Source organism: Contarinia nasturtii, unplaced genomic scaffold, assembly GCF_009176525.2.
Source record: "Contarinia nasturtii isolate CC-2019 unplaced genomic scaffold, AAFC_CNas_1.1 Cnas_scaffold_129, whole genome shotgun sequence".
In the NCBI taxonomy this organism is placed as follows: domain Eukaryota; kingdom Metazoa; phylum Arthropoda; class Insecta; order Diptera; family Cecidomyiidae; genus Contarinia; species Contarinia nasturtii.
This window is the reverse complement of record NW_022197486.1, coordinates 10,556,151-10,807,111: the sequence shown is the minus strand read 5'-3', so window position 1 is coordinate 10,807,111 and position 250,961 is coordinate 10,556,151. Positions and strand designations below refer to the sequence as shown.

At 33.9% G+C, this 250,961-nt stretch overlaps 20 protein-coding genes across 51 annotated transcripts in view; 11 read left to right on the top strand and 9 right to left on the bottom strand.

Annotated features, from left to right (window-relative positions):
* The first annotated feature begins 7,473 nt into the window (after positions 1-7,473).
* Positions 7,474-108,747, top strand: LOC116341849 (transcription factor SOX-6). 9 transcript variants are annotated; one of them, XM_031769212.1, is made up of 13 exons: positions 7,667-7,961; positions 9,166-9,763; positions 43,522-43,741; positions 43,880-43,939; positions 59,996-60,324; positions 60,636-60,832; positions 62,366-62,482; positions 62,718-63,324; positions 63,518-63,653; positions 64,893-65,061; positions 106,087-106,584; positions 106,716-107,691; positions 107,820-108,747. In XM_031769212.1, exons 5-13 carry the CDS (start codon positions 60,000-60,002, stop codon positions 107,990-107,992), a joined length of 3,198 nt encoding a protein of 1,065 aa, XP_031625072.1. In that variant the 5' UTR covers positions 7,667-7,961; positions 9,166-9,763; positions 43,522-43,741; positions 43,880-43,939; positions 59,996-59,999; the 3' UTR covers positions 107,993-108,747. The 9 variants fall into 9 exon arrangements, with proteins under 9 accessions (XP_031625055.1, XP_031625063.1, XP_031625072.1 ...); XM_031769220.1 differs by having other exon boundaries at positions 43,877-43,939; XM_031769237.1 differs by lacking the exon at positions 43,880-43,939.
* Positions 108,748-113,030: 4,283 nt separating this feature from the next.
* Positions 113,031-115,556, top strand: LOC116342896 (lipoyltransferase 1, mitochondrial-like). Its single transcript, XM_031770696.1, has 2 exons — positions 113,031-114,269; positions 114,491-115,556. The coding sequence occupies exons 1-2, from the start codon at positions 113,911-113,913 to the stop codon at positions 115,359-115,361; spliced, it is 1,230 nt and encodes a 409-aa protein (XP_031626556.1). The 5' UTR covers positions 113,031-113,910; the 3' UTR covers positions 115,362-115,556.
* Positions 115,557-115,951: 395 nt separating this feature from the next.
* On the bottom strand, positions 115,952-117,374 carry LOC116345287 (trypsin 3A1-like). The gene is made up of 5 exons (XM_031774527.1): positions 117,195-117,374; positions 117,092-117,107; positions 116,367-116,978; positions 116,172-116,304; positions 115,952-116,107 (listed from the first exon to the last, which is right to left on the bottom strand). Exons 1-5 carry the CDS (start codon positions 117,261-117,263, stop codon positions 116,041-116,043), a joined length of 897 nt encoding a protein of 298 aa, XP_031630387.1. The 5' UTR covers positions 117,264-117,374; the 3' UTR covers positions 115,952-116,040.
* Positions 117,375-118,546: 1,172 nt separating this feature from the next.
* Positions 118,547-121,010, bottom strand: LOC116343479 (glucose dehydrogenase [FAD, quinone]-like). Its single transcript, XM_031771535.1, has 5 exons — positions 120,667-121,010; positions 120,465-120,601; positions 120,318-120,408; positions 118,856-120,227; positions 118,547-118,782 (listed from the first exon to the last, which is right to left on the bottom strand). The coding sequence occupies exons 1-5, from the start codon at positions 120,887-120,889 to the stop codon at positions 118,674-118,676; spliced, it is 1,932 nt and encodes a 643-aa protein (XP_031627395.1). The 5' UTR covers positions 120,890-121,010; the 3' UTR covers positions 118,547-118,673.
* A 1,271-nt stretch (positions 121,011-122,281) lies between these two features.
* On the bottom strand, positions 122,282-123,993 carry LOC116343490. Of its 2 annotated transcripts, XM_031771569.1 has the most exons (4): positions 123,480-123,993; positions 122,631-123,325; positions 122,553-122,558; positions 122,303-122,511 (listed from the first exon to the last, which is right to left on the bottom strand). In XM_031771569.1, exons 1-4 carry the CDS (start codon positions 123,786-123,788, stop codon positions 122,415-122,417), a joined length of 1,107 nt encoding a protein of 368 aa, XP_031627429.1. In that variant the 5' UTR covers positions 123,789-123,993; the 3' UTR covers positions 122,303-122,414. The 2 variants fall into 2 exon arrangements, with proteins under 2 accessions (XP_031627419.1, XP_031627429.1); XM_031771559.1 differs by having other exon boundaries at positions 122,282-122,558; positions 123,480-123,990.
* A 994-nt stretch (positions 123,994-124,987) lies between these two features.
* On the top strand, positions 124,988-127,357 carry LOC116343484 (arginine/serine-rich coiled-coil protein 2). Its single transcript, XM_031771548.1, has 4 exons — positions 124,988-125,155; positions 125,216-125,424; positions 125,494-126,010; positions 126,083-127,357. The coding sequence occupies exons 1-4, from the start codon at positions 125,084-125,086 to the stop codon at positions 127,199-127,201; spliced, it is 1,917 nt and encodes a 638-aa protein (XP_031627408.1). The 5' UTR covers positions 124,988-125,083; the 3' UTR covers positions 127,202-127,357.
* A 721-nt stretch (positions 127,358-128,078) lies between these two features.
* Positions 128,079-135,926, top strand: LOC116350789 (myeloid leukemia factor). Its single transcript, XM_031782729.1, has 5 exons — positions 128,079-128,440; positions 129,833-129,898; positions 129,982-130,539; positions 133,331-133,597; positions 134,692-135,926. The coding sequence occupies exons 1-5, from the start codon at positions 128,394-128,396 to the stop codon at positions 134,861-134,863; spliced, it is 1,110 nt and encodes a 369-aa protein (XP_031638589.1). The 5' UTR covers positions 128,079-128,393; the 3' UTR covers positions 134,864-135,926.
* An 88-nt stretch (positions 135,927-136,014) lies between these two features.
* LOC116350743 (zinc transporter ZIP10) lies at positions 136,015-147,655 on the bottom strand. Of its 8 annotated transcripts, none has more exons than XM_031782708.1 (8): positions 143,683-144,514; positions 139,964-140,481; positions 139,376-139,544; positions 138,650-138,775; positions 137,614-137,946; positions 137,393-137,529; positions 137,305-137,322; positions 136,015-137,148 (listed from the first exon to the last, which is right to left on the bottom strand). In XM_031782708.1, the coding sequence occupies exons 2-8, from the start codon at positions 140,141-140,143 to the stop codon at positions 136,267-136,269; spliced, it is 1,845 nt and encodes a 614-aa protein (XP_031638568.1). In that variant the 5' UTR covers positions 140,144-140,481; positions 143,683-144,514; the 3' UTR covers positions 136,015-136,266. The 8 variants fall into 8 exon arrangements, with proteins under 8 accessions (XP_031638568.1, XP_031638577.1, XP_031638543.1 ...); XM_031782683.1 differs by lacking the exon at positions 143,683-144,514 and adding an exon at positions 147,529-147,655 and having other exon boundaries at positions 136,016-137,148; positions 138,650-138,778; XM_031782691.1 differs by lacking the exon at positions 143,683-144,514 and adding an exon at positions 145,939-146,047 and having other exon boundaries at positions 136,016-137,148; positions 138,650-138,778.
* A 2,112-nt stretch (positions 147,656-149,767) lies between these two features.
* On the bottom strand, positions 149,768-152,663 carry LOC116341835 (cationic amino acid transporter 2-like). Of its 3 annotated transcripts, none has more exons than XM_031769158.1 (5): positions 152,263-152,663; positions 151,752-152,181; positions 151,157-151,558; positions 150,452-151,066; positions 149,768-150,370 (listed from the first exon to the last, which is right to left on the bottom strand). In XM_031769158.1, exons 2-5 carry the CDS (start codon positions 152,098-152,100, stop codon positions 149,952-149,954), a joined length of 1,785 nt encoding a protein of 594 aa, XP_031625018.1. In that variant the 5' UTR covers positions 152,101-152,181; positions 152,263-152,663; the 3' UTR covers positions 149,768-149,951. The 3 variants fall into 3 exon arrangements, with proteins under 3 accessions (XP_031625018.1, XP_031625011.1, XP_031625003.1); XM_031769151.1 differs by having other exon boundaries at positions 151,752-152,203; positions 152,265-152,662; XM_031769143.1 differs by having other exon boundaries at positions 151,752-152,662.
* A 4,591-nt stretch (positions 152,664-157,254) lies between these two features.
* Positions 157,255-169,151, top strand: LOC116344129. 3 transcript variants are annotated; one of them, XM_031772554.1, is made up of 5 exons: positions 157,255-158,496; positions 158,861-159,799; positions 160,897-161,067; positions 167,140-167,340; positions 168,895-169,151. In XM_031772554.1, exons 1-5 carry the CDS (start codon positions 157,464-157,466, stop codon positions 169,014-169,016), a joined length of 2,466 nt encoding a protein of 821 aa, XP_031628414.1. In that variant the 5' UTR covers positions 157,255-157,463; the 3' UTR covers positions 169,017-169,151. The 3 variants fall into 3 exon arrangements, with proteins under 3 accessions (XP_031628414.1, XP_031628407.1, XP_031628422.1); XM_031772547.1 differs by having other exon boundaries at positions 160,882-161,067; XM_031772562.1 differs by lacking the exon at positions 167,140-167,340 and having other exon boundaries at positions 160,882-161,067.
* A 4,625-nt stretch (positions 169,152-173,776) lies between these two features.
* LOC116350917 (cytosol aminopeptidase-like) lies at positions 173,777-185,724 on the bottom strand. 3 transcript variants are annotated; one of them, XM_031782935.1, is made up of 9 exons: positions 185,521-185,657; positions 184,913-185,296; positions 183,764-183,876; positions 175,344-175,498; positions 175,087-175,281; positions 174,591-175,026; positions 174,281-174,506; positions 174,105-174,195; positions 173,777-174,024 (listed from the first exon to the last, which is right to left on the bottom strand). In XM_031782935.1, exons 2-9 carry the CDS (start codon positions 184,988-184,990, stop codon positions 173,792-173,794), a joined length of 1,527 nt encoding a protein of 508 aa, XP_031638795.1. In that variant the 5' UTR covers positions 184,991-185,296; positions 185,521-185,657; the 3' UTR covers positions 173,777-173,791. The 3 variants fall into 3 exon arrangements, with proteins under 3 accessions (XP_031638795.1, XP_031638786.1, XP_031638776.1); XM_031782926.1 differs by lacking the exons at positions 173,777-174,024; positions 174,105-174,195; positions 174,281-174,506; ... (1 more) ...; positions 175,087-175,281; positions 175,344-175,498 and adding an exon at positions 176,603-180,174 and having other exon boundaries at positions 185,538-185,724; XM_031782916.1 differs by lacking the exons at positions 173,777-174,024; positions 174,105-174,195; positions 174,281-174,506; ... (1 more) ...; positions 175,087-175,281; positions 175,344-175,498 and adding an exon at positions 176,603-180,174 and having other exon boundaries at positions 185,521-185,721.
* Positions 185,725-186,488: 764 nt separating this feature from the next.
* Positions 186,489-192,262, bottom strand: LOC116350394 (peptidylglycine alpha-hydroxylating monooxygenase). 4 transcript variants are annotated; one of them, XM_031782185.1, is made up of 9 exons: positions 191,968-192,262; positions 190,235-190,492; positions 188,762-188,819; positions 188,421-188,508; positions 188,273-188,354; positions 188,062-188,194; positions 187,858-187,906; positions 187,460-187,783; positions 186,489-187,400 (listed from the first exon to the last, which is right to left on the bottom strand). In XM_031782185.1, exons 2-9 carry the CDS (start codon positions 190,367-190,369, stop codon positions 187,229-187,231), a joined length of 1,041 nt encoding a protein of 346 aa, XP_031638045.1. In that variant the 5' UTR covers positions 190,370-190,492; positions 191,968-192,262; the 3' UTR covers positions 186,489-187,228. The 4 variants fall into 4 exon arrangements, with proteins under 4 accessions (XP_031638045.1, XP_031638067.1, XP_031638059.1 ...); XM_031782207.1 differs by lacking the exon at positions 191,968-192,262 and adding an exon at positions 191,861-191,911; XM_031782199.1 differs by lacking the exon at positions 191,968-192,262 and adding an exon at positions 191,374-191,502.
* A 278-nt stretch (positions 192,263-192,540) lies between these two features.
* On the top strand, positions 192,541-194,176 carry LOC116350377 (uncharacterized protein MAL13P1.304-like). Its single transcript, XM_031782161.1, has 2 exons — positions 192,541-192,807; positions 192,938-194,176. Exons 1-2 carry the CDS (start codon positions 192,661-192,663, stop codon positions 194,060-194,062), a joined length of 1,272 nt encoding a protein of 423 aa, XP_031638021.1. The 5' UTR covers positions 192,541-192,660; the 3' UTR covers positions 194,063-194,176.
* A 375-nt stretch (positions 194,177-194,551) lies between these two features.
* On the top strand, positions 194,552-202,361 carry LOC116350384 (protein mono-ADP-ribosyltransferase PARP16). Its single transcript, XM_031782172.1, has 4 exons — positions 194,552-195,278; positions 201,277-201,486; positions 201,551-201,692; positions 201,764-202,361. Exons 1-4 carry the CDS (start codon positions 194,862-194,864, stop codon positions 202,102-202,104), a joined length of 1,110 nt encoding a protein of 369 aa, XP_031638032.1. The 5' UTR covers positions 194,552-194,861; the 3' UTR covers positions 202,105-202,361.
* Positions 195,602-201,283, top strand: LOC116350336. Its single transcript, XM_031782103.1, has 2 exons — positions 195,602-197,317; positions 197,438-201,283. The coding sequence occupies exons 1-2, from the start codon at positions 195,697-195,699 to the stop codon at positions 201,178-201,180; spliced, it is 5,364 nt and encodes a 1,787-aa protein (XP_031637963.1). The 5' UTR covers positions 195,602-195,696; the 3' UTR covers positions 201,181-201,283.
* Positions 202,362-203,023: 662 nt separating the features above from the next.
* LOC116350367 (mothers against decapentaplegic homolog 3) lies at positions 203,024-214,245 on the bottom strand. Its single transcript, XM_031782148.1, has 7 exons — positions 213,161-214,245; positions 206,464-206,816; positions 206,187-206,387; positions 205,873-206,050; positions 205,576-205,781; positions 205,223-205,367; positions 203,024-205,137 (listed from the first exon to the last, which is right to left on the bottom strand). Exons 1-7 carry the CDS (start codon positions 213,358-213,360, stop codon positions 205,014-205,016), a joined length of 1,407 nt encoding a protein of 468 aa, XP_031638008.1. The 5' UTR covers positions 213,361-214,245; the 3' UTR covers positions 203,024-205,013.
* Positions 214,246-216,382: 2,137 nt separating this feature from the next.
* Positions 216,383-221,372, top strand: LOC116350344 (cullin-1-like). Of its 4 annotated transcripts, none has more exons than XM_031782128.1 (12): positions 216,383-216,544; positions 216,910-216,980; positions 217,785-217,860; positions 217,945-218,030; positions 218,113-218,278; positions 218,365-218,973; positions 219,056-219,214; positions 219,300-220,025; positions 220,126-220,207; positions 220,286-220,412; positions 220,504-220,723; positions 220,794-221,372. In XM_031782128.1, the coding sequence occupies exons 3-12, from the start codon at positions 217,819-217,821 to the stop codon at positions 220,872-220,874; spliced, it is 2,298 nt and encodes a 765-aa protein (XP_031637988.1). In that variant the 5' UTR covers positions 216,383-216,544; positions 216,910-216,980; positions 217,785-217,818; the 3' UTR covers positions 220,875-221,372. The 4 variants fall into 4 exon arrangements, with proteins under 4 accessions (XP_031637988.1, XP_031637980.1, XP_031637973.1 ...); XM_031782120.1 differs by having other exon boundaries at positions 216,889-216,980; XM_031782113.1 differs by having other exon boundaries at positions 216,833-216,980.
* Positions 221,373-221,999: 627 nt separating this feature from the next.
* On the top strand, positions 222,000-226,037 carry LOC116346541 (cullin homolog 1-like). 2 transcript variants are annotated; one of them, XM_031776662.1, is made up of 13 exons: positions 222,000-222,113; positions 222,245-222,422; positions 222,509-222,591; positions 222,931-223,066; positions 223,191-223,241; positions 223,399-223,704; positions 223,772-224,029; positions 224,104-224,262; positions 224,329-225,048; positions 225,146-225,227; positions 225,329-225,455; positions 225,530-225,749; positions 225,826-226,037. In XM_031776662.1, the coding sequence occupies exons 2-13, from the start codon at positions 222,372-222,374 to the stop codon at positions 225,904-225,906; spliced, it is 2,274 nt and encodes a 757-aa protein (XP_031632522.1). In that variant the 5' UTR covers positions 222,000-222,113; positions 222,245-222,371; the 3' UTR covers positions 225,907-226,037. The 2 variants fall into 2 exon arrangements, with proteins under 2 accessions (XP_031632522.1, XP_031632531.1); XM_031776671.1 differs by lacking the exon at positions 222,000-222,113 and having other exon boundaries at positions 222,120-222,331; positions 222,372-222,422.
* A 10,537-nt stretch (positions 226,038-236,574) lies between these two features.
* On the top strand, positions 236,575-243,333 carry LOC116339925. Of its 3 annotated transcripts, none has more exons than XM_031766042.1 (9): positions 236,575-236,704; positions 238,492-238,650; positions 238,693-239,504; positions 240,104-240,566; positions 240,680-241,815; positions 242,072-242,181; positions 242,262-242,355; positions 242,453-242,607; positions 242,673-243,333. In XM_031766042.1, exons 1-9 carry the CDS (start codon positions 236,658-236,660, stop codon positions 243,000-243,002), a joined length of 3,306 nt encoding a protein of 1,101 aa, XP_031621902.1. In that variant the 5' UTR covers positions 236,575-236,657; the 3' UTR covers positions 243,003-243,333. The 3 variants fall into 3 exon arrangements, with proteins under 3 accessions (XP_031621902.1, XP_031621903.1, XP_031621900.1); XM_031766043.1 differs by having other exon boundaries at positions 238,492-239,504; positions 240,104-240,234; positions 240,298-240,566; XM_031766040.1 differs by having other exon boundaries at positions 238,492-239,504.
* A 5,133-nt stretch (positions 243,334-248,466) lies between these two features.
* Positions 248,467-250,961, bottom strand: part of LOC116342575 (ribonuclease Z, mitochondrial-like) — a 2,891-nt gene continuing 396 nt past the window's right edge. Inside the window, exons 2-7 of the mRNA XM_031770252.1 lie at positions 250,477-250,961; positions 250,183-250,387; positions 250,038-250,115; positions 249,533-249,865; positions 249,144-249,447; positions 248,467-249,084 (exon numbers count right to left, since the gene is read on the bottom strand). The exon at positions 250,477-250,961 is cut by the window's right edge and continues 54 nt beyond it. Of these exons, the coding sequence (XP_031626112.1) occupies positions 248,530-249,084; positions 249,144-249,447; positions 249,533-249,865; positions 250,038-250,115; positions 250,183-250,387; positions 250,477-250,961 (1,960 nt within the window). The 3' untranslated portion in view covers positions 248,467-248,529. The remainder of the gene's footprint in view (positions 249,085-249,143; positions 249,448-249,532; positions 249,866-250,037; positions 250,116-250,182; positions 250,388-250,476) is intronic.

The window sequence follows — 250,961 nt, the reverse complement described above, 5'->3', positions numbered from 1 at the left end:
GTAATTGATTGATAGCAAAATCGGCCAAAAAGGATACGTGTGATTCAAAGTAAGAACGGCCGCAGTGGACAAAAATCAAGGTTTTTTTTGGTGAAATATCGTGACTTCCATTTATTTATTCGATTTTTGATGTTTATTTCAAAGTGTTTGTACCAAGAAATTGTTACACTCCGTTATATCATGAAAAGGGTTGGTGTGCAATATGTGTGTGCGCTATAATACGATTGTAGAAAGATGAGAAGGAGAAAAATGTGATGATTAATCAGAAATAAAAAATATGACTGTCTACATGAATCACAAGCGATGGTGAAAAGGTGCTCTCCAACATAGAGAGAGAAAAATCGCTTAAAATATTCAGCATATTTCACAAGGTCGTTTGTAATTTGCAGAGAATATATATCGCGCGGTTGGCGCGCGCGGTTCACATGAATGCACTGCACATGAGAGGCAAAGAGATACTTATTGGGTTTTTTTTCGCTCACAAAAAGCATCAAATGCCTCTCGGTTTCATGTGCTGAGAGCATGTAGCAACAGTAGCAGCACTACTCACTCCGGCTGAGTACACACCGATGAAGACTGTGATTTTTGTCTCTTCTCTATTCTTTTTTATCTCTTTCTTCATCGCTCTGATTTGATCGTATATGTCACACAGCCAGAGAACATTGCACATTGTTGCCTTGTCTTTGAATTTGAAATGGCAGTTATGAAAATATGTTCTTGAGTCAAGCGACAAAATAAAAAACAGCGCTATGCAACAAACTTGCGATTTATCAGTTGTTATTATTGTTTTTTTCTTCCCGCAAATTGTTGGGAAAATAAGTGAAAAACCGTCGCCCGGCTAACTTAAGGCCGATGAATCTGTGAGAAATGCGCCGATAAGCGATGGAGGGAATAGAGAAGAAGATCTTTATGTATAACGAGTTAAACATACTTGTACAAAAAATATTACAATTTTTTTCTGTGGTCAAGCAACAACAGCGTCCTACTGCTTACTGCCTGAATATTGATGTGATGTTATCGCACGACGACCACTGATTAATACTAATAGCTAGAAGAGAAAAAACATAGTACTGCTACAGCTCTTTCTGGTGCTGAACCGTTTCCATTTGGCCGCATGTTTTTATGGTCTTCGTACACATATTACCTCATACAGAGTGAACAAACGAGCAAGCGAGTGAGATTGAGAAAAAGAACGAGATACACACACTCAAAGAGATATTCTCAGTGAACTGACTCAGACGCATACTAAAAATTATTTAATTGCCTTCCATTTTTCCATTTGCATCATTATCACTTGTGGTCTTGCGTCTTGCGTAAAATTGCTCGGCATTTTTTTTTATTTCTATTGCTGTTTTTGTTGTTGGTGCTACCACTCTTTCTCTCTCTGGCTCTCAAGTAATCGATCGAATTCCACAGCAATTTGTAGAACTACTGCACAAAATCGCATCTAATACTTTTCTACCGACTGGTTATATGCGGTATGCATACACATATGCTGTACCAGCAGCACTCACTTTTTTAACCACATTTTTTCTGCATGTTCTACTCGCATTATTGCATTGTGCAATAATTTTTATTGGATATCTCTATTTTTAACATTTTATACATTTTATGGGAAAAATTCAAATGTTGTTTGCAGCAGAGTGGGAAACACAATAAAAAAATATGCCAATTGATGAGGAAAGATTTTATCGGGCGAATGATTTTTCGTTTAAAGCCATTTACATTTCCATGAATATTTTGCAGCCCAAACATCATCAATTCGCCAAAGATTACTGTTGTTTTAGATAAATTTCAGATAAAAATATGCGTATAATTGAATGCTTTGGATGGAACAACCAAAGAATTCGATCGAATGTTCACTAGAAAATTGTATTTTTTGTGAAATATATCAGATCGTATGAAGCTTCTGCTCTGTCTGTTTAAATAACTGGTAGTTCGTTGTTAAAAGTGATTTTGACTACTTTCCTTCCAAATTTCTCAAGTTTCATTCAATATTCTTCATTTTGAAAAGAAATTAAAAAGAAGAAATGAGTTTCGCATAAGTTTCCCATCGCCCGAAAAACTTATTAATTCAAAATCACAGTTTATTACATAAAATAAAGACATTGATAACATTTTGTATCGCATTAATTACTAATTAAATTCGATTGAAATGAGTTGAAACATATTTAAAATGATTTGGTAAACATTTCATTGTGGATTTAAAATTACTAGATTATTGAAAAGAATTAAAAGAGCGAAATGAAAATGTTCATTAGAATTTGTGCTTAAAATTGTGATGCATTTGATATGGGCCACAAAAAAATATAAAATGTATGTATAACAATTGCGGAGGGTTGGTGAGACGTACCAAAAAGGATCCACCAAACATGAACATACACACACACACACGTTCGCCACCACACAACAGAAGCATCTTATAAAATATGTGAGATCAAGAGAGTAGCAGCGGGTCGGTACAATAGTCTGTTGAATATAAAAAGTTCCCTTTTTTCTCTCTCATATCTACATAATTTGCCTGGTTTTGTGGGGTGTGGCCAAAATGTGTTCTCTCAAAACACATTAGATACACATGAGCTTAAAAACACAGCGCATGAAACAATGAGCCACAGCATACACATAGCATAACAAAAAACGGCAACAACAACAACGACAACAGAGCTTCAGTACACATAGAGAGAATGCGAAACAAAAAAGCCGAACGAACGAAACAAAACCAATGGAAAACAACACATTAGTACACGCTCATAGGCACATACAACCGAAACAGACAGAGCAAGAGCGAACCCCAATGATTCTGTCGTTCATTCTCTTCGTCTCACTCTCACGTCAGCTATTCAAAGCGGTTGCCAACACACACGTACATGTATTCCACGCAGTCAAGCGAAACAACAATCGACCGAATCGAGCTGCTATAACAACGGAACAATGAACAAGTGTGTGTACCGTATAAGCATTGGGTGGGTGTGTTTTTACTAAACATGCTTTGTTATCTCTTCTGACTCTCGGCTGGCTGGCTGACTGCTGTATAGCTGCCGAACCGAAAGCGATGAGATGAGAAGAGAAAAATTTTCGTACACGCGCGCCGCGCATACACTCACTCGCGTTTACCTCACATTCACATTTGCACATGCAGCACAACCGGAGAGCACGATACATACCAGCATCATCCGACACACACTGAGACTGAGCAACAGAATACAGAACAAGACGAAAGAATAGCTGCGGTACGAAAATTTTCCCATTCGAGTAACGAGCATTCACGAGCGAATAAACTTATGTCGTTTTGTTGTTGATTCACAACATTTCTACACTCAAATGTCGCTTCGACAATATATTGAACGTTTTGATTTTCATATGCAGCCAAAACGGCTACTTTTTTTTCAGTCGAATTTTTGCGAATGACATTGCGTAAAGTAGATGCAGATGTATGACAGTTTCGATGAGCATATGCCTTTTAGGTGCAACATGCAAATGGGAACAGTTTTTTTTTTCTTCATATTTTTATCACTGGAGAAAAAAGCAGCTGAAATGGTTCGCTTTCGGCAATTTGAACAAGAACACACACACTCAGACATTCATATGATTATAGTTTTTGTTCGTTTAATCTTAGAATCACATAGGCAGATTAAACACAATTATTATTATAGCAAAAACAATCATTATTCATTGTCTTGTTCATAGAATTATATTCAGCTATTATCATTGTTGGATTTATTGTGCGTCATTAATCATCATTCTATATATTCTAATTTCAATAGCGACTGCAACCGAATCAGATACCAATTGACTCATTACCCTGGCACAATTAAATTGCAATAAAAACAAAAACAAGACAATTTATTTGAGAAAACAATTAATTTTAAATATTGGAAATTTATTTTTCTTTTTCTTATTTGATAAATTACTTTTCGAAAAATCAGTGAGAACTAACACAGACTTGGAATATTCCTTTTCGATGTCAATTAAATGGTTAACATGTTTTTAATTGTTTTTTCATACGTTTTTTACTCCATTTCTTTGTTTTTTTTTAATCGAGAGAAATTCGCATGTACATCAGAATAAGAAGAATTATAATATTTAAGACTAAACTACCATAAATAGCTGCATATTCCGAATAAAATGTCTTCCAAAACTAAAACATCTCCAAATACATGGCTTGAGAGTACATATAGTTATTATCACTTTCGTTGTGTCAGTGTTCCGAAAATGGTTTGTAATATAACTGGCGTCGGTTTATGCATTTGATTTATACTTTTGTTGTCAATATTTCCCCGCTTCCACCACTCAAGAGTCGATCTTTTGTTTGAATAAAACGAAGAATAAAACGAATACATATCCGTGCGCACTACTATACAACTATCGGTGTCATTCTGACAGTGTCATATGGAAATCAGTCTAACGAACATCGCGTAGAACAGTCTGAGAAGTATATTCGTCAGCCAAGTGAGATAACGATCGAGCCATTGCCAAAAGCATTTTCGATTCATCCTCTCGGTTCAGTATTCTACATAAGTAATACACAATATTGTCAATGTACAAAAGATGAAATAAAAAAAACCGATACACAATGCCATGTGTGTTGCCGCATTCGTAATGCTTACGGCAATGTGGCTCTTGCGCGTAACATACGCCGCCTTTGTACATGTATTCAGTCGGTCACAAATGCATTTTCTCGCTCTTTCTCTATTCAATTGAGAGAATTTTGTATATTGTGCACTATGAAAACCACATATGAAACGAACGCCTTTTAGCACACACAAAGCCAAATTAGAATTCACATCGAAATTTTGCATACATTTACTCAGTTCAACAAGTCCCGATTTATCCTAATGCTATCCTGATGCGGTGTAATGTACGATACTTTTCCAAATTGTTTCGCCTTTTGTGTACCGAACAACAGCAAGTATGTGCTTCTATCGCCGCCGTTGCTGCTGCTGTTGATTCTTTCGAACAGCAGCACATGTGATCGATCCCGACGAAAATACACAGCCACACACGAGCGTTCACTATATGAAAACTCATCTATTTGTATAGATATAGTGTGGTGAGTGGTGATATTCCGTATACGGAAAAATGAAAAAAACCTTATTTAAAAAAAAAACATATACTTTATTTAACCCTTGCATTACCAACATATTTTCATAATTCGTTTAGCAAGCGAGACATATATGACCCCAACTGCCAATTGAAATAAAAATTGCGAAAAATTCACTCTTTTTATCACCCTCTACCGGCCATTTCATACACTTTATGTCCAAACTGTCCACAGCAAATTGATAACCGTGTCACAAGCTACACGTTTCCACCCTTGGAGAAATCGGTCTAACATGTTTGTGTAATTGGCGCCTCTAACATGTCTTGTATGTTATAAATTACATACAATTTTATATTGGTATGAGACACGCTGAATTTGAGCTGAATAAATGAGAAAAGATTGCATGTTTCAATGCTGGGGCCATATATGTGCCACTTGTTCATTCAGGGTTAAATTTCAAGAGAAAATTAAACCGAGTTCACTTTCGGACTGTTTGGAACGAGAGCTTCTTACGAATTGCCCTGAAAAGTAAAAACTTAAAAAGAGGAAAAGGTCGATGGAGTAATTAGGAAGAGGGTTGGGCGAAGGATTCAGTAATTGATTCATAATGAGCAAAAGAGAAGAATAGGGAGAGAAAGAGAGAAATGGTGTGACCGAATAGAAAATGGAAAAGATGGAGAAAAAGAATGAAAATATCGCATGTGTATTTGGGCACTTTTGTGCCCGAAATTTGACCGACGCATCCGCAATAAGATTTCAAGTGCACATGTACATTTGAATTTGGATGCGTGAGAACAAAGGCGATAATAGCAAAGTAATTTGAGAACAAACAAATGTTCAATGTTTGTCATTTTTTCAATTAGACTCGATGCATTTCTGGGAATTTTTTAGTAGAAATAGAGGAAGAGAGAGAATTGCGTGCAATTCATTGTGTTTGAATTGCATGAGAATCGAAAGCAATAGATGAAAAGGCATAAAAGTTGAAGACGGCCAAAAAGTCGTAAAAACTAAATAAAAAGTCTTACTCTAAGACGAACTTTTCCGTCTAATTGTTTATTTCCTCTTTCCTTCAATGTTATGTTTAAAGCTTCGGTCAGATACTGCGTAGTATAGCTGCAAAAAACATTTATCATTGTTAGTATTTTAACTATGTTCGACAATGGTGGACAATGATGTTCAATCAAAATAATCATGTTCAATGGTGATCAAAAAATAGGCTGAAAATTGGTTAAATAATCGTGTTAAATCATGAGAGACCATGATGGAATGGATCAATTTGGTCCAAAATCAAATGGTATCAATTCCTCAATAATCCTAACCATCCTATAAAATCAGATTTAACAACACTATCACTAGAAAAGAGATAATTGGTGAAAAAAAACGACGCGGAACAGGCATACAACAACCTGGCTTCAAATCGATGAATCTTTCATCACAAAGTCGTAAAGGTCCTTTCCGACCATTTCAAGAATTTTTAAATTGATGTCCCATTACAATACTTTTCCCTTCACACTACGTATGGACGGAAAAGTAAAAGATCATGAAAAATTCCCCGAAGTGAAGTGAAGAGACATGTGGCAATAGAACGCATCGCCGATATTGCTACAATAGTCTCTATTAGAAATGCACACATGTAGTAAACAAATCCAAAGAGACATGCACTTTCAATAAAGGACATCACAGTTGACCCCCCACTCAAATAATTTCTTATAGTTCGAGTGTCTAGTTTTGCATAAATTAAATCACATTGTTGACAATTAAAAAAAAAAAAAAAAACAATTGTGGTTCAAGTGAAAAGCAGTGCAAAAAGACGAATTTTTTGGCTATAAACATTGAACTATGAAAAGTGTCCTTTGACATAAGAAATTTAAAAATTAAAGTAAAAACATTGCCATTAATTTGACAGGCTCAACACTGGGCGAGCCAATAGTCGTTCGTTAATTTGTGTTACATACGCAGCCTCCGTTTGTTGCTTCAAACATACAGAGGAATATAAAACCGCGTAACATTCATACATACGAACAGAGGCATCGTGCACATATACATGCGAGCAATGTGCCGAGGACGATTGAAAAAATGAACTGTATGTATTGCGATACGACGAACGGCAAGCGCGACTTCTGAGCCTGGATGAATGAAAGCAAAACAACAAAGCCACAACCGAATGCAGAGAGAAGAATACACAAAGGCATAGCACAACGAGCACACATCGTACATAATAGACGAGAAACACGGGCAACGGCAACAAAAATAACACACGACTACGGCTGCGACGACGATGACGGCAACAACGACGATGAAGATAACAACGAACGGTGTTTAGCGGCGGCACAAGAGCCGCTCACAAAATGAGTGAACAGAGGATGAATAAAAAAAAAAGCACACAGCGAAATAATTGTGTGTGAATGGAAAATGTGAAGCGAGAGCAAGAGCTGAGAGTGGCAAGAGAGAGTCGATTTGCGTTTGTTGTGTGTGGCACATTTTAGTGGGGATCCCAACAATGATATCATTTGGATATTACCCAGTTGCAGTTGAACCGCGCTGCGCATAAGTCGATTGTGCCGATATAGAAAGTTATTGTTTGTGTGTGTCGTCGTTCTTCTTCTTTTTCTATTCCCTTCTGTTGTTTTGTTATTGTTGTTGTAGTGTGTATTTATTTGTTGTATACATCTCTCGCTCCCTCAAGTTTTTCTTTTTGCCGTCGCATCCACGTATCCGAGTGAACGAATGAGGGAGAGAGAGAGAGAAGAGAGCGAGAGAGCGTGTTTGTGTGCGTATGCTGTGTGTTGCCTAGGCGGCCGAGAGAAAGATTCCGAATTTCCGAACAATCAAATCAGTAACACAACAATAGATTGATAGCGTGGAAGCAGATCACACGTGTGCTTGGCGCTCTCACAGTCTACACTGATATATTCACGGTGTATGTCGGAAGGAACAAAATAATTCTCTTTTTTTGCTGGCATCTGTTTTTCTCGCTGTTTATTTTTTTTTTGAAACGAAATTTTCGAGTAAAAAATTACCGTTTTTTTTTAATCGGACAATCGAATTCATAGTGTCGTGTAATTGAATAATCATTATTTAAATTTTGAGTGATTTTTAAATGAAAAGAAATATTTTCGGCGGCAAAATAAATAGTTAATGGCATAAAGTGATTTTTTTTTCTACTTTGTTTGAGTCTATTATGATCTGGATTTGCATGCCATAAATATTTACTGACTGTTTTGGACCATTTCTCGGTTTTCTTTATTTAAAAAAAAACTGTTTTGTCGGTTTTAGCTTATTCTCATATTTAATTCCGGTTGATTTACGATCGCTATGTGATGTAAACTTTGTGTTTGATATTCATCGGAAAGAATGTTTGTCAAAATATTGGAAAATTAGTTTGAAAAATAAAATGGCTCATATTTTCTGCACGTTTACGTTCGACCATGAAAAAATGAAAAAATCGTTAAAATTTCTTAAATGAATCAGAAAACCAACAAAAGTGAAGAATTAAAAAAATGATTATATGCTTGGTTATGTGTCAAAGTTCAAATCAAATGACAAGCTTCTACTTAACCGACACTACATCCACTATATAAATCATTCTATTTTGAGGCTTTTTCTTCGCGATTTCATCTTTTCCATTTTTTTTTTGTTTTATTAAAAATGCTCTGAATGTATTTGCTTCTCTCATTCGATAGAAAGAAAACCGAAAAATCGTAAATTTCAACTTATGTTGGTAATTTGTGCACAAACGTGTTACAAGTGAATTAGTTTCATGCATATGACAGGTGAAATGTTTTTCGCAATCGCTTCTACATGACATATACACAAATTTTCTATGTCAATTTCATTATTGATTCGATTAAAAGTGAAATTCATCGTATTTATTTTTATTCAGTTTCCTGATCGATGATTCATAAGATCATTTTTTTTTATTTCTTTGTTGAAAGAATCCGCGACTTCTGGTTTTAGTCGAAATTTAAGTTAATGCTTTTTCCCAAATTTTATCCATTCTTCTGACTTTTCAAACCATGTTTTCCAACTTTTCGTTTCCATGTTACAAATAATAAACATCGAGCGATCAATGATCCGAATCTCAGCCAGTGTTTAAAAAATGAGCGTGCAATTCTCCATTTCAGAATAGGCGATATCACTGAAATTCTTTCTGACGTGTGGCATAATCCCGGCAATAATGTAAATCCAACCATAGCGAGAGATTTTTTTTAAAAAAAAAAGAAGAACAATGGAAACATTTGGTGCAAAAAACTTGTAAAGAATTATGGAAATCGTTTAGAAAACAATCGAGAGCAAATTGTAGTCAAATGAAAAACAATAAACGAAAAAACTAGTTTTTCAATTTGTGACTTATACTGTTCCAGCTAAGAATTGACAGAGTTTTTCGAATCTAAAAAAAAACTGAAAAATCGTGCAAAATAAAGCCGAATACAAAGCGTTGAGTGAAAACTAAACTCCAAAGAAACAAAACAAAAATTGTGTTTTGACATTTTGTGCATAGTTGATGTGCTCGTGCTGGTTCTTAATTGAACAATAAAGTTTGCGAAACGCAAACACAAGAAACCAAAATTTGTTTATTAGTGAATTTTTTTCAAAAAAAAAAGTCAAAAGATCGAAAAAAACGTTCAATTGAACAATTGATTAAAAAAAACATTAAATCAGTTTGTGACACACGAAACGGCAAACGACAAGAGGAAATTTTCTGGAGCTGTAGCGTAAAAGGTGAGTAGTTACTTCTAGTATGTGTTTGCCGATATCAATAGTAACTACAATCAATTTGCCGTATGAGAGTGTATGTGTGTGTATGTTTGTATCAAAAATCATGTAATCTCGTCATAATCATCGGGAAAGCACATAGTAGGCAAAAAAAAAAAAAAAATCCGAACGATGAGACGAACAGAAAACTCAAAGGCTGATATTTCTACATTATATTTTCAGTCCACGGTCCACATGCAGATAGATACTGTGTGTATTGTGTGCGCGCATCGCAAACACCTTAATCTATAATTACATAACGGTATTTAATTTCACATAGTCGAGCGTATGAACAATTAGAACCTTGTAAAAATGATTATGCTGCTTTTTTTTATTATAATTTGAGCGCGTGTTTGTTTTTGTATTGATATTGAGTGCGATTGCAGATAGTGTTCAATGCGAATATCAGAGCAAAAGAAAGCGAGCGAGCAAGCGATATAAAGCATGACGACGATAGTATGAAATGAAACACAAGTACGAAGAAATGTCATGCTATTTCATTCTCTTCTTCGTTTTTTTCCCATCGTTCCTCTTTCAAATTCATTTCGCGATATTTCCTTTGCGTACGTGCTCCCGCTTCAATAGCTTTTTGATAGTAGATTACATTATTATTAGGGAAGAGAATCGACTCCATAAGAGTGACAGAGAAAAATGCAAAGCGGAACGAAATACAACAACAGCAACCGTTTGTTTTGAAAATTTGCAAGCACACAAGAGAAAAATCGAACAAATAGAACACACAAAACATAATAAATTACATAATTTGTAAATGTGTGTTTCAATCGAATATTCAATTTTTAATCTATTTCACATTAATTGTAAAAAAGTGCAAAATGTCAACTCCAAATCTGCGAAAAGATATGCATCTAATCATTTTTTGCGCTTTCTTTTGAAGTTTGACTTTTATTTTTCGAATATCCCAAATACCGGCCAAAGAGCACGGGTCAAATAATAGCCGGTATCATTGTTTCTGATGAAATGTTTTCTCGTATTCTTTACGATTGCATTTTTTTAAGTCATTAGAATCAAGATCAGAGGCCAAATAAAGTAAAAGAATTAAATAAAAAAGCGATTGAAATGGTTTTTGGAGGTCTAAATATGATATTTTGCATGGCCACTTGATTCAAACAACTTGACCGGTTTGGTGCGAGTGCAACATCGTAAAATCGTGAATGACTAACAGAACCGTACGCGGAAGATACACAGTAGTTCAAAATCATTCACATTTTGTTTGGCAAGTTGTTTTATGTTATTAAATGGCTTACGCGCTGCTCGCACATTTGCTCACATTTCAATCAATCAAAGAGTCATGATCGTCGTCATATGCTTCGAAAAAGTTTCGATTTGAAGAACAACGTACAGTCCCCGATAATTATATTTAGGGTTGCGTTTCACGCAAACCATATCATTTTCACGTTTTTTTTTTATTTCTTCATGCTTTCGAATCGAAACGGATTGGCAAACACATGGATGATAATCGCAATACGCATTTTGCCAAAGTAAATTGCTCGGCATCCATCAGTATGGTTCATCATCAAAGAAGAATTGCCTGAAAAAATATTCATATTTTTTTTTTGTTTCGACAATAACACGAACATAGAAATCAAAACGGAATGGTAAAAACAATAAAAAACGAGAGAGAGAGAGAGAGAGAGAGAGAGAGAGAGAGAGAGAAAGAGAATAAAGAACGAAAGAAGCATGATTTGCATGCAGCGGTGTTATTTATGCGTATGTTGATACATTTACACAGTAAATAATGTATGTTTTAAACTCGAATCGATTTTCTGCGCTTCTTGTTCTTTTTTATCGTTCGTTTCGGATGAGAATCGGTAATTACTTTCTTTGTACATGTCCTCTGATTGGTGTGGGTTTTTTTTTCAATGCTCCCTGTGTGTCTGTTTTAGACCTTTTACTTTGTCTCTCTCTCGTCAGTCCGGTAATTATCATTTTTATCATACCTCATTATCGGAGCAGCTGAAACATTTGTGGTCGCTTTTATTGTTTTAACAAACGAAAATTCATTCACTTTCCACATGAACTGATAAAAGATTCTTTTGCAAAACAAAAACAAACCACACACACATAAATACGCACACAATGCATATAGCAAAACTCTCACTCGCCAGCCGAAAACGAATTGAGCAGCCGTAACTAAGTAATTTTCGTCAGAGGCATTGCACAAAACTCGATATATTTTGTTCATGTTTCCAGTGTGCAATAGTAAATAATAATAATAATAATCGCATTGTGTTTGCGTTTTAAATCGGCAGTCAAACGAAAATGTTTCGTTGTTTTGAATCAAGTCTGTGTGCTAAACAGAATATATATGTTTGTTCTCAGCGGCGGCGGCCGGCCGGCCATGCAACAATTTTTTTTCCATCGAATTAGTAGCCAAGAGAAATGCATGAATGTATGTTTCTTGAGGCCAACGACACACACTTGAAGAAAACGAAAAAAAAAAACAACGAAGAATTGCAGCAACAACAAAAAAAAAGAGATGTTACTCTTTGGTTAAATAATCGATGCATCCGCACACTATGCACACAGTCAATATATGGAGATACAAGTGCATCAAAATTGTCTCTCACTCGTTTGCCTTGTCTATGTGTTATGAGTTGCATTTACTGCCTGTGGTACGAGCGTTCGCGTGCGCCATTCGTGCACTCGCAATTGTTACTTGCGGTGTTTTACATGGTTTGCAATTCTTTTGTTTTTGTTTTTATTTTCGTTATGTCAAACATAAAACCGCATTTCGATCGATTTTTATTCCGAAATGTGCAAATGCAACAAACTAACATCGTTAAGATGTTCAAACGTTTTTCGATTTGGACAGTGTTGGTTTTGGTTCTGTCGGGCCGTCGCAATGCACTCGCTTATACAAAATAGATTCATTCACAGTGGGTGTACAAAATTTATTTTGCCGCGATCGTTAAATATATTGTCATTTTGAATGCATTACACTTTACTACCAGTGCCGACAGACAACGGCCAGAGTGTTCTCAAACGAGAATAATCGATGAAGAAAATGGGAAAAAAAATGCCATTCACATTGAATTTCAAGATTTTTCAATTGTTTTACTCTTCACATTTAAAGTCAAGCAAAGCTTCAAGTCAAGCAAAGGCGAAAATTCGCTTTGAATTTTGTGTGATCTGATCATTTTTAAATGCGAGGCTTTTCAAGAGTGGTTATCACTCAAAAATAATTTTTGAAAGTAATCCGCACACATAATACTAACGGAATGGATCATATTAAGATTTAGTTTTTGATATTTGTTTGTTTGTCTGTCGTAATGGTTGGAGCTAGTCTCTCGCTTCAAAACTAAAATCCAAGATGCCATTGAATGATTCCTCTATTAATTCGAAAAGCAAACGCCTCAAGAATGATGTGTAATAAGTATAAGCAATATTTCATGGTTGAAAATGCCGAAAAAAGGTGCACACAAACACACGTAAGAATTGTAACTGATAACGAATGTACGTGCAAAAAAATGCGATCAAATAACACGACACACTTTCCCAATCGATTGTAATTCTCTTTTCGCTTATATATATTGCAATTTCATATGTTAAATAATGTCGAATGCACCGGCATCAACAATTCCACAAATATGGGAATGAGTGAGTGCGTGCACACGCTCATACATTGATTCACAGCATTTCGCGAAAGGGAAACGTTTCAATTTCAGACCCAAATACATATTTAACATATTTATACAATGAAAACGAAGAAAAAAAAATCCAGATCATTCAATTTCAGTCGAAATTAAAGGAATAAAGATATGCTCATTGAATGAACGAAATATATGTATATATAGAACGCAGAAGACATAAAAATTGAAAGCTAAAACGAACGAAGGAGTCGAAAAGACCATAAAATACGGCAAAGAATGGTTTGAAACGGAGTATGTGCGCGCACGAGCTCGCGAGGATGGTAGGAAAGAACACTGCTATTGAAACAGAGAAAAGAGAGCGAGAGAGATCTTGATCGCAACACGAAGAATGGAAACGAAACGGTGAAGAACGAAGAAAAGAACGAACGAACGAAATAAAAAACGATTGAAATGAACAAAACAACTATGAGGCAAACGAAACGTGTTTGGCGCGGTCAGTAAACTGTCATTTGCATTTTTATTGTTATAATTTATCCCTTTAGATACGCGTGTGTTATTATTCATTTATACAGCAGCAATATTTACACTCACACACACAAACATTGAACCATGCTCTTTTTTCGAGCCCTCGATCATTTGTGTACTCGTCGTATGTAAATCTGTGCCGAGTCGAAGATTCTCTCTTTCTCTCCTCTTTCTCACCTTTGTTTCCTGAATTCGTTGCTGTCTTTTGTTCTGATTTCCACACGCACCGGTTCCTTCATTTGTTTTTCGAAATAATTAACGAAAGTCTTCTTCGTTTTCTTTTAAATTCATACATTTATGAAACAATGTAAGACGGTCTCTATCTCTCTCGTAGTCAAATTACTGAACGTGACCATTTCTGCATTTATTTTTTCGCCTTTAAACTATCTAAGCGTATTAATTCAGAATTGCTTTACGTTTAATTGATTGAGATTGTCATAAAAAAAAAGCCAGCACACATAAAAGGCACATGCTTAAACAATTCCGCTCGATACTAATAGGTATAAAACATGTCAAATCGTCTTCAAATCAAACGGTTTTTTTCTTCTTCATCATGATTTACAAGTGAAGTGATGATCTTTGAAAGATCTTTCAAACTTATATCAAGGCGTTTTCAAATTCAATCGTTCAAATCGTTTCAATTCGTTTTTTCAACTGATTTTATTAAAAAATCAAATTGAAATTGACTCTAGCATGTAATGGATCTTTTTCGATTCTCATTTAAAAAGAACATCGCCCTCGAAACGAGAAAGCGAACCAAAAAGCCGCTTGAATTTCTTCGTGGAAAAGTGAGTCGCAAATTTGCCGTGCTCAATTGTAATTCGTTTATTTAAAACCATTGTCATATAACAAAAGAAGAGCATCGCAAACGTATGAGACAGACGGGGGAGAATTGTGATTTCATTTTGAATGTGATAGCGGTATTTACTTTTCTGTTGTGTTTCTTAATATAAAAATTGACTGGATTAAATGTTCATTTAATTAGCAAGAAAAAAGGTTAACAATAACGATGATATGATCAATGCCATCAGTCTTACATTCCAATGATTGCCGTTGGTGTTGTTGTTGTGCACATTTTGAGTATGTGCTTAATCGGTTTTAAGATATTGATCGCGTGGTGAGCGTAAAAAAATATTTCTGCGTTGTCAACCGAAATCGGAATCATAACAATACACACGCATAACGAGCCAATTACCACAACAGCAAAACAAAAAAGCAGCCGTATTAAAAGTTATAAAAGCGCCGCCTAAACCACAAAATCAATATCAATCGGCTGTTGTAAAATTTAAATTAATTTTTCTATTTCGATAGAGCAAGAGAAAGAAGAGAAAAAAAAATAAATTGGCTGAAAAAGCTATAAAAATACGCACATAACAACTCGATAGGCGAACTAAACGACTAGAAAATAGACAGACATAGGCATAATGAATGAATTCGAAGAGCAAAAAAAATCTGAGCCGAAACAAAAGATCAAGAGAAACAATAACTACGGCAATAAAATGTTCCGAAGCAACAATCGTATTTTGTCCAGGCATTTGAAAAAAAAAAAACTAAGCGGCATAAGACTAATAAAACAACCGATAGATAAAATGAATCTCCAAAAAAACACTCATCTTCAGTTCATATAACAATCAAATTTCGGCATACACACTGTTTCGTGCGTTTTGATATTCGAATAAAAATCGAGTTGTATTCCCTTTCTCTCTTCCTCTCATTAATCGAGATCTCTTCTTCTGAAGTTTAGCCCTAACACGGTTGGATTGGATCATTCGATGCCGCTCGTTAGTTGTCATTCTTCGATGTCGTTTTCATGTCTTTTGTGTTGTTCTTAAAGTTGTTTGCTTAGTTCAACTCTTTAAGCTTATTGTATTGTCGACTTTTTTTTCCCCCCGATTCCGAATTGTTGTCTTTTTGGTTTGTCAAGTGGGCTTACGCATGCAAAACTATCAGGTGCGTATAGAAAACGTACGATAAACGACATGAAAAACGTCTTTGAAGAAGAAAAAAAAAGAGTGTGTTCAACACTTGATCTCACATTTTTAAGACACGGTCATTCTTTCACTTATTGTTTGTCTTTTTCTTCTTCATCTCTCGCGCATTCAATGTCGATCGACAAAACGTGCGTATTAAATAATCCCGATAAGATTTTCGACCGGCAGACTTTCAGATAAAGAATTACTAGTTATTAGTTAGGCTCAGCAGCCGAAGTGAAAAACTTGTGGCATTTTAGTTATTGGCTGCAGCAAAGCTGATGAACAAACGAACGATCCATTCTATTCTTTATCACTCACCTCTTTAACCGAATTTAATATTCATTATTATTTCTCTCTCGGTTTTTGTATCCGGCGTGTGTATATTAGTGCGCGAATGATTGGTGGTGATGATTATAGATTCATGCTTTCGGAATTGTTTATCTTTTTCGACATTTATTTCATTTGGTTTTGTGTTCTGATTTGATTGTTTCATTTATTGCGCGCTTTTCTCTCTCGCTCTCTTTCTCTGTCTTGCTCCAGAATCAGGCAATGGTAGTTTCGTTTCGTTCGTGTTTTTCTTCATCACCACATAAAATTCCTTTCGACTTCATTTATGTCATTCAGTCAATTTTTTGGCCGTGATTGGATATATAGTTTATTTTATATATTTTTTTCTGTTGATTGTTTCGAACATACACATCTTGTGCGCTCATACCTTCCGATATAATACACAGAATGCGCGCAATGAAATTAAAGAAGAGAATAAGAAACGAACGCGCGTAAACTGGCCACATTTTTATTTTCTCACTCGCGCTTTGAATTTAATTAAGTATTTTTATTAGTTTTTGTTGTTCGATGAAGATGATGATATTCCCGTTTGCTGTGATGCTCTTCTTGAACGAAATATTTTTTTTTTTGTTCTTCGTCGTTGTTGTTGTTCGTTATTTATTGTTATTCATTTTATTGTTTGGAACGGGAAGATTGAGCCTCTCTCGCTCTTCTCACGGGATCAGAGGATCAAATGCCGTGGGTTTTTAGCATTAGATTTTTCTTATTCGTTTTATTTATTTATTTTTTTGGTTGTTTCCCGATCTGTCGTCGAACTTGTTCTTATTCGATTGTTGTCGTCTTCTCTTTTCGATAGTGCGTAGCGAAAAAAAAACAACAACAACAATTGAACTTTCATTCGAACCGGATTTTGGAATTGAATACATTTTAATCACATCTAGGCGATGTACATTCACGCACATATTCGGTGATAATACAAGTTCATTGAGTGCCAATGCATAAAGTCAAATAAAATTCCATTTTAACCACATTCTCAGTGGTGAGTGACCGAAAAAGAAGAAAGAAGAACAACAACTTAATGGCCAATGCTTAAGATGTGTGTGTGTCACTTTGGGGCCAGCGGAGACATTTTCATTTGCGTGGATTTATTTTTATTGTTCAGGTGGATTGAGAAAATGATTTGAAATTGAATTTTTGTTTCACCTCTTTTGCTTTTCTCGCCAACAATGGCCATCTTAATAGCTCTACGACACGAGATCAACATAATCAATGCCTTCGTGTTTTTTTTTTCGCTTTCGTCTTTCGTTCAAAAGCTGTAAGCGATTTGTGCAATAACCGTACTAATACACCCGCGTGCCCTCTCTTTCTCTCTATTTCTCAATTGGCTGAAACGCTGTTAGAATATATATATACCGTAGTTATACAGTAGGTAATAAGCAATAATGAGCTACAAGTTACTATAATTTAACGGAAGATTCTTTTCGTTCATCATTCCACCCAGACTTTTTCGTTCACAATTGATGCGATAATTTAAGGCGCGCACGCGCAAGTGGCGTGCTTCTCTCGTATTGAAATGCACATAGCCAAGCATCCTCGAAAAGTCCAATCGTCCACACACACATCACACAAACTTTATCTATGCGCGTATACTGCGCTAAAATAATATTCGCACCGCGAACAACAACGAACACTACAAATTATACGTATGTAATAGTGATTTGCAATTTAATTCACGCACATATAACAAAAAAATGTTCGTTTCATTGCTTTGTTTGGGCAATGTGTACATGTGTGTGTATGTGTGTTATCATCTAAAGATGCTTTGAGTCACACTCAACAGTAAAACGTTCAGCAATAGCACATTGAAAGTAAACGCTACAGAGACAAATCTATTGCGAATACGTGAATATACGAGAGAAATCTATTGCGAATACATGAATATAAGAATGTCATGATGATCATGCTCCTTCAATTTTTTTTTTCGAGAAAAAAAAGAAAGAAACATTTTCTGCAGCACCTTTTATAAAACGACCACAACAATAATACTAAAATCAATACACAATCAAAGTAAACGAACGGAAGAGAATGCAACGGAATACCACGAATGACGACGAAATGGAAGGTGGAAAATATAAATCGCTCTCTTGCGCTCGCCAACAAAAATGATAATAGTTATAAAAGTAAACTAGCCAATATATTGCAAACAAAAGAAGAAAAATAAAATAAAAAAATGAAGAAAAGAGGAACATTTAGCAAGAGCAAAGTGAAAAGACGCAAAAGAAGAGAAGCATTTAAATATTTCATTTGGATTCGATTACAAAGTTCAACAAAATTGCTCGCATAACACACCGATCACACTCGTTCACTCACTCACGCATGCCCGACATGAATGTATGCAAGAAATTTGAACCGATTCGGCGCTGCGCGGACGATCCACCAAGAATGCCATTCATTCGGTTTTTTTTCTCTCCCTCTTACAAACAAAACGCATCTTCATAAGAAGAAGTTACGAGCTTATGGATATTATTTGAACATACTTGTAACACATTGTAGACTTAAGAAGATTATTTGAAGAAAAAAAAAAACACACGATAAGAATTATAGTGTAATTTTGAACTGTTCTCCCTATAAGACATAAAATCTATCAGAGATGATACACTGCCAGAACAACTATTTCGGTTTGAATAAAAAATGTTTTACATTGGCCATCAGCTTTAAACGCGTGAATTTCTACAAAATTCATTGTACAAAAATTGTGGGTAATTTAGAATCATTGGAACTTGTCATATAGAAGGTCTGGAAGTGAACCAAATTCTGCTTAATGAATTTTTTTATAAAAAAATAAATTCCACAAAATTCAATGCATTTTTGCACCAATCATAATTCTATTGAAAATATCGAGAGGAGAATATGTTTTTATTCAGACATTACTCAGCCATAAGCGCTGAATAACATACTCTTTTCTCGATATATTTAATAGTATTGTGCGACATTGCTGGTTAATTTCTTCTTTTGATGCGGTAGCATAGAATGATAGAAAAATGCTCTGTGTCTGAAATAAAAAAAAATCGGAAAAATACAAAATGAATTGATGCCATCATCATCGTTTGTATGTTAATAATGTATGTAGATTGTAATGTGCGTGTCGTTTGGATTAGTTTTAAATGGATGCATTTTATGTGTACGCAACGCGTGGTATTCGTTAATGCAATCGAAAAAAATGCATTTATCGTTACAGGTGGCATGTGTCTACTATATTATATCGAGTGAGATTTCTGATTTAGAAAACGAAAATGAAAAAAAAATGGAGAGAAACAAAATGGAAAAAAGCAGATCGAGTTGTGGCTTTAAAAAGACGTCGCAACAAAAATGATGGCGTTTGTTTTATAGTAGTGCACACGTACAATTGTGTGTATGTACTGGTTTGCCAGAATTCACTTGCGCAATAGTTGCGGACGAAACGTTTCAATGATAATTATTATTAAAAGAGAAGCGAATGGGCAAACAACAAAATGCAACGAAACGAAGAAAAAAAAAATTATGGCAATGTGAAAAGAAGTGTTTAGCTTTAAACAAAGTATAGATATAGAGTGTGACTCTATATATATATATGTGTGTTTATTTGGTACGCAATCTCAGCATCTCCAGCATTAAAACGACAACGACAATAACACTACAAGTTATAACAATCTGTGAGCATTAATGACTAACAACAGTGAACAGTGCATTGCACCATTTGTGTGCGCACACAAACTCACTCGATTCGCAATAACAACAACAACCACACAATTAATCGATCTCGCCTTCTGCATTTCGGATTTGAACGAGAGAATATCACACACACATACAACACATACTGTTTAATGAATGTACGCAAAATATTTGAAAAAGAAGAATAAAAAAGTGCAATTCATTGGAATATTGTTCGCATTTGATGATTATATTAGCGAATGGCGATTTTTTTACGTTCGTGGAAATGAACGATGCGAACAGAAAAAAAATGTGCACACAGTGACTAAGAAAATAAAGTCAGTTTTTGGTGCAACAACATGCAACAACAACAACCAAATATCGACGTAGCACCACATTGAACAAACATTAGAAACTTAATGCTTAAAGGCGAATACGTAACACCATAAATAATGTCCAGTCTTAATGCTATTGCTACTACTACTGCTGTTCGCGATTTAGTCAAGCGCGACCATTTTTTTTCTGTTGTTTTATTTCAATTTGATATTTGCTGCTTCTTCTGGTCGCAAATATGACATCAAAGTTTCATAAAACGTTTGCAATTGTGCGACCACTTAAGATTGTCTCTCTATCTCTGTCTCGTTTTTTCTCAAAGCGACACATGCAAACGCACGCAATGCAAGTCATTCAGCATCGAAATGCGAGATTTGTAAATACACAGATGGAGGCGAGTAAGACGAGGCAACTAAGTAGCAACAGCATTGAATACATTGGGAAATCCAAAATTCCATACACATTGCACATATAATATGTATATTGGAGATTTGAGAGAGACTCTTTGTTGATGCTCGCATTACAAAAATCGATCGGTTTTACTTCTTCTTCTGATGAAAATGATCTTTTCAAATCTAAATGAATAGATTTCATGTGCTGCGCGGTATTGTTTGAACGAATAACGACAAATTCGATATATTCCATCATATAGATGGCTACGAGATTTCCCATTTCACCATCATCTTAGAAACAAAAAAATACGGCATGCAAATTGTGCAAATCAAATATGCATTCAAATTCGAAAATGGCAAAGCAAAAAATAGCAATTTGTGTCAAAAACAATGGGTGAAATGTTTATATTGTCATTTGAATTATTCTATTCAAATAGATGTTTTGCACACACACACAAACACATGAGAAACCTGTCTCTCTCTTGGTGTTGTTACTTGTAAGTCTCTCTTTCTTTCAATTCACTTGAGCCATTTAACATTCGGCTGGATTTGCTGGTTTATTACACACCGTCCATTGTTTGAATGTGATGGCGGCATTCAATATATTCAAAATATGCCACTGGTGTGTCGGTCGAGCAAGCAATCAGGAAAACACGATAATCCAACAAATGACAGACAAATAATTTTTTTCCCTTCTTATTATACAATGGATTTAATCTCGTCGCTTAGAAAAGAGTAGTAAACTTTTTTCTTTCGTTCGATTTGATGGCTGTAGTAAATTTTTTTTATTGAATAGATAGATTCATCGATGAAACAAAAGACATCGGTAAACATACATATTGAATTTATATTCAATACTTTCAATTACAGAGACGTGTTTGTAATCAAAGACTGATGATTTTTACGATGCAAACGGAGCACATGACATTTTGAACTATAAATTGTTACGTTTAGTAAGCGGAAGCTTTGCAATTGTGCAAAAATACATCTTTAAAATTCACTCAAATCCATCGAACATAATTATGAAATGATGGTCCGAATGGTCCGAGCATTCTTGATATCAACTTTGATTTCCTATATAGCTGCAAACCGATCGTTATCACTTGGAATCACTGATAGTTACATTTTAATCAAATTGGATGTATTTAAATAGAGTATTTTGTGTCGCCGCCTTAATAAAAATCTATTGTGCAAAGATGGAATTGCTTTTAAAACATTTTTGCGAAATTTTTTCCTTTTGAATCTTGTTGTTGCCGTTGTAATGCTCCTCACAATCATATCAGACACAAAGTTGGACAATTTGTTTTGTGATGGCGACGACTGGTCTTTACCATTTATTTCCATACAAGTATTACGTATACTGGATTTTTGTGAGTGTAGCAAAGCAACAGTAGCAACATTGTGTACACGTTTCATGCATATATAGACATCTCATCCTATTCATCTATCAATCGATTGTCGATTGACTGTGTTTTTAGGTAAAACTGCGATTTTGAAACCACAAAACCTCAACGAATCGATTAAGGTTGCTGTAGCGCGCGCGTACATTGATTCATAATCTTGATGAGATCAGAGTTTCCACTTGGTTTTCTATTCGTGTCTGATTTGACGATCATTTTAAATCCCATTGTCTGCTTGGTGTGCACGGCGGGTCCGCGTTTGTGACAGCGGCACACTGAACCGAGAGAAGAGAAAAAAAATAATAATAATAATGATATTCTTGGCGCGTTTGTTTGTTCATCAAAATGTCTGAACCTGTTTGAATGTCCAAATGCAGTAAAACGGCTGTGTGGAAAATGGAGAAATCTCTTTTTTTTTTCACGAATGACAACAATTGAGTCTTGCAAAGGTGCGCTCGCGCACTCATGTTAACTTGCTCTCTCAGGAAGAGAGATTCAAGCAGTTTTGAAAGATCTGGAATATGGAGAAAGTCGATTGTGTGTAAAATAGTTGAGGCGCGCGCACACGATGGCTATGCAAAATTGGTCACTAGCCAGAGATAAAGCGTCAGCATCTCGAATGTACAATAACCAACTAAGCGCGCATGCTTCTTTCTCTCTTTTGGTATGTTGTTGTGTGAACCACACCAGTGTGCCAAGGAACGAGGAAGATTAGTAGCAAATAAATAATAACCGGTAACACATTGAGCGCGCAAGTGTGTGAGCAGTGAGTGCGCGGTAACAATAACCATCACCATTATTATTGTGGTGAGAGAATGAGAGAGAAAGACTGAGCGAAAAAAAAACTGTGTGTATTGATCACAATAGCCATTATCATTTTCCATTTTACGGTTACATAATAAATGTGAACTAGAAAATTGTGTGCACAATAAATATACACATTTATGGAAAGAAACCTGCATAATTTGCGCGCAAGTTATTTCTCTTCGGATGCTGCTGTTGCATTCATTTCATTTGCTCTCTTTCCCCGTATCATGCATCTCCTTTGAGATGCTGTGACTGAGGTTGAGAGATGGAGTGTGCGTTTTCATTCGATTTTCTTAATTTATTCCTCTTTGTTTAGAGAAGGAAAACCAAAACAAATTATGGCAAAACGAACACAACAAGCGAACGAATGAATAAATATATATAAGAAAACTACAGTGTGACGGCACGAGATGAGGAAAGGAAAGAAGAGAAAAAAAATCTGCACATTCTTGTGATTCGTAGCAATCAGATCGTTATAACGGACTCTTCATTTGGATACACCATACAAACACAATTTAAAAAACAATGTTTGCATTTAGCAATGCAATGCATTGCGCGTCCACGAAGAGAGTGCAAAAATAAAAGGTTTTGAGGTAGTTATTATCCTCTTATAATTGAATCACTTTGCTACCGCATTGGCAAAGATGGCCTTTAATCATAACCATTTTCCATTTCTTTTCGCTCATCTCGACATTGGTCACGCTGCACTCAAACAAGAGAGATCAAACATTAAACAACATGACAAATCATAGTACACAATCTATACCGAAACAAACTGAATCGAACCGAGTAAACGACAAAAAAAAAGAGCGGAGAAGAGAGAGCGAAAAAAAATGTGTGCGCACAATTCGATCTCTTCGGTCGACTGATTTATTTTAGTTCATAAATATCAGCTACCGTACCGTACGTATTAAAGTACATCGTGCAAGCTTACACACAATAAACCGTCATACACATGTTTATGCAAACATGCACACAAAGCACAACATTGAATCACAACATAATATGTAAACAAACTATTGTAATAGATGTAAGTTGTTTGAATAAAGCAGTTAATATCTAGCAATGAAGCTGAACAGTTATTAATTCATTTTACACACATGTGTAATCACATTAGGTTATATATTTTTTCCTCTCATTTCGTTGCGTTCGTCGTCGTCGTCGTCATCGTCAATGATGACAACATATCTCTCACCATTGCATCGTATATGCGCGCTCAATATCATTTTAATAGATAATAATTTGCAACAGTTAATGATAATCTCTGCCATTTTAAAACGGCATTTCAAGCATTTATAATGCAACAACAGCAACCTTACGCCAGCACAAATTGACAATATCCATTTTGTTTCGGGGCGAGAGAAAAAAAAACATGCAAGAAATCTGCACACGACTGAAGGCGCACATTGTCTATCGCGGCTCAAAAACCAATAGCATCAAATACCAAACAATACAACACTTTATTATCTGCCGCCGTATTTCCAACTGAGCCAAAGCGAAAGGGTCAGAGCAGAAAGGAGTATCGCCTATTTTATAAAGTGCTCCGATTTACCGATATCACGACCCAAACCCATCTAAATCAATGCAACAACAGTCGTTGCCGCTGCTGTTGCTGCTGCTGCAGCCGTTTAATCGAAAATCGTTTTACCTGATTATTATGCAAACGTATCAGTTTGTAGCTATCATCATCGTGACTAGAATCATCAATCAAGTTTTGTGTGCTTTGGCGCACGTTCGCCAATTTATATTCGCTCGTTCATTCACTCGCTATCTCTCTCAGTTAAAATCGGTGAATCACAGAGTACTGCACACCCGTACACAATCTACACTTGTATGGAACAGTCAACAGCACACAATATCAATGAATCAATCCACAAAATAGCCATCGGTGAGATTATCATCTTCTTTGTTGTTTTGCGACAATTTTCATTATACGGTGTACGACGGTTTACGGTGTTTCTCTGTATTATGTGTTGTGATATATCGATGATATTCCATCGAAATCCAATCACCTTATTACTCGGCTACCGCTACTACGACTACTACTTTGTTGTTAGTTTTATTTCTTCTTCTTCTCTCAACGGGAAAACAGAACGGCCTTCAGACTTCCGTGCGAAGACAAGTGGTCGGTGTTTCATGTATTTTATTTGCGGTTTAAAAATTATTCGATACTTAGTGTATGTAAAGTTGCTATAAATGAATAAAAATACATTTTTTCAAATAATTAAAATTTATTTGGTCAAAGTGATTACTCGAGAGAAAAAAAAATTGTATACAAATTCGTCCCCGATTCAATATTAAATAAAAATCGATTCCCATGTTCATTAAAAATTCAAATTGAGTAGTTAATTTTAAGAATGAAGCAAAAAAAAAAACAAAGAAAGCAATGTAATCTAATGCAAATTACATGGAAATTTGCAACTTTATTGTAAAATTTTAATGAAATTCCAGCGCAAAACTTGAAATTGATCGTAAAAATATAAATACCAATAATATATATGGATACCGATAAACTTGTGTATGTGTGTGTGTGTGCAGAAGATACTTGTGGTCTGAGTTTTCGAAAAGATATAACATTGAAGAAAGAGAAAGATTGGTTAGATCTGCCTCGACTGTAAGTTCAATATCAAAAGTCGATTTGTACAAGTGATAATTAAAATTGTTATCGTGATCGCATCTGTAAATGCTTTTTTGCAGTGAATGAAAATTGTGCGCAGATGGACATTGGACACACATTTTTCTTTTCTTGCAGTGAGTAAACATGCACGAATGTGAGGAGTAACACTCCTCTGACATCCTGACACTAGCATATCAAGCTCGATGCATTTATTTACCTTCCTGTGTACACCATGCGTAGCAAGTACATACGCTCACTTATCTATGAAGGTGAATAGCAGCGCATGGTTGAAAATTCATTACAGGTCGCCGTTTGCGTGAGTGTTTTTTTGTTGTTGTTTCGATACAGTATTTCGTGATTGCGTCTACACCATATAACTGATGCTTCTGATGCCGTTGCTGTTGAACACAACCTGTCCGAATCTGTCTATCTATTCAGATTTCATATATAATTAAAAGAGCAAAAGAATTGAAATAGTTTCGCAAACCAAGCTCGGCTTCGACTACCTGGGAAAAAAGATGCAAATATAAAATGGGATTTTGTTTCATTTGGTTTTCTTTGCTTCTTTAAACGAACAAAACACAGATAAATTGCAATAAAACTCTAACTGTAAAAACGGTTTGGCGAGCGCTCAATCGCGCGTCTATTTTATTCGCATAGAATATAAAATATATTTTTTTGTGGTTTGTTGCGATCAAATGTTGGCCGTCTTGTTGAGGTTTGGTAATGTGCAGGTCGTTCGATACAGACCGGTAGGGAATTTTGTGTGTGTGTGTGATCAGTTGTCTTATCTATAACATTCAATCATTTTCGTGTTTTGTTGTTTGTGCTCGTGTTTTGTTCGCCGTTTGTTGTGTGTGTGTAAGTGAATGAACATCACAAAGAGTACACGATCGATTGCCGGTGCATTTCGTTCCCTTTTTTTGTTTGCAGCAGTTAACCAAACGATCTGTTTTAAGAGAGTGTAACAAAGGAGCACCAGCCTTGAGCCTCGAGCATCTCAGTGACGGGCGTGAGCGTGATTGTGCGCGCTCGCATTCAACGCTAGTGTTTTGATCGTTGTCGCTGTTAATCGATTTTAGCTATGCTTTCGGTCATACATACTTCAAGTGTATGCACAAATTTAGCTCCGTATGTAGTTGTGTATGCATGCTCTTTTTGCCAGCAAAATACATTTGTCCTGAATAAAAATCCATTTACGATGTTCGCGTCGATGTTGCTCACACGATTTACGGCCGCTTTTTACGACTCCTTTGTAATTGGCGCACACTCTGATGTGTTTCTGTGTGCACACAAGCTTGTTCACTTCAAACCAACTGTTCTTGCTCTTACACTCTTACCACACTCTACACCACGAGCGAAAAACGATGAAACTGATCAAACAATATAAATCAAGCGCAAATAAGTACGGGTAATATTTTATGAGGCAAATTACTTAAGAGATAAACTGATTGGACGTGTGTATATACATAATGTGTAGAGAGCGAGCAAGACAGCGAGAAGGAGTGTGGCAAACGTGCTTGCAATCGACATCGTCGATTGTTATTGTGTGTCTGTTTTTTTTTTTCATTTTTGTTTTTCGGTTTCAAAGTCATTGGTGCCATTGCGATCATATTTCCATACCGGAAACGATGCGATAAAAAATGTTGTGAAAATCGAAACGAAGTCTCTTTTTTTCACTCTTCGGCGAGCAAAAATCTATTGGATATAACCACAACAAGTGATACACGATCAAATGTGACAAAACACTATGTTTACTTTCACTGCCGCTTCTTGTAATTGCCGGCATGCGCAAAAATCGACAGACAAATAAACAAATCCCATTTCAATCGATATGTCGAGAAGCGCCATTTACAAACCGCGCACGAACATTGCCAATTACAAAACGGACGTTTTTGTTTGTTTGTTTGAAATGCGCAAAAGCCTCAACAACAAAATGGAATCAATAAAAAAAATTAATTAAAAGATTGAATTGAGGATATCAAAAGGCCACAAACAACTAAAACAACACCACGAACCACAACGATACCTTCTCAACATCAAGTCGAACGCAATTCAATTGCAAATGATTCATAACATGTGTAAAACCAGATCAAATATCATAACAAAATAAACGAAAGCAACCGCAATTACAAATGCATTCGCCGACTGCATTTTCACTTTGTAATAGTAAATTGTGAAAAAGAAACATTGTTGCACAAATGACGAAAACGAAGAAGAAACTAATGCATATAAAAATGAAAGCAAACATCAGCTTCGACAACTGTTCAGTTGAAATTGACATTTTTGGAATTGACAGCCGGATAACAATAATCGTAGAAAACTAGTCAAAAAGAGACCTTCTTCCTAGGGGGGAGACACGGGCTCCAATATTGCCAATTTTTCCTATTTTTTTTTAGTAAATGCCATTTAAGGTGTACATTTGACAGGACCTAATAAGTCCTAATTTTTTGTAGTTTTCTAGTTTGTGTCTGCCCCTTAGCCTTCTTCGATACATTTTCAATCCAGTTATGATTATTTTCTTCTTTTCGACCTTCTATGCATCTCAAATTTTCTGAAAACTCTCTCTTTTCCTCTTCATTTTGAAAATATTTATTCACAAAAATCAAGTTTTTCACACATTAAGAATAGAATTCCAAAGGAATTTCCAGTTTTCGAAAAGCTCTCGTCAATTTTCTTTGATCGCCTATACATATTTGTGTGTCTCGTTTCATTGTCGACTGAACCATCCATTTGTATGAAGAGATATATAGAGAGAGAGAGAGAAACAAAGTTATGGTCGATCGCTTCAGGTTAGCAATTAACTAACAACAATTATTATTATTAGTATTGTAAATGATAAATCAAATTGAAAACGAGAAGAATACGATGGCAGTGCCAGTCGTTATTTGTGTGTGTGTGTGTGTATGTTGTAAAATGCGGCAAATGTTGAATGTTGAAATTGAGATAACCGTTACGTATATATAGATGCGAACAATGAGGTAACCAGAAATACACAAATGACAACAAATTTGCCTGGGCACACTGATCTAAGAGAGTGTAAATAGAATGTGCATTTAAATAAAATAATATTGCATTGGAAATTGCAAAAGAGCATAAAGAGACAGATAGCGATAGAGATAGATTGAGAGAGAGAGAGAGAGACACTCGCTCATGCAGTGATAAATTCAATTGCATTTACTGTGTGTGCTGTGTGTATTGTGCTGTATTTTGCTTTCGAGCGACACAGAGATGGACCGAAGCGAGTGCGGCCAATATGCGAAAACAATGCCGAATGAAATTGTATTCAGAATTGAAATATGATACACATGAATCAAAATAGATGGAACATTGTATGTGCACTTTTGCGCAAATGAATGAGCTCTCGCGCACGCTTTGAATATTGTTTGCTGAGCACAATCGTTCGCCAATCAAGCCAAAAGAGAAAGAAAGAGAGAGAGCGCAAGAGAATAAATAGATGAACCGAAAAAAAAGAAACACACATTCCAAATTGTCTGTTTTTTACTCTTCATATGAATCTCAGCCGCGATTCAGTCTTTTATAATGAGATTCTTTTCAATGCGCACAAGATATTCCAAGCCATATACTATATTTTATGCATGTATTAGTGGCATTTGATGGGCATAAAGTATTTAATTTAATTGTATGCATATCAAATCAATTCCAGCCTATTGCAATGCACATTCTCCTCAACGCATTTATTGCACATCATTAGCCGAGCACGGAGTTCGTTGTTAAGTTTGTGATTCGGGCCAAACTCTCGAAGTTTGCTGCAACAACCGGACAAATACAAACGGGAACAGTGGATAAAATACACATACTCAATGTCTTTCTATCTCATACGCAAAAATTATTGTAATTAAGTGTCGTTGGGTGTATAAACAACAATAAATTTCTCTTTGTCTCTCTCTCTCTCACTTGTGATCTTACGAATACGCTTGCATTGAGAGTAAGATCTTATCAGATTAGCGCCAATGTTGTATTACACAGACGATATGAAAAACTTCGAAGGAGATTTCAAATTGCGATCGCTTGACAAATTTTCTGTTTTCGTTTCATTGGTTTTATTATACATTTTGTTGTCTCTTCGAATCGAGAAAATGCAGTGTTTAATTTCATTTCAAACTTTTTAGCGAATGAAATATTCACCAAATGATCAAATTAAAATATGCAACGAAATGACTTTGGGCTTTTGTTGAAATACATTTTCTTATGCAATTATTTTGTCGCCAACTGTGAGCCGGTCATCGTCCATATTTTTTTTTCGACATCGTCGTCGTTGACATTTTTTTTATTCTTCACTCAGATCATGGGAATTGTTTCAAACGTATTTACTTCATTTACACAATAATTCACGCGGTACTTTTTCATACCATCGTTTTCCTCTCGCGCACTCTTTCTATCTTGAATATCGACGGCCACCACCTTTGCGGGCCAACGATTTGCCTGAAGCCATTTTATCAACACCAAGAAATCGCTTCTTCTAAACTTCTTTAGTTGAGTATTGTCTGTGGCTTACAATCATCAAGGGTCAAATGTATTATAAAATTGAGCCTCATTTCAGCGAACGAATCAATTGGGCTGCAAATTGTTATATATTTTACTTGTGTCTCTAATGTGTTGTTATTATACGCATAATTTTATTACTTATGAAAATTTATCGAGAAAAAAAAATTCTCATCAGAGAGTCCAGAGGCTGAAGATCGAAAAGCCATTGACACGAAACGAATGAAAAATATAAGGTGAGATAAACGCAATATATTTGCATCAATATTTGCGTGCTGATGTTTGTTGGCTGCGACAGTGCCAACGTAAAATCAGATGCATATGTATGTGCAACAACTCTAGCAATAGTCTCGTCATTCTAGCCATAGAAAAAAAAACGCTGTTAAATAATAATGAGTAGTTGATTTGGTGTGTGTTGTTTTAGCGGCTTATTTCGAACGGGCCGGAATGCGCGTAGTTGATTACGAGCCGATACACTTCAGCTCATGCTGTGACAACTATTCAAATAAATCATTGGCTATCCAATATATACGTTTTTTTTAACTCTTTCTCTCCATCTCTGTCTTCTAACCTATTATTATTCGTTCGATACAGCTTACGTTTGAATGAATGAAATTTTGCTCGCATTCCCATTTTAAATGTAATTTGTATCATTTTCACCATTTGCAATAGATACAAACAAATCAGATAAGCTCTCTTTCGTTTTTGGTGCACGCCAAATTTACATATTACATTAGTAATAGAAGAAAGAAAACTAATACAAATCGATATTTATCGATTAGTTCAACACCGTCTCTCCACTGTCTCGCGCATAATTAAAATGACACAAACGCTTGAAAATGATCGACAACCAATAAATAAAATCGTCGTGATCAATGTTTGACACTCTTCTTTTTTTTCTTCATTGAATTAATTTTGAAAGAACGCTGTTTTTATACCATTTTGCAACATCCAGATTGATTTTAATCCTCGCATCGATATGGTGTTAGATGTCATTTATCTTAATCGAATCGTATTGCATACAATTATTTTTAATTTTATTTCTTTTAAATATAAGCAAAGATATTCGATATATTGACACGATTTTATATGTGAAAATTGTCATGTTGAATTATGTAGAAAAGTATTGAAAGTTAGAAATAGTATCTTCATGGAAAAATCTAAAGTTTGAGATAAAAAAGATGGTGAAAAGTTTTCTTGAAATGTTTGTGCATTGTGAACTTTAATCAAATACACAAGAAATTTCAAATCTATTCAACGGAAGTCTTAGTAGAAAAATGATTCGCTCTCTTTTTTTTCTCAATTTTGTTTCAGTAATATCACTGCGATCGCATTTAATGAACAAATGAAATTGAAAAGATTCGAACTCTTTAACATTCTCAGCCTTTAATCGTTTTTTCGCAGCATTCCATTCATTTACACACGGCTGCATATTATACAATGTAAACAGACGTATTTTTTCTCATCTCTTCTCTTATTTTTTTTTTCTTCTTAAATTGCGATTCTTTTGAGTGCATCTCCACATACGCACACACTGACTTATGCATGTAGCAGCAACAATAACAAAATCAGCAGCCAGAGTAAAATGCTCTTTTTTCTCACTGTAGCTGTCGTTCGCATGGATTGCACAGAGAAAAAACACAAGGCAAGAGAAGAAGCAGTGCAAAGTGAGCGACAGAGAGAGAGAGATTGAGAGAGTGGAAAAAAGGAATCACAAAAGATTGATTGATTGACTTAACTTTGGGCGTTGGATTGAAGTTTGAGTGCATGTGAATTAGTAAGATTTCAAAAAGTCAAGCGCATTTGCGAAAAAAAAAACCAGCAACAAAAAAGAGTAATACAAAAGTGCAGAAATGAAACGAACGAATGAATAAATGGTGAAGCAAGCAAAAAATAAATAAATAAATACAACGCACACATCACAAAATGAAATGGAACATAAAGAATCGCTCTTTTTTGATGATTATTGATTGTTTTTGTGTCGCGGGTGAATTTTTATTATGAGAGATTTATTATGTTTGAACATTTTTTGATGTGGACGCTTTTTTCTCTTCTGTGAGCGCTCTTTGTATTATTTGCCTTTTTGCCCATTTATTTATTTTTTATCGCCTTTTTTCCCTATTCTCGAAAGCTGTGAACTTTTGTTATTTCGCTCTTTGTTTTGCCTGAAAGATGATGAATGATTATGCAAGTCAAGTCACACACTCACTGGCTCACTCGCACGCAAATGATTCATCGATGAGATGCACACATAGACACTGAATGACTTTGATGATTAGAAGTGGCAGGCTTAAAACTTCTTTTTATCGGAAACCATATACACACAATAAAATTTAAACTGTCAACAAAAATGCAAAAATTCTGTGATCCACATTCAATGGGAAGAACTTCAGCTAAAACAAAACAAATACAAGCACATACATGGCAATATTTTAGTCCTACACTAATAAGATCGGTCATTTTTTGGGGGGAGGAAAAGTGATACATTTTTGCCATGTCAAAATGTCAACAAATTTATTAGCTCAGTGTATTGTTTGTGTTTGCAAACAAATAAAGTATTCATTCACATAAATTGTAAGCGAAAGAGCCGCATATAAAATTGGAGCAAAAACAAAAATGCAAAAAATCCTTGTGGATATGTTAACAGGTAAATCCAATAAATTTTCAAGATAAATGATGATCGCCGTTTGTTTATGATTGCCAAACGAAGATATGAATGCGAACCATAAAAATGACCGAAGCGGTTCCGCGCTTCATTGCACAGACAATCGCATATCAAATCGGATTTTCGGTGCTAATGCAGTCACAGACGAGTATCGATTCTTTTTTTTTTTGAATTTGGATGGTTCAAAACTTTGGCAGCAATCGCGATGAAAATTATGATTAAACCAACAAAATATTAGTTTTAAAAACTCGAAAGTTAAACAACAGTTTAACCTAAAGCATAAAATGTCTGACAATGAACTGTATTCTATCGCTCTTCCTCTTCATCTCGTAATAGATTTACGTTTTGTGTTTGGCAAGATATTCAGTTTGCATGTGAAATTGCTAAATGTTATCCATTTGGTCATTTCCATCTCTTGTTTTTTGCTGCCTAATGATACACAATGCCTCTCAGACACTGGCCACAATACAACATTTTTATCACTTGTTAGTGCATTAGTGGCCGTTGTTATTCTTCTTCATGCTGTTGTTGATGATGATGATTTTCTCTCTTCTCTCTCAATCTCAATCCTTTGGTCTTTTGTTATAATGTGCGTTTGCTGTTGAAGATTCATCGTCGATTTACTCGATGCACTTCTTTGCCTATTGCTGAAAAATTTATTTCGTGCATTTTGTTTGGCCATTCGTTTTAATAGTATTGCATACATACATGTGCATATGCACTGGTGCACAGCTATCGAAATGTATATATAGAGTTGGTGTCCGTTTGTGGAAACCTGTCCAGCGCCAGGTAATAAAAGATTTTATTTTAATTTATGCCTTTGAATAATGAAGAGGAAAACAATTCATCGCAATGTTGCGCACACGCGCATTTACACGCGCTCAAATCGTCCGTGTAAAATAAAACCAAAAATAAATATCGCGAGCTCATCATTGTCGAGCTGCAGAGACGACGAAGTAGAGACAGATAGAGTGAGAAAGAGAAAGAGAGAGAGAGAGCGAAAAGAAAAAGACGAGGATGACCGAAGAAGTGATATGAAAAAGGGAAACATAATGCAATAAATGTTCGATATTTGAATGGTTTTTCGAGTTCTTTCGCATGTATACGTGCGATTGCATTTGCTCTGGCGTGCGCGCACGCTCACTGATGTGGCTGGCGATCATTGTTTCACCGGTGGCTCTTATGCCTTTTTTTGTTGTTCTTGCACTCTTTGTTCAGTTCACGTCGATGACTCTCTCTCTCTCTCTCTCGCTCTCGCTCTCGCTCTCTCTGTACCTTTTGTCAATTTTCTTCACTCGAGTTTGTTTAATGCATTTCCACTTATATATTATTGATTTCTTGCACAGCTCCAACTGCAAGAACTAAATTGCACGCGAGAACCAAAATGCGAAAATCCAATTCGTTTATTTACTTCTTGTTTTCTCTCTCTTTCTGCGTCTTTTCCAATGTGTATTATTTCGCTAATGTCGATTTAACTCTCTCTCGTTTTCGATGTTTTTCATTACGTTTTGCTTGTTCGCAATTTTTGTTCTGCACTGTGTGTTAATTCAAACGTTTGCATTTTTCTCGCGCGCCATTCCTTTCAACTAGAGATTCCTTTCGTGTGTGCCTTCCTCGATTTCGATTTAAAATATATTTATATACAAGAACATTGTGTGCACTTTTTTATATCCATGTTTTTATTATTATTTTTTCGTTGTTGTTGTTGTTGTTTCGTTTGTAGACGATTTTGTTGTTTTGTTGATACTTTTTTCTTCTCTTCGCCTCTCTCTCTCTCTCTCTCTCTCTCTCTCTCTATCTCTCTCTGGTGTGCGGACTGAATTCCAGTTTAGATATTTCTCTATACGTAGTTTTATTTGTTTCGTTTCACTTGTTGTTGCTCGAGCCCGTGTAAAATCTTGTTCGAGCGCGTATAGTTTAATGCTTTAAATACTTACATCATATTCATTTCTTTTCGCTCTTTGTTCGTGTCTCTTTCACTCGTTTGCCTACTCCAAACGATCTTCGAAAGTGTACGTTGCCAAGATATCAAAACGATAGTGTTGTACAAACCCCAAATGGACTAAATACAGCATCACCACAGTAACAAAAGAAACATGGAAAGAAGAACGAGCACAGAATCAACGGACGAACGAGAAAAAAATAACAACAAGCGACAAGCCAACAACCAGAGTGTATGTACCTGTTGCATGTCTTTTTGGAGCAAGAGATCGAAGCTTGAAAAATATACACGAAGCCGAAAAAAGATTTGTTTTGTTGTTGTTGTTGTTGTTGTTTTTTTTTTGTTGGTCTGTTGCCGCGCACATTACACAAATGACGCGTGTGCATGTGTGCAAACGAATTTGGTATCTAATTCGATATACAGGTGATCGAATGAGTTGATCGAATTTTTTCACTTCATCATTGTGGCTGCTTCATTTTGTTTCGGTAATCGGTACGTCGACCCAGTCCGGAAATGTGTGTATCGGTACCGTGTGCATCGCACATCCCGAAACCAATATAGTTTATCCTGTACAAATCTCTTATCAATGCAACCAGTGGCCACCTTTTTATTCGTGTATGTGATTTATTCAACTGAAAGAAATTTAATCAAATCGTTCTTGGAATTCATTTTAAATGCCTAATAATTTTCTATATTCATTTGATATAATGAAGAGGATTTTATACAGATACCGATTTAAAAAAGGGGCCTATACATGTTGTGTCTGTTTGAAATTTCATTGTTGCAGCAAATGTTAAAACACAATCGCATCGCCTGATTTTGTGTGCTATTGTTAAAGACAGAATCGCTTGATGTGTAGTTGAAAAGAAAAGAAAATCGCAAATGCGCACTCAAACGAAGAAATAAAACCAAACCGATGATGATCTTCGCCTCTGGAGCTAAACAACTCTAATAACAATAATAATAATAATATCGTTATTGTGAATGTGAAATGCCTTTGAGTTGGTCATAATTTTTAATTCTTTGTGCGCCTTCAGTATTTTGTATTCACATTTTTCGAATGTGCCACGGAGAGAATCCACACTTTTTACTCGCTCTTTTGTACATCTTCAACTCATTTTGTCGTTCTCATTAATGATATTTTATTTTTATGTAAATTTTCGAAGCGTTGAGTGAAAACAAAACAAAAAGAAAACACACGAGCCACGAAGAACAAAAGCATCAGCGCTGCAAAGTAACATTTGTTCGCATTATGTGGGGTGCTGTGTTCGCACGCAATGCAAACCAAATGTATAAATAAATACACAACTGGGTGACAACAAAAATATTCCTTTAAAAATCATAAAAATCCGAACAACCGACAAACGAACAAACAGCAACCATACAGCAACAAATGAGAGAAACTAATCGACCGAAAATCGCAATAAATATTGTGTAAATATCAGATATTCATTTGTTGACTATTTATTTCTTTGTGTGTGTGTGTGTGTGTGTGTTGAGGTGAAAACTTCGTTGCACATGAAATTGCGAGAGTCTGTGAGATAAAAAGATCCATGCCGTGAAATAAGACCGCGCGCGATAATAAGATGAAGAAAATTGAGAGAGAGAAAAAAAACCGACCATTTCAAAATTGAAATCAAAATTTAAATAGCCGGCCGGCCGGCTGTTTTTATTGTCACATGAATTACTATTATGAAACGATTTGTGTGTGTTGTGCTAAAATGAATTTCCAGAATGTTTTGAATCCTTTGCGCGGCCGCAAGACATCAACAACATTCGTAAGCCGCGATCGATCGAATCACCGTGGTATGACTGAAATGAAGAAAAATCTGGGAGCTCGCGCATAAACGATGCACAGCATTGCATATGACGAAAAAAAAGAGAGTTAAAATTGAAGTGAACAACAATGACGATGTCGACAACGACAAAAAAAGAGCAACACACACGACAAACAATATAATGTGAAAATAGTTGGAAACGAATAACACACAGAGATACAAAAAGCGTTAATTAAAATCCCAATGCGAATAAAAGGCATAAAAATCCATTTTTATGATATTTTATGTTTTCCTTTTCTCTCTCTCTCTCTCTCAGTCTCTCTGAATTGTGTTTGCGTACATTGGCGTGCACTTCTTTTTGCCCATTCTGTTTATAGTTCGATTTTTTTCTGTGTGTTTTGCTTTTTTTTATTGTTGTGCCATTGCTCATATCATTTCCCAATTCAGAAAGCATCATACAAACACAGACAATCTCGAGATATCAAGAAGCACATCAAACCCCCTTTTGCTTTGCATCAGCAACAATAACAGCATCTTGAGCACATTTTTATGCTCTCGCGCGTCTCAATTCCGTTTCGCATGTGTCTTTTTCATCACTGTTCGGTTTCTCTTTCAAACTAACTGGAAAAAGTAAAAACGACAAACACGTCGAGACTCATTGGAAAGGATGCGCGCATATGCGAATTGTAAAAATGGCTGAAATGTGGAAAAAAGGAGGCAAATGTATATCATGCAATTCCTTTCCTTGTGTTTTACGTTAATTATTTTATTAATGCTTCTTCTTACTTATTTGTTTTGGTTTTCGTGTTATTTGTTGTTGTCGCTGTGCTCGTGTGTTTTTTTTCCTCTCTCTGTGTTGTTGGTCGTCCCGTTCGTTATTTGTAGCACTGATCGTCGGCTCTCGGTTGATGCACACACGTACGACACAGCACATTTTCGCTGATCATTCTGGAGCTCACACACACACATGCACAAAATCTTCAACGGAATGCATTAAGTATTGAAACGATGACCAGTGCAAATAGTTTTTGTGTGCTGTTTTTACTTTGGCGAAAAATTCTTTTGTTTGTCAACACGCTGTCGTTTTTTTTTCGGTGTGACCTTTATCTTTTCATCGTGTTTAGATCGAATCAAAGGTAATCTTCATTAAATCAAGAAAATGAAGGAAAATGAAAGAGATATTTTTTATATTTAATTTATTTCTCGCCTCGTTGGAACGCACACACTAAAAATCCGAATCGATCGTTTTGGTTCAATGTGCTTTTGTTGAGGCAAGTGCACTTGCGGCAAATCTGGTTTTGCTGAAAAATCTCTCGTTCGTTTTTCTTTTGTAATTTAGTGAGAGAAAAAACAACAACACAGATTTCTGATTTAAAAAAAAAAAAACATATCTCCCAATTCTGTCTCTCTCACTGATTAGTAGTAACATTGATCTACTACGACTATTTTATGATGACGATTATAAAATTCTTACGACTTTTTTTCTTTGCCTTCTTTCTTTTGCGCTTTGATTTGTGTACTTTTTTTTTGTTCATTCTCTTCGTTTTGTTTGGTCTAATTTTATTATAGTCTCTCATCAGTGAGAGATTCGTTAATAAAGCAACTTAAAACTAGTTTGGTTCTCGTTCGTTACTTGGGTACTTGTATATCCATTTCTTGCGTCTCCATCTCTCTTATACTCATGACCATTGATGCTACCACTACTTCGTACGCTCTTCTCTCTCGTTTGTTGTGGTCTTTTTTTTTAATTTAAAACTTTATTGTCATTTTTTCCCTATCATTTCGTTTATTTTATAGAAAATGGTATTCTATTCATTTTATTTTATTCCCGGCCACAATCGATTTGTTTCATTTTTGTTTCTCTCCAGTGGTTTCTTTTTGTTTTGCTGTTGTCTGTCTCGTTCGTCAAGTTTACAACGTAGCTGGCTTCGATGGTTGTATTGTTCCGTTGTGCGCAATGGCATCATCGCACATTTCTCTTCATTAATTTGCTTTGAACAATGAATCGATTTGTGTACGTAACACAAATGTTTATTTTTTATTCATTGCGAATTATTTTCTTTTAATATTTTGCTATCAAATCTTTTTTCCTTCATTCAAAACTGTGTGCGAATGACTCTATTGAATACAGACGAAAAAAACACGAATAGATGATTTCAGCTTCTGTCTCCAAATGGAGACTGCCTAGTTTTTATGGCGTTTGCCTGACTCTTTCAAATAAAATCTGGAATAATATTTGATTGTCTCACATTAAAACCCAAACGCGAAACACAGAGAGAAAACGAAAAAGAATCGTTTGCAGCAATAAGGTGTTAATCATTTTGCAATGTATTTCCTATTTGGATATATGTTGAATGGTGAATAAATGAAACGATGTTATAAAATAGTCATAGCGCGTAAAAAATGAATACGTAAAAACATCGAATGCATCATCGGTGCACGGTTACTACAGAGACTACTGAAGAAGAAGAAAAATGTTCAATTGCATTCTTTATGCTGCGCGCAAAAAAAAAACACTCACACACACACCGAAGTTGCAATCTGCCACTAAGCGAATTTTAAATGTCTTAATATGCTTTCTCTGCTGGTTGTTGAGGGACTAAATTGGGCGGTCGAACAGCGAAAAGATTGCCATTTTATTCTCTATCGTTTGTGTAGTTCATCGCCAACGAATCGAAAGAGAAAAAGAAAAAAAATGCACACAACACACCATTCACATTGGAAAAAATGCAAGCGATTGATAAATCGACAATAAAACATAGATAACGGAGTGCGCGCACGCTCAGCAACATAATTCCAATGTGTGTTGTGCACACGGATCGATGTGCGTTCGCGCTGTGTGTGCAACAACAAAAGACAGCGCAACAGCAAAAGAAAACCGTAATAAAAATTGAAAAATAAACTTTAAATGAAATATGTACGCAGTTGATAGTTATGCATTTAATAGTGATGGAGAGCAAAGTGGCATAAAAAAAGTAACCATTCCAAAGAAAAGCATTCGAGTTTGAGATGAAACATAACGAGTCGAAGAGAATACGGAGCAGAGTGCGCGCTCACAAGCTCAGTCCAATCAAGATGAGAGTAAAAAAGACACTGCATACGATAGAATGAGAGCGAGTAAGACAGAGAGAAAAAACAACTCGTGCAACTAATTAAAAATGTAAATATTATGTAAATCCATTAAAAGAGTTTTTCTTGTCGATATTGCCTATAGTGTATGCATGTATGCTTCACGGGCCTTTTGTGCGAGCGAGTGCTCGCTGACTCGCTTGATGTGTAAATAAAATATTATCTCTTCATTGAACGCACTTTTTTTGTTGACCGTGCCAAGCCTGACCACAAGTGACTAAAGTGAAGCAAGTGAAACGAACATACTCCGAAATGAGAAAAAACAACAACAAAAATGTGCTTCGATAATACGCGAGCTTGTGCGCGCACACACACTCGTTTGCGCTCTCAAATACCGAAAACGACAAAAGACGAATATAAATCATAAAATGATTATCTCATTTTCATTAAGCCGTTGTTTGTTGCTGCTGCTATTGCCACTGCGCTGGCACACACTCACTTATTTGCTTAGTCCCCGTGCGAACTCTCTGCTCATTCATTTGGTTGCCGCAAGAAATCAATGCTTATTCTTCTCTCTCTCTCTCTCGGTCTCTCTCAATCTCTTTCGTTCCGTCGGTTTGTAGATAAAGGTGGTAAACTGTTTGTATAATAAATTTTATTGATGATTTTGGTCAGTTGCATTTCCCCACATTGTGACTTTTGACCAACAACCATGCTTCGGTTCAAATTAACAACATCATCCGTGATTCAGAAGCACACAGCTACCGTGCCAATTGTGCTTTTTTTCGTTGTGTGCCGCAGTAAAAATGCATTGTTAAAATGAAAAACAGCCGTTCAAAATTGAACATTTAAAAATGAAGCTGATCCATTTTTTCCCTACAATTTTTTTGTTTTGTTCATTCAAGTTTTTTTTTTTTGTGACATCGAAGGCACATGGTTTTCATGACACTTTCTCTTACATAGGCGATGTCATTGCGATTTTTATACATTCAATGCTTTTCGTGTTTAATGTTCAAATGAACATCACTTTGAATTGGATTTCAACTAAAGAGTTTATCGACATCGCTTATACTTGAAAAAAAAAATCTTTTTCGTGGCATTTTGAAGTATATTTTTTTGTTGTTTGCTCCTCGTTGATACATAAAAGATGAGAACCCATCGACCGTTGGTGATCACCTTCTTTTGTTGATTTGATAGACTTAATGGTTTTTTCTGTCTGCTGTGTGTGCATATACATATATCTGTTAACAGTTCAGGTCACCGGTACGATGCGCAGTGTATGCATCTTGGATTTCTTTTGTTTTGTTTGACATATCAGCGGTGTTTCCATAATCCACTCAATGTATATCTGTGTTTCTGTATCTACATTGGTTTCGCCTTCGGCTGGTTTAGTTGTGCGCTCTTTCACTCTCGCTGTTGTTGAATCGAATGTGAAATGTCGTTCATCTTTGGTTGTTAAGTTTGTTTGACAGGTTTTGGCTTTTTTTTTCTCTCTCTCAAAATTGTCTCACTACAAAACATAACGTTGTTGCGCTCGGTCAAAAATCGTGTCAAGTGGAATGAACATACACGACTTAACAGGTTTTTTTTCGATGTTATTTTTCTTTTTGGTTGCACATTGAATCTCACATTCTTTTCTCATAGAGAAGCACACCGATCAAGAAATTTGAAGCCACAGAATTATTTATAAGAAATACCTGTGACACTCTATGTGTATGCAGTTGTGTGTATGTGTGATGAACTAACTGGCAAGCACGCACAACAATATATTTAACTAATGAAACAATTTTCTTTTTCCCTTCGTGCGATTGAAAAATACTGTTATTAATTAGTATTCCACAGTGAACTTAATCGACCGATTAATGTCTAAATTAATTTTAATATTCATCATTTCAGATTAGACAAATGCCAAATAGAAATGCCTACCTAATAACTTCAATCAGAATTAATTAGTCGAAAATGCAAACAATTTTAAATGCTTTCACTGCAATTATTCAAGAATTTTTAAATAATTAATTTGGTCTGTTTCAGTCGCATCATTTGGATTAGAAAATTTTGGCGTAAATTATTTAAGATATTAAAATAGCCATATAAAGGGTGAAACACGAAACATAATTCTTAAATCAAATGACATCAATTACGAAGAAAACTCAAAAATATTAAAAAATCATGAAATGGATTCACAATTCCTTTGAAAATGATGCAACAAAACCAGTATAAGAATCATTTACAAAACATTTTCTATTGAAAATTGTCGAATTTGAAAACTTTAGAAAGTGTCGATGTTTTTCGTCGCATGAAATACTCTTCTCGGAGTATTGATTGCCGTGAAAATAAATGTGAAGAGATTGGCAAAGTGTGAATTACACATTTGGACAACCATTTCTTGGCCATTCATTTTTATTCGTTTCTCTTTATACCTTTTGTTCGATAGAATTGGTTTCTTTTTCTCGTTTTATATGATTTTTATTTCAGTATTTTTCTTCTATTTGGTTTCATTGTATATTTGATAGTCGTCGTCGTTGTCAATTGCAAAACATTTGAATTAACCAATCCAATTGTTTGGTTGTTGTTGTTTCTTCTTTTTTTTCATAAAACTTTATATCTTTCGTTCTTGTAACGCATGCAATTGAAACTTATATCAATGGTGTTTTGGCACATACACGAACGGATTCGCGAATTTGATTGCGTGTTTTAGTTGGTTGGCTCTTGTTTTCTCTCTCTCTCCCTCTCTCTCAGTTTCCAGCACACGTATGTACAAAGAATGCATCAATGTTCGATGCATCTCATTCCATTTGGCTATATAGTCTATTGCTATAAATTATGGTAATTTGATATCTGTTGGTAGACTTTTTTTGTTGTGCTTATGCACGTATGCTTTCGTTCTTTATTTTTGTTGTCGTTGTTTTCATGTGTGTGTCTTTTCCACTTCTCTCACTCGATCTTGGTTGCTTTTACTGTTTTGTGTCAAATTTTAATGCACATCTCATCTTCATTGTGCAGAGAATTTCATGCAATTTTTTTTTCATTCGTTGGTTGGATGGTCTTATCGTTGAACCGGCATCCTCGTCTCATTGTGGTCACACTCATTTGATTATCGTGTTTATTTGTTTGCATTTTCCTTGCACCTCTTGGCCAAACACAAAAAAAAACGATTCGCGCTCGTTGTTCTCAAAACAATATATTTTAACCAGTATGCGAAATAAATTTTAATTTTTCTAATTCGTTTTGCGCACCATCATTCCACCATTTTTTCACTTCAGTTTGTGCAACAAACTGTGAAAAGAAAAAAAATCACCGAAGACGAAGAAGAGAGTGATAAAAATTTACAATCGTTTCGCTTATAGTCTTTGTCTCTGATTATATTGACTCTGAGCGGGTGCTAAAAAATAATCGGCTCGTTGTAATTTTGTGCAACTTTTGTTTCGGACAGGTTATTTTGGGTGTAAAAAAGAGATAGATAGGAATAGATAGCGTAAGAAAATGAAAGAGATATGGTGACACTTAGAGAGAGAGAGAGAGAGATATCATTCGGCGACATCGAATTACTATGTGCATTCATATTCGTCGAATGCAGCAAATTAAAAAGAAAACTTTTATTTTGAGTACTTATTTCATTTGGCTCCTTTGGTAATTTTGTGGCTTTCGAAGGCTATAAAAGGGGGTCTGTTTAGTTACCTCGGTGTTGCGATGGAGTTATTTAACGGAGCCCATTCACATTGGTGAATTATTATTGTTTTTTTTTTGAGATCCAAAAATAAATAGCCAACAGCCAAAGAGATTGCATCTCACGCATATTGTATCCCTCCACTCTCCTGCTCGGTCGCTCACTGTCACATGCGTTAAGGATAAACCTTTTTGCCAATAATAATGTGTGATATTGCAAATTTGTTGTGCGATTGCAACACTGTGTTCACTATCGCTAACTAACAATCTTGTTTCGAGTGAAAAATGTAGAAATAATAAATATTTCTATTTTTTTGCCTTCTCTGTAGTTAAAAGTTACCTCCTTCTTCTTGTTTCTAAATGGCAAAAACAAAATCTATGAGACAATATTTCGATTTCCGCGTTAGAGTGTTGTTGTTTAATATTTTTTATTTTTTTTTTTTCTTTAATTTTCAATTTGCAGTGCTGGCGAGTGTGTATTGCTTTCAAAAGATCCATATATTGCAAGACTGGAGCATTGCGTGAACAATTAATAGCCAAAAACAGACAAAAACCAGCAGCGTTTGCAGTTTATAGTATATGGCAATGCGCAAATGCGTGCATGTTGCATCATCGATATCGAGAGCGAGTAAACGAGCGCGAGACAGTGATTGAGAGAACGAGAGAGACAAAGTAGAATGACGGTGATTATACTATAGAAAAAGCGACTGTATTTAAGCTATAAGCATTATTTTGAATACATACTATGGCAGAGAAAAATGGTAAAACTGCATCTGATTTGAACCGCTTTTTTTCTTCTTTCTCGTCTCTTTTCATAGCAGCAAGAATTTCGATAGTACGCGATTTTTTCCTCTCTATTCAACTATACAAAAAAAAATAAGGTACATTTCAAACAAACAAATGCGAAAAAAATAATAACAACATCGATCTATGAAATAAACAACTGAATAACAATAATAAGATATAATAAATATGTGGCATCGTATGGAAAACGTGTAGCACTTAATCATAGAGCGAACAACCAGTTAATATACACCATTTTACAAAACAAATGAATTGAAAGAATTGGATAAAGCCGTGCTACTCGGGCACGCTACAATGTGCCCGCGCGCGCACACACACATACACGCACATGCACAATGAACAAGACATTTTTAGAGTGTATATTACAGGCGACTAAGAGAGAGAGATACACATTTTAAATAATTTTGAAGCAAATTTTGCTGCTGTTGCTCCCGCATCATATTTACAAATCGCAATCGTCAAGTGGCGAACTGTAAAAATATAAAATCTTTCTTTTGTAATTCAACGTTCATTTATGCACATAAATAATAAGTGTGTAAGCGATTTTTAGATTTTTACCGTCCAGATAGAGAGCACAGCACACAGTTTGGCACACGCGTTTTAACAGTGGCTCAGAGAGCACTGTGCAATGGCAACAACAACAGCAGCCAACCAACCGTCGTTGGTTTGCCGCATAACACACGATGCGAGAGAAATAGTTTCGGTAAATATTGATAAATATGAAAGTATGAATACGGTTTGTGTGTGTGTACGTCAATTTGAATGTGCGTGTAATGCATTGATTTTTCTGTATTCAGAGAGCAATTGAGAGAGTTCGGCGGCTCTTGCCCAGTCTTATTCTGCGAAATATCTATTAACAATGTATAATGACGGACATACATTATGTACCCGGGCCGCTGCAGATGCTGAACTTTGTCAGTTTCGCATACCGATTCAAACAACAACGAGGAAAAAATTGCACATTTCTCACTAAATGCAACGCAATAACGATCAACACAATACAAGCAGATCGAACATATAGATGATGGTGAATGCAATGAAGAAAAAAAATCACTAACAAACACCGATCGCTTTTCTAAACTCTACGCAATTACATGTTTACGTACATCATACGTACGGACCACTCACACCAATAGTGGTCCGGGTGCAAGTGAAACCCATGTAGCAATTGATCGATATCAATTGTAAAACTTTGACATCGAAATTCACTTTTAAATCGTAGAGCACAGCCAAACCCTGTACCAAACTGTGAGGGCGCAACCGCATCCCTAGAATTCATTTCTCAATATATATCAAATTCAATGTGAAATGACTTAATTTTCTTGATAAAAAAAAATAAACAAATATTTGCGCCAGTCGAATTGTCAATTGGGCCTACTAGTAATCTTGTTTGATTTAAATAATCGAATCTAAATCAATGCAAAATGCGTCCAGTCACCGTTTGACCGATCGCTAACAATATTCAAAAATACAGAGTACATGCCGGACCGAATATATTGCGATGATGACGATGAAGTGAAACACGTTAAGTTGAGGCAAAACATGAAAAATCAGTGCGTGTGCGTGCGCGCTCTGCTGCTACACATTTCAATTTTCTTTATCTTTTACAATATCTATTCGGGTCTCATTTTTTTTCATTTAAAAAACCGTCGATGAAGTACAACAAGCAATGCATTGTTTTCAATCATTCGCTCTCTTCGTCTCTTTTTTTCTTCTTATAATGTGTAGATTTTGTAATAGTTTCTGTATCTCCGTCAATTTATGGGCATAGCGATTGTTGTTGTTGTTGTTGCTATAATTTGGTTTAATAATTTTGTCTCTCTCTCTGTGTGTGTGTTGTTCTCGCTGGTCTTGTTTTGTGTTATCATTTTGCTGTTTTGTTCATGGCATGTTTACTCTGCTTTGTTGTCCGTTCCTAACATACCAATAACACACATAATAGTTATTGTATCATTTCATTTATGCATTTTGTTTTGCCGGGGTCTGTGTGTGTCATGCATACACAACTGATTTCGGTTTCTCTGTCGCAGCACTCTGCACAGTGCAATGCGCGTGCACATTACAAAACGAAAAAAAAACAGCAACAACAACTAAATATCTGTATATTTACAATTAATATCTACGCATCAAGAAAAATATAAATGCGTTTGATTTTCTCGTTGCGATATCATTAATAAAGTGAATGAATAAGTGCCAGAAAGAGAAGGAAAGAGAGAGAGAGATAGAAACCAAAGAGACTATACACAGAATTTATGCAATTACAGATTGCAAATGTGTCTGGCGTTTTCGCGTTTTGAATGGAGGTATTGGCGAACTCTAGGAGTGCTGCTGCTGCTGCCGTACAGTGTAAGAGAAGCAAAGAGAGAAATGAGCATTTAATAAATACATAGAAAAGCAGGAAATGAATCGCTGATGTCTTTTTGCGTATGCATCTCTACATCGCATCCCATGCCGTTTCATCTCATCTCGCTCTCTTTCTCTCTCAGCCATAACTCTTACAAATGGTGCAATAGTCTATAAAAGAAATATCGGCAGCAGCATAGTGCGTGCTGGTGTGTGGCGTGGAAAATTATAATTTATATTCTATCAAATGGTTGAATTTTTACCGATCGCCTTCTCTCGCATAAACGAACGAACGAAAAAAAACCAACTAGATAAGTTTTGCTCGGCAATATTCTTTTTCATTTGTTCGTTTTGTTTTGGTTGATTTGTTGCGTTTGCATGATTTAAAGAGAAAATTATGCATTCATCTATCAAGGGTTTGACCAAATTGATAATAAAAAGGAGAAGCAAAAGAGAGAGAGAGCGAGAAAAAATGAGCGAGCACATCGTACATTAGACGATCATTGGTGTTTTTTCTTCTTCGCATGTGAAAAGTGTTGGCATTCCATCGACATTCAAGTGGCTCTTTCATGCTCTCGCTTTTTGCACGGCAGCAAGAGATAAAAACAACGCCGTAGACAACGGCAGATTGTTAAAACGGACTAGTTTCATTTGGTTGCTCTCTTTTTTTTATTCATTCACTTTGGGAGCCTCAGGCCGTAATATTTAATTGACCAAACAAGAAAGAGGCTGCTATAATTTTTTTTAAAGTGCCGTTCCGTTTTACTCACGTTGTCAACACCAACTGCCAATTGAACGTTGTTATTGTGCCGTTTTTTTTCGACATTCGCTTGCGATCGTGCACACCTTACAGGAAATATCACAATAGAAACGATGAACTCAAAGGAATCTCTCACACACACACATTGCCCGATCAATCTCGCAAAAATTGAATTCGAGATCGGTACAAAAACATCCACTTTTGACTATTATTAGCTTATTTTCTATTTCTTCGTTCGCTTAAACACTTAATCATCAACAGTGCAACGAAAACACAAACAGAATCTGATGTAATAACGCAATGCGGTCAACACACATTCGTCTTGTGTGTTGCCGATCAAACTCCAAAAAAGTCATCATATCAAATGCACTGAACGGACACTCTGTCTCTCTTAACGCGAACAAAATAAACACATTCTTCTGTGTTGTCTTCAAGCAAGTGCTTTATTTTATCGTGGATCGTTTTTCTTTGTTTTTGTTTTTTTACTTAATGCGCGAGCTCGACGATCGAAACAAGTGTGTGTATGCGAACACAATCATTTTGATTTTCTTTCTTTTATTTTTGTCGATCGCTTAGATGATTTTCAAAGCGAATTATGTGTTACTGAAACCGTGAAGAATGAAATGACTCCTGCAGTGCTGCACATTGTCTTCCTCTTTCGCTCTTCATTCTCTGTGAAATCAAATATGCGACAAATCTGGGCTTAAATGAGTTTATTCATCTTTCATCTTTGCCTCAGTTCATTGCAAACGAATGTTGTCACTATATTGTCTCGATTTCGCTGGCAACGACAACGGTTCGACTCATCATACTCCCATGCAAGCTACCATTCCGTTGCGTTGTCATTGTTGTGCACGTTTTCTTTTGTCATTTTCTACATCATTTTGGTTTGTTTCATTAATAAACGATAAGCTTTGTTAACCATACCATTTTTGGTGCATTCCATATCAATTCCAAATTTAAACACTTTGTAAATAAGAAGTGAACAATTTATTGACGTAATAAACGATTGACCAAATCGTTGAAATTATACTGTATTTCACAACTGATGCAACATTTCTAAGGAAAATAACGATTTTCGGAAAGTATAAATTCAATGCATTTTTATTTATTTATTTTTTTAATGTCAAATCAAGTTTGAATTGTGGGGGTATCGATCAACATAACGAAGTAATAACGTCCATAAAAGCTTCTAAGTAAAATGTTTCTCATTGAGATATTAATGTTTGTTTGATATTTTATCATATTCCCAATGCTTTCAGCTATTTCTGTTCAAAATTAATTCATTATTCACAAACGTATTTTGTTTATCCACAAACCGTTTTTTGACCACTCTTTCATTATGAGAAAAACCGAAGAAAAATAAAAGAGACCAAATCGGGAGCGAGAAAATAAAAAAGAAGAAGATAAAAATGATGCGAAACAGAAGGTTTCATTTTAATCAGAATAATGCACATGAAGCTGAAAAATGCTTTGGGCAAACTATTTGGAATAAAATGTTGTCGTTTTTTTTGTTTTTCGTTACGAACTGTGTTTGGCAAATAAAATTCCAAGATACAAGAATTCAAATTCGTCTTGATAAAAATCTTTATTATTCTGCTCATTTTATGCTTTTGTCATTTCAGTTTTTTTTTTTGGATTTGATAATTTTCTGCAAATTTTTGCAGCAGCTTTCGTTCATTAACTTACCTCTGAAATGGTATAGAATATTCTTGAATTAATCCCATTCAAATGTATTCGTTTCGTTAAAAAAGTATATAAGATTGTGGCATTTTTTAATTTTTCATGTGAAAATTAATCGAAGGAAAGAAGTTTTTGTATCATCTGCCAAGGCATCGGCTATTTGTTTTCCATTTAAAAAATAATAATGGGAAAATATCAGCAGCAACAATTTTAAATGTACATAAAACGTCAATTGAATGTGCTCAAAATTGACTATCATTGGTGAAGTAGTTGTGAGTTTCATCTTCTTCCATCATTGGATTCTAGACAAAGCTTTTAAGTTATATTTCGTGGTGTTGTACGAAAAAAATTCGTAATAAAATTGAAATGGACATTTAAATATGATCAAGCGAAAAGACAAAATGTCATCGCATCTTTTTATATTAATATCCGTTTCTAAAATGACATAAAGTAAAGTGTATTTAGCTTTTTTATTGCTTGACCAAAAAGCAACCATTTTTTATTTGATCATGCCTGCGTACGCGTGTGTGTGTGTGCGTATTTTGATGAAAAGATGAAAGCAGATCAACTATGTCATCATGAAGTAACAGTATTGAGATATATAAATTCGAAAGACATGAAAATGGATCATAAAAAAAATCATCTTCGACATTGTGTGTTTTTGAATAACGACACGTTTTTAGTAAGCTTTCAAACAAGTGCGGAATATTATATGATGGCAACAAAACAAGCATTCAAAAGAACAAGAATAGACTTTTGGATGATTTTGTTGAAACTTTTACAACATTTTTTCGTCATTTTCAAGTGGTGTATACTAAGCCAAAAATCAATAAATGCGTATGACGTTAGAGCAATGAAAAATTCAACATTTTATCTATATGTATATATAACTTTTGAGGCGATACAATTGATCGTTTTAAAACAGGGGGACATTCATCTCAATGTTCACCGTAATATCTTCATGCATTCCAAGTAAAAGTAACACAAAATCTGAAAATAAAAATTCATTGAGTCTATGGAATAGAGTAAAAGAGCGAACATCTTAAAAAAGCACACAAACCACCATTGTGAATAATGAATCTCGTTGAATTGTGTGTATGTGTATGATCAAGGTGCTCGAGGCCGACCATGCGCGATCGAAATGCAAACGAAACGATAAAGATTAGAGTGAGAAAGATAGTAAGAGTGATGAGATGAAATGAAGACGAACTACGAAGTAGTAGTAGTTGTAGAGAGAAAAAAAAAGAACGGCGCACATCGCGTTGTTGTGTCATTTGAATAAATTAAATCGCTTCATAATACACCATACAAATTTCAATTGACAATAAAACAATGATGACATGTGTTTGGCGAATGAAATGCTTTGTGTGCTTTTTATAATGTACGCGCACCATTGTCATTGGCATCTAGCGTTAAATGTTTAGCATTCTATATGATTTTGCCGCTGCTACCCCACTGTCTTCGTCGTCTCTTCACAATTGTCGTTGCCGTCATCGTGATGCTGCTTTGGCTCTGCCAATCTCTATCTACTATTCCGTTTTGGCCATTTATTTATTTTAATAACACATGGCAGCAATATACAACAACACCGAAACACTCAAAAAACCATCTACCGAAATCAATTGTTTATTGTACACATGGAACAATCAGAGCAACAGTGTGATTGTATGCATAAACACATCGGCGATTGAGTGAGTTAAAAAGAGCCCAATCAATATTTCTTTGTTGCTTGAACCTATTTCATTTATGGATACATTCACACAAATACACAAATCAGAAAGGATTATTATTACTTCGCTAGCTCTATGTGTTACCATGCAATAACAAAAAAAAAACGCGCATTTGACAATAGATTTTATTATTCGATGTGCGCGTCTTTTCCTTTTCCTTCTCTCTCTCTTGCTGGATATGTTATTAATTGTGTGTTTTGTTCAATACTTTCGGCATGTCATTTGATCATATTTGCCATTTTATATACATCTTTTAAAGCTTATGCAAAAACTTAAACAATAGACTGAATTGGCGAATGTTCGCTACCTAAATAAAATGATGTGCACATGAAACTGTCGGAATGAGTAAGTAACGGGCGTTCGTTTACGCTCAATCACACACATAACGATTTTGCGGCTCGATGGACTTGCTTGATGTAGCGATGACAGTTGAATTGAAAGGAAATGATTTTAGATGCTCTGTTTGTGTGTGTGTTTGTTCGATCCCGCGAGTGTGTGTGCTTTTTGAAACGAGACATTGATTTTTGTTTATGATATGGTTTAATAGCATTGCTCACAAGCCAAATGTGCATCACACAAAAAATCGATCAGAACAGCCATTGCCCTTTCTATTTCTCTTGTGTGTTTCTTCAGTTGATCTGCATTGCACATATAAATATGCACAACCTTCAACCTGCTTGTAATTTGGAGGTATGTGCGCGCGCACAATGCTTCAAAGAGAAACATGACATTTACCGCGCAATTGACAACCACAAATTGACTTCGTTTATACTAAAAAGCGACACGAATGAGAGAAGAGTAAAAAAAACTCCGATAACAATATATCACTTACAACTGCAACAATCAAATAATAACAACATATATGAAGTCAAATGCAAAATAGAACGCAAAGCGCAAAAATAAAAATTGCCCCTTTGCTTCGCAAAACCTTATTTCTGCTCTATTTATACGAATGTCATGAGTAAAATTAAGAATCCGTATATTATTTGTGTATTGATAGCATTTTCCTATTACACAATGCCATGTTTTGCTCACAATTTCCCATTCTTGAGCATTTAAATTGCCACATGCCGTTATACACACATGGATCGGCGTGCGTGTATTTATCGTCCCTCTCAATGTGTGTATGACATACAAATTTGTGTGTAATCTTGAGAAATGAATTATTTCCGCAAAATATTTTTTATTAATTTTTTTTTTCTCATCTGAATTTGATTTGGGTGTGTGTATGCCTATGAAAGTGTTGGTATTTTGTTTGAATCATGCTATAAATAAAATGTGATGAGATTTTCATTTGGCAGATTTCGTCGTTGGTTGTTCAAGCCACTGCCACATGCTCATGTTGGTTGTTTGTTGCTGTTGTTGTCATCGTTATCGTCATTCGCTCGTTTTCGGTTTAAATGAAATCACATGTGTATTTTTTTTTTCGGCACTTACATATCTGACAACTACACTTCCACTTGCATAACCGAGAACGAGTGTCATTCGTTCTATGTGCACGAGAAAGAGACGAATGAAATAAATAAAGGGAGCCCGAGAGATAAACAGCAAGCGGCGCTCCAATTTGTAACAATTCGAAGCGCACACAAACTTACACAATCTGAAACTCTTTATGCCCGACCATTTTGCATATTGCATTCATTTCTAGCAGACAATAAATTAAATTAGTTCAATGAACAGCAAAATTTCTATATTCAATGAAAAATTTGTTCGAGTTGATGTGCAAGTGTGTTTTAGAAAATATTCGAAATGCGGTGTATTGTTGATGCATTTGCATGTGCAAAAAAGCTTCGATTAATTTCCTCATAAATTCCCTCTTTTGGAATGTTCGCAAAATGAGTTGTAAAATTAAATTTTCAACAGTGATTGAGTTTTGTGTTCTAATTCTTGATTTTCGAGTCATGTATTGGATGTAATGGAGATTAGGGCTAAATTAAGTTAAATTCGAAAATTTCCCACTTCATTAAAGTGTATTTTGAATGGTGAAAATGGTTTCGAAAACAAATCATTTTTACTTGAGTGCATTTACAGTTGACACATTCTGATTTGGTAAATTGTCATTTGCAAAGCGTTTATCTGTTGGAATTTCCTTCTCTATTATTCACATTTTCCACGCGAACGACCAAACGAGAAGAAAGAGCAATATATGTATATTGAAAAACCTCATTTTTATTCTCTGTGAATGTTTTTATCTAATTGTTTTATGTCGAAATGTGTCTTTATGAAACAATCCATGAACGCGTACCGAACACGAATACCGTATGAATGGAGAAAAAATGGGAGCCAAAAATAACGAAGAAAAACGATGTAACATCACATGTAATTAAAAGATTTGTGTAACAAACGGCGAGATGTTTTTCAATGCAATCCGTATCGTTTGACACATTCTTTTGCCATCACGTACACACATGCAAACAATCAAACAAGCAAACAAATGAACGCACAAAACTAATAACTTTTGTATCTTTAGTCATTGTCAGAAAAATGTACGGCTTGGAATATCTTGGCTATGGCAAAAGAGATGCTGTAACAATGTTTCTCGCGAGCGGCATCGTTTTCTCGGCGACGATGCTTATATTGCATTTTCTTTATTTTGTTGCTGTTGCTGTTGATATGCATAGTATTTAATTTTCCTATTTTGTTATTGTGTTTTTGTGCTGTGCTGAGATGAGATGAGCGAAATTATCCGAATGGCAGATTTGAAAAGAGGCAAAGACAAGCGTTAGACATCTGCCTGTGTAATAATTGTTTACGCGATGAAGAATATAATGTTGTGCTTCTCATTATACAATATGGATATTTATCGTGCGTTTAAGTGTAAGTGTGTGTGTGCAAGCGCACTAGCAACGATTCCATTTTGGTTTTAACACAGTGAAGTCGCCACACATCGTCAATAACACTCGACCTGTGTGATTTTAATAATATATATATACTCAACTCGACTTTTCTCTCGTTTGATTTGCATCGTCTTCTTTTTCCATCCATTTTTTTTTTTAATTTCTAAATATATGAAATTGTCTTCCGTTTGTTTTCTTTATTTCTCACCCGCCCAATTCCTTTTTTTCTCTTCAAAACGGTGTATCGCTTCGCGAATCAATATCTTGTTTGCTCCTCTTGCCTCTATATCTCCTTAACTTGATCTCTTTCTGACTTGCTTTTTCTCAACTTGTTCTTTTATGGTTTTTTCCATGTTTCTTAACTCATTCGCTTTATAAAAAATTCTATTAAATCTCCGAGTCCCCCGAGATAATTGATGTTACAAGTATCTCACTTTGACGGTAAACGCGCAAGTGCGATCAAAACTCATGCTTTTGCTTCGAACATTTTTCGCCAATTATCCATATTTCTAGTTAGATTATGCAATTAGAACTGAAAATGAAATAGAATGAAATTGGTTTGGCTTCATTTTTTTTCATATTTCATTCAATTTTGCTTCTCATTTTCTCTAACACAGTTTGTTTGCGAGTGGCTACAGTGTGGAATGCACTTGAACGAATGATGAGCATACATATGCTCGTTATCGTTAGGCGATCATTGCCATCGTACGCTAATATTTTTGTCTCTCTTTGTCCGTCCATCTCATTTTCCAGCGCTGTAAAAACCATTTTACCGCCATTAGACAGATGGGTAGTTAAGGACCCAAGAAATTAGAATAAAACGATTAATGTACGGTGTTCACTGTTTTCAGGATGGAATTAGATGTCGCTTGGTAAAAATTAAATCTTATATCTCATCATTACTCGAAAGATTCATATCTCAAGTACTTTAGGATGCACTTCTCGATCTCTTCTCGATCTCATTAGTGTCGCATTTGATTGAATACGCTTTTAGGTTTTCGCGCCCCATTCACATTATCATTAATTGTACGCGTTAAAAATGATTATATTAAGTTGGTCGCCTCAATAATTATAGTATTTAATTGCGATTGCAATGTGTGCGTTGCTGACTTTTTTGTTTAATTCGAAGCACGCTCTATTATTTCTACAAATTTTTATATACATGCATTTGTGTGATTTTTTGCGCAAACAATTCACGTTCATGCTTTTGAAGTTTTGACCTCGAAATTTTTTTTGTATGCCATTAAATAGCAAAAATCACGGGATAAATTCAATTCAAACGGGAATAACTGACTGTATTTACTAAAAAAAATAAGAGAAAAAGAAAAACAGAACAATAAACATTCAAATAACAACGAAAATGTTTGAACACTCCTTTGTTTTTCTGTCAATGCGTGATTTGGTTTTGAGATGTTCATAGTATGGTTAAAAATAAATTGAACATCGCCTGGACTGGCCACTGTATAAACAAACATAATCGTATAAACAAACAGATTTATTTTACCAGTTTGCACGCATTATAACCGGTGTGCACAGCGTTCATTCGTACAATCTCATTGTTCTATTTAATTTCTTTGGTTAAAATTGGTTCATTTGTGTCATAAATTTCAAATAGAAAACACAAACCATTTACAACGCAATTAAAATGGAGTTTTCGACAATTTTGAAAAATTTAACCGGCTTAAAATGAAACAAAATGAATTTTGATTTTATCGAGAAAAATCCGATTTTACAGCGAATCCAATTCCAATTTTTGCAATTTTCACGCTCACACTTTCAACTTTGAGCAACGAAAGAAGAGATGTGAAGATGCTCGATATACCTAATTGATCAGTTTCCTACCGATTTATTCCGTAAATTTTTGAATAGAAATCGCTAATTAGTCAGAACTGATTCAATGAAAACTCTTGAAAGAAAATATATAAATTTCTTGTCAATTTGATTGAAAACACACAAAAAAATGTCTTCTTTTCGTCTCAATTTAATTCATTGCCATCGTGTCTAATTTCAAACTTCCAATTATTTGATTCTTACATGTGTCCATTTTTTCTCTCGAAAAACGCAAACAAAAATATTTTATGACATTTTTTTCCAATGAGTCTCGGCCTCATAAAGATGTTTTTTTTTCGCTGCTTTGCCTCTTCACGTCTTCTGCGTTCTTTTCCAAGATTAATCTGAAACCAAAGATTCAAAAAGACACACATTTTCAAAAACAATAATATTCGAAAAGAAACAACAATGTGCTCGGTACGACAAGTAGGTAATTTGACGAGAGATACACAGGGAATTATTCCTTTTTATATTCTGTTTTTTCTCTTCTGTGACTCGATGAATTCTCAGAAACTTGAAAAAAATACATCAAATGAGCGGAGAAAAAGGGAGAGAGAGAGAGAAATAGAAAGAGTGTATGTGTGTGAGTGGATGTCTCTTGGGTTTAATTTCCAGACATATATTTCAGTATATGGTGTGATGTTGTGATTGTCAAGCGATAGCAACAGCGCACATATGCTGTGCACATTTTAATAACAACAACATCTATACAGATTCATAATGGAAAAACCAGAGCATATCATTTTCGCTTGCTATTGCTGTTGGTTGCGTGGCTTACACATGTGTCCATTTTGATGCGTAAGTGCAACGTCGAGACCATATGCGTATATTTCCATCAGAACAACAGATGAAAAAAATACAGTATCACTTAATACTACCCGGTATACGCACTATACACACAGATACATACTCTCTCTCTCTCTGTATCACTCCGTGTGCTGAAACTAAACCTATGCTCTCTGTTGTTGTTCTTTTGATTTTTCGTTTTTCCTCTCTCGCGCCTGATTTTGGTGTCTGTGCGTTGTTTGTTCTCTGCGATTTTTTTATTCTGTTGTTTTTGTAGTTGCTTCTTTTCTGGGATTCTTTGCTCTCTATCGTAAATAGTTTTGTGCACTCTGGTATTTGCATGTTCTTTTTTCTTCTTAAATTATGTACGCTGCCGTGTGCGCTTAGAAAAATAAAAACCATAGAAAAGAAAATTCTTCCACCGCACTTACACTTCACTCTCGAATCAAAGCGAGAAAAGATGTAAGAGATTCTTTCGAGTCTATTCTTTTCTTCGTTGCATACTTATATTGGTGTGTGTGTACAAGATGCATTTTACCGGAAATAGCATTTCAAAGAGGATAAATTAATGTTGATCTTTCATTCTTACTCTATCTTATACTCCTGAAAACTAATGAAAAAACACAATGCATCCGGCACACCGAATTAAAGTTGATTATTTTGAAAGAAAATAATTTGAAGATTTAAAGTTATTGATCTGCACGTGCACTTTTCTACCGAGAAATGTATCCGAAACTATGTCTCTCTATCCATAAAATGCCCATGAAAAAGATGACACAGATCAAATTACAAGAACCGAATGCATTTTCATTGCGTTCCACTTCGAGAAAAAATTAGTCCGTTTCCCACCCAGTTGCATTGAGTTTCGATGTTGGAAAAACAAAAACTGGGTCGATATCTATTTTCTTTACGAATCTATTGTCGGTGCCGTGACTTCGACAAAGCTTGAACATAGCAATAGGTTTCTTGTTTGTTTAAATTCACTGTGTCAATGATTGGTTTGAAACAATGTGCATTTTTCCCAAAAAAAAAAAAAAAAACAAAACACATACAGAGAGAAAGAAAAGAAAAGGACTTGAACCTAGGCATTTTGTCGCTGCATATTCGTGCTGTTTTGAGACAGATATTTAAGAAATGTTAAGTACCGTGGGCTCGTACACGCATTAGATTCTTCCTTTTTAGAAGAATATGTTAAAACATCTGCAGGACAAAATATGCCGTTATTTGAGATTTTTTTTTATTTATGTGAAAAACGATGGTCGATTTGATGCATTAAGCTTAATATAGAGTGAGAAAGACAAGAGAAAAAAAAAATCATAAATCAATTGAAGTTTTGGGTTTCTGGATATGTTTGTTATTCGGTCGAACTACACAAAAATCGAAACATGAACATTTTCGTTCATTTTTGCGCTTAAGAAAGAAACCATAAAGAAATCGAGATGAAGACACAACTTTAATATTATTTAGACGATATACATACATTTAAAATGAAAATAAGAACACTTTGAACGGAAAAAAGAATTCACTTGGTTATTGTTTCTCACACAAAATCAATTCATGTTTTGTGTATATTTATAATGTGTGTTTGCATTGTAAAATTATAAATCACGTATTGTCTTTAAGTTTGTTCGGTATGTATACAACGTTTTTTTTTTGTATATATATATATATCTCGAATCCTCATTTTTTCTTTTGTCATTGTCTGTTTATAAATGCTCAATGAGTGTGTTAGAGATAGTATACACAAGAGAATTGAAGAGCAAATATACACTCATGTTTACATCTTCTGCGCTCATCTCAAACCAGTGATTGTTTTTTGCTGTCCGAGTAGCGCTGGATATTTGTAGCGTCTGTGCAGCATTGCTACGTTCGACGTGTATTCAATATGAGCGCAAATCGAACGTGCATAGACGTTACAAATATCTAGCGCTACTCAGACAGCAAAAAAAAACAATCACTGTCTCAAACGCTTGTGCACTCTCCTTGTTCAAACTGTGCGCGCTATGATTGTGAACATGAACTATTTGTTTGGACATTAGACAATGATCGAAAATCGCACTGGCATACAAACATAAGTTCACTTCATATGCCGTTTGTACGCTCGCTCGCTCCTGCAATGACAATGGGATAAGTGTACTCATCACAATATTAGTCGCGCATCTATATTTTTTCCTCTCTCCACTGCCCTTCTAGCGATCATTCGATCATTCGCTTAAAAAGATTATTTGTGCATTGTTGTGTGATATTCGTGTATATGTGAGATGAGTAAAGTTGTGGAAGAACAGTCGTCATAGTATTAAAATACAGTACACACAATTGCACATACAAAAAAGAAAGAACTTACACATTGCGCGAAGCGGCACTCTCTTTTTGAGAGTGCGATCGCATTGAACAAAAGATGTATGTACATTAGGAGCTGTATAACTGAGAATAGGTAAAGAGGAACGGAAAACTATGGATGCGCGGGCGAAAGAGATAAAAAACGTGATATTTCTTATTGTTATTTGATTCGGAAAGGCTGTTGAGTGTTGTTTACAATTGATTTCTTTCTTAGTGTATGCACTTGAGCGCGACCAAAGAATCACAGAAAATATGTTTGTTGTTGTTGTTGTTGTTATTGTTCACATTTGTGATCCATTAGCCGATCGGTGGATAAACACATGTCAAAAGATGCGCATAAGAAACGTTTGCGTTCTCATTGCTCGCATTTTTCGTACATCAAAAACTTGGAGATTGGAGAATTCTTTTGTTCTTACAATGCAATGCAAAATGACCATATCACACTTCGATTGACGCATTCTCTTTCATTATTTTGCCCATTCCTTCTTTTAGTCGCCATCTATCTTTCCTACGCAATCGAGGTTATTCTTATTGTTTCGTTGAGAGGGAAAATTGCGAATCTCATATGATTAATAAGTTGTTCAAATAAGACGCCACATTTCGTGGAATTGTGTTCGCATGGCCCCTTTCACACTTGGGTGTGGTGTGCGCGAGCGCTACTCAACTCAATCGCTTGCGCATCGAAAGCGAGATCAATAATAATTGGCATTTTTTTTTTGTGATCAACAAAAGAATGAAAACGGACAAAAGGGGCAAATATTTGAGTGTAACCGTTGCGGTACAATTGTAAAAGAAATTCTTGGAAATATAAATGTTCACGCGAAAAAAAACCCGACACATTCTCGAAACAAAGAGAGTGAACAAAAAAAAAAAAAAAACAAATCGGCAAATTTATTTGAATTTTGCGATTATTATCATTCTGGCGGCTGCTGTGTATGCTTTTTGAGACAAGTGTCAAAAAGTATCAGGAATGAAAAAAAGAAAAATGAATGCAAAACGATACATTGTTAAAAAAAATATTTTTTTGTTTGAAATCAACTCGAAAGATTTTGTTTGCCATTTGCGTTTCTGCGTGAACAGAGAGATACGTGAGCGCACGCGCACACAATACAAATAACAAAAGCGTGAACGACAACAGCATCGACAAATTTCCAACCAAACATTTATTGTAGAACTATTCACACTTTTGACTAATTTTTCGAGTGGAAGGCTCCATTGTACTTGGGCTGCCCAAATAATAAAATGCCACACAAACACACATGAATTCAACGAACTCACTAAATTACCATCGTCGTCGTTGTCGTCGACACATTCAATAAATCGCTGATGAAAAGAACCAGAAAATGCCGCCACATAACCAGTCAATTATTATTCTAATTTTTTGTTGTTGTTGTTTGAACGACGAAAACGATTGTCGTTTCTTAATCACTTTTATGTGTCTTTCTGTCTTCTTAAGACGTTCCCATCATTTTAAATTCTTTTATGGAATAATTCCATTATTATTTTTTTTTGTGTGTTCCCCCAGAATCATGGCTTATGTTTTCATATACACACACTCACACTCGCTCAAAACCAAACATCAAAAGCCATTCGAAAACACTGCACGAATCAAATTCACGCATTATTCACTTCTTTTTTTGAGTGTGTGTTCGTGTGTTTGGAATATGTGCGCCATTGTTAAAATCGACTCATTTGTCACCAACTAATTTCTCATCTTTTTGTTATTATGTCTTTTTTCTGACTTCCAACATGTTCGTTTTTCTTCATCTTATTCTTATATTCATTGGAAATTAACAATTGGCCCTGCTTACGTTTTCGTTACAGAGCAATGTCTTCAAAGCGAAAATCACCACCGACTAAATTAGAAGGAGGCTGTCAACCTACGACTACAACCATTGCGCACAATTTGGCAACATTAAATCAAAAAAATTCAACACATCATCACGATAAGGACAACGCCACCACACTCATTAAATCACACACCGAAAACGAACTATTCAATAGCAATTCAGACAACAACAAAGATTGTGATATTATTGACACGGCTGATATTTCAACGGCTGACATCGATAACAACGATCACAATAACAACGACGACGATGCAAACGATAATTGTGACACAGTCAACACACTATCATCAGATGGTTTTGACGGTATTTATTGCACAAAACATCATTTTCTCAATCTTTTTCATACTCTCACTCTCTATCTCATCATTTTTTAATTAAAACCAATTCTGAATCGCCGTAATGAAATTTACACTGGGACTTGACATTACTGAAAATTGAGCGATTCGTTGTTTTTTATCAATGAGATTTTCATTGTTGATTGAATTTGTAAATTACGGTTTGAACACAAATCATTTTGTACAATTAGATATGATTTAGTTTATAAGCATTTACCGCATTGAATTAAAGTTCAATGTTTTTAATTCTGTTTCTTCCATTTGTTCTCTGGCGCATAGCAAAAAATGTGTTGTCATGCATAGCTAAAATTGACAACATTAAATCGAAATTAACAAGTGAAACGCGTCTACAGGAAGATAATATTGAAAAGATCAACACGAGACAATCGATTGACGAACGAAATAATAACAGTGATTATGAAGAGCCGTGTAAACGACCAAAGATCGACGTAGGATTCTGCTCACCAATTCATTCGGTAATTCATTTTTTCCCCTTTTCCTTTCTCTTCAACGTCGTCGTAATTTTATTTTGATTTTTGTTGAGTTCTTTCTAAGAGCACTCGGTCAAAAGTCAATAAAAAAAATAAAAACCGTAAAAGGTTCACAGAGAAAAAAGAAACAATTTCCTTATTTTTCGATTGTTTATGTCGCGGAAAAATGCATACACTCAATTGATGCTTAGAAAATGGACATGATAGGAGCGGCTGAAGATGATTTCATTTGTGCACACGGTATGGTTTTGATACGCGTCAATTTATTACGGTTCAAAAATCACTTCGTTAAAAATACTCACAAATGAAGTAATCATTTTCGTAAAAAACCTATATAGAATGACTATGATTCTCTTTACTTTTCCATTCGTGTGTAATCGACTGCGCAAATAATAGAAAAGGCATCACAGTTTTATTGCGTTTTTTTTTTCGCATACAATAATCTCTTTTCAAGATAATAAAAATGCAAGCCTTTTGAATGTCAAAGGTTGAACATGAATAAACAGTGGCTAGGAAAAAAATGCCAACTTCTGGTGGCAAACATATTTCAACAGATATGCCGTGTAATTGCCGCTAGATTCATTTCATCATTTTAGAAAAATTAAAAATTGAAATTTTCTATAAGGAAACCGATTCTTATTCTCTCTTTTTTTTCTTACACTTTCGACAAAAGGACGGATGCCAAAGCTTTTGATGGCCAAGAGTGTAAATTTTAAGTAATAAAGGAAATTCGTGTGAAGCAACAAATAGACAAATTGCTTTTGTTAAAAGGAATTGCATATCGTGCATCGAATGCCGGGAATCCCGGAATTTACATTGTAAATGTGCCGTTTATTTTTCTTTTGTAATTTTATACAAAGACTGATTGAATCTGTTTCGGACCGCCAGATTTAAATTTAAATGAAAAATTATACCAAAAATAAAATTTGGCTTGATACAGTGAATTGTTGGCAATTTTTTTCTCTTCTTCTTATTTCTGATGAGCGAATTTTTTTTTCGGCCCAACACATTGCGCGATAACCGTTGTGGAAGAAAAAACTCGGTTCAAAATGACAATAAATGATTAACATAAATAATGTTTTATTTGTTCGGTAGTGAATTGTAGAAATGAATAAAAGCGTGCGTCGTTTCGTGTTTGTTTTGAGGCAAGAGAATGAAAATGATTGTATGCGAGCGCAAGCGTGTGTGCGGCCGCCCTTGCGATTTGTGATAATAATAAAATGGTTTGAATCACATACCCAATCAAAATAAGATGTAATCGCTGTGACACACATTTATTCATGAGAATAAAAAAAATGTGAAATATTGTGTATATTTAAAACCATTTTCAAATGTTAAAATTGTTCGGCCGATGGTGAAAAGGTCAAGCGAATGATAATTCCAATATGCGTTTTGTACAATCCATTCGTCCGAATTCTCCCCTTCAGTTACATTTTTCATATGTCATCGAATCTGTTTGATGTTTTAATGCATTTGTTTTTTTTTTTACTTCGTAAACCCCATGAATGGGTTATTCAGCATTTAGAAAAGCGGGACGCTGCATCTCCATCAAGTAAAAATTCAGAAGACTTAGAAATCAACCGAACTGAAGCCCAAAGTAAAGAGTCGCGTAACGACATCCAAACCATAGCAACGGTAAAGTAAACTTTTTGTGTGTTTCCATTGCGTTCCCTTTTGTTATTCCATTTGCATTATCATATCAAATTGGATTATTTTCGAAATGAGTAGCCACTTGTGCATTGAGTTTCCCGATGATGAATTTGATGTTTGACCTCATGCCATATTGAATAATAATCCAGTTTGTAGCCGATTTCCGGACACTCTCTGTTATAATTCTAAATTTAAATTATGTACATTTTATTCAATACAGCGACCAAGTGATAACAATAACATTGACCACAAATACGATGACAATGACGACGATGTGGATAATGAAAAAAATATTGTCAACAGCGACGATGACACCGATGTTAATGATGTTTTAGTGAAGTGTACAAGTGATAAAGTAAATAAATTAAAGTGTTCTGCATTGGACAATGATGATATTGTAGACAATGTACAACAAACGTCGCATAAATTGAGTGAAAACATTTCTAGTGATTTAATAAATAACGGTAATAAATTAAGTGATAATAGCATTGCCACCAAAATTGAAGAGGATCCAACAACACGAAATCGAGCTATTGAACAGGCGCACGATTTTATATTGAAAATTTTTAGCGATCAGTGCGATATACAACGGAATTCAACAAACGCGGCTGATCGATTTCAATTACCGAAATATGATATCGCATTCCAAGATATGACATCGTCAACAGGCATCGCCAATCAAATGAATACCGCCGCGTCAACAACACAACAACAGACAACCACAACAACCACAAAAAACTCTAGTAATTTTCATAATAACAATAATTGTAGTAATAATAACAACAGCAGTAACACAAAATTAGACAATATTCTAAAGCGTTTAACCGGTAAGTAAAACCAAGTTAAAACCAAACATATTCACAATTTTTTTAAAAAGAAACATCTTCTGATCAGATAAAAGAAGAAAAAAAAATTGACACACGTTTATAAGCGTTACACATTTTGAAATTAGAGCAAAGTGAAATTTTGTTCATAAATGATGGGTTTTTACTTAATCTTCTTTCGTTTTCTACATTGAAGCGGTGACAAAAAACAGTGGTGCGCAACGTGATAACCATCGACAACAACACAAGCAACAGCTACATAGCCAGGAAAAAATGTCCAACGATGATGAAACCACAACCAACAAAAATCAGACGTCAATATTAAAGCAAAGGTATGTATGCAATGGCACAGTCAGATGACTGATACCGATACATTTAATTAAAATATACATCGTATCTATCATTCGGTTTCACTTTATTCAAAAAATCTGCGTTTTTCACTCTTATTTCAAAATGGCAAAGAAATTGAGTGACAAAAACGTTTTTCTTCCTGTGTATAAGGCAATAATCAATTCGACAGATTCGACCAGATTTGAGTATTAATCTCTCATCAATTACGGTATGTGTCTATTCAATTTTCAATAAATGTCAACTCAAGTCAACAATGGCATTGAAACGAAGGAAATTGCCAATACATTCCCATTAGAATCGATTATTTCCTTCCTCCCTCTTGACGACCAATTTCTGTGATCGATAGAAAAGCCATTTCCCCCTTTTTTTGAAATTTGCATCACAAAAGCTGAAGGAATTGCTCTATCCGACGAATTCAAACTGCCAATTTTATCTGTTCGCTGCGACTCTTCAAGAGTCATGGGAGTTTTCTTGATGTTCATATAATACAAAATATTTGATACATCTATATATTTCGTCCGTTTTGTTCGATTCAACCTAGTTTTTTTGTCTCTCTCTCTCTCTTCAATTGACGATGACTTCATACTCAAACTAAGCGACGCAAAAATCAAACACTGATAATAATTGATTCGCATTTCTATTTTTCTTTTTCTAATTCTCTTCGTGATTTCATTCTGTTTCACTTTTTTTTATTTCTATTACTTTTTCAATGCAAATTTATTGTACTGATTTCATTCGCATCGTCTTATTTTTCGTCCTTCATTTTTACATGCAAAACATTTATTGTTGTTGTTGTTGTTGTGTTTATAATCAGTATTCAAAAGTCGCTGTGATTAGGTGCAACAATGTGAACAAAGCGTATTAAGAAATAAAAAAAAAAATCACAAAAAAAAAAAGAAATCGTTGTGCTAATGCAAAAATCACAAAAATATTATCTCACACATAACAGAGCGAGCTGACTCGCGCGACTCGTCACACAACACAAACGGCATCATCAAACATTATATATTACACAATTATCACCGAGTTATAATGATAATAGGAGAGAGAATGAATTGACAACGAAACGAATTTTGTCATCATCGCATCTTTTTCTCTTTCTCTCTTCCGTTCGAACCGAAAATTGGCACATCGCTTAATAAATTGCCTGATTTCGGATATTTTATGCGAACCGAAAATTAAGATCGCGCATTCATTTTGTATTATTTGTTTAATTGCAGTGAAAACATGGTGTCAGACCGTATTCCAGATCGTAAAGTGGCCAATATTGCAGCGTCTCTAGTTGCTGCTGCTGCGGCCACAGCTAATGGAAGCATCGACGAAAAAGAACGAGAACTTAATGAAGTGATTACCGGACTGCAAATATTGCGCGAAGAACTCATTCGACGGGTAAGTGGTCATACAACTCTACTTAGACACAAAGAAAAAATACGACTACGAAAACTGTTCAAATTTACGCTTAATTAAAATACAGTTTACAATGTACATTTTTCGTAAATTTTTCGCAATTTTGTTCATTATTCTTTTTTTGACAAAACATTATTATACATATATAACGACGAAGAGTCAATTCGTTGTTTTCATCGTAATGAATTCATTGCATAAATGCAAATGTTAGTTTTACTTTCATAAATAATGAACGATTCAGAGATACAATGAGGGTTTTAGTAGATTTTTTTGTGTTATACTAAGGATGATTAACTTTGGAGAGGCTGTTACTCGTACACATTAAAATATATATTTAAAAAAAATGTAAGGCACCACAAAAAAACCAAGATACATCCAAGTGAAAGAAGAATTAAAAATTTTACCGCTTCGCAAAAGTTTATTCTTCCCAGGCTGATTCTCCGAATATGTTTTGAAAACAAAAAAAAGGAACATGAACATGTGCAGAAGTGTGAATGTGAGCTTCTTTCATGTTCGTTCGGTTGAGTGTGGAAAAAAGTTAAAAGTTGTCTCTATTCTACAAAAAAAAAAAAAAACTCGAAGAAATTACCATGCGCTGCACGAATCAAATGTGTAGCAAAAACACACGATGTCTCATCTCGCATAGACGCTTCGTCGACTGTCTGTCTTTTTGCACTATGTAAATTCCGTGTATTTTGTTTTTGCAAAAATAGGAAAAAAGAAATGTCATATACGACTGTGTCGTTGTTGTCACATCATTCCCCGTTGGTTGGACAACCGTTGGAGTGCTGTTTTGGATGGCATTTTGTTGAATTGGGTTGGTATGATTGCAAAAATTTCATGTATTGTATTTTTGGTTGCCTGCACAGACAGACAGACACATACACACTGAACACCGTTGTCTGAATGGATTGGAGGTGACAATAGACGATGTGATGCGAGCAAACATATTTTCGATTTGTGATTATATATGAGCAAGATGCCTCAAAAAGAGGTATGTTCTTGTATCTTTCATACCAAATGAGTGGGTGTATTGTAATGTGGGAAATACGAACAATGTACGGCAATAGTTACATACAGTAGGCAACATCAACAAAAGAGAGAAGTGAAGACGATGTAATGCGATGGCATTACGTGAATTTCAATGTACAACAGTGTTTTCATGATGCATTCACGAATCGAATTCTATATCTATGGATGGTTTGGAATATAATGCCGACGATTTCATTGTACTGGCCTGGGAACGATGTATTGGTGGGATTGACTATATAAACACATTTTGCACACCGATACACGCAACGTCGACAGATACACATACACTGTTTGCAAATTCTCGTATGGAAAAGGTAACACTCCATTCGTTCACGTTGCAACGATGTATTCAATGCTACAGCCACTAGTTAGAATCGAAACCGATTCGGCACATTGTATTCGGGCCCTGTTGTGTATGTATGTGTGTGTGTATGGCAAAGTTGCGGGTGGTGCTTCATCTGTTGTATGCGCGAACGCTTTGTCAGACTTTCTCGCTCTCTCTCTACTCTCTAATACAGACATTCCGTTGTATGCGTATTTTTTCGGTTGGCTGATTCGTTTGTCAGTTGCCAGCTATTTAATGTCTATTTTTTTGTGTATGTTACTGCTTCTCTTTATGACAACTTCTTCTTTCCTTGATTCGTATCAGTTTTATATCACTTCTCACATATTTACGTTGAAAATAATCGAATTTCTTTCTATAGATGATGAAAAATTTACTTTTATTTACACAAATGATGACGAACCAGTTGTTTTTTTTTGTTCTTACTTCGTTAAATTATCCGATTTTTGATTTGTTTCCTCATTTGAAATTGAACATTTCAATTTATACCATGAAATTGAATAGCATTCCATTCAATATAAGTTTATTTCTATGGCAATTTCCTTCATTTCTCCAGTTATGAAAATGGATACCTATTGTGAAAAAATCCGTAAATCTCATGAAAAATAAGGGAAAAGCAGTATTATGAAAAAAATGGTTGATTGCTTTCAACAAAACCATGTAAATATTCCAGCAAATTCAACGAAACAAACGACAATTTTAAATAAGACAAAAGTTAATAGTATATATTGTTTGTTCATTATCGATGGTGATTCTTTCTTCTGAATAACAACTAAAAATGTTTAAAAATAGAATATACCAAATCCAAATAGCTGCATGTTCGAGTATATATAACAACGAGATTCCATCGTGAAAATTCCGATATAGAGTAGAAATCTGTTATCAGTGCGCCATGAAATGGAAAATGTTTGAATATGTTGCTGTGTTGCGGAGAGAGAGAGTGTGAGCGAGAAAGTGCTTACGCTAGCATATCCTATATACTTTGCAATGTCGAAATACGCAAACGCTCAAACAATACACAGTGAGCTTGTGAGTGTTTATTTTCGCATCATTGTTCTTTACAACAACAGCAATCGTGTATAAATACGCCGCCCTCTAAATATTTCACAATGCCAATCGTATTCAGAGTGGCACGGAAAAGACATACATAGATACAGTTGCTCTCAAACAAATGTACATATATACACACACACACACACATCCACTGAAGGTGCCGTTGACTAGCTCGCGTTCTGGCATCCGATAGACAGACAGTATTGGCATACAGTACACAGATTTCTCATACATATACATAGAAGCCCGTTCGCTCGTTCACTCGCTCGTTCATTCGAGTGAGATATTCCTGGTCGGGAAAATAAGCAAAAATGGTTTGGTGGAAAATAACAAAAGATGCTTTTTGCTCGTGTATACGTGTGGAAAAATACAACACATCTCGTGCACACAACACATTGCCGCTCTATCCCTCTCGCACCCACATTCAATTTTATGTGTGTGTATTTCGAAAATAATACATAGAGAGAGAAAGCGAAAAACATTGTATGCGAATTGTGAATATAGGATTTGTTTTTTGGGGAGGTCTCTCTTTTGTTGACGATGCTGATGATACATAAAGACAGACAGAGAATGAGAGAGAAAAAGAATAAGAGTGACAGTGAAAGCAAGAGATGCGGCAAATAATGCGCTAAAATATGGAACCAGCAACTTAAAGCATGGCCAATTCCCCCCGAAAAAAAAAGAAAAGCTGAATAAGCACTACCGTTTAGCTAACAATGAAAGCAAAAGCAAAACCCGAACTTTTGTCGACACACACAATATTCACAATAACAACAACGAAAACGCCAAACAAATAACAATTTACCAATTGTATAGTGCGCATCCACCCAGTTGAAGTTCAACCTTATTCTTCGTCGTTTTTATGTCATTGCTGCTGGATGGAAAATGCAAACTCACAAAAGACAATTGGTGTTTTGTTGAAAATGCCATCCAATCGAAAATGTAGTCGCCCAAAATATTTAGCAAATGGAGCGCGAACATTCGCTCATGTTTATGAAAACAGTATAAGCACACATTTTCGCTTCTGTTGAGGCTTTGTTTTGCTTACAAACCCACGCCAACAGAACAATAATCATCATTCAATTGCGATGCGCCAATGAAAATGAGCGCCCCAGAAAATCCGTTCTACCCCCATTTTTTTTCCAAAAGACACACATACGCTCTTGGGAACAATATAAGCAAAACCAAACTTCCATCAAAGTCACATCCATTTCTATCACAACCGAAAAAAAAAAAATGGAAACAGCAGCGATGTAAGAACGTATTGAAACTACAAGGATACAAAAATTCACACGTGAATCAGTCACAAACGATTCGCCTGCAGCTATCATTCAAATGCCTTCTGAATTCATACTCGATTCAAGCGAAACGTACTAGATCGTTGTTATTGAAGTTGTTTGCCTCTGTTTACACAAATTAAGTTTCTGCTTGTGTTTTTGTAAGCTGATGAAAGAGCTTTTTAACATTGGCAGATAACAAAACTTTATCCAGAGCGAATCACATTTTATTTCAACTAGAGACACAACACGATGAATGGTTTTCTGTATTATTATCAATTTGCTCATACACATTTTAATTGCATATGTGTTACACAGTATATGTATTGAGAAAAAAAAACACATTTTCTTACAAATGACAAGACGTAGAGAGGGAAAGAGGTAGGAGCAAACAAATAAACAATCTTCATTATTCGTCTGTGATTCACTAATTGTGAAAATAGATTAATGAGGATGTGAACACATTTGATTCATTGAAGTGATAATACTTATTTGCGATAGTTGTATGATTATGGTTTTAAATGAAAATTTCAAATAAACAACAACGCATCGTCGTTTTTATTTTTGACACATATATTTTTTACACACAATACATTGTTATTTTTGAAGACATTTTTACGAATAAATTGCAAAATCGATATTCTTTTTAGAATAATAACAACTTTTTTGACACATGAATGTGTTTTTAGTCGCTTCTTATTATAAAAAAATCTAAATTTTTGTTGTTTCTCTAAAAGCAAAACACTTAAATTTCCATTTCGTCAGAGCCAGCGATGGATATAATTGGATTTGTCCATAGCATGTGTTGCGATTTGTAAAACGTGAAGCGCAGCAGTTGTGTCTCTTGTGTATGCGTGTTTTTTATCAGGGTAAAATGTCCAGATAATTGACCACAAACGGTGCAACTCGGCCGAGTCCCATTTGCAACAAACGACAGAAGCGGACACATTGCAATCATATTCGAAAAAGCATTTTGGTTGAGTTTTTCGGATCATTTTAATCGTGCATCCGGCAAAATAACCATTTAAATCGTTTTTGATTAGAACACTTGATAGCTCTAATAGCGAATTCCCATCAAATCGTGTAACCAACCGGTTTCGCTTTCCTTTTCTCTTTCTCTTTTTCTCTGTAATGCAAATTGTAAACACCATTTCTCTTGCTCTCTCTCGCTCTCTTTCGATTGGGACACTTTGGCGATAATTTCATCATCAATTCATGTTTGCGTTTTTCATTCAATTTCATTTCTTTGTGCATCATTTCCACTGTACGTGTTTGCTGCAATATCCACATTTGAATTCCAAGTTTTCTTTGCCTCTTCAGTTGCAACAACGATTGCACGAAAAAAAATACCGTCTATAAAAAGAAATACGCATATTTTATTGCATTCAATTGATTCGCGTAATTTTCACATTAAGCAGCGAGAAAAAAAACGGTGAGGCAAAATGAAGAGCGAGAAAAAAATTGCTATAATATACGTAGTATAGATACAACACGATCAATAAATGGCTTAATGTTGCATTTAAACAAGAGCAACGCATCATGAGAGTAAATGAAAAAGAGTGACGTTTTCACATGGATACTTTTGCGACTGCTACAATTCTTCTTCTTCATTTGCCTATGAGAGAGTCCGAAACACATTTATGTTTCTACCGTTGTAATTGCGTGAAATAAATAAATCGCAAAGACTTACAGCAAAAATCTAAAGCAACTAGGCACAAATCCGATAATAAATTCGATCGTTTTAGTGCCAAAAGCATGAGAAAGCATGTGATTTGATTTGAAAATGTGCAAAGCACACAGAAACCCACTCCGCTCTCCAGTCAGACAGTGAAATAGAAAAAAAAACACGCAAAAATAAGAAGAAGAGATAGACAGATACCATGCATTATTTGATGTGTGTACTGGGTGCGTTTAAATATTATCCTGTAGTCATTCAGCGAGCGAAAGAGAAAGATATTAATAGTTGCAATTTCATTCAACGGATGAACAAAAAAAATGATAATAACAAATATACATAAAGAGAGAATCAAAACGTATCGGAAATCGAATATCGCGAATCAGATCATCACTTTGCGTAATTTATACACAAAAAAAACAAAGTCTCTGTTGCTTACACAGCGAATTGACAACGTCACGAAATACAAAACAAACAAAAAAAAACATCACAATTTTTACATAGAGCACAATTGAACCTGTGTGCACATACACCAAATGGGCATTCAATCAATGGTCATAAATAAAATGCATGCATAATAAAAATCATCACATTGTCAATTCCAAAACGAGTCGATTCGATGTCGTTTTTTTCGTTCGCTGTTTTTTTTTTGTTCAGGCATCCAGAATCTGAATGTTGTTGTTTTTTTTTCTCGATGAAAATGGCTGCAAAGAACAGATGAAGCGAGAAAAAATTGGATTGAAGAGACATAAAAAAATGCAGCAAGAAAACAATGATGCAAATCCTTAGTTGTTTTCAATGTTGTAGCGAATTTGTTTTAAGATGCGGGACTGACTGTGTAGAATTTGGTTATATGCATTTGATTTGTCGATATTAGTCAGATGTGTATAACTCGAATGTTGTTGGTGAGAAAAATCTCCGATAACAAAAAGGGCAGTGTGCATAGCAAGTGCATCTTTGCAACTAAATTAAGCGATAAAACCTGTGCAAACACCATTGTCACAAGTATGCACACATTCCAATCACAAAACAAACAATTCTTCTCGACTTGGCATCGTTGTTCACTCTACTTTTTTTATGCACGAAACCGGCCACAATGACAGCCAAGTGTATATGATTGCCTAGCGCAAGAGGTCATAAATGTTGTGTGGAAATCCATTACAATAAAATACGCACTCTAGATATAGCCAGCAAGAGAGAGAGAGAGAGAGAATTCACAATATAATTGTAGGCCAAAGGAAAAAAACGACAACATACGACAACAACAGCTTTGCTTATGCCTGCTGAATACAGAGAATATATACATACAATGTGGATAACGAGGCAAGAACAAGTCATATTATATGCATCCCGTTAACTGTTATTATAGCCCATGGAATCATGAGAACGCAATTCTATCTAACAGTGAAAGATGATGTTGCATTACACGAAACAGACATCGTTGATAAATTAAAATATCGCTTTTTTTAACACCAATCTCACCAAAACCGGGCTCTGTCTCTCATCTCAATGATGGCAACGCCAATGAAATTTAGTTCAAATGCCAATGGCATACAATTGAATTCCATTTTAAGCTGAAAAAAAATAAAGAAAATCTTGTATATATATATATTCTTGACAATAAACAAATAAATCGCAATATAACTCTTGTACACAATCTTCATGTGGCACATACTCTTTTCACACCGCCAACCATCGGTTCGGTTTCGTTTGAACTGGTCGGCGGTGTGTGCTTGGAAATGAGTTTTGATGATATGAAGAAAAAGAAAATAGTATTTTCCATATAATTCAATTATTTCATTATGTTGTTGCTATTCATGATGAAACAGTTTATCATTAGCCAAAACTTTGTGCTGGCATATCGAGCGCTTAATGAGCAAATAATGTAGACAACATTAAAATTACTGTATGCATTTTTAATGCAAACATATATATCTACTCGGATGTGAAGAGGGAAGGAGAGATACAGACAGAAAGAGAGCGGCCTAGAGATACAGAGGGAGAGCTAAATAAATATTCTATATTGAATCTTCGTCGTTTCCATATTGAGATGCCATTTCGCCCGAAAGGGTTTTTGTCTCGAGCATCGAAGAAAGTTACGCTTAAATTGCGTATTATTAACATCGTTTGATGAATACTTTCGTTTAAATTGTACCAAAGTAACTGTGAGCGGCAACTACGATCGGTGGCTATGACGTTCATACCGAAAAAAAAAAGAATGACGCCAATAAATGGATGACAAGCGTAAAAAATAAGCGAGCATTTCAAAGCCCTGAAGAGCGAAAATAATGTATTTTTTCTCTCTCCTTCTGTATAGCAAAAGAGAGTTTTAAAAGCACACACACAAATAAACACCAACTTTTAATCGCTGGAAATAGATGAATAGGAGTTTCACATTTTATTAATTGGTTATAAAATACATTATTTCAAGTGAATTGCATGCATATTATTCAATTTCCCGATGATGGTTATTGCCATTGCCCGACACAATACACTCACATGTACATACAAAGTGCGCAAAAGATCCGTAAATTATTCATCAACCCCGAAGCGATTTCGGCCAACAGCAGCAACATACTACTCGGATATTGAACTATCTATCAATAGCAGCAGCCGTATGTTTATGTATTACTGCTATCAATGACACGCTGGATGTGATGCTGGAAAAGTCAAAACACGATTAAACACAAGCTAATTGTTGTTACATTGGCACCAGTCGCATTGAATAAACCATATCGACTTATTGAAAATTTAATAAAGTACAATGCATTCAGGTAGATCGTCCTCATTATGGCAGGTTAATTGTATATAATTGAAAATGAAACGGTGCATTTACGAACACGTTGCACGTTTTATCGATGAACCCGACGGAGATGCATCATTTGCATGATACATACACACACAAAAGCACGGACAGGCATTTGGATGGAGTGAATTCAATATCCCAATATTCAAATCATGTGTCATACAGCCAACAGCACGGATGCATAATAATCAAATAATTTTCATTGACTTGTGCACCGTCTTGAATTTTACGTGCAAAATTTTGCAATGTCCCAACGAAAGTGAGTGAAAAACGAAATCCGCAAACAACAACAAAAAATATCAAACTACAAACGAAAGAAGAAGTTCTTGCAACTTTGTGAAAATTTTCCGTTGAATGAAGTTAAAGTGAATGGATAGAGCGCGTGCGAAAGAGAGAGAGAGAGAGAGAGAGAGGGATAGAGAGAATCGCACACAGATAAATTATTATGTAGCCCGGTAGTTTATGCAACAACTTCCGTCCGGTTTTTCTGTTATCGATTTTGTCCGCCGCCGCCACCATCGTTGAACTACTACTGTTGCTGCAAACGAGCGCACCATTCAAAGGGAGCGCACGATGTGAAGAGGTGAAAAAAGAGAGATTGTAATATTGCAAATGATATGCATCGCACAAATATCCCACCAATCAGTGGTAATTCAGTCCGATATTGATATGCACAATTTCAATCGTTTTATCGCTCCAAATTTATTGCAAAGGAGCAAGTTTTGTGCGGCCCCATGAAAATGCACAACATTACATAGTTAATGTAATCATCGTCCTAACCAATGATTTTATCCGATCGATTTCAATAATATTAGTATCATCATTTTGTAAAGTTTATTGGTGAAAATTGACACGGATGCGCGTATAGTTTTTGATTATTTCAATATAGACATAGCAGCTGGCTAGTATTTTGTGTGGTGGCGGGCAAAAGGATTTAGATTCACCACTTATTATCATGTTTATGGTTGCAAATACAATAATTGAGACATCTCAACACTCAATATACTTCGATGTATATCGTAATCCACTATCGTATCTCAAAATGGTCATATATGACGAAATTGAGGTAGCAAAGAGAATAATTCGAATATAATGCACGGGACGAATGCAACTCATCGCATAAACAATTGTATATAATACTTGCGCACATACACATGCCGAAAAAGGAAATATAATTTGCAAATGCTTATGTATATGGGCACGAAAGGAACGAACGCCGGAATGGAAATGAACAAAAAAAACAACAACAACAACAACAGTTGATGACGACGAGAAGCTATAGCTAGTGCTATCACAGAATTGAATATTAGGCCAAAGATAAAAGTGCACATATCGATGGAGAGCACATTTTTCACTGTCTACCGTATCCATTCACGTTTTTCAAATGCATTTTTTTTCATTCTCTTGCGATTCCCGGCTTTTGAATGTTCATGTGTTTGTGCGCTTTGAATGTAAAATGTAAAGCATATGGGTATACAGTCTCTCTTCGGCCCCCAAAAAAAACTCTCTCTCACATTACTTGAGAGAAAAAAATTGTTCGCTCTCCATTTTTTTTATTCATCAATTCTCTCTTCATAGCGATTTTTTTCTTCTTTTTCGTGTGCACATCGAAACGTGCATATCTGTCTGTCTGAAACATATCTTACCTATCGTATGAAAAGACCAAAATGCAAAATATGTGAATATTTACATAATTGGATGATTTGATATTCGATTCGACAATTCGAGTGCCTTTCTTCTCTTTGATGTCATAGTATGGGATGTGTGCAACGTCCAAGCTTTGGACCGTTTGGTCTGTATAACTCTTGCACCTTTCGTATTTTAAGCGAGAAAAAAGAATGTTCGTGTGCGCAAATGCACATACGAAAAATAAGTGGTTCGTTTGCCAGAAAAAGCATCGGAAAAGGGAAGAAAATGACTGGAAAACTTTGAAATCGAAATAAGAAAGCATACGTGATTCTTGACTCTTAACTTTTCACAAATAAAGACACATACGCTCCTTTTTTCCCTTCTTTCGATAAAATACACATATTACATAGACATTGCAAAAAAATGCATGGCTGGCAGCGCATAGTTTATTTGTTTTCTATAAAGAAATCTTTGAAATGACCATTATTTTTGAAAATATACACATCCTTTACGTGAGTTTCTTACAAACTCTTCTCTTTTTTTTTGTTTCGCCACTTTAAACACGACTCCTTTGATTTGAATATGCAAGTGCGATGTTGGTATACACCTTTTTAGCACAAATGGTGTAAGGGGTGGCATATGTTATCATACGACTTTATTATTTCATATTCAATAAGAATAGGCGAGGAAAAAAAAAAAGTAAAATCCAAAGAAAATGAGGAAAAGCATTTCAATATTGAAAATGTTCAATTTTAGAAAAGCTTCTGTTTTTCAAAACAATTTTTTTTTTTTCATTTTTTTTGTTCAACATTCAATAGCAAAATTTGGAATCTCAAATGAAGAGACAAAAAAAATCGTCTTAAAAATCAAAACCTTCAAAACAAAGTAACAGCAAAGTAAAGCAAAAGAAGTCCCCATATGCAAACATTTCATCTCTCATAATTTACTTTGATGCCCTTTAAATTCGTCGAATGAAATTCGATTAGTTTTGTTGCTGTTCAATTATGTGTTGCTTTGAATTTTCGACTGTTATTTTCATTTCTGTCGAATCAGGGAAATGTAATGAAATAGACATCTGAATTTTGTTAAATACGGAGCATATTTCCATCGAAAAGTTTAAAGTCTTTGGCACAAAGCATCTTTGTGAAAATTGGTATCGTCTTCAAAAAATGAAAGAGAATGAGTCGGATGGTATTCATTTATTCAGATGGCATCGCATCATCGGTAAAAGATCAAAGCCATTGAACGAACACAGTAGACAAAAGAATGAAAATGGCACGAATGGCGTTTGTCATTTGATTAGCAATGAATTGGGAGGAAAATTAGTTGAAAATCAAAATAAAGTTACCGCCAAACACCGCAACATGTTTTGGGAATTGAGAATCCAAGCAATAATAATGCGTCGTTGTTTATAATATCACGCGTTTGTCATAAAATCTTTGTCGATTGGTTTGTTTGCATTCGAAATTATATAATGAAAATGTCAGCATGAACTGGCAGGAGATTTGAGATACACCGTTCAACGAATTTTATGTGACAAACGAGAAGAGAGCAGAGAGAGAAATACGCACAGGATATCTATGTAATTATCGCATATAATGCACACAACATGAATGTGAGAGACGATGAGATACAATGTGGCTGGCTGGATTTTAACTGATTTGCACGACGGTAGCGCGATTGTGACCGCATTTGAGAGTATATTTGCCGTTAGTCAATAGTGACGAAAAAAGGGCACGTGTTTTCCTGTTTTCGTTTTACACATTTTTCCATGATTTAGCACTTTTAACTCTCATGGCCACAATTCCTTGTGTTATTTAGTAAAATCGGGTTTTGTTTTCGAGAGACCTGTTTTTTTTTCTGTGGATTTACCATCGGGCGCCGTTTGTGCTATGATTTCCCTTTTTTAACAGGCGCGCGCCCTTTGATCGTTGATGCATACAAATTTTATGCGTTTGCTTGTTGCGTAGATCCTTGATTCCATCGCATTTTTTTTTTTTTTTGAATGAACAACAGCAATGAAATCCACTAAGATGAGCTCTGTCCGCATCCGTGTATCAATTTTGTATGTTGGTTTTCCGTGTTTTTCGTTCGCATTAAAAACATTATATTATTATATTCTTTATATACAGCAACTGATCCCTTTTTTCCACTTGTTTTTGTTAAGTTTTTCTTTTTTCTTTTTAAATGGCACACATACAAATGGCAATTCTTTTTTTCGCCACAACAAGAACTTTGCGCAAAGAGATGAACTGTATATGCAAAACGAAAAAGGCGCGCAATCGCTCCTTTGAACGAACACAAATTATACAATGTTTACTTTATTTATTTATTTAATTTCTGTTCATTATTTTTACCGTTTTTTGTGTTGTTGTTGTCATTGAACCGTCAACAACAACAGCACAACGACAAACAACAAAGACGATACAAATCACATTGTATTTTCTCTCCCCGTCAGCTTTTTGCAGTCGCTCGTCCGTTTTTTCTTTTCTCCTTTTTATTTTGCATTTGCATAAACTTCGGCTCGGAGCGGAAGGGTTTATTTCAATGAAATTAAGGGAAAAACTCATTTGAAATGTTAAAAAGATTGTTGTTGTTTGTGTTTTCGTCGTCATTTCAAGCAAAATACAAGAGTTTTCCCAAAACCGATTTAAACGTATTAAAAATGCTGTTACCACACTCAAAGCGAAGCAATCCCCAAGAATGAATGGAAAAGATTACAAATGTTGCAAATCAAATTGATTCAGGTGATTTTACGTTGGGAAAAAATGAACAGAAGACGACAACGAATACGACGATGATGATTCATTTGTATGCTAGCGTAAATAATGGGCGTCAACTTCAAGTTTCAAAGAATGTTCAGCAACTTTCACATAACAATATTTCGTTCTCAGTAAAATATAAAGAAACATTTTTCTTCAACTAATTGCAATCGTTTTTCAATTAATCTTTGTGTGTGTGCGCGTTTTTTTTTAATTGCACTCAGTATTATTCTTCAATTTTTTTTTTGTTTCTTCTTTGACAATAGAAATGTTCGGTACTGAGTGCGGTGCTATTTTTTGTGTGTTTAAACTATTTCTTTTATTGGTGGTTGATTGTTTCTCATCCTTTGAATTGAACAATATTAACCGCAAGATAATATGTGTCGTTGCTTTCTTTTTCACATAAAATTGTGAAGATGTAATTTATGAGCACATCACAGTGACAGTTTAAAATCTCAACTTTAAACAAACCGCAACAATATAATTCGAATAAAATGAAGCGCAAACCACAATGAAAAATACCACAAAATCCACTCAAACTCTCTTCATATACACACGCACATACACACACGCGTGCACTCAATGTTCAATGGGTTACCGACTGTATATGCATCACTATAATTACAACCGTCATACATGTATGCGGCACGTGACCATTGATCGGCAATCGTCAATGTCATCACCGTTAACCGAACTGCCGCATTCACAAAATGTGTCGAATTTTTCACATATTTCGTACATATTTCGACACCACCGAAAAAGACAAAGTGCACACGTTTAATGCCCAACGGCAACGGTCTATACGTGCTAATTTTGTTGAATTGATGTATAACGGAAATTGGTTTGGTAATGTGTTAATTTTTCTGGTCTTTTTTTCATACATTTCTAGCCAATTTGTTTTAGATTAACTTCAAGATGCACCCACATTTTCCATAAAATGTTGACTCGATACCAGTATTCATTCTTCCAAAACAATGATAAATTTTCGGAAGTTTTCGAGCAAATCACATCAGCAAAAATCGTTGTGTCTATTGAGTGTCAAAAGATGAATCAGTTTTGCATTGAATTGCATCATGCTGACTTGCTCTTTAAATTCGAAATAAATGCGAATACAGCGAAAATTCACTTGGTTTCCTCTCTTGTTCGAGGTGTATGTTTTGTCCAAAACCATTCTCATGTTCACTGTCAATGATGACAAAGAACAAAACTCAGAAATGACACAAAAGTGACTTGCAACAAATGACTCTCTTTTTTGTTCTTTCTCTCTCTCTCTTTATCTCTTGTACACGTCTGTTGGGTCGTCTTCATTTTCATTGTATCGACAAACAAATTTTCTCATGATAAATTGTCAATTTATTACAACAAAATCACAACCTACACGTCAATTGATTCGCCCGAAAGCCTCCGCTTTCCATAAGAAAGCTGCTGCAACAACAACGACCGGGACTTGATCAAATTGCGCACCGTCTTACAACTACGAATTACATGCGGATTACATGGTTTTAAGAGATGTTATTTCTTCGTTTGTCTTTTTTTTAAAACACACACATCGGCTGTGGGAGATGTTAACGATTTTGAATTGGTTTTTTTTCTCTTCGCCTTTAAATTTTAATGTCAATTCAAGCGTTTCAATTCAAAGTAGACAAGCAGTATGCGAACAATTTCACCAGATTAAATTTAATTTTGAAATGTTTGTTCTTTTGTTCCTTCGATTTCGCCCATTTCTTTTAAATGATTTTTTTTTTCTGGCTCTCTTACAAATACACGCAGTTGAAACATGTTAAAATCCATTTGAACAATGTAATTCATGACCTCTTCGGTGAAAGGCTGCGTCATTTTTTAAGTATTCATTATGTTAGACACAGATCAAAGGGGATCGAGACAAACTGCTTTGCTTTGCAATAAAACGACCGAATAACCAAATTATCATAATAAATTATATTGCAGAATGTGCGCATCTTGTTTGGCTATTTGGTTAATTGCTAGTAGCAAATTGCTACCGAATTTTCTCGTAATGATAAAAACGTTCCCCAACAAAGTAAAAATTTATTCGCTTTGGAGGTATAAGAGCGAGGTAGAGAAATCGAGAGAACGACATAAAGAGCGGCACCGATCACGACAAGCGTAGAAAAGATACAAAATAAGCGATTGAGATATGCATATATATCCATATTTATTAATTATCCGTCATCAGTGTGCTATCATCATCATTATCTCGGTGCAAATGGTGGGCCACACACTCTCTCGCTCTCTCTATCTCTTAGCCATTCATTGATGGCACACATGTGACGCACGCTTGTGACAAACTTAACAAAAATGAGACACATTTCATATCATGTCTGTTTTATCGGTGAAAAAGAGCGAATTAATTTGAATAATTCATTGGCTGTCAATGGTTTTGTTTATGAGTGTGCATACATTCGTTCGTACTCTTTCGTGGTATTTTTTTTCTGTTCAAGTTCTTAATTCTTTGTTTTTAATATCCTTATCGCTGCGAAACATGACGTACATCTCTCTAAATCAGTAATCGCTTTGTTACCATTTTTGATCTGGTGACAACTTACACTGTGCTCATGCGAAAGATGTGTACCATCATCACGTGACAAACTCAATGCCAAAAAACATTTATAAAATATTCATATGTTGCCCTCAACGAGAAACAAAAAAAAACCTTTAACCCGCTAATGTGACTCATAGTCGGCTTCTTTCTTGATGATTACTAAGTAATATTATTAAATATGATGTGCTTTTAATATCAAGAGATTTGCATTTGGAAATTTGTATCGTTTTCTACGCACGAAACTCGTCCGTACGTACACATGTGTATTCAAATCAGGACCATAAAACAAAAACACCAAATGTAAAGAGAAAAAGAGAGGACCGCGCCGTTGTTCGCCTCAGTTGACACACACAAATAGCGAATTAAACATTATCTGCGTAAAAATGTTTTTATCTCATTATTATCAGACCATCACAATCACTTAGACGCAATGAATGTTCTCTCTCTCACTCTCTATTACTTTGTGTTGAGTGCACCTCATCGTGACAGTAAAATCTCCATACTCTCTCACACATTACGCGCCTATATATACGCTTTGTCATTCTAAATTGTTTTGATCTAATGCTATCTTATGTTTTTATCATCGGCTCAGCAGCTCTCGCTGTTTTATGAAATCCGATTGTCACAGCATTCTTGTACTTTCCCCCACACATGTGGTGTACGCGTCAACGAAGAACTGCACTAAAACGAAATGATGAAGGGTTAATTTATTTACAATCGCTTAAATGTAAACGATACTACTGTTTTTAGCTACTTTGACTCAACCTCAATGTAGTGACAATGTCATACACGAGCCCAGAATTTCTATTCAAAACACTATGTGCTTAAAAATATTCAACGTATTTAAAATGGTATACATCTATTCGAAAGTAAGAAGGGTATTTACCAGCCACTAAAAGATCTCGATTCAAGAGAAAGCGAGAAAATGGCGTGTATCATATTTATAATTTCACATTAATATCTATTAAATGGTAACTTATTTTCTTACCCTTATTTTGCACTCTCGCTCATTTCTTTCGTTCAAAAACAAAATTTTTGTCACTTATCTCTTTGTGCAAATATATTAACCACAAAATTTATTGACGAATTGCAATCCGTGTGTTGTTTCACAACGAACCGCACCATTTTCTCCATCCATTGCGTTTAAAGTGAAAGCAGTGATGAACTCTATGCGACTAAAAATGAGTGACGATGATACGGTGTAAATGTGATGTGAGCGATGCACTGCTCCATAAAATGTCGCGAAGATTGTTTGATGAATAAATTATGATAATAACTTAATAATCTCGATGAACAGATCAAATTACATAAGAAATTATTATCAATGATGTTGATGAGGGTAACAGAAACAGCAACAACAAACAACAACAAAACAAGCACATAAAATGACACGATGGTGTACAAAGAAGAAAATGTCGCATTGATGTCAATGTCACAGCATATGTTCTGAAAAAGAACGGGACATAGAACAGTTTTGTTGCGAAAAATTCTATTCTAATTAAAAATTACTTTGATTGAAATTGATATATAATGCATTGGGTGCTGCCATTATTTTATTAAACAAAAAGATTTTCCCATTTATGTTTTTGTCTCTCTCTCTCTCTCTCTCTCTCTCTCTCTCTCTCGTTGTCTTCTTCTTTGATGAGAGATATTGAAAGTGCCATTGATGTTGTTAATTTATAAGCGAGCCACTCCGCATTAAGATACAAGGTACATTGTATACGCTTACAACATGGGCAGACACAAAAATACATAATAGAAACAAAGTAGTCTATTCATTCGCGATTATTTCAAAAAAAAAAAAAATCTAAAATAAAAGCGTACGGGCACAATTCATTTATTTAAATTGCAAAAAGAAGCAAATTCAATCAATGTGCTTCGATGTATACACACGCGGACCGAAGTCGACGAGCTAGTGGACAAAGCGATAAATAAACAATCATCAATGACAGAGGGAGACAGATAGAAAAAAAGAGAAATGTGGCAAATGAAAGAGAAAAATGTATGCAAAATTCTCTGTCTTTCGAAGACAAAAAAAGAACCGTATAACGGATTTTATACAAATAAAATTTTTGCTGAAGCAAACAAAACATAAAAAGGCAACAAAAAATGACAAAAGCAACGGCGGTTTTTATGCTGCGCAATTGAAAAAAAAAAATCATCAGAAACAGAGAAAGCAAGAGAAATAAAAAGAAAAAAAAAATAATTTCATAGATCAAAGTAAACCTTCGGTACACAATGCAGGTTACATCGGCAACAATATTACGAATACGCATACTGTTAAAATATATACTGTATGGAATAAAGCCGACCCGTCCGAAATGGAGATGAAAAGCATGGCTCTGTGATGTCTGAATGGCAAAAACAACAAATTATGATTGAGTACGCATATTTATTCATACATGCGCTATATCGATGCCCAAAAAACCTGAAACTGTTTGAATTGTAACACAAAACAAAATGAATGCATTTTTTTCTCTCGAATAATGAAAGCTCGTTCCGTGCTCTATTGAAATAAAAAAAAGAAGAAACAAAATAATCATCCACATCAATGTGCCAAAGTAAACAGTGCACATTGTAATTTTTGGTTGTGACCGTAGCAAAGTCATCGCTCACAAATTCAATTGCGAATGAAATAAAAGAAAAAAAAAATACATCTCAATCATCACAAACAGCAAATGAATTATCGAATTTGTACGTTTGTTTTGTAAAGAAATTTTGCACTTGAATATTTTTAAAATGGAAAATATTCAGAAATGAACAAAAAAAGCATTGATAAAATGAAAAAAATATCCAAACAAAGAAGTTTTTGCTCAAAAATATAAACTCAAAATGTTTCTTTTTAATGTTTTGAAAATTGTTGTTTAATTAATGTCCATTTGTATATTTGAGTCATTAAATTATCGAGAGCATTGTTTTCATTTCCAATTTGAAAAAAAAAAAAACATCACAATCCCATTGATACAAATAGAATAATCGAATCGAGTTGAAAGGACACTCGTATATTATCAACATTTCCTATTCGTCCTATTACTATGAGCTGGTTGTTCATACGAGTGTCGAATGTATTGCTTATTAGTATGCATTGCAAATGAGATTTTCTCTCTCTCTGCAATGTGAAATGAGTAATATTGGTATTGGTCAGTGTCGATAACAATTTTCAATATTCGAGCTTCCTACGGCAATCGAATATGGAGTTGAGCTCATAATGAGAATTACGACGATGACGACAAATATTAATTCAAAAATAATAAATAGGCAACTCTCGATACACACACACACACACACACTGTATCGCTCTGTCACAGAGTTATCAAATCCAGATTCCGTACAGAAAATTAGCAGACAAAACGATCTCTGACTATACAATGGCCATCGAGTTCGTCTAATTGCACAGCCTTGTTCGGTACGGTATTCGATTTCAACCATCCCTGCTTTATCAATGCTGTCAACTTATATTATTGTATGATGTGTGGCATTCAAGCATTGTATGCGAATAATACACAGAGTTCAGCCCATTCGAAGTCATTTATTTATGAAAATAATCGCACAATATCCCTGTGATAGCTTTGGCTATGTCCAATTTTGCATTTTCAATTTGATTTCGATAGAGATAGTGGATGTATGATGGTTGAATCAATGCACAGCATAACTAATACACTTTTGCTTTGTTGACGAAAACAAATAGAAATCTAGCAAGCAAATGAGAAAGAGAGAGAGAGAAAGAGAGAAACATAGAACGAGGTTATTAATGTTAATTGAAATTTTGTTTTGTTTATTGTTTGCAAATTTCTGTTTATTTCACTGCTTCGAGCGGAACACGTTCATTTCGATCTCTATCATGAAAATCTTCAAAATTTTCAATTTTATTGGAAAATTTAGTTTGTTGAACTTCCATATTTACACACCACCTATCAATATATAACCGACCATATCGACCACATTTAATGAGGTTCATCTGTTTTACCACTGCGTCCATTCGTGCAGCATTTTGCTATTAATTAGTATCGGTTGTGTGAACTATACCAGATTTGAATGTGATAAATTTGTTTGGTGAAATAACAACAACAAAAACATCAATAGTTATAGTTGACTGCACTTGTTCACCTTTTCGGGATTTTCTGGGATTTTCAAAAAAGCCAATTTGGAGACTTAACAAAACTATTTGATCAACAAATATTTCCGTAATTTCCCATAAATATCAATTTCAGTGTGTGAGAGATGAGGAAAGAATCGATCCATCAAATCAAATACGAGTCAAAAACGCAATACCAACGACATCAACAACCATACTAAAACGAATTTATTATTTCCTGTGCGATATTAAATTTAATTTATTGTAATTGCTCCTGCTCTTGCGATAAAATACACACGGCGACACAGGCCGTACACATACAAACAAAATCAGAGAGAACAATGCTAATATCTCTAACATTCCATTCGAAATGAGAAACCGAGATGGAAAAAAGTCAACGACGCCAAACAAATAAACAAAACATAGAGAGCAGAAACATCACACATTTTCCAAAGCGTAACACACAAAATTATGAAAAAACGACACAACGAAATTAATTTAAATTAAAACAAACCGAACTAAATATATATATATATATAACTTAAAAATAGCGGAATCGAAAAATGATGATGATGATGATGTTGTAGAAATAAGAGGGAAAAAAAGAAAACAACACCAACAGAGAAATACAAAAATACACCAAAATGAAAGACGCGGATTCAGAGTGAGAGATAGAGAGAGAAAGAGAAGGCGAACGAATGAATGCCGAGAAAAAAAGAACAAGACAATATTAAGAATATGCACCTTTTTTTCGAATGTAAGAAAAGAAACATCTTTTGATCTTCGGCTCATTGCATTATTTTATTTATTGGTTTCATTTCTGTCGTTTTTCATGTGGATGCATTTTGTGATTGGCCAAACAGACAACAACAAAGCTTTTAATCAGAAGATTTTTGAATATTTCGTTGCCGCTCGTTGGAGATACCAGATTAATTATTACAATTCTTACTGAGACTAAGTGCCGAGGAGACTTTTGATCGACCCCAAATTCGATATAAACAAGTGTTTTTTGGTCGCGTTGATTTCTTTTCTCTTTTTTTTGAAATTTCGGTTGTGAAAATTGTTCGGAAATGAAATTGACTAAGTTTTGTGAGTGCGGCAAGATTCAGTTGTTTTGATCGAATTTCGATTCGGTAAAACATAAAAAGAATGTAGCGTTGTCATCAAAATAATATGCATGCGTACGATGCCTACTTAATATGCTATTTTTGGATTTGTATACACCTAAATTTATTTGAGCCATTGAGCGTGCGGTTGCATGCGTTCCAATTTGCTATGGCCGAATACAATGAATGATCGCCTTTTCCCAAAAGACTTTTTTCTTCGTTCTCCTGATCTTTCTCTCTTTCTCTCTCTCTCACTCTCAATTCATTCGTTTCACACATCATTTAAATTCCATGATTTACGCATGCACACGCATTTTGACATCGCTCGGTATTAGTTGGTTTTCGTTTGTTTTACCCAGGCTTGACTTTTCTCTAATCTTCGTAATACATATTAATAAAGATACATATGCCGCATATTTTATAGAGAAATACTTACGTGCGATCTACTGTTGTTGTTAACAATGTTATTATCGTCGTCGTTGTTCACAGTTCTGTCCAATCCTGTTACATCAGAGACCAATCTATGCGAGAAAACAATAAACCCAACGAAAATAAAACAAAAGCACACAACGAATCTCCAAGAATCATCAACAACAACAAATACAAATGCGCGAGCGAAGAACGAAAAAACAACAACAACAACAACAACAAAATGAAGTAAAATTTATTTTTATGTAATCCGATTGGAATTGAGTGAGTAATCTGTTTATGTCTTCCATGTGCGATTTATAAGATCTTTGAGTATGCGAAGAAGCGAGCGAGCGAGTGAGCGAGTAAAGAAGCGTGATCGTTTGCAGGCCAAAACAAAGCCAGAGAAAAAGGCAACAAAAACAAAAGACGAGCTCTCGTACACACATACCAAACTCAAAACAATAAATATTCACTGTGAAAATTTATGTGTGAGATGCAACGATACGTTCATTAATACGCCGTGTGGCTTGCATATGAACCGTGAATTCATTCTTTTTCTTCTTTCATCGCGGTATGAAATAGGAGCGAATGGTTTAAATAAAGTATCCACGGAAGAAAATCTGAAAAATCGTTTGATGAAATGAAAGAAAAAAAAAACACACACACACACATAAACTCGACGAGAAGTCGAACGCTGATCATTTCAAGTGTCAAAAAAACACGTCGCGTTTTTTTTTCGTTCGAGAAATATATGCTCACTTTAAGCCGAATGGGCGAAGGTGAACGCAAGAGGAGACACCACGGATTGTGAGCGAAAGAGAAAAAATAAGTAAATCAAAGTAATGCATTTGCGTATAAATGTCGTCAAATTAGATTTATTGGGCAATATTGGAAAGTGGTTTGTTGTGACTGCCGCTCTACTGGCTCGAACCTCTCTATCTCTCTCCCTCTCTCCTTGTGAATGAGTGAGGGTTTTGTTACACGCCTGTCGCTTTTAAAACAAACTTATGGAAATTTCGGCGAGCCATACTGTGCTCATGCAATCTAAAAAGTTTTCGTGTAAATCTTGTGTCCGCTGAAGCGTTTCAGGATGAAAAGACGATCACGAAACCGAATCGTATATTTTGAGATCAATCACAAACCGTTGAAAATTAACACATATCTATCGCACGCATACCGAAGACAACTTCAATTGATGTTGGTCCCCATGTAAATTGCGCTCGTGCACGACGAGATCTTATTTGGTATACGTATATATGTGTGTGTGTTTGTGTGTCTCGAATATGCGTGAAAACGACTAATTTGTTGCCTTAAATAAATATTTTTCCTTCGAAATTAATGCTTTCAACAATTCAAAATTACACAATGCTAACAATGTGCACCCAATGTTGTGCTGGTTTTTCTTACTGTTCTTCGCATATTTAACCAATAGTTAATTAATTACGCTGAATTCGCTCTCTGATCTTCAGCAATATATCACACTGCAATACATGAGATTTGTGCTGGGTGATCAACGAATACAAAGACTGTGATTTCATTCTCCGATGAGAATGTGAAATTTCGTCGAAATCTCGGGCATATTTATTTATTTTTCTGCACAGAAAAGACGACGATTCACTCATTTTCAGCCGAAAACAAACGATTATTATCGCCAACTATTTAATTTATTTCAGACGCGCATAGAACACAATAAACGACCATACCGCATTGTCTGGGGCGAAATAATGATGTTGTCAGATCGACTCTAATTCATGCAACGAGAATAATGGTTTGTCAACAATGTCATCTATGTAAGCGAGCGTCATTTTTGAATTGAATCCTCTTTTCGAATTCAAAAGAGAATGTTCAATTCTATTTTTTTTTGGTGCATTTCATTCACAAAATAAAGAGAAAGAATGCACAGAGAAATTTGTGGCTCATTTCGGTTGGTCGTTCGCCTTTTTTCCTCTTTCTTTGACCAACCAGCAATAGAACATTTTCATAATGATGAAAATTACTCAAGAGAAAATACAAAAGCAAAATAAAGATAAGAACAACGAAAGATGTGAATTTCAATGAATGAAATGAAGAGGAAAGTCCGCTTTGATTTCGACGGCGAGAGGGAGAGTAAGAGAATAAAATCCGATTTAGAATGAAAAATACAGACGAAGAAGCGGAATATGTAGAGAGTTTTGCTTTCAATTTTTCGCCAAATTAAAGTTGATCGCATGCGAAAAGACAAAGCACACGTTCCAAACGAAATGAATTAGAGTCAAATAAGAGAAAATGAACAAACGGCAAGAGCCGATGAATAAAAGAGGAAACGAAACGGACGAATTAAATAAACAGCAATGTGGCGATGGAATGAATTCGGCTGAAAGAGAGAGAGATAGAGTGAGAGAGATGGAGATAGAAGACGAATAAATGCGCGAACCGCAATAATAATAAACACAAAATGCTCAAAGAGCAGCGATAAATTTAGATGCTAATGATGAACGTGAAGCATACACGAATTCCGACCACACGACAGAACAAGAGGGATAGAGAATAGTTTGTATATTAAACATTTTCAATGCAAAATCTCTCTCTTTCTCTTACACACATACACACACATACACACACTCATTGATTCACTCTCTTTGGCGATCCCGCAACACAATACATATATTTTCGATGAATAAAAAAAACATATTACTAAATTACTTTATGGTTGAGCACATAAATCAAGACAGGACAAAATGTTTTGTTTTATTCATGCTTTTTTTTATATGAATACGCGCGAAAAGTGCGCGCTTTACTAGCCATTTTTCGATGGACAACGGCGTCGACGATGAATTTTATAAGCGATCATCAGATTTCGCAGGGTATGCTCTTTTCTCTTGTCGTTCTTTTCATTCTTATAAATGTAAGGACCGTTTACCGATTTCGTCTTTTTCTCTTTGCGCGTCGTCTCTGCATGCTATTTAGCAGCAATTAATAAAATTGTCAACGCAAAATGTGGCCCATTGTTTATCTATCACACATCACACACGCTGAAATTTATTTATTGTTTTATAAACGCTTTTGTTTCGGGACGCACTCTCTCGCTCTCTTTCTCTTTCTCTATGGAACCCAACGCAAGAGAGAGAGAGCCTTTTGCTTCGTATGGGTGTGTGTGTTTGTTAATTTGCCAGTCACATTAATATGTTTCTGTCGTTCCGTACAACAGCAACATGACGGCATGACTGCATAAATTTTTCTCCGATGCAAACGTTAGGAGTGTTTGTTGTTGTTATTTTTTTTGTCGTTTTCGGGAAAACATGCAAACACGATGCTATAAAACTTTTACACATACATTCATCAAACCATTGTCTCTCTTTCTATCTGTAACGAAAAAAAGGGAATTCATGAGTCGTTTTTCACAAGGGAATTTTATAATTACACAATGAAAAATTAGAAAATCGTCGCCATCGGCTGAGTGAAAAACTTGATGAGTTTGAAATAGTCTCTTCATTGTTGTCACTCAAAATGTGGCATTCATTTCGAAGACCAAATAAGCGATTTGGCAACAGTAGGCTGTGAGAAAAATGATCACTAATTTTATCATCAAATTTAAGTTCGAATAATTGAGAGAAGAAGAACGACTGATTTAACTCGTTCTCATTTCAAATGTTGTTGACAGATTGGTTGTTTCACAATATTTTTTTTTTTCAACAGAATCAGGACCAAAATCTATTGTTTTTCATTGACTGTGTGACACAAATATTCAAAATTATTTATTAAATTGGAGGCGCAAAACCCATTTAACGTGAAACTAATTTGAAACTATCAATGACGAGATTTTAATTAAAAATTTCGACACCGATTTCGAAAGAATGGTATTTTGATCCAATGTGACGCTTGATATATTTTGATAACTACACATTATTTTATTTTATTTAAGTTTTGATATCAAAATTTGTTCTTTGAAACAACTTATACGTCGCAACCACAAAGAAAATTAGAAAAAAAGAAAGAAAAAGCGTAAACAATGTAATCAAAATTTAATGGAAATTCCGCGGAAAATTGAATTATAAAATCGCTTTGGCCATTTGGTGTTAATCACCCGAAACCATGAGATAATCACGTTTATGTGTTATTCGTCAAATACGCACGATTGATTCTGTTGTATATGGTGGGTGCGCGCGGGCGCATTATGGTTTGCTTAATTATTTGTTTTGTTTAATTTGGAAAAGTCCACATAAAACGATATGAAAATGACAACAATAACAATAAAACTGAATTAAAAACCGGTAAAAATAAATCTTACGATGCATGCGAGCGCGTATTCCATTCCTTGGTTGCATTTTCTACTGAATGAAGACATATACACGCACGCATTGAACATATACGCGTCATCAAAAAGATTTATTTCAAAAATAGTCATACGGTTACAAAATAAAAGCCAACGACGACAAGATCGCGCGCAAAGTAGTGTCAGCGTTACGAAAAATGAAGTGGAAAATATGAAAAATACCAATAAATTATGAAAATGGTTTTTTGTTTTTCCTTTTGTTGTAGCGCTCAATCAAAATGTGTGCGAGCGCCTGAACACACACACACACACTCACACTAAAACAAAACGAATGCACGGAAAATTAATGCGTGTATGACGGTGAAAATCTCTTCACTCCTCACAAAATTATTTTCAAGCGAAAAAAAAGAGCATGGTATGTAGTGTTCCTTGTCGCGTTTATTGCAGTTTACGGCGGATAGATTGAGATGGAAGGCAAACAACAACAGCACCGGCAGTAATACAAAACAAAATTGTAGAGAGAATCGCTCGTTTGCGGGGCCAAAATGTCAGCATGTATCAAATTTTTCGATGTTATTCAGTTGCCTTTTGCCATCATATTTGTGTGTGTTGTCTTCGTTTTCAATTTAATTCAAATACTCATTTGTCATTTATTTTTATTTATTTGCCTAGCGTTTGTTTTATTCAATCTCTATCTCTTTCTTGCTCACACACATACACCCAGCACAAGCCAGTCTGTATAGAAATGCAGCGCTCAAGATCCATTGTGTATAGATATTTATTCATAATTTAAAAATCTCTCAAAAATATTAATATTCATTTGAAATGGTTGACACTTTGTTTTGTGTTTCATTTGTGCGCGTTGTGCGGCTGTCGCGCACCGATCACCATTGCCATTGTACTCTCTATTTCTCTATTCTCGACACTATGTTTCATTTTAATGAATATACGGTAAAAATCATAAACTTAACATCATATTTTCATAACCAAAAACTGTGAAAATGAAAAGGGAAAAACACACGAAGAAATGACTTAAACTAGTCATTGAAAGTATTTGTATATACTATTATATTATATTTGTGTATAAATATCTAAGCTCTCTCTCTCTCTCTCTATGTAATATCGCTCTGGCATATTAAAACGAATTACACACCAATCTTTTCATCAAATATTCAAGCAGAACGAAAATTAATAAACTCGTTGTGTGAGCGCCTGTGCGTGCGCGCAATTCCTTTCAAAAAATAAAAACAACAACAACACAACATTTACAATGAAGCAGTCAAAAGCCATAAAAATATTTTTCATGGCACAACAGCGTTTCAATTTTGGCGTTTAGCATTGCGATTTTGTTTCCGTTGCGAAATATATCAACAACATTTATTTGTAATAACAATCAATTTACAACATTCAAAATATATAATAGGGACATTCCAATGGTCGTTTGTATTCAATTTTATGCGTGGGCATTTTACGGCCAATCGATTAAGTGATCACAAAATTGAATTATCTAAAAAATAATGCAAATATAAATTTCAAATATTTTTTATCGTTCTTTCACATTCAATAACAGTTCTGGAAAGGTGAAAAAACCCTCCCAACATCCATTGTCATCGATTCGAAATTGGATGCAAAAGAAAAGCAACCATCTTCATGCGTACACATGTCCAGTTCGCCCTTCAAACAAATCAATGCCACACAAAAAACAACAACACAAACACTCAAAATTAATGTGAACAATATTTCTTCAAAAAAAAAGAAAAAGAATTGAAATAGAGAAGAAAAAAACGCACACACAACAAAACAATTTCACGACACAACGATTGTCTCTTTATTTCGTCAAATCGAAAAATGCGTGTTCGCTCTCTTTTTCTTCGTTCATTACAGTTTCCATTGAAGAATGTATTCTTCACATTTCTGTTTGTAAGATGCGCGAGCGCGCAAGCTAATAATCATATTTTATGCCGAACGGCAGAGCTCGTCTTAATGCAGCGCATCAACTATAAAACATTTTGACAAAAGAAGAAAAAAAACGACAACACCATGAGATTCATAATAGAAAGTCAATTTTGAAAAGGCCATTTATAAAGACAAATAAACTGAAAATGGTTTTGTGTCAAATTTGGATTTGTGCGTAACCGTGTACGCGGTCGCACTCTTCATTTTTGCTCGTAATTCGTTTGTTATATTTTTGTCATCATCACATAATTTATATTACGGATCTGGTTAGAAGAAGAATGCTTTAGAAAAACAGTGAGAAACATTGATAGATAGAGACAAGAGTCGCAGTGCCAGTTGTGGATAAATGTGTGCATTTCTTCAATTCAGATTCATCGTGTTTTCATTATGTCACACACACACACACACACCGCATGAAAATGCACGCTTATGATCTTCAAATAGACAAGCACTTAAATAAACAATATCTCTTTCTTTCATATGGATTAGACTGTGGCACTTTTCTCTATTTAAATTCTCAATACTTTACGTTTTTTGTCAAAGTAGTTCCGTCATGTTATGAATTGAACATCATGGTATGTTGATTGAATTATTTTGTTACATTTTTTTTTGCAGCCTATTCAAATGACAATCGAAATTCGGGTAATTACCGTACGCGGGTGCAAAATATCAAGAATTCTCTCTCCAAATTAATTCTTATTTAGAAACAAATATAATGAAATGTCTTGTAAAATAAATTCTCCAACAACCTATTTTCATTGAAGCAAATCGCCCTATTACATTCCGTGGTTTCCTAATGAATGTATGGGGCCTGTTTGAGTGCTGAACCATTTCATCAAATTTTCAGAATTGTCTCAAGGCAAATGAAATGGCGACACGGTTAATTTTCAAGTTCCTGTTACTGATTTTACTCCCATTCTGTCATTTACGAAGGCACTCTTACTTTCAGTTTGTATTATGTCACCAAAAAAACATTCCAATGTTGTCGTTTATTTTGGCTCGAAACTCATCGAATCACTGCCATAATATAAAGGTTAATGGTTTGTTAACTCATAAAGAAATTAATATGCAGAAAATGTGTATTCCTTCGAGAAGCATTATGTTATGCCGCTTTTCCTCTGTTTTCTATAGGAATAATAAGGAAATTGATACAGTGGTAATCTTATATTCACCATAAGGGCATTTCATTAAATCGAGTTATTGTATTAATGGGAACCAAGTAGAGATTTCTTGTTGAAGTCAAACTCATCGGATGGGCATAATTTATCTCAATGAAATAATTTGAAAAAGAATAAAATCGTCGCAAACTTGTAAAATCTGTGAGAGAGTTAGTCGATCTTTTGTTGTCCATTCTTGAATTTAAAAAAATATATATAAAATAAAACATGTTCGATATTTCCGTTCCCGTAAATTCATTCACAAATGGCCTGGTGCGAACGCACGTTCGTTCATTTTTGATAAACAATAACCTCGAAAGCGAAAATGCATATTACAAAACAAAACACGAACTCGATTTATTGAATGGAGATTTGGTATTTCATTTTATCGTAAGTTCATTCTCTCTCTTCTTTGCATCAGTTGTTATCGGCTGTGCAGCATGTTTGTTAAGTTAAAAAAAAGCATACAGCAAACGGTTGATTTGTGACCAACCAACATATAATGCATAACTTACACGTTATGCGTTTCTCTCGCCCTCGCGCTTGCAAATAATCTTTCTCATCGTCTCCATCTTTCATGTGTATGTGTGTCTTTTTTCGGTGTGTCTTTTCGTGATCCAGCACTTAAACGTTGACTTGACCACCGAATCAGATTAAATCGTTTCGCGTTGCGAAGTTCTCTTTCTCTCTCTCTCTCATTCCGTGTGCTCGATGAACTTTAAATGCATTCTGCAACTGCTTTTTTTAATCAAGACACAAATCCACGGTTTTGTTGTGAAACGAAGGAGCGAGCAAAAAAAAAATCGAATATGTGCTGAAAACGGAAATATTTAAATAGGTGCTGTGAAATACGAACTTCGGATTCTTGAATTTGGATGTTTTGCATAAATTATGAGTATTCTGCGTTGTTGTTTGTCTTTAGGCAAAAGTGCGGTGAAAATTGCCTTGCGCATTGTTTCGACCGGGAGATATATATTAATTTCGCCAGATTAGACGCCATACCGTAACAAATCAGCAAAAAAAAAGATTTTTTTTTAAGTTTTAAATTCGCGAAGACTGAGAGAACAAACCAAAAAAATATGTCTCTTTTTTCATCTCCCTCGCATAATGTTTCGAATGAATTATGGACTGTGGCAAAAAAGGTTTTGTTTTCATTTTTTTTTTTTTGCAAAGCAAGAAAGGAAATGAGTCAGCGCGCAGCAAGATAACAAAAAACAACGTAGAATACTTTAGATTACCTGTGTGCAAATTCCCTTTTTTTGTTACGGAAGAACACAAGAATGGTGAAAAAGGGCCAAAGTTTACGAAAATCATCACCCAAAATGTGACGGCATTTATTTGAAGAGACTCTGGAGACAAATGAAAATGAAATTCATTCGGAATTATTGACGTGTTTAACCTTCGTCAAGTTGGTCGGGACCACATTCGAATGCCATAAGAAGGCGAATAAAATACAACAACAAAAAAATCGTCACATGAATATATTCGGAACAAACGTTAGGTGTCATTTAACCAAAGAAATGAATAAAAACGATTCGCAACACACTCAAATTTATTGTGACAGTTCTTTTTACGGATGACTAGGACTGTTTGAAAACAAAACGAATTCATTAAAAATACAAATGAATATTGACCAGATGCAGGAAAAAAAACGTCGACAAAAACAAGTCAATTTGAAAATGAAAGAAGAAAATCGAATTTCAAGTGATTTGCGTCGATTTTTCTTTCTCAGTGGAAAAGGAACTGTGATGTATGTGTCTGAGAGAGACAGAAAGAGAGAGAGAGAGAGAGAGAGAGTGTGTAGAGAAAAAATGTCGAATTAAAATGGCAAGAAAAAGATAACGGCCAGTGCGTTTCGAAACTATTTCAATTCTACTTGTAATATAGTTGAACTGTATCTAATTTCCATGCATTCTGTATGAAGATGGCAACCATGATGACGACGAGACTTGAAAGCGAGAGACAGAGAGAGAGAGAAAAGGGGCAAAATGCTATTTGTGTCGAATGGTCATTTTGGATATGGAAAATAAATAAAAATTTTACCATTTGCAATTTGCTCGAATGTGATTTAAGTGCGTTCGTGCATTTTACTGTGTATGTATTAAAATTGTCAGTTATTTTCACAGCAGCCAATGTGCTTCACACGACCATTTCATTTTATCTGTAATGTGTCGTTTTGCCTCTTGGCTCCGTCTCTCACTCTTACGATCGGCCAAGAGCCTTATTAATTTCATAATAAGTCTTTTATTTTTATTTTGAAGTGATAAGATTCGAGAAGAGGAATGACTTGACAAACACGGTACACGACTTGGTCGTTGCGGCTGGTCAGGTGTTAATTTTCTTAGCGTGTGCAATTGCAATCGGCTTTTTGCTTCGTTGTTCTCTCTCTCTCTCTACCTCTTTTTCGCTCTCTCAATTTAAACAGCATTTCTCCATTTGATTCTGGCAGTGTTGTGTGTGCATATTTTGCATCATCGAGTGAAAGAGTTTCTTTTTCATCTGTTTTCTTTTCAATTGAGTGAAAATTATTTCAAGGTGCGACCGATGTAATTTCATCTCATGTCATTTGGGATTGCAAAGTTACTTACATTTTGACTTGGCTGTCAGTTGTTTATCGGTGACGTTTATCAATTCGTGCATGTGTGTATCTTTCTTTGTAAATGTTTTTTTTTTCATCTTCTGTTTTGAGAATGTGTTAGCACACATACCGCACATCTATGAAATACTGAATTATGCGATTTGATATGCATTTTGAGTGAAGCGCACTTTTAATGGTATCAACTCTATTTGCCAATATGATACTGTAAAAGGTCCAGCTATTCGTATGGAACAATAAAATAGCACAAAAATACAGTGATTTGTTCACCTTTGAACCGATGGGGTTTTAATGAATTTTTGTTTTTCTTGCCGCGGACTTCTTTTTGCGCGTTCATCTTACACTCACTAGACGTGCAAGAGCGCAAGACTTGATTCATGATCTGATTATCAACGGAGCAAGTTGCCGTTTCAGATTGTTTTTTTTATTTATTTATTTTTTTGCCATCGTTTCGCACGATTGCTGCGTGTTAGTTTTCAATGCAGTGTGTATACTGCTGTTGCAGTTGTTGTTGGTTTGTGACAGCGTTTTTTTTTCTGCCGTCAATAATTTGTTTTTCCATTTTTAAAATAACTACAACGAATCCCCGTTGTGTACATTGCATTTGTGCCAAACGGACAACATGATATTTACACATTTCGGGGTTGTGTATGGAACAGACAAGCAGCAACAACAACAGCAGCCAGCATTAAAAACAAACAAATGCAAAAAAAACATACGCTTGCTGTGTCGCACAAGTGTACGGAAACCAAGCCAGAGCTCAAGACTCAGTTAGATGCCTCAAGAAATTGTGCTTTTCGGCACTCAGAGTGTGCGTGCAACTAATGGTCATTGTTCGATAGTGGCGTTATTTTCCAGTTGTTGTTTTATTTGTGCACATTTCAATTCTTGGCTGACACACACCGAGCGTGTGTGTGTATGTGTGTACTGCATTTGTTTTTTTTTTACAGTGCATGAACTCATTGGCAGGAAAAATAGTATAAATTCGCTCGGCACTCGGTGCAATTGGTAAAACGTGTGTCCGAGAGAAAGGAACACACCGAGTTTCTTCTTACATACAACAAAAATAAAGAAAGGATAGACCAAGAAGCAGATAGATGGAGAAGTAGAGAGAAAAAAACAACCGAAGGAATCTACATTAACATCTGATGATAACGATCAGAAGACACAAAAATATATTTTATATTATAAATTATATGCAAGTGATGCGCGAAAATGAATTGCACACCCAAGATCTGTATAGACAAAGTGCGGTGCAAGAGAAAGAGCAAGAGAGCAAATCAATGCAAGAGAATGCTCTCTGGACAATGGACAGAAATGCAGAAACGATACGGTCTTGGACGTTCGATCGTTCTTCTACATGTGCCTCGGAACAGAAAGATAGAGCAACATTGTGCACATCAGTGCCGGCACTCAGTAGTATTTCTCGGCTATGAGAAATACAACTGCATTATAACAGAAGAAAGAAAGATAGATTGAGAGAGAGAGAGAGATTTTAAAATGAAAAACGCTTGTTCTATGTGCGTGTTATGTTGTGTCTGAGTTTTGTGTCTATCTGGCCTTTCTATATTATACAGGTTTTTTTTAATATTAAATTTCATAGTTTTAATCTGCCATGTGTGTGCAATTTTTTTCTTCTTCTTTCAACATTATGAAAAGAGAACAAACGCACAACAAAACATGGTACAAATTTATTGCTTATGCGCTCGCGCTAAACACTCAAGTGTGTGTTTTATATTTTTGAATTGTGTGTTCATGTTTTATTTTTGTGTGTGCATTTTTGTCATCGAACAACGGCCAACAAAACATACGGAAAATCTCTCTCCCTTTCCTTCCTTATCTCCATCTCCTTCTCAGTCTCTCCCTCACTCCCTCTTACAACGGCATATCATCGAATACAAAATAATAGAAAATGCCGTTTTTCAATTATTATTATTATTATTGTTATTACTACGATAGGCATAACAACATTTTCAATTTAATTATTCCGAGATGCGATGCGGAAGTTAATTTGAAGCTCTTGTTTTTATTGGCACATCGGTGGCGTGAGCAATCTACAAACAAACCATACCAACTGACCATACCATCGTCGTACACCATATATACATTGTATGAGTTTCAATTTTAATTGATTCAGATTCAAGCGACACACCCGAATCGAAATGGATAGAGATTATTTATGGTGAATGGTTGGTAATTAACTGAAATTAGGGGGCGGTTTACATTTAGCTTCGCATTGACCCGGTGATGATCAAAAATTCAAGCTTCTTCTTCTGCCGTTCGACCACACAGACTCATCTTTCATCTCATTATTTGCCTAGCTGCTGGTGGTGGTGCTGCAGCAACGGGCATCGGCAGCAATTGTTTAAGATACCGTTTCAGTGGCGCGCAAAATTCTCCCAATAAATTCGATAAATATATGGCGTTGTTGGCATCTCTTCGTGCAAAAAACCAAATGAATGCAACTATTTTCACTTTGTACTCGCTAAAATGGTAAATAATATCGATTCTCTGCCGTTTCGTCTCTTTTTCCTCGTCTCGCAGATAGATCTCGTCCGAATCTCGCGTGTCACGTAACTGAACATCTCGCTCGCGAACCAATGTGTGCGAACTACACTTCGCGATGCGTTTTATGATGCATTTGTATTTTTTTTTTTTTTCATAGAAGAAACTCAAACAACACACACACACAGTGCCTGTTATTTGCCTCGCATATGATAAATTATAATTGATAACAAAACGAAAATATGTGTGTGCATACATGCGATTATTATTAAATTATGCAATCATTTGATTTTCTTATTCATTCTACTCTCTGTCTGTATCTATCTACCTCGCTCTCTTTTTTCACGTATACACTCTCCACTCTTCGGTTTATCTCACTATATGTCTATGATGCGGTCGTTCGTCATCATTTCCAATTCCAATTGTATTGTTGTTGTTGTTGTTGTTGTTGTTAGTGCCGTTGCTGTTGTCTTTTTGCGTGGCAAGTGGATTTCATTTCTCGATTCTACTATTACATACATCAAATGATGAAACGGAACGCACATTCGGCGTTCATATTTTGTAATGAAACATTTTCAAATTGCGTCTGATGAATGAGGTATAAAAAATCGTTTCTTTATTTTTTGTTCAGCTTAAAGATCTAGCAACAAACAACCGCGCGATAGAACACACCGGTTTTTTATTTATTTATTATTATTATTATTTTCATCATAGTTTTGTGTGTTGAATGGCAGTGAGCTAGAATTTAAACGATATTTCCCTTTGCTGGTGCCTCTTTGAATGCATAGTGCAGATATTGTGGCATCGCGTGTGAGCAACATTTAAGAGAATCGAAAGATTGCATATTTTGTTTTGTGTCCGATGCAATGATGACGATGACGATGTCGACGGGCACTGTGATACTTCTTGATTATGATTATTGCCGCTTTTCTTCTTCATCATCATCTTGTTGGCAATTCTAATTAAAGATAGAGTCAAAAGAATAATATCGGCTGTGTTTTGTCTTGAGAGATCTCGAAAGGGGCACCTCGGTGAGAGTGAGATGATTATACGAGAAAAGAATCCGTTCGGTTTTGCCGTTCCATTTTCTATGCAAGTAGTCAAACAAGGCGCATCATTACAAACAGCATTAAACACTCTACCAAAGTAATTTGCAATAGTCGTTCTCTCTCACTCTTTGTCTCTCTCTCTCCCTCTCTCTCTATGTGTTCTCGCTCACACAACGAAAGCAAAAAAAAAAGACATTCCCCAGTGGATTATGTTGTGGCCGAACCTAGGGCCGAACATAGGTAAAAATTGCAAAACTGGTCAGCAACATATTTTTTAAGGATGGTGATCATGGTGTGTGTCCCTGTCTCTCTCTCTTTACCGTCGCTTACTTGTGCGTTCACAACACGATCACATTATGAATAACAATTGCATGAATGAACTGAATAACTTTTTAATATCAAAATCCATTCGCAACTAAAACCATCATGATGATGAAGGAAGGAAAGAAACTAAAAAATAAAACATCACACAAAACATCATACGCAATTTAAAGTCGACATCTTGCTTTGCGAATACAAAACGAAATGAAAAAAAGGGAGAAAAAAAAACAAATGCAACAAACTAAACAACAGAAGAAAAAAAATTGTAATAATAAAACGAAACAAGTGAAATGGCAGATTTATGAATTACAGATCGATTTTCGCCCTGAACGTTACGACAAGCACTTTACAAATCCGAATTTAAAACCACACGGCAAATACACATGATCTTAGCGAATCTCATTCGTTAAATCTAAAGACTGTTACACGCTGCAACTCTTTTGCACATACACACACATACAGTCACAAGCAAGTTTTCAGTTATAGAAGGAATGATGCAACGCGAAAATTGGTAGCCAGACACGCAGATGGAATTTAATTTACGACGCAATCAATACACCAAGTTAACGAAAGAAATCACATTCAAAACGGCGACAGCGCGCATACCATGATATGGATATTCGTGAGAGTTTTTTTACGATCGCACGCGCGCACGCACACACAACATTTTTGCCCACCCATTAGACGAACGTACGAAATGGTTGGCACCGGCAAATGTCACTCTTTCAATTACACACATGTACATTATACACTCTGGGTCATGGCGTCGTAAATTCAAAGGACAATTCGATCTCAGTAAACGAAATGTTGTCACCGATTTAATTGAATCGATAGTGCCTATTCACGCTTTCGATCGTTTCAATCGTCTTTTCATATTCATAATTTTTGTGCTCAAAATTATTTCTAATTCAACTGTCATATTTATTCGGTTTTTGAAAAGTATTCGCTTCTGTTGTTGGCTACCATTATTGAAGTGAAAGTTTAACGCTTTTATCGTATGAAAATAAAACTGAGAGAAGAACAAGTGTTTTCTCATTCTTTTGTGGCGAGCAACCGACAAAAAAAGTCGAAATTATTAAAACTTACGCGGTGTGCGCGCATTCTGTACAATTTGTCATACCAAAAATATCCGCATTTCGTCATCGCCACCACACAAGTGCCATCCACCGATTCTTTTGTTCGGGCGTCGGTGTTCCTTTTTTTCTCGTTTATCTTTCATTTTCTTTATTCAGTTTCAGTTTTATGAAGAAAAAAAAAAACAATTTGTTGCAAACCAGTGACCGGTTCGCGCATATTTCTATGCCTGATAGCTATGCTAAGCATAGCGGAGACGCAAGCCGCAACGCACCCGTCGCCATTCGATTCGAGCTATATTGTATACGCACGGTCGTCTGCATAAACGAACATGTGCATTGTTCATATAGAGTGAACGGCGATGCGTCGGTTGCGTTTGCGGCTATGCTTGGCATATCTATGCTACCTAGCGTATTTAGGCAAACATAGAAATATGCGCGAACCGGTCACTGTTGCAAACACACTCAGCGCACGAGCATCAAAAATCGCATAATTTCTAATAAATCATAATCTTGCGCCACATGTGCAATTGTGAATCTCTTTAATTTTTGCATCCGATGAGAAGGAATATGACTGAGTATGTGCGCGAGCGCACACACGCACACAAACTGCGCTTACACAATAATAACTGTAAGTGGTTTGAAGTATAGAGAAAGAAAGAAAAGAAAGAAAAAAAGAAACAGCATAAAATGCATTTCGATTTATTTTTATCTTCTCCTTCGCAGTTTGCTTCCTGGTCGATCGGTTTAAACCACAAGCACTAACGACACTTGCAAATCTTCTGTCATCTCAAATATTAATTATTATTACCTTATATTAAACGAGATTTTTCCACTGGGAAATCATTGGATTTTAATGGCAGGTAGATAGATGCAATCAATTCCATATTTCGTTTTCAAGTGCACAGAGCTTTTCGACCGCGTAATATTTGAGTTAAAAAAAAAAGACTTTTCTGGAAGAGTGTTTTGGGCTTTTCGGATGATTTTTATGATTGAGCAAAAAATATAATCGAAAAATTGCGTCCAATTGCGGGAATCATACCAAAAATCGGTTCAATTCAAAAGTCGTTCACTTCAATTTTGAAACTTTAGGTGTGCGTGTGTGTATTTTTTTAGCTCTACGCTAAATGGTCGTGTGGCTATTTGAATAAAATTTGTAAAATATGGGGATCATCCCAAAATATACATACACACACATTCGATCGTGTGAAAAATTATGACAGACATAATCATAAACATAAAGTATTGTCAAATGTTCACACAAGCGCACCAATCACCATCGTTTTCGTATTCTTTTTTTTTTGTTATTTTCATTGAAAACGCCGAAAGAAAGAAATGTTTAAACAAATGTGCGTTGTTTTATTCTGTCATTCTCTTGTATTAATCAAGAATATCCAAATGGATTTGGAGGCTTGATTATGAAATGAAGAAGACACAATACTGAATACTGAATGAGTGGATGCGGGAAAGAATGATACTGCGTTGGATTCGATTCGTTTGATTTGTGAGACCATTTAAATGATTATTTGTGCTAATTTTTGACCGCTGCCCGACCGAGAAAAGAAATTGGGTGCGAAATTGTCGATGACGTTCAATTTTTTTACTCTGCTTTTTTTGTCTGTTGGATGTACTGCTTTGTTGATTCGTGTGCTGGTAGAGTATGGCTGCGACTTTTTCGTTTGTTGGTGTATCTCATATTTTTATTGTATTTTCTTTCTGAGTTCTTTCATCAAAATGGCATTTTTATCTACTCAAAGAAATGGGATACTTTACGACTTTTTTGACTGAATTAATGACAACAGAAAAAAACATACATATCTATAAATTTGACAGAAAGATTTTTCATTTTTTTATTATTTCGCTTTTTGATTTTAATTATTACGATTTATGGCCGACCGAATGGATCAAGTTGTATTTGAGGCATGTGTTATCGTGACTTTGTGAGAACTCTGCCACAAAAATCGCTAATGAAATCAATTATATAAAATTTTGCATCGTGTAAGGCGTGACCGCTCGATGCCAATTTTCGTTGTTGATTAATTTTTTATAATTTTCGTTTTTTTACACAATCGATTTTTAATCGAAATTTATCAAATATCTAGCATCAATTTCATCATTGAAAAGAAAACAAATGATTTGAAATGTTATAGGGGGGAAAATGATTTGAAACAGGTGGACGGAAGATGGTAAAATGTTTGTTCATTCCAATTTTAGTCATAAAAATGTTGAAATTTGTCAGTGTTGTGTCACTTGATCGAGTTGTTACGATAAATTGTGCTCTTACACGAAAATAGAAATGAGTGTATTGTTCTTTTTTTGTTGCTGTTGTGCACGAGCGAGCTCTAGCAAAAAGGAAATGCATGGTTGTCATCGTCGTAACCGTTTCACTTTAAATGAATTTTATCATTCTTATGACATTGTTTGACGCATTGCATTTTGTTGCACTTTTTTTCATTCTCTCTTTCTCTCTCTCAATCGTTCGCTCTCCCACTGCACACAGAGTTGTAATGCATAACACAGAAATTTTTCTCAATGAAAATGAGCGTATGTGTATTTTTAGCTGCGAACGAGAATTTTGTTTCCGTTTTCATAATTCAGTTGATATACATGTGTGTGTGTGTGCGCGCTTGTGTGTACGGGTTTGCTTTTGTTCATTTATGCCAATCCGTACATAACATTAGTTGGTTGTAAATGAACCCACACTTGTGATGCACGAATCATAAGATTAATATGCACGATGAGGTATAAATGCACGCTCACCGCAAATAAATATGAAAGGAATGCCATCTCTTTCCCTCTCTCACCCTCACTATTCGTATGCGCCATTCCATTCTCTCTATCGCTTTTCTTCTCTTCGTCATTTTTTAATCACCAAATAAATGCGTTAATTTTAGTGTTTGAATTTAATAATTCATGCGCATATGGACTTTTCTTTTCATCGTGTTCATCGCAGCATCACTGCTTCTGCTGTTGCTGCAACTGTCACACATTTCTTTTTATTTTTTTCATTTCTTTTCTTATGGTTTTGTTAACTTGGCGTTTTTCATTTTTATTCCGAAATTTCATCATTTTTCTTTAATATGTAAGACAGAGAGTGAGTGAATGAGTGCATGGAACGGTTGAAAAAATGGGAAAAAAACCAATTTACACTATTATGTAAGGCTAACAGATGATTTTTGCGATTCAAGAATTCAGGCTCGCATACAGGCTCATACAAATGATGCAATCATACAAATGCAGAACACTCACTTCCACAAAAATAGTACATCCAGCAAACGAATATGAAAAAACAAATCCGTTAATTTTGTGCACAAAAATAATTCCAAGCTTTTGATCATTTTCGATCGACTTGATCGTTGGACTTGATTCATTCTTTCTCTCTCTGCCGGTGTCGCTCTATCTCTGGTATTGCTTTGTAAATTTCAACATTTCACACATTATGCATTTTATATCGCATTCAAGATAATTACACACAGAAGAGCGATCTCATTTGTTTACTATAGAAATGTTTGAACAGGGAAAGGGAGGGTAGACAAAAACAATGTATGGCACATGAGCCACACAGTGTTTTAAATTTAGAAATTGACTATGTGGACGCTAAATGATGTGCAAATATATCAAATGCGAATAATGACTGGTTATGCCAGATTCTTGGAACCGGAACTACAATACACGTAATATATATTATATTTATATACCGGTATATACGGTTTTTTACCAAAAACGTACACCGTATTGAATGAAACATTTGAATGAAAAATACACCATCACGGAAGTGCTATACATTCCATCGGCATTCTTATGGACAGACACAAGAAGAATGGGAATAGTTTCTGTTGACATTGTTCATTAATTATTTCGTTGAAATTTCAATTTAGACATTTTTTCAATTTTAAATATGATGGAACAAATTTTGATTCGATTTTACCACAGAGATCGTATAAAACTTGAATAATTTCAAGTTTAAAATGCGTTGTTTTATGTGCATTTTTCAGGTGAATCTGGCACTGTAATTCAATGTGAGATCATTGCGATGTTGATGCCTTTCCTGAGTCGACCGCGATAAATCAACATTGATGATCCAATAAATCATAGCGCTAAACTTGAACGAATGAACAATAAACAAGAGGGATTTGCAATAATATTTGTTATTTGTTTTAAATGGAGCATGTCATTGGTCGCCACGGCACCACATTAATGCTTTTGTAGTAAATTTTTGCTAGAATTTGTATACATCGAGAATTGATTTTATTGTTATGGCTCGCACTAGCCAGCTTATTCTTTCTCCGTCTCTTTCGGACGCCGTTTTTATTGCGACTATTGGAAATTATGTGATCTTGTGCCAATTTTACTCGATATTTTCCTGTCTTCTTCATGTTTTTGTTGTTGTTTTTTTTTGGTTAAAAATAGTCATAATCGTTTATCTAAAAACACGTCACATAGTGTGCATAATATGCACTGCATATAGTATCAATGTAAAATGTGATGTGCGCTTTGAAAGAATGAACGCCATCGACAAAACGATCTATCTGTTGTTCTTTCTTAATGTGTAATTAAATGCGGTTCAATAATTGAAAATATACGTTTTTAATTGCGTCGCATTTGATTTCCGAGCGTACAGAACCAACACATTTCAACACAGTCGATTGCTGTAGATCACAGAATGTTCAATCAATGGCACAGACGGATACGCGCGCGGTTGAGCGAGTGAGCGTTCATTTTGAAGGAATCAATTCGATGTACACACACAATTTTTCAATGAACATTAATTTCTATCGTCGTTTGGATCTATTTCAAAATCAAAGAAGCTTTCATTTTACTAATTGTCGCTAATTACTTACATGAACTTCAGCCATTCGTGGCATAATATACGCTCGCTCAAAGCCGAAAAAAAGAGATGAAGTGAAATGAATCGATTGGGAGTCACTGAAAATTATGGCACTCATATCCTTTTGAAATGAGACGATGATTTGAAACATTTTTCACACATTTGAGATGAATACACAAGTGCGCGAGCGCCTGCTTGCGTGCTCGTATTGTGCGGATAAACAACAAATAAACGATTTTCTTTTCGCTCATTCACTGCGTTTCAAACTTCTGGCATTTGATTATTATTTGGAGTATTGGCTTAATTTGCTTTGCAATTGAAATCGAAAAATAGATGTAAAAGATCCATTAATTAAGTTTCGATTTGCTTTTTCTCTCTTTGATTTTTGTTTCGTCTTTCTCAATTTTTTTTTAACGTAAAACAAACAAATGTCACGGCAAATAGATTTAAGTTGCAGTTTTCGTTGTATTTGAATTTCTTTTTAAAAAAAATATTTTTTCTTAATTATTATTTATGCAAATGTTTTTCTTTACGTTTATAGAATACATTAGATGGAATGGCAAGCAATGCTGGAGCAAATTCGTCGCCAAATTTACTTGAAAGCGGAGCATCAAAGCCCGATTGGAATCGATTGAGTTTGGAAAATTTGCAGGAATTGAAGAATCGAATTTTTTCACAGGGTTTCAGTGTTGATAATATGGCGGCCAAAAATCCATTCTTACCAACGCTGCCATATTTACATCGAGCTGCACAATTTCCCATTGTTCCACCGACATTTGATACAGCGGCCGCATTTTCATATTTGGCACAAATGACAGCCACCGCAAATGCCATACACTCCATGCCCGATTCAAATGCAGTTGCCGCCGCAATGGCAGCCTCACAAATAAAAAAAGAAAAATCGATAACACCACCATTAAACCATCGAATGGCGCAATCAGCCACACCATCGCCATCACAATCAAATTACGATAATTCGGATGCACCATTGAATTTGTCCAAACCAAAGCAATCGTTTGCCAATCACTTGAGTCGCTCGGTAAGTTTTTTCCAAGTTATTCTATTCGATTTTGATGTTTTATTGAATTTTTGCTCTCATTCATTATATTCTCATGAGAACCTCGTTCCATTTAATTGAACCTTTCCATTTGTGTCTCACTACGTTTACAGGCGTCAAAGAGTGGCAAATACGATCATCAAATTCAGGGAAGTGCAAATAAAGTGGATCAAATGCGAACAAGTATTATGGAAAATAGTGCAGCATTAGAGGCAACGCTGCGAAACAGCAATAATAATGGACAAAATAATAATGTGGTGTCATCGTTGCATCGTGCATTTATGCCATATTCACAGGCCACTGTAGCAGCAATGAATGCAGTGAATTCGTCCACAAATCATAAGCAATTGGGTTTCCATCATCAATTAACGTCATCGATTGCTGATATGGCCAATGTTGGTAATAATGCTGGCGGAAATTTAATGGTCGATGAACCGGATATGATGAGTGTTTGGTCAAGTCATGCACATCACTCACATCATGATCATGACGATCATCGAAATGGTTTAAAAATTGGCTTCCACGATCAAAACAATGCACAAAAATCCGGCACCACTCATATGGACGAAGAGAAAGTACGAATGGTACGCCAATCACGTGGTAATCGAAATTCGGCCGGCAATAGCAATTCAAATAATTCGGCACATAATTTAAGCGATTCACCATGCGGCATTTCAGACGGTCTCGGTAACAGTATTAGTGGTGGTGGCGGCGGCGGTGGTAGTAAAGCTCATATAAAACGACCAATGAATGCATTTATGGTGTGGGCTAAAGACGAACGCCGTAAAATACTTAAAGCATGTCCCGATATGCACAATTCAAACATTTCGAAAATTTTGGGCGCTCGATGGAAAGCCATGACCAATGCTGATAAACAACCATACTACGAAGAACAATCACGTCTATCGAAGTTGCATATGGAACAACATCCCGACTATCGTTATCGACCACGACCAAAACGAACCTGTATCGTTGACGGAAAAAAGATGCGCATCTCAGAATATAAATTATTAATGCGAAATCGACGCGCCGAAATGCGACAGCTATGGTGCCGAGATGGATCTAGCGCTGGATCTGTTGGAGCCAATGGTAGGTTTTTATTTGCAAAAATTAATTTGTTTTTTTAGCAAGCCCAAAAAAATTCATTCATTTTGAAGCGTTGGATGCAACATTCAATTTAATTTTCAATCGATTTCATCGGTTTTCTATCAAAACAGGAAGTGAAAATGTTGGATTCTTGCACGATATGTCCGTTGCATCAACGTCAGGTGGTGGTGGAAGCGGTAGCGGCCGATCTGGTTCACCAAATCAATATTATTATCCATATCCACCTGATAGCATATCACCATCCGGGTTCTCATCCGAACTTGATTCACGTGACGACGAATGACTTTTCAAATCATTTTTGAACTGACTGATTTGAACTGGGCCAAATGCGTCCAGAAGTGCTTTGTCCACCTGAGATATATATAGATCGGTGATCAAACATTCCGGCAGGTCAATCTAATCCTAGACGAAAAACAAAAAGAAAAACTCTCTTAAATTAATTTTGTGTATGGTAAAATGAGCAAAACAATAAACAGATGGAAAATATTTATGTGCGTTGACATCCAGTCAACAATCGGCAGTGCATAAAGAAATTTGAGCATTGAACGTTGAGAAAGAAAGAGAGTGAGAGAGGATCAAGTTTTTTTGTTTAAAAAAACACAATTTTAAAACTCAATGAAAGAGGCAGAAAATAGTGCAAAACAAGACGATTCGTGTAACTTTAACAATATAAGGTAAAACACATTTGGAGGAAGAAGAAAAAAAAACAAACAAACAAACATTGCTCTTAAGTTTGATAAATAATAAGGTTAAGTTTCTTTGATTTAAATAAATAAATATAAAATGAATTTAAAAAAATGAGGATAAATACATCCCAGTGAACAGATATAAATAATTAATAAATTTAATAACGTCCCAAGAGAATTGGACACGAAAGATACGGCAATGATACCAAGAAGCTCATCATAGCTCAATCCGCACGTACAAAACGACAATTTTTTTGAGACAAAAAGCAAACAACTGAGCATTAAATGTATGCGTAAAATTCATTGAATGCATGTAAATATGAATAAAATACACTTTCATTGTTCCTCCAAACAATCATTTTCAATGCTCAGCTCTCAATTTTTATGAAGAGATGGTGAATTTTAATTTTGCCCATTTTTTTTGGTTTATCACTTTGGAACAAACATTTGAAACTTCATTCACAGCGGCTTCAAAAACCTTGAATTCGATTAACTTCAATTCACAAAATGAATCGATTGAAATCGAATGAACAACAAATACAAATTCCACATGAAAACAGCGATCATTCGTGCTCTAATTATGTCAAAATTATCAAATAATGCGTAGAAATAATATTGTTAATTATAATCAAATAGAAAAATCAGAAGAAAAAAAAATGGTTGATCCTAAGGCGACGAAAGAAAAAAAAAATAACTAACAGTTAAGTAATGTGTGAACGATTTGCATAAAAGGCGGATAGTATTTGATGAAATAGAAAAAAAATGTATGGGATCGACCACAATTTTGGCAAACACGTTCGAAAGATGAACAAAATGCAAATACCATACTGAATTTTCGATATAAACCCGTTAAAAATGGAATTTTTGCTAAACAAATGTGAGTCGATTTTTACCGAAGCCAAACAAAAAATATGGCAATGAAAATGCGAATCGGAGGAATCATGAAAGAACAGAAGAAAAAAACACACACACACATAATGTTTACAACATTACAATTTAGGTTTTTAGCTGATACATACACACAGAGAAACAATGACATATAAAACTATGCAACATCTTAATTAAATATTTAAATAAATAATATACCTGTACATTTATAACGAGGACAAAAAAAATGAAAATATTGCTAAAAGAAAAGTGAGTGAAATGAGACATAGAAATGCAAATATAATATAGAGTAGTGCACGAGCATAAAAAACAAAGTAGCACAAAAAATGCATTAGGCATATTGTAAAAGATAACCAGATGAAAAAAGGACCATCGAACAAGGTGGAGAACAGCGACACTGTTCGCAAAACATAACACAGAACAGAATTCGTATCTCGTGCTTTTTTTACTATCTTTTAGGTAAAAATTATATATAAATATTAAGGATTCATGACACATTTTTCGAAAGAAAAAAAAAACACTCAAAAAAAGAGAGAACAAACTCGACAGTAGTGTAATGAATAATCGCATCGCGCGTTCACCCAGTTATTTTCTATCAATCCCTGTGTAATAATGTTGTAAAATTTTGATTGTTTAAAAAATGATTCTTTTCTGTGCCAAATACTCAAAATGGGAAAATCGTTTGGTGCCGGCTGGTGCAAACGATACAGTGATTTCTCATTCATGAGACAAACACCAAATTGTTTGACCAGCAAGAAATAGATGCACCACGATTTTCCGAACTGTAGCAATTTATCTAGATACTTTTTTTTATTATTTTTTAATTGAAACTATCGTTTTTATTAGACTAATTAAAACAATACGATTTTTTTTTTAAATTTTGGTTTGAATCCAATACAATTTTTCGTATCGCGTTCATTCGCATCGTAAACTAGAAATGAATTTTGTTTTTTTTTTGTAATTCTGGGAATTCTAGTGGAATGCCATAATCAAAAGTCGATTAAGATTGAGAAGGTGACCATTTTCTTGACGATGAATTCGAACTTTTTTCACTTGAAATCGGCGAACGATGAAACTTAAGAGAAAAGAATGAAATGTGATGCTTTTTTAAGCATGCACTAAAAAAAACGCTAAAACCCGGAAAACATCAATAGCAATTGCAAAACGTGCAATTTTTCTAATCTGTCATTTTGCCATTTAAATTTGAGTCACTGCATCTAATACGCTGGTGTTCGAATCAGATTTTGGATTCGCATAATGTGCCATTTTAAAGGTGTCATTGTTTACTGGATTCTACCATATATTTTTTTATCTACACAACACAATTTTTTTTTTGCTTTTCATTTACCTTCATTGAATACTCAATATTTTAAACTGCATACAGTTAGTTAAAAAAAAATGAAAGTACTCAGATTAGAAAAAATGTGCACGAAATGGAGTTTGGAGTAAGAAAAAACATGATTTTGTGTCAATTGAAGAAAAAAAAAAAACAATAATACTCAACCCAAAAAGTCCATTTCGCCAATGAGAAATATATAGAGAAAACATGTCCAATTCCATTTAAGGAAAAATGTTGACAGTCAATTTCGAATGTGTGCACTTGCGTCCCATTACTTGTCCAATCATCATCACAGAGACACGGCACCACAAATGTCCGTTGCGATCCATTACCAAATATTGATCTTCCCTTAATTTAAAAGAAAAACATTAAGTACTCAATCATGTAGGAATTTTCTTTTGTTTTCACTATTTTTTTTTTAATTAATCTCAAATCTTTCAAAAATTAAAAAAATATATATATTGATGAGAATGAATGTACAATTTTTAATCCATTCGTAAATAATAGCGAATGATAGCACGCGAATTATGTACATGTGAATAAGTATGTTGTGCAAGTATGTATGCGCGTGTTGGTGTGTATGAAATGAAAGAGATTTAGTGTTTATCTTCTTTTTAAACAAACATAAAACATACATTAGATTGTGTATCTAAGTGATTTTAAATATAAATGGAAGTAGATGTCAAATGTGAACAATTAAGCTATATAAATTTAGTGAAAATAAAATATAATGAAAGGATGGCAATGAAACGAACAAAAAAAGGAGAAGAGAATAGAATTGATTCAATAATAAAAAAATGAACATGTATTCCCCTTACTTATTAACATATTGAATAAATTTTTGCCCACGTTTTGTTGGCCATAATGATGGGATCGTATCTGGACGTAAATTCATAATAACCCCAAAATGAGCGCATCCCAAAACTCTCTCAACACAAAATAAGAACAAAAAAAAATTCTACATATATATAAAAATAATGTAATGGTGAAGTAAATACTTGTAATTATTACATATAAATAAAAACAAAGTAACCATTTATATATCTAAATTAAATGCGCGAGTATCACAAATAAAGATTTAAAAAAAAAAACGAAAAAAAAAACATACAACCATTTTGATTCTTGAGATATTTCAATTATTTCTCAGCTAGTTAATTGATTCCACTTGCATCAACAAATTCATGCCAAAAAAATGTAGAACCGATTCCGATGTGTGTATCTATTTTGTTTCTTATATCAAAATTCGTATAAGCAGTTTGTCTCCACTTATTATAACAATTCAATCTCACCACATATTTTTGCAATATTTCGAAACCACATTGAAAATGATGATTAGAAACATTTTCATAATCTGCGAAATACAAAACATAAGAATTGAATATTGAAAGGTGATTATGCACACATAAAACCCCATTTCTGATATATATATTTTATGGTACTGACACACGCAATCATACACAGAAACCGATACAACAACAACAAAAAACAATCTCTTGCAATTGTAGACGATATTATTATATACACATGAGATACAAAACAAAACACATACTATTTACTATGAATATATAAAATATGAGAAGTTTACATGAATAAAAATATCTTTAATCAATATTGAAAAAAAAAACTACGCACTGTGGTTGGTTTTTATTTGAGATTTATGTCGATAAGAATGTATCGTTGTGAAGGGCTTTTTCTATTTCAGCGGCTCCATTCAAAATAAGGTTCTTATGTGCCAACGTATTCTTTGCTTAAAAACGGCCGCTAATGGTAAGTATTAGATTCAAAAAAAAAGAATCCATGGCGTCTCCATATTTATTAGAGATGATTCGAGTTTTAGCTAAATGAAAAAAATGGATTCTTATTAATGCATTAGTGGTTCAGTATTCAAGTGAAAAAAAAACAATGTAAAGTAGTTCTGCGGGGAAGACTCAAAAAAGAAATCATTTCTACACTTGTGACTTGCAGTTTGTGCCGCGTATTTATCATATTTGATTTGGTTTAGGATTTGGTATTCGAAGCATACATTAGATTCTTCATCCCTTCATCATTCTTCATATCCTTCATTATTCTTTCCATCCCATTGATGAATGCATTTCGAAAGGTTATTTTTTGTCACAATATATTGTTTCAATGACGCAAGTCATCATTAAAATTTCGAATACTCGTTACAAAACCGATATCTTATACCAAACCGATTGAAAAAACTGGTCCAAATCGGTCTATAATTCTGAATAGTTTGAAAATGTCAAATTCTCTGCGCATCTCGGCAATAGATGTCGTCTTGTTCAATTCGAAATTCGGACTCAATCGACAATATTCACAATAGAAGCATGTGAATTTCATTCATTTTTGTCGAAATGTCTTCGGGCTAACGCAAACAAATTCTTGCCTCATTCACATCTCTTGCCAACACAAGCGTGTATATTTGAATGCAGCCGAACACAAATAGTGTATATTATTGCATCAAAATCAGAGTAATATGAATACGCGAAGAGAAATAATCTTAATGAATATTTGGATTCAGTGAACTTTGGTCATTGCATGTCTTTGATTTTTATTTTGTAAATAATGCAATGGTCTTGCCACAGCGTGTGTTAATCGAATTGAGAGTCAATGAAATGTTGAAGAGAGGCGAGTCGATAAATCGAGTCAAACATTATTTGGGAGTGAAAGAGAGAAAGAGTCTCAAACGAATGAGACACACAATAGAAACCACAATACACTCTTCAACCGTACAATCGGTTGGTTGAAGCTATTTTCTGGCTATTTTTTTGTTCCAAAACGATTTTTGACTTGAAATGGCTTGAAACTTCGAAGTGCGTCCGAACATCGTATCAATGGTGAATCCTGAATATTGTTCATGTTGATCACAATGTCATCAGCTGATATTCACGTAACATTCAATGTCGGCTGTCAACGCATACCTGTCACATTGTCGAGCAATTTTTTTTTATTGAAAGTTATCCATGTGTGTACGGATACAGTGTATTAATGTTGCATTCTCGGTTTTACGATTCGGATTTGCGAATTTTTTTTAAGTTAGATTTTTTTCTTGGCAAACATTATACGGAAACATTTTTATCAAGTATAAATGACTTTTATGTTGTGCATAACGATATAACGTAACATTGATCCGAACATAAACTTTTCGAAAATGAATTTTCATCGTTATTTAACGCCTGGAACAAAGTGAATTTATTCTATTGGAAAATAACGATTTGAACCTATAAGTGGAACAGAGACTGTGTGTGTGTGTGTGGAATATTTTAAGAAAGAGAAATTTACGCAATGACTTGTGGTGTAAAGGAAATTGGCCTCTGGGTTAAATTGAACAGACGATTACTGGTCTTGGCTAAAGAACATCGCAATCGATTTACACCATTTGTACGGAATTTTTCATCGACCGGTAGCGATACGACAAACACAAATGATACGCAACAATCGACGACAAAAACAAAACGGCATCCGATCAAAGACATTCCCGACGATGAAATTAAAAAGTCCGTGTTCATCTCACAGTCACATGATATTTTTACAAATTTAGCATTCGAAGACTGGATGTATCAGAATTTCGATTTCACCACTCATCACGTTCTCATGTTGTGGTCAAACGATCCGTGCGTTGTTATTGGACGACATCAAAATCCGTAAGTAATAGTTTATTATTCGTTCAATCGGTAAAAACGCAGAACGAATGTGTCAATCAGTAATCTGAATGATTTTTGATCATTTAAAATTGAATTTGTTTTTAAGAAGGTCAAAGGAACTTCTGATTACATTCGCTCTATGAATATGTATGATTGAAAAACTTCCCTTTTAAAAATGCTTGATTACATAAAAAGTAATTGAAAAATGTTTGATATTTCAGATTTTCCGAAGCCAATGTCACCCGATTACGAACCAATGGCATCGAATTGGCGAGACGAAACAGTGGCGGTGGCACAGTGTACCATGATCGTGGAAATATAAATTTAACATTTTTTACGCCACGCGAACGATACAATCGTAATTACAATTTGAATATAATCACTCGTGCTTTGTTCCGTGAATGGGAGATAAAAGCAGACATTTCACCACGCGATGATATCACATTGAACGGCAATAAAATATCAGGCACGGCAGCAAAATTGGGCCAAAAGAATGCCTATCATCATTGTACGTTACTGGTGAGTACGGATAAATCACGGCTCCGAGATGCTTTATGCAAAGAGAATGTTCAGATTGAAAGTCGTGCGACTGCATCGGTGCGTTCGCCGGTTAAGAATCTAATCGATGTCAATTGTCATGTAAATGTATCACAATTGGAAACAGCCATTGGTTACGAATTTCTTCGAACGGCCGCATCAACACTAGACGATGGTGGTCGTGATATGATTATGATTCAACGCGGTTTTCAACTAATCAATCCAACCGAAAATTGGTTTCCTGGTTTAAATAAGACCCGTGATCAATATGCTTCGTGGGATTGGCGTTTTGGAAAAACACCGAAATTTTCGGCCCACAAAACCATTCAAATGAAATGTAATGGCAAAGAGCAAGATGTACAATTGAAAATTACGGTAGAGGCTGGAATTATTCAACAGATTGCACTTGTGTTGCCAAATTGTGAAACAACCATTCCCGTGATATCAACATTCTGCGGGAAACCATACGACGAAGATAATTTACTGCACATCACAAACGCCACCAAAGGGATTAGCCTTGACAATTTCACCAATGCCATTGACCACAGTATTTGAGCTGAATCGAATTGGAATCAATTGATCAAACACTGTAATATTTCAGTTGAATGATGATCGATATATAGTTACCAACTAGTTACCATTTATTTATTTCTACTTCTCTCACACAGAGATGCCTTTTAAGCGTGCTAAATTATTTTAGTATAGACAATATTGTAAAAAAATTGATTGAAAAAAAAAAACATAGAAAAAAATATATAAGAAAAAATAAACAGAACAAATTTGATAAAATAAAAGATTTATTTTGAATTTAAAATGAAACTTTGAATTTATGTGCAATTTTACTGAAATGTTGAATCAACTAATACGAAATTAATATCTGTTAATTTCAAAATATATATCCTGTCAAAATATCCTGTCTTATATCCTGTTAAATGATCTTCTTTAATGAGATCGGCGCCTTTTTAGCCGCGTGACTTCGGTTTAATTGAATTCACTTCAATATAGCCAATGTCATTTGTTTTTAATTTTTCATATGTGTAACACGTGTGGGATTTCACTTTCGAAGAATATATGGTTTTACGATCAATAAAAATATTGGTTACATTCTTTGAGTAGATGATAAAAAAAAAAAAACAACAACAAAATAGCACAGGTTAATTTCAAATATATTTTTCACCTAACAAAATATCTATAATCTTTTTTTGAAGAACTAACATATTTTAGTTTGAAAAAATTATTTCCATCTTGGCTTTTGTGTGCTCGATGAAGCGATCTGAATTTCTTTAAATAGCTTCTTTGCTCTGAAATGAATATAGTTTCAAATGAAGTTTAAAATATAAATTTGTTTGTATAATGTGCACTGACGTTTTAAAGTTTAGTTTTTCAATCCAATCTTGGAACTCGGGATCAGACAACTTAACAAAGACTCCGGGTAAGTTAGGTAAGCTACTCGAAACGATGCCAACTTGTTTATTACGTGCTCTGTCAACAATCGGGCCTACAAAAAATGCATATTCTCAATGAAATAATGAGTCGCACAAAAATATGTAACGTTGTAACCTCCTGAATCTCCATAGAAGAAACATCGCTTGTTGTCGTAATAACCAGCACAAAAATGTTTGTCAGTTACTCGAAATTGACTGCGTCTTTTTACGGCGTATCTAGTTTGACATTTTTTGAAATTTGCCACTGGAACGTCAAGATATTGTAGTGTATCCGAATATTTAATCTTTTCTATATCTTCAGTATATTCAGTTCCACCAAATCCGGCTACAGTTAGCATGGTATTATCTACATATTCATAGTTTTTTTCCACCAAATCTATTTTGTCAATGGTTGCTGTACCAATAGGCAAAGCTTCAGACACCAGCAGCACAGCAATGTCATATTTCATCGTGGATTCGTTATATTTAAAGTGTATTACCCTGTTTTGCGGAAGGATTTCTCTAGTCTCGCCACCACTGCTTATATTTTTCGAACCAACACGAATCAACATTTTATCTTCGTAATTAACACAGTGAGCAGCTGTTATGATTTTAAATTTCGAATAAATCGTACCGCTGCACAAATGAAAGTTGGGAGTTCCTTCAATCCTTTCGACTCGCATTACCAGCGCATGGTAAGGGAAATCCGTTGCTTCAGCTTGAACACCGCCAATGATCTGTGCGCGAGCTTGAAATAAAGTCATTGAATTTTTTTTTATAGAAACTACCCTATGCATACGGCTTGAGTCAATCAATTGTTTAAACTATCTTAAAATCTATCATCGAAATGTTAATACTCACAATTTTTCATGTGTCCCTGGAAAATTAATTAGAAAGCATTGAAAAAAAATACATTTTTAGAATAGATAATACAATAAAAAAAAGCTGCTTAAAAGAATCATACCGAGAATTCACCAAAAGCAAGTGCCATCAATAATGCGTGTAAAAACGAGTTCATTTTTTTTATCTCCATACAATAAGCCAAACTTTCACATGAATATTTTACGCTGGTTGCGAGCTCTTTTATGTTAAAATTTCAAATAGCGCTGAGTACAAAACGCACCACCACTTATTTCAAATGTTATTGCCACAACTGTGCACATACAACATGCGCTCGGCTGACTTAATTTTCACACATCGATTTCTTCTAAAAAACAAAATTCGTTTGAAAAAATGCGATAAACAAATACATGTGTTTATCTGTTTTTCCAAACTCTATTTATTCATTTATTTCACCTTCTGAATTATTTTACAATATCATTTGTAATGAAAACACTTCCCGATCGAATACCCAGCCACCAGTATTTTCGACTTCGGAGCAGCAGATATCGATTGTGTCCATTACACATTTCTAATTCATAACACAATTTTTCTTAACCAGCCAATTTTACAATATCATTTCTAAAAATTTGTCTCAATGCCGATTCTAACCATACAAAAATTGTTTACTTTCCTTAGTACAGATCGATGTAAAGTGCCGAGAAAAAAAGTTTGCGAAAATAAGGGGGCCCAGTCGAAGTAGGGGGGGGGGGCAGTGGAGTACCCCGCCATATCAAAATTTGGTCGGATCAAAAAATAGTGTACTACAAAGTTGTTCAGAATGACGCGAGAAATTTTACCGTATTTCGTGGTAATTGTGATTTCGGTGTTTGTGCATGTAATTTCGCGTTTTTGAATGGTTTTGGTGTGTTCTGTTGATTTTCGTTCGGGTGCAAAAGTGTCGGTCGGAGCACTTTACCCGCTATCGCCTTTGTTGCATTGTCAATACCGGTTGTTTTTTCATCAATTGAGTCTAATTTTTTCGAATTTTCCTCAATGACATCACGGAGCAATTTCACTTCGGACATTATTTGTCTAATATTGATTTTTTCGGTTTTCGGTGTGGATTTGGCAGAAAACGACACATTCAATTCGTTGGATTGAGTACCGTTTGACGTTTCGTTGGTGCATGAATTGTAAAAATCCCCCCCTGTGATATTGGCGAGAAATTTTTTTTGCCGAAATTATTCGAATTTGCTAGGGTTTTTCATGAAAAAAGTGAAGAGCAAAAAAACGATTTTATCGTCATTTTCGCGAAAAAAATTCTTTCGATTTGCTAGTAAAATTCTTTCGAATTAGTGGTATACCAAATACGGTATATTCATAGAACAATTAGGACCCTAAAAATAATTTGAATGTAAACATTTCTTTTCTTACCTTCGACTCAATAGTCAATTGTAACAGATATAAACTGCAAACAAAAGTTACATATTTTTTTAATTCTTTAAAAATTCGTAATTTTATTGGCACATTTATTAAAGAGTTTGAATACTAAATGACAGTATTTGGGCAAAGTTTTTCTGAAATGTCAATTCAAATAATCTGAAATGAAAATCTGTTGATTTCAAAATGCCTTATATCCTGCCAAATGATCTTCTTTAATGAGATCGGCACCTTTTTCACCGATCATTATACAAGCTGCGTTTGTATTTCCCGTAACTATATTTGGCATTCTACAAAATGAAGTGAAGAATTAATACATTGTAGCGAGAAAAAAAGAAGGAACAGTACAAGGAAAAAACCTACATTCCACCATCTATTTGACGTAATCTAGTAACACCCCTTACTCTCAGTCGTGGATCGACCACCGATTCCGGATCAGACTCGGGTCCCATTTTCGACGTTCCAACTGTGTGACTCGGAGGATAAGCGATTTGATGAATATAACAGCGCCAATATTCATCCGACAAGAACTGATGTTGCGCACATGCTTCCAATGGGATTTTCAATAGTTCTGCTTGTTTTTCTTTGAGTGTTTTCGTATCCAAAATGGGGAGCATTTTCTTGATACCGCGTATAAACGTTTGAATGTCTTCTTCGTCTGTTACATAATTGGGTCGAATAATTGGTTTATCTTCGATTGATGTTTTATTTAATTGAATATAGCCGCGTGACTTCGGTTGAACTAAATTTACTTCAATATAACCAATGTCATTTGTTTTTGATTTTTCATTTAAATAATCTCTGATTTGTGGGTTATAATACGTATAACCGGAACTTGTAAAATCTGAATTTGGTGGGAAGTGATTAAAGTGAAGCATAATATCAGTGAAATCATTTCGATTATGTGAGTTTATGAAACCAATCAATTGTTGTGGTAATAATTTGGTTGTTAGAGGTCCAGTATTGTGAGCTAGTAAATTATAAAGATCATCGTGATGGGAGGTTGTTGGTACATCCGTTGAATGGGGTGCAAATGAAACAAATAAACGCAATATGAGATGATCAATGTGATTTTTTCCAACCGGTAAATCTGCCTTCACTCGAATATTGGCTTCGGTCAAATGATCTCTTGGTCCAATTCCAGATAGCATCAATAGTTTTGGACTCATATGCGATCCAGCCGACAAAATAACTTCTTTTCGAGCAAAAATTTTAAAAATCCGATTTTGATTTCCTTTAACAGCAACACCAGTAACTCGATTATCTTCGTTAATTAAAATCTGTTGAACCTCTGTATTATATGAGATGTGTAAGTTTTTTCGATTTTTTGCTGGTATTAAATACGATTTGGCCGCTGTTTGTCTTCTTCCAGCGTGTATGCTTCCTTGACATTTACCCGCACCGATTACTTTGTCAGCATGTATATCATCAATGGTTGGCACTCCAATTTCTTCTAATGCTTTAAGATATACATCTTCGAAGGGTTTTTTCGGACCGTAAAAATCAATTTTTATTGGACCAGAATTACTGTGATATTTTCCATTTTGATATTTCACATAATCCGGATTCTGATTATTTTCGGCTTTTTTGAAATAGTTCAATACATTATCATAATCCCAGCCAATGTTTCCAGCTTCACTCCATGAGTCAAAATCATGTTTATGACCTCGCACGTATTGCATGGAATTCATTGCATCTGAACCACCCAACATTTTCCCCCGTGGTCGAGTACATCCTATTGAATTCGATTGAAATTACACATTTTTGTTTTAAATCACAAATATCGCCACATGAGAAGATACAGTTATGTGTGTTAATATAGTACCGTATGGATATGCTAAACAAGCTGTTTCTGATTCAGCAGCAAATTGCCAATCATATTTTCCACCAAATAAATTTCCTTGCAAACCTGGAATCTACCAAATAGACCGAAATAACCAAATTGCAAATTAAAATATATTTTATATCATACTTCTTCTTCCATCGGAGGAACATCACCAGCTTCGAGCAATAAAACATTCCAATTTTCTATTTCACTAAGTCGACTTGCCACCACAGCTCCAGCAGAGCCTCCACCAATAATGATAAAATCAAATGCTGCAGCTCCAGCTTGATGAAAACGATAAAAAAATGTCTTTTTCCATTGTTTTAAACAGATTTTTGTTTCAAATTACCAGCCTTCCACGGTTCTTCATGGTGTGGTGGCCACATTTCTGGTGGAGAAATCGCACATTGGGCGGCGATAAGTGTTTGAAATAATGACAAAAATATGTGGTTTGAAGCTCCGACACTTTGAGCTCCACACTGTGGTGATATACAACTCATTTTTTTAAGAACAAATATCCATTCGAAAAAAAAACTAATCAACGGATTGTTTTCAAAAATGCCAAATCGCATATAATGAAATGAACTTGTTTGGTATGAACGCGAATAATGGTGACCGGTGTCTTAAACGAATGAAGCTATTATGATGGTGTAGACCAAATAAAGAAGACTAAATACAACATTCAACTCAAATGCTAAATACGAAATGACGTTTTTGGGAATTTTTTTCTTACGCGTTTTATTTACAGTCAGTTACTCTGGCAATTCCGGTTTTTTTAAATTCTCACACAGTGTTTGAATTGTATTCGAGTTTGGTGACTACAGTATTTTGTTGTTGTAATTCATTTGTTATAATCAATGATTCGTTATCATTGACCTTTGGTTCGCGTGAAAACCGATGAGTAAAGTTCTTTTCTCACAAGGGGATTGACACTGTGCTTAGTATGCGCAATTTTTCTTAGTGATAATTTCTCGCAGATAATAATATGAATAATACATCACATACTCTCTATTTAGGAAATAAATCGATAACACATATATTTCATACCTATCCAGTTTTATTGTATGCATTCCAATTTATCTGAAAAGTTTTTTTTTTCTAGTTTCTAGTTAGTGTCTGCCTCCTAGCTCTCTCAACTTAAATAGAATAGCCAACGTGTTGATGAAACTAAAGAAATGTTGTTTCTTCGAAAAAACAGCTTTTTTATAATATTAGCTTCGTTTTACCTATTTGATTGTGAACATATGCTGAAATAAACACTGTAAAACTACATTTCGAGTTATAGCATTTTTCTTTATCTGATTTTAACGTCTACTTAAAAAAACCAATAATTATAGTATGAAAAATAAAAATTTACATTTTATTCAAATTAAGATTCGATTGTGTTTATAGTTTTAGTTTCGTAGTTCGAAGTAAAGTCATTTTTGTTGTTTTTCATAAATAATTCTATTTTGTTTATATTGAATTCAGTGAAAAAAAATGAAAATGTTTAGTCAATCTATTATCACAGCGATGTCATGCAAAATATATAGAGAAATGTACATTTTTGAATTCTTTTTGTTTAGTATATTGTACGTATATATACTTAGGTCTTTAAGCGCTGTAATAGTTTAATGGAAAGCGTTTAATATGATAGATAATCTTTTGCTTAAATTTGGGACTGATTCAAAATTTCGTTGAAATTACTTAACGAATTTTTAAGGGAGAAAAGGCCATTATTACGCTCTGTAATAGATCTATGGAGGCACACTTCATTTTTGAACCGATTGATATGGAAAATCAATCATTTTTCTTATAGAAAAATATCGATATTTCAATGACCTTTTCCGGTGAAAGTTTGTACTACACCCAAAGAGTTAGCAAGCGGGATTTTTAGATTGGACCTTAATTGTACACATATTTTCGAATTAATCATTTTTATTGTTTTTTTTTTTTTTTCTTTATTTCAATTACATTTAAAATCATCAAATATAATCTAATCGTGCCATATCTTCTATAACATCACGCAAACGTTCATGAAATTTGCTTCGTGATTTATCTGATATAAAAATATCGGTTCCATTGGTTTCCTTTCCGCTCTCAAGATCACATGACACTTCATCTATATCGATTGCGTGCCCACTGTCGGACGTTAACATCGGCAACAATATTGTAGACAAAATTAATGCAAATTTTGCAAGTTGGTGCAAGTGTTTTTGCATTAGTTCACGTGGAAACAACTTGTGTGGCTTAGATCCCAGCCTAGAAATAAATCGATTATTATTTTTATTTTTCATTTTCAATCTAAAAATTAAAATCTAGATTTATTTATACATTTTTATATGTTCACACAAGCTTTCATGATAAATGTCCAAAAAGCTCTCATAATGAACCTCTCGAAGTTTCTTCGTTGTACAGCAGAAGATAAAATAAACGATATCAATGACTGGCGAAGAGTGTCTTGATGTTTGCCAATCCAAAAGGCAAACTTTCATTGGCTTACTATTAGTGTCATACTTAAACATTGTGTTATTTTGCCATGTATCGCCATGTGATATAACTGTTGCTTCACCTGTTAACTCTGTATCAAGACAATCGGTTGCAATGCTAAAAATGCCCTGGTCACAAAGCTTTTTCACTTTAGCCAATAAATGAGCATCTTCATCAGCAGATACAACATTCAACATTATTTCCGCTTGTTGGTTGACAATTTCACCTAAACGTATATCATCTTTACGCACAAAGACTTCACTCAAATTTGATGCGAGTTCATTAAATTTGTTCGGTTGCTGATCTTTCAATGCAAATGAAATTGCGTGAAATTTTCCCAATGTTTTCATAACCAAGTTAACGTGTTCAGCAGTCATATCTTCTTTATGCCGATCGACGGTGGTGAAACCATTCACACTCAAATCCTCAAAAACTAGACCTTCATTCAGTTCCACATCAATGGTTTGATAACACATTGGGTATTCGCTGAAAATGTTCACATTTTTTGAGCGCTCAAATTGACGGAAGAATGGTAAAACCTAAAAACGTTTTTTGTTAATTTCATTTACGTTAATTTCATTTACGTTAATTTCATTTGGTTACGAGATTCAATTCTACTTCGAAAATTATTGTTCACTTTATGCCACGTAGAAAATCAGACTTTAGAGCCAAAAAATCGCTTACTCAATTTACCTTGTCGTACATATAAATCTCACGCACAAATGCCGGTCGAACAAAGAAATTGTCACGACGCGCCAAATTTTGTGGCGCTGTTTTCACAATTAACGACTTTGTTGCACCATGCAACCAATCATTGTTAACAGCGTTTTTCTTTACAAATGACACACGATAAATATTACCAATGAAATTGTTCACGCCACATTGTGATGCAACACTCAAATTGACATCATAATTTTTCGACTGTAATTCATTTTCGATGGTTTCGAAAAGTTCAGCACGAACCAATTCACTGGGAATATTAGAAAAAAATTTTTCACACATTGTATTGTAGATGAAATTTCACGGAATTTACCGCAATGTTACCGCTTAATAAGTGATCTCACAATACTGGTTACTGTTTATTCCATTCAAATGTTTTTAATTGTTCACAAGTTTTTGATTAAATTGTTCTACGTATCACATTGCTATTCGAAGTGTTTAACGTTTGTTATGAATGCTGTTAAAAAGCTATGTATACGTTGTTAAGTGCATTGCACTTCCAAGGTCTTACATCCTAATCAGTGATGCATTCCCATACGACGTATAAATAAATACATATAGACGAGCAGAAGTTAGTACCGATATAATAAGTGATTTCCAAATTAAATAAATCATAAATCATTTGTTTTTATAAGTTACCCACTTTTGTGGATCATGCACCTTATATGTGTGAACAAATACATAAAGCTGTTGATATTACGTCGAGTAAGTTTATGTGTATGATTCAGATACAAAGTGATGATGATTACTTCAAGATTAGATATGACGAAATACGTTGTAAGTTCATTGGACCTTCAAGGATTTTTTTCGGGATTGAAATGAAAGTGCAAAACCTCTCAAAAAACACCACCCTTCAGTTGGTACATTTCGATTGTGTATTTTTATTTATTATTTAGAATCTAGAGCTTAAAATAAATTGCATTCAATTGGAAAACTGGTTAGTCATTGCCATTAGAAAACGTGGTTGATGTCATGCCACCAATTTCGGTAGTAAATTTTTAAAATGAACATGTTGCTATCATCCCTCAACTTTCTATGACCAATTCGAATCTGAATGCCATTTTAATGTCAGAATTTGATTTTTTTTTTTTTGATTTTCACTCAAAAACTGAAATTGGATGCAGACAATTGTACAAATATTGTAACAATATCATTGCAGTAAAACCAAAATTGGACAACAAAAACTTCATAGAGGACTAAAATCCGACAGCCCAATTCAAATTCATGGACCATCCCAGTCATTTTTTTTTTTTTTTAAACAAACCTTTTCACCTGAAAACATATACAAAAAATAAAAGATCAGTTTAGTCCCAGTGAATGTTACAATTTATTAAGCGTGTAGCAATGGAACTTGTTTTGCACAACTGAATAAAGAACATCCAATAAAATTGTCCATAGATGTCGCTTAAATCATGTGTGTGTGATTAAGTTGGGCAGTAAATAGGCAAGTGGTTGTTTTGACATTTGTGCCAAAAGTGTTTAAGATCAGTTTGTGTGAAATTGCGATGCATGCATAAACAACAAACGATTTTAATTTTTTCATTTAAAGTTCATTTTAAATTAATTTAGTTCTAGGAATGGAGGATAGTGAGTTTGATATTTACGATGACTTGGATGTTTTCGAAAATAATGAGAAGCAAAAGGAAAAAGTAATGTAACCAATTCGTAATATCTGCTAGTATTTTCTATGTTGAATGTTTTATTAATAGAGTGCCGATTATTTGGAGCTGCATAAGAAATTTCGGGAAGCCGAAGAAGAGATTCGCCGATTACAAGAGGAAAATGAGAGTTTGAAAGAACAAATAGCTACTCATCAGAAAATTGAGGGCCGACTCGAACGAAATGGTTCTAGTTTGTTAGTTACCGCCAAAGCGGAAATCAAACGAAAAGATGATGAAATCCATCATCTGCGTAAAGAGTAAGATTTCAACGCTTATATTTTTTTACAAATTAAATTTACCAATTTCTATTATTGTCACCAAACCAGGAAAGATAATATCATTTTTCGGCGTAAACACAATATGCAGAGAAATCTGCAAACACGAAGTTCAGCTACACAATCTCAAATCACATGTAAACCATTCATACCGTATGAATTAGTAGAAATTGATTTGGATGCGAGAGATAAATCGATGGAGCGAAGCCATCGACGTAATGACAATCAAAGGAGCAATCCATTTGCATCGAAATCAAACAATGACAATTGCAATGAAAACAAAGTGAATCCAAAAAGCAGGGAGATTTGTGTAGACAAAAATCATCGACAACAATTTCGTGATGATTACAGTACACGCGGAAAACACAGTAATCAACGAAGCAGAAACGATGAACGACGCGAACAATTGAATGTTGAACGCCCAAAACGTAGACGGTCACGGAGCTTGTCGAAGGAACGAAAAAGAGCACGTCGAAGTCGAAGTCGAAGTCGAAGTCGAAGCCATGCTGAAAGACGACTTCGTCGACGAAATGAACGAAATTCACCGGACAAAGGGACAAGGAATCAGGTCTGATGTCATAACATTTGGATTTTTTTCTTTAGATAAACGTTGTTCTTAATTTAACTAAAAAAATTTTAGCATTTGCGAACAAAGCGGGAAAAAAGTAAGAGTCAAAGTCCAAAACGATCGACAAGTCCACATGAGAATGATGAAAAACGGCAATGCAAACAAAAGCTTGATGAAAATGCAACGAAACAAAATTCATCGAGACAAAAATCGGATGTGGAAAGTCAACCCAAAGAAAATGAAATGCCAACGAAATGTGTCATTTCGGATGAAAAGGTGAAAAGTGTCAAAACCGAAATTGAAATTACACCACCGGTGTATTCCACGTTGAGTCATGATGCCTTAGAAGAAGGAGAAATCGAAGAAGACCATGATAGTAAGGGTGACACTACGGATTGTATTGTTCTAGAACAAAACCCAAGTTTACAGTTCACATCTGATATCGATGCTGCATCACATGAAATTAAAACAGAGTTGACAGCCGCTCAAAGTGGTATGAGTGAAAGTGAGAAATTGTCAGAGAATAAGTCAATCTCATCTACGGATTTAAATTCGGAAAGTCAAATGGAAACGATGCTAGAAGAAAATATCAAAAACGATGATCCGCCTCAATCATCACATGAAATTGATACCAATTCAGCTACTGTTAAGACTGAAAGTATTGATGTGGTCAAAAATACAAAGGTTGAAATCGAACCAATTCGAAAGACTGAAGATATAGAAATGAAAGGGCTAGATAATACAGAGCCAAAAAGAATAGAAAACCCTCTAGTGCATGAAAATGATTTGATCGATAAGACACCGCCAAATCAAGAGAGAAACGATGAAAATAGCGTACCGAATTTGCAAGATATTAGAATCGAAGGAGTAAAAAATGTAACAAATTGCGATGAAGCGCTTGCAGTTAACAACGAAAACACAGCAACTCTCAACTCTCCACCTTCGAAAAACATCACAAAATTAAACGAACATGATGAAAATACCAAACAAAGTGAAACCAATTCAAATGGACAAAGTTTCACCGATGCAATGTACCACGAATTGCTAAATACTTCCGGCAATAAATCGGTTAAGAATATTTCGACCAGCTCAAAGGACTATCTTATTGTGGAAAATGAGAATAATGAAACGGATATTTATGTGACGCGAAAAAAGAAGAAAAAGAAGAAGAAGAGCCTCACGAAGGCGTAGCTGGAGCCATTGAAGGACAAAACAAATCATTGTTAAATAATGCATTAATAACCAAATTGTTTTTATTTTTTTTTAATATACCAAAAAGTTTGGTAGTAATATGATTGTTCGCAGTTAAAATATTTTAATAAATATGCATTGTTTTGGAACATCAAATTATTGGATATACAATTCTTGGGCACAAAAGGTGGCTCCGAGGTATAACGTCGTTTATTTTATCACGTGTGTAAGTCAGTCCGTGGCAAAAAAGAAATGATTTTATGTTTTTCGAATTTTTATTTGGCCCATTTCATTCATAAATAAAGAATACAAGAGAATCCATTGTCAAAGTTTCCTTATTGAACATAAATCAGTTCATTCAAAAGATCCTCCATAACAAAGGATAAGTATTGATAATGTAATGTTGTATTGATAAAATTCTTAATTAAGAATTGCACGGATAAATTATTCTTTACGAAGGATTCATATAAAACTGTATTTCCAATACTTTCCTTATAAAAGAATCTACTCGAACATTCTTTCATAAATATTTTTCTAGAAGCTTCTGAAAGCTGGGCACACTTCAATTTGTTTGAGTTCCTTTTGTTACCATATTAAATTCATCGCATCTGCAATTGACCGAATCATTACGAAAAAAAAAAAACTTAAAATAAAATCCCAATTTCAAGTCGAAATGTAAAATGTTTCATCAATTTTTCAAAGATATTTATTATTGACTTGCATTGAAATAAATCGTTCGTTTTATTTGTCCGTTTACAAACATATGTGTTGAAAATTCGAGAAATGCTCTGTCTTGAATTTGAGCGCCGCCTGGCGGATGAATTGAATACAATACTGAAACTGCATTGACACTTGATGGGAAAACGACCAAAGAAACTCAGTGTGTATTAGTATTAACAACGAATCTAATGAGTACACAACAACATTTTGAAATAGATTTCTAATTTACAAACAAATATAATTTATCCGTAATAAATAAAAATTGTCAGTCAAACGTGCTGAAAATCGTTTGCAAAAGCTATCAATTCAAAGAGACTTATTGCGAGCTGTACAGCAACGCAAAAGAGCAAAAAAACTTTGAAATAGACAGTGTTAAATAGTTCTCCATTTTACTTTTTTCGGTCACTTTGTGCATTTTGTGACGTAGAAAAGGATTTATTTTTCTGTTGAAGGAAACCAAAAGAAAACCAACATGTTCGGTTCATTGATGGGTGATTTTGAGGATGATCCAATTTTTGGGTAAGTAAAATTTATTAACTCTCTAAATGTACATAAAATTGTTCTCAGTGATGTAGAAGTATGTGTGTGTGTATGTGTGACTACTTAAAAATAGAAAATTGGTTGACGACAAAGCAGCAAATTTTCGGAAAAAAACACATCAATATCGAAATCAATCGAGTTGCCTTCGAGGTTTTTGGGCTTTTTCTCGCAAATATCAACGTGTGTTTCGTTAAGAACACATCAGTGGTGTGTATGGAAAAAACCACATTTGCAAATCATATGTTCAACACACATTTAATGTGCATATTGTATTACATGTCAGAGAGAGAGAGAGATGTATATTTGATGTTACTTTTTTATGATGATTGTTTTCATGGCAAAGTTTCAAGTTCAAAGTTCTGCATTGATATCTTGTTTTTTCGCAATTAAATAAGTGCATAATATGATTTTTACACAAATCATCAACTTGCAAGAGCAACCAATCGAGGTTTCGAGAACAGATTCACATATACATCCACAGCGCATTTCATACACATCGAAACCAATACAGTCATTATGACGCGAGTGTATCACTATAAATATATGCGCACTCTTTCGTTTTTCCATTTGAAGTGAAGGAGTGAGAAGGAGAAAACGAGAGATTTTGATGTGCTTGACTTTATCGCTTGTTATTTCGTAAGAGGAGAATTGGTACTTTTTTTTTTGTAAAACTATCTCTCAATGTAAATGAGACACCTCAGAAAATCATGGTCTTCACTACTACTGTATGCCATGTACTTTCGAATGCAAACTATCACATTCACAAAGGCTACTCTTAGCTCATTTCAAATGTAAAAGAAATGATACTTGGTCCGACCATTTGGGATGTTATGTATATGATGTTTGTTTTTCCGTTGTTTTTCTCTTCATGATGTTACATGAGAGTCCATACTCATTTTTATTGTACAATTTTTCTAACAAGAATCAAGTGTCATGGATGTTTTTCGCAACAATCGTTGCATAATAATGTGTACGAAAATGAATTAATTACGTTTTAAGCATTCTTTTATAGATTTTTTTCAATTTTGCTGAAATACAATTTTTTTTATTCCCTTCCATTTTGAATAATAATGTTCATTAAAATACCATGAAATTAATGTTTAATTAATAAGACAAAAATGTAAAAAAAATTATAATAATTCGAAAATGGTGACATTTATTCAAATCGAATACGAAATGTTGTCAGCTATGAAAATGGAATGATTAATTAGTTTTCATATGAATATACTTCAGAGAATTCTTTTTTCTCAAAAAAATTCTTCATGAAAATGATCGAACTCCAAATGAGCTTATTTCGAATATTTGTATTTATAAGTTATTTCAAATATTTACCTAAATGTTTTTTTTTTTTTTTCAATTTTCTCTCAATAGTCATCACATGCGTTCGATGCGCCAAATGAATAGTATGATGAGTTCAATGTTTGGCGATCCATTTGGGTGAGTGTTTTATTTTTTAAATGAATTTTTCGAATTTAATGTTTTGTCATTATGGTAATTGAATTTGTTTGTGTCATTCGCAGTGCATTTGATGCATTGACTGGTGGTTTCGGTCCACAACAAAACCATCAACAGGCTATAGGCTTCGGCGGTGGTTTAATGCCATTTGGTTTAATGCCATCGATGCCAAATATGAATCGTTTGTTGACCGGTGAAGGAATGGAAGCCATTGGAGGGCCATCGTTCTCATCGAGTAGCGTAATTTCAATGACACAAGGTCCGGATGGAAGACCGCAAGTATATCAGGCAACAAGTAGCACTAAAACTGGTCCCGGTGGCATACGTGAAACACAAAAAACGGTGCAAGACTCACGAAGTGGTGTCAAAAAGATGGCAATCGGTCATCACATTGGCGATCGTGCTCACATTATTGAACGTGAACAGAATTTGCGCTCTGGCCAACAAGAGGAACGTCAAGACTTTATCAATTTGGAAGAGGATGAGGCTCAAGACTTTGATCGTGAATTTACACAAAAGGCTCGTCAGGGAATGCGATTGCCAAATGCCATCAGCGAAGTGAGCAACGGAAGTGGATCACGTCGACCAGTTCAAGCTATCATGCCAGCTGATTATAATGCAAGGTAAGTAGAAACGAAAGACAAAACTAAAAATACCAACAAAAAACTTAAAATATTTGGTTATCTTTTGTTTGAGAACTAAAATACACCCAAAATGAACACAATTGCTGAAAATTTCATTTCTTGCCATATACAAATCAATTTATTCAGAAACATACATCATTAGCTTTTATTTATTTGATCGAAAACCTTTTCCTTCTTTATTTCATTTTTATTCCCAAATGAAAAAAAGATTTCCGTTTTTTTTTATAATACAAAACGTGTTTAAGGATTTCTAATTTTCCAAAGACTTCATATTGAAGGCATTTCAAGAGATTTTTTTTCAACATATTTTTTTTATATTCCCTTTAATCAATTAAACATTTATTTCCACTTTCTGTTTCTCTTTCTCATATTATTTTTGATGATTAATAGTTTTAACCAAATGAAAACGAACCATGACTCATTTCTTATATGTTGTTTGTAAAGTAATTGTGATTCAATTTGGTCTAATGTGATGCTATGTTTTCCATATTTAAAAAAAAATGTGTAGATAATTGCATATAGGTGTTAACTACGTATTAAAATGTAGAACAGCAATTGTGGCTCGTGTATACTGTTGGCTACGAACGTTCGTTCGTTCGTTCGTACGCAATAGAAATAACATTTTTGTTCGTTCGTTCGTTCGTAGAAATTTAAAAATAAAATTGTGTTCGTTCGTTCGTTCGTAGGAATTGAAAAAAAAGAAATTGTTCGTTCGTTCGTTCGTAGAAATCGAAAAAAAAAAAATTTGTTCGTTCGTTCGTTCGTAGATTTTGATAAATAACAATTTTGTTCGTTCGTTCGTAGCGATTTTTTATTTCAAATATTTGACCAAAAAAGAATCAATTATAACATATTATACACTTATATCCTGATTTTAAAGTATGAATCAATTTATTTTTATTATAAGGCAGGAAGTGATATTGAGATATTTGTATTATTTTTGTGTAAATTTTTGCGAAAAATGAACAACTTATAAAAATTCCATGAGACTGTTTCGTGCCAAAACTAAGTCACTGAATTTTCGTTCCGATGGTGCCGAAGATGCAGTTATTCCGGCCTTTGACACGAATAATTGATATAATTTTGAAAATGTATGACGATTTTCATACCACCACCCACATAAATCAAAATCATATGGATTTGTTGGCATTACTTTCTCTTGCAAGTATCTTTGCAATTCTTCAGTCAAATTACTGTGTGGTGTTGATTCGACATTGGAAGGGCCCATGAATGTTTCCAAAATGTCTTGATTCTCGGTGTTGATGTTCACGCATTCGTTCAAATTTTCTTCACCTTGTTGATGAAACGGTTCTAATTTCCAAATCAAATCATCAATAACACCATACACATCATCTCGTTCAACTTCAGTTGCTAGTGGAATATTTTTAAGCAAAGGTATCATTCATACGGAATAGCGGCTTAGGTGAAACATGCAACTCAAAATTGCAAAAACATATTGAAGTTCGTTGGAATACTGTTTATTACACTTTGAACTCAGTCGCTTTGAATTATACACAATTGGCACACATTTTATTGGAGAAAGAACAAGCAGTTAAAAATGCTGATGTTATGCACAAATTGACTAATATTCCACGAAATGATCTAGAAATAATCAGAGATTATTTGAAAAGTTTCAAAATATGGAGCGAACGACTAGAAGCAGATAAGTACCTACACTTTGGATGGTATGGCCAACGTTTGATTTGTTGAAAATATATTTGATCGAGCATACGTCCTCAAGGGGAAAATTTAAGGGGGGTGATGGAGAAAGATAGTGAAGAAATGGGAAGGAGCTTATAAAAATGATTTCACTAATTTTTCATTTTTCGCAAAAATGTACACAAAAATAATATAAATATCTCAATATCACTTCCTTCCCTATAATAAAAATAAATTGATTCATACTTTAAAATCAGGACATAAGTGTATAATATAATTGATTCCTTTTTGGTCAAATATTGAAATAAAAAATCGCTACGAACGAACGAACAAACGAACAAACGAACGAACGAACAAAATTGTTATTTATCAAAATCTACGAACGAACGAACGAACAAATTTTTTTGTTTCGATTTCTACGAACGAACGAACGAACAAATTTTTTTTTTTCGATTTCTACGAACGAACGAACGAACAATTTCTTTTTTTTCAATTCCTACGAACGAACGAACGAACACAATTTTATTTTTAAATTTCTACGAACGAACGAACGAACAAAAATGTTATTTCTATTGCCTACGAACGAACGAACGAGTGTTCGTAGATGTTCGCAGCCAACACTACTCGTGTATAAAATCTCAAGCAAAAAAAGAAAAGAAAAAGAAATAGCAACTATGATGTCGGCTAATTTTCAATGCATTATGAATGTTTATTCGAATTTTTCAATCATCACGCATTGCATATTCCTGCTTGGGAATTCATCTTTTGTCACGTAGACATGTTCGTTATTCATAAGTGGCACGTTCACACACAGCAAATTCCATTAAATATATAAATATATTCTTCTGAACCGGCAACAAATGGCATATTTTAATGTGTCGTGAGATTGTTGATTACAAAAAAGTCGAAGAAGAACAATTATGTATGAAGAAGAAAAAAATGTCGATGATTTTAAAAGAATGTCAAGTCGCAAGAGTAGATCGATTGAAAATCATGTATCATCACAAAATTGCACTTATAAAAATCGAAAAAAACGTGTTGATTTTTAAAAACTTCGAAAATGTGATTGAAAAAAAAACCATTTTACAATTTACTCAAAATAATTCAACAGCTCAACATCGAATAGAACCGAGGATGCCGAACCAAAAGTAACAATGCCACCGTCGCCTCCGCCAACGACTGCGTCGTCGTCGTCGTCGTCTGTACCATCGGGTTCTCAAATGCGTCGTGGTGTGCGTATTGATAAGCCGCACACGCAATATTCAAAAAATCAATCGAGAGCCAATTTAGCATCGCCAAGACGACCACTTCGCACGCCGACCTCATCACCTCTAACAATGAGTAGTGGTTTGAATAATTTTATATCGCCGCGAACAAGGTTAGTCTGAATTTAATTGACAAAGACAGAACAAAAAAAAAAGCATAATGTTTGATAGAGTGAGTTATGCGGCGCGCAACGCAACTTCAGATAATTCAATTTCATCTAAGCTCACAATCAAATTCAATTTCACTTTCGATTGGCTGACATTCTTTATGCTCTTTTTAACTTCTTGCAAATTCTGTTTCGATCACGAGACATTGATTCAAAAATGCATCAGTTCAACATCGAAATCGATGTCATCGCATCTGTATTTTTTTAATATTTGCTGAATTAATATGGAAAATTAAAATTGTTTGTATTTTTCTTTTTGTATGACATTAACAGCAATTTATTTTTCGAATTCAACTTCAACTAAACATAATGACAACTAACCAATTTTTATTTTGGTCTTCATCTCATAAAAATCACATCAAATAATTTAAATGACGATTATTACATTCGTTCATCACTGAACTATTAACACCATCAACAAACCGGAATGTGAAGAGAGAATACATTGTTTTTGAGGGGCATTTGATTTCTATCTTGGTTCATTGTTTGCGCCGTAATTTACTAATCTTTCTTTGACATTGGCTGTGCAGGCGAATTAATTTATCCAAAAGAGAAAAATAAAACAATAAAACAAACGTTTGAGACACATTAACAACACGATGCACTAACAATACTGTAAGGCGTTTCCGTGTGACCGATTTTATGAGACTATTTTTCATTCTGTCACATTTACACGTAATTACGAGTTTCAAGAATTTGAATGGTAAACGTCGAAATATTCGGAATTTGGCGCGATCTTCATTTCTATTGGAAATATCAAGAGGAGAGTATGTTTTCATTCAGACATTACTCAGCCATAAGCGCTGAATAACATACTCTCTTCTCGATATATTCAATAGATTTGGTCTGAATAAAATATGACTGGGTCATTTTGTTTTAGAATTAATTATTTATTAATAATTTGTGTGCGTTCATTTTGAATAGAAAAACAAATGGTATCTTAATAAAAAAAAAATTAATAATTCATTTGCAGTATCCACGAAAATGTTTAATAATTAATTTGAAATTTTACAATTTTTTTTGAATTTTTGTTTTTACAGCATTCACCCACATCCATACAACAATGCATCTCCACAGTCGCGACGTACTCATCACCACCACAGACAAATGAAAGATAGATCACAGCAGCACGTAAACAATCATCAACATCATGTACAAATCGAGGAGCTGCCTGATGATTACGATGATGGTGCACATAATTCACGCCAATAGAAAGTTTATTCGTCTTAAATTTATAAATAATATATCTATCTCAACTTCATGGTTTTATTCAACCGTTTAAGCACTACGAGCATTACATTAAAAACAAGAACATTTTTGCTTCCTTTTGATGAAATGATTCCAATTTTACGTTCAGTTCAATTTTAAGCCACACTCCACATATTGCATCTATTGCGAAAATTCATTGGCAAAATTATGGAACTGTCAATTGACAGAAAAAAGAAAACAAACCAAACCACATTTAGTTCGAACGGGTTCAATATTTGTAGTGTTCAACCACACAATCTATGACAATTTTTTTCATATACATTTAAAAGTAAAAAAAAAAAACAAAATTTTAATGGCAACTCGAGAATCAAAGTAATCAAACATTCCGAATGTAAAAGAAAGAGAAAACTTGTATTCATAAGAATTTTCGGAGAATGTAATGACCTATAGGTTCATTTAAGCGCAACATAAATTGTTTTCAGTAGCAAAGTGCTTAATGTCGAATATCAACCGCATAACGACTGTAGAAAAACTCTTCAAATGATGTAAAAGAAATGAATTGGATAACTTTGGATTTATTTCGACTTCTTCGGAATTTCATACTTGAAAATAGTTGATTTGCATTGAACTAAATCTAAGAAGAGAGAAAAATAATCGATTTTAATTCTGTGTGAAATTTTTTTATTTTTAGACAAAAAAAAAACATCACAACAAATGTTCAAAATGTCCCAATATTTTCTTTCCCGCTTAAAAAAATGCGTTTTAAATTAAATTTTTTTCTACATGAAATTAGGAGTAAATGTGAATAAGGATTCATTTTGATCATAAGAGGAGTAATAGACATTGATTTTTCTTCATTTCTCGGTGTTTGAACATAGACACTGAGCATATATTCTTCAATTATTTATTAAATAACTACAAAATGAAAAAGAAGAAACAAACACTTAACAATCTTACTTCGATTATGAAAATTAATCTCTCCTCATACATATGAATCCAAATAATAAAATTTCAAAACAAAAAGAGTGAAAAAAAAAACCATTACATAATGACAAAAAAAAAAGAATTCATATGGAGTCAAGAAACCAATAATAATAATAAATAGTGTAAAATCTATGTTATATTGAATAAATTTTAATTTTCATTAATCTTAAGTTAGAAAACTATTCTAAAATTGCGTTTTATTTATCAACTAAAATCTTACTCGTCTACTATGTTGGAAAATGGCTGAAAATTGTATAGCATCACTGTGTTATATCTTATTTGCATTTCGTTTCATTTATTGTATATAAATTAAAAAGCGATCTTAAACACAAAAGAGATGTTGAAAACTATAATACATAACACTTAAACAAAATTACATTCATCACCGTTCGTATACAAAACGGAAAGTTTCCATACCATTTTTATTGAAATAATATGCGGAGTTCATCTTCTTTGAGACCAATAAGGAGCATAATAATGCCACCGATTAGAATTCCAAGTGCTTGAATAATGGTCATTTTAACGGATTGTTCGGCGCGACTGAGTTCGGGTACAAGATCGGCAAGTGCAATGTACAAAAATGTACCGGCTGTTCCCGCATAAATCCATCGAACAAGTTCACCGTTTGCATTCACAATTAATAGACCAAAAACCATACCGATAAAACTCAGCACCGATGATATAACATTAAATACGAATGCACGCCGTAAACTGACGCCGGTTTGTAGTAAAAGTGCAAAATCACCAAGTTCATGTGGTAGTTCATGCATTAAAACTGCTAACGCTGTTGCCATACCAGTTACGGGTTCAACACCGAATGCTGCACCAATGGCCATGCCATCGGTTAAATTATGCAAACCATCGCCAATGATAACCATAAAAGCGACCGGTGTTAAAGAGCCCATTGGTCGGACTTTTGTATCTTTTACCATCACCTTTTCTTCGTTATTTTTCTTTGAATTTTCAAGATCATTATCAAGATCCTCACAACTGCCACAATTGCTTGATGCATTTTCACTCTGTTGATGACACTCATCCGGACTATGAATTGTTTCGGCTTGAACTTTATTTGATAATGGTGGACCGTGCATGTGACCCCCATGACTGTGTCCGTGTCCAGCATTTCCAGATAATAATGGCAACAATGATTCGATGAAATACATTAGTAGTGCTGTTAAAAAGACAAAACCGCACAGCCAAACAGCCTCCGTTTCATCTACATCAACATGCTCATGTCTATCCGCATGCTCATGACTTTCTGATGCCGAGTGCTTATGTGGCATTAATGCGTGTGGAATCAAATGCTGTTGACGGAGAGAAAAAACAAAATGAAAAATAAGCATTATAATCTCATTCAATGCAAACGGACAGCGTATAATTTGTGTCTGACAAGGTTACGAATTTGATCATTCCATTAACTTTGTTTTTTTTTTTTTTAATTTTAAGAAGTGTATATTTACCATCAAAGCATCTCCAACCTGTGAAAAAAAAGAATATGCATTGTATTAGTTACACACGAGTCAAGCATTGATATTTATATATACTGACCAATGTTCCGATCGCAATGGCAATCATAAAACGTAAAATTTCATGATATGCAGAAAATCTTGTCAGAGGCACCATTGCGATTCCAATTAATCCACATAATGATATAATCGTGATTGACACAACTGCCGCAATCCATGCTAAAATGCGAACAAAATAAAGGCAAAACCATTCAAATAAATCGTCTCACAGTCAGTTTTATCGTCTATCCTGTCCATGCTTACCGAAGGGCGTAATATCCTTGACCTCTTTTCGTGGCGCTGGTGTAAATTGTTCGGCACACGAACCTTGTTCAATTTGCACCAACAGTGCCGGGCACATGTTCATAAATGCGGTTGGTGTAATTTGAATATTTGATATGCTATGGTCGGCATCTTCAATTTTATCATCGGAATGATGTTGATGATGATGTTGATGTTGGTGTTCAGCTGCAACCGAATCGGACGATGACCGATAGATTGGATTATTTTTATGGGTATTATTCAATGCGTCTGGACTGTACATTTGTATCAATGATATCGGCGACAGACATGTTTTTCTTGTTGAACCGGAATGATCTGCATTTGAATAAATTCATTGAATGTGGGTTACTCAAGGAATAACATTGGAAATGGTAAAAAACAACAATTCTTAGGAATGTTTAGTGTATTACATTAAATTATCGCTGAATATTTATCAGAGAATTATTATTCATTTTTATTGCACGCGGTATCGTTTCTATTTCTAAATAGAGCCACACATCTGTAAAATTGTAACTACATCTCACTTTTTGGTGCTTTATGTTAGATATTTAATGAAATGCTACATCTAATCTAGCGAATAAGAGATAGAAAAAGAAAACCACCACCGAAGATAATGTTATTTCTATGTCATTCCACCGCCAAATGGGAATTTAATGAACAGTTGATCATTGCTAAAACAGTGTCAACATAATCGATTTTCTATGCAACACTTTTTTTTTTTGTTTTTAGTCATTTCGGTCAATCGAATTGAACGTTTCTGAACTAATTTTTTTCGTTTCACAAATGTTCATTTTTACAACAAAAAAAAAGCAATTTTCGAGCGAATACACTTTTTACAACTTCAGTTCAGGAATAACACACTCAAATTATATAGGTGTAATGGTGTCCGAAAGTGTCTGATCTTTGATTTTTACCGGTTAGTTGAATCGCACGATGACACACAAATCACCATTCAAAATAACAGCACATTTGAAATGTTTAACATTGAAATACTTTTGTCGCTATATAAATGTCGTACCTCGATGTCGTGGATGTCGATGATTCGGATCGTGCATCGTACGAAAGATATCTTCTTTCTGTTCATTATCAAATGTATTAATTAATTTAATGAGCTGATCATCATTTCCGGCTGCATATGATGCTGCTGCTGTAAATGAAAGCAATATAACATTGCGACTATATTCAACTGAATCGTAAACAATAATAATAATAAAAAAATAAGGCATATAATAAAGCTGACCCATAAAATGTTGGTTCTACATTTGCAAAAACAAGCACCGTATGATGATGATGATGATCATGATGTGTAATTCAAGTGAAATGTAAAAAAAAGGGAAATTTCAAAACAAAATGGAAAGTGAAATTAGATATGTGATTCATGATTTTCTATTTTTATTGTTTGTGTTGCACTCCACCGGTATTTTGCTGAACATTTTCAACATGAAACCGATTTGGTCAACAAGAATAACACACACCACAATATGAAAGACAAACAATTTTGGACAAGAAACGTGTTTACTGATTTTAAAATATTTAACGAAACTACAGTTAATTAATCATTCAATATTCACTATTTGCCAGTTTATGAAAGCTATACTCATTGCACATTCGATGGAAATAAACGGAATTTACTATTTAAAACATTCCATGCACATAACAATAGGACAAATTCTCACAGATCGAATTAAATCATATCAACGAACAAAGATATAGCAAAAAAAATGAACAATTTTGACACACATACCTGTAGTTGTTGTTGTTTCGTACGTAATCTCGTTTTGTAATGTTGTTGATTCTTCATCAAATGTAACTTCGGGTACTTTGTAACCACTTGGTCGATGTTGGTCTAATGTATGCTTTTCGGGAAAATCGATTCCACCGATTCCCAGTTGATGCATTAAATGTTCAAATCCCTATTACATACAAAACGAAAGAATAAATTATGACACTTAAAATTATTCAATAGGACTTAATTTGCATTCAAAGTCATCAAATTTCCTTTTTTCGGTGAATTTACTGTTATGCAAAATGATTAGTAACATTGCAAAGTTCAGTTAAATGAAACAAAACTGGTTTCAATTAGCAGAAACGAAATGATAATCATAATGAAGCGAAACAATGGCATTTGGCAAATTTATATTTTTCATCACCTTTCACTCATCATCACCTCACGGTTGTCTGTTGGTCTTACAAAATGATCTAATATAATACTAATTGACCGGTTTTTTTTTAATCTAAATATGGCCGATTCTTAAAATTCATCATGAAATAGATGACATGAATTATTGAAAACAAAATAAGTTTAAGAAATATCTATTAAAAAATTGTTTACCTCAAATGATATGGTGCCATGGCTGCCGTATTTCCGAAACAGATGAGATAAGAAGCGGTTCGATTGTCTTTTTGGTGTTGTTGTCGATGTTGTTGTTGTATGCTCAGCAAAAATAATGTGATTGGATAAATGAACGATCAAAACGGCAGTAAAAAAGTGTTTAAATAATGAAGACGTCATGTTTCGTTCGTGGAATTAATAAACTGAATTTAAATAATAAAGAAAGAAGTTGAACGCGCGGCGCGAGTTCTGAATTCGTCAGAGTTACTGTTTTCTGTAATTTATAGCGTTAAAAGTGTTTTTTTCTATTCGTTATCGATGTGCCGCGAGTCAGAGTGGATGTGTACTTTTTTTTATTGTCACTTCTTTTCGATATTTTCGTTGTGACTTCTCTCACTTAGATTTGTGCTAATATTCACTTATTTTGTATTCAATTTACGTGTGTTGACCAGCTGCACCTTTTTTTTCTTTTTTTGTTTTGATTCTTACGATTCACATGCGTATATCGATTGGTTTGGCTGCTCGAACACATTAGGTTATTGAACGAATTGCATGGACACACCGAACAAACATATTTATGCAGAAAAAAGAAGAGAAAAAAAGACAACATTTATGAATTATTTATTGGTCATCGTACTTTGTATGCATGTGATAATAGTCAAACGATCACAGTGCATCATTTTTTTTTTAATTTATATAAAAAGCGATCTTTAAATGTACATGCATGAAACTGAATGCACCATGGAATGCACCCTCGAAGTACTCTTTAAGATATAAATGGCGACGATGAGAATATGCATCAAACATGCGACGAATATATGTAGCGAAGGTCATACTTCGGACTATTGATCTATTTTCGTATGTATCATGGGACACATCATTTATGCTTTGATATTTTAAAACAATAACTTTTTATCACAACCGTAAACAAATGAATAACGATTATTTTTAGCTGTTCTTGAGAATAAAAAGTCCGACACACAGACAAAGCAAATAATACTGTACAGTATTTTTTTTTTGTCAAAATTTTAAAAAGTATTATAACGAGTGTTTATTATTGATTGCGGGACTTTGAACTTTTATATCGATGCAAAGAAAATTCAAGCGGTTGCAAAAAAGCGGTTCACCTAACCTCAATTCAATTAATTGCTGCAATTGCACCAGGTTGACACTTACATGACAAATTAATAAATAATTTTCCTCAATTTCAATCAAATCCCGTTTCACAACATAAACGATACTACAATGTAACAAAAATTGGTGCAAATTCTCTCTTGTAATTAAAACTCGAATTGTACTTTATTGCAGTTTAGTATCACACACAATGACACCAAAATCTTTTAAGTTTTGCCAAGCAAAACAGAAACAGCATGCATATCGTGTTTATCTCACAGTTATACTGCATGAATTCACAATTATTATTATTTTTTTTCTCTATCTCTGCAAGTCTCCGACCAGAGGGAGATTCTTTTTTATTATCTCAACGGAATACTACCGAACAATATACTTGCAAGAAAACATATGTGATAGATAGAGAAAGTGTTATTGGCACAAAGCAATTAACAAATGTGTTAATAAATCAAATACGATAAAAAATGCAGCTTTTAATCGAATAGTAGCGCCACGTATCATTTAAGTGATTCATTGCAGTTGGTATTTAGGGAATCCCAATAGAGGATCTTAAACGAGATTGTTGATATTCATTTCACATTTTAAAGCAGACTCACTCAATATGCAGGATTGTGATATTTAAGAAGCGAAAATGTAGTTATTTTTCCTCGCAAATGTCACCGTTTTTTCATCAAATGTAAATGTACGAAAGAACTCGGCTACTGAAGGCAAGCAATACGTTTCAAAAGTTTAACCGAAAAAGATGAACGATATTGAATAGACAATTAAAAACTGCGAGTATTGCAAAAGGTTTGTCGATTTTATATGCCTTTCAGCACAAGCTGATTTAAGAAAAAAAAATCGTATTCGTGGAAACATCAACCAGATAAAAATCCCCAGAAACAGGTACATAAATATTAAATACATATTATCCATATAAATTCCCGTTGCGAATGTATTCAATTTCTTCTTCATGATGAAGTCATATTGATTTGAATAGTGCTGTGGCATATTCTTTTCTCGTCGAACTATAAATATCTACAGTTTGTTAAGTAATACATTTCGATGGTGATTTTCAAATAAGCTTCACTTTTATCAAACGATTACAATACAATTTCTTACACATTGTGTTTTCTCTGTCACAATATACAGCAATTATTTCTGTGGGGATATAACAATTGCATACGATATGACTATAACAATGACGATGAGGTTAGAGAGGAGAATAAAGTGTAATCTCATGGAAATTACCACACATCCGCGCGCGCGCGCTCCCAAATAAATTTAAATATTCATACAGAAAGATCTATTAAACTTCGAACAAGCGTGTACGCTTTTGATTGTAATGTGAACGATAAAATGGTTTTGTTTACATTTTACCAGATTAAGTGTGTGTGATAAAAAAAGCAAGAATAACAATGCTACCAATAGCAGATGTCAGGTGAAATACAATATACAAATAGCACTTGATGCGGCGCGTCGGTTTATCTTTGATTGTTTATTTTTCCATATATTTCGTCGTTTTTCTTCGAAATTTAAAACATTCCATTTTGGTTGAATGACTTAAAACATCGATCAAGAACAAGCATATTAGGAAAACTCCTTTTTATTAGACAAATCGCCTTGTAATAATCATAAAAATGATTTAATTAGCTATGATTTTGCAGATCAAGCTTAATAATAGTTAGATTGTGTGACCTGTTTCCTTTCTCTCTCTTCCTCGGAAACAATGGAACGAGCGAAATAATAAAAAAAACTGAATGCTAGTCGGTTGAATTCAATAATGCACTTCAACTCATATCTTTTCTATAATTCACGTCTGTTTTTGTTGATGGTGGTGGTGGTGTTCATATCTCGTTTTCGCTTGAGTGCCAGTGATCATTATTCAATTGTTCATGTTTTGCATCGGTCGAATTTCTGGTTTTTTTTTTAGAGAAAATAATAATAAACACCAAAATAATAACAACAATGTCAGTAAAATGGTGTGTATTTCTCAATTGCAACAATTTTTAACAAAAAACACCGACCAATGGACAATATTTGAAATGGCTCCATTTGCTAAATTGCACAATACAAAGTTCGATGTTTGTGATCGTGGGCCGAACTCCATATTACTTGATTGTTACACTTAAACATTAAATTATAAACATTCACATATTCTTTGTATATATCAGATGTAGTACATCAATTAATTTGATTGGCTTTAACAAATCATAACACAAAAGCGTCAACATATCAATGATACACACTAAATCTCACCAGTCAGTATTTGTTGAATATTTTTATTTTTCTTTTTCTTTGCGTAAAAACTTTGAATCTATTCTCTAAAGAAATTCATACATAAAGATAAAACTCGCATACAAGGTTTTTTTCTTCTCCTCTCGCTATTTCCTTCAGTCCATTTTTGGATCGCATAATTCTTTCAAGGCGTTTCTAAAATTTTCTTTCTCTTTTTTCCCTCCCTCTCTCTCTCTCAATCTCTCTCATTCTCGCTTTGTCTCTACAGACACCACAAACAATCTTTGGCACACAGGTGACACAAATTTAACTTTTACAACTTCTCAGAAGGAGTTAAGTATATCAAATCATCTTATATTTAAATCATTTACCATTTTTTATTGTTGCTGTCGTCTTCGTTGCTTGTTTTTATTATCAATACGATACGCACGACAGATTTGTTATGCTTATTTCTTGTTTTTATTATTTTTCGGTAACCGTAACTCAGCGGTTGACGCAGAATGATGGAAGAATAACACACACACACATATATACAAAAAAAACACCAATTAATTCAAACTGTCTTCAATAAAAAAAATGAATCTCTTTTCTGTGTTTACGATGGCCATCGAGAGAAAAAAGAGCACAAATCAAAACCGATCGGCGTACTTAATCACAGAGTGTTACAGAGTCTCACATCTAATAAGAGAGCGACAAGTATCAGCGCGCGCAAATCCCAACTAACAAATAAATTGACCGCAAAATGATGAAACATACAACAATCAACGAAATGAATAAATATGAATAAAAAAAATAAACATCAACACACCATCCAAATCAAGAAAAATTAACATTTATGCACATATTCAACAAATCTATGTGTACATATATCTGCCATGTGTATCTTATAAAAAACGAGCGTTTTATTAACTTATTGGTATATGTAGTTTTCGCCCGTATAATATACGAATGGCAGAATGGGATTTAAAGTGAAAAAACAAAACCAACAACGAACCAACAGACTATATGTATATTCAGAACATGATCACTACCACTCACACAAAGCTCACCTATATTATGGTGACTGTGACTCCTCATATGTTAAACGTGTGCGAACACACGAATACTATATTCGCATTATAGATACTTAAACAACTGAGCAGTTAGTGAGTGTATATAATTTGGCGAGAGCATAAAAATGCAAAATGAACACACTTTTGTCGCACTTGTTTTTCGTACTCACTTTTTATCTGTTGGTGTCTTTTTCTCTCCTTCTCTCTCTCTCTCCCTTTTGCAACTGAATCAGTTAATGGAACTGAGAAGAAATCTTTAGCGCACTCGTCGCTAGCACTCTATGAGATCGGTGTGTGCATAAACATCAATTATTCTTGAACTTTAAATCAACATCATTCAAATGGAGACATTTATTTTGATTTATTCGATTACGGCCAGAAATTGAAACTGTTTGTGCTTATTTGTGTGCGTGTGTGTACAAACCCGCGCGCGTGGTTCATCACCACCAATCCATTGTAAATGGAGCTAATAATGTTATTCGAGTGACGATAATGATGATGATGTTGATGATTGTTCTTAATATATGAGATTATGTCGCAAAAGCAATAAATTTACGGAGTGCAAACAATATTTGTGTATATTTCTATTGCTGTTGATGTGAGCGTGTGCGTAATATTGCAATGAGCAGCTCGGTGACTGTTCAATTTCAAGTGAACGTTTACGAAATAAACATTTCGTTACAAAACGCTTATTGAACCAAATTATGAATTACCTTGTTCAATGGAAATGCTTGATTTCTTGTGATTCCATGACAAAAACAATTTTTATTTTGTATTCTTGATTTTGGGGTCAAACAATGAGTAGTTCCCTCGACGACACATTTCCGACGTTGATTTTTTTGTTTAGTGATTTTTCGTCTAACGGGTTTGTCATTGTATCTCAAAACAAAATTTATAACTCGATCGAAATAAACAGATAAAACTGAGTGTATAAGATTAATTGTGTCTTATATTGTCTGGCTATAAGCTTTATAGTTCTCGGTCGTAATCAAAGTGATATGGAAAATGCATTTATGACAATTTGTTGTGCAGTTGTAGGTGGTCGTTGAAACAGTTATATTTGCATTTCCTCGATACGGTCGATGCATAAACTTGATTGTCAAGTTAAGAAACCATGCACTTTTTTAGTATTGTTTGCCCAGCGAAGATGATTTTTTATTGTTGTTGTTGCCTTCTACATACGTAAATCGCATGGTTTGAATCGTTGATGGTACAAGAAATCATATTAGAAGTATTAACGCTTCAAGATATCGTCTAATTTTTCTTTTTATGGCTGGTGTGTGTGTGTTTGTTTTCGAATGCGTGTTTATTTTTCAATTTGATTTCCCTGTGTGCACACGGACTGATCTTTGTGTACACTGTTATTTGATTATAAATCAAAATGTGTCGTCTACCACTCTAATGCATTATGACATTTTAATGTAAGTTTTGCGACGAAGCATCACAATCGAAAATCGGGAAAAGATCATGATGAAGATGTACATCATCTTGTGTAAATATTTTAAAAACGAAGACGTATTTTATAATGATAAAAAAACTTAACTTAATGTTCGAAACACAGAAAAAGTACACTACTTATTTTCTTCCTATTTTTCAAATGCAAAGAAAACAGCACAAAATTGATTTCAAACTGAATACAATGGTTCGTCGTTAGTGACTGTTGTTTGCTCTTTTTTCTTATATGAAGAGATGTTGTGTTTTATGTCATTCTACTTGCACACGCGAAACCAGACAATCGCATCCGCAAACAAATTTGTTATTTTATCAGTGAGACAATAAAATGAAATCGTCATTGTTAAACATAGTTTGCTTCCGCGATATATTTTCAACACACATTTTATTCTAGCATACTTTATTTTAATGATCAATTTTCATTGAGCCAAACGTCAAAACCAAACTCATAGTTATAAGTTCTGATATCTGGTTTGTTTTACAACCTCATTAAAACACACAGCAAAAATCGATTGTAATAAATCAACAACTGGATATTGTGGATATTTGAACAAATATTGTTTGGAAAGATAACAATTGTTATGTCTCTTGCGTTCAGACTGCATCAAAAATTGAACGTAATTCGTACAGGTAGAAATCACATTTGGACACATTTGAAATTTCTACTGACATTCGTTTGCTGTTGTCGAAAATGCTATTCGAAAGTGAAAAAAAGCAGACGTTTTCTAAAAGCCACATTTTTGGTATTCAATCAATTTCGAGATTTCAAATGTGTTCGAAACGTGGCAGCACCCGTGAAGAAGTGATAACTGAACTGATACCAGTGATAAAAATAGAGATTACGTAATTTTTGCTTATAGTTGCTTCGAATCAATTAATCATATCGTTGATATACATTCCATTGTTAAGATAACACGAATTTCTTTATGATGAGAGAACTGTATTTGAACTATGGAACAATGTAATATGATAACATGTCGCACATAGAAACGGAATTCAATTTTTTTTCAACCACTTGTGACTTTGTAGATTTTTTTTCTGTGGCTGAGATTGTCACTGAACTTTTATATGATTTCTGAAGACTTTTCTTCATGACACAACATAAACGTCAATCTTTTGACGATTGAAAAAAAGATTGGTCGATTAAAAGTATCAGCTCTAGCCCATTTTTTTCTTTACATCACTGATTATATCAAGTGGATTCAATAGTGTTATTTTATAAGTATTGTAACTGGTTTCAAGGTAAAAACCAATAATCATTCGAAAAATGTCCAGCAATTGATATTCAACTGCGAACGAATGCGATGAATTGAAAAGGTTTTTGATGCGATTGCTCTTATGTTGAAATTTGACTTGTGAATTTTTGAAAAACAAAAAATATTAGAAAAAACACACTTTTTTGTGACGATGAAGATGAAGTTTTTTCTTACATTTTTAAGAAAACATGTCGCTAAGAGTAAATATTTTCCTATTTCTTATTTGAAGTTACAAAAAAATGATAAAGTTCATTGATGACTTCAATCAAAGATAATTATTGAACGTACATTATCGTGTAAAAAACAAATGAATATACTTTTATACTTGGGGGGTCCAATGGTCGTTAGTTTATCAATTAAAATGAAAAATATTATAAGATTTTGAAAAATTGAGAATCTAAGCCACCTTCATCAATTGTGACTAACACGTATATAGATAAAATATCAATTCACTCACCAGTATTCTCATCAAAAGAAAAAACTTGAAGTTTTTTTTAAAATTTAAAAAGACTTGGCCTATTTTCGTCGGAGAAAACGTCCAATAGGTGTAATTAGACAACAGTAAAGACCGGCAAAACTGTTCATCGGCCTTATATAGTACAGGCGGACGTGCTTAAGTCGTTCAATTGCCATTCAAGTGGTTGAATTTGGTCGTTTAAAGCACGGTTGTGTTTAATTGGATGCCGATTGTAGCTATTATCGTAAGCCGTGATAAAAGCGTGTTAACAGTCATTGACAATAAATTATTTTAGCGCTATTTTGTGAACGAAATAGATAAATACAATGTAAGGTAATTAAATGTGATTGGAAAAGATATACTATTAAAATGTCAAATGAGCTTTGGAAAAATCCATAAGTTAGATCGAGAACTTGAAAAATTCAGGATAATAAATTGAACTTTTGGCAAGTTCATATCAATTAAATCGCATTGTTTGATTTATTAAAAAGAACTAAACTACAAAAACTATCTATAATAAAAATCATTGGTTGATACATAAAATGCGGCACATCAAGTTTAAAAGACTATTAAAATTCAAATTATAGACATCATAAAACGAATCAACGGTTGAAATCGGTTGAGAATTGAGGTTGTTCGGAAATATTTTGCAATAAATGAACGAATTAGAGTAAAATGGGAAAATACTATGGAAAAAGTAGAATGACGACAGTTCAATCACTCGATTTTCAATTGAGATAATTAACTTCGGTATTTCGTAGTCTCTTGAAGTGTTCAAACCATTTCTCAATTCAATTCGCATTTCAAATCATTGTTGTTAGACATTTCGATTTATTTTTAACGTGAATTATTGAAAAATTCAAAATTTCAAATATTATTATAGTCTCGTCATCTTTAGATCATTTGAACTTTTTCAAAGATAGTTTTTTACCATTAGTTTTTCAGAAAATCAATTGGTAGCAACGGACAAAAATGTACCCGTCCGTCCAATTATACATACAAAAAAAAAAACGCTGTTTGACCGAAGCGCTTTTCGAAGCGAATGGATGGAGACAGTGATCGAAAATGTTTCAAAATCATTTTTTTCTGTGCAATTTGCACAGTGCAAATTAAATCAGTATACGTTATGTAGTTTATTAAAATCAATGTATTTGAAACAAAAAAATAAAGACAGAAGAATTTCTTTGTAGTAAGTATTGTAAATTATGTGACTCATTCTTACTTCAATGCGGCTATTTACCTTCTGTCCACTTGATGGAACCCAGACAGCAAATGATTGAAACACCTGAATTCGTATGCAGAGAACACTTAAAAGTTTTGTTTCTTACATACAAACAAAATAATGCAATGAATGATTAGAAGAAGTAACGTGTATCGTTATCTTACAAATATGTTACGTCGACGATGAATGTATATGGCCCGCTATTCTCAGAATACTGAATTCAAGATTGTTCAGCTTTTTTCAGTCTCAAAAAATATCATAATGTAAAAAATATTTGGATAATATTCGAACATTGCGCCATCCAATTGCAGAGTATATGTTTGATGTGCTTGAATTTACATCGAGGGTGTCAGTCTGAACGTTCATGTTTTCAATAAGATAATCCAAATATTTACATTTTTCAATCGATAATTTAAATGCGTACCATTTGTGGCCATAGATATAGTTTCTGATAAACTTGTGTTTCTACGTTCCATTTCGGACGATATACAGTAAAACCGCCCAAGTGGTGCACTCTCTTCCGGCGGACTACATGATGTATATATTGGCAGAACACTTTTGAACAGTCTATGTATTTCGGATGCATATCCATACGAGATATTTTAGAATATCTGGATATTGAACGCAACTGCACAGCGCCAGAGCTGTGTGCGTCGCAAGTAGAATCTACGGTTTGTCGCGACGTACACAGTCACAATGTGTCTGTATTTTTCGTATAGCGACATACCGTAGATGCTAAAATATCTCGGATGGATATCCATCCGAAATACATAGACTGCTTTTGAACAACCGCTGGCACTATCACCATTGCGAGGTTTTTCTGTAGTAACTGATAGTTCATCTTCATGTGTTTATTTGAATTTGATAAAGGAAGTGGAATGTTGATGATAACGGAATGTAATCTAACTGAAATTGTGAAGAGTATCATATGACATTTTAACCGTTCTTGAACTGTATTTTATATTGTCATATCAAGTATACGATACGTAAATGATAAAAAGCACTTCAAAACTGACGTAGGGTTTTTGATTATTTGAATTTTTATTATTTCTTTAATTGACATAAATTTACTACAAAATTTGTTAAAAGGCTCTATTTCTAATTGATATAAAAGTAAATTGGCAAAATAAAATGTCTGTGTAACACATATGAAAAATCGAGATTCTGCACAGTTGCCACCTGTTTTCGATCATCTTTCACTTCATTGTCCGGTTGGAACTAAAATTTCCTTACTGCTTGAAAATGTACAGACTTCGGTTTGTTTGTTATTAACAAAAGCGATTTGTTGGCGACGAAGACGTTCTTTACTATTCCGCAGTCCATACGTTAAATAGATAAGCAATCCCATTCCAATCCAAATGAGAAATCGAATCCAGGTCGTTGAATCTAACATCATCATCAGATACATATTGATCATAATCGATATGCCTGGCAAAAATGGTGTCAATGGTACGGCAAATGTTTCATAAGTTTGTGCTGTTGGTTGACGTGAAATCAACACCAAAATCAACAACAATGTTAAACCAACCACTGCCACATTTAACCATGCCCACCAATCAAAATAGTACAATTGATTTTTAAACATTTCAATGATTCCGGCGAATAAAATGCAGACGAAACCTAAACACAGGAAGAAAGGGGAAAACATGTTAAAACCTGAACTTTTAATTTTCAATAAACTAACAAAAAAAAAATACTTACAAAAAACGGTAACTTCCCATGTAACAATGGTTGCGGTGAGTTTGGTTGGTATTTTCAAATGATCGGTGTTCCATAGAAAACGGAACACATTTTGATGGAATGGCGCTGGCAGATGCATTTTTTCATTTTCATCTTCGACTTCATAACGTAGTAAAAGAACGCATGCGGCCACAATTGAATATGCCATTAATGTACCAATCGACATCATATTCACCAATTGTGACAGATTGAAGAATGCAGCCAATAGTCCTGTCAATGTACCAACAAAAAGTGTTCCAAACAATGGCGTTTTGTATCGTGGATGAATGCGACCCATCCACTCGAAAATTAAACCATCATTTGACATCGCATACACGATACGGGGCAATGGAAACATCGATCCCATTAAACTAGCGCATAAACCAAATGTTGCACCAATTGTAACAATATATTTGGCCACTGTCCATCCGTAATAGTCGAATACATATGGTAATGGAGCGTTTTTATCTTGTAAATAATATGGCAACATCATTGTTAAAACAGTTGAAATGCCAAAGTATGCCAAAAAGATGACAAACAACGAAAGAATAATTGCAATTGGCATTGAACGTTTTGGATTTTTTGCCTCTTCACCGGCTAAATAAAAACATAGATAAAATATTATAAAATAAATACAAATTATAAAATAACGATAAAACATCATTTAAGTAATAAAAAGCTAAATACCAGTTGCAATACAATCAAAACCGATGAAGCCGTAAAAACAGATTGCAGCACCTTTAAAAATGCCAGTTATTCCATAGGGTGCAAAACCGCCTTCCCCATTATCTGGTGGCACCTCTGTAGCTGCTATATTCCAATTCGATAGATTGGCTCTAAAGCTGCCAGCAATGATTACAAATAAAACCACCGATAAATTGAGAAATGTAAACACATTGTTTACAATCGATGATTCTTTTGCACCGAATGCAATGGCCAACGAGAATAGAATGGTGACAACAAACGCAAAAATATCTGGAAATTGAGATAATCCATCCAAACGAAGGGGCATCCACTCAATCATGATATCGTGCATACCAGTTGATGAATTAACGTACGTACTCAATCCTTTGACAACGCTCGCTGCACCTGATTTTTTTAAAAATGAAAACAACTACAAATTAATTGCATTTCCTTTTTTCGTTTTTTTTTTTTTTTGTTATCTATTGACATTTTTGAAATAACGCAAAAACAATAAATCATCACCTAAATCTACAAGTTGTAATGTTAACGAATGCATATCTATATGGTACTGCTCTTGAAATGAATTAATTTTGTGTACCTATTGAATATTCCAGAATTAAATTCCATCCGATAATGAATGCGATAAATTCACCAATGGTAACATAACAATAAACATATGCTGAGCCAGCTCGTGGTACTTTAGCACCGAATTCTGCGTAGCATAAGCCTGCAAAAACACTCGCAACCGCTGCAATCATAAAACTAAAAATGACAGCCGGTCCGGCTACTTCTTTTGATACCTCACCGGCCAGCACATAAACACCAACTCCAAGTGTACTACCGATACCCAACGCGGTTAAATCAAGTGCTGACAACACTTTGGCCAATTGTGTGGGCGATGTATCGCAGATTGGCTTTTTTCGTGACAATGTTTTAAATAAATCCATATTGAATGTCGTTTGCACGTGCTCTTTTTGGTTCCTTTTAGCAAATACCTTCTGTGGCGCACAGTTCAAATCCAATGAATGCTGTGCAAGAAAAAAAACAATTCTATTCTCGATAATGAGTCGATATATTCCCGAAAGATTGCAACAAAAATTTATACACACACATAAGACATAAATTAATCCGCACAAAAATTTAAACAGAAAAAAACAACATCAAATTTTTTTTGTTGATCTATTTGGAATGGAATTATTTGTAATTGTTCGTTATTTGTCGTCGATGTGAGAATCAGACTGAGCGAAAAGAGTGAGATGGTGCGCACGCGAGATCGATTTATGCACGTCCCAGGCGATGGCCCAACGTATATTGACTGAAAATTTGGCGCGTTTGGGATTCTAATAAATATCTCATCGATCCTTTGTGTCAAATCAATCAGTTCGCTGTATTTTGTGCGTGCGTCAATTATTGATTGGTGCTTGTATGTCCCGAGTACTGGTATTGTATCGATTTCACTGGTATGGCATCGTTTTCGCTGGAACATGTATTGGTTATTCTGCCAACTTATTATCATTTCAAAATCAGAGACAACGAACGGCTATGAGAGAGAGAGAGAGAGAACATGAACAAAAAGCACACAGTCAAATTACTTAACTGAATCAACATTTAACTTTAATAAAATAACCGATTAACACCGAACAATGTGATAAATGTGTATCAATTATTAAAGTATTGTTGTTTTAATTTGAATTTCATTGTCTGTGTGTAACTTACTATATATTTTAAATGTACATTTTTAATTTATTTGTTTTTTTTTTCGTTTGTTGCTTCTTCTTATAAGCGCTTTTTTGAAGAGGCACTTCAATGATTTTCCCATTATCCGGTAAACTTTTGCTTATCTCGGCTCACGAATTGTAAAATTAACAATTACATATACAATTAAACAAGTATTAAAAAGATAAAGATCGAGCTTCGCTTTTTGATGAATTTTATACGAATCCTTAAACCATTTCAAAGACACACAACAAGTATGTTTTTTTTCTTTTGTACTGCGCATTTTTTTTTTTTTTTTTGCTATTCATATTTGTTACGAGAAAAAACGAGATTTTTCATGAAACAGTATATTGAATCTTAATGATGTCTACGTAAATGCAGTGCGATGCGGTTTTGTGACATCTTGATGTGGGACAATATCAAAACACTCAATTTTAATTTCAATGACATATACAGGCAAACAGAAAAATAAGCCACATTTTTGTTCAGATTTTGAGAGAAAAAAAGCAATTAATTCCACCAAAAGTCCATTTGTGACGAAGCACTTTATATTTGAGAGGTTGTTCCCATACGGAAGTATGACCGAAATATTTTCATTGTTTGAGGGACACAGACACGTTCATAAGTCGAGGCAGGAGGTGAGATTCTTTAGGCTTTTTTCACAATCAACTAATATCAAATCGCTATCGCATCAATATCCGATTCAATTTGTACATTTTTTACTTGTTTAATATACAAACCTTTTTTTCTTTAAATTTATCAAATGACCGAAAGAAAAACTCATTTCAATCTATAGCCTAAACAAGCTGCGGTATAGGTAGTAAGAATTTTGCATCACCAATATAAAAAAGATAACGATAGATGCAAAAAATGCGCATTATCTTTTTCATTCAAGTGTTACAATTGTAAATTTCTTGTTTACCGCCAAATAGTAAAAAAGATAAATGTTTATCACTGTTTAGGATTTCATATATACAATGTATTGTGCTTTTTTACGAAAATTTGCTAAATTATTATTGTGTCTTTAATTTTATCAATGATTCAAATTTATGACGTTACAATCGAGCAATTCCTTCTACTACTTGAGATTGTGGAATGTAAAGAAAGCTAATCTAGAGATCAATAAATATGATTAGAATTCTTATCAAAAGAGGCAAACAATGAAAAAAAGATTGAATGATGAATCAACAAAACGCGTGGAATTATTTCATGTGTCTTCAAAGGGCAAGTGCAATGTGGATAGATACTTATAACACCATCTACGTAAAACACGCTGACTACAATGTGCATCAAACGTATATTTGTGTCCCTTTCTTCTTCATCTCTCTCCCCTCGCTATACTTTTACATTGTAGTAAGCCTGTTTTACACAGATGGCGTTTTTCTGTAAGATATGTGACGTCACAATACAGTCATAAGGACTGCGCTCATCTCTCGTGTGTCTTATATTATTTCCTTTAGCCGGTGATTTATCATTCAATTTTACTGGAAGAACTTCAAATCTAAAGTGGACATTCATCAATATTGGTACTTAACTTCATCATTACTGCGCTTGCAGAAAAAATCAGATTAAGGAAACAAAAGAATGGAATATGCTTTTGATAGAGAAGGCAATCCAAGTATCAAAATCAGACAATATATTTAGCTGTCGTCATCTGGATATTTCAGCTCATCTGGATATCGTCAGCAGATGATACAAAGTGAAAACAATAGAAGCGATTGTTATAGGTATATAAGCTTGTTATATACTGGTATTACTATAACAATCACTTCTATTGTTTTCACTTCGCATCATCTGCTGACGGCATCCAGATGAGCTGAAATATCCAGATGACGGCAGTCAAATATATTGTCTGATCAAAATCATCACAAGACATTTGGACCAGCTTTGCCATTTATTAAATGAATTTAATTTCAATTTTTTTACAATGTTGACACTCGCATCCAAACAAAAAATAATCGATAAATAATATAAGACACTTAACGAATGCGTGTTCATGTTGAACAATTTGATATTAGTGATTTGTTGTTTATTTCATCGCACACAAATTCCATAGTAACAAATTGCTTCGACGGACTGGCTCCGTGCGCTTGAGCTGTGGCAAGAGTGCTGTTTTATTGCTTTGCCATACATTTAATGATATAGAAAATCAATTGAAAAGTGAGAGTCTTTGGCGTCGTCCACCACGCGTATTACGGTATATAATTTCTGGGACAACACGATCATTCCACAATAACCGTAATGGAACAATTGTTAACTAGCATCTTAGCTCCATCGTGTATATCGAACAGATTCATTGACAGAACTAAATTGGCGCCAAATCATCAAATTGGCACACGCAATACACTTTGATAATGATTAAAATGCATTCAATTAAAACCAGATGAGCACGCGCGTACAATATCTTTTCTACTGCAAAACAACCATTTTGATAACTCTCTCCGAATTTCATAATCTATATATATTTAAAAAGAGAAAAAGAAAAATAAGCAAAAAAAAGCGATCTAAGTTTTACGCATGAAATCAATATAACGAGCAACGATTATAATTGATGGCTATAGCATATGCTGGTGTACCAAAAATCACGAGCGCGCATCGAAATCAAAGAGTCGCAAAGAGCATATAAGTAACATGTAACAAATTTTATGGTGTTTTTGTATACACATTTTCATCTCTCTATTACTCTTTCTTTATCTGGTCGTATATTTTGGATAAAACTCACGCACGTATTCGTAATTATTTACGCCTAAGTGAATACAATTTTAATGAGAAAATAAGTGAATATCCATTGGGAGAATTGCCGAGATTCTCTCTTTCTCTCTCTCTCTCTCTGTGTGTGTATTGCTCAATTATAAAAGAAATTATGTTTTAGTCGAATATATTTTGAGGCAATATTTATTTAAAAAAATTGATTGACTGCATTTGACATGTCACTTTTTCTTTACATGAAAATGAAATTCACAATTATTTCGGCGACAATTTATAAATAAATCAGTAAGCAAAAAAATGTTCGTTTTTTTTCATGAACGATCAACGAAATCAGAAATCAATTCAACGCTAACAATGAATTTGGCTTATTTCATTTTTTTTGTGAGCGTTCAATAGCCATTCAGTTGAAGACTTTTTTACTAACTCCAGTTCGAACGAAATTGTATGTATATTTATTATGTAGATTGAAATTAATTTGCGTTGATTGAAATAAATTGAAGTCGAATGTGCAAATGCAAAATTGCGTGGCTATTTTTGATTTCGAAATTTCGTTTTCGTTGAGCTTTCAAATCTTATGTCTCCGGAATTTCAATAAAAATACGAAAATAGAATGCATCTTAAATGATTTATTTATCTTTGAAGTCAGAGTTCACTCACTCTTTGTGTCTCTCATAAATTTGGTTTAAAATGTTAATAATTTCTATCAGCTTTTCTCCGGTGAAAAAGGCTTGAACAACCTTGTCATAAGTGTGTCCAATCAAACATAAATTTAAAAATAATTCTACATATAGATAAGCTATGCACGCAGAGATGCAATCATGCCCACCCCTGATCATCTCAAAATGATGCACGCGCAACTACATTAGCGCGAAATGAGAAAGAAATATGGCATTGGATAAAATGAAAGAAAAAAGGCAATAACAAACACTAAGAGAATCGGTTGCACGTGTATCTGTGTGAAGAAGAACTAGTAGACGAAGAATCAATAAAAAGAATTGGTTCTCCCATTGCACGAAATACTGAGCGAATTTGAACGAAACAAAAAGCGATGACGACATTAGAATAGCAACAATAGTATGCGCTTGAAAAAAGTAGACGTTCACAAGAAAACGCATAAAAATGTTGGATATAAGTGTGTGTGTTGTATATTTTTTTCTTCAATTTTCTTTCGTTGTGTGTTCACACGCAATGGGCAAAATAAGAGACGATGATGGAAGATGATGAGGTCCCATTGGAATGGAAGTGTGTGCAGTTTTGCGATTGTGAATATATCGTACGTTTTTGTTGTTGGTTTCGTCAATTTTATATGTTGGCGATTTTTCAGCGTTCCCTCGCTCATTCTTGCTTTTCCATTATACACTTTCTTGTCTCTGTTTCCTCACCATATACCAATCTCAAGCTATTTCTCTCTAACAATATAACACACCAAGTGTACACGCCATACATCGACATCAACATTGTCTGTGAAGAGAATAGTTTTCTCTTGTGCACACACTTCAGGCAACTGTTGTGCTGTTCTCTGTATCGTTGTATGGGTATGCTGTTGTATATATGTTGCAAATGTATGTGCAATTCGGTTTGGTGTTTTTACCAGAACGAAACCGTGTCGATGATGCATAGGATCGAATACAACGAAAGTCTTTGGTTCAGACATCAATCTGGTTTTGTTTCGTCGAGCCGTGTGTGCTGAATGGTTATCGTGCACTTATGTTCCAAGGGAGAACACGGTTTACCAATCGCGCCGCGTCCACGAACGACGAACGTAGAGAAGAAATTGAAGAGAACGAAAAATAAAATAAACAACGATATATATATAATATTCATTCGCACCTCGAGAGTCTAGGCAAAACGCGCGCTTGTGAATGGTATTCGTGTCAGTTGAGAAATGGCCAGTCAGCAAACGCGGTCAGCTTTTAAGCTGACATCGATTGCAACGAACAGTGTACTGAATTCAATAACACGTTTAATCATTCGATTACAAATGCATTCGGGAACATTGTTTTGGGTATGCGTTTTATTTGGTATCCGAAGCACAATATCAATATCATATTCATCGGATTACGATGAATCGATTGTGTTGCCGAAATTCGGTGATCGAATATCGCCGCGAACTCGTACATTTATTGAAGTGGAAAAATTAAGAACAACGAATAATAATAGCAACAACAATAACAACAACAAATTTTCCGCCGACATAAATTCAATGTCGAACCCTAACTATAGCGCCGATAATCATAGTAATAATAACGTAAATAGCAATAATAGTAATAAGACTGAACATGGTTTTAATTTAAATGCATCAAGTTGGAGTGGTAGTGCAATTGATTCAAATAGTGGAAGTAATAGTGTATCGGTATTAAGTTACAATGAAAACAGTACAAATGGACCAACGAACAGGCATAGTAAACATTTGCAACAGGCACCACCACCACCACTGCCGCCGATAACAACAACAACAACGACGACGACAAAAAAATTCGCCACCACATTGCAATACAACAATAATCATAGTAATAATAATCATAATCGTAATAATAATAATAAGAATATTAATGTCTATAATAATGATAATAGTAATGATAATGGTGCGGATAGTGTTGAATTTGATGTGATCGATAGCGAAAATGATATCTTTAATGCGTTGCTTCGTCAGCATAAAAGTTTAAATGTCGGTGCAAATGATGCGTACAGTGAACCAAGTGTTGAGAATAATTTGTGCAATAATAAAAGTGAACCATGTTCAAATGGTGGTGTGGTGCAAAATGTTGGTGCAAATTCTGATAATGAATTAAGCAATGAAATCGATTTACGAAATGGTAATTCCACATCGGCACAAGCCCATCGTCTTGAAATGTCAACCGAGTTTTTTGTGGTGCCCACATCGTCGTCCACAATTCCATCGCATCACTTACCTGGCGGTATATATATATCTTCAAATTCTTCAAATTCAATCGAAATTTTAGTAGCAAACAATAGGAAAACAGAGAGAGTGTACCGTTGATGAATTCAAATCAAGAATCTTTGATCAAAATTAACGTTTGAATTCATATACAAATTCATGCGACGATTTTCATGTGATTTTTAGTTTTGTTTGGTATATTATTTTCGCATTTAAAAGAAAAAGTCGCATAAATCGTCGATTGTGAAACATGAAAGAATTTGATGTTGTTTGATCGATGCGCTTTGTTCAAGTTTGATTTTAATTTTTTTTTTTTTTGTTGTTCTTTTTTTTCTTTATCTTATCTTCGTTGTCGGTGTGCATCAATTTCGGTCGTGCCAAAGGTATTATTCTACCGAGTCGTCCAAAGAGCCAAGCATCAATAGTGCCGCCATTAAGCCATAGTCGCTTACTTAAGAATTCGTCACAGCCGACAATAGTCAGTACACATCATCATCATTCGCTTGGTTTGCGTAAAGAACCTTGGGTTGTGCCAGTTCTTGTACTCACCTCACTCGTCATGGTAATGATGGCCGCTTTCGAGATATTTGTATTGTGCAAAGCATGGCAAACATCGCCTAGTCGGCGACATCTTTTCTTGGGTCAAATGCTATTATTGGGCTTATTTTTGTGCGCTTGTTTGGCAGCTGTTTTAACCGTAACACCGACCGTTTTTGCCTGTGGTTTGGTGCGTTTTGGTTCGGGTGTCGCATTCGCTTTGGTCTTTGCATCGTTATTAGTGAAATGCGTTTTCTTAATTAGCCTAAATAGTGGTGTTTATTTGCCGGCACCGTATCAAGGTCTATTACTGTTATTTGCTGTATTAATTCAAGTGGCAATCGGTGGACAATGGTTACTTACAACACCGGCCGAAGTTGAAGCGGTTTCAGTACCGTTGCGACACGGTCCATTGAGCCTGACCCACCATTCACTATTGCTTACCGCACAAGATATATCCATGACCACGACAATACCATTGTGCAAGACCCATTTCACCGATTTACTCTATTCATTGGTTTATGTCATTTTTTTGATATTATTCGTTGCTGTGCTGGCCATCAAATCGCGACGCATTCGAGAAAATTACCGAGAAGCAACATACATTGGCTTGGCAATATGCGGTTCAATACCCATTTGGCTGGGATGGACACTATGCGGATTGGCCGTTGCCGATCGACACAAAGACGCTTGTCTTGCATTTGGATTAATCGCAACATCGGCCACAGTTTTCCTGGTTATGTTTATGCCAAAAGGTCGACAATTGGCAGCGATGGGAAAAGAAGGTAAGATATATACATTTCATAACTTTTTTTTCTCTTCAACCAAAAACGTTCAGCCAAAACCAAACAAAAACTATTGAAAACTACGAGAAAATGGAGAGAAAGAGCCAAAGAAATCGTTATTACTTAATGACTTTTTCTTTAGGTTTCGCAAATCCAAAGCATGAACCACACAGCTTACACAAAAAAAAAATCAACCAATGATTCAAGATTATTCAATTCATTTGAAAACCACAATTTTAACGATTTGCATATTTTCAAAGCACTTTTTACGCTTTTACCTGAAATAATCGTTTGCATTTCAAACAAAGGATCCGTGGAAAAAAGGCGCGTCACATTAACTTATTTCCTTTCTGCATACACACGTGCATATTCTACACAACTTAAAAATTAAACACAACTGAAAAAAAATGTTCTTTGTTTAAGTCGAAATCTTTATTACCAATAACATGAAATTTAAGAGTATCGCCTCTTTGCATAAAATGCTCATTCTGTAAATTTGGTCTGAACTCTACTTCTTTGCCCCGTTCAAATCACAGCATGCTTTTAAGACGAATCCAAGCTCATGCTGTGTTTTTTGTTGCATTTCGCGACTTTAAGCACTTTTAAATAGAAAAAAGGCAGAAGACAACAACAGAATTTAAAACCGCATTTTTCACCATATAGATTTTGCTTTTGAGGCGAGGTTTTGTGGTTTTGAACTATGAATGATGAAACTCAAAGGAACAAGCTATAGAGATATGTTCGTATGATATAGAAAACGGGTTGTGTGAGATTGACGACGAAAGAATTAAAAAACATTAAATTGTCAAGTAAAATAACAAAGCTAACTGTGACGCGTTCGGGTTCCAGTTTAAATGTATGCGAATGTTACATTGTTGGTGATTTCTTCTTCTTTTTTTTCTTCAAAATTTTATTTCTGGAACGAATGTTTGGGTTTGCGTGTATAACCTCCAACTAAATGTTGATTTGCGAACAGTTTTCGTTTGGTTAACCGTTTTTTTTATTATAATTTGGGCATATATTTCTTGTCCAGAATTCACTAAAACACCAAAGAATGCCTAAAAAATAGTTAATGTGAATAGGCCTATTTACTGCAGATCGTGACGAGCAATTGAGTTCTCTTAGTCGCACCGGATCTGGTTATTCACCATCATTTTTCCACTTTAAACCGATCAAATACGGAGTTATGGGAAATAATCTTGCATCAAACACCAACACCGTGAACAATACAACGATAAAGCATCAAGCCGTCGCTTCATTGGGAAACGGTAAGTTGTAATTTGCCATTGTTTTCGCTTTTTTTTTCTTTATTATATCTATCTGTCCTCGCTTGCATTGCTCTACAGTTATAGCGTAAAAAAATCAATTTTTGGAATAATTTATATTTAATATGCTCAAAGTAATTTTCATTGCATAATTTGGTAGAATTTGTTTGATTTCTGTTTTTTGTAGTTATTATTATTCTTTATACGAAATTGAATGACGCCAAATATCCTGTTTAAGCAGACAATGGTAGATTTTCTCGCTTATAGATTGGTTTATAAAACCTTGTATTATGCTTTTCTTTCCATGGTCTTCTTAACACGGTTTTCATATTTTTGATTTTGAATTAATGGCTTTCCCGTAATTAATCATCACTTTTCTGTACTTTAAACGCACAGAGACACACACACACATCCACATAATATATAATGCATGTTTGATGTATGTTCGAGAGTTTGAGATGAATATATCTCCAATTTATGCATGTCTTACTAATCGTCTTTTACATGTCAGCTATTTTATGGATGGTAGCATTACTTAATTACAAAGAAAAAAGAACATGTTACGTTCATGGGTAACGAGATCTTATAATCGCGCTCGCGCATTTGGCCAAGATGATTCCAGAAAATGGATCTATTCAGACTATGGTCATCATTTGCAAAATTATGTTGGTGTAAAAAAAAAATGTACGAAAAAAAATTGGGAAAAACGTAGATGAAAATGAAAAAAAAGCAGTACAACGAGTTAAAATAGCAACAAAACCGCTGCAATTTATGTGTATTGATTGTTACAATGAAACTGAATTGGAAAGTTTGAAAAATCTCGTTTCTGCGTATCACACCACCATTGGCATACAACACAGAGTGCTGCTGCTGGTTGTTGAATTTTTACAATGTTTTCGCGTCAGTAGCGCGCATTTTGTCGTTTATTGTTACATACAAGTGAATTTTTCTGTGTTGTTTTTCGTTTGCGCGTTTTTTTTACGTTCATTCCTTGTGTAAAAAGAGTGTGTACACTGTACATATGACTGTGTGCCTAGGTTGAAAAATGTACAACCGTTCTTTCTCGTCAAGACGAAACGAATGAACTTGCGGAAATATATTTTGAACAACGAACAACAACAACAACAAAAAATGAAAAAAAAGGCAATGGATGAAAAAAAAAATATATATGTATGATTCGAAACCGAAAAGCGACAACAAAATATACATTCGAGCGCAATTGAGCAGGCGCGCTCACATGACATGTTGGTTGCTGGCGATACAGACACGAACCATGCCAGCATATATTGGCTGAAGAGATAGAGAGAATTTGCTGTAATGCCTGCCGATCCATTGTTTGCGCATACAACACATAACAAAAGTACACGAGGCCTACAGAGTGAGAGAGATGTGCTACACGCTCTGTGATCGACGAATAGTTCAGTCGTGCGCTTAATGAATTTCGCTCAGTGCTCATGAGCCATGTATCGTAATCTTGATATTTTCCGATTTTTTTTTTTTTTTTTTTTTTGCTCTGCCATACAACTTTTTTTGTTAGTTCGTGCAACGCGCTTTTACTCATTTTTTTCCGGCCAGTAAGTGGCTGTATAAGTTTTGATTAGTTATTTGATCGTAAAATCATTTTTAAATCATTGATTCGAAATACACTACGTGAAACATAAAAAAACACACACACATATACAAAATACGTATGAATGGCATTAACTAGAACGAATAATCTCCTAAATTCCTTTGCACCGAGCAAAAAACCCAAATCTTAGAAGTTTAAAAAAATAAGAAGCAAAAAATTGTACAACAATTTGGAACACAACACCATTGCGACGCAAATCTGAAATGTTGAGAAAAAAAAGCATTTATTATTCGATGTGGAATCCCATTGGAATTGAATCTCTTACCACACACTGATTCCGATATTCACTAATGAAACGATGATTGCAGAGTAATTGCGAGATATACAAGTCAATACGAACTCTCGACACAGTCTTGAACTAATATGGAATTTTAAAAAAACGTGCAATAACTATGCAGATATTCAATAACATTTGACATCAATTGCAGACGTAATATAACAACAAACGGTAAAGAAAAGAGAGAAACACAATAACAATTTATAACTTATCTATTCATCGACGTAACCATCAAAATTGCGGCTAGAGACAACAAAAGAAAAACATCAATGCTTTATATTTACCAAAAATATTCATGTTTCAGTCATAATAATATGATCTCGTAATGAGTGTAATATTTTCATAAAACTGTCTATTCTAATGCAAAAAAAAAAACAAAGAACAATAAGAAGAAAAAACAGCGACGACATTGAAATTATGTTTTTGTTCCACAACGTCGATACGCATGTTTCCGATTAGCAAATAATGGCCAGACTATATTTGTACTAATTTATATTTGAGATGTGATTGCACACCAAATGATACAGTGGAATCCCCGTTAATGACCATTTCGGAAAAAATAAATAAATAACTGTTGCATTCACTATTCCGAAACGGAAAAGTAAGTGAAGAGAATCTAATGGGATTTCGGCCTACAGCAAACGCCAAACGGCATACCGCACAAGTATGCACAAACCATCACAAGTATCTATCCAACCAATTTCGGTTAATTAATTTTACAGAATGACTTCTTAGAATTAAGAAAAGCAACGTAACTTCTTATGGTTGATGATACTATGGTGTAGCGTTAGATCGATTCGCATAAACTCGTTGTTTTAGATAGTCTGAATTAATCAATCAGTGTTGTTTTGAAGTCAAAATCAAAACAAAACAAAAAAAACAGTTAAAAAGCGTGTCCATTTATATTGTGTTCATCCGTGATTCTTTACAATGTGAATAGCAAATGAGTTTCTTGGAATCAGAAAGCTTTTGAAAATGTCTTTTTTACATCAAAATATCTATTTTCGTTCCAACTGCAATACACTTTTTCAGTGTATAACTTTCAATATCATAATCGTCGTAATCTTGCCGTATCAGAATATTTAAATCGTATAAAAATCATTATCAAATCAACTGAGCCAAGTAATTTGCTTTCTCTTCATTTGAGAGATCTTTGTTTAGAGTTGTTTCTTTTTTTATATATATAGATTTTATTTCACACTTCAGACAGCATACAAAAGAAATCAAAAGCATCTTGTTTACAAGAAAAGCGCGATCCAAACCAAATGAAATAACACAACACCGAAATGCGTATTCATTAAAGCAAAGAGAGAAAAAAGAAGTCAACACAAAAAAAAAACTGAAACACTTTACACATAAAAAGCAAATGATACAAATAGTAATAAAACGGTAGACCCGAAATAAATGACAAGATTTGCTGACACACCGAAACATAAAATATATGAAAATAAAATTGAATTCGGAAAGACCGCTGTTATTTTGTTCGACACATATTTTTTGCTCGGCCAATTTGATTTACAGTATTGCGATTTCAGTTTGTTGATATGGCATTTCCGCAATTGAATGCATTTCTGCGTCATTATGAAATGGAAATTAACTGTTTTTCATTTTTAAATTAGTTTATTTTTTTTTTGAATTCATTCATTTGATTTGATAAGACAAACGTGTTTACCATTGACAATTGGTCAAAACAAAAGCATTAAACACCATTTATAAATATTGACTTTATTAATGCGGATATCCCGTGGAGTTTCGCTTAAATTACTTATCGGTTTACTAATAAATAAGAAGCGTAAAGAGCTCAAAACCATTTCGCATGAAGACGAAATGAAAAAAAAAACCGCAAAAATTTTAATAAAAGCAAAGAAAGGTTTAAAGCGAAATTATCTGTGATCATAATCAATCGAATGACGACGTTTTTTTAATGCGATTTTTTTACCATTCTTTTCGAAGAAGCTTCTTCCTCAGCACTCGTTCGCCAAACAATCGTTTACATTGTTTGTAGAGGAGAAAAAAAAGGTATAATTGTTTGAAGTGGTTTTTGTTTAAGTCAATATCTACGTGATGTTCATGCTATCAAGCTGCGTGCCAAAATACATGTAAATTGTAACATTCCAGTCTAAACTGTGTGCCGTACAAATTCCGTGTATGTTGTGTTTGAGTTTTATATGGTGTATTTGTTTGCACATTTTTGTGTCTTTTAGTAGATGTATATGGGATAGGTACTATTTATGTATATCACCAAATCTGAGCACCAATGTATCAAAGAAAAGTACTAAACAAAAACCAGTTTTTCATATGGACATCAACATTTGCATGGTTTTTTTTATGTGTTGTTGTTTTTCTTTATCTTTCTTTCTTTCTATCTCTGTCTCGCTCTCGCTCTCGCGTCGCTTTGATTTGTTTCGTTGTTCTATTCTTGAGCTGCCATTTCTCATTTTCCAAAACAAAGCGCACAACGTTCACATTTTGTGTGAAATGTGTTGGGGTTTTTTTTTCGGTTTCAATTTGAAATAATTCTCGATTTTATCGTGTACCACACTGCCATCGGCATCGGCATCGGCATCGCCAATGCCAGTTAACGGCGGCGCGACAATGACAACATTTAGATTGTTGTTTTCACAGTTTAATCTTTTCATTCCTTTTAAAGCGATCATGAGCACAATTCAAATCAACAGAAATATATATTATATGCACAAATGTGAATAATGATTTTCTATTTTATAACTGGATTATATTATATTATGGACACAATGTGCTTTCTAATATATTTCAATGACTATTTTTTTTCTGTCTTAAAAAACAAAAATCGAAAATATCTATTTCGATCCACGTCGTTCAAGAAATTCTTTTCAAAATAAATTTCACATTTTTCGGCGATAAAATATTGCCCAAGTTAAAATGTTTACTCAGAGAACGTTGATCTGATCGAAATAGAGAGAGAGAGAGAGAGAGAGAGAGAGAGAGAGAGAGAAAGAGAGAGAGGGAAGTAGAAAAAGGAAAGAACGATCGTTACTTAAGCTTAAGCATTTGTCTAAGATAGTCCGACTAAAATCGATAGAAAGCTTTTGTTGATATAAAAATAGACGCGGGCATAGAAAGAAAAGAACTTACGACAACGCCAATAAATGGTAGAAAAAAAGAGCATAAAAATGCCAACGACTTTGCACGTTGCAGCTCCAAAGCAAATCAAATTGATGAATCAGCATAACAAAAGGTAGGAACGAGGTGTGTAGAGAAAGAGTCGCGACCATTTACATCAAATAATTGATGACAAAGCGCACAAACTTAAGCGACATTTTATGTAGTGCTTCATAACAGCGACACATACAAACACACATGCCATTTGGAGGTATGCAATAAAAACAACAGCAACAACTTGAAAGCACGGTCAATCACTTTGGAAAGCACAGTTCACAAGGTTCATACCGGAATGCATACCACACTATGTCTATTCGTTGACTCTATAGTTTGCACTCGTAAATTTATTCAAGGAGATATTGAAAGAGGACCATGATAATAATAATCATTGAATGATTGAGTGGCTTCACTCTGCACATCATCATGGCTCTATCTCCCTCTTCCTCTCTCTCTCTCGCTCTGGATCTAACGCATACATAGGATTCGTTTGTGCACATTCAATGCACACACATTATGCAATTGCTAACGAATAAATCGCATCAGTCTTTATTTTATGGTTACTTCGAAGGCACAATGAGAAGAATAAACATTTGCTGAGACGGCCGTGTCTCTTACTTTATCTTTCTCTTCTTCTATTTTTCTCTCGCGTCGTTTGTCGCCAGTTTGATGTTCTATGCAAATTAAGTTGATGCACATTTGCATTAAACAGAGGAAACAATTGAATGCATCCAAATAGATTTACACCTTTAATTAACCTAATTGTCAACTCTCTTATTCTTCTCCATTACAACAACCACCCCGAACTTTTAACAAAATCCAATTCGTAGAAATTGTAGATGAAATAAAACATCCCTCCCTTTGTTGCTTTTATTAAATTAGCGCTTCTTAGTGTGTGTTCTAATTTGCAAACTTAGAAAACCTGCGCATAAAATTCAACTACAATCAACCAACCAAAAAAAAAAATACCTTAAACAATTAATTGTCTTTGTATCTATATTCTTTGCCTCGCTGGCATTAAATGATGCAGAATGTGCACTGCATGCATATTCGTATTATTTCATATTGCCACAAAATGTGCATTATATGATGCCATCACCACAGTATCCGCAATATTATTACCAATGTCAGCGCACGAAATCACATCAAAAGCAGCACAAAGATCATTGTCATCACTACCAACCACAACATCAACCATATGCATACCATCATCTTGCACAATATCACCCAGGTTTGTTTTATCGTGCCACACAAACACACATACTCACACACACATACACACAAACAAACATCGACACTGACGCGAACAAAATCACGTGCACACACCCACACATTCGGCAATCCAAAAAGTCGAATTCTTACGTCTTGCTTTCAGATTTCAACAGCACAAAAAAATCGTTTCTATTTTACTTTCGATCGCAAGCAAATGGAAAATCCACAAATCAAACTAGCCGAGACTACTCACAGAAAATAAAAATAAAAGAAGAAACAGAAGATGAAGCAGAAAAAAACTATATACCGATTAATTATCAATTAATTGTTCGCAAAAAAAATTGCATAGATGTAGCGTAAACATACATGATCATGGTTATTTGTATGATGTTATTGTGCAAGCATTTACCGTTAAAAGAAAAATTAATCATACAGTTTAGACAAATAAGCGCTCACGCTCACGTTGCAATGCGTAAGAAATCGACTCACAATACCATACACACAACAATATAAACATGAGAAAGAGGTGAAAGTAAATTGAAACTATAAATTATAATTTATTCATGTAATGATGATACATAGCATGTGTTGAACATTACACACACACATACGATACAATTGTACAAACGATTTTTACTTTTTGGCTTTCTTTTAGGAGAATATTTTTTTTATTTTACTTTAAATTTTAATATTTTTCATTTTCTCCGTTTTTAATTGCAACATTATTATTATTATGTTTTTTTTCATAACCAAACCCACAAAACATTTATGTTTAGTCAACATTGCATATAAACACACTAACCACACCATTCTAGAAAAAAAATGACACACACACACGTACATCACTTGTACAACACTTATGATCATCACTTACTTATATATTTTATTCGGTTCGGGAAGGATAAGTGCAGAAAAAAACGTGTGTCGGCGATGCGAAACAGTGTCATAGAAAGTTACATATTATTATTCTTATGTGAACGATTTTTTTCAAGAGGGTAGACACTATTATGACTACCACGAATCATTTTAAGTTTCGCTCATTTTCACCAATCTTTTCTAATAAAATCTCTCTCAATGAATTGCAATGATGTCAAATTTTACCTATCTTCACTATAATCTTGAACAATTTTTATCAATCTTTATTCATATTTTTATAAACAAATATTTTCCAGTCTCAAATTTTGTGTCTACCCCCTAGGGAATCCCAGAAGGTTCCAAAGAAGTCTTCACTTTCAAAAATGTATTTTTTTACTTATATGTAGAGATTTAATTTCAAATCCGTTCTAAAAGGCCACTTTTATTTGACCCTTGAACCTCTAATTCAGAAGCTATGCTATTTTGTACATGCATTCTTTTCATAATTGATTTTGCATTTTGTGAGATTCGTTTTCAATCATGTTCAAAGACTTTGATTAAGAGAACTGTAGCGAAGAGCAAGAAAATTAAATCGAAGCAAAACGATGAGTTTTTACTTTACTTTGAATTTTTTTTTTTTCGTATCAATTTTATTTCCATTATTCTTGCTTATTATATTATTTTTTTTCCCAATCGTTCTGTTATGTAAAATATCTAGGCTTGTTCATACGTCCAACGGATGAGAATAATTTGTATACAACGCTTGAGCCGACAATGAGCAGCAATCCAAATGTATACTTTCAACGTGGCGGAAACGTTCATCCTGGCATGATGTATTGATTTAATGTGACCAGCCACATCTGATGGAGAGAAATAGAGATCGTGATTAATCTCATATCGTATAATAAGTGAATAGCCAACGGAATAATTAAATTAAATCTAGAAGAGAAAAACAAAAACTTAAACAAAAAAAAACGCAAGAACAACAGTCTGCTGAAATGATGTTTGAAAAAAATTAAGAAGAAATTTAAGAGAGAAAAAAAAAACTGAAAGGTACCATGAAAATCGATTGAAACCGAAGGAGAGCACAAAATTACAACGAGCTGACAATGCACAGCTGAAATGAAAGAAGAAAAAAACAGGTATATCATCACAAATATAGTTCAATAGAAATGTAGTTTTATATGCGCGATGAAGTGAAAGCTTTTATTTTATTTTTATTCGTTGTTATTTGCTACAATGTGGAACAACTAATGAAATAAGTTTTAAGCGCAAACACACATTTTCCTAATTGATAATTTTCTCTCATGTTGTTGTTAGTTGTGTTTCTCTTCTCTTCTTCCCTTCTAATATCGATCGTGTTTATTTTACTCGTTTCATTTTATTTTCTTGTGGCAGATTCGAGTTTTGTATATGTTCGAGAGCAAACTCTTGTCCACTAGCGTTAACATTCTTTTGTTACCTCAACCAAAACGTGTTACCGTTCAAGAGCAGATGACCACAACTGTGAGAGATGCAAGGCATTCGAAAGACACGAAACTAAGAAGAAGGAGACGACGATGACGACGATGGAGACAGAGAATCACAGAGTGAAAAGGTGCAATTGTAAATAATAAAACACAAATGAGAGAATAATATGTGAAATAAATTTAAAGCCAACAATGAAAAATGACTGCATAGACTGTTTGTTCTATGATATAACGTTTTTGCGCATAAATAAGATATTATAATTCGATTTGAATCGTTTTTTTTTTTTTCTTTTCTCGTGTGGATAATTTGAATTGATAATGATTGGGCAACATATGTGTGAAAAATTAAAGATCTTCTGCACACCGACCAAATTCGCCAAGTCTCGACTTGAAGAAGTAACACACGAGACCGAAAGAGAGAGAGAGAGAGAGAGAGAAAACCGATTAAATTATTTTAAAAAGAAAGTGAATCGTACTTAACATTTTCAAATGATATTATATTTGCGCTTATATAAGTGAAGAGTGTTTCTGATTTGGTTAGAAAAAAAAAATAATCGTTGTTTTGATTGTTGGAATTCGAAAAGGGCACTTTTACTTAATTTTCTATTTTGCTAGTACGCAGATTAGCAATTTGAGAATTGCAATTCATAAAAAAAACGATCGCATAATTTATATTTGCCGTCAAGCAATCGTGTAGAACTTACAATCATATTCCGGCGGCGAAAAGTGTTGTAATGTGTTGTGCGCAATGTGTAATCTCCCAATTTTTTTATTGTCTTATCACACTGAACCGCTAGTTCTGCGAACATACATATACACGTATATATTTTCTCTTTCTGCATTACGTCTATGTAAGCTGTATGGCTTGCATTCGCCGAGCGGGAGAGAGAGTGAGAGGAAGATGAACACCGTATGGAAAAAGAGAGTAAAAGAAGAAAAACGTAAAAAGGCAAACCGTAAAGAAATTGTTTGTTTTCACTTTTCTCGTGTGCAGTCTTTAACAGCCGACTTTTATTTAATTTTTTTTTCTCTTCTTTCTTTTAACATTTATTGGCTAACACAAAAATTACGATCGACCAAATTACGACCAGAAAATGAAAACGTTACTCATGTGTTTATTTTCTTTGTGTCGGCCTTTCCTTGTTTGATAAAACAAAACAAAAAAAAACGCAAACAAATTCATTCAGTGGATGCTGCCACTGTGCTTTTTGTCTTTATTGTGATGAAAGTCCGAATACCGTACAACAAATTTTTGATATCAATTTCACGAAATGCCGCTATAAAATTTAATGAAAACAAATTCCAGTGAACTGTTTAAAAGAAAGAGAAAAATGAGCGCTCATTAAAAACGACTTTGCACACAGTTTCTTCTTTTAATTGAATTGTTATACGTGTATTATTTTTCTTCTCGAAATTGGATTTTTTTTTTGTGTGTTATTATCCACAACATTGTTGCATGTAAAGAAGATAAGAAGACACGCCAATTCCTTTCGCTATCTCTCGCCGCAATTCCAATCAAGAATTCGATCGGACACATCTCATGAGTGAGAGGATGTAATGCCACATTCAATCAATGGGAGGAAATGACTGCGAATTTTAAAATTGGCGCGCTGTTTAGTATCGATTTGAGTTGTTAAATTACATTGACGTCCCCTTTGAAATTGGTGGCGCCACCGTCGGCTCAATGAGACTTGAAGTCTTCACATCCTGTCATTGCATTCAATGTATGAATATGATTTTGCATTGGGAACAAAAAGAAAACATCAATTAAGAATAACAAACATGTTGTCCTTCTTTTTAGTTAATTTTATATCTTCTGTCTAGTCTTTCCTTGTGCACAAACGATTGCAATCAAAATTGATAAGAATATACTTTTATTGCCAGGTATAAGTACAGCTAAACAAAAAAAAACAGCAACAACAGTAAAATAAGTGTCACTCATTCGTTGTGTATTCATTTCATGAAATAAGAAACTAAATTTATTGAAATTTTTCAACGATGAAAATTTCAAATTAATTTTAATGCCACACACCTTTTTTCGAAAGTTTTGATCAACTGCCAAAACAAACTTTTCTATTCAAAGACAATTTGGTCGATATGTTAATGAAAGCAACAAGTAATTAAATCGAAACAAAACAAGAAAAAAAAGGCGCCCAGCGAAGGGTGCACAATACACATATTTTACTCAAAAGATTTGAATTAATTTGCCATTCAGGAACCGGAACGAGTGTTATGCTATGACCCTTGGCACTGCTCTTTCTATACAAATGTCATTATTATTTTTTTTCACTAATTAGCATTCTTGCAAAGGCGTGTGCAAAAGTATATACTTCGTAATTTCATATAGAGATAGAGCAAGTTATAGTGGCACACATATTATCAATGTGCTACAAGCTACATGCAAAATTGCTAATTAGATTTAAACAGAACCAAAACTCTGGCTATCGTTAAGACAAATCGATAAAATTTGCATTAGAAAATCGAAAACAAGATAGAAACATAAGAGATATAGATTGATTAAGTGTCCTTCTGCAAACGAATGAATCAAACGTAAACAATATTTTCTTTGATAAAATTTGAAAGTCTGACTTACAAAATTTAAATATCATCCGAAATTCGGATAAACAACATTCCACTTCAAATCAACGAAAGCACATACCTTTCATATTTCCAGAAATTACATTCATTAAGTCATATTCATTCTCAGCAAAGACTACGTATCAATTTTATTTTGTATGAATTGAAATTATTGAACGTTTTGCCGATCATTTCAGATGCAATTTCCGCATATGTTTTAAAAAAAAAAACTCGAATACTCAATACGTTAAACGTATTGCTGGTATTGGATGCAGCAAAGTAAAAACGAAATCAAAATAAGTCATTTCTATGATTGCATAACAGTCAATTTGCACGTTAAATTTACGAATATATTAAATAATTATGAATTAAGATTACTATATTGATTGTATGTTGCATTATTTGGAACAATCGATCATCAGCAAAATATCATTCGATAACGAAAGGTAAGAATAAATTGATAGAATCTGTGCGAGCCTCCTATTTTATTAGTAAAACTCTTGATATAGATAATCAACCAATAATGAATAAGATAATCGAAATGAATACGAATCTCCATTTATGATTTCGACACAAATTGAACATTGAACATTTTTAAAATATGATTCGAGCTAAATATAACAATTTCTACATACGTTAAACAATCAGAAAATCCGAAAAAAGCAAAAAAAAAAATTCTCACACATTTTCATTTAAAAAAAATAAAAACAAATTCATGGTTTCAGCGCAAAATTCATAAATTATGCAAACAAAAATCTTGGACCTATAACTTATTGTGGAATTTAAAAAGTTTGATTCGTCTTCAATTAACATTGATATTCAATTCGACTTAGAAGAGGAAAATCGGGATTAGTTGTTAATGTGTTCATTGTAGTTTTCGATTTAAGTATTAGAAATAAATAATAAAGAATAAATTCAAATTAATTTGTTTTTTAATTCACAAGGCATCTGTTTGATATCGACAATTTGGTAGACATTTTCCACCTAAAAAGCAAGTTCTTGCGAGTTTTATTATAGTCACAATTTTGTCACAAGTTTCGTTTGACATTTTCCAGCATGTTGGTTGCCCTTTTTGTCATTAAAATTATACAAATGATTAGTTTGTTCTACTCGCGCCTAGAAATGAAACAGCTTCAAATTGCCAAAATATGAACATCGGTTGCTGGTTTCTTTGTCTCAAGCAATAACATTTGCAGAGAAAAGAAAAATTATTCAAATTATTAAATTTATCTAAAACACAATCAATCTGAGTGGATGATGAAAGTACTGAGGTGAACTATTGTGTTCAGTTTGTCATACATACAACATATACCATACAATATAAATACAATAAAAAATGCATCGCTACGCCAAATTTGAATATTTTATTTATTTGAATTAGTAAAACAATAAACAAAAACATAGTGATCAAAAATAACGGATACTATTTTCTCCATTAAAAAAAGAGCAATCATCGTTTAATTGAATACTATTGAATACGCTCGATTGAATAATATAACAATGGGCATTTTTGGCAATAAATCGAAAATAAAAGCAAAAAAACATACGAAAAACTTCGAATATTTAAAGTTAAACATTTTTATCATAAAACAATAATAAGTTGACAATTGTTCTCAATGGACGACCGTGCATTCCTTCACCTAAGTATGGTTGATCTGTTGTATCGCCCATTACAGGAGCTATATCCAAATGGATCCATGGTGTTTCTTTTGGCACAAATTCGCGCAAGAATGCGGCTGCTGTACATGAACCGCCACCTCTTCCAGCTTTGCTGATATTGTTCAAATCATAACTGGCGTGATCTAAAGATTGAAATACGGATGAAAAATCAACGATTAATTAATATACGAGCAAAATCGAGGAAAAAAATCTAGAAAATTACCATTCATTTGCTTGCTGTAATGCTTCAACAGTGGCATACGCCAAACGCGATCACCACTCAAAACGCTCGCCTCTTCCAGTTTGTTCCATAGCTGTTTAGTTGATTATTATGAATAAAATAAAAATTTATTAATTATGTGAGCATAAATATTTGTAGATAAAGTAATGAATTCATACATCGTTGTTGTTACAGTAGGCACCGCTAAGACAGTCTCCAACAGCAACTGACATTGCCCCTGTCAAAGTGGCTATATCGAGAATAAATGTTGGCTTGAAGTCTGCTGCATAGTCGATTGCATCGCAGAGTACCAGACGACCTTCGGCATCTGTATTATCAATACAAATGGTTTTGCCATTTCGTGCTGTAACTACATCACCAGGTTTTGTTGCACGACCACCAGGCCTAATAAAAAAACAAAACAAAAAATCCATCAAAAATAAAAATAAAAGTTCTTTCAACGCATCAATATTGTTTGGCAAAAATTACATATTTTCGGTGAGCGGTACGAACGCTTTGACATTCACTTTTGCACCAATTTCGGCTAATGCATTGACTGTGGCCACAACAATGGCACCGCCAGACATATCAGCGCGCATCGCGTCCATTTTGGCCGATGGTTTGATGCTGATACCGCCACTGTCGAATGTGATACCTTTGCCAACTAGCGCAATTGAATTTGACGAACTCTCATCGCCGTTATATGTGAGTTCAAGAAAGACTGGCGGTTGTGCAGAGCCATTTGCAACTGACAAAAATGAGCCCATTTTTTGGTCTTCGGCCCATTTTCGATCGTGTGCCACAACAGTGACCTTGTTTGAAATATTTGTAGCTACATTTTTCGCAAATTTTTCAGGTGTCATATGATTTGCAGGCGTATTTGACAATGTACGTGCCCAATTTTGATTATCGGCCAATGTTTTACCTATGAAAAGAATTACACATGGAAATAATGAAAAAATTCGATTATAAATGAATATCTTACCGTAATTCCATTCATCCTGAGCAGTGGCATTACTTGCAAGTTGCAGTTTTGGAATTGGTTTAACCTTGTCGGCAGCACGAAATTCTTGATATTTGTATGCAGCAAGGTATGCACCTTCAGCGGCACTTCTTGCTGAACCCAAATCATCAAATTGAATGTTCAACACTTTGTTTGATGTCAATGCCTTTACACCAGCTAAATAAACAAAACTTTGAGAGATTTGAAATTCGGATGAAAAAAAAAATATTTTTTATTACCACCGGCAGCAATGCGAACATTCTCTTTTTCGCCATCGATCTTTTCCAATGGATCCCAATCTTTTTTCCCATCGCCCAAACCGACCACAGTTACTGCTGTAAAATCGCTTAGTCCCCAAAATGTACGCTGTGAGCCATTGGAAATTGGTCCACCCCTGTGAAAATGAAACAATAAGAAAAAAACAAAGCCATAATTTCAAATTTCTTGATAAAACTTAAGCTTAAACGTTGTACGCTTTTGCAGTGGAGACGGTCATTTTTTGCATTGCAAGTAACTCATTTGGAAAGAAAACATAAAACAGACATATTTTGGAGCTAAGTGAACCAATCTTCAAACTTTCACAATGGTTTTGAAATTTCGTGTATATTTAACGAATCTATATTTTACCATATTGGTGGTTCAACTTTTCGCTGGTTTCGTGAATCGTTAGCTCATTTTAATAAAGATGTTTGCATCCTATAATAATAATAATACTTATCTTTTTGACATTTCCAGTTCAAATCATTTTTGTCATCAAATTAAAATATATATTTCGTGAAACGAAAATGAATGTTTTGAAAGTCTTATCACCATATACGCTGAATTTTCTTGTATTCTCACTACTACGATAGGAGCATACCATTTTAAGAGAAATATCTACTGGTTTTTTGGTATTTGTTTCTTAAACGGTATATAGGTGAGTAGACTGGAATATTCAGTGGTAGTAAGAGATAAATGAAATTTTCCAAGAATTGTAAGGCGGCCATTAAAATTTCCAAAATTTGTTAAGTCACAATAAACAAAAACTCTCTTCGTTTGATTCTTTGTTTGATTGCTTCAATCAGGCCGTAATTTTTTATGACGACATATGAATTTTAATATTTTTATGACGGGGTAATGGGATTTTTGTGCCTGCTCATATTTACCTTGAAATATAAAGTGAATTATTGCCTTTTTTTCAATCAAAATAAATTTTTCTCTAGTTACATTACGATTTAATGGATGGAAGGCATTTATAAATTCGTGTTTTATTCTTTTTTTGCCTGTTAATATTCTACTCGTTTTGATAATACTAATGAACTAATTATTTTATCCAAATTACGATTTTTAAGTATAATTAAAGAAATTTAGTTCTACTCCTACTTTGAAAATCTTTTAAGCATACCGTTTCTTTTATTCATCCGTGGGTTTGCTAAGTTTAATTGCATTTTTTTTGCATAAATTTGGTGATAAAACTCATCAGTTATAATTGATAAAAGAATTAAAAATGCGATTTGAATTCAATTATATAATATGCACAATGAAAATAATTTTAATTTTTTTTTGAAAATTATATTATTTAAAATTACGAAAAAAATAACAAAACTTAGTGTTTATCTCACACGAGTTCAGAAAAGAATTACTTTCAGGCTCTTTGTCTATCACTTTTATTGTACTTTTCGCAAACGATAGTAGAGAGTACTGCATTCTATTGTTAACATAATAAATAGTATGTTCTAAATAATTTTGTTACTACTATTAAACTATATATTTATTATTACAACTATAATGAATTTTATGTTATATTTATTGCCCAACTTTTCGGTTATATCTAACATATCTGTTCTCTTAAGTTGTCATAGTTTTGTTTATCAGTCTGCAACACTTGAATAACGAGTAATCAAAATTTTATCTCAGGTTTTCAAAAGATCACTTTGATTTATAGAATTTTCAATATATTATGATCAAAAATAGTGTTTAATTTTTACATTAAAAAAAACATATTTTAAGGGTAAACAAAAATTAATTGTCAAAGGAAACTTGAGTAACTTTTTTACTCAAAATTTGTGTTTTATCTGAATTATTACAGTCATTTATCCTCCAAAACAATTACATTTATAAATGAATGGATTTTCTTTTTCTTTCTTTTTTTTTTTTTTTTGAAATATTAACTCAAAAAATTATGAATTTAAACTAGTTCAAGGACTTTAATCAATCCCCGACTGTTAGCAGCCAATACAACATTGCACTGTTGTCTCCAGCAAACGGCTGAAACAAACTCGTTAACATCATTGAATCGATCGGTCTCTAAAGCTGTACCGCTGATTCCACTGCTGCCAATGTTACCGCTGGCTGCACCACCAACACCGATCATTCCGTTGCTATTTACATTTCCCGTGCTACAACTATCGATTCGGAAATTAAACAATGGTTTCGATAATCCTTTGTAGTAAATATACAGTGCATTATCTTCGCTGCCACATGCAATATAATCACTGTCAGTGGCCAAACCAACGAAATTTTTCTCATTTACATGACCAACAAATGAACGCAAACAATAAGGTGGCTGATTTACATTCCACAATTTCAATTGACTGTCTGTACTTGCCGATATAATTTCGTTTGTATTTAAGAATTTGACATAAGAAACGGCCTTTTTATGACCCTTGAATATGCACAAAGCTTTCGACATATTCCGTAAATCATAATAATGGACATCATGATCGGCCGAACCAAAAGCCAAATGATACCGACTTTTTGGATTAAATTTTACGCAACACACATTTGCTTTGGCCTCAAGCGTTGCAATCGAACGTTCGTCCTGTGTTGACCAAAGTTTAACGCGTGCATCATCTGAACCAGATGCAATTAGTCGAGCTTCAATGTTATTGAAATCAACGCTCCAACATCGTTTTTCGTGTTCGTTGAATGTACGAGTTTGTGTGCCAGTTTGGACATCCCACAGAGTAACAGCTCCTTCGTAATCACTTGATGCCATTACTTGTTTGTAATACGAATTCCAGGTGATGCATGAGATTTTACTATTCGATATCATCTCAACATTTGGATAATGAATATCAACGGTATCACGAACAACAGCCAAATAATCAAAAATTTTAATACGTCGCGTTACACCACCGATTGCAAAAAATTCATTATCCTTATCGAACACAATGGTGGACACAATCGTTGAATTATTATGCAAATCGCTTGAATAGTGCATTGTGGCCAATGGCCGTAACGTATTGTATTTTGAAAATTGTACCAAATTCTCACGAAATAAATCGAGTCCGGGATTTTTACGTTTCGACGTATGATCGAATTCACATTTTTTACCACTTTCATCTAATTTAACTTCATCCTTGGTACCAAATACCAGATCTTGATTACGAATTGAGAAATACGAAGTGACAAAATCATCGAAATGCGCATACATTCGTCGTTTACGGGACAAATAAGTTTGTGATGTCGGTGCCGGTTTCAATGTATTGAATCCATCATCACCACTTAGAACGGTTTCGAAGCTTTCCGTACGTGCACCGGAATCTTTTGATATTGAATTTGATCGCTGTAATGCTTCCCCGTTTTCATTTTCATCACTTGCATTTGTGGTCATTGGTGTATCGGGCAAATTACCCATTGTCGCCGCCACCGCTGATACTGCTGCTGTTGTTGTGGTAGTTTCATTTGCCGTTGCCGCTGTTGATGTCGTTGGTACTGTTGACACTCCGGCCGCTGTCACTGTATCAACTGTTGTATTTTTCAGTAAAAATTCAACTTCGGCCAAATCTTTTTGAATTAGCTCAATCTCATTTTCGATTTGTGTCTTTTTCTTTTCTTTTAACTGCAGCAATTGCTTTAAAAAGTCATACAATAATCGATTTTGTGCTGTATTTGATTCGGCTTCTAGTAATTGCTTGCGTTGTTGTAAAATGTCCATAATTATGTTGACGTCAGGTAACGTTAGTTTTTGTGATTCTGATGTGAGAAAATGTTTGAGGCCATCACCGGCCGGTCCAAGCGTTATATCATCTGTAATGCCACCACGGCTCGTTCGTCCACCAATAACTTTGTCATGAATTTGCTTTTTAATTTTATACTTGGTTATCAATTCGTCTAGTAAATAATTCGGAAAAATATTCTCACATGTCGATAGTGTGTAACTACATTTTGGGCATCGTTTGAAAATTTCCACCGATTTTGTGATGCAACGAAAACAAAACGTATGACCACATCGTGTAATGTGCGCTTCGATGATCAAATCAAAACAAATGGGACACAGGAAATCGACATTTTTATTTTCAACCGTTGAACCAATGCCATTCAATGCAATTGATCGCTTGTTTGTGTTTTTGTTATCAGCGTGGTGCATTCGGCTATGATGTGCGCTTTGCATATCATCGTCGATGGAATTGCTGGCGCCAGCCAATGGTACATGTTGTGCATTTGGTTGTGTCACTTGATTTTGTTGAAACAGAGCGGCCGACGACGATGACGATGCATTCAATCCGCTTAATGTGTTATTATTGTTGCTGTTGCTGCTTGTTGAATTGGCAGCTGTGCCACTAACATGAGGCGATGATTGGTGTCTCGACATCGTTCAAAACCGTTCGAAAAATTTGTGAAACGTGTCAATGTAATCTAAATTAATTACCAATATTGACGGAATAATTGCAACAATCTGTTTATCTAATCTTTTTGAAATTAATGCAAATAAACTTGTTATCTCGTTCACATTTGATATCAAAAATTGGAGAGATGAGCACAGCTTTTTTTTCGCTTGTATCTGTATAAAATCTTTCACTTTGTTTCAATTGTGAAGGCATTTGTCTAGACGCTTAATCAAGATGGCATAGAAATACATAAAATATTTCTGGTTGTATGATTGAGTTGCCCGATTCGCTTTTTATGGTCCTATTTTCCGTTTTCTGTTATTGTTTGTTGCTCACACTTTCAGTCAAATTTTATTTTCTATTTGTATGTGTGATTTAGTTCGTATTTGTTAACAATTAACTTATTTGTTTTGCGTTGTTGCGAGTAATTTATCTGATTTTGTGTGGATTACGCAATTGAAATTAGTTCGAAGCAGACCTGAAACAAAAATGCCATATTTGAGCTTGTATTTGTACTGTTTCGGAAATTTATGAAAGAATTTTAAGTTATCTAAGACATAGAGAGAGAGAGAGAGAGAGAGAGAGAGAGAGAGTAAGTATGACAGAGAAATAGAGAAATAGATGTAGAGAAAGAAATAAAACAAATCAATAAATAAAGAATGAATGTATCAATTTTGTATGATTTTTCTAGCTGACTACATATTACAGTTATCTATTTTTCCTTATAGTGTTAGGGTGCAATGTTTACAAAATAAATTGGTTCGTATCAAATTCACAAATAAATTATGTGACACATAAAAAAAAATCATTCAATGCCCGCAAAGTCATACGTTTTGGTAATTAAAAAAAGAAAATAGATAAACAATTTGGAAACGCATTGCAATGAAATATTTATTTTTGGATTAGTCTATAGATGATATTAGATAAAGTATCGGCACCGCGGGAAACATTCGTTCGGGCAAGAGTTTTTTCGGGAATTCTTTCGGCAAATCTTGATTTTTGAGAATTAGTACTTGTATCACATTTTTGCAGTTTGATATTCTTATTTTTGCACTATCAAATCATGAAATAAATCAATTTCTTAGATTTTTTTGTTGTATTACAAAGGGGCTTAGCTCAGGCAAATATGTTTCAGATCTCTGAAGGAAAAAAGAGAAAAATCGAACAATATTTAGTAAAGTATTCCACATCCGTCTATTTTTAACAAGGAAAGATTCTGGTGAGTGGCAATCACACGGCCTGGACTTTTCAATGGAAATTCAAGATCGACATGTCATCGAATGATCGAATGTAAGAAACATTACTCCAAAAAGTCATTCCAAACTTTGGACCCAATGCCACTTTCCAAATTTAAATTGTCCAAGTTTCTATCTGAGAATGTATTATATTTCGTTAATGTCATTTAATTGCAAACTACCGTTATCTCTAAAGCTATTAAATAGCATCCAAAATTTTGAATAGAGTTTTATCTAGAATACCATCTAGGCTAGACCAATAATTCAATAATAGCCACAACTGATCCAAAAGGATATATCAACCCGAATGATCCGCGTGTCCGAAAATATGAGTTCGGTGAACACACAAACATAATAGCGACATGAGTTTTTGTTGTAAAAAAATACAGTAGTAACGGGAATTACCCTGTCATTTTAAACAAAAAAAAAAAAACAAGGTTTTCGGATGGGATACATTTACAATAATTTGACTTGAATTGCCCACTATTCTCTACTTTTGATGGCATAAATAAAAACAATATGTTTTTGTCTGGGCTATCATTTGGTTGGTATGTACATCAAAATAGATAGTTCAAGTGCATTGTTTCGATTTTTCACTTTTTTGCCAACATTAAGAGATGTAATATAACACAAACACCACATATCATTTATTTTTCACGGCTCACCAATATCACTTGTAAACAGAAATTTCTAATTTTACACTAAAATATTATGTTACGACATATTCGTCACGATTTACTAGAATTTATTCAACAATTTGAAAAATATGCCCATTTTTGGCGTTAAAGATGTTTCAAATTAATATTTGATTAATGATGTTTTTAACATTTAAATATATTGCAGATTTTTTCTTTTAAACGAAATTTCGGATCACTTTCATCAGTTTATTTATTTTTATCATCTCGCATAGTGTGATTCACAGACGACGATGTTTTTAATGATAAAATCAAGAGGTAACTTATTATTAGTCAATTGTGATGTGTCTGTTTCTGTTTATATCCCTCATCTGTTACATGTTGAGCGAATAAGGTCATAAGATTTCGTAATTTCAGTGATTCTCTCTGTTTTCATGGATGAAAATGGAAAAACCTTCATTGGAGAAGTAGAACAAGTGATAAATGAGTCTGCGCGTCATAAAACATCGTTTTAGTTGCATCTTGCACAAACAATATTGTGTGCTTTTACCCATGCTATTGCATTTTTTATAAATATTCTCACACTGTAGAAAGTTTTCCATCAATAAATTTGATGGTTGATTTCTAATTTACATCCAAATGTATGTACAAACGTAAAAATTTGCATAGAAAGAGAAAGCCGAGAGAGAGGGAGAGAGGGAGATTCTTGTAATTCATATGTAACTAGTGCAGACGAACATTTATGTTCTGAATTCAAGCTATATACATATTTTGGCAACTTCAAACAAAATGCATAGACGTCAAATGAGAATCACTTAAAAATTACTTTTTAATTATTCAACAAATTCTTCGGTTTATTTTTTCTGCTATTTGATGAATGAATTGATAAAAACTATTTTCATTTCGCTTACTTTCTCCACTAGCTTCTTTTAGTCGCATTCTTACACGCATAAATCTACATACAATATGTTGTGTCATTGTCATCATCATCACCACCGGTACTTATATCAATATCAGAAAAAATATATGTAGTAAATCTAACATACTTATTTTTTCGGTTTACTGTACATTTAAGAAGTAAACTAACCCACCAGATTACATACGGAAAAAAGATCGGTACACTTAGCAAACACAGATGGCAAAATTCAAAGTAATCAGAGCAAAATGTCATTTTGCCGTCAATTTTCAATAATTTGAACGTATTTTTATTTTCATTTGAATGTTCTCAAAAAATGCCATGCACAAATTATACAAAATGACGGCAAAATGATATTTTGCCAGCAAAAATTGAGTAATCTAAGAATAAAAAAGAACCCATGATAAATTGAATTTTGTGTCTGATTAATTTTTTTGTTCACTCGAGCTAAAATTTAAAATGAGAAATGTGCAATGAAAAATGGCCAACAGCCACACAAAAAAACTCGTGTAAACTTGAGATTTATATGACAAATCGAGTAATTTCGTGTAAATTATAAAATGAATCAATATTTTTCATACGAAAAGTAAAGGTGTATAAGAAATTTCACGTTTTATCGTATGAGATAGTTCTAAGTTTACATGTTTTTGTGTGCATCGACTGTGAAATGATTATATCTCCAAGTGACGAATCGAATAAACCATCAAAATCAAATTTAGTTGATAAGAAAATGAGAAATATTATCCAATTTTAAGAACAGTTAATTGTAGAGTTTTAAGAACAGTATAAAGTTAATTGAAATTTGAAATTTGTGAGGCAGCAATAATCGGACCAATATCATCATCACTTATTAAATAAAAAACTTTTCATTCTCTATTGGATTGTTGTTTTTTTTAAATCAAAATAATGCGATTTTATTTTATTTTTCGAAGTTTCCAAGGTTTCTCCAACTGATGATAAGCGGTCACATCGCTCAAGGAGCATCAATTATACAGTAAATTGCCGACTTTTATTACAACCGCCTCATGTCTCTAGTAGGTTTATTAATTACAAAAGATTCAAGTAAATATAGGAAGTAAAAAATAAGAAAACAAAAGTTTTTGAAAGGGGCAAGGGTTTGTGGCCAATGAAACATAGAATCATTCGAAAGTTATAGACACACACACTCTCTCTCTCATTCATTCTCTCTATGATTTGATGAATTTCACCGTTTTTTTATCTTTCGAGGGCTGTTTTTCATTTATATCAGAATTTTGCGATGTTAGACTATGCTATACTTACAATTTAATCAATTTTAACAGCTCTCCATTGGTTTTTGCGTTAAATTGCTCGGCTAATTTGGTAAGCTTGGTTTGATTTTCATCTGAGTATACACCCAATACGATGCCACGAGACTGTAAAACGGTAGAAGAAAAACAAAACATTCATTGGAAATTCAATATTGATTGCAATGATTTTGGAATTGGAATGATAAATTATGATTACACAATATCGATGCAAGAAGATTGATTTTCGTTTGAAAATTAACGAACATGAGGTTCAGTCTCTGGAGAAAGACCTTAAAATAGTAACGTAGCACAATCAACAATCAAATAATTGCAACAAAATAATCAAACAACCCACGAATCATTTTATTATAGCTTGTTTGTGTGCGTCATTTGCTGAACAGTTCGAAACGGCTAATTGTGTTTGAACGCACGAACGCTTTCTCTTGCTCTCGAAATTGCGTTCAGTTGAAATGACGTGACTTCAAAAGAATTTTTATTTTTTATTTTTCAAAAGATTATATTTATCTTAAATATATAGAACCGAATCAAATCTGAAGAATATGACACGCCATATGATAACAACGAAAACAGAAACAAATACTTGAAAATAGATTTCTTATGCAGAAACAGAGAGTCTTATCGAACGTTATTTCACACTTTACGGACAATGTACATTACGAAAGTAAGATTTAAAAAAAACCGTACGAAAGTGTTACGGGCAAAGCAAGTAAGACAATCTACGGAGCACACAATATGAACTCGCATCTCTGAACACACACACACACACTGCATCAATACGACCGTTTGAACGTACAATAAAATGTTATTTTTCGATTTCGTATAAAACACTTTTCATAATAGACTGGAAAAATTGCTGGGTCAATTTAATGTACAAAAAAAAAAAAAAAAAAATATTCGACAACGCATAAATTACAAAATCTTCTTGGTTACGGTTTCTCTCGAATCAGTCTATGATAAATTTTTAACAAATAGAACTCTTTCCAGTAATATATGTATAGATGTTTTTATCGTACGACACAATGAAAATTAAAATTAAAATATATAAATGGTATAAGAAGAGAACCAAATGAAGAATTATAAAACAAATGAAAAGATGAAAAAAAATATGTGCAAACAGTCATTTCGTTCTGATTTTACTTACATCCGTCATTGAACAAAACAATCTATTTCGATACACTACACTCGAATATTTAAATGCGAATGATCGAAATATGGCCATAATCTCAATTTTTTATATATTGAGTGTACTATACAACAGGATACCAATACAAACAATCTTATATACACGCTCACAAGCGCAAAACAGTCTTGCCGTGTATGCGTATATGTATATCTTGTACTTTTGGAGAACGACCGCGTTGACACAATGTAGTAGAGGCACGTCGACAATACGAGACCGATGAAAGTGTTGAAAATAAATTGTTCATTCGTTTTTTTGTTCCAACCAGAAGAAGAAGAAGAAGAATCGGTGTACCAGTTGAAAAGTGGTTGAATAAATGGTACCAAATGATATGTACAGTTGTCGCTACCCCAAAAGAAAGAGAGAAAAATAGTAAAAAAAATGCTCTGCATTGTGATTTATCACTTGATTCTTTGGAGACGATTATCACTTTTTTCTTTTTCACATAGTTTATTATTATTTTTGAATGGAATTGTGTTTTTACAGAGAAGAAAACTAATAATTTCAACTACATTGAACAAGATTGACGTTTTGTCAATAATACAATGAAAAAACGCTTGAATCAATACCTTTCTTGATCTATTACCGGTGTTTTGTAATCTTTGTCTCTTGAAATAAATTGCAAGATTTTGAAATCACTCACAATTATTGTATAAGATTCATTCCAATTTGACACAGTGAACATGCTGTATTAATCGGTTCTGCAGGCACATGCTTACGCTGTCACAGAAATGCCAATGTATACTGTCAGTCGATATGATTATATCAGGGCTGTCCAAATCTATATTATTCTTTAACATGAAATTTTGAATATACGGTACGGTATATTGAATTTCAAAAATGCTTGATCAAACCATGAATACAGTTTTTGGAAATTTGGCCAATGAAAGTCTCAAAAGTAAAAGAATTAAAAAACGATCAAAAGATAATATTTACGGTCATAATTTTGTGTTAGAAATGACCGCAATTTACCGCATTCATAGAAAATTTCAATTCAACATGTACGAGTCTGAATTCATTAGTATAAATATTAATTTATTTTTCGTTTGACAAAGATATTATTTATTCTTTTCATTCGGCATTGTTGAACAAAAAATAATTTGATGTTTTTGACGTAATTTTCAATTTTTTGCCCTGCAATGATTAATTTCATCTTTTCCTATTTGAATCACATATATTTCAAAATAATTGAAAAAAAAATATATATATATTTTATTTAGACGTTTTATTTACGAATATTTATTAAATACATAGATGCATTTTAATGATATTGAAACTTGAATTGAAATGCTTTAATGCATGGCTTCGATTATGAAATGGATATGTATTTACGGTAGTAATTACATGTTTATAAATTCAAGTATTATGTTGTTAAATGTTTTTTTTTTTTTTTTATATATTGGGACGCAAATAAAGATTCCATTTCATATTCTTAACGGAAAATTGTGTGGTGTGGCCAAATTGAACCGTACCCGTAAGTTTGTATTGATAAATATGTGCTCATTAGAAAAATACCATTGTTATGTCATTTATTTGATTTTTTTTTCTCTCGTTTGGCCACTTTTAAATTTTCCGCTCAGATAGGATTATTTGTGCGAAAATACTTTAGTTTTTTATAGATTTTCTTTTTGTACTTCCGATTTGGTCACATCCTTGGTTTTTAAAGAAAATATTTATTCAGTGACTAGTTTCGTGTATAGGTTTTGTTTTGTTCTTCATATAGTTTGCATTTGATTCTATAAAAATAACATCGTCTCTTTTCATATTGTTCCATCTTTTTTTTAAAATAAACTATCATTTGCACTACAATTCGAAGATTCAGTTGTTTGTATTGTTCAAATAAAAAATAAACAATATCTTTATATCAAATAAATTAAATTGAATTAAATCACATTAATGTACTGCATTTAAGTGTTAAAAGTTGTATAGACTTTAAGCATATTTTACAGGCGTGCAGAGATGATGTAAAATAAAATGATATTAGAAGAAATCAATGCTATGCATGTTTTTCATCTATATGTGTATAAGTATAATCAATCTTTTTTTTGTTTCTTGTATGTCATGCATGTTACAAAAAATAGATTCTTTATATTCGTGTTTGTTGTTCTGTCCCGCCATGCAGGAAATAAAACTAAATGATAAATTAAATTCGTGTGAACGAAATATTTACATAAATTTGTTTGTATATGTAGTTGATACAAAACCAAAATAAAAAAAAATATTTTCACGTAATGGACCTGTGCACTGTTAAACTATTGGACTATGTTGTGCGCATGTTTATTCATCTAATTGGCTTGCTTCTTCGTCTGGAATATTTTGTAAATTTTCATCTTTCATCCAATAATATTTCGGTGGTCCATATCCGAAGCAATATTTCTGCATTAATGGTTCGCCACTATCCACGTAATACATCAAATAGAAATTACACATTTCATCTTCATTTGTAGCCCTAATAAAAAAAAATGAAATCTGAATCAAGCTTATCAATATTAATTTTTTTTCATTTACCCAATGAATGTGATCCGTTTTCGGTTGCTAAGCATTGTACAACGAGCCGCCACTGTGTCACCGGTTCTAATTGGTTCAGTGTTATTAAGTGGATAAAACATTTGCGGTTTCAGTGGATCACGTCTGCCCAACAGTGTCCATTTTCCATCGCGAACACGCCAACCCGATACAACTTTGCCCAACGAATGCGTATGTACACGGAATGCAAATGGATGAATCAATTTATCTTCATCAATTGTGCAACTTGTTTCCATTTTCTCAACAGACATGGGTGGTACAAGTCCTCCGGTTCCGAGCAACAAAACACCAGCCTGTTTATGTAGTCTATGCGATAAAATAAATAACAATAATAGATGCATTTTTTTTTTGTTTCTTTTTAAAAGCGTAATTATGCATACGGTTGTTTGGTGTAGTGAAGGAAAATTCCAGAATCATCTGTACTTCCATCTAAATAGAAATGTCATAAATTCCAATAAATATTTAAAAGTAATAATAGATAATATGATTGAGAAAACATTCGGCCCCAAGTTCGACCATGAACTTGTGCCTAATAATGGATCATTTTGCGTTAAGAATTGTTTATTGGATTTTGTCTAGCATACCTCTGAATTTGTGAATGTGTGCATAATGTACTTGCATAACTAAATATTGAATTGGTGAATCTTTGCCTACTTTGAATCCAACTCCTTCGGGCAATTCCAACTTGGGAGCATCACGGGCCCATGCATAAATGATCTATTTTTTTTGGTTTTTAAATATAACATCCAATAAATTATTATTTTAACGCCATTCAATATAAAATAGTTAATTTACCTGCGAGTGAGCACCTTGCCCGCAAGGGCTTGCCACCTCATGTACATAATCTTCATCACTAGAAGCCATCTCACCGCAGTTCCTATGACATAAATTACAATTTACAAATATTGCATTTATTTTATCTTATTTTTTGATTTTATCTTACCACACAGGTTTTTCGGAACCAGGTGCACCACATCCATACAACAGCATATGGTGGGCTGTATTCATCGTTGCATTCGGCTCAAATCCAACTGAATATATACAAAAATAAAGTGGAGAAAAAACATTAACATTACTTCGTAATTTCACATTTGGAATCGTGTGTGGGCGTGGGTTAAATTGTATCAAATTCGAGCAAACATCATCAGCAAATGGATGAGCATCATCAACGCAATACATATTCTTTTGAATTGAGTAATTTGTTGATTATTTTTATTCTTTTCTTTTGTAATTCTCCCTTGGGCACCACACACACACACACACACAAAAGAATGACCCACTCACCGATGAAATAACTGTTGGTGTAATCAATTCTGATTGGTGTGCATAAGTACAACTCCGGCTGCAAATAAATACAAAAAAGCATAATTTTTACTAAACTAATTTCTACAGAAAACATTTCTCAAACTTAAGCAAATATTCGAGACATTGGAATAGATTTGACTAGGGAGAGACAACAATTTCAATAGAACCAATCACAACAAAGAAAAAAAATCTTCAAGAAAAATATTTCCATTAAAATAAATCTCTTTGTGAGTAAATTGGAAATATTTAAAATCACTTCAAATTAAATTGAAATTGATGTTTTGACTTTGTAATGCCAAATGACTTGTCAAACCGATTCAAATTAACTCAAATAAATCCAAATCATAATGAATCATATAAATCGTGTCTTCCACACATTTGACTGATTAGACATTGTAAAGTTGATTAATTCTGTACATCGTTTGTAATATTTTCAAATTGAACAAATTTTCTTGTCGCTACCAATTTTAATTGATTTGTGATTACAAATGGCGTGTTTCTTTTTATCAAATTTCTACATTTTCATGTACCGTTGAAAAAAACAAACAATGGAAATAATAGCGTGCCGTAAGCATTAAATTACAAATTAAATTCGTCTATTCAATTTTGGATTTTGTCGAGCTGGTACTAGCGGGTTAAAATAATGACGCTGGTAGAAAGCGACAAGAGACGTAGAATTTACTTTCATTCATTATAGTAAATAAATTTGAATAAATTCACAATATTGTGTATTTCAATGATTGTCAAGCCTCGACAGATTAAACAAGCTTAAGCGACGAAAAAGGTTATCGCTTCTAAAAGTAGCCTATTATTGCGAAATTCCAAGAATACACACACAAATATCATCACATTACATAAAAAAAATTAGTTATCATAAAAAATATTCACTGGAAATGTTGACAATGTTTTGAATTTTTGAACAAACAGTTTTTTTAGAGAAAAGAGATTGTCAACGGGCAAATTCTGAAAATTGAACAATTTACCGCAACAATTTGGCATTTCCATTGTATTTTTTTACGAATACTATCTTTTTTATGCTCATCCGTTCAAAAGTGTGTTGCAATAGCTCGTGAGTAGTAACTATAAAAATATAGATCATTATCGCACTTGAATACAATAACAATAGTTGTTTCTAACCACCAGGTCTTCATATAACAAAATTTCGTAAGATATAATGACTTTTTGTTTCTTTTATTCATATGTATTGATTAAGAAGTAACTTTATCTAGTTCTGGATCGTTTGGAATTGCAAGGAAAATTAATACCAATCGTTTCTATTTCCAAAATTTAAACTTAGCTTTTAGGAAATTAGATTTTTGGTGAACAAATTGTTCGAAAAAAAGGAAATTAATAACTAATGCAAGTAAACATCTAACTAGTTGGTAAGAAACAGAACTAAAGAACCGATTTTTTTAAATCCTAGATTTGTTATTAGTAATATTGATAACTTACCCGATATGGATGCACATTTGGCATTAAAAATGGAAAACGTCCGACGGCATTTGGAATTAAAGCTTGCGATGCATGTACAATTATTAGAATAAGCAAAATGCTTAAAAATGATACCATATGGAATGCTTCGATCATGTTTGATGTGACGTATTTGAAATTTGATATATCTGCTGTTGTTTGTTGGATTGGTTTGTATTTATTTTGTCTTAAAGTCGAACCCACTTTATAAATATAACAAAAAGCTGCTCATGACAAAAACTGAAAGTACAAATAGATACAACAAAAGGCCATCAATATCACCGTTTTTAAAACTTTTTTTTTTTAGTCAGACATTTGATTTAACTAGAGAATTAGCAATTTTTATTTATCAAAAAATAGACACAATACGTTTCACAAATCTTAATTAAGATAGAGATCATTTATGAACATACAGTATGTTATCGTAAGTTAATCTTATTTTTAGAAAATTCCTTATCTTAAATGTGACTTCTTTTTTTTGTTTCGATTAGTAGCAGTTCGTGTTTTATAAAATCGATCGATGCGTTTGAGCCTATTTCACTATTTAATAACACAAAGACGTTTTGTTTTTATCACTATTCTTGATTTCTCGTCAATTGAAATGCGAAATAAATATTTTGTAGAACTCAAGTCATGAATTCATTGTGCCGTGAGAGTCGGTTTCAATCAAAATGCAAATTGTAACCTATGTTTTGCTCCAAAGCGATTGTATTCATGTTAATAATTATAACAGAATGAAAAAAAACTGAATTCGATAAGCGATAACAAATGAATAACTTGACAGGAAAATGCTAGAATATTTTGGCGTTGATAACTGATTTTGAAATCGAAATTGGGAAAACCCGCTACAATTTATGCGACACTGAATGAAACGATTCTACGAAAACGATAGGACTGTGACGACTGTGTAGCAACTTTTTTTTCTCCAAGAGCGGTTACACATGGTAGATGTATATGCAACGATTTGCAATGACGTCAAAGGCCGAATATTCTTCATCACATATATATATATTTGCTTGTTGCTTATTAACACTTGTGCCATTTCACACATTACATCAAAAAAACAATTTTAATAATCACTATTCACTTAAAGGATGGCAACCATTTATTTTTTCGTTTACCGATATGAATTCAATTTTGAATTGTTTCTTTTTTTCGTATCCATTCAGTTCAGCAGTGTACCTGCTGTCTTCAGTGACCGTCAAAGCTACGTGCTATTTAGCATATCGCATACAAATAGCGCAGTTGTGATTGTACCAAACTATTTGTATATGATAATAAAAAAAACCTGTTTTAGTTTTCTGGCTTATACACCTATTTTTGCCTTCTTTTAACTGTTCAGCGTATATTATTTTGGCCTTTTCCTACATTCAATTCACTTATACGAATATTTACGGTTCAAGCAAACAGGTGGAATTGCATTTCTATGCTTCTCATTTTTGTACAAATTTCAAACATATGTTACGAATATATTCACATATTAAAACAATATCAATAATATTTAATACTTCTATAAATAAATAATTGATTGAAAAACTTGTTTACATATATTTCACATTGAAATTTAAATGTTCAAGAACAAAATACTTGTAAAGTTTCCATATTTACACTAATTTTTGATTGATTTTAATCTCACATAGATCTGCAAAAAATGTCACCACAAATAAGAGAATAAACTACGATTTACGATTAAATTTTAATAAAATAAAACATACTTTTGATATCTATAAATTTATCAGCTTATTACATTTCTCTCTGCTCGACTGTTATTCACTTGTAGCTCTGTTTGGTAGTCTTTTCATTTAAACGTCTCATCGTGCGAAATATTGGTCTCTGTTCTTGGTTGGATGAATAGTTTGTGTGTGATTGTATTGTCTCTTTCGCTCGTTCATTGAATGGTAATCATTTCTGATCAGACTTCAGATGAGATGGAATTATGTCGCATTGTAAAGGTATTTGTGTGCACAATGAAAGCACACCAAACATTGCGCAGTTGAACTCAACAACCACTGAATTATTGTAATTACATTCAACATATGTTATGTTCGGCCGAAATGTGTGAAAAAAAGTAATTTCTTCGTTGCGTTATATAAATTGAATGTCAAAGGACCATAATATCAATTTCATAAATATTGTTCTTTTTTGCATCCGAAATGTACAAAACAACATAATCGTTGTTCTAAAACCAAAAAAAAAAAAAAAAACAGTTTGCTTTTGATTTATACATTTCGATGTACTAAAAGATATGAAACGACCAAATGACACATTTAGTACTGTAGTAGAAATGTCAAACATTTTTGTAGCGCCAATAATGCTTTTAATAAACCGTTTTTGTTCACAACTAATTTTTGTGCATTGTTTTGGTTAATAGTTTTAATTTCGTATTTTAGTTTAATTAATTTAAGAAAATGGAAAAAGAAAAGAAAGAAACAGAAATGGAAATTGGCGAATTTCTCGAAGAATTCGACTGGAATGATGCGCGATTTTCACCATGGAAGTTACCACCGTTGGAAATTTTGAACGCAAAACAGAGATTAACACTGTTAGAAGACGAAGTAAGTGTGATTTTCTTCATTTTCAATTGTTGCAATGTGTGATGGATATTTATTTCATGTACAATTAATTCTGTATTTTATATACTGAAGATTTTATGGTTTTTTTCTTTATTTTTAATGGACGCTATAGGATTTATTGGAGAATGCTACAAAACTAACGGACGAAGATTATAAAGAAATGTGTTTGAAATTACCAACACATGTTGTTTTGTCATGCGGACAAGTGTGTGTGGGTGTCGAAAAAAGCTGGCCCAAACTTTGTTTCCGAAAGAATAATATGGATGAATTGAATTCAAAAGAGAAACGATACATATACCATGCAATGGAACGGAAAGGAACAACGCTTTACAACAAATATGTCAACATGGAGCGAAATAAAGAAAGACAAAATGAAAGTATCGATGATTCATTATTATTTTATTATGAAATAAAATATCGAAGATTGCTATATGAGCGTATTCGTCGTTTGGAAACTGAAACCGAAACCGAAGTAAGTCTAAACTCCGAAAGCAATGACGAGAATTCGATAGTAACGGTCATAAATACACAAACTAAGGACACCTCACATCGAGAAGTGAACAACAAGGACAATCAATCAGTATTCGATGTGAATTACAACGATATGAGCAATATGAACGATGAAAATGTTGCAAATAATTTACAAGATCATGACGAAAGTCAAACTAATGGGCAGGTCCGGAATCAAGGTAAAAAACAACCAGTCAATCAACATGATGAAAACGATATTGATGGTAATGATGATGAAGTAGTACTCGTTTTCTCTGATCATGATGAAGAATCAGAGGAGGTACGGAATCAAGGCAAAAAACAACCAATCAATCAACATACAAAGAGAACAAGCAATATGGCAAAGTATGATGAAGAAGATGTTGATAGTGATAGTGATGATGAGAATTTACTGGTTTTCCCTGATACTGAAGAGCGAGATATAATGATTGACTCTGATCAGAATATATGCGTTGACAAATTTCTAGAAAGTACTATAACACACACCGAAGAAGATGAACAAACCGTACAAGATATACAATTGGAAGATTATCTCTCACAGAACACCGGTGCAGATTTTGGAACACAAGATGTTGAGGTGGCTCCAGTAGCTTTGGTAAATACTCTACAGCAACAGCGACGGAATGTTCTGGATGATCCTCATGATGAAGAAATCCATAGCGAAGAAATCGATAGCTTGGAATTCATAACGGAAGTAACGGAAGCAAGAACCTCAACACAAAATTAGACAAATCATCATTGTGATATTATATTCTCACGCACGAAGATTCTTTCGGATATTTTGACTAAAAAAACGACATATTTTTTCAGTTGAATTTACAGTAAAACGAAAAAAAGAAAACATTACATTTACTATGAATTCTGTTATTTCTACTGTACGATTTTAGTGAAAAAAAAATTCAAAAATTGTTTTATTATAAATGACTGTAGATAGTGTTTTATTAGTGTATTTTTAATATTTATTGCAATTCAATTAGTTTTAAGCATTGGAGATTTTCTTAGATTTAAACATTAAAAGACTGTTTGAATTAAATTACAAAAAAAATAACTGAATGAAATGAAGCCTAACACGCATCATAATATGTTTGTTGTTTACAAAACGTTTTTTAAGGTTATGAACAGTGAAGACAGCTGAAATAAACAAAGCATACACATACACTTCATCTGACAGCCTAAATAATATGTAAAAAAAATATTTGAAACATTTCTATTAAATTTATACTGAAAAAGAGTGAAATTAAAAGAATCTTCTATCGTACAAAGCAGTTCTAAGCAAAATTGTGTTTTTATATATGAACGTTTTGTATAATCGGTAAATATATGACTCGGTCGAATTTAAAGAGTGAAATAGGAAAACTGGTCGACGTGTAATTTTGGTTTCGACATCTGATTGATGATCAGTATATCAAATAAAAGGCAAAACATCAACATCGACAAGCTCATATTGAATCAAATTTGAAGTAAAATTAACAAAAACAAAAACCATTTCATTGCGATTGATAAAACAGTTAATGTAGAAAGAGGGTATGCAAAAAATGGATCAAAATTCAATGAATTCGAGTAATGGAAACGAATCAATTGGATCGTTTAACTGTGTGGACAAGGCAAAGGGTCTTAAAAAACTACTTGAAGCAGATTTGGATGCTTGCGAATTCAAGTGGTCATTGTTTGTAGCTGCCGCAAATAATTACAAATATGACTCGTTACTTAAACCATTTCCAAGTGCATACGTAGTCAATAAAATATTGGACATCAATTGTTTGCGCGAGCGAACTGCAAATATTCCGGATTTTTGTGTTCTATTAAAACAATTACAGCATTTCTGTGATCATCCAAATACATCTGATAATTTTATTAATCATGAAACGATCGATTTGTTGTATTGGTGTTTGATAAGCACTAGAGATGAACAACCAATATTAAAGAGTGTAAATCGCTCAAGCGTAAGTATCACTATAAAATTACAGTCAGTAATTTTGTTTGCCATTGAAATAAGTAAACGAAAATGTCGTCGTGAATGTGTTTTACTGTGTAAAATGAAACTGTGACATATCGTTTTCATTTGAATCGCTCCTCATACATGCATGCGTTCGTAAAATTGTTTTGTTTATTTGTTTGTCTGTTCGGTTGTTTGTCGATGGTTTACGTTGGTCTAAAGTGAACCTTGCACAGTGCTGCCACCAATACAAAATACACAACTGTTTATTTCATTCGAAACACATCAGATCTGTCACATTTTTGGCACATTAGGCACATAAGCAAAGTATAAAAGAGCGTAGAAAAGTGAGTTTTTTTTATACATGTGCATATTAATGGTTCGATTTTCATTTCAAATGGAATCTGGTGTATATTTCATCTAAAATGGATTCAAAAGGTGTACCATCATCAGATAAAGACAATGGTCTTGGAATGAGAAAATTAGAATTCAAAGCGCAACAAAGTGAACAAAATGCAGCTAGTAAACAAACGTCAAGTTCAGGCGAACCAAAACAACGCGTCATCAAGCAAATTGTTTCATTAGATTCGAAAAAATTAAAAGCATTAGGTATTGAATCAAATATTTTGTCAGCACTCACAAAATTCAATGTTAAAGAAAAGAAGCCAGCGACAACAGTGAAAAATATTGAAACGTCAACATCAACACAACCAAAAAATATTGTTTTGGTTGATAATTCATCACAAAATCCATCAACAATTGTAGCTAATTCATCCACAGCACCAAGTAATTCAATACAAAATCGATTATCGAATCGTTCACCGAAAAGTTCACCGAAAAAAATTCAAGTTTTATCCAATGTTTTGCTCAACGAAAATAAATTAGATTTGAAGATTTTTCCGGCAATTACGTCACCAGTTCATAGTAAAAAGTGTTCGTATGTTTCACCGGTATGTGTTGATATAAATGAATTAACAGCACCAAGTACGTCCGCTATCATTCATCCGGAAAACGAGCAAAAATTAACTATCAATAATAAGACGCCATCAGAACCGCCTGAGTCAATCGTAAAACTATCCGAAAAATCACCAAACAAACTAGAAACGTTACGAGAAAAAACACCCGAAAAATGTACGGAAAAGACACCAGCAAAATTGATAGACAAATCACCTATCAAATTGTTAACGCCCTCACCGTTAAAACCTTTAGACGTAGCTGCTCCACCGAAAAACGAGACAGTTGTAAAAGACATTACAGCATTGAAAGGTTTTTCATTGCCCGAACTAAAGTGTTCGCGAAATCAATTTGACCATTTACAGAATGTACATTCAAATGAAAATAATGATGAAAATCAGTCAGCAAACGAAAATGATTCCGATACATTGAATGAGAGTTTGCATAATACAGACATGTCAAATAGTTCGCAAACGTCAGATTCATGGGACAGTGATAGTGAGTCCGATTTAGATGAACTAATCAAAGAAGCTCAATTGACAATCGAAAAAGAGCAAGCATTTGAGGTAACAAACAAAACTGAGTCACAAAATATAACAAAGAAGCCACGTCTTGTTCAGAAGAAATTCCTCGATATGTTAACCGAACATGTGGACAAAGATCGTTTAATTGATGAATTTTTAGATTCAACTATTAACAGTTTTCGCACCGAATGTAATTCGCCGTCTGACAGTGATTCAGATGATGATCGAATTGAATTCGATTCGAATGTAGGCGGTGATTTGCAGAACGATCACATCGAACCAATGGAAGATAGTATAGAAATCAAAAGCACGAATATTACAAATGATTCGAAATGTGCTCAGAATGAACGATCCCATGCAGAGGAAAAGAATTCAATTGTACCAAGAAAACGGAAATGTAATGTTGTGCCTGAGGACAGTTCAAAGCGAAAGAAGGCACAATCGACAGATAATGACAATAATGAAAACGCCCCAGTTGAAATACCAGAAACGATAACAAATGTAGAAAAATCTATTGATGATTCAAATCTAAACCAAGTACCAGAATCATTGAATGAAACCGTTCAAGGTATTTACCTATTTTCATTTGACTTTTTTTTTTTAAATTAAACTTGAATATTTCAATTTGTGTGGAGAGGAGAAAAGGAATAAAATTTATTAAATTTCGTTAATTTTTTTGATTTTACAGAATCATCCGATGAATCTTCAAAAAATACATTTGATTCATCTCCATCATTAGAAGCAATTAGCCAACCAGTAATATCGAAACGCGGCCGAAAGCCAAAACAAACCATTCTAAATGATTATTTTGTGGTTCAAAATTCAATATTGAATGCGACAAAGCAATCACTGGACGAGTTGATGAGCAGAGAAAATATTACAAGCGAACCGCCAAAAAGAAGCAGCAGATTTGGCCGTGTTATCAAACCAAAGACATTTGACATTGAACCAATTACAAAAGTGAAAAAAGTACGCAAGGAATTATTAGTAGAAGCAAAACCAGAACCGCAAAAAGAACAACACATTGATGTCGAAATAAAAACCGAATCCATGGCACCAAAACCGTTGAAGAAACGTGGTCGGGATAAAAAGGTTGAATACATCATTCCCGACATTGACATTCCAGCCCATGAATGTGTAATCGAACCTGTGTTCAATACAGAGTATGGGGAATCTTTCGCAAGTTCAACGCCAATTGTTCAATCGACAAGGGGTCGAAGAAAATCCATAAAACAAGTCAATACACAACCAATTGATGCAATGCCAGAGACTGTGAGCCATGAAAATATATCTTTTGATTCAACGGATGAACAAATAAATACACCAATTGTTATTGAGCCAACAGTGATTCCCAGACGACGGGGAAGACCCCCTAAGAAATCAATAACTGCCGAAACATTAAGACTTGCAGAAAAATCAAACGTTTCAACGGATATCGAACATACGGAAACACCTGAAATTATTCAATTACAAGAAACACCGATAAAAGACGCTCCAAAGCGACGAGGTCGTAAACCGAATTATTCCATCATTGAAAGTTCAAATGAAACAATACAAAATACTTCGAATGATAATGTGGCTGTTGTTAACAACAATTCAAATGTATCTCAGGATGATCATTTCAAATCGCCTCAGGAAATCATTCCAAAGCGTCGTGGCAGAAAGAGTGCAAGCGCAACAAATGTATCATTCGATCAAACAAATGTTTCATCCGAAGAAACAAATGTGTCATCGGACGAAAATATTCCATCAACATCACAAGAAATTCCAACGCCAAAGAAAAAGAGAGGAAGACCAAAACAATTTCCCACAAATTGTGCAAAATTTATTTGTGGCAATTGTGAATTAGAGATTTTTCCATCGAAATGGAGAGCACATGTGGCCATACATTTTGGTGTAACATATCGTAAGGGAATCGATGAGCCAATAGATGTTCATGATTCAAATACTCAGGTTCGACTTATGACACGATTTATGAAAGTGAACAAGGTACAATATGTGAAATGTCCAAAATGTAATGAAAAGAAAAAGTCAGCGCTTGGTTACCTCAGTCATGTTGAAATATGTGGATTAACCGACGAAGAGGCAAAACAATTGAAAGCAAAATGTGAATTTTGTCAAAAACTTTATCGCAAAGTGAGTTTGGCATCACATCAACAAACATTTTGTCCGGTTCGACGATTGGAAATGGCACAACAGCAAGCCGATCAATTGGTTAAAACAGCCGAAGAAGATGAACAAGTTGTGGAAGTGGTTTATTCGGAAAGTGGTCGTCCAAAGCGAATGATAAAGAAACGACAACCAATCGCAAAGAATGCTGATGAATTTATAAAGATCGGTTTAAAAATCACTGGCGGCACCTTCAAAAACTGGTCAAATCAATTGCGCGAAGAAAATTTCATAAAATGTACAAATGATAGCTGTGAATACATTGCAAGCGATCTCGTTGAAATACGCAAACATTATCTACAATGTCGAGAGTCAATACTTCAATGTCGAATATGCTTCAAAACGGAACGGTCACGCAATGCAATCGTACAACATATCGAAACTTCACATCCAGAAGAATTGAAAGCACACGAATCGGAGGAGGATGATAATGATAATGATGACGATTTCAAAGGACAATCGGCCAGCAGCAGTAGTAGTGATGGTGAATTTTTAGACGAATTTGATATTCAAAGTGATCGACGAAGAAAAAACAAGCCATTAAAACGAAAACACGTTATCCCATTAAAACGTATTATGGAAGAAGATTGTCCAGTTTATTGGGAAATGTTATCAGCATTTTATACCCGATTACTCAATTCGCGGCCGGGTTTTAATCAAAAATCATATGTTTGGACAAAGGAATTTGTTGAACAAAACTACGATCACGATTCATTGGCATTGAAAGATCATTTGCGAAATACATTTGAAATTGTACGTCTACCACAACGTGAAGTCAATAAATTTCTCGGCCTTCTACGTACAAAATCGGCAAAGTTTCTTTGTCGCACACAAAATGAATATCAACGTGAAAAATCTGAACTAAACGGCAATGAAGATTGGAATAATTTGAATTTATTTGAAAGCGTACAAACAACACATACCAAAAACAAAACATCGATTCTATTTTGCGGTGGAAAAGTTATAACGGCCGATTGGATTCCATTTCCGCAAGACTACAATGGTAATCAAATGCTGGCGATTGTTTCACAAGGCCCAAATACAAAGCCAGTAAGTGAAACGAATTGTCAACCAACGGAAAAGTGCAAATCATTAATTCAAATTTGGAGCATTTCAACGAATTCAACGGGCAAAGAGATTGAGAAAACAGCATTCATGTATGGCATTGCATATGAAGATGGACCAATTGGCTCGATATCATTTTGCCCAAGCGATGCGTATGTTGCGTCAAAACGATTGGCCATCGTTGCCGTACCAGATACAAATGGCAATGTGAATATTATCTCAATACCCGACAATGTATCCAAAGCCAAAACAAATACGTCAACAGTTATTAAGCTAAAAGCTGACATAAGACTTCAGATTGGTTTGAAAAACGAAGAAAACACACCTAAAACAATCACACAATTATCATGGTCTCGGACAAAAGGTCACAAAGTGATATGTGCTGGCTACAATACTGGTTTGATTGCCATTTGGAATTTTGATCATTTAAATTCGACATACATGACACACAAGGGTGCATCGCATGACATATCAATTTTATTACCCCAATACACATTAATGGGTTCTTTATCACTTATAACACAATTGGATATCCGTTCAGATAACGATGGAAATGTTCGTTGGATTCTTGTCGGTAGTCTTGATCGTCGAATGAGATTATATGATTTAGAAGATCCTCAACTGGCACCATTTACATCGCCGATATTCAAGAGTCGCATCATATCGGGAACATGGCCACTAAATTGGCCCATCTATTTGACAATAATCGATGCAGCACTAACCCAACAAAATGGTGGACTTCACATCAAACCGATTTTATACACAAACAATCAACCAACAAGTACAAACTTACTAAATGAATGTGAACCAAGTAATATTGGTTTCAGCGATTGGTTAAATACTGGCATTTTTGGCAACGAAGTTGGTGACTTGTTTATGATTAACTTTCAACAACTTCTATTACACGATCGATTCGATGAAAGCTCTGAACAGAAAGTTCTCAGCTGTACCGACATATTTCTAGATGAACAGACACCAGACGAAGATCAACAAGCAAACACAAACGTTTGCATTTTATTCAATGATTTTGAGAACACAGTTCTTTCGCCAAAAATGAATACCAGAAGTCCAATACTTAAAATGCATCCTTTCGGCCGAATAACACGCGTTGCTATCAATCCAAATGAATCACAACAAAAATTATATGCCATCGGTTATGAACTTGGATTCTGTCGAATTCAATTTATACCCGGATAACATCACAGTTTCATTTCACACAAATTAAGCGACAATATTTCATTTCAATCTGAGAAAAAAGAGCAAACACATCAATCCAATTTTATTTCTAAATAGTTTGATAGCGTTTTACAAAAAGTAAATTCGGTTGTGCCTGGTCCAAGACCTCACCACATCTTCGAAGTGACATCACCAGCAGATTCGATTGCCGAAGAAAAATTTCGTAGCCATCAGACAAATTGTTCAACCACCTTTGGCTATCATGGCAGCAAATTAGAAAGTTTTCATTCAATCTTAAACTATGGCCTACAACAGCATTTGTGCAAGGTGAATTTGATAATAAAAGCTTAACGATATTCAATCATATTGATTTATTGATATCTCATTTTAGACTGCATTATATGGTGAAGGCATTTATTTGTCTTCTGAACCACATGTCAGTTTAATGTTTAGCCCAACCAGCTATGGATGTTCATGTGTAGCCATATGCGAATTTGTTCAACATCCAACTCACTTAAAATGTCATACCAAAGGTAAATTACACGATTTGAAAACAAAAATAAAAACATACATATTTTAAAAGTAATTCCTTTTTTTACTGTAGAAAAAAGTAATCAAACTGGAGTTCCCGATAAATATTTTGTGATAACAAACAATGAAATAGTTCGCGTGCGTTACCTTATTGTCTACGGTTCTGTGATGATAAAACCGATGAATTCCAGTTTGGCCCAAGGTGACGTTACGGAAAATAAAATGTTGTTGTGGATCTATCGTCATAAATGGATAACAGCAATGATTGCATATGCCATTATGCTACTTATAATTGGCGCTTCCAATTCACGACACGGTTATTTTATGAAACAATATATGCGTCAGGCTACAACCAATGCTATCGACTATTTAAAATCGCTTGGTTTCAATTATATTCAAAAATTCTTTAATTAAATGTCAATGTAATCAAAAGAGCTCAGTTTATCTTATAATTCCTTATTTTTGTAAAAAAAAACATTTGCAAACCTTTCATTTAGTTTAGGTTAAATAGTGTACTGTTATGATGAAAAACTATTCTTATTTATGTAAGATTATCTTCGTTTGCTTTGAGAGAGACTGAGAGAAAAGAGGGAAGAAAAAAAACTCGTGTATAAAAAATTAAAACGGAAAATTTTGTAAATTAAAACACAACGTTTATTTGCATTGAATTACGCACTACTTTCTTTTTTTTTTCTTAAAAAATATATCCATCATTCATGGAAATATCCTTGTTTGCTTCTTCATTTTAAACTTTATTTTATTTTTTCTCGTTAATTTCGAACTTTATCAAACTTTCAGATGGATTCATTTTTTTCAAACGCTTGTAGCAATTTCCATTCTTTTTATTTTTGTGAATATCTTAATTCATTGGGGCGAATTAGCACATGAAATGTTATGTTTTTTTTTTGTTTAATAATGATACATTTTTTAGAAGAAATTACAAAAAAGAAAAATTGTTTAATATGATCATGCCATGGAGAGACGCAGTGATGATTTAAAAAAAAAAAGGTAAAACGAAGTGTTTTCTAAAAATTCATTTAAATGTCGTAAATGAAATAAATTGGCGGAGATCAACCGAAGACCTTTTTTACTAAAGGCAGTCTTTGGATGAAACAAAATAATTCCGGATAAGCAAAACAAAATATGTATCTACGTACATCGTCCATTATAAAATCAATTCTTAAATTCATCGTTCATTTCATGCCGATCATTCCGCTTGTGTTTTTTCTACGACAATTATGAATAATTTTTGTAAGTTATTATGTATTTTTTTCACTTAAATACTTTTAATAATTTGTTGTTGTTTTTTTTTTGTTTTATCAAAAACCCAATATAATTTTGTTTTCTTTTGTATTGTAATTTATCCAATAATACAATATAATCTTGTTAATGTAATCAATACATCCGTCTAATAACTTCATGTTATTAAATATGAATTTTTCTTTTTTTAAATATTTTGCCGTGAGGCCAATGATGTTTGTATACATAAAAATAACTCCAAATTTCAATTAAAAATTTTTTTTTCGTCGTTCTAAATAAAATTTTGAAAACCAAATAACGTACAATAATAATTTTAATTTCGAATTTCCAATATATCATTAGTATTTTCATTTTCTTTCGTTTCATTCATTTTTATATCGCCTTAAAACTGCTATCACGATGCATCTAATTTAGTTCCATTTCCACTTTTTTCCGGTTAATTCATGCTTAAAAGGTTTATTGTTTTCGTCTCTTGGCTTTTTTTTTAATTTAAAAAATAAAATCACAAAATTATGACGTATGTTTTTTTTTGCTTCTGAAAAATGGTCTGTATCCAAAATTACGTTTATGCGTAATAACAATTCTTTTTTGAAACTTAACATTTTCTTCATCATGACTTTCGATTTTCATTCCTTCCCTTTGTTTTATACATAGAGAAATATAATGAATTGAAAAAAAATGTGGAAAAATAAAACAATGTTGCACACAATGTCGACAATGTGTGCTAATTTTGTAATTTAAAATTACTATTTTCGCAATGAAATCAAATCGGAGTCATTACATATGGTTCCGACGAAGGTCCAGTGGGTCCAGCTCTCCTCTGAAGAGCGACTTGAAAATAACACCTCTGTATTTTTTTATAAAAAAATGGCAATTAAAGAAAAATTCCTTCCTTTCCAGATATTTCAGACAAATTTTAAATTTACCAACCCTCTGAAATCTACGACGTCAGAACATATGATTAATTAATTCCTCGTCATTATTTTTAAATTAAAATAAACCATTTTTCTATCATTCATTTTTTTCTTCAATTTTTTGTTTTCCTTATAAAATTGCCATGCCAATCACTTTGTATCTCATACACTGTAAAAACTAAGCAAAAAAGGTTCTCTATAAATGATTTTATATTTTGTTTTCTTTTTTTATGTTGTGTAAATTCTTTGAGGGGGTAGACGTTGCTTAATCTCGTTTTAAATGCGTAGTTGACTCGGTTTTCATTTTCTTCGGTATTGTGTGTGCAAGTGTGTGTGTGTGTGTGTTTTTTTTTATCTCATTTGTTATTTGTAATCTATTTAACATTAAAAATTATTAACAATACCAGTATTTACATATCGTCGAGTGCCAATTTCAATCTTTTTCTTTTCATCTTGAATTGTGGATGGTCTTTTTATTTTGTTCGTATCAGTTGAATCTTCGACGTACAATTTATTTGATGGCCTCGACATGAACTATTTTATTTGTATGTTTCGATATTTAAAAAAAAAAGAGAAAAGTCTTTGTACACATTTGATTTGCTGACTAAACGGATTGTGTTGGTTATTGATCCTATTATTTAAAAGTTTCATTGTTTAAAAAATATGACTGGTTTGGCTTGAAACTCAATTAATATTTAAAATATTATTTATCGTTACGTTTTATTTATAGCTGTTCAATTTATCTACGGATGAATATGGTTATTTTCTTTTTCAAACAAAATTGCTGTCACATTCCTCTTGCTCCAGTGAGTTTGTGTTTGAATCGAGGAATTTCAAAATGAGCAACTAAAATACCGGAAGAAAATTAAATCAGAAAGAGTTTCATTTAAGTGTGGTAATGGTTTTTAGAGCAATTCTTTTAGAGCGTTATTTTTTCTCACTGGTATAAAAATGTTGTATAAAAATATTCTTCTGAAGTTGAATTTTTTTTTTGATGTGTATGCAAGTGATTATGACTGTTGTTGCCATTTTTAATTCATTTTTCTTTGTGTGGTTTGTTTTTCTTTTCATTGGTTTTTTATATGATTTTTTTTTTCATTTCATTTTTCCATCTTTTGTTTCTAAAATTAGAATATTTAAATAACTTCTTTAAGACATAGAACTGCATGGTAGACGCGGTGATCCCATTTGTGTTAGTACACGATCAAGCCATTGAAGTGGCCCATTCAAATGTAATTCAATCCAGCACGGTGTAGATGTTACAGTTTGTCGTCTATAATTAACAAATTGACAATTGTATTATTATTTAACCATAGAAAAAATAAGATAAGAAAAGGAAAAACCAAAACAAAATGTACCTGTATTCAGCACCCCATCCCTTGACAAATGACATGCGAATCGTACACATTCGCGTCAATTGGTAAACAGCTTCGAAGCCTTGTGACACAGATTGTGATAAAAGAGCCGCGAATTCTTGATTATTGAATATCTTCAAATTGCAACCTGTGGAACAGAATGACATCAGATAGTTTAAATTTAAAGTAATCCTAACTATTTATATATATAACTATAATTCCCAATTCAATTGATCTCGACGAATATTCGTGAATTACTATTAAATTGTACCGTCGGCTTATTTAAGTAGACGTGAAAATCAAATAAATAAATAAATAAATAAAGGAAACAACAACAACAAAAAATGGCAATTTACCAGGTGGAATTTTGCAAACAGTAGCTGGATGCCAGCCATATCTTTGATTACAATTCGGACTCTGAACAAATATGCTTGAATCACTCAAGCATTCGGCAAAAACTTCGCCACCAATGTAGTAAAGACGAACACCTTTTCCAATATGACGTCGAGTTTGTTCCACCACTTCGTTTCGATTGACATTTGACAGTAAGCCCAAACAGAATCTGAAACCGATTTTTATTTTTGTTTCAACATGGAATAAAAACTTCCGGATGATATAAATTTGAACATTGAATGATAAATCTAAATAAGAACCTTTCTGAATTGGATGGATCCGTGAAGCCATCTACTGTGATGGATGGTTGAGACGCGTGAAATGTTTCGCCAACTCTTGTGTTAAGCTCATAATATCCAATTGAACACCAAAATGCTGGCTCATGATATAGCACAGGTTGAGCATCAAGTTGAGGACTCGGAGATATTCTTGTCATACCTTATCACATTGAAACGAATGAAATGGAAACACAGCAAACATATTATTACCAAATGAACTTGTGATCGAATCATTGTTTGTTTTATTTTTAACACCAAAACAGTTAAACGCCGAAACACTTAAGATACCAACTCACTCATGTTATCATTTTGATCCATTGGATCACCATCTTCGGACATATATCCGGGTGGTGGTGTTTCCGTGCTCGGGATGCTTCCCACAGATCCGATGCTAACATTTGTGGAATCCATGATGGTTGTATTCCCCGGGATCTGTTGATTCAATGTTGCCTCCATGTATGGGATGTGTTGTTGCTGCTGCTGCTGTAAACTTAATCCTATAACAAAACAAAAAAGAAATGTCCGTTGATTTAAATCCAAGTTTGAGTTTATAAACACGAACATGATAATTACCTAATTGATTTGGATATTGTTGTGAAATGGAATCACTTGCGCTACCACTAAACCCACCGCCAACAACGGCCGAATTAGATGAATGACCGTTGTTGAGTGTGCCGAACTGTTGTTGCGACTGTGGTAAATTCTTTGGTACTAACACGTAAGCTAGCGGTTGCTCAATTTTCATGTAGTGATATGGATTTATGCATACTTCGTCCTTTTTCAAATGGAACGCGTTTTCGCAATTGTCCAGCGCTTTTAGTTCATTTTGACTTTGTAAATCTGGCCAGCGCCATAAACGGCAATAAATCACATGCGGTAATCCTTTTCGCAGTGCTACACCGTTTTCACCGTTAGTTGGTCGCACTCTGCAAATCGAACGGAGAAAGAGAAAGAGAGAGAAAAGTGTTACATTAATAACAAATTTTTAAAATTAAATGTTTGCTTTGGAATCACAATTATAAATAGAAAAATGTGCAATAAATGTGTTTCTATTCAAAGCAGTAAAACGTTTTTTTTTCTTCGTTTGCAACTTCGTCTTATATATACAATCCGGTCTATTGGTATTTACATTTGAGTGTCATTTCAGTTTTATTTGGCTTTATTCGAAAGAGTGAGATAAAAAAAAGAATTTGCAAGATTAATAAATTCGCACAATACACTATATCAGACAATCAAAAAGTTGATTCTGCACCGAAAATGCCGAAATGTTTTTCGGCTACTATGTATTTTTAAAGGTCATTTCTAGAACTTTATATTTAGACACAAATATGATTATTACATTTGCTAAGTATGTATTTGTTCGTCTGCGTTTTAAGGCTAATAGGCGATATGTGTAATTCGTCTTTTTTTCCGTACACTTATTTTGTTGTTTCGTTTCGTTTCTGTGTTTTTTTTTTTTTTGTTATTTTCATTCGTTGTGAGTCGAATTGTTCCGCGTACTTTGTTAGATATTTACTGCTATACTGTAGAGACCGCCGCAACACAAATACATTTGCACGTTTAGTGCCAAAAATAATTTATCGATTTTATATATTCACATCTCCTTCACGCAGGTTTTCATCCAATATAGTCTCTGTCTGCTATATACGAAATGGGCATGGAATAAAAAAAGATAGCAGCTAACATTTTGTTAAATTACACAGGCAATGGCTTTAATGCGAGCTAATATCATTTGCTGTGTGCGCCGCACGGCACGCAGGGTATATAGAAAACAAAATTAACATCTATACATATGATATCATGAGGACGGTACAGAAAAAAAATATAACAAATTCAACCAGATGATAAATAATGAACAAGAATTTTAAACCATTTTCGATCGTAATTTGTGTGTATTTTGCGCAGGATACAAATGCGTCATAATAATGGCCATTGCCATTGCCGAAAACATTTATCGAGGAAATTGAAATCAAATGTTTATATCTGAATGAAGCGTTCAATTCACTTTCGCCCGAAATCTGGTTCTTTTTTTTCTCTCAAACGTGCGTAATACCAAAAATAACGGAAACGTTTGCAAAGTAAACGTAACACAAGTAATAATGACACAATACTGTGTGGTCTGTGTGTGCCGAAAGGCTCTATAGATTAGACAGCACAGAAACAGATGAAACAAAAATGAACGAAACGAATAAACGAAACAACAACCGTTTAATTTCATTTCATTTGTTTTGCTACAGTTGTTTCTGTTTCGATGTTACTTTCGGTTGATTGTTTATGTTGGGATGAAAACACAAAAAAAAAAATCGGTTATTGGTCGCGGCTTTGGGTTTCTATGTAAATATGACATTTTGTGTGCTGTGCTTTTATTTTTTGTTTCGTTAGTAGTTTGCAGTCATGTATTGAGCACATAACACAATTTTACTATGCATTAATCATGATGATGACAAAACTGCATATAATTGCAAACGTTGTGAGAGAGCCTGTTACACGAAGAAACGCTTTCACTTTTATCGTTGTTCGAAATTCACTATATAAATGCAAAATACACAATGCATATACACAAGATGCCGACACACAAAGAAAAATTCACTTCATTTCGTTTTCAAAACAACAACGATTTTTCGTTTGGGCATCGTTTACGATCAACAAAATAACTTCGCGTCACTTCGCGATATTTTTGATTATTGAAAATGCATTTATTTAGTTTTTTCTTTTTTGTTTAATGATGCACACTATCTCAACTTTGAGTATTAAGCACGAAACGAAAAAAATATGCGTATAAACAATATATATTATTGGAGGCACATGGACTCAAATTGGGCACGGAAAATTACCGAGTACATTTTTTTCCGTCGCCTTTTTTATTTTCCCGTAGTTTTTGTTTCGCTATGCAGATATGTATATGTATATAAAATGAAATCAGGTTTTCAGTCTGACACTCTTACTCTAGAATTAACGAATTGATATTTCAATTGTAGACACGATATTTTCTTTTGAACCAGTGAAAATTATTCTCAAACGGTTCAACTTTGCACTAGCAAAACACATACGCACATCACAATAATTCGAATCGAAGCTCAATATAAATGTCAAAGAAACAAGTACACAATGGTCGAATATATTATTCTTTTTCTTCTGTTTTTATTCAATGGTTTTTGATCGAATTCCATGCGCTCTGTTTGGCTCACAAATACGCCATTTTAGATTCTTCATCGAGTTTCTATAGAATGTTCTTAGTTTCAATCGACTCACTTTTTTACTGTTGTACAGTTCCTTGTTGCTGATTTATATTTTTTTATTATGTACTTTACTCTATTCGTTGTTCTTCTTCTTCCTCTTCTCGTTTGGTTTCTCTTTGGATGCACACTTCTTCTTCTTTTTTATTCCTCTTGTCTCTTTTTCTACGTATTCGTCTCGCTATATGTAGTTTTTTTTTTCTTCCTCTCTATCGTGCCTTTGTTGTTGTTCTCCGTTAAATATAAATCTATTTTAGCCGATGTTGTTGTTGAGCTGTGTTGCTGTTTGGTTTTTTCTTCCTTCTCTCTTTCTCTCGCTCTCTCTTCGATATTAGTTTCCTTTTGGCTTGTCTGTGTATGAATCACTTGAATAAAACCAAAAAAAAAAATTGTTTGTGCAGTAGTCACTAATCAAGAATATTCGACGTATATTACAAGCGCTATGTTAAATATGCGTCCTGGCTGAGAGTGTGTGTGCACGCTGTTGCGGTAGTGTCGGCATATGTGTTATAACTATATATTTATTTTGCAATCTAAACGTTAAACACAGTGTTGTTGGTTCGGTGCGTGTGCCAGTGTATTTGTGCACGGTTGGTGTACGCGTTGTCTGCACATTCTTGATGAATTTAACTTTTACTTATTGGGGTAGGACATCATTATTCCGGCTATAACCATCCGGCAATGAGTTTGTATGTGCGCGCACGTATGTGCCTTCATTTCTTATTCACTGCTCATATTCTCTTTCTCGCTTCTTTAACAACAATTTATCGGTGGTCAGAGAGCGCGTCATCGGCACAGACGATCTTCAATGCGCCTGTGTACGAAATTTGTTGTCTTTCTTTTAATTTTTGCGTATCAGCTTGCCTGTTATATATACAATGGTATGCGTACAATGCGTGTCTCTCTAACACATGAATGGAATACTATGCGCCGCGTCGTCTTTATTATTAGGTTATGCATCGCTTCTTTTTTTAGTGCTGTTTTGCTGCTGCTGCTGCTGTTTCGTTCGATCGGTCGGTTGGTCGGGCGCTTTACATCGTCGACATTATGTTAATCATTGAACTAAGATTTTAGATTGATTGAAATCATTTCATCGAATGCGATATAGCTGACTTCATCGTCTCGAGAATTAAACATACATACACATACACGACATATATTTTTTATTTATTTATTTATTTTATTCGACACCGATAAACAACGATGTGTTGACTAATGCAAAATTTCCCAAATGAATTTATGATCACATATGATCATTTCAACCATATAATTTATATATCCTTTTATCTTCATTTATTTAAGCGGCGATGCTTTCAATGACCTTCCACTTTGTGATATCTCTCTTATCTTTATCATTATACGCCATTTCAAATCATACCATCTGTTGCCATACAATTATATCGCCCTAATTGGTTGCTTATTATTAATAAATACGATTATAAGATGAAGAAAAAACAACACCTTTCCCTTATTATTTCATAATAATTGACGATATCAGGTACTTTATTCAAATGATTGAGTAATTTGTTGCAAAATTCATAGAATTTTGTTAACTGAAGTGTATTGTGAATTTGAGTTATTTGTCCTTTAAACCTACGCTTCATATCAATTATATTTCTCTCTCTCTCTCTCGCTCTCTCTTTTTTCGTTTGAGTTCAAGTAAAAATCCTAGCCACCTGAGTCAATAGTATCACTATGGAAATAGGATTATTCGAAACATTCAAATATCAAACATGTTAAACTCAATGTTTTGCTGAACGTCGTAGATACCTGTATATGTATATCAAATGATACGAAATCGATAATGTTACATGGCCATAATGAAAATAATAATCATAAACCGAAGATTTTGCGTATTCGTTTATGCATTTAGTTTCACTTTTACTTTTAATTGAATGTCATTCTATTCACCTCTAATCCGTGATATTTGCTATGGTTACTGTCAAGTTCAAGGCAAAATATTTTTTATGTACCATCTCAAAACAGAAAAAAAACGAGAATTATTCACCAGCTATAATAACGTACACACTATGCAAGTCATTACTTGTCTGCCATTCTAAAAAAGTAAATGTTTGGGTTGCACGTTTCATGTGTTTAAGTGGTTTGAACTTGTCGACTCATTTTCATTGTTCGATGTTCTAATGGGATTGTGAATGCTTTGCATATACCACACATGTATGCAATTGATTCAATTAGACGAAAAAAAAATGCTCCAAATTCGGCACACAGCGGATAATGAGAAAGAGAGAGAGAGAGAGAAAATTTATAGACAAGCAAATGTCAAATTAGGAAATAAGCAAACAATCAACAAACTTGTAAAACGACAAAAAAAAGAATCCATAAATATTTGCAGCGAGAGGCAAAAAGAAGAAGATGAAGAAAGGAAGAGCAATATAGAGAAGTCAATCCAAACAAATGCAGAAATGTTGGCCACATTTGGCGATTTGCGTTTTTCTGGTTAAACACGATGTTATTGGTCTTTGAAGCGAAACTGTTTTACATTTTTGACACACTGGTCGACAGAGAGTTGAGGCAGTAAAAGCAACGGGAAGCAGCAGCAGTAACAACAACATCAATAACAATGGCAGTAGAAGAAAATTATCCAATGAATAAAACGGACAAAACAAAATACAAAATTATACATAGCGAATTCGCGTATTCAAACGAATAAAAAAAAATTGCACACATACATGGACGGTTGCAGCCAGCCAGCCAGTCAGCCATTCAATGTGAAGTATAGTGAATGAGAAGTTTTATTGCAAATATGTGAACGAACATGAATTCAACAGACGAACACATATAATGGAAGACGCACCAAATTGAAAAATTGGTAAGCATATGTATTATCCATCTTGTTAGCTAGTCTGTATACGCTGTGTACACTCTCACTCTCTTTGTCTATCGATCTCATTCTGGCTCCCTTTTTGAATCGCTCAATCCACTTTTTTTTTTAAAGCAATGCATTAATTTTGTTGTTGTTGTTGTGGTCGTTGTCTTTATTGGTGTTCAATGTGAGTGAATGAGCAAGCGAGCGAGACGTTCGGGACAAAGATAGAAAATAAAAGAACAAATAAAAACAACGAAAAATATTGTTCTTGTAAAATAAATTTAGACCGTGAATATGTATGTTTTTGAATTTGCATACGTGAGCCACAAACGATAGATTAATTGGTTTTTAGAATTGTGCAAATGATGATTACTTCTTTAATATGCATAAAAATGATGACGGCTTTGAATTTGTATTGCTTTTAAATGTCGCGCGTATAGTCTGCTCTCACAGCATCTTTCTTTTTTTGTATTCTTGGGTGCTAAATCATCTACAGTGGAAATATCCTTGACTAATTTGCCAAATCGAAATGTCATCACTTCTCGGAATTCACTTGGACATTTCTCTTCTCTTTGTTTTCCCTCTCACAAAACCGTACACTCGGCTAGCTGGCTAACGGCGTATGAAAATAAATCAACAACAATAATACACCAACAAAATGGAAGAAAATATAAGGTACTAGCAAGCAGAGCCCGCATTTAGCAGTGACAAATGACATATTTATCAGACTTGGCACTGATTCCACTCATAGTTGAGATAATTGTTGTTTTAGCAATTGCTCAACGTCGATTGGAATGAAATTTGAACGAAATTTATTTTTGCAAATTGAATTGAACTGTGCAAAAGAATCTATATGCTTTTGCTTGCGCATTTGCATTCGCCTTTACATTAAAATTTTATTTGGTACAATCATCTGTTGGTTACCATACATTTGCCGAACAAATCAAATAGACTCCGGATATGTTCAACGTACTTATTCTTATATAATTATTTGTTTCTTTTTTCTCTCTCTCACTCTTTCTCTATCTCTTCAACGAGCTAATTTTTATTGTGAAATATCACTATTCAATTTAACCACTGTGACCATTTAAAAGGTATGGGATATATGAAATGATATATTTATTTGGCGTGCTGGCCGCCGTTGTTGAACGAAATAAGGTGTCGATTCTGCAAAAGTAGATATAGAATGAACTGAACCATATTTTACCTGGGTATTGTGATACATTTGGTGTACGGGTTTTGTGTTGAGATCGCTTTTTCCAGTTCTTCAAGTGCGCTGGTTTTTTTCAGCTTCTTCACTAGACTTTTGACGGCTTTTTCTGACCATTTACCCTCGATCGACGAGTCGTCATTTCCTTTTTTCCATGCCAACAGCCGTTTGACAACCGGCGGTGTAAATGGTAACATTTTGAATGATAGTGGCGAATTGGTTTATTATATGCAATACTAAAACCAAACGAAACTTGACTAAATTTTCAATTTCACAACTAAAAGTATTCTCCCGGCGTTAAATGTTTACGTTGCGTATGTTTCGCCCCTTTAACTGTGCACTTTATTTTCTCTTTCTATATCTCTTCTTGTCGCTCTCTCCCTCTTTTTCTCTGCGTAAATTTTAGTTTTGCTGCGTCGTTGGTTCGATAACAGAATCTTTGAATTAAGTTGAATTCTACTTTCTAGCCATTTAGTATTGAATCAAGCTCTAGTTGTGCGATTATATGTATAGTCGGGTCGATGTCTATTACTGATTCCGTTAATATACACACGACAACAACAACAAAAACAAAGGAAATCCTATCTATATTTACATACGTATAATCAAACGTTCATAAAATTGAACACATGTAACTCAAGCCATATACACCGATTCGATCTCTGCCTCTTTGTCTGTCTTACTTCACTGAATTAACATATCGCGAATACGAGACAAATAAACACCAAACCCGAAATCAGAATTTACAAAAAAAAAATACTTCTTTCAATTTGTTTTTTTTTTTATTTTTTCTATATTTTCTTCAGTTTTTTTTTTTTTGTAGCAATTTTATTTCTCTTTCTTTTCGCATCACTTTTAAAAAAGATCCCGCTTATCCATTACCAAATGAAACTATTTCTATCGGTGACAATTGTTGTAACTTTTTTTTCTGTTGTCTTTTTCACACTTATCAAATTTTATCAAATCGTACGATTCTATTGTCTGAAAATCGTTGATGTCCAATTTGCACGAATGAATTTGGTGTTGGCGATTCAGAAAAAAAAAAAACAAAAAAAAAACTAAATACAAACTAAACAAACTGATGTCTTTAGTGTCTGAACGAATAAAATGAAATAACAGAATTTAAAATTTATAAGGAAAAAAAATAATATATGTATAAACGTATATAAATTTAATATCGATAGAATAATCGGACAACCGAACGAAGTACACGCAATTCAAAAATATTCACAACAAAAACGGACCAAGACATTTGCCGTTTGTGCCAACACTATGGACACATTATTTATTCTCGCATGCACATCATAATAAAGAATGAAATGAAATAAGCAGTACTGATATACTTTTAACACATGCACAATTGGCATCAGACGGAGACATACGAATGTGGTTAATATATATAAATATATATATATATAAAATAAAATATAGAAAGGGAGAAAGAGAGCATGTACGAGAGCGAGTGGCAATGCCAATATTACAATGGCGACCAAACTTTTTATTCTCTCATCTATCTATATGTTTATTTATGTGTGTATCGCTATCTCTCGTTGATATTTTCAAGCCGTTGATTGTGATGATGACGACCGCGACGACGACGACGACGACAACGACTATGAACGAAAAACACAACGAGAATCAAAAATATCGAAAAAGTGCACTCGTCTTTGCTATTTTATATAGTATATGATATGAAATAGATATATTCAACCGATGCCATTAAATTATAACGATTCGTTTATTATTATTTTTTGGCGACAACAATTCAGACTGTATGACAATTGATGATGATGCCTGGCCTGCCATAATTTTTTTTTTTTTCGAATTTAGGTTTTAATTGCGATACGCAATAGCAACTACAAAAATTTGCACTTATAAATTGCACCAAAACGGCGATGATGATACTGATGATGATGACTACAACGACACGGCGCAAATTAAATACGAATCTCATATATAACCTTCAACCCAAATCATCCGCATCAATGTTGAACGTCAAATAAAAATATTAATGCGTATTTACCAGCAAGAAAAAAAATAGAAATTATTTCAAAATAACTCCATCTGATTGCTTATTCAGTTCGATATTAAACAAAAAATAAGAAGAAGAGAGAACTGGACTTGAATCGAATGCGCGCGCGACAAAACTGAAATTTCAGGAAATATAACAAACGTATAATCTGTTATTTTCTCTTTCACTGGGTTCCAAATGTAATAATTTTGTGTGTGCTTGTTTGCTTTTCGATCGGTTGTTTGGCGATGCGTAACGAAAATTTCGGATACGAAATCTATTTGAATAATTCGCCATAAGCTCACACTTGACGATCGACTATCGCGCACACGGTGCATGTCGCGCACAACGATATCGTTCTATTTGACGTAAACGTTTCTCCTATATCTCACAATATCATAAGGTTGATGCGATCAAGCAAAGTATAAATCATTTTGCGTGTTGCCGATAGAGTGTTGACAGTGATCCTTATGCGATAAATAGTAGCACAACAAATTGGGGAAAATATAACAAGCAAAAGTAAAAAGTTCAGGAGAAATCGTCGTCTCAAATCATTTTCGAATTAAACCGATTCATCTGAACAAATGTCATTTTCGAAGATGCTGACGTCTCATAAGAATTAGGTGTTATTGTATTTCTTTGAATTCATTAAATTTGAATTTACATTTTCTTAACGGAATATTTGAAGTTATGTATTTAAACAATCGTATCATGTCGAAAATCATAATAGATTTTCCGTAGTCTGATACGAAAAAAAAAAATTCGAAAAATGAACAAGTTCAAATTTCGGACCAGTTTATCTAACTAACATAAAGTGTTTGAATTATTCTCTTTTAAAAATATTTTTTATGCAATAAAATAGAACACTTTTCAAATATTGAAGAAAGTTTCTTTGAATTTCCTATTTGAAGCACAAAGATGCAATAAAATTGTTAATTGCATTTAGATTCATGATAATAAACGTTCGAAATTGGTTATGGTTATACCATTATTTGACATTTGGATTCAATACCTTAAGTCCACATACACAAGTTAATTATGACAGCAGCAGCAACAACGATAACGACGTCACACTCATACACACATACAATCACAGCGAATATTCAGGCAAAAGTCATTTGAACATGCAACGGTATACTTGTACGTGAACGCAATTAAATAGATTTGTAGTGTATGCGTGATACTTCTTAGTATTGCATGCTTAATGGCTGCCATATCTACTTTATGTGCATTATTCTCATCATTTCGACACAGTTTTTTGTTCGACAAGTTTTGAAGAATTGTTGTCTGGCGTAGCTGCTTTTCTTGCCTGTCAAGGCGTGCAAATTTTAAACAAAATCTTTCATTATCCCTTAGCCTTTGACTCGATCGTACGTATAAAAAAATATATATATAGTTTATTTGTTTTTTTATTTAGTCTTCAATAACAAAAAAAAAAAAGAGAAGAGAGTAAAAATTCAAAACCTTAATATTTCAACATCGTGAAGAGAAAAAAAAATTTGTTCATTTTGTTTTGCTTTCATTATTATTGAACCGTAATTTGTGTTTGATGGTGTAATTCTTATCGTTCACTGCAACCATGCTGTGTATTTAAAGTGCAGACAAAGAGTTGTGTTTTGAATTGTTTGTCGTTTAAGTAGCATTTTATTTCTCCAAAGTGAAAGAAAAGGCAACAAATCAAACGAATCTCTGATTTTCACGCATATTTATAAAGTGTATCACTTGCGGTTTGTAGCATTCGATTGAAACATCAACGATTATTTGAAAAAAAGAAGAAGAAGCAGCAGAAAAACATAGCGCATTAATGTAAGTCATACAAAATTGTAATTGAATGTGTATTAGTTTGTCATAGAAAAGCGTCAGAAAACTGTATTTCAAATTTTTCTCTTTCTCTCTCTCTCTCTCTCTCTCTCTCTCAGTTTTAAAGTCAAAAATCAAAAGAAATACCAAGGGAAAAATAAAGTCACAAAGAATCACTATGTGAATAATCTCCACGTCTTTTTTTAGCTCCAGTCAACCGAATTGATTGTGGTGAAATTTGTGTGTTGCTGTCATACAGCTGCTGTTTATATGTGTTGATACATTACCTGTTTTGTATTCGACATCATAAATGTTTGCTTCGAAAAGTTTGCATGAAACGTGCTCTCTTCAGCATAATTTCAACGAGAAAAAGAACAAACATAGAGAATCAGTTGATAGTTTTACATCGATGTTTATTAAATTTATTATTATTTATTTTTTTCGTTAAATTTTTTTGAACATTGTTCGATACGATGATACACAGTAATCGCCTTTCAAACTATCAGAATTGTCGATTTAGCAACAATATCGATACGCGGCAATCAATTCAGTTGAGCTTTGCCCAATGTCTCATTGTTCCAGATTTACAAAGTTATACAATTTTCATTGTTCGTTTGTTGCCCAAAAATGTCAATAAATACAGTTAATTATATGCAAGTTCAAGTAGTCAATCGAAGTGACCGCAGTCAAATGGCAAATTGACAATTAAATAACCACAAATCACATTTTTGTGACGAAAAATAAATAAATAAACAAACAATAGGCTGCATTTGGTGATTGTTTATAATAGAGAATTTATTTAATTTGCAGTTGGAATAAAATTCAATTGGAATTGCAATAAAGCATGGCGGCCAATTCGAACTCCAAAACCATGGATCTGGATAAAGTAAGTGTAATTAGCATTTTTTTTTTGGCTGCATGCAATCGGAAAGTGTGTTTTATTTATTAATTTCTTTTGCCATTTCAATAGATATGGAGTACGCTAAAAGAAGGTATCACGCAAATTTACAAGCGGGAACCCAGTCTTACCATGGCTCAGTATATGGATTTATATACGTAAGTTTGAATTCAAAATCAACAGGAGACATTCGAACAATTTAAACAAGTAACTAATTCGTATTTTTCAAATTGGTTGCAGGCTCGTGTATAATTACTGTACCACCGTCTCAAAGTCCAACAAAAGTAAGATGATGAACACACATAATACGGGCACAGCAAAAAGTGGCGGTGCTGAGCTAATTGGTCAAGAACTCTATAAACGATTAAAGAATTTTCTAGAGAATTATCTAATCGAATTGTTAAAGGTATGTATTACAAAATCGGCCGATAATTTAATGTCATAAATATCAATGTAATATAAAAAAAATTCGATTTTCATTTGTATGCACAGAGTGGATCGAATTTGATCGACGAAGAGGTGTTGACATTTTACACCACAAAATGGGTTGAATATCGTTTTTCAAGTCGTGTACTGAATGGCGTTTTCGGCTACATTAATCGGCAATGGGTGCGTCGCGAATGTGAAGAAGGCCATAAAGATGTTTATGAAGTGTATCAGTTGGCATTGGTCACATGGCGTGAACATCTTTTTAAACATCTCAACAAACAAGTTACAAATGCCGTACTTAAATTGATCGAACGTGAACGTAACGGTGAAACGATCGATTCCCGTCTCATATCTGGTGTAATCAGCTGCTATGTTGAATTGGGTGTTGATGAAGATGCGCCGAATGCACGTGGTCAAAATTTGTCCGTTTACAAGGAAAGCTTTGAAGATGTATTTTTACAGGATACCGAACGTTTTTATTCAGCTGAAAGTGCTGAATTCCTGCGACAAAACCCAGTTACAGAATACTTGAAACGCGTTGAACAACGTTTGAACGAAGAATCAAAACGTGTCCAAGTTTATTTGCACGAAAACACACTCGCCAGCTTAGCTAAAACCTGCGAACGCGTTCTCATCGAAAAACACTTAGATATATTCCGTACTGAGTTCCAGGTAAATCAATATCACAACGTTTCGGTTCGGTTTTATGAGTTTTGACTAATCAAATGCACCCTTGTTCGTTTATAATTTACAGAATCTACTGGACTCGAACAAAAATATCGATTTGGGTCGTATGTACTCACTAGTGTCTCGCATCAGCGAAGGATTAAAAGAACTGAAAAGCGTATTGGAAGAACACATTCACAAACAAGGTGTCGAAGTGATTGCCCAGTGCGGTGATGCTGCAATAAATGTAAATTAACCAAATCTATCAATCGAATCAAATATCTCTGAATTTAAAAATTAAAAGAAAAAACAAACTGTTTGTTTCTCTGTAGGATCCAAAAGTATATGTGCAAACCATACTTGAAGTGCATAAGAAATACAATGCGCTCGTATTGGTATCATTCAAAAATGATTCCGGATTTGTGGCTGCTCTTGATAAGGCATGTGGCAAATTCATAAATACAAATGCAGTTACAACGACCAGCAAAAATACAAGCAAGAGCCCAGAACTGTTGGCAAAGTACTGTGATTTATTATTGAAAAAATCGAGCAAAAATCCCGAAGAAGCCGAACTCGAAGACACTCTCAATCAGGTTATGGTTGTATTCAAATACATTGAAGACAAAGATGTATTCCAGAAATTCTACAGTAAAATGTTGGCCAAACGATTGGTGAATCACACATCGGCCTCAGACGATGCCGAAGCATCTATGATTTCAAAATTGAAACAGGCATGCGGTTACGAATACACAATCAAATTACAACGAATGTTTCAAGACATTGGCATTTCCAAGGATCTTAATGATAAATTCAAAGCGAGAACCAAATCGTCCGATGTGCCAAGCGAAATTGATTTTAGCATTCAAGTTCTGTCAAGTGGATCATGGCCATTCAGTCAAAGCTTTAATTTTTCTTTGCCATCCGAGCTAGAAAGATCTGTCCAACATTTCAATCATTTTTATGCGGATGTTCATTCGGGACGTAAACTCATCTGGCTGTATAATATGTGCAAAGGTGAAATTGTGACAAATTGCTTCAAAAATCGATACACATTACAGGTAAAGTTTTCGATTTGAATTGAGAAACAAGTTTGAAAAAACAATTGAAATAGTTCTCTGTTATAAATATAAAAAAATATTCTTAAATTTTTGTCCACAGGCAAGTACGTTCCAAATGGCAGTGTTGCTACAATTTAACGAACAAACTAGCCTAACCGTTCAACAACTTGGTGAAAACACTGGTAAGCTGCGATCATTTTAGTTGGTAAAAGTGTGTAATTGTTGTGTGCTAAACTAATTTTATTCGATCAATATTTCAGGTATCGCTCAAGAAAATTTGCTCCAAGTTTTGCAAATTCTTTTAAAAGCAAAATTGCTTACGTGTTCAGATGATGAGAGCAGCTTGAATGGTGCATCAGTCATTGAACTATATTTAGCATACAAAAAGTGAGTTATCTCGATTCTATTTTATCACATGTGTATTTATATTGTGCATATTATATTGATAATATTAATAATGTCAAATGTGTTTAAATAGCAAAAAATTACGCATCAACATAAACATCCCGCTTAAAACCGAACTGAAGATCGAACAAGAGGCCACACATAAGCACATTGAAGAAGACCGAAAACTTCTGATACAGGCAGCTATTGTACGTATTATGAAAATGCGTAAAATTCTCAATCATCAAAATTTGGTCGGTGAGGTACTCACACAACTTTCGACACGATTCAAGCCTAAAGTTCCGGTCATCAAGGTACATACAAACATTACATTTAATTTCTTTTTTAACATAGACTTACATATGCTTTGTTTGGTTTTCATAGAAATGTATCGATATTCTCATCGAAAAGGAATACTTGGAACGTAAAGAGGGTCAAAAAGACACCTACAGCTATCTGGCATGATTTCACTCAACCTTTCATCTAAATGTTTCAATCGGATTATATTTTTAATCTGATGATAGTTTAATTTTTCATACAAAAACAAAAAAAACAACAACAACAACATGTAAAAGTTTCCAATTCTCTACGTTAAGAAATAAGCTTCTTTTTTTATTCGCGTCCGAAACATAATGGAGAAATTTATCTAATTTCGCTGTTTACATCGCCCGCGTATCAACAAACCGAATTCTAATCTTCTCCCAAGCGCTTTTGATTTCAAACATAAATTTTTTTTCCACATCTCAATGTTATCATTTTATTTTTGTTGAATGGACTTTTGTTCGTTACTTGAAATCAAATCACATAAATAAAAATGAGATCAAAAACGAATTATCATCAAACTATTATTTTGTCATTGCCATTTATTGTTTGTTGTCAAATTGACAATCTGATGGTTTTTATAAAATGAAATGAAATATTATACATTTTAGTTGACATCTTGCAAAGAAATGTGTTGAAGAAGCAGTAAAAATAATAAGAAAATAAAATTTAACATCATTATCGAATTGTAAAGAAAATGTGACTTTCTTTATTTTTAAATTTTTCAGCTGAGGCGGACAAAAAGAATCTTCTGCTGCTTGAACTCTCTTCGAAGTGTTAGTTTAAAATATCCAAATTTCATTACAAATACCCCGGAAGGTTTTTCTCTAGCAATAGAAATTAATCTGCACTTGAAATCTGTCACAGATTGAAGATCCAAGTAGACAATGAACTAAAGAAATATAGAGTAAATTTAACGGTAAAGTGAAAACTTCCTTATAAAGTAAGATATTCCTATGATAAATCATTTTGCTAGCATGTTAGTCGAGTCTTGTATCGAAGGGTAACATCGAAATGGACTTCCTTTAAACAAAATAAATCGAAAAGAAAGCAAACCCTTTTCGCAAAATTGAACTGTACAAGTGTTATTTAACCAAAAACAAACATGAAGGTTCGTTCATACTAAAGTGCAATGGACGCGAACCGGTTCAGTTGTGACAGTTCACTTGATTTCGAAATATGACGCAGCCAATGATGATACTAAAATAACACACATACCCAAATAATCATATGTACTAATGACAGCTCGCGTTATTCTGTATTTATGTGACGAACAATCACCATACTGTGTTTATTCAAACCATTCGTTTTGTTGTTTTTTTTTTAAGTGTGTATAGAAAATTTAAAAAAAACATCTATATGAACTTATAAAAATTTTCTATAGTAAAAGTTTTGTCTATATATTTATCAGTTTTTCATTTAGTGTCGCATCATACTGTCCTCGGTCTTATTTTATTTAAAATCATTTAATAAGAACACTGATAAAGTATTTCATCTAATTGTGAAATTCACAGCAAGTACTGAGTTCAGCCGAAATTCCGCGAAATTTGGCATTAGTCATACGTTGAGTTAAGAGAGCCCATTTGAAACACATCAGAATCATTTATTGAAATACATTTATAATTTGTAATTTGGTTTAAAATGGCCGTACAAGAAATGGAAAATGAAGATGCTCAAGCCAAAGATGAAAAGGTAAAAAGCCGTTTTTTGTTCTAATTCAAAGATCAATTTAAAAAAAAAACAACAATTATACCAACAAAAAAAAACTACTTCTTCAGATGCTGCAAGCGTTTCGTGAAGGATTGGAACAAATTTACGAAGCTAGGAAGATGACCCGCGATGAGTATATGAAATTTTACTCGTAAGTACCATTTCGAATAATAGTCGGAATAAATATTTCGCTGAACTAAGATTGACTTATTGATAAACTATATTATATACTGAAAACCTGATTTTTGATGCAAACAAATATTTTGTAAGAATGTTCTAGAAAATATATTGAATGATCGATTTGCTCATACAATTTCTTTGCATGTGCAGTACGACCACACATGCGCACGGTTTTTTGATCAGGGGGAAGGAGTCAAATTGACTTTGGTCTCGAGGGGGAGGGGGTATTTATGTGGAAAAATTAAAATAACAATTTTGTACGACACTTGAATACAAACAAAAAGTTTTTTTTTGTCGATTGATCTTTCAGACTTATTTATGACTATTGTGTGAAGGGAAAAGACATGGTTTATTGGGTGCCAGAAAGAGATTTGAATTGCTGCTATAAGCGTTTGGTTCGTAAAATTCAAGAATATTTGGACGTACACATCTCTGGAATTTCACAGGTTAGCTCATATCTTATTCATCTATTTCATTGTAAATATTTTCATCAACTTATTCACAAATCGATTTACAATTAGTATGTTTTAAATCAAATAATTTAAATATGTGATGTTAAACCATTTTTAGAAAATACCGGATTCCGATCAAGATGAAACAGCATTGAATTACTACTGTGAGGTATGGATTTATAATTTTATGTTCTTCACAACTATATATAAATTCATTTCTTCTTGGAACTATATATAAATTCATTTCTTGAAATTTCCATACTGTTATTTCTGTTAATTTTATTTACAAAACTCTTATATATGTGCAATGTTTCGGGTCACTCTAGGTATGGACCAATTTCCGATTATCAAGTAGATCCCTTAGTGGATCGTCAACGTATTTGGACAGGCAACATCGTAAAAAAGACCAAGATTGCCAAAGAGTCGAACAGATTATATATCAAACATGGCGTGTTCATCTTTTTGAACATTTGAATGAAAAGGTGTCAAATGCTGCATTGAGAATGTTTGAACGAAACCGAACCGGCCAATGGGTCAATACGGATGCAATAAAAGCCGTCGTCGAATCATACATCGATCTCGGTTGTCTAGAAACTCCAGCTGATTCCGATGATATTACTGCACACTTAACGGTACTTTATTCAATTTTCTCTATTTCCGAGGTGTAACCAACATATATATCTTATCTCAATTTCACAGGTTTACAAACAATTCGAAGAGCGTGTGTTAAAAGGAACCGAAACATACTATCAAAACGAAAGTGAAATATCCATGGAAAAATACTACCGAGAAGGGAAATCGTTTGTTAATTTTATGCAACACATCATTAAAGTGATTGATAATGAAATAAAAGAGCGCGTTAGTTTATTGCACATTACAACTAAAGAGCCAATTTTGAAGGTTTTAAGTGACACATTAATCACAAAGCATATAGAAATATTTGATTTCGAATTTCGGGTAAGGCGTTAAAGCTTCTCTTTTAAAAACATGTATGCTCTCATGGTTCTAGTGAAATGTGTTTCTTTTAATAGTTAATGTTGCTCGGTGACAAACTAAAAGATATGGCAATGATATATTCGTTGGCAACTCAATCGGAACATGTACAAAAACGATTGAGCTCAATATTTGAGGAGCACGTGATGAAGGCCGGATTCGATAAACTCGAGACTTGTACCGAAGAAGCTGTTAAGGTAAGTTTTCATCATTTATAAAATAATTGGTATTTTCTTCATTTTTGTTTGCATATTCTTTTCTAGGATTCAAATTTATATGTTCAGACAATACTGTCGGTATATGATAAATATTATGAGCTACTAAAAGATCAATTTAAAAGTGATGTTCTATTCAAGACATCACTTGATAAGGCCTGCAATAAATTTGTGAATAGCAATTCTGTGATTACAAAAAGTGGTGACCCAGGCCTTAGTCCAAAATTGCTGGCCGATTATTGTAATTCGTTGTTGAAAAAATCAAGCAAAAATCCCGAAGAAGCCGAACTCGAAAATGCTCTCAATAAGGTTATGATCGTATTCAAATATATCGAAGACAAAGATGTGTTCCAAAAATACTACATAAAAATGTTGGCAAAACGATTGGTATATCACACATCGGCATCAGATGATGCTGAGGGGTCAATGATTTCAAAATTGAAACAAGCCTGCGGCTATGAATACACAATCAAATTAACTCGAATGTTCAATGACATTGGCCTATCCAAAGATCTTAATGAGAAATTCAAGGCGAGAACAAAATGTTCCTACGAAATGAGCGATTTTACCATTCAAGTGCTGTCAAGTGGCGCATGGCCATTCCATCAAAGCCTTAAATTTAATTTACCAACTGAGCTAGAAAGATCTGTTCAAAATTTCAACCAGTTCTATGCCGAGATGCATTCTGGTCGGAAACTAGTCTGGCTGTATAACTTGTGCAAAGGTGAAATTGTGACAAATTGCTTCAAAAATCGATACACATTACAGGTAAAGTTTTCGATTTGAATTGACAAACAAGTCAAAAACACAATTGAAATAGTACTCAGAGTTTCTTATTGAAAGAAAAATATATTCTTGTTCACAGGTTAGTGCGTTCCAAATGGCTGTGTTACTACAATTTAACGAACAAACTAGTCTAACTGTTCAACAACTTGCTGAAAGTACCGGTAAGTTGCGATTATTTCATTTTGATCATTTTTATTCGGTGACAGTGCATAATTTATGTGATCATTTTCAAAAACCAATTTATTTCTTTGAATTTTTGCAGGAATCGCTAACGAATACTTGATTCAAATTTTGCAAATCTTTTTAAAAGTAAAATTGTTTGTGTGCTCAGATAATGAAAACAGCTTGAACGATAAATCAGTAATTGAACTATTTACGGCCTATAAAAAGTGAGTTATCTCTATTCTATTTCATTATACTAAATGCTGATAGTATACTAAATGCGTTTCAATTTTATTAATAGCAAAAAATTGCGTATCAACTTAAACATACCGTTAAAAGTCGAAGTGAAGGCCGAACAGGAAGCCACAAACAAGCATATTGAAGAGGATCGTAGCCTTCTGATACAGGCGGCCATTGTACGTATTATGAAAATGCGTAAAACTCTCAATCATCAAAACTTGGTTAGTGAGGTACTCGAACAACTTGCGTTACGATTTAAGCCTAAAATTCCGGTCATCAAGGTACATACAATAGCAAACATTTTATTTAATTTCTTTTTTAACATAGACTTACATATGCTTTGTTTGGTTTTCATAGAAATGTATCGATATTCTCATCGAAAAGGAGTATTTGGAACGACAGGAGAACCATAAAGATGTTTACAATTATTTGGCTTAATTTCATAGAACAACTTTTACAAGTTATTTATTTGTTGAGAAACATAATACCTCAATTCTAGACATTAAGCACAATTTTTGTATGAAACATTTTGAGTGAATATAGATAATATAAAATCGTTTTACAACCAATTTAATGTCACTGCTATTCGTAACAATTTCTAATACCAATTGTATGTTCAATGAAATTAGTGAATAAGTCATGTTAAGAAGATAGCTCATATTCGTAATGAATTTTATGCTAATGAAGTGGGTTAATGTAAAGAAAAAAAATAAAACATTATATTTTTCTGTGAATAAATAAAAAAAAGAAACAATGTGTCAACTCATGTGGAAATTCATTTTTATTTTAAAATTTTAACGACATTCCAATTCTCTTAAAATAACTGAATGATGTAGTTTTTAACATATTCACCATAAAGTACACTGTTCGAATGGTTTGTCAAATATATGAAGAGTGTGTGATTGTTTGCATTTTTCACGAAATCCAAGCATGCAAAGCATACATGCTGTTTGCTTACACTTGCAATATGGCACATCAGATAGAAAGCAGCGCCATATTTTATTTGATTTTGGTACATATGTCTCATACAATGACAACGTCAAACGTCATTTTAACGAAAAAATAAAAATGCGCTTGGATGTGGAGAATGGCGCGTATGTGTGTGTGGAGAATAACATTACGTTGTCATGATAGTTGTGTTATTGGTACGAAAATGTTGTATGGAGAGCGCAATGATTTCCGAAGAATACACATGATGTGCACATAACACGCATACATCGAAACAAACATCTTTCTCTCTGTTCGCATATCCGTTGATTCGGTGAGTCCAGTTTTTGGTTTCAGTTCACTCGTTGTCTTTAATTCAAGTTTGACGTGTCTTAGTTTTCTATTGAATAAACGCGACAGCGACAGCAATACCAACAAATAAACATCAATAAGAATCGCATCATTTCTTATATTAAACCAAATTAAAAAATGATTAATCGTAATCTCAAATAATTTACGCCTAATACATTTTCGATTCATAATTTTTTTCGCTTTGTGCAAAAGACAATTTTCACAAAAATCGAGACCTTACAATTCCGACTCATAATAAAGTGAGCGATGCGATACATATATCAAACGCAAGTAGCCAATTGCAAAACGTGTGCAGAATAACATACCATTTGAGATGAACACGGAACATACATGACTTACAACACACATTATATTATTCATCATATTTATTTATTTTTGACTTAAATCAGTTTCTTCGTGTTGTGTCTGGTTTGGTTTTTTTTTTGCTGCAATACACAGTGGTGGAAGTTGATTCGTAATAGAAGATACACATAAAAAAACATTGACCACACAACAAAATATGCTTAGAGTGGAAATAAAAAAACAACAAACAGGAAAAACACAGAAAAACCATTTGAATGTGAATTTGAATTTGTGTTGTGAATAAAGTCCATTGAGAGAGTTCTATATCTTAAAGAGTTGTTGTGTTATTCTAACATTGCTGAAAACTCATTGTTGGAATTCCAGTGAAATATAAAACGTAATAAACATTTACAACACTTACAGAAAGTTGTCTTTTAGTTGTTTCTCAGCTCTTTAATAAGAACATTTGTACGTTTCATTTGCGGAAGTTGTCATTTGACCAAATAAATTTTTAAACATAAAATTAAACCGACATTTTGCTGTGTCTATTATAGCCATCACACTCACTTTCTTATTCGATTCGTTGGCAAAAAACAACACACACACACAATCCAAAACAAGTCAAAATTTTGAATTTGTTGCGACAAAGACATATGGAACTTTAAACAAAAAAAAAACAATAATCATAAGTGAGTGTACGTGCACAGTTCAACTACGAAAAAAAGACGGTAACGATTTCCAAAAAGGTGAAAAAAGAAATCAATGCAACCAAATTAAGAAAATTCGCGAATACACTGAATCAAAAAGTGCTGCAACACAAACAGCGACATTAAAGTACAGTTAATATATCTCATTTAATTGGTGATGTGACGCCTACATTTATTTCCTGTGCATACAAAAAAATAAAACGATAACAAAGTACATTTTTCTGGCTGGCATTTCATAAACGGTGTGGCCGACATTCAAGTGTATTCACCGCCATCATCTTCATCGTTTATATGCGTTCGTTCGTTAGCGTTTATATTCGTTTTATTGTGCATGGTTTGAAGAGTGAGAATAAAAGTAATCCGAAACTCAGTGAAATTCCATTTATTGATTAACATTAATTTTCTAAATTTTTCGTTTACATTAAGCTCCAATCAATAATCAGGTATTGTATAGATATTTATGTACAAAAAAAATAACATATATTTATCAATTATTCTTATTTTATTGCTTTACACTCTTCTCATATCCATTGCATGTTATTGAATGCCGTTTATCGATTTAACCTTAAAATTCTCAATTACTAACCACTCAACTATTTTCAACATTTTAAAATAAAAGAACTTATCTAAAAACCTTAGATCTTTCAATGAAAAAAATGTTTTAGTTTCTTAACATCAAACACAACCACAAAACAAAAATTAGACCACACAACTTACACAAATAAAAAAACTAAGAGTAAAACAAATATTTAAAATATCCATGCCGCCTAAGTAATTTTCTTTGATTATGTTTGGTATTTGTGTTTCCATGGCTTTAAACATTTCTTTCACTTCTCTTGTGTGATGCTTTTTTTATTTTTGATCTTTTTTACATTCGGTTTGACACCTTTGTAGTTTCTGTCTTGCTCATTAAACAAAAAAATAAAGAATTTATTAAATGAAATCAACAACATTTGAAGCAAAATCATCTAATTTTAAATGATGACATAGAAAAAGTATATTGTCTTTTATTCTATTTGTAAATAGTTGTATACAATATCATGACATTTTCAAAGGAAAATAGGTCGAAACAAATAATTATGGTCGTTTTTTTACTTCCAAAATATTTTCTTCAACCAGCATATCGATAGAAAAACAGTTGCATGCCTCTTTTTTTGCCAATAGCGAATTTTTCGTTGTTGTTGTTAAAATGCTTGTGTGCCAGTTCTTTTGTTTTTATTACCAAGAGCTATTGTTTGGTTCGAGAACATTATCTATTTATCTATTATTTGCTTGGGATACTTCCGGTGCATATAGTAATACATTATGCAGATGATTTTCTGTTGTCGATTTTCTTTCTGCTGTGTGTAACAGCAAAAAAAAAATCGAACTCAATTTGAGAACTAAAGTGCTTGTTTTCCGTGGTGCATTTCTTTTTGTTGCTGTTTGGTTTGCGATTCGATAAATATGTTTGTTTACATGCATGTTAGTAGGCAAACAAAAACGAGAACCACATTCTCGAATTCATGCTGAAAACGATGATACGATGGTGGCCAAAGCGCAGACGCATCGCATATCATGTAAACAAACCAATGTGTATTGCCTTGTTCTGTATTTTATATATCTATATCGTATATTATATTGTTGTTTTTTCTTCTTCTATCTTGTTGTTCATTTCGTTACGCACACATAAAAAAGTACACAGAATTTCATTTTTCATCAGCGTTATCATGGAGCTACCACCAGATTTGTTTAGCAACACATGAGTTTCCCATCCATTTTCACCCTCTTTTGATATAATCATACATATCATTTAGTTGTGTGTTATTTCATTACGTCATTTTGTCTATTATGAATATTTTAGTCGATCCTTATCTTCAATTTGCTATTGCCAATTTTGATCCTTTATTCATGCGAAAAGTGGAGGTAACATTTTGAACACGTTTCACTTTAATAAATGGACTAACGTTAAAAGTAGTTCGCGCGATAAAGAAATAATTTCAACGATTATCCAATTTTTTTCGCCACCAACTGTGTGTATCGCACGTTAGACGAATTTCCGTTGAAATTGATTCGGTTTTTTTCTCTCTCTAAAATGCTTTCCATTAATTGTCTTAAATGCTTCGATTTTTTCATCTTTGATTTCAATTGCTTCAATTTCACTTCACCATGGCAAATTTATACCGATTATGGCATAAAATGCAGATGTTGAAAGAAGGAGGGAAACATAGAGCGTTTTTTTGGAACGCCTACAGTTTTGATCAATTTCATTTTTCTCTTGCGAACATCACATCATCCATTTGTATTTGAAGTTGTTTTTTTTTCGGTGTTATATCATATCAATTATGCATTTTCTATTTGAACTTCATTTCGCGAATCGTTTGCGAAAATACTTTTTGTGCAATTTTTGCTACATGGATATTTTCTCTAGTCAATTACTTGTTGCTGGTTGACCTCAGCCGAATAGTTGCAATATTTTACTTTAATATCTCCCCACGCAACAAATATACTTATTTTAATCTTGATAGTGGTGTGTGTGTGTGTGTGTGTATGTGTGTATTTTATGCGAGACTGTGTCTCAGCTTAGACTGAATTGTTGTTTTTTTTGTTGTTTTGTTGCGTTGTCGTTGGAGCGATTTGTTTGCCATGTGCCAAATGCGAATGAATGGAAATAAATTGTTAGTGTTATATACAATAGAAAGAAAGGAATGACACGTATCGCATGCAAAAAGAATGTTTATGAGTGGCTTCAATTAGGTAATTTAATTTCGTTACTTGTGTGTGTGTGTTTTTTTTTCTTCTCAACCACCAAATGATGAATGATTTTGCACTCGTTAGCACAACTAATTCAACTCATTAGTAATTAAAATGTATTCCAGAGTGAACATGACGTCGTTTGTTCGGCTCATACGGTTTTTTAAAAAGTTTACTATCACATTCATTGTGCTTTTGTATTGCAAACACATTGTGATACAAAATAAAATACAGAACAAATAAAAAAGTGAAGGAAAAAAAAAGATCCAGAAATTGGGGTCATTCTCTATTGAGAATAGATATTCAATAATAATGATCGACAAAATTCAATGGCGTTGAAAATTGAATCAATCGAAATAGTTAACAACAATGGAGCTCGCTTTCTTTCTCCAAGCATGATATTCAATCTGCAATCGAGCTCATTTCGTTGCGATTCTTGAACGTAAGATCTGTATGAAAATGCAATGGACAGATAAGAGAAACCATCAGGTACATATGACTCGTGGTATTCACCGCATGTGAATGGGATCATTTTTTTTTGGTTGCTGTTGTTGTTTCTGCTGCCGCCGTCAGTCGTTTTTGTTGCTGTCATTATTATTATTTTCAACCGGCTGACTGAGCACATTCTGATGAGAAACATGAAGCCATATTTATATGGTAGCCAAGTTAAGGTGCGCTTACCTATTTGGTGTACGTGTGTGGGAAGTTTTGGTTTCCATACAGCAAACTGATTTTTTTTTTCCTCTGATGCGTTTGGCCGGTTATACGATCTACTTATGTAGAGGTATAGGTATCAAATCGACATTTTTTTTATATGACTTATGTCGATCGTTTTGAATAAATCTATTTTCCATTTCGAAATTATCGGATTATTCATTATGACATGCTATTGTATTCTGGTTGTGGCGACATAAGGCGATTTTCCGTTTAAATATTTCATTATGGCGGCGGAAACGTTGCCATTTACAAACAATTTCATTCTTTTTCAATCGAAATTTAAAAGCAGTCATAATGAAACAGGATGCAATTTATTGCTTCTTAGGGATCAAATGATTGAAAAATGGTTAAAAAAATTCGAATATACAATTCAACGTTAAATTTTAAAACTTCGTTTGAATCAACACCCACAGCAATGAGTCGTGTTGTATGAACACGACTGTTAATAAATGAAAGAAATTGTATGATGGTGGCCACACACCAAAAGCGTAAATTACTTTCAAAAGAAAAAAATTTAAGCGAAGAAGATAAACTGAATACAGGGGGTTTATCCCATACCAATTATTAATATGTTAAATTGGAGCATACTAGAAGTTACTGCTGAATATCAATTTCAAGTCAATTTCTCCATCGACATTTATTTCGTATACAGCACAAATGTTTTATTTACAAAAATGTAGAGTTAATGTACCCTGTTAGACTGAATATCATACACTTTTTGATCGTTCCTGTTTTGGATGCAATTGATGCACTATATAGAACTGTTGGATAGAATTAATAGCTGTAATTGTGGTTAACGAATAAAAGATGAGAAAAAGGCATGGTACAACATTTAAAATGCGATCACGAAATCTTCCTTCTCGCCGACACTTAATACAACAAAAACCACTTTAAATAACCGAAGAAAAAACACAGAATATTTCTTTAACGCCTATTTGGCGTTTCTTCTGCATTTTACAGCCAATTGCTGCTCTCTTTTTTTCTTGCGCTTTGAAAGCACTATTTTTATTCAATTTACTGTAATTGAGTTTTGTGGTATGTGACATGAAAGATGCGGCAATGTAAATAAATGAAAGGTCTGTACAAGTGAACAGCAAACGATGCTGGATTTGTAAAAATGAAGCCGTTTTCAAATCTCTGCTATTTAGGTCATGTTTTTATGGTTTTATATTTGTTTTCTTTTGCATTTTATCATGCATAAATCAATGTTTTATTATTATCAACAGACAAAATCTTCGCAGGCTTGGTGCATCGTACTTTTGCCTAAATTCATTGGATATTCTTTGGAATTTTTGGATGTCTTTTTCAAATTTTTAGGTGTAAAATGTGACTTCATTGTCTGACGTCTAAAAAATACATTTTAATCGATAATATCGATTTGAAGGCTACTTTATTTGCCGTATTAGCGAACCACTTCCGGCTTTGTCAACGAATCGTAATAATAATTGTACATTCTGCCAAATGAGTAAAGACATCATAAATCACAATAATTGTCTGAACAATGAAAATTACGGACAAACATACAAATAGCACCGATTTAATAATTCTTTCGTTTCAACTCATTGCACAATTTGATTGGTTATTGTGAACAATCTCTCTCGCTCTGTTGAAATCTAATCTGTGTATTTATGGAATTGTCTTTGAGAAATGAGATTTATAACGAAAGAATATTGTTTTTTTATTAGCAAATCACCGAACCATTTACTACTTTATAATTTAATTGCTGATTGATTTTTAAACCGACGAACAACATAATTTCTAATTCTTACGATAAACAATGATTCGGTTGAGTTGACGAATCTTATATTAAATAATACAAAAATTATATTTTTGTCGTCGATTCTTTAATATTTTTGATACTGTTCATTAAAAAAAAACTAGCCAAATGCTATTTGTGTTAAAAGAGATCGAGATCAAGCCGCTTTAAATGTGGCGAAAAAATCCAATTATTTTGAACAATAAAAAACCATCAAGAAAATCAGATTTATCATTGACATTATTAGACAATAAAAAGAAGCAACGGTATATTGTACTAACAAAAACTGTTAACAATGAAAACCACAGAAAAACGGAAAGTAAATCACTTGAGGGCAATCAAGTGCAAAACAAAAGGCCGGATCACCTGTTTATTTGGGCCGCTGTTTACGTTCGCCAACTTGATCAAATGTCTGCATTCAAAGTGGTCCATTTGGTTTTCGCCGGCAATTTTAAAATTATAAAGGCAACAGCATCATTTCATTGAAAAGTGTATACCAATCAGAACTTTCTCTGCAAATCACCCAATTTTATTACCCTCTTTTGTGTACCTCAATACATTATATTGCGGTGATATCTGTCTGTTTGCAGTTAAAGTCTTACTTTCCCACTAAAGAAAGAACAATGATTGAAATTCTGAGGAAACATTCCATAATTTGTTTCGTTGGCATATGTTCGATATTGCATACGAATCATTGTCGATTTGGTTTTATGATTTTGGCTATCCTTTTGAGAAGGTTTATCTAGAGGTTTATTGAATGACGTATAAATTGGAAATCGCAGTTTATATGAAATTTCATGTTTAAAAAAAATTATAAACAAAAAATGCGTCTACAATCTACATATGTCTATTTTTGGATGGAAACTTGCATCGGTTCAAATGTATCTTCTTCTCTCCCATCAACACTTACATAGACACTTCCAAAATGCCTTTTATAACAAAACGAAAGAAAAATTCATCGCATCAAGATGAAAGCCGACATGTGTTGTGACGGTATGGTATTTATCGTTGGCAACTGCAACAACAGTAACGTGCAACCGAAACCAAAAATTCATCTGTAAAATGTAGTCTAATTAAACTATGTCTTGAAAAAGAAGCCACACAAAAATCACCAAATAAATAATCGAAAATGCAGTTAAAATTCTATTTTCGGATGATTTTTTGGGGAATGTATGCTTTGAACGAGTCCAAATTATTTTTAGCCATGCAATACGTTTTGTATATTTGTTATTTTATTCCAGAAGAGAACACACACTTATTGTATCTATAAAATGTAATAAGCACGGAAGTTTTGTCTTTTGGATTTTGGTGTAACGGCAAAACCAAAACCAGACACAACATACATTATCGTAATATAATTCACGCGACACACACCTCTATGTTAGCAAATGGTTCGGCATGAATATGAGAGTGTATTTTTTATATATATGTTCAATGATTCGTATGTTAAAATAAGAGCTGATATCAAAAACCTGACTCATTTCATGGTGACCTTTGGATGGAAAGAATTATCATACAGCAAGTGTGGTGGTTTTTCGTTTAGATTAGATAAAAACCAATAATGATCAATGGTCAATCATGATTCATAGTCTTAGGTCATCGTTGAATATCTGCATTAATTTTTATGTGTATGCTTCGCCGACCACACGATGAACTTTCTAAATTCTCGTCAAGCCTTATGCTGTGTGCCCACTGCAATGGCATTGCATGTTTTATGGCAAAGTCCTCGAACAGAAAAAAACCATAAATTTAATATAATTTAATAAAATGAATTGAAAAAAAAAACGGAAAATAAATTGGCAAAACTTTGCACCGCGCTACACTTTTATCCAAAACATATAGTGCCATTGTATGTTTATGTTGTGAAATAAATGTAAACCGAAGAAACCCCAAACATATATGATTTCAGAAACAAAAACAAAAATAATAATGTCGCGATGCGATTGCATTTCACGTAGACGAAGCCATGCGGTCACACATCATCAATGCGATGGCATACTAATGCAAAACTGGAACTGGGTAACTTTGTTTTTTTTTTTTGCGATTGGATTTGATTTCTTCGTACTAATTTGATTTTTATCAGTATGTGTAATTCCATGTGAGGTGGGCCCTCGGTTCTTTTTTTCTTCTGCCAATACATCTAGTGAGTCTAGTGTGTGCTACTGCGTGAGAATATTTTGTTGTTTTTGTTATGATAAATGTGCAAGGCATAAACCGATTCACATATTCTAGCGATGTGTATATGTCTCGTGATTTAAATATGCCTTAAAGTTCATATATACATGACGCGCTCAACACAAATCGAACCTAAGTTGAATGCTAATATGTGTTTTATTTTTAAATTGCGTATATACGAATATATGAGCGGCGCGGCCCAATATCGAGCAGTTTGCGTTTTTCTCTGCTATGCTCGTACGGCTCCTAGACTGTCAACAATTTTTTGAGCGATATTTTTTTTTTTTCTCGTGTGTTGTTTTTGTTGTTGTCGCCGTTGTCTATGTGTATTTTTCATTATTAGTGTATTTCATATCGTTATTTCTCAGTATGAAAACACCAGTCGGTGCAGTATTTCGTTGCCAATTGCTCTCTCCTTAGCCATCTTTATTTTGCTCGTCTTTTAAATTCCACCGCGCAGAATGATCTCTATTGCGCTATCATGGGTATTAGTTGATTAAACTAAATTGAAAAAGTCAATAGGAATAGAACGCGAACCGCAAATTATTCATTGGCGCTTCAAAGAGTGTACGAATATAATTGAAGTGTTCGGAATACTAGAACATTGTGATCATTGGCATAGCTTAAGTTTGTGAGCAAAGAATTTCGTTTGGTTTGAATAATAAGTAATCTGTACGCAAAATAAAATAAATTCAATTGAAATTCACACCATTTTATTCTATATCTAGATATTGTGATAATTTCGTCTAAGTGAAAAATGCACGCACACCAACATTTATCTGCTGGCTAGAATAAAAAAAAAAACAACAAAACAACTAGTAAATAAATGAAAAATCCATCCGTTGAGGCGGCGAACGAGTGAGAAAAACATCTGTCAAAATGGAATAAATGTTGTTGAAAAGATAAAAATAACGCACATTCAAAGTGCATATACTTACGGTGAGAGCAAGAGATAAAGTACATACATTTTCATTGATTGAATACTCGCCGTGAAAACACATAAATACATACGTACACAATCGATAGAAGTTTTCATTCTCCAATTTAGTTTTGCCAAAAACAATTAGACACACGAACTATGTAACAGTGAGCTAATGAAATCAAGCGTATCATAAACAATCTGATCTGATTCGTGTAGTGTATGGAAATAGGTCTATGTGTATGTCTGTTAGCGAAAAAGAGATGATAGAAAGAGAACCTAGAAACGGTTTTGTTTTTTCGATAAAAAAAAACACGATATAATAAGAATCATATGAACATAGATCAATGTACCTCAGTGTGTCGCGTGTATTTGTTTGGTGGTTTAAATTGAAAGAGAGTGCATGAATCATAACCAAAAAAAACAAAATACCAAAAACAATTCATGAATAATTCCCCAAAAATCAATGACAAATACAAATTTGTGCGAGAAAAATAATACAAATAAAACGTAAACAAATGAATATTAAGATACTTTGATCGGTTTTTTAAGTGAGTTTGCAGCAAGAAATCTACATTTTATTTTTTAAACGCGAACAAAAATGGCATTAAACAAACGAGATCGATTCTCGTTTCGGTGGAGTAAAAGGTATCATCACATAATTCATTCATTAAACAAAATGATGATCAAAACGGTCAAAATTCAGAATTAACCTCATCACCGATGTATACTGTCATATTAACCAAATTTTATCATAACAAAACCGAACAAAATACTTATGGCCGTGCTGCCAAAAGAATTCTTGAATATTAATATTCAATCGAATCATTGAAAAACACAATCACACATTATTTGCTTTGGATTTATCTGATTAAAATTTGGTAAATTTACTTTGCACGTGAGGCTCATTACAAGACAAACACATATACAACTGCATACGCACACGTACACACATACAATTCCGGCATCCATTTGCAACAAAATCCAAGACTTGCTCTATTGAATTATTTACATAAAATGTAGTTGTTAGTTAATTAAACGAAAAGGAAAATAATACAAGCGTTGCGGTTTACTCAATCGATTACATTGAATTTTATAAATTGTGCGCAATTCTACAATGCTGAAAAAAAAAATTGGTGTTTCTAATTGCTTGTATTTATATTGAAAAAGGTATTTAGGTTTTTCATGAACGTAAATTGCACATAGGCCGTTATAATTTGCACTCGTAATCCTTTCACAGGAGGCGAGGTAGAACACAAGACGCAATCAGTGGCATAAATTTTAATGATTTCATAAAAACGGAAAATTTCGGCTCACTTTTTAGCCGGTGTGACATTAAACTATACGACATGCTTTCATATTTGTAGTTTTCCTTGTAAAATGTAGAGAAAATGAAATTAAATGAAATAGTAAAAAAGAAAACAATAACAAAAATAAAACAAGTCAAGGGTGGGACCTATAGGTTACAAGTATGTGATGAATAACGGTATAAATTACACAGAGAAAATAATTTGAATAATTATTGTATGAGCGGTGAGGCACTGAGCCTAAGCACCTCGCCGGGTGAGCTAAGCTGTTAAAGGTTTTCGCCACACTCTCATCAATATGTTGATAATTCGAATGGAATGCATACACGATATAGTGTTAAAAAATGTCGCATATGTTACCAATGACGCTATCTTATGTAGTTTCGCACTATCACTTCGATTCAATAGTGATTCGATATATACAGGTTGAACTATAAAATAGATTTAAAAAAAAAAAACATAGAAATACAAAAATAACGACCTAGAGTCACGAGTATCTTACCGAAACTAGTAAATATAGATATGTGGCGCTGTAAAGTGAAGTTGTACAAATCCTAAGTGTAAATATTATTGTCGTTATTGTTTAAATAATTCCTTCTCTGTATTCTCTCTCTCTCTCTCTCTCTCACTCCGATTGCCTTGTTTTTCTCCTTTAAATGCGTTTATCCAATTCACGTTGTTTACTTGTTTAAAAGACGCAACTCTAATATTTTCTTGATTTCCCTTCTGCACGATTGTCCGCAACCACCTATTCCAAGAGAATCATTTAATTTAATGACTTTTTTTCAAGTGCTCATACCAATCCAACACCATGTCGGAAAAATAAAATTTTGTTTATTTACATCAATAGCCATTGTACAATTTCCATTGTCAGTCACCAAATCACACAAACGCACGTACAAAACACATTTTTGCACATGCATACACATACATACACACACACACACACACACATCCACACTCAATCATACGGTCATCAAAATCGATGCAATAAAATTTTATATTTTATTACTTTTTCAAATTATTTCTCTCTCTTTTTTTTTGTTAAATTGAATGATAAAATTCCAAGTTGTTCGTAAATAATAATAATTAACCAACGATTACCTAAACATGTATCTGTATATCTAGTGAGCTGCCCGATAACGACGACATCAATACACAAGTATTATTGCTGGGGATAACTCGTTTTGAGACAACGCCTTCGCCGGTACCATCAAAAAATTTGCTATCCACCGACAGTAGTAAAAATCATAAAATCAATTCCAAGGACAATAACCAATTGAATGCATCAAAGCGATCTATTCATTCTACCAACATTGGAATATATGAATCGATTGAACAATTAAACAAATCCACCGGATGCTTTCCACTTGACAGGCATAAAACGAAAAAAACCATCAACAAAGAGTCTGAACTAACCAAAGCCGTAGCCGTCGGAGATGCAATTTATGTTGCATCATCCGAATTAAATGAAACCGAAAATAATCAATGTATCGAACAAAAATCGCATCGAAACCATTTTGATCGATTAGTTGAACGATTCCAACGGAAAAGACTTCAACAAAATTTAGGCGTGAATCGAACACCACAACGAGACAATAGCATTGAACAAAAAGCATTTTATCATTGGTTACATTTGAATCGAAATAAACGATTGGAACAAACCGTTAAATATTTTGACGATGCTGATCGGCAGCAAAATTTATGCATGCCTGTGATACGAAAACGTTCAACCAAATCAAATAGCATAAGAAGAGTGACCAAAAAAACCAAAAAATCATCGTCATCACGTTTCAGTAGCTGTATACCATATTGTGGGACAACCTTATCTCGTAATGGTTCATTCGCTGACAATTCATTAGCGTCAAGTCATCGATACACCGATTATTATAGAAAACGTAGTGGCGCTTCAGCTTCGATCGGTCCACAGCATCGACATCGTTCACCATCAAAATTCAATGATTGTTTAATGCACTCCCATTGTAAATCTAATAAGCATTGTAGCCCGAGTAACAAAAACACCAACAACAGTCATAATAATAACTGTAGTTTATTTCATAATTTAAACATAATGGACAGAAGCGTTGATTCGATAGGCAGCTGTTCACTTGATGTCGATGCAGAATCAACTGATTTTTCAGGTATCACATTTAAAGTTAAAACCAAAAGACATCAAGAAAAAAAAAAACATTATACATTTCCCAAAACAGTCGTACGGTTTTACGTTTCAATTATGAATGTGTGCACTTTTGTTGTGTTTCTTGTTCGCTTTATTTTTATTTTCGTTTCGTTTGTCAATTCAACGTTATGTGTTTTTTTTTACTACGAAATTAGAATGTTATTTTGCTAAATAAAAAAAACAACTCCTTTCTCATCTACTGAAACCCTAAAACTCTCGGAAACAGAGAGTTAAGATCAATTTTTTTTTTGGTTTAAGGAAAAATCACTTATTCATTTTTTTTTGCTCACTATCGCAGTGTGGCTGCCATTTTGTATTAGTTTCATTTATTTGCTCATTCTAATCATTTTAAATGCTTTCTAAATCTTAGCGGATTTGGTTATGACTTTACTTTATCATTTAGACGTATTATTGAATTTATGCATATTCTCGTAAATGAGCGGTTATTTTGTAGTATCTCTTTCTCTCATTTTCTATCTTATCAATGTTGCTCTTTTGCTTACATATGAATGCATTTTCGTTTGCTAATTAATTGATATTTTATTTTTCTATTTTCAATAGATACGAGTGGTAGTTTAAACGTCGTTGGTACACCATTGTCTGGAAAAGATTTTACACGTGAATTTACATCACGAATTCATGAACGTTGCCAATTTCCATTGAGCGGCCAAAAGCTTCAGCAAACTAAAACGGTTCTCGATCCAAATTCGGGCAAAATATCAACACAAATAATAATATCGCAAAACATTTCACAGACTATAAATTCGCCAACATCACCGGTTAAGAAGCCCAGTTATCTAAACTTAGCTTGTTGTGTAAATGGTTATTCGAATCTAACGACATACGATTCCAAATTTCGTCAAAGCATCAACAAATCAAGGGAGGTATCACCCATTCGACCCATCACATACGCACTTCAATACAACAATCGCAACACACTCAACATACCGACATCAGTTCCAATTGATGATAACACCAAAAATTTCATTATGGACACCCAATCAATTTTAACGCCAGATAAACGGTATTATTCAATTGGCCAGATAGGTCCTGATATATTTTGTAGAAGATTCTCCTCCTAGAATTTGCCAAGAAAAAAAACTCCTATATAATTGCATATTTTTCTGATCACTCTAGGTATTATTCAACAACAACGCAACAAAAAACCATTGAAATGAATGGAACGAGTCATGATGTTATAGATAATGTTAATAGTAATGGTTGTGGCAAGTATTTTGCACGGTCTATGTTGCATACATCAACATCAACAAATGGCAGTGGTAATACATCATTGTCATTGGTACGCGATGTAAATCAAGAGTTTGAAGCAAATGGAAAAGGAACGGCAAAAAGTTTCATTCAACAACGTGTCGAACGACTTTATGGGCCTGCCGCTGTTACCCAAGGTTTGTATAGCCCGAAAAAACCCAAATCGTCCGATGACAATCAAGAGACATCGATGCGAACATCAATATCATCAGTTCTTGTGGAAAAATCGCAAAATTCAACAAATACCGCTACCACATTTCAATCGACAAAATATGTTTTAGAAGCTCAACGAAATGGTCATCTTAATGGTTTCGCAAACAATCGGACTGCACATGATGATGATGATGAAAACATCAGTCTAGAATCTCTTAACGAAGCATTACCGGTTTTACGTCATTTAAGGCCCGAATTTCGCGCTCAGTTACCAACATTGTCACCAAAACGTACTGTAGCCATTTCAAAGTTAACCCCATCACCATCACAATCAGCACCGGCATCTATAACGACAACAACACACACACATGTGTACACAAATAGTACAGCGGACAACGGTAAATTGAAATCGAATCGGTGCACACTTGACATGCAATCACACAAACAACAACAACAACAGTCGTCAGCATTTAATGCATCAAACGAAACAACTAAAAATGGTTGTTTAACCTCAAATAAAAGTCATGACATTGAAAACGATAGCCGCGAAAAACTAATCGAATCACCGACAAAAAGTAGTAATACGATTGCAACCGATTTAGATACGCAAAATACATCGAAAACATTTACGTCGAACGATAAACAAGATCATATTATAAATAATACACAGATGGCAACCGATATTACAGAACAAGTAAATTATTTAATTGAATCGCCGCAAAATTCAGTAAAAATTTGTCAACAGCCAACGAACAATCAAAGTAGCAGCGGCGAACGTTTCGATGATTGCGATACAACAAATATGGCAACGAACGCCAATGGTTCAACCGTTGAAGCAATGGATGCAAATGGTAATCATAATACGATTATTTGAATGGGTCAGAATAAAAATCCGACTTGTACGCAGAGTCTATAAAAGTGAAACACAGCGTTTTTTTGACATAGAATTGTTGTTGTATTACAACAAATAAACTATGTAAAAAAAACTCCATGTTCCACTTTTATAGACTCTTCGTACAAGTCGAACTTTTATTTTGACCGATTCATTTGTCGATTATTTGTCGATTATTTTAAATTAATTCTTTTCTTTTGTGATTCTCCCCTTAGGTAATCATAATAAGGATGGGGTTTATTATTTGAATATTGTGCAAAGCGAACGAGACCGTTTAATCAACCTGGCCGTTATTATTGAAAAAGAGCTCGATGAATTATTAGAGGTAAACAACATATAACCAAACAATTCAAAAAAATGCGGTGGACTTCAAATCGTATAAAATACTTTATATTTCGTTCGCAGAAAGGAGACGTTGAGGAAGAAGTTCTTGGTCACATTCGATCTGCGGCTGGGAAAGCAAGACTTCTAGCAACAAAGAAGTTTAAACAATTTGAAGGTAACTTTCTTGCTTTTTTTGCGATTACGCATACGTAAAATGAAAATGCTTGAATACCATTTTTTGCAATATTTCAAAACAAATACTTGTTCAATAGGATTGTGTATTGACAACATTAACCAAATAACACGTGATATGCCACCACCGACTCCAGCTGATCTGCAAGGTTTCTGGGAAATGGTCTTACTACAAGTGGAAAATGTCGACTATCTTTATGCTGAACTTGATAAACTTCGCGCTAACGGTTGGAAGGTAAATACTGTTGAATTGATTGAATGAGCTGTAATAACAAATTTCCAAATAAATGTTTACTATAGAAACTGACTCAAGCCAAAGCAAAGCGACCACAAGGACCAAAGCAAACGAAGCGACCATTGACAACCTCATTAAAATCAGGTACAACATCAACGGCCCAGTCACCATCTGGCACAACGAAAAAATCAGCAGCTGCCCTTGTGGCTGCACAAAAGCGTGAAGCTCAACGCAAACAATTGGCAGAAATGAGACGCAAAAATAAATTGGCAATGGCCAATATTGTTAACGATGATGTTATTATTGATACACAACAAGTAGGCGAAGCATCCGAAGAACCATCAACACAATCCAATAGCACTGAAAACAGCACGGAAAATGAAACCGATAGATGATTTAGCAAACAACCAACTGCAACCAATGAACAATTAAAACACGCGAATCTTAGCTAAATTATTTTATAAATGATCCGATTTTATGGTCTATCAATTAGAATAGCCCATTTAAATGAATCAGTATAGTTCTAGTGATGAATCTTGGTATACATTTTTAAGTTCGTTCGTTTGAAATAGCTTCGAACAGCACACTCATTTAGTTTATTTTCCTCTAATCAATGCTAATCAAAAGACATTTAAAAAAACGCTAAAATTAGATATCAACAAACAAATTTGTGATTGACGCCGCATAAATGAAAGAATCAAATAAAATGATTGCGATTTCTGCATAGATAAAATTGTTTTTATTGTTAATTTCGCCGTTGAATGTGAAACTTTTACTAGTTACATCGTCGCGACACAGATGGTGGTTATGTCCATAAATGATTTGAAGAACATTTGCAACTGTCAATGTAAACTAGATCGAGTATGACACAACCCAACACATTAAGTTTTAAATTGAAAATCTAAGAATTAATTTGTTCATTTACGCTCAAATAAAAAAATAAACATTTTATTCGGAAAGAGATTTGCATAATTTAATTTAAAACTCTGCAGAAGAACACTTTGATACGTCATTTATTGCATTTATATTTCTTTACATATGTGTAGAATTATTATTTTGAATTTTCGAAATGCAACTGACAATTTTCAAGGGAACGAAAAGGATTGAGCTATTGCACCAGCTAAAACTCCGGCTGAAAGTTTGGCAGTAATATTTAAAACTAGGCCGCCTGAAAATTTAAATTTGAAAAATTAATTTCCAATCGGACATCAAACATTTGGTCTGGATATGTTAATATTTTGTTTTCTTTTTTTGCCTATGTTGCAAGTCCATTGTGGTGAGTATTTCATGCCGATAGTATCGTGATGTGATATTCTCTGATCTAGATGAATTTACATGAATTAATTTTTTAAATATAATATTTAATTAAAATTATGTTTTCATATCAAAAATATTGTCTATTAAGGCATAAATGGAACTAATAGCACGTCAAAAGATGAGGATAAAAACACTCTTGTATCAGCCGAGCCCAATCCAACAGGAGAAAACGCAGAAAGTGACGCAAAAGTCAGTTTCTTATACGTATTATGTCGTCCCCAATACGCGCACAACAACAACATATGTAATCGTTTAAGATCAATGATTTTGTAAATTTCTTTGTTTTTCAATTAATGTGTTCAACTGTTCAATGCTTCTTTCAGAATAATCATATCGTTTTCACTCTTGTCGACAACGTGAAGCAAATTGTTTAGTTCAGTTTCATACTTTGTAAAATTGCAATCTTGATCCACGAATCATATTTAGACGAAATTTTTTACATACAGTGAATCTAATTTTTTTGATAGACAAAATAACAATCAAAGTAAGCAGAGAAACTCTCCATTGACATAGGATTTATATAAGAATGGCTTGTGAGTGGAGTGTGCCATGCTAAATTTTGTCTACCAAAAATATTAGACTCAGTGTAGTCTCCGACTTGTTTCGAACCAATTCGTAATTTTTAATTCCCAGCTCTCCGCCAGAAAAAAGGCATCTTATTTGATTCGTTGGCACAATAGCTAATCATTGATGAAACGATAAAAAAAATCGTGTAAAATATTGTCAATAGTTTTTGGAGTTAAAATACTCATTTACAAGTGGTTTTATTGGACCTTCTGTTCGACAACGGAATGTACGGCGATGTGTTTCACATTATAAAAATGAAGATAGAAAAACAAGAAAAAAAGCACAAAAAATCATCCGCTCAAATGAACTTGTCTTGCGTTTGCTGCATGTTATAAGTTGGTAAGATTCTAGGGGCTTAATACGGCAAAAAAATTCACAGGAATTCACGTAAATTCACACTTTTGAATCGAGTGGTTATTGATGAGTTCGGTGCAGACAATATATTTAGCTGCCGTCATCTGGATATTTCAGCTCATCTGGATATCGTCAGCAGATGATGAGAAGTGAAAACAATAGAAGTGATTGTTATAGTAATACCAGTTTATAACAAGCTTATATACCTATAACAATCACTTCTATTGTTTTCACGTCGTATCATCTGCTGACGATATCCAGATGAGCTGTAATATCCAGATGACGACAGCTAAATATATTGTCTGGTTCGGTGAATTCGTGTGAATAGAATGAAATGTGTCAAATTAATAAAGTGAGGTTATGATAACCGCAATATTTTTTAATTTATTATTTTTTCAATATTTCCGATTGTTTTCGATAGAAAATCGCTCAAAATTGAAAATAAAATTATTTTTTTAAAAAAGATATAAAAAACATTTACAATTTTGTTACACAAAATATAAATATTGCAGTAATTGCCAGCAGAAACTATTCACCACTATCTCACATATTTGAATGAAATCGCCGTCATTCGTTTGCAGAAAAATTCAGTTAATTTAGATATTATTATAGAATTCAGTCGTTGAAAATTTTGAATTAAGCCCCTAGGTAAGATTTCAAAGAAAGATAAATAACGAGAAAGATTACAGAATACTGAAGAGCATTTAAAATATAGCCTGCAATTATGGAATAAATTGGACAAAGAGAAACAACTATTTCAAAGTGGAACATATTTGGGAATGTTGGCGATAAATTTAGGACAGCCAAAAACTGCGTTAGAGATTTTAGAATCCACAAAACAATCACATTTTACACCAGTGTTTATTCGGCTCATTGCACTAGCCGATTGTGGCCATTTTGCAGAGGCAGCACAGCTAATTAAAGACAGTAAAAATGATTACCCAAAATTCGACATATTCGCTAGCGTGGTGGGTATTTCCATAGGAACACATCGAAGCCTGATCATGCCCGTAGCTAACAACACCTCTAATGCGTATTCCGAGTACTAATTGACGTTTGTGACAATATGGCCGTCACGGTTTGGCAAAATCATAATGAATCGATTAAACTGCGTTAAACTGTTAAAATAAAACAGTAGAAATAAATAGATGTTAATTTTTTACATTTTTGAAAATAAAAAATCTTTGTGCACAACATTCAAAAATATTAAATTAATAAAAATGAATTGGTTGACATAACCTCATTTTTGTGTCACAATCATGATAAACCGATCAAATAATTATTAAAACGAAAGTAAGGTTATGTCAACCACTTCATTTTTTATTAATTTAATATTTTTGAATATTGTGCAGTAAATCTCACGAAACTACCGGAAACTACAAAACAAAACAAAGCATTTTTATTTTTAAAAATGTAAAAAATTAAAATATTTTTATTTTCACTGTTTTAATAATTATTTAATAATATTTGGGACGCAAACGGAGTGTGAAAAAATCGATCCGACGACCAACCGATGGGCCTCATGTCGTCGAAAAAAAATTTTTTGGGATGTTTAAACTGGCCTATCTTATGGGAAATTTTGCGCAGAATCCAATAAAAGTAAGAAAAATAGGCGTCACCGGACCTACTTTCATACAAAAATTTCAAAAATATGAAAAAATAGGTCAAAAATCATCATGATGGCCAACAAATCGGCCTCGGGCCGGCTCAAATCAAAATGAATTTTTCTAAAAACTATTTTATTTTGTAGGGATGGACTCTAGCAATATGATAGAAGAAAAAAAAATTGATTTTCATATCGCAATTTTGAAAAAAATTAAGAAGAAAGAAATTATTGTCCATGACCCCTCCCCCTCCCCCCTTGCATTTTGATCGACCTACAAATGGGTTTATCTTGTAGAGGGAGATCCCTAGAACACATGGCAACCATAAATGGATAAATATTCAAACTTATTTTTCATTTTATTTTGATCGATTTGGGAAGATACTCATTTTTAGGGGAAATCGACCCCCCCAAAGGGTTTTTGAAATTTTAAAATTTTTCTAACGAGCCTATTATTTGAGGCACCCTGTATAATATGAAGGTCTTTTTTTGATATTGATAAAAGTGCATTAAAACGATGAATTGAACAATGAGAATTCTGTATGAGTTTTTGATGATAAATTTGCTGAATTGAAGTTTCAAATTGAATACGAATGATTCATCGAACACGATGAGATGCGATGAATTTATGAACTATAAAATGAACTGGCTTTCTACATGATAGTGACTGAATTAGTTTTGTTTTTGTTTTTACATCCATTCGATCCAATGGGATCCATAACTGATCAATAGTTTATTTATTTTTTTATTTTTTTCACATGAATTTTGTTGATCTTAAGCGCCTTTTCCATGCACCGTTGAATATTTTTTTGTTGATCTTGAGAAGATCTTACTACCTAGTCATTTTGAACCGCCATTAATTCACAAATCGATAGACATTGAATTGAAAACACTGATTATTTTTCACGCACATTACACAGAATTGCAGCGTAAGGGGGTGTGAAGTGTGATCATGCCCAGAACACTGAACCGTTGTTATCGGAGGAAAGTTCTTTAGAAAAGGTCTGCATAAAAGTAAACGAAAAGTATACTTCATTTGCAATCGTCCATTATTTCATCTTCAGAGTGGTGCCGCTTGTGAACTTTGATTCGATGAAACAGCTGACGATTGCATGTTCCGCATTTGATTTGGATTCATTAACGAATTAGTGCTACTGTCAAAGTTATCACTTGGTTTGGATGGCAGGCGATTCTTTTTCATTTGATCCTGGAAATTAATCAAGTCCTTAGTAGATGGTGATGTTGTGGCCGTTCCCATAATATTTGAACCAGTATTGACTATGCTATTTTTGCTCGATCCGCTCAGTTGTGATGTTCCTGATAGTAAATTCTTCGATGTCGTATTCACCGATGTCGAATGATGCAGTGGCGATTTATTTGGGAGCAAAGAAGCAAAGGCATTATTGCCACTGCTGCTGTAAACAAAATCAATCAATTAAAATCAATCACAAAATTAAAAAATATAAATGCAAATCAATGTCATGCCTGGGTAATTGAATGTGATGGCCACTCGACTGTGATTGATGATGCACCATATTTGCAACCGTCAATGTAATTAGATCGAGTATGCAATAGATAATATATTGATGTGATTGTGAACAATTATATGCTATGCATCTGAAAATAAACATTACAAATTGGCTATTTTTATGAGATATTAATAAGTATTTATTTTTCAAACATTTTGTTTGCATGAGTCAACATTTAAAAATTCAATAATTATTATTGACGAGCTACTGTTATCAATGTCGCAGAAATCTAACGCCAAAATTTGGACATAAATACTTGTTATTGCTGTTGCCGTTTAATTGTTGTGGTTTTTTGCCATTTTTTTTATTGAGAGTATGGCCATCGCTTGATTATTATTCACCATCATGTAATTTTTCTCTTTTTCGCTTCAATTCGATGATATTGATCACAATATTTTATGAATAAAAAAACATGTTTGCTTGCTTTTTAGTTCCCAATAAGCCTTCAACTGCAAATTAAGTAAAAATATATCCAAATAAAACGGTAGGTTTTGTTTTTAAATTTTATTCATTACATTGAACATATATATTTTCTATATCTATTTTGTTTAACTAAGTGAATGAATTAAAATCACTTCGCTGTGCGTATCTCTTTGATCTCGCTTCCATTCGAACTAATTCTTCGGCATATTTTTCGGTAAGTTTAAAATATATATCATTTAATTTACTTAAATCGTCTGGAACAATTTCCATATTATCAAAAGCAATGCCGATATTTTTGTTTTCCATAAGTTCTCTATTTATTGGCGGTAGCAACCGGTACCGCTGGCTGAAATGTGTCAATATTGTGTATTTGGCATTCATTTTTTCGGATTGTTCAATTGCCTGCGATATTGTACTATGTTTTTTCATCGCAGCACTGCTGGCTAATGTATCTTCTAGGGTCGCCTCATGTATTAGCAATGTTGAATTTTTGCCGAGCTCAACCAAAGCATCACATGGTATTGTATCACCGCTAAATGTGAGCTTAAATTCTTCCATATTTTCTGGTAAAATATTTGATTTTATGCAAATCGCATAGGAATTTTCTATATGCTCCACTCGACATGTTTTCAAGTCATTAATCTTGAGTATTGCTTTTTGTTCATCGGTTAGGCTAGAATTTATCTGAAATGGTCATCAATGTTTAGTACCAAATATCAATTTATTGGCGCAATTTCACTTACCAAATCTTTATTGTCGATCATCATAAATTCACATAGAACATTGCCAAAATTTTCTTCATAGAAGTTGAGCAACGCACCGAATTCATCTTTTGGTGCCATTAACAATAGTGGATTTCGATTTTCTGGCATATACTTTTGTCGCATACGAATAAAGTCCATAACTCCCATATGATGATCGCCATGCATGTGGGTTATATGCAGTGCTTTTATGTTTTTAATAATTTCTTCAGTTTGACTACCATAAAATCGACATATTTGACCAACGGTTCCTTCGCCACAATCAAGCAAAATCGATGTATCTGGTCTATGGTTTAAAAAAAAGAAAGAAAGAAAGCAAAGCAATTTAATGTAAGATGGTTTTTCATATTATAAAGAACAGGTGAACTTACGCAGTATGTACTAAAATTGAGGTTACTGTCTTTGTAACACCTGGAAATGAAGAGCCTGTACCAAAAAATATTACTTTTGGAAAAGCATTGGTTCGTGTAGTGGCCATTTCTATTGTAGTATCTTGGTCAGCTACATCATCTTCACTACTACTGTCTTCAACAGCGTCTTCGTCATCTTTTGTTTCCTCCAGTGGGCCCATATTTCCATTAACCGAGAACAGATATAAAGTGCCAGTTATCGTTGGTTCAATTTGAATTGGATCACTTATGCAAATATCATTATTCTCATTATTCATATGCCGATATAATGGATGATCTTTAGTATACTTTGAACTAAAACAAATGGTAAAAATTATTATGTATTAATGAATGGAATGCTTCGCTTGAGATTTCATAAAATTATAACACCGCCATACAAAAAAAAACTCAATTTTTATATGGCGGTGTTATTACATTCATTCTCGAATTATTTGTGTGTGTGTGTGTGTGTGTGTTATATAGGTACCGAAGATGTGGATAAATGCCGGCATCCAGTTGATTCATTGTATTTTGATTCAAGTGTGCATATTTTAAACCGCTATACCTAGAAAAACATGCATAACATAAAATTTAGTGTGTGTAAAGTAAATTTGAATTAATTGACCACTTACAAAGCAGTCTCATTCAAGGCAAAATGTTTTCTGGCATTGATGCGTCGCAAAAACTGTTGGTATTCGGGTGTTTGAATGATATCGTTTGATGAAAAATGTGCCACAAATTCCATTCCCACGTTTGCATTTATTTCATTCAAATGTTCATTCAATAAATCATTCCGCTCCAAATTGTGCAAATACTCTTTTGTAGGTATTTCGATTACTAAAAGAAAACAAATCATTATATCTTGAGTGCTAAACTGTCACGAACCGAGTGATATTTTTTGTCATAATGAAAATACTTGAACTTACTCAAAAAATTCGCGCCATAAAAGCTCGGCGATAAATAATCTTTTGCCAAAATAATTCTTCCATCGGGCAGAGTGACATCCAAGCCATTATTTATGGTTTTAATGTAATCATTTGGAATATTGTTTTCGGTGAATTTTCCCACAATAACAGTTCCTTTACGTGGTCTGACTCTACAAACAAACGCCATAACATTTGTTTGCTCTGAAGCTGGCGCATTTTCACGATGTAAATCGACATAATCGACTTCCAAATAAGAGTCAAAGTAATATGGCTTACGACAAAATGTTTGCTCTGTCATTGCATCATCTGGATCAAGATCGGTAAGCTCAGCAAATTTACGTAGATAATTTTCAACGTTTGGTGGCCCATGAATTGTTGGAAATAGTAAATTTCGGTCGTGAACTGCTCGTGCTAATGATGGCAATCCTCCGACTCGTTCCCAGCGATCACTTGTTAAAAATACATTCGATAAATAGCGGAAACGA

Bases quoted from the DNA above. Each gene is read 5' to 3' on its own strand.
- LOC116341849 (XM_031769195.1), top strand. From the start codon at position 60,000: ATGTCTTCAAAGCGAAAATCACCACCGACTAAATTAGAAGGAGGCTGT. The intron at 63,325-63,517 runs GTAAGTAAAACC...TCTACATTGAAG, and splicing joins TATTCTAAAGCGTTTAACCG to CGGTGACAAAAAACAGTGGT. The intron at 63,654-64,892 runs GTATGTATGCAA...GTTTAATTGCAG, and splicing joins ACGTCAATATTAAAGCAAAG to TGAAAACATGGTGTCAGACC.
- LOC116342896 (XM_031770696.1), top strand. From the start codon at position 113,911: ATGACTTGTGGTGTAAAGGAAATTGGCCTCTGGGTTAAATTGAACAGA. The intron at 114,270-114,490 runs GTAAGTAATAGT...TTGATATTTCAG, and splicing joins ATTGGACGACATCAAAATCC to ATTTTCCGAAGCCAATGTCA.
- LOC116345287 (XM_031774527.1), bottom strand. From the start codon at position 117,263: ATGGAGATAAAAAAAATGAACTCGTTTTTACACGCATTATTGATGGCA. The intron at 116,305-116,366 runs GTTACAACGTTA...CATTTTTTGTAG, and splicing joins CTTCTATGGAGATTCAGGAG to GCCCGATTGTTGACAGAGCA. The intron at 116,108-116,171 runs GTCAGTGCACAT...TATTCATTTCAG, and splicing joins GAAAAACTAAACTTTAAAAC to AGCAAAGAAGCTATTTAAAG.
- LOC116343479 (XM_031771535.1), bottom strand. From the start codon at position 120,889: ATGCGATTTGGCATTTTTGAAAACAATCCGTTGATTAGTTTTTTTTTC. The intron at 120,409-120,464 runs GTATGATATAAA...TCTATTTGGTAG, and splicing joins TTCCTCCGATGGAAGAAGAA to ATTCCAGGTTTGCAAGGAAA. The intron at 120,228-120,317 runs GTACTATATTAA...CGAATTCAATAG, and splicing joins TTGTTTAGCATATCCATACG to GATGTACTCGACCACGGGGG.
- LOC116343490 (XM_031771559.1), bottom strand. From the start codon at position 123,788: ATGTGTGAAAAATTTTTTTCTAATATTCCCAGTGAATTGGTTCGTGCT. The intron at 123,326-123,479 runs GTAAATTGAGTA...AAACGTTTTTAG, and splicing joins AGATTTATATGTACGACAAG to GTTTTACCATTCTTCCGTCA. The intron at 122,559-122,630 runs GTATAAATAAAT...ATTTATTTCTAG, and splicing joins TTGTGTGAACATATAAAAAT to GCTGGGATCTAAGCCACACA.
- LOC116343484 (XM_031771548.1), top strand. From the start codon at position 125,084: ATGGAGGATAGTGAGTTTGATATTTACGATGACTTGGATGTTTTCGAA. The intron at 125,425-125,493 runs GTAAGATTTCAA...TCACCAAACCAG, and splicing joins ATCCATCATCTGCGTAAAGA to GAAAGATAATATCATTTTTC. The intron at 126,011-126,082 runs GTCTGATGTCAT...AAAAAATTTTAG, and splicing joins ACAAAGGGACAAGGAATCAG to CATTTGCGAACAAAGCGGGA.
- LOC116350789 (XM_031782729.1), top strand. From the start codon at position 128,394: ATGTTCGGTTCATTGATGGGTGATTTTGAGGATGATCCAATTTTTGG. The intron at 128,441-129,832 runs GTAAGTAAAATT...TTCTCTCAATAG, and splicing joins GAGGATGATCCAATTTTTGG to TCATCACATGCGTTCGATGC. The intron at 133,598-134,691 runs GTTAGTCTGAAT...TTGTTTTTACAG, and splicing joins TTTATATCGCCGCGAACAAG to CATTCACCCACATCCATACA.
- LOC116350743 (XM_031782683.1), bottom strand. From the start codon at position 140,143: ATGACGTCTTCATTATTTAAACACTTTTTTACTGCCGTTTTGATCGTT. The intron at 139,545-139,963 runs GTAAACAATTTT...TGTATGTAATAG, and splicing joins ATGGCACCATATCATTTGAG to GGATTTGAACATTTAATGCA. The intron at 138,779-139,375 runs GTATGTGTGTCA...TTTCATTTACAG, and splicing joins CGAAACAACAACAACTACAG to CAGCAGCATCATATGCAGCC.
- LOC116341835 (XM_031769158.1), bottom strand. From the start codon at position 152,100: ATGGATTTATTTAAAACATTGTCACGAAAAAAGCCAATCTGCGATACA. The intron at 151,559-151,751 runs GTACACAAAATT...TAAAAAAATCAG, and splicing joins AATTCTGGAATATTCAATAG to GTGCAGCGAGCGTTGTCAAA. The intron at 151,067-151,156 runs GTATTTAGCTTT...GTTTTTATTTAG, and splicing joins TTTTGATTGTATTGCAACTG to CCGGTGAAGAGGCAAAAAAT.
- LOC116344129 (XM_031772547.1), top strand. From the start codon at position 157,464: ATGGCCAGTCAGCAAACGCGGTCAGCTTTTAAGCTGACATCGATTGCA. The intron at 158,497-158,860 runs GTATATATATAT...GTCGTGCCAAAG, and splicing joins ATCGCATCACTTACCTGGCG to GTATTATTCTACCGAGTCGT. The intron at 161,068-167,139 runs GTAAGTTGTAAT...TAAATGATGCAG, and splicing joins CGTCGCTTCATTGGGAAACG to AATGTGCACTGCATGCATAT.
- LOC116350917 (XM_031782926.1), bottom strand. From the start codon at position 179,680: ATGTCGAGACACCAATCATCGCCTCATGTTAGTGGCACAGCTGCCAAT.
- LOC116350394 (XM_031782185.1), bottom strand. From the start codon at position 190,369: ATGATCGAAGCATTCCATATGGTATCATTTTTAAGCATTTTGCTTATT. The intron at 188,195-188,272 runs GTAAATTAACTA...CAAAAAAAATAG, and splicing joins GGCAAGGTGCTCACTCGCAG to ATCATTTATGCATGGGCCCG. The intron at 187,401-187,459 runs GTAAATGAAAAA...TTTTTTTATTAG, and splicing joins AAACGGATCACATTCATTGG to GGCTACAAATGAAGATGAAA.
- LOC116350377 (XM_031782161.1), top strand. From the start codon at position 192,661: ATGGAAAAAGAAAAGAAAGAAACAGAAATGGAAATTGGCGAATTTCTC. The intron at 192,808-192,937 runs GTAAGTGTGATT...TGGACGCTATAG, and splicing joins TAACACTGTTAGAAGACGAA to GATTTATTGGAGAATGCTAC.
- LOC116350384 (XM_031782172.1), top strand. From the start codon at position 194,862: ATGCAAAAAATGGATCAAAATTCAATGAATTCGAGTAATGGAAACGAA. The intron at 195,279-201,276 runs GTAAGTATCACT...ATTTCTAAATAG, and splicing joins AGAGTGTAAATCGCTCAAGC to TTTGATAGCGTTTTACAAAA. The intron at 201,487-201,550 runs GTGAATTTGATA...ATCTCATTTTAG, and splicing joins TACAACAGCATTTGTGCAAG to ACTGCATTATATGGTGAAGG.
- LOC116350336 (XM_031782103.1), top strand. From the start codon at position 195,697: ATGGATTCAAAAGGTGTACCATCATCAGATAAAGACAATGGTCTTGGA. The intron at 197,318-197,437 runs GTATTTACCTAT...TTGATTTTACAG, and splicing joins ATTGAATGAAACCGTTCAAG to AATCATCCGATGAATCTTCA.
- LOC116350367 (XM_031782148.1), bottom strand. From the start codon at position 213,360: ATGTTACCATTTACACCGCCGGTTGTCAAACGGCTGTTGGCATGGAAA. The intron at 206,388-206,463 runs GTAATTATCATG...GTTTTGTTATAG, and splicing joins ACAATATCCAAATCAATTAG to GATTAAGTTTACAGCAGCAG. The intron at 205,782-205,872 runs GTTCTTATTTAG...AATCGGTTTCAG, and splicing joins GATCCATCCAATTCAGAAAG to ATTCTGTTTGGGCTTACTGT.
- LOC116350344 (XM_031782136.1), top strand. From the start codon at position 217,819: ATGGCGGCCAATTCGAACTCCAAAACCATGGATCTGGATAAA. The intron at 217,861-217,944 runs GTAAGTGTAATT...CCATTTCAATAG, and splicing joins AAACCATGGATCTGGATAAA to ATATGGAGTACGCTAAAAGA. The intron at 218,279-218,364 runs GTATGTATTACA...TTGTATGCACAG, and splicing joins ATCTAATCGAATTGTTAAAG to AGTGGATCGAATTTGATCGA.
- LOC116346541 (XM_031776662.1), top strand. From the start codon at position 222,372: ATGGCCGTACAAGAAATGGAAAATGAAGATGCTCAAGCCAAAGATGAA. The intron at 222,592-222,930 runs GTAAGTACCATT...TTGATCTTTCAG, and splicing joins GAGTATATGAAATTTTACTC to ACTTATTTATGACTATTGTG. The intron at 224,030-224,103 runs GTAAGGCGTTAA...TTCTTTTAATAG, and splicing joins TATTTGATTTCGAATTTCGG to TTAATGTTGCTCGGTGACAA.
- LOC116339925 (XM_031766040.1), top strand. From the start codon at position 236,658: ATGGCATTAAACAAACGAGATCGATTCTCGTTTCGGTGGAGTAAAAG. The intron at 239,505-240,103 runs GTATCACATTTA...TATTTTCAATAG, and splicing joins AGAATCAACTGATTTTTCAG to ATACGAGTGGTAGTTTAAAC. The intron at 241,816-242,071 runs GTAATCATAATA...TTCTCCCCTTAG, and splicing joins TGAAGCAATGGATGCAAATG to GTAATCATAATAAGGATGGG.